This window comes from Myxocyprinus asiaticus, chromosome 3 (assembly GCF_019703515.2).
Source record: "Myxocyprinus asiaticus isolate MX2 ecotype Aquarium Trade chromosome 3, UBuf_Myxa_2, whole genome shotgun sequence".
Classification (NCBI taxonomy): domain Eukaryota; kingdom Metazoa; phylum Chordata; class Actinopteri; order Cypriniformes; family Catostomidae; genus Myxocyprinus; species Myxocyprinus asiaticus.
In genome coordinates this window covers 32,708,520-32,984,436 of record NC_059346.1, presented here as the reverse complement: position 1 = coordinate 32,984,436, position 275,917 = coordinate 32,708,520, and the positions used below count along the sequence as shown (strand labels likewise).

Below are 275,917 nucleotides of genomic sequence, written 5' to 3'. Positions count from 1 at the left end.
TGCACTATGCTTACAGTTTTTATATAATAATAATGTTTTATAAATGATTTTTATTATTATTTATATATTTATCATTTGATTATCAAAAAAAAACCTAATTATATAGTGAGTAAATTGTTTACAAATTGCACTGCTGTAATTATATACAGTATAACCTATAAAATGTGTTTTTTCTAGTACACATTTTAATTCAAACAGGTTTGTAAGTATTTCCTCACATTATTATTACTGAGATACATTTGCACTTACTGTATATTTTTACTATACTTATAGTAAAGCAAGCATTTTAATGGTGGTGACAAAAAAAAAAAAAAAAAAAAAAACAACTTGTACAATAAAAACAATAATCACATGTTCGCTCTTTGACAAGACATTAAAACATAAAATCACATATTATAGTACAGATTAAAAATAGCATTTTCCAGTATTATTGAAATATCAAAAGAATTGTTACACCATTTATATCATACATCAGTTTAGTACTGATAAAATAAATAACATTTTCCAATATTAATGACACATCAGAAGAATTGTTACACCATTTATACCATTCCATGTATCATTATTTATAACAATCGTTTTAATAGCGACACAAACAATAATAACTGTACAAATAATTCTTAAGGGTGTACCGTCATGCACGAAACGTCACCAGATTAAAATCACATAATGATTTTTTAACTGATATCATATAAAGGTTTATACTGCATAGCTGGATTCGAACCCGCGTCCCTTTTACGGTTTGTGGTGGTTTTCTTCTAGCTCTGCGTACTAGCGTCAGTTTATGGCCGGGTAGCAGTGTGTCAGTCTCATAATCTGAAGGTCGTAAGCGCCAGCCTCACACGGGCAGCCTCACAGTTTTCCTTTGCGAAATCTATATGTGTACAAGAAAACGAAGACGCGTTGTTGGCGGCGTCAAGGGTATGTTGTTGTAAACACTATAGTTGAGCTACACAAGGGGCGTAATGGCTATCATCCACATCTACAGACGGATAGACAGAGGGAAACCTACATTACAATACCAGCTTTTCGAATATGAATCTAAGATATTTTATTAATATGAAAGTTTTGCGGTTTATGAATGTTCTTGTGTTTCAGGAACAGCTATAAGAATGTTGTATTTGTGGTGTTCTACTGCCTCCTAGTGGTAGACACAAAAATAGTTTTTGTTTTTGCCACTAGGGGGAAGTGGAACAACACAGAAAAAACACTTTCTCAATTACAATGTGTTGAAACGTAGATTGTAAGAAAATGGTAAAATGAGCTCACACATGGTGTAGTATATTTTATTTTATAAACAAGTTCCATCAAATACATTTGAGATTTCCTTCAGTTTGGCACTTGGTTATGTACAGCATATTCAATTTATCTCTGTTGTAAGCCTGTAAGTCAACCTTACTGTATTGCAAGCACTTCATGATTTAATTATAGAGCTGACCATTTTGTTCAGCTTAGCTTCTTAAGTAGTTCTGTTAATTTGTTCTCTCTTTTAGTAAGTAGTAAGGAAACAACACAGATGTTTATGCATCCCATTTGAGACCCAAATTGTCTGATCAGGTGATACCACAGTTGGTAGTTCATGAAAGAATGAGGCTGTAATGTTATTTTTAAAGTCATTACTAATTACTTTTTAATTTTTACAAAATGAAACCTTTTTTTTTAATCGACTGGTAGACTATAATGTCTATAAAGAGGGACAACCAAACTGACAAACAGTGTTTCCCTCCCTGTGAAGCTGCTAAAACCTAAAATCTCTGTTCTGTTTTCAAAGCATGTGCAAACATTTCTTTTTAAAAAAATTATATTAAATTATTAAATTTGATCTCATTCCTAATGATTTACCAAAAGCACCCTGTTTTAACCCAACCTTGATTTGAAAATAATAATAATAATTAACAAAAGAAAGAACAAACAGAGAGAGAATCAAAGTCATATAGCACTGAACATTAAGGGTTTGACTTCCTTCTCGTTTATAAATTCATCTTCATTTCTTTGGTAAATAGCATCTTTCTTACTGTTAAAGTACGGAGCTTGTATAGTTAGGTCTAAACTGTTCTGCCTTTCCCCATGTCTCCCACAGTCTCGGCAAGAAGGCAAATGTATTTAAGAAATTTAAAACAAACTTCTTGTATTCTATTTAAATAGAACATTTTTGCACAATTTAAATGGTTTGGTCAACCAAAATTATCACTGCCATCTTTTTCAAAGACTAACTTCATTTGTAAACAGGCAACAGAGGCAAATTAAATGAGATATGGAGCAATGCAAAGAAAGGCAAACATTTCTTCAGAAGAACACTAACTTACATGCTCAGTGCAACTGAAGAAAAATGACGGTTGCATTATCAAATAAAGAAAACAATGTAAAAACAATATACAAAGCAAATTAATAGAACAAAACACCGGTGAACAATAGACAAATAAAAACAATAATACAAACAAAGAAATAACACAAAAATCAAATCATTGTTTGTATCAAACTGTCTGAATAAGAGCTTTGGGCACAAACCAAAGGAAAAAAAAAAGATTTACTTTAAAGTCTTACAAAGTTAAGTCTTAAAAAAATAATAAGAGGAATAGATGAGAAAACAAATGATTTAACAAAATGGTGAGCTATGTTAAAGTTACCTATAACTTGCAGAGCAGCAACATAATTACAAAAAATAAAAACCAAAATTTAAAATACACATTTCATCCAAAGGCAATTCCTCTTTCAATGACAAACGCATTTTCAAATGGGTGCAAACAGATTAAATGGAAGAAGGAACACGCATGAAAGTCATAATAAATGCAAAATAGCAAGATATTTGTATTTAAGAAGCTAATGGTGATTAACTCACATTCCCAAAATAACGTACAAGGGAATGACAGGGTGAACACATGAAATTGCTTGTAAATGCAGTTACACTAGATTTGATGATGTGTATCAGTGGTGGCATATCACTTTTTATGTATGTACATAAAAAGAGTGAGGGCACAAGAGACTGTTTGTGCGTGGAAGTGTTTGAGAATAGGGTGGATGAGCCGCTGTGCCGTTATTGGGACCTAGCACGTATACAAACATGAGGTCGGCGTGCCGCTACAAATCCAAGTTTACAGTGACATTGAAATGAGCCAAAGGTGTTAATACAGCGTGCGTTCTTGCAGGGGCTCTGCCCTGAGCTTCGCCCTGCACACTCATCAATATCTAGAGAAAGAAAGAGAGAAGGAGACAACTTCAGACAGGGTGACCTCAGTTTAGTAAAAAAAAAAAATAGGAAAGTGTGTGCGCACACTGCGTCTTCATCATGTCGATATCATAACCAAACAAATCATCTTATACTGTATGTATAACAACATCTTTCTATCTATTTAACTTCAATTCTATAATTTCTACTTGATTTTATGAATGCGTATGATTTTCTTCGTTAGTAAGTAAATTCAAAGGGGTCAGTAAAGTGTAATGAACTTATCCCAGCAAGTTTAAAAGGGTCATGTCATGAGGAATAACATTTTCCTTGATATTTCGACATAAGAGGTAATTGTACTAAAAAAACATACAGTAAATCTTAGAACTCAAAACTTAATCCCCAATGCAATAAAAGCATTTATTGAAAGCCTCGTTCTCTACTTCCGCGACTTCCCTATGTCACTAGGGGACCATTAATTCATGACCGCCTCTACAACGAAAAACATCACCGCCTACTTTATGTCATCGCACCCTTGGCTTCACCAACTGGTGCTTCAGTTCGTATACTGAGAGATAGCAGGACAGAAAGGTCACAACTATTCCTGAACACCAAAGGCAGACCCATCTGGACTATTTTGATTTATTTTTGTATATAAACATGCACTACACAGAATGTTTTGACCATTGTCATGTATATGGGCGCTGCTTTTAAAAGACGCAGTGTCAAGTTACAACTCTGAAACGGAAATACCATTTTCTGCTGTGCCTCTTGCTCTTTTGAGCTCAAACGCATCATTAACATGTTCTTCGCATATCCGCACTATTTTTAATTGTTGGTGTATTTAAACATGCCCTAGAAGAATGTCCAACGTTTGAACGTTTTGATGCGTTTCCAGCAATGTGATGCTGTATGTATGTACGTCTATTCTCCATGCTTTGGACTATGTATGTGTGTTTTTTTCAGCTCATATCAGCGTGGATTGCTTGTGAAGCAGTCATAATATGATTCAGCTTTGCAAAGTAACTGTGATTGAAGGATGGGGAAGTTAAAAACACTTGGACCCAATCAAAAACGTAAGTAAACCGTTTCATTAATGAATATTTCAAATGTCATGACTGTTTGATAGCTGATGGTGCTGATGTGCTTGAGATGAACAGTGTATATATACGGATGCAATGTGCTGGATGTGCGTTATTTATATATATTTGAGGGGTTGCACAATGTTAACCAATCATAACAGTGCGCGTTTACGTTGAGGTTTTAAGGAGGCATGTAGGCCAAACCCGTGCGTTTCAGACAGAGGGCCAATGATCATATATTACTAAATTATGACTGTTGTGTGGCAAAAAAACTTTACTTACATTATCAGTGTACCTCAGTGAAGAGGTTTCCCTGAGGTTTCATGACCCGTTTAAAACTTTTATGTAGGAATTGAATTGACTTGTGTTTGACTATCTGCATTAATACTCACCTGTACAGCGTGTTCGTGAGTGATCCAGTACAAATCCAGGATTGCACTCACACATTGTACCCAGATAGGATCGCACACACCGACCATTAGCACAGCTACACTCATCTGAGTCTTCTTCTGAACTGTCTCCATCTGAACAAGTGACAGAAAGAGTAATGGAACATTCAGTCGGTTTTGTTACTGAATTAACTTTCTGCTTAGCTCAAGGTGAATGACACAGTCATGATTGGCTGTTTCAGGGTCACCTGGGTTGTAGTTGGAGAAAGCTGCCAAGAATTCCCCCTCTCCATCAGACTCAGTATCCAAATGCATCTCACACAACCTGTTAAAAAGCACTGCACATACACACACCAACAAAATAAATAGAGTAAAATTACTTTACATTACCTTATGCATGTTTACTTTACAAATATTTTGACAACCAGAATCATTTACTATAAAATCAGTATCAATCTTGATAAAGACCTCAGTAGCAAAATTATAGAGAAAATTACCAATTTAATTGAATTGAATTTTTTTTTTTTTTTTGCTAACTCAGGGGATCTCTGAAAAATCTAATCCCATTTGCATGGGATTATGTGTGATTGTGGTATATGTGTTGTTTTTTCACAGTGCTTCTCATTTATTTTGACCTTTGTCAAATAACACAACTTCAGCTGAATTTCTCGTAGTTCACCTTTCTTATGGATTTAGAATTTTGTTTTTGTTTTTTGCACTTTTGAGTAAAATAACAGTTGGTGCTTCAAGTTCTGCTGGCATAACATCCCATTTTAAAAGAGAATTGAAACAATAAGGAGAGTCCAATCCCTGAAACTGCTCACAATGGCCAATGTAGTAGCAGGGCCAGGTATGATCCTCACCATAATTATTTACCTTAGTTATGTACTTAATGTTATAATTTAAATAATCACATATTGTCTGGTTTATTTCAATGGGGTGTGTGTTTGTGTATCCAGATCACGCAAAAATAAAAATTCTGTCATCATTTTCTCACCAGCATGTTATTCTAAACCCGTTTAGAACACTAAAGGAGATGTAAGGCAGAAAGTTAGCCTCAGTCACTACTGACTTTCGTTATATGGAAAAAAGATGCAGTGAAAGTGAATGGAGACTGTCAGTCACTAACATTCTGCCTAACATCTCCTTTTGTGTTCCACAACGGAAAGATAGTAATACGGGTTTGGAACAACATAAAGGTTGACTGATGACACCCTCCTGTTCTAGGAGACGCATGACAGGTATAAACATAGATGCAATGGAGCTGGGGCCATTGTCGCTGTTACTCTGTTCCGACTCGTGAAAGAAAAGGGGCAAAGCGCATTTGAGTGCGGTCTTGTGTGTGAATGACAGAGACAGGTGAGTGGAGTTAAAGGTTTAGCTTCACTTTGACCACTTGTTTGCCATCTCCATTTCACTGCCAGAGCTGATCATACAGGTATTTTGTAATGGGCCGTGTTCACACGTGAACTCTAAACGGATTATTTCAGGTATTTTCTGGAAAAGGCTGTATGTGTGAAAGTGACTACTGACATGAGTTGATCAGTGGGAGTGCTACATAAATGTATCGATATTGCTCCTGCAGGAGTGGAGAAGTATTGTGCATTACCTGAATTTCTATTGGGACAGGTACGGCACTCTGGACCCCAGCCACGACCATAGTGACAGCAGCACTCAGAATAGGTCACCGTTAACTCGTTCCGAGGCATAGTACACATAAGATCCTCATCAACCTCTTGGAAACATATATCTTTATGTGCTGCAGTGCGGTCTGAGAGAGAGAGAGAGATGCATGATGGAAAATATAGAAGTGTAAACAAAATACAGAGATGGAGTGTTTACAGAAGAAAGAATATCCAAGGCAAATACTGCTAAAAATAACATCTTTTATGGTCCATGCTCAGCAGTCATGTGGTGAAGCAAGGCTTAGAGGAGAGCGCAAAAGCTTATGGACTGCAAAGCCATACGAAGACTATCTCTCTTAAAAATTAATACATTTGCTATTCATGTGGACCAAATGTATTCACCAATCACAGGCATGCATTCTGTAAATAGAACAAATGACTTGTGATACCCACCATCATAGACACATTGCTTGAGGGCTGCACTGAAGGTGAGAGGCTGCTTGCAAATGCAGTGGAAGGAGCCGGGAGTGTTGACACATCTCCCGTTCCTACAGTAGGAGGGGTCCTCACACTCATTCACATCTGAAAGGTGCACCACAGACACACCCGTTACTAAAGAGATATACAGAGAAGAAGAGATATAGAGAAAAAAGGAGGGAGGAAGACAAGGAGAGAGGCATAAGAAGCACACAGTCTTGGGCGAGAACTTCAATTAAAGTTTATACTTATTTAAGAGTTTATCATTATTTGAAGTAGTACTAAAGTAGACACGGCAAATACAAACTACTCTGAGAATCATCACCATTATACAAAACATTGTGTAATACATTCACAGAACCTTCTGTACACTATTTGTTCCACTCTTAACAACTCTTCCTCCAAGTCAACTCTTCATGCCATTTGTTGTGACGGTGATGATCCTGTAAAGCCCTACTCACCTGCCTGTTCCTCAGGTGTAACACATCCATTACGGTCGGTTGCCAGAATCCAGGGTGGAGTACAGATGCAATAATAGGAATCTTGGGTGTTTACACAGTGGCCATTTTTGCAATTAGCAGGGTCCTGACACTCATCCACACCTACGGAAAAACACACACATGCTCAAAACAGTGAAATATGACCTTTAAAAGAGTAAGGATATGTAACAATAACATGATGCCAGCATTAACCAAAGACAACTGTTAAAAATTCTGACCCCTAGTGGAAAATCCAGCTTAAGCTGGTAGCTGTGTTTTGGAACACGGTAGCTAGTTTCTAGCTGGTCATGAGCTGGTCCAAGCTAGTCATTAGCTGGTCCAAGCTGGGAGACCAGCTACCAGCTTGTCGTACCAGCTCAAGGTGGTCAAGCTGGTTTTTGGAACATTGTAGCTGGTTGACCAGCTAAGGACCAACTTAGACCAGCTCATGACCAGCTTGGACCAGCTTAGGACCAGCTTAAGATCAGCTTGGACCAGCTAAGGACCAGCTTGAACCAGCTACCATGTTCCAAAACACAGCTACCAGCTTAAACTGGATTTTCAGGGACATCTGATGTAGGATAGCTTAACTAAATATAGAATTAAATTTAACTAAATATTCAGACATTTGATTCTAAAATAGTGATTTTCTTTAACAATACTTTTGTAGTTAAACCAATTGGTTTAGACTTAATTCTCCAACCATGTGCTCATGAAAGCATGACTGAAGTAGTAATGCCCCAAAATTTGTTGACTGATTAAAAATAGAGAAAATGGCACCTAATTACAGATGAATAGCATCAAATAATAAATAAAAGTTACAGGAAATATTTTTATGCTAGTTAGGTTACAGATTGCTAGGGGGTTTAACGAGACTGTAAATAAAATTATATTTCGTATGGTTTGAGAAACACAAATGTCGCATTTATGCAGGTCTCATCTGTACATGTATTTCAAGTTGAAAAACAGTAGGAGACCTTAAACAATATTTGTCACACTCGGTTTTATATTCTAACTACGCCAGCTCGATTTTGTGCATCATTGTGTTCCAATGTGTCAGAATACAATTCATAACACAACGCATGTAAGCAAGTTGTGTTGCATTCACGTGTCACATGTAAGCCTTGCCACAAGAGCCACTATAGCGGACATTAGTGTGAACTGTCGGCTTCTACTGTGAGTTTTCTCTTTCAAGTCAACGGTTTGAAGTAGTGTTGCTGAACATATAAGTTAAATTCAATATTTCTATAGTAACTTCCCTGAATAATAACAACACATCTGGTTTTATGGACAAAACTTGTCAAGATAATTACTCTGTCACCTTTTTGAGTACTGAGGTTTATTACCGTCAAAGTAATGCAAGAAAACACTTCAAGTATGTTCAAACGGACTATGCATTGGCAAAGCATTTACCAAGTGCTCGCGTCTGCGTGAAGTATGTGTCATTGAGTCTACATAATACACCCCACGAGGATGATGTTCATAGCACTCGTAGACAGCGCGTCAATCTCATAATCTGGTGGTTGTGAGTTCGAGTCTCTCACGGGGCAAAAACTTTTTAACATGTAATCTTTACTACTTGTGTAACACCCATTTATACACACATACCTGTGACTGTGGGAAAGACACACTTTTTGTTAGCAGCGTCAGGGACCCAGGGTGGATTGCAGGTACAGTAGAAAGAGCCTCGAATGTTTACACAATGTCCATTTGTACACAGGGACTCATCATGACATTCATCTACATCTATAGAGAGAGAAAATGGTTTACGAATTGTTAGTGTTTTGAGTTGGATAAATATAAGGGTTTAAAATCCATGTATCATTCGTTCATTTCATAATCAGTTAGGAATTCAAAATTGGAAAAACAAAAAATATTTGTTATTTTATTATTCGTTTACAAAACCAATATTAAAGGTGCAATATGTAACAACTTTCACGTAATATTTGGCTTTTTTATTTTGCCAATGTGTGAACGGTTTGTAATGCAACTTAAAAAATGAGCCCTTCCCGGACTTCTTAGGTTGCCTATTAAAGCCTGTAGACTGATTTTCATGCGAAGGGAGCGGGTCGCTTTTGCCGGGAAAATCCAAAGGATGTGATGTTTATGCGCACTACCGAGAGCCTTGCCTCAATGCTTCTCTTCCGCTATTCAACAGCAGGGTTCGGAGGGTTACTTCTGAAATGTATTTCACTACAGATTACAGAATACATGCTGTAAAATGTAATTTGTAACGTATTTCGTTAGATTACTCAAGGTCAGTAATGTATTCTAAATACTTTGGATTACTTCTTCAGCACTGGTAGATTTTTTCACTTGTTTTTACTATAAAAACTCTGCCAGTACAGTAAGACAAAATACACGTTAAAAATACATTCTCTGAAAAACCTAAATATCTTATGCAGTGTTGTTTCTAAAACAAGATAAATCGAATTGATCTTGTTTTAAGGATTTTTAGATATTTTTACAGGAAAACAATACAAAAATTATCATCAAGAATACGATTTTTGCCCTAATATCAAAGGTCTTACTAGAAAAAAAGAAATTATGATCTAACCTGAATTTTCTTGATAAACAAATATGATCGTGCCTGGTAACGTGCATGTAAAATGGCTAGAAATAGCATTTTAGCTTAGCGTAAAGCTGACAATTTACACAAGGTTTATTTCTATTTCTTCTGCTCCAAATTTACTTCAAATTTACTTCTCTATCTACTCGTATGAATGTAACATCATAAAGAAAGTGTTTCATCGCTGTTCAAATGCACTTTGGATCGCATCATTTATATGTATAAATGTTTTCCATCTGAAAGGACTAAATATTAAATGAAACAAATGACAATAAAATGCAAAGTAATCTCTTCAGTAATCAAAATACTTTTTGAATGTTACTGTATTCTAAATACCAATGATTTAAATTGTAACTGTAATGGAAAACAGTTACTTATATTTTGTATTTAAATACGTAATCCCGTTACATGTATTCCATTACTCCCCAACCCTGTTCAACAGCGACAACAAACAGCAACACTAGGTAATGTTATCATAGAGATGGAATCAAGTAAACAACCGGCTCCCAGCACAACACCGACTCCTACACAAACTCTGAGTAAGCCAAAACAAACAAACATTTATCTACCGAATCCAGTCTGGCTAAGTGGGAACGTGATCGTGGTCGAGCGAAAACTAGAGTGAACATCAGCAGGGCATTTGATTCTTGGAGGGACCTTCGTTCGGTTTTGGGGATCGAAACCGACCCTGAACTGCCATTCTTTTTGTTGGACAGGTAAGCTTACATAACTGCAAAGCATGTGAAATATAGTGCCATAAGGACTGATCTGTGTAATTTAGCTAACTTGATCTTGCCTGCACAGTAACTGTCATAAACAATGTTAATCTGTAATTATTCAGCAAGGTAAACTACAATAACACATGAAATGAATACTAGACAACGTTCAAGATAATTCAAAAAGCTCCATTGGTTATACAGAAAATATATTAATTCTATTATTATAAAACAATAGCACATCGATATATCAAAATGACAGTTATGATGGAATCACATCAATACTGAATTGTGTCAACATATTTATAATGTACAGTCTATTTTATAAACAGATACTGTCATCATCCACCAAATTTAACTAACAGCTATTGATAAAGCTGGCTAGCTAGCTAATGCTGACATAGGCTATCGTATAAATGCAGTCAATGTATCTTGCAAAGAAAAGTGATTACTTCAAACTACAGTCTCGCATAGTCAGACCTATATCCACACTTTGTTTTCGCCCTGTTCCAGCACTGGAGAGTCAAATATAATATTCAGTCTCAAAGTTGGTAGTAAAACAATCATAACTGTGTAATTTTAATTATGATACTTCATCTGTCAGCATGATGCTGGTGAATCACGTTGTCTCTTTGTACGTTACATCATTGTTTTGGCTGATGCTCGCGTCCCAATGGAGTGTGTGCATGAGCGCGAGCACGAGCAATAGGTAGCTGGCTGCAGTTCACTTAACGGCCACAGGTGTCATTAATAACAAGGGTTTCTGAATCTTACATGTTGCACCTTTAAAAAAAACAAATACTGACTTGTTTTTTGTATTTTCGATTTAATGCTTAAGTTAAAAATAGAACATTGGAAAAATAGCTACGGGACACTGTGCATTCTGATTATTTGATTTCACTAATATATGGCATGAATATTTGATTCACACACATGGGTGGACCTGAAACGCCCCTTTCTTCTGATTGGTCAACCTGCACCGTCATCTTTCTCAGTGCCGTGAGACAGAATAAAAGTTCTCTGCTGTTTAATTGTTCAGATAAATTTGTCTCAGTTAATATTAAATTCTTTACTATTTATTCTCCAAAACGTGCCACGTTTATTGCAGCCGAGCTATTTCTCTCATCAAATAGTCAGATTTATCTGACAGCCCTACACATACACCTGCTGGTCTCTGATGTTGCTTCGGTTTGAAAAGGCATGGTTTTAAATGAGATGATGAAAATAATCATGCACTCATAAGACTATTGAAGCATATCTATGTTCTATCTAGAAAAAAAAAAAAACATTATTTAAAAAACAAAAAAACAAAACAAAAAAAAAAACATTTCACAGGTTTTAGTAGATCACCAGAGTGATGGCTGTGCATATGAATGTACAGTATTCACTTATATTATGGGCAAAAAAAAAATCACTAAAATTAACGAAAACATTATTTTCACATTCCAAAGGTTGTAGTAACTTTCCAATGAGCAGACAGACTTACTACAGGTGAGATTTTTACAGTAAGTCCAATAATATAAACAGTGGCATTATATAAACAAACTGGCATTTAAAGGGTTAAAATCCTGAAAATGAATGAATAGTTGGTAGTTGTTGTCAGGACTGATGTTGGCTAAAAAAAAAAATTAACTCATTGAAAGTGGAAAATAATATCAATATATAATATTATGGACATTTTTGTCCTCAAAGGACCTGAGTAACTTTGAGTAACTTTTTTTTTATGGACGCACAAGGGTTAAACAGCAGAAAACCTTTATTCTGTCTCACAGCATTGAGAAAGACGACGGTGCAGGTTGACCAATCAGAAGAAAGGGCGTTTCAGGTCCAATATTGGGGCATGAATCAAATAGTCATGCCATATATATATGTGAAATCAAATAATCAAAATGCAAAGTGTCCTATGGCTATTTTTCCAATGTCCTATTTTTAACTTGATCATTAAATCAAAAGTAATTATTTGTTTTTTAATATTGGTTTTATAAACAAAAAATGAAATATCAAGTCGTTTTTTTGTTTTTGAATATGAATTGAACGAATGATACGCTATCAGTGTGTTTGTGTGTTTCAGAGGAAGTTTCCGGATTGTTGTATGTGTGGTATTCCACTGTCCCCTACTGACAGAAAAAAATATTTTGTTTTTCTACCAGTATGGGCCAGTATATCACCACAGAAAACTCTTTTTTAGCTGTATCAATCTGAAAAATAGCTGTTTGTATGCTTGTTTTCAATATTTTTTGTTAAGTAATCTAATATGCACTCAAACTTTCATTTGTACTTTTTTTTTTTTACAAGCGAATGAACGTCTAAACTAAAAAACAGTAAATGATAAAAACTGAATGAATAAATAAATGATTAATTTTATTTAGTATTTATTGATTTACCAAGGAATAATTACAAGGACTAATCCTTTTATAGTATTGTAAACGTTAATTATAGGATTCAATCTGGGAATCGATTCAATATAATATTTGTATAGTTCCTTTTACAATACATATTGTATTGATCCAAAGCAGATAAGGATCAAATTAGCTCTTTGCATGTACCAAACGTTGAAGTAGTTATATTAAACTCTAAAGTACTTAACACAATGAAGAGTCTTATGAAAAGCATTGGTATGGACAGTTTTGTTACGGAAAGGCTTGTTAGAGTGTTTATAAACTGCATGAACAGACATGAGAAATTGTCTGTATGTTCTTGGCAGTGTGTATATGAACAAGCAAATGTGTGCATTAATGAATTTACCGATACATTCCAGTAGATTGCTGTCATAGTAGAATCCCTGCTGGCAGTAGCATTCAAAGCCTGGCTGTGTGTTCATACAACGTCCCTCCTTACAGATCTCATTAGAGAACAGGACACACTCATCAATGTCTACAAAGAGAAAAACAAAGAATCATATGTTTATTATTAGTGTGTGTGTGTGTGTGTGTGTGTGTACAGTATGTATTGTATGGATGAATTACACATATATGTGCACATGTACCTCTGTGTACTGCTAATCCATATTCTATCTTTCCCTCCTCATGGTAAAATCCTCTGCCGACTGGACAAAGAGAGTGATACTCCGCTAGAAACAACAGACACCATTAGTCCAACACTTGTAAATCTACTTATCTATTAATGTACCCATTCATGAATAAATCTTGACCTCTCTTAATCTAACCTGAGTGGTAGACTGGACAGGGGTAGATCTCGCAGTGATCACCCCATCCCACACCAATAGAACAGCAGCATTCCTGCTTTGTAACATTGGTTGCCAGAACACTGTCACAGAACACTGTGTCATCCAGATTTAGATAGCATTCCTTCTTGTAATTCAGGTCCAACTCAACCTCTGTGGTGAAACACATACACATACACACACACACACACACACTTTTGTTTAACAAAGACTTCTGTAATACAAAGCAATTTCTTTACGCAAAAACAGACACTTAAACTATTGTTGAGGGATAGTTAGCCCAAATATTAAAATTCTGCCATCTTTTACTCAACCTCATGTTATTAGACTTTTTTTTTCTGTTAAAGACAAAATGAGACGTTAGGCAGAATGTTAGCCTTAGAATGGTGACTCACTTTTATGGCATCGTTTTTGGCAGCTTAGGCTAACATTCTGTTTTTTGGATGAACTATCCCTTTTAAAAAGTGAAAAAACCTCTTACCCTCACAGCTGTGTTTGTCTTCAGATAGTATGAAACCATCGTTGCATACACACACATATCCACCCTGTCTGTTTTCACATACACCATGAGGCTGACACAGACTCCTGTCCACAGCGCACTCATCTATGTCTGAGAGAGTGAGAAATGGTGAACAAGGACAAAGTCTGGGGTGGCAGTAAGAAATCTCTGTATCTATGCGTGTCTGTACTAGGTTTGAATGTTGATGTACGTGTATAAATACCTTGGCACCGGCGACCACTGACCAGCATATATCCTTTCTGGCACTCACAGCGGTAGGAACCCATTGTGTTAATACAGCGTCCTCGCTGGCAATTGGAGGCTCGTTCACACTCGTTGATATCTAAATAGATCAAAAACAATATCTTGCTCATCAATATTGTGCTAAAATACACAATAAAGTAACAAGCTTTGATTAAACAACTGTTCTCCTAGCTACTCTGTATTTTACTGCGCAGCAGTAAACTATTAGTCTATTAGACATTAAAACATGTCATGGACAATATGTTTTAATGAAAGGATGTCACTTTTCTACGGAATAATATGTAGGAACCATTTAATAAACAAGCAATAAGGCACAGGCTTTCGTACCGTATTGCATAAATGTGCAGTGTTATCTGTAAAAATGAGTTTGGAGTGTTACATTAGTTGGTAATAGCTGACCTTCACAGTGGCTTCCCTCTTGTGTAGGCTGGAAACCAGGGTAACACTGGCACCGGAACGATCCTTCCGTGTTAATGCAGTGACCATTAGCACAAAGACGATTATCCTGACACTCATTAATGTCTGTAGACAAACCAATAAATACATACAGTGGGTTCAAAAGTCCACATTGAAAATCTGGGTTTTAAAATCTAATTTTAATTTTAGGAATATGAAAAAATAATGTTATGATGTAAATTGAATAAGACATATTTAAGATTCTGTGCCATTTCTAGAATGCTAATCAAATGACCATGTTAACTCTTTTGTACAAAAGATCTCCATGCTTGCATAACTTGTGCATGCTGTCATTAAAGGAATAGTTCACCCAAAAATAAAAATTAACTGATCATTTACTCACTTTCAAGCCATCCCAGATGTGTATGACTCTTTCTATCTTCTGCAGAACACAGAGATAGATTTTTAGAAGAATATTTGGTGACCATTTGGGAAGAATAACGGTGACCAGACCTTTCAAGCTCCAAAAATCATATGAAGGCAGCATTAAAGTAATTCATATGACTCCAGTGTTTAAATATGTATACTCAGAAGCAATATGATATTGTGGGTGAGAAATAGATACGTTTTTTAAGTCCTTTTTTTTTTCTATAAATCTCCACTTTCACTTTTACATTCTTTCAAATTCTGAAAGTGAAAGGTGAGATTTATTGTAAAAACCCAAATATATAGTTTTTCTCACCCAATGTGATTGCATCGCTTCAGAAGACATATATTAAACCACTGGAGTCATATGGACACTTTTATGCTGCCTTAATGTGATTTTTGGAGTTTGAAATTTCTGGTCACCATTTACTTGCATTGTGAGGACCTACAGAGCTGAAATATTCTTCTAAAAATCTTTGTTTGTGTTCAGCAGAAGAAACAAAGTCATACACATCTAGGATGGCATGAAAGTGAGTAAATGATGAGAGAATTTTCATTTGTAAGTGAACTATCATTTCTGCAAAAGAGAGACCTATCAAATACTGACAAATCTGAAATTCATGTTATATTTTCAATTCAACTTTTCATTCAAAACTGTAATGCTGACAACATAATTTGTATTGAATTTTTTTTTTTTATTAGAAAAATGCTTAAAAAAGCACTCTCAAGTGGACTCTTGTAAACCCCATTGTAATTGCAAGCACACACATCCACATCTGCTCAAATCTGTTATGTAAATGTTGGTAACAATTTTTTTCTAGAATGAACTTGTGCAGAAAATTATATAATACAAATAAAATTAATCAATGGTAGTATTAAGTTACCATCTTGCACCATGTTATATAGTTTTTTTTGGCTGCGTGCCACTGACCTCTGCAGCCTTTGCTGTCAGCCTCAGGCAGGAAGCCCTCATTACAGAAACAGCGATACGATCCCCGCAAATTCTCACAGCGGCCATTCAGACAGACACCACGCTTTTGACACTCATTGATATCTGATAGGCAGATAAAGAGAGAGAGACCACACTTAGACATTCCTTGTAAGATTACCCTAATGTCAAATAAATTAAAAAAACTAGCACAAACTAACATTTGTCATCCTAACAGTTAACATTAGCAACTGCTTTGGTACTGTTTTCATAATGGCATAAATGTTAAATGTTACTCTATAAGCCCCCGCTGCAGCCATTAGACTGCAATAAGAGCTTTGAACTGCAGACGCTACTGTAGGATACATACATACTGTACAATACATACACAGTTATTAAAGATGCACTCATTTTTCTCATTCCAAACGTTTTAGATATAAAGAAATAAATAGCACTCCAGACAAATCTGTTTATCATGACCATTCACATGAGATGAAGACTTTTTAAAATCTGTCTATGAACATGGGCTCTTTGTGTTTGTGAGTGGTTACATGTGTGTGCACAAGTGTATGTGTCTGTGTGTGTGTTCTGACCGTGACACATTCCTCCCTGTGCTTGGTGTCCAGGTTGGCAGGGTATACACTCATAGGATCCAAGAGTATTCTCGCACTGTTCATTAGGACAGGTATTCGGGTCCAAACATTCATTAATGTCTGCAGGGAGAGAGAGAGAGAGAAAGAGACAACATTCAAACTGTTACAGACAATCAAAGACAATCAAAAGTGTCTCCTAAGAAAAAAGAACATGCGGAAGGGGAATGAATCAGAATTGTTTTTAACATCAACAGTTAAACTTTAAATAACATAATAATGTAGTTGTGTGCATGTGTGTAAGTGGGTGTTATCACCTTCACAGATAGGCTGTCTGCGGGATTTGCTCCTGAAGCCTGGCAGACATTCACATTTATAGGAACCATGCAAATTAGTGCACTGCCCTCCAACTCCACAGATATCGGGCCTAGAGCATTCATTTACATCTGAAAACATTCATGAAAACAAGTGTTGGCCACCATTTATTTCTTACTAGTAGCAGGCATTGTTGTTTGAAATTAACATAAAGCATCTGCCTCTAACTGGGCATGCATCTGGTAGTTAACAGGTAAACACCATAACACAAGTGTCTCTGAGACCCTGTTTCCACCTGGTATTACGATGAGTCTCAGGTGATCCGATCACATGTGGTCAGGTGACACACATTGCTGTTGACATCTAGTCTCTTAAATGCGTCTCTTGTGACCACTTGTGTTCGGATTTGGAGGAGAGGGTCTCTGTTTCATAACGACATGCATCAGTCACTATGACAGCATGTTACTGCATGATATAAAGTGCAACAAATGCACTGTTTCTCTCAGATGCGGTTGAAATTTAATCTAAGCACAAACACAACATGTCAAGCAGAATTATCCATTATTTTAGTGGATTACCTGTATTAAAGAAGCTTCAGGTGTTTGTGCTCTCATCTGCGTTGATATCAGACACACTAAAGAAGATCCGTGATTGTGTATGTATGCGCTTTTTACAATTTTCAGATCGAATGGTTATATCCTTTTAAAGCCACTTGTAACTGGCAAACTCTTGTTTTAGCATATCAGTTGACTGAAAGGTGAGGGGTGGCACTTCACTGCTGCCGGGATGCATACAGGCATTTAGACCTCAAATGTGATGTGGTCACATGCGTTTTTGACTACATTCGTATGTGGTTTTGTGATCCGATCACAAAAAGTTTTAGACCCTGTTTAGACCTGTATTTAGGGCTGACCACCTGTGATCGATCACCCGAAATGCATCTTAATACCAGGTGGAAACAGGGTCTGAGGCTAAAATAAAATAACTAAAATAAAGGATAATTCAGCTTGACATGTTTGTGTTTAAATTAAATTTCAACCGCATCTGGGAGAAACAGCACACCAATTTTTCATACTTTCTTTGTCTTATCTGACTTTGTTGCGCTTTAAAATGATGCAGTAAAACACTGACATAGTGACCAGGTGTAAACACCCATGTGTCTCACCTGACCACATGTGATTGGATCACCCGAAACGCATCTTAATACAAGGTGTAAACGGGGTCTAAATGGTCATAATTATGGTAGCTGTCAAAAAGAACCTTTGAATGGCTGAATAAATAGTAACTCCGATGGACACTCACCAATACATCTGCGTTTCCCATGAGGCACTGCAAGTTTATAGCCAGGGTGACAGTTGCATCGGTAGGAACCAACAGTGTTAATGCAGGTGCCCCTACCACATGGCTCAGAGTCACATTCATTTTCATCTAAACAGACAGTGAGACAGAAATATAATCTTGGATTCTATCTATCAGTGTGTGTATAACTACAATGTTTATGTGTGGATATTTTATATTTAGAGATGTTTTAGTGCACTGCAGATGTCATGTGTATTTTGTTGATTCATGTCTTTTATTTTGAAAAGTTTAGTTCCTGTTCCCTTGTCATATGATTTTCATATTTTCCCTCCATGTTCATGTGTCATGTTTTCATTGGTTTATTGTTTAATTATCTTGTTATCAGTTCTGTTTGTTCATTGGTTTATGTTCCCCCATGTCCATGTATTTAAGCCTCATGTTTTCCATTGTGTCTTTGTCAAGTATTGAATGTATGTGGATGTGTTTTGCTCCTAGCCAAGTCAAGTCAAGTCAAGCCAAGTCAAGCCATGTTATGTTTATGGTCAAGTCATAATCAAGTTCATGTTTATGTTTTATGTTTCACGTTTGTAGTTAGGGTTATTGGTTATCATGTTTGTAAATAAACTGCACTTGGGTTCTTCTCGTCTTCATCATCACCAGCGCATCATTACAGAATACTTGACCTACTATGAACCCAGCAGTTAAGCTCATACGGCTACATCAGGGGAATCGTCCCCTGGAGGAGTACGTAGAGGACTTTTGCGCTCTGGCCAGCCAGGTGGATTTTAATGTGGTCGCCCTCAAGGACATTTTTACGGTGGGTTTAAGTGAGCCGATCTCCTCCTTGATGCCTTGTGGTCGCAGTTCCCTCAGCCTGGCTCAATTTATCGACCTCGCCCTACAGATCATTGGTTCCACGTTCACTGTGGGGGAGGTGGATGCCGAGCCAGAATTCCACGTCATGGCCGGTGCCGAGCCAGAGTTCCACGTCATGGCCGGCGCCGAGCCAGAGTTCCTAGACATAGTCGCTGAGCTAGCGCCATCTTTTGCTCCATGCCATGTCACAGCAACTCCTCAGCCTGCTCCATGCCACGTGCAACACCTGAGCAGTTGGACCAGGAGACGGTTCCCACACTTAGTTCTCCTGAGCAGGCAAGGGGAACTTTCAGCCCTCCAACCCCGCCTGGACCCTCCGAGCCCTGGACTTCGCCTTGGCCTGTCGGTCCCTTGACATTGGCTCAGCTCGGCGTTCCCTCGGCTCCACTGCGGTCCTTCAGCCTGTCGGCTTTGCCGGGGTCCCTCGACCCTCCGGCTCCTCCTTGGTCTGTCGGTCACCTGGCTCCACTTTGGCTCTCCGACCCTCTGGCTGCCCCTCGTCCCTCCGATCTGTCAGCTCCACCGGGGACCTCCTTCCCACCGGCTCCACCTTGGTCCTCAGTCCCACCGGCTCCACCTCAGTCTTCCGATCCCCCAGCTCCACCTTGCTCCTCCGAGCCTCCAGCATGCCTTGGTCCTCCCTGCCATTGGCTCCACCCTGGCCCTTCGAATCTTCGGCTACTCTCACGGCTACGCCTTCCATGGCTCCGCCCCTCGAGCCTCTCACGGCTCCGCCTTCCATGGCTCCGCCCCTCGAGCCTCTCATGGCTCCACCCCCCACAGACTTTGCCCTGGTCCCATGCCCCTCGCCCTTTCTTACCACGCCCCACACCTCAAGACACCCCCCCCCCAGTTCCCTACAGAACTATGAATTTATGTCATGTTTTACGTGTTTTGTTCATGTGTTGGGGCGTCGGGAGCCGCCCCTTAGTGGGGGGGATATGTCATGTGTATTTTGTTGATTCATGTCTTTTATTTTGAAAAGTTTAATTCCTGTTCCCTTGTCATGTGATTTTCATGTTTTCCCTTCCATGTTCATGTGTCATATTTTCATTGGTTTATTGTTTAATTATCTTGTTATCAGTTCTGTTTGTTCATTGGTTTATGTTCCCCCATGTCCATGTATTTAAGCCTCATGTTTTCCATTGTGTCTTTGTCAAGTATTAAATGTATGTGGATGTGTTTTGCTCCTAGCCAAGTTAAGCCATGTTATGTTTATGGTCAAGTCATAGTCAAGTTCATGTTTATGTTTCACGTTTGTAGTTAGGGTTATTGGTTATCACGTTTGTAAATAAACTGCACTTGGGTTCTTCTCATCTTCGTCATCGCCAGCGCATCGTTACACAATACTTGACCTACTATGAACCCAGCAGTTAAGCTCATTCGGCTACGTCAGGGGAATCGTCCCCTGGAGGAGTACGTAGAGGACTTTTGCGCTCTGGCCAGCCAGGTGGATTTTAATGTGGTCGCCCTCAAGGACATTTTTACGGTGGGGTTAAGTGAGCCAATCTCCTCCTTGATGCCTGGTGGTCGCAGTTCCCTCAGCCTGGCTCAATATATCGACCTCGCCCTACATATCATTGGTTCCACGTTCACTGTGGGGGAGGCGGATGCCGAGCCAGAGTTCCACGTCATGGCCGGCTCCTTGCCAGAGTTCCTAGACATGGTCGCTGAGCTAGCGCCATCTTTTGCTCCATGCTACGTCACAGCAACTCCTCAGCCTGCTCCATGCCACGTGCAACACCTGAGCAGTTGGACCAGGAGATGGTTCCCACCCTTAGTTCTCCTGAGCAGGCAAGGGGAACTTTCAGCCCTCCGACCCCACCTGGACCCTCCGAGCCCTGGACTTCGCCTTGGCCTGTCGGTCCCTCGACATATATCGTTTATAGTCAAGTCATGTTTATAGTCAAGTCATAGTTAAGTTCATGTTTATTTTTCACATTTGTAGTTAGGGTTATTGGTTATCACATTTGTAAATAAACTGCACTTGGGTTCTTGTCATCGTTACAGCAGATATGGGTATTTTAATTTAGGATACATCACTCTGGGATTTCATTGGTTGTAGAGTACGTGTGTACTTACCCACGCAACTCTTTTTCTGAGCATGTGGTCGATATCCGGCATAACAGTGGCACACAAAACCATTCTGTGTGTTTACACACTCTCCATGACCACATATATTCCTGTTCAGTTTGCAGTCATCCATTGCTGTTGTTCACAAACACAGACAGACACACACACACACACAAAACACACTGATGAACGAGAAAAATACAGCATACCCAAAATTGTTTGAATGCACAAATGCTAGCACATTTACAGAGTGGCCCACTATTCTCAGTAAATTACCAAAAGGAATTTAGCGTAGACAAATATTTTGCAATTATCTGACAGTTGAATGAGAGTTCAACAATTGGAACTCACGTGAGACCTGCGTCTGTGCCACCTCCAGTGAGTCAGTCTCTGGGGGAACCCAGGATATGGGAGGAGGAGTTGGCTTGGCCACAATGACTGAGGAGGCAGCGGCAGAAACAAAATAAATACTCAAAGAAATTGTAGGTACATGAAAACAAAGGAGAAACAGAAAGGCAGATGAACAAAAGATACAGATAAATTTCTAATAAATTGGAAATTAAAGAATTAGTCTACCTGGGATGCGAGGACCGTGCGGGCTGACTGGTAAGTGCTGCATGGGCGTGGTCGTCTGAATGGGGCCTTCCTGTTGACATAATGGACAAATCAATTCGGTGAACTGTGAAAAGATCCTAATATATAGTGATTTTAACTTGATTTCTGTTCTTCCCTAAACCAGTATTTTAGACAGAAAAATTTAATTTTCAATCTTACCGGAGGCTTGACCTCTGGAATACAAACACAGAGAGATACAATGAAAATTATGTTTTATAAATAAAAACAACTGTAATATTAAAATGTCATTCCAATTATTGTACCAGTGTCAGGTTTGAGATTGTGTTCAATGCTAGTCAGGAAGGGCTGAATGGACAGAGTTCTGTGATAGGTCAAGAAAGACATCCCTTTCCCTGCTGGACAGATCTTATTGAAGGAAGCTATTGAGTCACAGTGTGAGAGAAAATAGAACATTAGACCATCAGAGAGAGAGAGGTATATATTAATTTGCTTTTGTTTGTTGCAAATTAATATTAGACCATCAGAGAGAGAGAGGTATATATTAATTTGCTTTTGTTTGTTGCATCCAAGAGTCAAAGTCTTTTAAAGCTGTGCACAATCTAGAGACTGACTTCCACACAGGGACGAACACACTCACCTGTGCCATCCTGTGGACACCTCTCACAGTTGCTGCCCCATGCTTTACCCACAGTGCAGCAGCATATCTCATGGGACAGGCGTGTTGGAAGAGCATGTTCACATTTCCCTGCCTCCGTAACCATACGAAAACAGAGACCCTGCTCAACAGTTGATGCTAAGAGGGAAGTTAAAGACCTGTATGAATTTTTGTTATAGTTTGCAAGTCTTCGGTCATTGTGTGTAAATGTGTGTGAGCTTGCACAAGCGTTTTTGCCTCACCGATGCAGCGTGTCCTGTCTGTCAGTACATATCCAGGCTTGCAGGTACATCGGAAACTTCCTTGTGTGTTTAAACATTCTCCATTCTGACACAGTCCCTGCATCATACATTCATTTATGTCTAAGATATCAACAGAGACAGGGACAGAACAACAAATAAATAATAAGTATATAAGTTTGTTAAACTCAAAACAGTAAAACAATTCAGTTTAATTTAAAGGTGTCAGTTTCATGAACTCAAAAGAAAGAGAATGTTCTAAATACTCAAGGCTTAATTTATTTGAACTAATTTGTATTATTAAATGTTTTAAAAATGTATTTAAAAACAATTATTTTGAGCATTAAGGTTTTTAGTGTACTATATACACTGGATTGCCTGCACAAGTATGTGTTCTCTTTCAGGAAAGAACTAAATTATGTTTCTTCATTAAATGTAGAGGATTTAGGTTAAAGGTTAAATCATTAGTCATTTGATACCTTTATAATAGTAGGTTAGTGGAAATGACTTCAGCTAAAAGTTTTGTTTATCTGGATTACAATGAAGCTGATTAATTGCTATGCAAAGTTCTCTTCTCTTACTCAACAGGTATTAGAGTATTTCAAGCAATTGTAACATTCAAGCGAAGCATGTTTAAGCCGGTACCACCCTAAACAATATAAAAATGTTATATTCAGTGGATTATCCTTTTCTACAATGCTGATGCAACTGATACAACTGCTGATTTCTTAAACTCTTAATCTTGTGCAATTTAGTTTTGATAGTTTCTGCTTCTTGAGGCATGGCCTGCTCTGCTCATAGAGATACCTCAAGTTTTACATGGTTGTCCTATAGCCAAGGAACAGTGTTTCTGTTTGTGCTCATGATTCGTAGGATTATGCTCTAAAGCCACTCGTGCTTGCATTAGAAAAATATGTATTAACTGAAGAAAGCATCTAAGTAGCTATGACATTTTATCTAATACCTCTGTTCATTATTTCAACTTGAGGTTTCTGAATGGCCCAACCAGCAGTTAATACAAGGCTACCCTTAATTTTAGTTTCATACTCAGTAATACTTTCACATAACTATTACATGTGTAACAGAATTTTAATGTGAAAGCCACGAATGTATCCCCGCTTGCCTGAAGTAAAATAATGAACTTCGAAACTTTTTCTATGCACTGTCAAAAATGTTTTCTGAGGTAATTTAAATTAACTGGTTTTATTAAATTAAGAAATTTACCAGACAAATTTACCAGACAAATTAGGTTTCACCAACAAAAGTAATTTTTATGGTTTAGATCAAGTAGAAATAGATCCTTGAGGTAACAATTGCAAGTTACCACCTTTTTTACTGTGTCACTTTGAGAATGTAAATGGCTGCAAGTTTATTAACCATGGACCAGGGGTGCATTTCCCATACAACTACATAACTCATTGTGGGGGGGTGAAAGGTTCAGGGCAATAGATCCAGGCCAAGGGCAGGCTAACTCATGCAGAGGACAAAAAGCCTGTAGGACTGGAGATCAGGCTGACAGAACCAGGCAGAGGGGGCAGACAAATGGACCAAGAATTCAGTAGCCAACAGGAGACAGAGCAGAACACACAGACAAGAACAGAACAGGTAAATAGGCTGGATGTTGATAGCACGAGGGCAAACAACAATCTCGCACAGAACAGCACACATGGGGAATAAATAGAGAGCAAACTAAAGGGGAATGGGGAAACAGGTGTGGCTCATCATGCTGACAAGCAATCACACAGATCACCCCTGCGAGGAAACCCCGTGATGACAGTCAGCACTTGGCATGATCAAACATAAATACAAACACATGAGGCAGGGAAAGCACAAGGACAGACAAAGACAAAACCGGGCTGATCAGCCTGGAGTCCTGACAGTACCCCCCCACCCCACCCCTCCAGGTGATCCCAAAGGGGCAGGCAACTGCCGGAGGTGGAACTCCTCAGTCAACAACAGGTCCAGGATATCCCAAGCTGTGACCCAGTAACTCTCCTCTGGTCCATACCCCTCCCAGTCAATTAGGTATTGGAACCCCTGCCCACAGTGCCTGGCATCCAACAGCCTCCTAACAGTGTACACAGGGGACCCATCACTAAGATGGGGGGAGGGGGGGAGTTGGAAGAAACAGGAGGGTTAAGACGGCCATGACAAAGGGTTTGATTTGAGACACATGGAAGACAGGGTGAACATGATGAAAGGGACAGCGGAAGCCTGAGACATACCGCCGCTGGACTGAAGACCCTGGCAATAGGGTATGGCCCAATGAACTGTGGAGCCAGCTTTCCTGCTGGCTTCTTAAGTGTCAGGTCCTTAGTGCAGAGCCATACCCTCTTCCCACAAACATACCTGGGGGCCGGAGTCTGGCGTTGATCTGCAGAGATCTTGATAAGTCCCCCTGCCCTGAGAAGAGCCTCCCTAGCCCTTCTCCAGGAATGCCGGCACCGCTTAATGAAAGCATGGGATGAGGGAACCACGGCCTCAGTCTCCCGCAAGGGAAAGAGAGGATGCTGGTAGCCCAGGCAGCACTGAAATGGGGAGAGTCCAGTGGATGAGATGGGCAGGGAATTGTGGGCATATTCGGCCCATGTCAACTGCCGGTTCCAGGAGGAGGGGTTATGGGAGGCTAGACAGCGCAGCATCCACTCCAGGTCTTGGTTGGCCCACTTGTACTGCCCATTAGTCTGTGAATGGAAGCCTGATGACAGACTGGTAGAGGCACCAATCTGCTGGCATAACACCCTCCAGAAGTTCGAGATGAACTGGGGCCCACTATTGGAGACCACATCCACTGGAAGACCATGGTTCCAGAAGACGTGATCTACCACCACCAGTGCCATCTCCTTAGCAGAAGGAAGCTTGGGGATTAGAATGAAATGGACCACCTTGGAAAAGCAGTCCACCACAGTTAGGATGAACGTATTGCCACTGTATGGAGGAAGACCTGTGACAAAGTCCAGGGTAATATGGGACCAGGGACAGGAGGGGATGGGGAGGGGCTGGAGCAGACCAATGGGAGGCTTGTTGGAAGGCTTATTCTGGGCACAGACCGTGCAGGCTGCAATAAACTGACTGACCTCCCCAACCATGGAAGGCCACCAAAACCACTTGCAGATGGATGCCAGTATCCTCCTCACTCCTGAATGGCAAGCAAGCCTTGATGAGTGGCCCCACTGGAGGATAGTGGACCGGACAGATTTAGGCACAAATAGCAGCCCCTCTGGGCACCCCTCGAGCACCTCAGCTGAACGAAGGGCTTCCCTGACCCCTGCCTCAAAGTCCCAAATGACAGCCGCCACTACCTGTTCAGGAGAGATGATTGGGTCGGGAGTGTGGCTGTTGTCAGGGCCAGCGAAGTGACGAGACAGAGCGTCAGGTTTTACATTTTTGGAGCTCGGACGGTGAGAGAGAGTGAAGCTGAAGCACCCGAAGAACAATGCCCAGCAGGCCTGCTGAGAATTCAACCTCTTGGCTGAATGGATGTTCTCAAGGTTTTTGTGATCCATCCAGACCAAGAAGGGTTTTCTCACCCCCTTCAACCAGTACCGCCACTCCTCCAAGGCCAGCTACACCGCTAAAAGCTCCCTGTTCCTGACGTTATAGTTCCATTCAACTGGGGACAAGCGGTGGGAGTAGTAGGCTCATGGGTGCACTTTATCATCCTTCAGGGACCGCTGGGAAAGGATTGCCCTGACCCTGACCTCCGAGGCACCTACCTCCACAATGAACTGCTGTCCAGGATCTGGAAAAGATCATATGGAAGCAGAAGAGAAATAGGCCTTAAGTTTCTCAAAGGCAGCATCAGCCAGAGGTGAACACATGACGGGAGTTCTTGTGGAGGTGAGGACCATCAAGGTTGCAGCGACCTGGCTATAATTATGCACAAAACATAAATAAATTGAGCAAATCCCCAAAAACACTGCAATGCCTTACAAGAATTGGGAGCTGGTCAGTCAGAGATGGCCCTTACCATGGCTGGGTCTACGCGGATCCCTTCTGCCGAGATAATGAACCCCCAGGAACAGAACTGACTTCACGTGGAAAGTGCACTTCTCTGCCTTGACATAGAGCTGGTTCTTTAGCAGCCATTGCAACACATGTCTGATGAGCCGGATGTGTACCTGGAGAGAACGGGTAAAACAACCTCCTCACGGTGATGCCCTGAGATGGTAAGACTTTTGGAGCCTGTGGATTGGGAGATCTGGGTGAGATGCAACCCATTGAGCATGCGGGCAGTCAGTGGAATCTGGGGATGAGTGGTGGGGAGTCCCCACTTGGCCACTAGTGATGAGTCCATAAAATTGCCCTCTGCCCCAGAGTCCACAAGGATAGAACAAGTGTGGGAGGAGTGGTTCCACTGCACGGAGGCGGGGGAGGAGAGTGCACACCGCAGGGGGGTCACTGACAGGAGTAACGCTCACCAGTACCCCCCACCCCAGCTACTGGTGAGCATTATCTTTTAACTGGCAGGTGGAAGCAAAATGCCCTGACTTGCCACAGTACAGGCACAGCCCTTTGGTGATGTGGCGCTGCCTCTCCTCAGCAGTGAGATGAGTCCGGGCAACCTGCATGGGTTCAGGTTCTGAGGATTCAGAATGGGGAGAGGTCAGAGATAAGGCCTGGGCACCCCCGGCACCCAAGCTAGACGTTCCGAACAGCTGCGTCGGCGCACTGCCAGCCAGTGATCAATTCTGATGGCCAGGTCCACCAGATCATCACACTTGGCTGGTAGCTCATGGGTGAATATTTCATCCTGGATTTCGTCCACTAGCCCATGCAGGAACTGATACCACTGGGCTACCTCATTCTAGCCACAAGAAGCTGCCAGGGTGCGGAACTGGATAGAGTAGTCTGAGACTGATTGCTCTCCTTGACAAAGTGAAACAAGGTGCCATGCTGCTTCCCTCCCATGCACCGATCGGTCAAACATCTTGATTATCTCTGCCTCAAACTCCTTAAAGGTAGAGCAGAAGGGAAACTTGGCTTGCCACACTGTGGTTCCCCACACACGTGCCTGGCCTGTGAGCAGGGTGATCATGTAGGCTACTTTGGACTCTTCAGAGGCTGTGTTTAGAACCGGAAGGGCAGGCAAAGATCGATAGCCAGAGGGACCAGAGAACCAGGCAGACATAACCAGACAGGGAATGGGCTATGATGAAGTCAGTGGCAGGCAGAGTTTCAAATCTGGTGTGAAAGGTGCAGGGCAATGGATCCAGGCCAAGGGCAGGCTAACTCAGGCAGAGGACAAAAAGCCCTAGGACTGGAGATCAGGCTGACAGAACCAGGCAGGGACAGGCAGAGTGGGTAGACAAATGGGCCAAGAATTCAGGAGCCAACAGGAGACAGAGCAGATACATACAGATACTACATAAATTAATGCCCAGTGGAACTCAGGAGTCTTAAAGGATTAGTTCACCCAAAAATGATAATTTTCTCATGATTTACTCACCCTTAATCCATCCCAGATATTTATGTCTTTCCTTCTTCAGCAGAACTTAAATGAAGATTTTTATTAGCACATTTCAGCTCTGTATGTCCATACAAATAAAGTGAATGGGTGCCATGAGGCTGCTGGCTATCTGATGGTCCAAAAGGCATATTTAGGCAGCATAAAAGTAATCCACACAACTCCAGTTGATCAATGAATGTCTTTTGAAGCAAATCAATAGGTTTGTGTAAGAAACAAATCCATAATTAAAACGTTTTTAACTATAAATCCTTCATTTCTGCCAACACTGGGAAACTGATTGAAATGACCTAACTTTCACATGACGTTCTTTCTTCTGTTGTACACAAAGCACGCTTCCTTCTTCTCGCGTGAATGCACCATTGTGCTTGCATCACGTGACAGCTCCGTGATGAGTCGACTGGTAGCAGGAAGCATTTTTTAAAAGTGAATAAAGTTTTAATTATCAATTTATTTTTTACACAAACCTATCGATTTGCTTCAGAAGAAAATGCTGCCTAAAATATGCCTTTTGGACCATCAAACAGTCAGCAGCCTCATGGCACCTATTCACTTTCACTGTATGGACATACAAAGCTGAAATGTACTTATAAAAACCTTCATTTTGGTTCTGCTGAAGAAGGAAAGACATACACATCTGGGATGGCTTAAAGGTGAGTCAATCACGAGAGAATTTTAATTTCTGGGTGAACTACTCCTTTAATCCGGCCCTGTCTTTGACAGAAGCCATGCATGTTAAAGCGCTTTCTCTTTACAGCCTTTTAATCCCTTAAATGTCTGCATTTGCATTTACGTAATGTTTCAGAATGCTGCTTTCTGCAAAACCCCGGAATAAGCAGTTTTCTTAAGTGCATGTAAACATGGTCAAAGTCTTGACAGAATGAAAGATATATATGGAATAGAAGATACAGAAGCCTCGGTGGAGTAAAATAATGTCCACACGGCAAACTACCAGGGAACTATTTTTCTATCTACAGGTGGAGAGCAGTTAGTCCAACAACACAACTTTGCGATGCTGTTTACGAATGTTCGTTGGAACTAAGGTTTCGAGAAACACCAACTCGTTGATCTATTTTGGAAACGATGGAACTTGCAACCATAGTTGGCTAAAAGTGAGTTAATTAATTAGCAACCAACAAATCTACAATTAGTAAAACCATGACACTATGCACACTTTCCAGCAGGCACATGTGTACACTCATTACCTTGGCAGTGTGTCCTGTTGAGCCTCTTGTATCCCTGAGGGCATGTGGAGCCAAATTCCTCTACTATAGTCTGGTGTTTCCCAGCATCTGAATGAGAGAAACACAGAAAGCCAGACCATAACTATGAAACATCCAGCAAATGAGAAGAAAGTAAAACAAATCTAAATAAAAATGAGAATGAGGCAGATGATTTGGAAACTGGTGGCGTAGTGTGCTGCTGAGTGTGTGAAGTGGTTCTTTTATTTGTGTGAGTTTGTGCAAAAGAGAGAGAGAAGGGTTGCAGTGGGAACTTTTCTCTGAAGCTTGATATTTTCTCTTCTCTATAAGAACATGTGAGAACAGAGACAGAGTGACTTTCCAGAGAAGCTTTTGCCAAAGCCAATATTTTTTCATCCTTTTTTCCATCCTTCACTTTTGTCTACTTTTACTGCAAAGGGTGTGGCATAGGAAAATATGATGTTGCTAAGACACTTGCAGACATTCACACACAGTCAAACGCAAACACTCATACTAAGGCACATCCGCTCACACACAGAATCATTCAACTGGCCAGGATTTTCAAAAAGAACCAGACATAGTCCAGAGAGCCATCACTGTCTGACTCAGCTCTAAATAAAATGGACCATGAAAAGAAAATGTGAGTGATAAAGGCATTTTCTAGCCCATATTGAAATTTAACTCCAGGATGGCAATGACACATTCCCACCAGTAAAGCTATGATAGGGTGATACATAAAAATGCAAAAAGAAAGAAAGAACTAAATAGATCTAAACTTTCAATGAAGCATTTGTGATCTTTAATTACTAACTAGATACTTACAAGGTAGTAAAGGGCATTTGTAACATTTGTTTTGGCCCCATGAATTACCCACACTGCCACAGCAGTCTTCCTGATTGGTCAGACCAGGGAGAGGGTTACTACTACACTACAAAAAGAGAGAGAGAGAGAGAGCAAGAGAGAGAGAGAATTAAGAGTGTTTTTAATATTAGAAATTGATTTCGAAGACAAATCATCCCATCTACATCTGTCACTCACAGCTTGTTTGGGTGTGGTTTCCTGGAAGCACCTCCCCTTGGGCTTATGTGTCTGTGGAGGAAGGCGGGTCACAGCCTTAGTACTGTGGGGCTTGTTCTCTGATTGTTCGAAAGGATGAATGACAACTGAAGTGTCTGGTGTATGAAGAACACGGACATTGACCTGCACTGGAAAGATGGATTAATAGAGATCAAGAAAAAGATTAAAAAGAGGGTTATATTCATTTTTTTTTTTTTTTTTTGTATGATAAAAAAACATAAAGACAGTTCAGTAAAGCTGAAAATGTTGTGATTACCTTCAGAGGAGTGGTGCCCAGCACCTTGTGATAAAGGCAGAGTGAATACAGAGTGAGTCTGTGCTAGTTGCTGTCGCCCGCCAGTGCCGCCTTGATCAGACAAACCCTGGGAATCAGGCATCACCTGTAGAGATGTATCAGTCATGTATTAATTGAAACAAATCAGTCTACACAAAACCCTCAAGGGACATGAGACATATTACACTGCATCAGATATTTGAATATTCTTTCTATCTACGGTGCATCCGGAAAGTATTCACAGCACTTCACTTTTTCCACATTTTGTTATGTTACAGCCTTATTCCAAAATGGATAAAATTCATTATTTTCCTCAATTCTACAAACAATACCCCATAATGACAACGTGAAAGAAGTTTGTTTGAAATCTTTGCAAATTTATTAAAAATAAAACAAGCGTTTTAAGGTGTTTTCACACTTGGTTCGATTGCTTGGTCTGGTCTGAACCTGAGCTCGATTCCTTCCCCCTCCTCCTTTACTTGCACAGAACGGCATTTGCGTTTGTCTGCTGCGGATGTATTGAATGTGCAAAGATGTTAAGAATGTTAGCGGTTTTTGTCGTGGGGCCACGGATGTGTTGCAAGAGATGTGGACAATGTGAGTGGCTCTTTGAAGGTGATTTGCTTAGAGACAGGCAGTTATGAGAAATGCATTATACCAAAATAATTGTGATTTGGAGCATTCACAGATGCAAATTATATGTCATCAATAGCGGTTCACTTCTACAGTATAGGACGATTTTGTTCAGCAAACCATAATGAAGTTTACCCCAGACCATCTTTTCATACAGAACTGGGTGCAGTTCGTGGATCCACACTCAAGTTTAGAAAGCAGCATTCACATCAACGTAAAAAAAAAAAAAACATAGACATCAAATGACCCCAGGTATGGCCCAAAAGCACTAGGGTGAAAGCACCCTTAAACTTTGCTGACTATGTATGGCAGAAAGAAACTAAATGTCTGATCTGAGAAATCAGAAAAGCCCTTACATAAACACTGATGAGCCAAAACAATATGACCACCTGCCTAATATGCTGTTGGTCCTCCATGTACCATCAAAACAGCACAGCACCACCGAGACATGGGCTCTACAAGACACCTGAAGGTGTCCTGTGGTATCTGGCACCAAGACATGAATTGCCGGACCCAGGGTTTCCCAGCAGAACATTGCCTAGAGCATCATAATCCCTCCACCGGCCTGTCGACTTCCCACAGTGCATCCTGATGCCATCACTTCCCCAGGTAAACAGAGCACACTTACATGGCTGTCCACATGATATAAAAGAAAACGTGACTCTTTAGACCAGGCGACCTTCTTCCACTGCTCCAAGGTCCAGTTACGATGCTTGCGTGCCCATTGTAGGCACTTTCAACGGTGAACAGGGCTCATCATGGGCACTCTGACCAGTCTGTGGCTACGCAGCCGATACGCAGCAGGGTGCACTGCACTGTGTGTTGTGACACATTCCTCCCGTAACCATCATTAAAATTTTCTATGACTTGTGCCAAAGTTTCGCATCAATGAGCCTTGGGTGCCCAACACCCTGTCGCCAGTTTTTGTCCCTCCTCAGACCACTGTCGGTGGGTACTCACCACTACTGACCAGGAGCACCCTACAAACCTTGCCGTTACAGTCATCTGGCCATAACAATTTGGCCCTTGTCAAAGTCGCTCAGGTCTTTACTCCTGCTCATTTCTCCTGCATTTAACAAGTTGACTACAAGAACTGACTGTTCGCTTACCATCTAATCTACCCAGTTGCCTTGTTAGAAGATGATCAACATTATTCGCTTCACCTGTGAGTGGTCATAATGTTTTGGCTCATCGGTGTACATGCACAAGACTTCACCGAAAATTTTCAGTGTGCCATAAATCAACATGCAGTGATACAGATCATGTGAACCATGCACATCCTCAGTTAATTTAAAACAGGTAGTCGACTTAAGAATGAATCATTACATTTGTGGTAAGATTACAAATCAAGTTTATTGGGGATAAATGGTGCACAGTTTTTTTTTTTTTTTTTTTGCTTTATCAACATTCAGTAACACACTACTGTAGTAAGTGATTAATGTAGTCATGAATTTAGAGACCATCCCCTCAAAATCTGACCACACACACTGATCACTCTGAATTTGGCTACATGATGTCGAAAGTTTTGCTCCTGAAATCGCTCTGTGCATACTGAAATACAAACCACCAGTGGCTGAAGCTGGAAGTGTTGTTGAGGTAAAATGTCCACAGTGTTGTGGCAAAAGTTAGTTTTATTTTTAGTTGTAAATTATGTAATACGTCAACAGGAATACATTTTAACTAACCTTCTTGTCTAATCCAAACCACAACCCTAGCAATCAGTGGAGTAAAATGTTTATTTTATAGTAAAAAAATGCAACCTTTGTGAATGCGATTACTTCCTGCTTTCCAAGGGACCAGAACCCGTGCAATGTGCTATCAGTAGCACCATGTGACAAGGTGAACGCTTTTGAATGTATGCAAAAATGTCAGATCAGGGATGTCGCTTGTCAGTAATTCTGGATAATAGGGTCGATTTCATAATACTTGAACATTTGGAAGCAGCATGTTGATTTTCCATTTGATCATGTTGGACCACAAATGCAACAGAAGACACCGGTTACTACCAGGAGTAAACAACTATCTGTCTCACCTGACCACTTGTGATCAGATCACACAAGATCAGGGGCGCATTAGCGCACGGGCTTATATGAGCTGAAGCCCAGGGGCCTACAACTCCCCTGGGGCCCAGCTAGCGGCCATGGGGCCCATTTTCCCCTATCCATGTTTGCGGGAGGAGCACGTTTAAGCACGTTTTCAGCGGGAGACATGGTTGTTGACATGGTGACAGTGCACAACCATTAAAGGCATCTGTGTAGTGCTTGTTCAATGCACAGCAGTTCCCCCCCCAACAACTGGAAGGGGGCCTCTGCAGACCAGCGAGCCCATGGGCCCAGTGGTACCTTAAAGCGCCCCTGCCCAAGATGGACGTTAATACCATGTGCAAACAGGATTAGAAAGTGAGTTGAAGATCGCTACCTGCAGGGTGTAGACAGGCTGCTTGTTTCCACGAGAAGCTTGAGTTCGAACAGGGTATTGGCAGAGGCGTCCAGTGAAGCCTGGTGGGCAAAGACAGTGTGTACGAGTACTACACACTCCTCCATTCATACAGGTGAGAGGACACACCACTGCAAACAGAAAGAGATTACACATGAAAGACTGCATTTGATCTGACTGCATTTGATTTTCACTGTCACAAAAGTGGTATAAACACTATCTGTTTTATACTATGGTGTGTTTATAGGCTAAGGTCTTGTTATAGCTCTCTTATGTGGGCTGAAATATCAGACCAGGCTAAACCAGGTTATTCAAGAACACTGGCACAGCTCATGTGTTTCAGATGGGGAAAATACAGTGTCTGTTTGTTATTCTGTTCTGTTCAACTGTATGAATATCTACACTACTCTTAAGTTATTCAGCAGTATTTTTGGTGACTGCTGAAGAGGGGACAAATGAAAAGTTCCATTTCAAAATCACAGCTGATGATTTAAATAAGAGACAAACTATATAGCAAGCCTGGAGAGACCAAATATTTCATGCAAAGAATGCCAAACTGTTGCCAAAGTTATGGATTTACAGCTAAGAAAACATTTAAACATACACAGTTGAGCATTGTAACCAGTCACAAACATTTCCTTTGCTTGCTTTCTCGCTGCTATTAAAATGGTTCAGATAAATTGGAACGTCCAACAGCTGTAAAAAAGGAAGTCCCGCCTTGCAGGTAAAAGAGCCAATCAGCTTTTTTTTTGCTTAAATTATTAACCCACATACAACAAATAATAATATTTTACTTCAATATGATAATATTCCATATTAAAACTTAATAACAGCCATTTTCGTTAGAACAATATTATTTACAGCATTCAAAATAAATGCAAAGACATCATTTTCACTGTATGATATTATTTTTATTCACTTATCCTTTCACAAACAGTAGTCAGTGGTGCGGTGGTGAAGACGGGTCCCGTTCCTCCCGTTATTTTGTATATACAGTTGAAGTCATAAGTTTACTTACACTAAGTTTAAAGTAATTAAAACTCATTTTTTAAACACTCCACAGATTTCATATTAGCAAACTATAGTTTTGGCAAGTTGTTTAGGACAACTACGTTGTGCCTGACACAAGTAATTTTTCCAACAATTGTTTACAGACAGATTGTTTCACTTTTAATTGACTATATCACAATTCCAGTGGGTCAGAAGTTTACATACACTAAGCTCACCCCATCACAGTGGTGGAGAATGTGGGCAAGAGACAGACACAGTGGGTGTGGCGTCAAGCCAAGGCATTTATTGGGTAACAATAATAAACGGAAAATGTCCATAAAGGGGATAATAAAGTGTCCAGGGGGGGATAGTGTTCATAATAAAGGGGGAATCTGGCATCCTCGTGGTGAGACGGGGCTCAGTGAACGACGGGGTAGTGTCTTTGGAATGGCCCAGGCATGAGCTGGGTCCGTCAGCCACACACGCTCCTCTCCAGGGTCCACGGCACGAGGGGCGGCGGCGTCCTTGGCGGCCTGTCTTCCCAGGCCCGCAGCAGGTGAGAGGGGAAGGCGGCCCGGCCTCTAGCCCATCGGCCGCGACGTGTGTAGTTCTCCCCCGGTGACTCATTTAATCGGCCCGGGGGGTCCGAGGAGCAGGTCCTGCGGCCAGGGTCGGAGTGGGATTCATATTCAGCCCGGGATGTCATGTCCAAGTCAGCCCACACCCAAAAGGGGGGTTGGAGGTGAAGATGATAACAATAAATCAAGATCACAGCAAAAATATGCAATATATGTAATTATTTAAGCATCCCAGATGTGTATGACTTTCTTTTTCAAAACATGAATGAAGATGTTTTGAAGAACTGTTGGTCCATTCAGCGGGAATTCTCCCAATCTTCCCCATTGCCACTCCGGCCCTGCCTGTGGCGCATCATCTTGTCGAACCCTCCCAGCTCTGGTCCTGGGCGTGCGAGGATGCCAATGTGTGCACACATGCAGATTTGAAGCAGGCTCCCTGAGAAGAGGTGCGCTCTGCATTTTAAAGACAGCGGTGATGAAGCATTATTCCCATCAGGTGTGCTTCATTCACCTCTGCAAGGGCGAGGCTTATTAATTATGCACCTCTTCTCACTCTCCTGCCCAACTCCCATTGTGAGCCTGGCTGAAGGGCGGCCCTAAGATGCGGGGCGACGATGACGAGCCAGAGCGGCGGATCATTCTGCCACAACCCCCCCCCCCTCCAAGCATCACCCCATTGGCACCTCCTCCCATGCTCGTATCCAACCATGGAGTCCGGAGCCGGAGGTGCACACTCTTTAGCTGCCCACACAGGAATGCTACTTCCTCAACCAAGCCCTAAGGTCGGAGTGGACATATGGGGGATACCTCTACCTCGTGTTCTCTCCATCCCACTCCAGGTTTTCCATCTAACCGGCAAATGAGGGGAAGAGTGATGTCACTGTTGGTGCCCAACTGTGCCGTCTCTGCCCACAAAGTGCCCGCAATCTCCACCACTGTAGCAGGGTGAGCAAGAGAGCGACACAGTGACATCACTCTTCTCCTCATTCGCCAGTTAGATGGAAATCCTGGAGTGGGATGGAAAGAACACGAGGACGGCCTCCCAGCTGCAGTAAAGGGTAAGTGGCATTTAATAAGCATTTACCCTGTGGCTGGCTGAGGCTGTCATTAATTTGTGCTTTTCTCTGTTCCCACCAGGGTGCGAGTGAGAGCTGGCCCGGAAAGGCATCCCCCATACGTCCACTCCGACCATAGGGCTTGGTTGAGTAAGTAACATTCCTGTGTGGGTGGACACTTTATTATCCCCCCTTTATAGACATTTTACTTTTATTATTATTTCCAATAAATGCCTCTCCGAGGCTTGACGCCACACTCACTGTGTCTGTCTCTTGCTCACCCCGCCACAGCAGTTAAGACATATATTGTATGTCTGATGGTAGTTTTCATTTCTAAGTACCCAAATTCTTAGGCTTTAGAAATTTGTTAAATGTGTGAGGATGTGTATTCATCAACCTGTTATATATCTGACATAATCATTCATGCTCATTGAACCAAGTTTAAACTTTTGCCGATATATCAGAAAAGAGCCCACATACTTTCTTCACTGTAAACCAAAGATATTCCTTTATAATAACTTTTATTAACATTTACAGACATTATTACATTCTATAAAGTTTAAAAGATGATTAAAAAGGCAGCGCTGCCTATTTCCACCATTGAAATCTGCTGCTCGAAAGAACCCGGAAGTGTGGTTTCCTGCGGTGTGACGTCAGAGTAGTTTAATCTATGAACAATTTACTCTACACCTGATACTACTGACAATGTCAGTGTTAAGACTCCTTAGACATACAAGTACACACACTACTATACTATTCTGTCCTGCCCAGGCTGGGGAAGTAATGAAATATTTGTAACAGCGTACAGTTACAAAAAACAATGTAATCAGATTATAGTTACATTTAGTAAAAATTGGGAGTACTATCAGGATTACAATTTTTTATTTACAACAACAGAAACAAAAAATCCTCCTGACATAAAATTATAAAGGGCTGCTGCTAGATTTAGAGTGGTACATATATGATCAGATGCAAGCTCGACATCTCTTCTGGTTCTCTCTTGTGACTCACGTGTTAGAAGTGCCACTTACTGTTGTATGCGCAAATAAAACCTGTCTTACATCATCACTGTGCTCTCAAGGCAAACAAGGTGAAGCCATAAAACGGGCTGTTTCATCACGGTGGCCACTGGGGAAAATGCATTATTTTCGTTGAAATTTCGACATTCTCATGTCTCTTCAAAGGAGAAAAAGGAACGGCCCATATTCCTGTACACAGGACGCCTGCTGTCAAAACTTCACTGTCACTTCTCATTTCCATCATTACTTCAGTTAAAACTCTCAAGTTATTTATCTGAAATGCTTTTGTGAGGTAATGACAACAGCAATAGGGACAACAATTATTATTAAACAAATACAAATTTTACACATTTTACCAAATGAATTGAAAAAGTTATTAAGTTCTTATGAAAAATTTAATTTATATGATTTGGATACTTAGTTATACATTTATTGTTGAGAGCAGTTCAAAATAAGCAATTTTATTTTTCTGTATTCTCTGTAGCAGTTTGAGGACTCACCTGAGTTGTTCCACATTTTAACATATTATATTTTCCTATTATGTAGACAGTGTCCCTGTTTTTCATGTTTTTTTTCTATATATATATTAATAGCTTAATTATTATAACATTATTTGAACACATTTTGTTTGCATCTGGAAGGCATTAAACAAGTCTTCAAGATCATATTGCTTTTCTTTTGACTTTATTCACAAATGTGACCTTAAGGTAATCCAAAAGTAATTAAATGTATTATGATTAAATTACTTTCTTCTTATGGTAATTGGATTAGGTTACTGATTACATTTTTACTTAGTAATCAGAATTTGTAATGTATTTCATTTAAAAAGTAATCCTCCCAATCCTGGTCCTTGCATTGTGTTTGGTCCTACTATGTTCTATACTGTATGTTTACCAGAAATCAATATACAAGGCCAGAAATTAGACAACTGGAAGATATTATGAAAAACACATACAAATATACCGTAGCATATGAGCTTAAATTTTTGTGTCTGTTTGTATAATTAACCTGGCAGTAGCAGACTGTGGCTGACCTTCTATTGTAGCTTGATCAGGAGGACACAAGGAAACAATTACAGCTGGCCAGAGTGTGTCTGTGTGCTTATGACTTCCACCCACACACACTCAAATTGATTAAGGCTCTGTTTGAGTGGTTAAGAAGCATCGTCTCATTAATCCGTGATAGAGACGTGGAGTGCACTTCTGAAGGCTTTGTGGAAGGACGTGCCCCGTGCCAACCTAGAGAATGCTGTCTATGTCAACTATGCCAGGATCCACCAATGTGGCTTAAATGGGATGGTCTGACAATGTTGTAACCTTTTCTCTCTTTAAAATCTTTGTATATTTACTTTGTATCTACATTTGGTTTTGACAGTCAACCTGTGGGTCCTGGTGCTCCCTATGGCCAATCTAACTCTGGCTCTGAGTGCACTGATATTCTTGCTTTTCCTTAAAAAAACAAACAAAAAAAAAACCTTCTTACATATTATATCCATGAGGGCACGACATAGAGAGGACTTTATGAGAATGGTGAGAGAATGAAAAAAACACTTCAATCAAAATAAAGTAGCATATGACAGAAATAAACAAGTAACCAAATCGTCTAGTAAAAACAATGAATAGCCCTAGGAGGAGGAAAAAATATGGAAGAACTAAAAGGGGAAAAACACTTTCCTTTCTTTCTTTCTTTCTTTCTTTTTCATAACCCTTAACAAGATGGCTGTCTGTGACATGATAATGGCTTTGTAATCATATCAGAGACATACAGTGAATGTCTGTGTACTGTACCGCTTTAATGGGCTAGTGGGCTAAAGGGTATGCATGCAGGAATCTGAGTGATTTTCTGTGTGGAGGCTTGTGTTTTTGCCTATGTTAGTCTGTATTTGGATGGATGTGCTTGTCACAACTCTGTGTAGTAGGGTTGTATGTGCGTGACTATGTGTGAACCTGTCAGCATATTGTGGGAATGCCTAAGTGTGTCTGTGCTTGCTGAGTTAATTGCAGTACTCCAGACAGACAGACGTTTTTTAAAAATACAGCTTAAGACTTCACTACACTACTTACTCACACACATACATGTGATTTTCCCCAGTAGTGTTTAGTTCTCAGGGCATATGGTTTAGTATATCTTTTGATCTCGTACCTCAAATTCAACTTCCCTAAATCAGCTTAGACTGGCTTCTCTTACTGTCTATAAAATTTGTACTTTAATCTCAAAAAGGTAAGGCCTCAAAATGTTATGTGCTTATGATATCAGAGGAATCACAAATTCTTTCTTACTCTTTGTCTGAGCCAAAGAGAATGTTAATAGATTTAACAGACCCAATATGTGTGTACTGTATGTGTGTGTGGATTGATGGGTGGGTTGTACATGACAGGATAGACTGTGTGAAGATATTTTATTTCATTTGCGGTTTAATGGGGGGTGCCTGTCGTTCTTGTCTATCCAATGCCCATCTGAAAATCACTATGTTTAAGAAGCTGAAAATTCCATACCAGCTTTCTCACACCAGATTAAAAGGCAGCTGAATCCATAAAACTGCCACAGTAGTGGGATAAATCAGTTTCACTATAGCAGGGTTTGTACAAGTTCCTTGAAGTGCTTGATTTTTAGAAATTGAAATACTAGAATACTTGGGAAAACACCTTTAAAAAGTCCCCGAATGTGAGTTTATCAAATATCTTACTGAAATGTCTGCCATGTTCTGATTGTCAGATCACTCTTGTGTTATTGTAAGATTGTATTGCAAATGTAAGGTGATTGTCAAAACACTCAATGTTATGTTGCAGGGCTACAACAGGCTATACTCGGTATCTGCCAAATGGCAGGTAAATGCTAATTTATGCATTCCGTAGGAAAGACACAATTATAAATTAAATCTCTTTAATATGTCAATTGTTTCTCCAAAACAGCAATGAGATTCAACATGGAGAGAAAATCAAGACTTTCACTTTGGGTTTTCTCTGACCCCAGTAACCTCAAATGTGTTAACAAATGTGTTTAATGTGTTAACAACTCATTAAATACTTTCAGGGCCAAATGATCTGAGATATTCTATCTAAAATATTAGTTGTGATCTGTACTCTTACTGTATAACAACAAGTGACACATACTGTATGTGTCTAATTTATTTCTCTTAAGACTTTTTAGGAAAAACATCTGAGACAAAGTTGACACTTAAATGACAATTAACTGAGAACTCCAATAAGTCTCATGAGCTATGAAAGAGCAATCTCTGGGCAATAATAATTTCCTCTGCGATCTTTATGTATAGTGATGGGCGTTTGCCAGACAAGAGCAATACTCATTGTGTCAACTGAAATTAAGACTTTGAAGTAAGAGAAGCTTTATCACAATCAGAAAAGTTAATCACTATCTGTCATTATTATTAGAGGCAGACCGGTATATTGTTTTTACTGATTAATCAGTGCAGGAAGTTACTTTTTAGAACTATCGGGTTTTGGCAAAAATCTATTTTTTATTTTTTTTATTCCTCCATGTGGTCGGCACTGGAGGATTCTACAGTACAACAGTGGCAGAGGTGAAATAAAAACAATCACTGACACCTCGAGGGGATTTGCTGTATCTAAATCTTTCATCACTGACAATATTCATCTATATTTCTTATCCTTACTTCTATGCATATTTTGTTATTTTGATTAAATATATGGCTTATATGGAAACGTGCTTCGTCAGCACAAACATTGTGTCTACAAATGATTAAGTTCAGGCATGCGCAAGCTGATAGGTTCTTTGAACTTGTTATCTTTCAGCCAATCAGCCTTGCTAACATGAAATATGTCAAGCCAATCGGCTGACATAGTGTAAGCTGATAGGTCCTTTGATGTGTAATCGGGTAGCCAATCAACTTGCATACTCTTTGCCTAACATTTAAATTTCTCAGTTTGAAAGTAAGCCGGTTTCACTACAGCATGCTTCTGGAGTTTTTTCTCTGAAACCCTCCTCCTCTCCAGCTCAACAGGTCTAGTTAGATCTGCTACATGGGGATTGTATGTATGTCTGATTGTGCAGCAGCATGTCATACATGCTGATACAGCATGTCTAGTGTTTCTTCTAATTGTGCAGCAGCAGCAGTAATATGTCCATATGCTTAACTCAGTATGTTCGTGTATGTTCTAACAGTAACAAGTCTCTGTACTTGCAGCAGCAGCTTAGCAGATCTAGTCCGCCAAGACCAATATCCTATCAATATGTCATACCCACATTAACATGCTACAAAACAAATCTTTCAGAGAGTTGTCATGACTGAGCTTCATATATCTTGTGAATAATAATAAACCTTGTTCCTCTTTAATCCTCATCTGGTCAAATAAATATAATATATATCCTTCATCTGGTGAATATATAAGTTATAAAAAGCTTAATTTAGTAAATACTTATATATAGAGCATTGTAACAGAGCCAAGTCACTGTCATTTAAAAAGAAAGTCCTTGGTGTGATTCAGGCTTGTTTAAAAGCCATTTTTTTCAACATTCTATACAACAATTAAAAAAACTATTGGCCAATTAATCAGTTATCAGCCTTTTCCACCACCTTAGTTATTGTATCAGCAAAATTCACTATCAGTCGACCTCTAATTATTATTCATTAGACTATTTATTTTAAAATGTGTATATTATTTTCAGAAAAGGCTTTATACTACTACATTGTTCCATGTTGTTACACAATGAGTTTTGTAAAACAAAGAAACATTTAATCGTTTCAAGGCCATTGTTAATAAAGTTAAACCCAAGTATAAAAAAAACAAACTCCAAAATTGTTACCACAAGGCTTTTATCAGTCAGCTCTCTACCTCTGTGTTCTTCAGAGTAGGCTGTCATTCTGTGTATCAATCATATCTTGTGCTTAACTAAATGTTTCTAACCCCCAAAAATGTACCTTTCGCAAGCACAGAGGTACAGTATTAAAAAAGAATTATGTACAAAGTCTTTCATCAAGACTCCAAGACACAAATACTTTTCATACAGCAGACTATTGGCAATAAAGGTATTTTCCAAAACAAAGGAAACAAGTATAACCTTTTCAGAACTTTGGAAAGAAGGAGATAGAAAAAGGTGGAAAGAAAAAAAAAAGAAATGAAAAGGAGGAATGAGAGACAGATAGTGGAAAATGAAAAAAACGAGCCTGTTTAAAACATTCACACATGTGTTTTGGGTGCCAAAGGAGTGTGGGCTGCTTTCCCATAATGCAGGAGTGGCTGAGCGGGAACTGGGCCATTAAGTATGTGTGTGAGAAAAAGAGTAGGCCTACCGTACATTGGTACAGTGGTGCAGAAGCAAAGAACTTTCACATTCCTCAGATACACTGGCTCAAAGGCCAGCAAGCTCAGACACATACACACATACTGTAGATTATGTGCTCTCTTGGGCACACAGGCACATGACATAACCACAAACAATTTATGTTTGTATTGATTATTTATACATAAATTGGATATCTTATTTGTCTCTATAGTCAGCCGAGACTGTGACATGAAAATGACAGACAAGATATTAAAGAAGGAAAAAGCACTTTAAAATAACCCAAAGCAACAGTGCCCTGATCTCACTAGCTCACCAGCTTAGCATGCCCTCATTTACATCCACCCACCTTCTCACACAGATGAATAATTTTAGCACTAGATAATACACGTCATGAATGTTTAAGCCGCAAGATTATTAAATTTCTGTTAAGCTTAAGCACCCTTGTGAGCCATAGATATACTGTACCACTGCTGGGGTAATTTGGGATAGAGGGAATGATGGGCTCATTTAAAAATAACAAAGGAAGTGGATTGGAAATAAGGCACAAGGTCACACAGTGATCCAAAAACCACTGCTAACACCTTGCCTACTACTAACAGTAACACACCCTCTTTATAGGGTACCATTAGAGACAAAGTTCTTTTGTACACTGCAATTGGTAATTACTCATTTTCGCTTACTCTTGCCTTTTGCCATAATGCAGTGGTTGATGTCTTCTGACCTTGTAAACTGTTTATGTCCATCGTTGCTCATAACTCTTGACAGTAATGTTTGCCTCAGTCTAGTGGGAGAAATGTTAATAATAAAACGTAGTGACTCATGTAAAAAGCACCTGCCACACAGCGCGGCTATTTGCACTCCAATAGTCTGGTGGAAACACAGAAATTAAAGGCAAACTGTGCCTCTAGTGTCTCTGCAGTGGCTTGGGGTGTAACAACGTTGTGTACAGTATGTGCCTTTTTCGTGCAGATGACCCAAATTTGATTCTGCCTTTTGTCCCACTTTTTCCAATCCTGTTTCCTGTCTCCAATAATTCCTTAAATACTACTTATAATATTAAATAAAAATTAATATTAAGGGTGATTTCCTCACTGTGATTTGGTCACGGCTAAGGTCGGGGAGTTGAGAGAAATGTTAGTATTTAATTAGGTGAGCAAATAGTACAGAATCTGCAAATAGCATCAATCGCTATTTGCAGTTTAGTAGTTTAGGCACAGAAGGGATAGTACTGACTGACAAATGGGAGAGCCCAGATGACATCACTCATCTGTGACTGGTAAGAGAGAGATGCATATGCGTCCTGACAAGGAAGAGGATGGGCCTCGAGTAGGATGCAACTGCCACGCGTGTACGAGTGTTTTGCTCTCTCTTTGAATTATCGCTGGATAAACTGTGAATATCGCTTATTGTGGAAGATTATCACTGTGTTTTGAGTACTTTTTGGACCGCTATCACCACCACCCTTTTAAACCTGAATGGAATTGTATCGATGCTCGTGCCGACATACGCCACACACCGCCTGGATGGAGGGGAACCAAGCCAACAGATGAGTGGCCTCTCACTGGGTGTCTTCTAGCTGACACACACACACACACACACACACACACATCCATACATTCTGGTTAAAACTGACTCCCACGACATATTACATCATGTAGGGACAGTTAGTTTGGATGTTGTGGTGCGGAAGCCTGTTTAGTATAGTTCCCTATACCTGTAGTTTTGTAGCGTGTTTACGTGTCATAACAGTTGAGTCTTTTATAATACCTATATTATAATGAAGTGTAACTTACATTATTGTGACTGTAAATTTATCTGCCTGTTTCATGTTTTATATTGTTGAAAAGTGGTTAGGTGTTTAGTTGGGGTTTGGGTTGGTAGGCAATCTAAAATATTGATATGATAGTAATATGTCACTAAACAAATACATTTCTAAGCATAATAAAACATGAAACACGCAAAAATATCCAAAGATTGCTGAGGCTATAACAGAATCGTTTGACCTGATTAACATAATGACTCTAATGTTTTCATGGTGCAGTCAAAAAGTCGCTATGGTAATGCCTCCCTTATGAGACTGCCCTGGCTTCAACTAACTAACAACTTACATCCGACCACAAACATACCAATCAACACACCAACCAACATGTTATCTAAATACACCAACTAACTTATCTTCTAACAAAGTTACTAACACATGCTGACAAACAACAAACCCTCCCACTAAATTACATCTTAACAACTATAATTTTGGGATTCTGAACACATACAGAAAATACAAAACTAGCCATTAGTGTCAAAACAACAGGAGGTGGAGCCCAAGAATATTCCACAACCTAATGAGTTTCTTGACAATAGCCTCTCATGGGACTGTGTTTTTTGGTGTTTTGTTGTGTGTTTATTTTTGGAGCCAGAAAAAAAAAAAAAGGCACACACCCATTATAATGCTGACTCCATGTTTTCTAAGCAATCTACTCCCACTGCTATCAACTGTGTAGAAAACTAAACAGTCATAAAAATATCATGCGGATCAGATTTGGGAATCCAAAAACAAAACAACAACATTAAAAACATAATCTCAGTTTTTTTGAAAATTCTCACCTGAAAAAGTCAAGAAAAGGAAAGGGTGGGTGTAAACTGAAAGGAAATGTTCATGGACATACATAAACACACCCACATACAGTATGAATAAATACCACATTTATAAAAACATTAACATGCTAACATGTATAGTGTGCATACAGTGGTAGTTTCCTGAAAACCTTTAGTATTCAGCATAAAACGGTGATAAAATGCATTATAAGTTGAAAAATTAAGCTGTCAGTTTTTGTTCCAAACACACAAATTAAAAGTCATTAACAGTGCTCCAAAAATGTATTTCTATTTCTTTAAATTCTGAAAAAAATCTTTCAAAGTACCTCCATTTTTGTCAAGAGTCTGACCAACACTAAAAATAATTTTCAAAATATTTGTATATACAAGCAGAGCAAATAAAACATCAAACCAGCTCAGGGGAAACCCCTCTCTTTCATGTCAGTGTTTACATTTCTTGCTATTTCTTGCTTCTTAAACAAGCCTTGTCCTATAGTCACATAAGGGACTTGAACGTGTCGTAACCTTGGCAACAGCTGAGGTTCCAATTTTGTAAGCCAAGCAGATGTGAGAATTCAGGCAGCGTAGCTGGATGAAATGCTGGCAGTGCACCGTGACTGTGATGTCATCATCAGCAGTTGACAGGTATTTGTTTTTTTATGGCAAGGGAGGAAGAGGAAGGGGGACATTTATATGGAATGTTAAGAAAAACTTTGTCCCAAGAGTAGACAAAAAAAAAAAAAAAAATCAGCCAGACACTACAAACACTATATCTTACTGACTTATATCAGAATCGCAATGACTCATCGAAAATTCCTTTTTTGAAAGTTGTTTGAAAAAAATACAGTCTTTGGAAGGTTTTTTTTAAACTCATATTTTCTTGGTGTGCTACTGTGAATTCCAGAATAATCAAAAGAGTCTTGATGACGTGCTTTATCATAATGCCTGTGTCAGTGTTTATGTGTAGTTGCAAGGTTTAGTCTGACTGAGAAAAATATTGATTTTGTGAAGTCTCTGTTTGAATGAGCACTAATGAAGGAGAAAACCAGAAATGTTGTCCCTGGCCCTTGAGGGTCACTGCAGGGGCAGATTAAATATATATTTGGGCCCAATAATTACAGTATGTCCTGGGTCATGCAATTCCTAATGACCTCACTGTTTGCCTCTTACTGTTTTATGAATCAGAATTTGGATTCAATTATATTTAAACATCTTGTTCTTCTGTGCTGTCTTAAGAATGCAGTAGGTACTAAAAATCACAACTGGACAATAGAGGGGATGTAGAAAACTATAAAGTTTATAATATCATTTAAAGGGGTCATGACATGAGGAAACAAACTTGATCTTTTGCATGTAATAGTTCATTTTACTATAAATACATACTGTAAATTTCAGTACTCAAAACTTCCTCAATACAAAAAGAGCATTTATTTAAACCAAACTGCAAAAACAGCTTGTTTAGATTTTCCCTACTTTGTGACATCACAAAGATGAATACATTAACACATGACTGCCTCTACAGCAAGACATCAATGCCTACTTTTACATCACCACACCTTTGGCCCACCCATTGGCGCTCAGTCAGAAAGGTGAATAGGAAAGAACAAGACAGATGGACCTACTATTCTGCAACACTAAAGGTGACTTACAGAGGACACCTTCTTGTGCCCATTTTTTTACGTTTTTCATAAACATGCAATAGACGAACTGCTTCGACCATTATCATGCATCTCGTGCCGCTTTTAAAAGACGCAGCGTCAAGTTATAACTCTTTAAATGAGACCACCATTCTGCACCTTGCTGTTTTTAGTATAAACATGTACTGGATGCGTTTTAGCACCCATCTGCGCTTTTTTTTTCCCCTTTTCTCCCCAATTTGGAATGCCCAATTCCCCAATGCACTCTAAGTCCTCATGGTGGCATAGTGACTCGCCTCAATCTGGGTGGCGGAGGAGGAATCTCAGTTGCCTCTGTGTCTGAGACGTCAATCTGCACATCTTATCACGTGGCTTGTTGAGTGCATTTCCGCGGAGACATAGCGCGTGGAGGCTTCACGCTACTCTCCGCTGCACCCACGCACAACTCACCATGTGCCCCACTGGGAGCGAGAACCACATTACAGCGACCACGAGGAGGTTATCCCATGTGACTCTACCCACCCTAGCAACCGGGCCAATTTGGTTGCTTAGGAGACCTGGCTGGAGTCACTCAGCACGTCCTGGATTCAAACTCGCAACTTCAGGGGTGGTAGTCAGCGTCTTTACTTGCTGAGCTACCCAGGCCCCTCATCTGCGCTTTTTTAAAATTGTTGGTCTATATAAACATGCTCTAGATGGACGTTTTTGACCATTTTAATGCATTTCCGGCGATATATGTCACATTTTAAGAGCAGTACAAGCTCAACTTTTAAAAACGTGTCTGTTCTGCTCCATTCCATTGCTGCCACTGGCTGGGAGAACCACGTCTCATACAGAGTAAACAGATGATGGAAGATGTGAGATGTTGTGCATGTGTAGACCAGCGTTTCTGATACAAACTGATACAATGTATACTGTACCTTGAATGCACTCTAAGTCACTTTGGATAAAAGTGTCTGCCAAATGCATAAATGTAAATGTCTCTGCTTTGGCCTCTGTTGAAGCATCCCAATATCAGGAAATAGTCACTGAAGTTTAAGAAAGTTCCTGATTACATCAGTGCAGAATGATATGTGTGTGCTTCATGTTTCACTGTGCATTGAATTATGTGTGTGCTTCATGTTTCACCATGTGTTGGATTATGTGTGTGCATCATGTTTCACAGTAAATTGTATTATGTGTGTTCAGCACATTTCAGCATGGATTGTATGTGTTTGGCTCATTTTAGCGTGTTTTATATGTGTTTTCGGCTCATATCAGTGTGGATTGCTTGAGAACCAGTCACAATATGATTCAAGCTTTGCAAAGGAACTGTTGTTAAAAGATGGGGCAGTTAAAAACACTATTGGACTCAACTGCAAAACTGAATGTTTCATGTCATGACTGTTTGATAGTTATTAGTGCTTCGGAATTAATGCGTTAATTGCATGCGATTAATTAAAAAAGTTTAACACTTACATTTTTCATAATCGCGATTAATGCATTTACCGTTAATACAGCATAAACACTTGTTGGGAGGGCTGAACCTTTGTAATGTGTCCGCCCGGAGTCATTATACTGACACGTACACCACAACAGCACATCCCTATCAGGGATAAATGATGGAGAAGGGACCTCTTAGCGCTATTATTTGATGTATAAAACAAGCCCAAAAAATACTTGCATTTTCAGCATTTTAAAAATCTGCAATTAATCGTGATTAACTATAAAAAAATAAAATGCGATTAATCACAATTAAAAAATGTAATCGACTGACAGCCCAAATAATTATAGTTTATGGTGCTGCTGTGCTTGAGTGAACAGTTTGATACATTCAGATGCAATGTGTTAGGTGTGCATTATGTGTAAACCCTGAAATGTAGTTTTTTATTGTTGTGAAGCTGGTTCATTCTCTTTCGACTGAGTTTCAAATATACAGTATATTGCTCTATTCAAGGGGCTGCACGGTGTTAGCCAGTCATATCAGTGGGTGTTTACATTCAAGTTTATTTAAGTTAAGAAAACATTTCCCACCCCACCAACATCTACTCAGTTTACTCAAATAATACATGACTTGTATTACACAGAGATACCTAATATTGCCATTATATTCATGCTTTATAGCCAGAAGGGAACTGGCTCCCCCAGCTGAGCCTGGTTTCTCACAGGTTTTTTTTCTCTCCATTAAATTACATCTTATGAAGTTTTGGGTTCATTGCCACTGTGGCCTTTGTATTGCTCCCTGGGGGCCTAAAGACAAATAATTTTTAAAGCATGACTTTCAATAACATTTTCTTTAAACTGCTCAACAGGGGAGAAAATAGGGTCAGTGGATATTCAGGGCTAAGCCCAGACCTCTGTGGATACATATGGTATGTGGCGATCCTTTAATGAAATATCGGAATATAATACACTTTATAATAACATTTTAAATGTTACATCTGTGAGATGTCATTTATATTGTATATTGTAAATCTTGAAATATTACTGAAACCAAAACTAAACTCAGCTTTAGATATGCTCAAAGATTTGGAAATTGTGTGCTTTAAACACTACATACTGAAAAATGTGATTTAAAAAAACAATTAATTGTCCCTTTTGGCTTTCTGTAGTTGGTTTAGACGATAGCAAGCTTTAAATAGGCTAAAATAGGCTTTGCCAGAATTTGCGATGTCATCATGTCTAAATACAAGTTTAGCAAAAAATGCAAATGTACTGATTTGTGACTTAGTTTGCAAATTCCTCGAGCACATTTGTATATATTACTTTTTGTTTTCAGGATTAAATATCTTAATTTTTGGTACTTAGTTCTCAACACCGTTTCCAATATTTCACCAAAACAGGAATGTTGACCAGACACACATCCACAACTGGAAAGATGCTGCCAACTTTGGTGTACTTTGGTGTAATATTGATTATAGTGCTACTTTGCATTATCGATACTATAAAAATACAAGTATCAATAATGTATATACAGTCCCTGAGCACTTTATTATGTTCACTTACCTATTCATGCGGTTATCTAAACAGCCAATCATATGGCCATCAGAATGGGGTAAAAATGGGGGCCTGGGTAGCTCAGTGGTAAAGACCCTGGCTCCCACCCCTGGAGTTCACTAGTTCGCTAGTTCGAATCCCAGGGCGTCCCTGGCAACCAAATTGGCCCGGTTGCCAGGGAGGGTAGAGTGACATGGGGTAACCTATTCATGCGATTATCTAATTATCTATAATGTGGTTTGTTCTCAGTGGGGTGCGTGGTGAGTTGAGCACGGATGCCGCAGTGGATGACGTGAACACGCGCTATGTCTCCATGGCAACACACTCAACAAGCCACGTGATAAGATGCACAGGTTGACGATCTGGGATTTGTCCTCCGCCACCCAGACTGAGGTGAATCACTACATGACCACGAGGACTTAAAAGCACATTGGGAATTGGGCATTCCAAATTGGGAGAAAAAGGGGAAAAAATCCATAAAAAAATAGAATGGGGTAAAAATGTGACTCAATGATTTCGACCGTGGCATGATTGTTGGTTTGAGTATTTCTGTAACTGCTGATCTCCTGGGATTTTCACGGAAACACCATGTTGATGAGAGGTCATCGGAGAATGGCCAGACTGGTTCGAGCTGTGGCAAAATATCATCTCAGAAAGCACAACACGTCAAACCTTGAGGCGGATGGGCTACAACAGCAGTAGACCACGTCGGGAACTTTATTAGGACCATAGTGTTCCTAATAAAGTGCTCAGTGAGTGTATATTTCTTAATATTAATATATATTGTTAAAATATAAAAAAATATATGTTTTAATATCAACTTGATACAAGCACTGGTACTGACATCTCTACAAGAATATAAAAAATATTCGGGGCTTTACGGAAAACATTTGTGTCTTAAGCCCCGGAAGCCCAGCACTTGCGAAGTCCATGCTGCTCAATGAGGACTTTAAGACTTTAAAGCATAATTTTCTGTTACAGCATCATTTTCTGTAAAGCTGCTTTGAAACGATGTGTGTTGTGAAAAGGGCTATATAAATAAAAAATGACTTGAAATTAAAAAGAGATGCTGAGGGCAAAACCATTATGACTGTTTTGGTGCAAAAACCTTTTCTAATATTATAAGTGGAGCTCAGGGAAAATAATAAAATTATAAAATAAGAGTATGTCATGACCCCTTTAAATAACCAATACAATTAGCCTTTAGATGTTTTCAGTTCTGAATAACTTGAGGGTAGGCGGCAAATAACAAATACACACACACATACACATTCCTCTACTCTGCTTTAAATAACTGGCCTCATTCTCACAGTGAAAAGCACTGAGTTTACTCTGAGTAAACCAGAATGCTTTTTTAAGGGCCTGAGTTTCAATATTGCCCTTTAAAAAAGCCTCACATCTGCCACCTCTCTCTCAAACATAGACACACCCTAACCCACACTTGCAATAAGGTTGTATTGTTAAAATTAATGTAATTTGTTAATATATACTTAAATGAACAATACTTTTAGAGCACTCATTAATCTTGGTTAGTGTTAAATTCATCATTTACTAACACATTTTTTAAAGTAAAAGTTGTACATTAATATGGTTAATGCATCACGATATAACATTAACTAACAATGCACAATTGTATTTTCATAAATTAACTTTAACCAAGATTTATTGTAAAGTGTTCCATCCTTAGCTAAACTCTTTATGCGAGAGTCTGTACTCAAGAAGAACTTAAATATGGAATAAAACCAAGGTTGATGACACAGCACCTAATAACCACAGCAAATTGTACTTGAATGACCACTGACTCACAAAGACACAAGGATTGGCATGTTTCTGGAATGTTTGACTGGATTTCTGACACATTTTCCACTCTGAAACTGTTCCTTTGTGGCTTCCTGGATTTTCCATGAAGAGCAGCGTGAGTGCATGAGAGAAATAAAGCCTGACTATCTAAATTTTTTTTACATATCTAGTTACGTAATATAAATTGCTTTGATTCCTCTTAGCTCTTACTTTTGTGTGCTCTACCTAAATCACAGCATATGCCTACACTGAACATTAAACTATAATAACAAGGGACTAAAGACTAGAAGTACAACTGAATTAAATAAAGCAAAGAATATCAGTCACCAAAATAAGAAAAAAATATGTAAAAAATATGTGATGCTTATGTGTAAAAGAGAGGCAGAGTGTGTGTGTCTTTGTGTTTGTGTGTGAATGAGGACAAAAATAGGTTTTGGGTAGCCCTGCTGTGGTGGCTGACATAATTCTGGGCACTCTGTGGCACAGTGGAGAAGTGGACGATGGTTTGGGGTTTACACACCTCTCACCACATGACAGCCCAGATGCTGGCAGAAAGAGTGGGACACATAATAAGAGGCAAAGCTTTCACAGTACTCAACATATGTCAGTCTTGAATTCTGAATCTTATAGGAATATTCTAGTTTCAATACAAGTTATGCTCAATCGACAACATTTGTGGCATAATGTTAAAATAAAAATTGACTCGCCCCTCCTTTTCTTAAAAAAAAGAAAGAAGCAAAAATCTTGATTACAGTGAGGCACTTACAATGGAAGTGAATGGGGCCAATCCGTAATTGTTAAAATTCTCACTGTTTCAAAAGTATTGCCACAAGACATAAACAATATGAGTGTTAACATGATTTTAGTGTGATAAAATCACTTACTAACCTTTTCTGTGTAGTTTTTTATTCAATTTTAGAACTTCGTTGCCATGATGACGTAACGCTGCAAAAACGATGATTTAAACAACTTTAAAGCTCAAATAATACACAAGTTTTAACAGAAGAATTAGTGTAAGTGTTTTTATAAAATTATAAGCTTTGCATTTCTGCCTTCAACCTCAATTTTTGATTAAAGAAAAGGAGAGACAAGTTGAAATTATTTCTTGTGTTAATTAACATTATGCCACAAATGCTGTTGATTGAGCTTAACTTGTAATGAACCCAGAATATTCCTTTCTTATAAAAAGGAAATGTAGAGACTCTGTCAGACCAGTGTCTGTCAAATACTATGAGTCAATATACAAATGTTTCTGAAGTGCCATGATCTTCAAGGCAGTCTTTCATTGCATTCTATGACTGAAACCACAAAGCCAAGTCATAGATAAATTTAGACTAATATGTGTCAGGCCTTAGGGGCCAGATGTAAAATTCTTCTATAGTTAATGGCAAACTAAATGATTGTATTACAAGAAACCGTTATTGTTATGATTATGATTATGATTATGATTATACAGTTTTAATACAGCCTGAGTGTAACTGGAATGCTAACTTCCACTGAACACAACAGAGATGAACTCTGGACTCTTAAGATCTTTCAAGGCTCAGGTTGCAGCTTGGGCTATCCAAGCACATGAAAAACCTTGTGAGGAGAGCATTATTCCCCACTGGACTCTTACAAGCACCATACGTTTTAAAGAGATGTAAGGTATTCAGATTCAGGCCAGATGGATTTTGTTTTTATATACTGTATATAAAACACTCTGGGTAGCATTTTTTATAAAATATAATATAGGATACATTTTTGGGGGGTGGGGTGTATCTAAACACATTACTTTGTTGACAGATACATGCTCACGCACATATCAGAATCTCTGTGAGATTAAGGAAGAATAAAAAATAAAAAAACATGTCATAGAAAGAGCATATTTCTCCCTCTCTCTTTCTGTACAAAGGACAGTTTTAATCCATTTAACCTCCTGAGACCCGAGCGTAACTGTTGTGTGCATTATATATATATATATATATATATATATATATATATATATACACACATTTTTTCTTTTTTTTTTTAGACCAATTAGTTTTCCTAAAAATGTATGTCCACATATACACTGGCAGCCAAAAGTTTGGAATAATGTACAGATTTTGCTCTTATGGAAAGAAATTGGTAATTGGTTCACCAAAGTGGCATTCAGCTGATCACAATGTATATTCAGGACATTAATAATGTAAAAAATGTTCAGAACTTCTTAAACTACTTCAAAGAGTTCTCATCAAAAAATCCTCCATGTGCAGCAATGACAGCTTTGCAAATCCTTGGCATTCTAGCTGTCAGTTTGTCCAGATACTCAGGTGACATTTCACCCCACGCTTCCTGTAGCACTTGCCATAGATGTGGCTGTCTTGTCGGGCACTTCTCACACACCTTACAGTTTAGCTGATCCCACAAAGGCTCAATGGGGTTAAGCTCCATAAACAGTTTTCCAATTATCTGTTGTCCAATGTCTGTGTTTCTTTGTCCACTCTAACTTTTTCTTTTTGTTTTTCTATTTCAAAAGTGGCTTTTTCTTTGCAATTCTTCCCATAAGGCCTGCACCCCTGAGTCTTCTCTTTACTGTTGTACATGTTCAGCGGGTAACATTCAATGAATCTGTCAGCTGAGGACATGTGAGGTGTCTATTTCTCAAACTAGAGACTCTGATGTACTTATCCTCTTGTTTAGTTGTACATCTGGGCCTTCCACATCTCTTTCTGTCCTTGTTAGAGCCAGTTGAAGACTTGTCTTTGAAGACTGTAGTGTACACCTTTGTATGAAATCTTCAGTTTTTTGGCAGTTTCAAGCATTGTATAGCCTTCATTCCTCAAAACAATGATTGACTGATGAGTTTCTAGAGAAAGCTGTTTCTTTTTTGCCATTTGTGATCTAATATTGACCTTAAGACATGCCAGTCTATTGCATACTGTGGCAACTCAAAAACAAACACAAAGACAATGTTAAGCTTCATTTAATGAACCAAATAGCTTTCAACAGTGTTTGATATAATGGCAAGTGATTTTCTAGTACCAAATGATCAATTTAGCATGATTACTCAAAGATAAGGTGTTGGAGTGATGGCTGCTGGAAATGGGGCCTGTCTAGATTTGATCAAAAATGACTTTTTTCAGATAGTGATGGTGCTGTTTTTTATATCAGTAATGTCCTGACTATACTTTGTGATCAGTTGAATGCCATTTTGGGGAATTAAAGTACCAATTTCCTTCCAAAACAGCAAAATCTGTACATTATTCCAAACTTTTGGCCGCCAGTGTATGTGACAGTGGGACTAATTTGTGAAATTTTAAATAGTACCAAGCTATAGAAAGTCAAATTTTTTAATCAAATTGTTTATTTTGTTTCCAGGAGTGTTGGTTATTTATGTTTTTCAGATGTTACAGACATTACATCAAAAATTAGCATACATAATTCTGATTCAAAGTAATGGCCAGCATTATCCAATCACTGCCAACCATGTTAAAATAAAATTATACATTATAAATTCTGAATCTATGTACTGATTACTATTGTCCCATGTCTGCCAAACATGTTGAGGGGTCCAAACATCATCTGCAGCCTGAAACTGAACTTTAGGTTGGATTTTAGTAGTAAATGCACTTTGCTGCATAGAGAGCTAAGAACATTCACTTGCACTTAGTGCTCCCTTGCTCCCTATGTAGTGAATGACTTAACCTCCAGTGTGCTATCTGTCTGCACTGGTCTTAGAACAGTTTGAAATACACCTTACTTTCACCCTTATACTGCCTTCATATAAAGCCTCTGAAAGCAAAATTTTCCAGTTTTGGTTCAATGGATGCATCCATTGATTCTCAATGTGAAAATGCACAGTGAATATAGGACATTTTAAGGAAAATGAGCATACAGTCCATGCACATGGTCATTGTGTTTAACAACATGCTGTTTCGCGATAAATCACTAAAAATTTTAAATCTTTTGACTCAAACAGGTTTCAATATAAAAACTTAACTAGGTTTCTTACCAGAAGTAGTTTTGTTGGCATTTCAACCAAACACAAACTCTGCTGTGACTGATGCCATGTTGTTTGGTCTAATGTCTCATGAAATTATGCATTGCGTATAGCGAAGCCAAAATACAACATCCGCGCATGTGGACACAGGTTCGCACAAGGTTAAGGCTTAAAACCATTTTCAAAATCAGTGAGTGTAATTGGTGAGGTTCTGTAGTTTTGACCTCACTAACATTCTCTTTTCTCACCCTCTCTTTCTCTCTCATGGCATCAAGTAAAGCCATGGAAGCAAGGCCATAGCTAGTGGGGTGAAAGGTGGTGATGATTCTAGGGGCCCAAAGGTCCAGGTGGGCCCAAAACATATTCAAAACTGCATTTTTTTAATAGGTAAGGTGCCCAGAGCAATATACAGTCAGGGGGCCCAGAATTCCTTGCTACGGCCCTGCACGAAGCATGGGAAAATGTGGACTTATCTCGGATAGTGCAAAGGACAGGATATAATGTCACACTCGAGGGCTACTGGTTTAAAAAAATAATAAATCGCAAATAACAATAGTAATATTACAATCAAATTGTTAAAATATACCATCTACTCACTTTCATACAACAATAAAAACAGCAGCTTTGAAATACATTATGTATTCTTTCTACTGAACCAAGAGATCAGTGTGTAAAACGTTTTCTCATCATACAAATTCGCTTTCATCCACAACAGAATGCAAAATTACTCCACATGAGCTTGCATTTCTGGGCTCCTGCTTTCGGATGCATTTGAATGGAAGTGAATGGAGTGCGAAGTGTAGTGTGACCACAGTTGTTCTCGGCAGCTTTTGCTTCAGGACCCATTTTTATACTGAACATCAAGTGGTGACCCAACACAGAACAGAAATTGCCTTATTTTACAAAAGTAGCCTACATAAAAATGTCCTTAATATCATTGAAATGTATTACTGTATAATATAATATTATGTATTAATGGTCATTTATTTATATTACCATGAATAACTGTTGAAAAACTCAGCAGGCTTGTCTGTATAGTTTAAAAGTGTTTGGTTTCTAAATCTCTCTTGAATTTCTGTGGTTTTATGCTCTTGGCTGCCAATAATTTACTGCACAACACACATTGTGGTCGGCACAAAGCATTTTTATCCTTGTTGCAAGAGAACCCATATTTAAGGTAGTCTGGCTCATATTTTCTTTTACCTTGAAGAGTTTTGTTGTTGGTTTTTGAGGATGAGCAGGTGTCAAGCAACTTGTCCATGTTGGCATCTGCCTATTTTGACTAGTTTCTACCATGTGAATTTGCACCAAGATACCATGGGTTTTGTTGGGACCCACAGTCTTTAAAATGCAGATGATAAACCTATTTATTTTTCTATCTTGCTTGATTATATTATTAGCTGCATTTTATTATTTACATTTAGCATTGTTTTTCCTTTACTGCCCCTTCAGAACAGACCTGAAACCCATTTTTGGGTCACAACTCACCAGTTGAGAACAACTGAACTAGGAAATATTTCTGCAAATTGTGAGTGTTTGTCACATGTTTACTAGTCAGAACCATCTTGAATTCAGTACTCACTTATGACTTTCAATTCACTTTTAAGCTTCCTACATTGAAGCAGGCTCTGTGCACACATTTATTTAAACACTTCCCAAGTTTATGCTGCAGTCCAATTCCTAACACTGAGAAGCCAACCAACAACTGCATAAGGCTGATATATTTCACAGTGATATGTGTGATGTTATATTGGGAAGTTTTCATTTGTTTTAAGGGACCTATTAAAGCTGTGCTTGGTTTGGATCCATCCATAAGCCCTTTGTGTAGTGCTGATGAGAAAACTGCCCTTATCTAACCCTGTAGAACTTCCTGTTCAGAGCTATACAACACACCATCACTCACTGCTCCTAATTCAACACATCAACCATGACAGACAACTATAACCAGGATTTAACTAAATATGTCAAATAGATGGATAAGTAAATAGGACTTAGGGAGAGATAAAATAAAGAAACAGACTATTCTAAGTCCGAGAGTTCTGACATTGCTATTTAGAAAGTCCCCCATTACACATTAATATACACTCACTTACTCACACACACCTCTAAATGTCTGATGTGTGCGTGTCTCCATCTTCCTTGGACTTCCATAAATGTAGCTTTCACTCAGCTGTGAATCTGCTTCCTCCTTTATTTTTACCACATTCATTTATTTTTGGACTCAACTCGCATTAATTTCAAAGCGCATGAGAGCAGCAGACAAAATTAGAGAGTAAGAGAGGGCAAAAGTGAGAGAGAGAAAGAAAGAGAGAGAGAGAGAGAGTGAGAGAGAGAGAGAGAGAGAGCAAGACAGAAACAGAAAGACAACACCCACCAAATTAACCTACTGAGAGGGAGAATGATATAACGATGACTATAATGATGAAATGTCATCACTAGTCTGATGAAAAACACTGACACACACACTTGTAGATACTCCTAACCATATCAGCTCCAGGCATTCTTTACTTGAAATAACAAACTGGTACATATAGCTAAGCTATCCAGAGGGGGATTCCCATCACCGAAACACACAGATTTTTGTCTGTTGACTATGTGTGTGTGAACGTCTCATCATGGACAAAGAGAATGTACAGTATGTATGTGTGTTTTTAAAAGAAGAATAAAGGAGTGCGTGTGTGTGTGTTTGTGTGTGTGTGTGTGTGTGTGTCTGTTGGTTTTTGTGGATTACAAGGATATTTTTTTAGGTTACACAGTAGTAATTACTAGGGTATTATGCTATAAATGTGGTTTATGAGGACACCCCTAGTGTCCCTGTAATTCAAAACATAGTAAACAATGTTTTTTTTTTTTTTTTTAATGTAAAAATGCTAAAAGGTTTCTGTGAGGGTTAGGATTAGGGTTAGGGTTAGGGTTAGGAGATAGAATATACAGTTTGCAAAGTATAAAAATCATTATGTCTATGGAGAGTCCTCATAATGATAGCTGCACCAACACGTGTGTGTGTGTGTTGTGTGTGTGGGCAGGTTTAAGTGGTTTATGAGGACTTTTTTTAGGTTACAGACTGGTTATTACAAGGGTATTATGCTATAAATGTGGTTTATGAGGACATTTCTAGTGTCCCCATAATTTAAATCGCTTAAAAAACATACTAAACGATGTTTTATTGAAAATGTAAAAATGCAGAAAGTTTTTCGTGAGAGTTAGGTTTAGAGGTAGAGTTAGAATCTATAGTTTGTACAGTATAAAAATCATTATGACTATGAAGAGTCCTCATAATGATAGCTGCACGTGTGTGTGTGTGTGTGTGTGTGTGTGTGTGTGTGTGTGTGTGTGTGTGTGTGTGTGTGCAGGGCCATAGCAAGTTAATCTGGGCCCCCTGACTGTACATTGCTCTGGGCCCCTTTCCTATTAAAAAATACAGTTTAGAATTTGTTGTGGGCCCCCTGGACCTTTGGGCCCCTAGAATCATTACCAACTTTAACCCCACAAGCTATGGCCCTGTGTGTGTGTGTGTGTGTGTGTGTGTGTGTGTTGCGTAGACTTTATGGCACCATGCCTTACCACCTCCAATCTGGTACAGCTCAGAGTGAGAGCTACCCTTCGAACCAGACAACATGCAGAAACCATTATGAAGAGCGAGTGAGAAAATATGGGAGAAGGCCATTATGTTTTTTGTACATTTTGTATGAGAATCACTGAAAATAAGCCCACTCTTAACTGCCAGATTGGTACGTTGAACAAAAAAAGTTTAATAACAACAGTTGGTATTAGAGTAGCAATAACTGTCCAGAAACCTGCTTGATTTTGCTTACCGACTCGGAAGCCATGTGCGGTCAGTGTATCCGCGGACTGGCCGTTTTCCCCGATGAGAGTCGTATTGTTGCCCTGCTCGCAGGTGTCCTGACACTGGCCCTTCAGGCACGTCCGTTTGCAGATGAGAGGCGCGATGACCACTTTGAAGCGCTCGCGAGTGGATGCGCGCTCGGCGCACAGAGCCAACCGCTGGAGCGCGAGCCAGATGAGGAGCAGATGGGAAAGAATCAGCGAGGGCATGCTGGCATCCCTCAATGCCAACGCAGGACAACACAGGGCATTCACGCTACCACCCACGGTATATACACTTAAAGCCTGGGTCGGTCAGGCAGTCTCTCCAGGCTCGACCGCAGAAGACGTTTCGCTGGAAACTTGAGTGGAAAAGTTCCGCCAAAACTGCCTCGCTTTTCCCAGGCAACCCTGACTAGGAAAGTCCTCGCGCAGAAAGTTTTCCTGGTGCCTCCCTGTCCCTTTTTAAGTAAAAACTGGAAAAATTACGTCCGTTTCGATGTATAAAAACAGAAAAATGATCTGTACCCCAATTTGGGACATTTTCAAAAGCCGTTTAAAAAATCTCACATGCGATGTATGTCAGCTTTTCAGTCGAATAACGTGAAAAACGCTTCTTTTCAACTCATTTCTTAAACCCTGCTTCTCCTTACTTTCAGTCGCTGCCTGGCTTGCTCGTATGTGTGCATATCGCAGTTTGGGAAAGTTTAGGAGGAGGAGAGGCAAAGAAAGAGCCAATCCACGGGCAGTCGAACTGGCTCAGGTCCAGAGCAGTACAGGAGCGGGGCTCCAAAGTGGTTTTGTTGTAGGTGCTGCTCCTCGCCGCCTTCTTACCCTTATTTCTAACCTATATGTGCGCTATCTTCCGCTGAGGTCACAGTCAGTAAACACAAGAAACTGCACTGGCAATGACAACCGCGGTGCCACAACTTTTACATGATTTCCAGCGCGTTAACGTGCTTTAAATGCTAAAACTGGAGCAAGAGGGGGCAACCTAACACAGGAGAGCTACATATTATGCATTTTACCTGTCCCACTGTCACAAAAGCGTACAATGGTATTAACATAGTACAATATTTCTTTAAAGTATCTTGGAATGCCACGGCAATCATAGTAATCATGAAGTAGGCCTACATGGCATGACTACTTGATACCATAATTGTGCCATGGTACTGCCTCAGTAAGAATACTAACAAAAGATTTCCATGGTTATCATAGTTTGCTCATTGCACATTAGTACAGTGATTTTAACTACAATAAAAAAATGTGATAACTTGCATGGCATTAGTCACCAGTGACATAAAAACGTGACTGAAACATTCAGAATTTTTCTTAGCTATTTGAAGGAAAATCCACAGTAACATATTCTGATTTTACAGAAACTATGGTATTTTAGTACAAACTGGTAACCATCCAATTGTTTTGTAAAGGGGTCAGAATCAAATAGGATAAATTATTCTAGGATTAAAAATAATATTTGAGATAATATTTGCATTATGGCAGCTAGCTGCAAGTTAAACAACTTTTTTTTTTTTCTAAATTTATATAAAAAAAAACCAAGATGAATCTTTGAGATAATGTGCTGCAGAGAAAGTGAGTTGAGTCAAAGTCTTTCTAGCAAGTCAGTCCACTGTCAGCCATCTTTGGGACGCTCCCAGGAGAATATTTCCAGTCATGCCAGTGCAGCTCCTATCTACTTGAATTGAGGAACACCGAAATCTCAAAAGCGATTGGTCAAGTTTACAACCAAAAACATATTTCAAATCAGCAATAAAATCTGACAATACTGGTATCATAAAATGCAGTGGCGTCCTGTGCATTTTAAGTCTTGGCCTTCAGTGCGATTCATGCCATTAAGAAAACACTGTTTCACAATTAGTAAGACACCCTATGCCTATGGACATCAAACATTACATCACAGCCAAATAATAATACCAACTGACATTTTTAAAACACGTCCATGCATGAAAGCCAAAACCAACAAGGTCTAATACCAAGAAAAAGCTCTCTAATAATATTTGCGATCTAAATGTTGCTTACAATAATTTTTGTTTCGTAAGGGTACACGGTTACTTTTCAAAGCTTAAACTGACACTGAATGCTCCAGACAGCCTAATTTACACTTAGAAAACTCCTGATGTTGCTATAACAATGCAAAAAGCACTTACCAATTTACTTGAAGTGAAAATCAGCCCTCCTTTCCTGTTTACATCTCATGTTTTCAAATCCATAAGGATCTCTTTCTCAATGTCGATAGTGGCAGTGACAGCCGACTCGTCAGCTAGATTTCGCACTCTTCGCTTTCAAATTGCGTACATCACTTAAAGCGTGACTGTGTCACTCAAGGTCAGCTTAGAAGGCCTGGACTGGGACATATCCTAAAGATCACACCCAACAAGAACAAATAAATCAATCTTGTTGGCTAATGAATCTGACAATCTGACTTTAGATGCCTATTCACTGTACTGTTGAATGAATGAATGGATGAAAAAATATTTATTTATTAGACATGTTAGGCCAACAGAGAAGGCTTTGCTGGCCCTGAGAATTCGCCACTGATAAAATGTGATTCTTTACCTCATATTACGCAAAAAAAATTAATAAATAAAAAAAATAAATAAATAAAAAAAAACACAATTTTCCCAGCTTGTATATCTAATGATATACAAGACTTGATTGACAGGTGATGTCTGTGTCTAAAAGGTGATTGGCTTTTTCACCTGTAAGAAGGGACTTCCTTTCAACATCCATTAACAGTTGGGTGCTAGAGCTTCTTGATGGGGTGTTCCAATTTCTCCCATTCATTTAAATAGAAGTGGCCCGTCTCTGCTAAATAATCTCTGGTTGAGTCACTTCCTTAAAGAAAGGTAAGAATGTTTGCTTTAAGTCACTAAGGAAATGACTGCATGAGAGAGTTCCTCACACACACACACACACACACACACACACACACACACACACACACACAGAGAGAGAGAGAGAGAGAGAGAGGGAGAGTTCACAGGCAGATCTTACATTTTTGGCTACATAGAGGCATGCAGCACCAAGACCCAAGACATGCATAGTTTCTCAAATACATGAATTTCTATGCTAAAATACATGCATACACAGTTGAACCAGAGAGCTATCACATGACCACAAAAAACAACCTGTTGCACTCAATGCCAGCCTTCATTTTTGCTAATGCAGGCACACACACACACACACACACACACACACACACACACACAGAGTGAATGACTACACATTTGCTGACATAAACATTTTAAAAATGAGTTTCCTTACAAACAGTTGTCCTTGAACATTCTGATGCCATTTATTTGAATTTTAGTCAGGCCTACCTTCACAGAAACCAGAATTCATGTAATTTGTCAACAGGGTTAAATGTTTACTGGCTACATCTAGAGGAAAAAACTAATCGTTAAAGGGATAGTTCACCCAAAAATGAAAATTCTTTCATAATTTAATCACCCTCATGCAATCCCCAGATGTGTATGACTTTCTTTCTTCAGCTGACTATAAAGACTACAAATCTCCACGTTCACTTTTGTTTTTTGTGATTCGCATTCTATGTGCATATCATCACCTACTGGGAGGGAGGAGAATTTATAGCAAAAAAAAGGACTTAAATATTGATCTGTTTCTCACCCACACCTTTTTATATCACTTCTGAAGATATAGATTTAACCACTGAAGTCACATGGATTACTTTTATGCTGCTTTAATATGCTTTTTGAACCTTCAAAGTTCTGGCCACTATTCACTTGCATTGTATGGTCCTACAGAGCTGAAATCTTTGCGTTCAGCAGAAGAAAGAAAGTCATACACATCTGGGATAGGGTTAGTAAATGATTTCCATTTATGGGTGAACATTCCCTTTAAAAACACACAAAACCACATCTACATATCCAGGTATATTTGCTTATGACAATATATATATTTAAATAATTCCACATTTACAAAATTCATGACCCTCATCAAGTAAGTTTAAAGAAGCTTTTAAGATGACTGAGGTAAAAACGGGAACAGAGAGCCAAGGATCTAGTGTTCATAGTGCAACAATTATAACACCACAGACATGATCCTTAAATGTGACATTAAACCTGCTCTCCGCAGCATTGAGAGCAAGGACTGTGGTCTGGAGTCAGGGTGTGGGCTCAAAGGCTGCGTGGTCTTGACTTACGTCACAGAGACTGTAATCATGGCTGAGGGGATACATGAGTCAGTTTGAAATCAAGAAGGGAAGGGAGTTCTGGTCTGAGACAAAACAGCACAGTGACATTTTGCAGTGGAATTCCTTGATAGTTAAAGGGATTGTCAGGAAACAATTAAAAAAGTGGGGCAGTAAAAAAAGTCTTATTCTCTGAAGGGTTAAATTCTATTGTGAAATCACACAATCTTGACACCTATACCTTTAAAATATCTTTCCACTTAAATTCCATTACTTATTCTGTCACCCAGTGTTGCATTATTAACCCTTAAAGGTATTATTAAAGCATTATTAACCCTTTAGTTCTCCCAAAAATGACATTTCTCTCATCATTTACTCACTCTCATGCCACCCCAGACGTGTATGACTTTCTTTCTTCTGCTGAACATAAAAAAATTTTTTAGAAGAATTCCTCAGCTTTGTAGGTCTATAGAGTGCAAGTGAATGGGTACCAAATCTTTGAACCTTCAAAAGCACATAAAGACAACATAAAAGTAATCCATATGACTCCAGTGGTTTAATCCATGTCTTCAGAAGAGATATAATAGGTGTGGGTGAGAAAAGTCCAATCAATCTCCACTTTCACATTCTTCTTCTTCTTGTGTTTTTTTTTTTTTTCCATTTAGAATTTTGGGTGAAGCCAACAGCCTCAGTCACCATTCACTCTCATTGCATATTTTTTTTTCACACAATAAAAGTGAATTGTAACTGAGAACATTCTGCCTAATATCTCTTTTTGTGTTCTATGGAAAAATGAAAGTAATTTGGGATTGGAACAAATGATGACACAATTTTATTTTTTGGGTGAACTATTCCTTTCAGGGGAGGGACTTAAGCACTAATGATAAGTTATATTGTCCTTTTGAATATTATTTATCTAAACTGAGCATTTCTGTATTTTTTCATAGACTGTTAATTCAAATGAGTTTGTATCCAATGAGTCAAACTATCTGACCCTAGCATAACCTCTGAGTAAACAATCAGAAAGGAAAGACTGTTCCCACAATTAAAGACTATAAAGTATGGCGTGACAAATGGTTCAAAAATAAGACTAATGACTTGCCGAGGGAAGCCACTCAGCTATTGAGAGCAGCTATTGAGTCACTCACTGATAGAACGGCGTTGACTACTAAGAAACCGGCGGTGCATCTGGATAGGCTACTCACTCTCCTCACCCAACGGAGGACTCACTCTCCTCACACAGCCAGCGACTCACTCTCCTCATCCAGCAGAGGACTCACTCTCCTCATCCAGCAGAGGACTCACTCTCCTCACTCAGCCAGCGACTCACTCTCCTCATCCAGCGGAGGACTCACTCTTCTCATGCAGCCAGCGACCCACACACCTAACGCATCCGGTATCTCACTCTCCTCACGCAGCCGGCAACTCACTCTCCTCTCCCAGCGGATGAAATGAATGGTTGACAATCCGAGAAACATTTAAAATGACCCAAATATCAGTTATTTGTAAGAAAAAAAAGAAAAAAAAAGAACAAAAAAAAAGAACAAAAAAAGTTGGAGAATATTTTCAATAAATCTCAATCCCTAATGTAGTTAAGCAACTACATTAAAGTTGGTATTCAAGTTTATATTACATACACTACCAGTCAAAGGTTTTGAAACACTTGACTGAAATGTTTCTTATGATCTTAAAAATCTTTTGATCTGAAGGCGTATGCTTAAATGTTTGAAATTAGTTTTGTAGACAAAAATATATTTGTGCCAACATATTAATTTATTTAATCACAAAACTAACATTTAATTAAAAAAAAAACGTTTTTGAAATGGATGACTTGGACCAAATAATAAAGAAAAGCAGCCAATACGTGTCCAACATAGATGGGAACTCCTTCAATACTGTTTAAAAATCATCCCAGGGTGATACCTCAAGAAGTTGGTTGAGAAAATGTCAAGAGTACATGTCTGCAAATTCTAGGCAAAGGGTGACTACTTTGAAGATGCTAAAATATAACACAGTTTTGATTTATTTTGGTTTTTTTGTTTAGTCACAACATAATTCCCATAGTTCCATTTATGTTATTCCATAGTTTTGATGACTTTACTATTATTCTAAAATGTGAAAAAAAAATTATAATAAAGAATGAGTAAGTGTTTCAAAACTTTTGACCGGTAGTGTATATGACAATATGAGTAGAGTAACATAGCTGTGCCAATGTACTTATAAAATTAAGAAGCTAAGGCTTCTTTTTGCACCGTGTAATATAATGACAGCCATAAATGCACACTTGAAAATGAACGAAAGAATAAAAAACAGACTTTAACTTGTCAATATGATTCACGGCATTTCGTTTTCATGCAAACAAAAAACACTGCTTTTGCAGCTTTCTGACCCATTTTCTAGTTTCTAATCAACTATATAGTTTTTAAAGGGATAGTTCACCCAAAAATGAACATTCTGTCATCATTCACTCACCCTAATGTCATTTCAAACCTGTATGACTTTTTTTCTTCTGTGGATATCTTGGATAAGAATGTCAGTTTTTTTGTTCATTCAATTTAAGTCAGTGGGGTCCAAAACATTGTTCTTCAAAGTTTCAAACATATAAAACATTCTTCAAAATATATTTTGTGTTCTACAGAAGACAAGTCATACAGGTTTGGATCGACAGGATGATAATTTTTTTGGTGAACTATTCCTTTAAAATGTTAGCAAGCAAATAATTTGTAAGCATCAAATTAGTACATTAGAGATTGCATTCATGTTTTAATTTTTTTATCAGCTAACAACAGATGCAAACACATCATAATAACCAATTTCCTTGAAACAGTTTAAAATTGTAATTGGTGCAGCAGTAGCTACACTGCTAATAAGTGACTGTTTCACTGATTCTTAGTGCCTCCAAGTAGACATCCAGGCCAAAACAATGACTTGATGTTAGGAGATTTATGTGTTGTGTGATTTCTTGCAACACAGCCTTGTGAAGGGAGGCAGAAGCCTCAGGAACTTCAACTACGTCAGTATCCATGGCAGGAACAGGACCATCCCAGTCCACTCCAATGTCAGTGAAATCTGTCTGTCAAAACAAAATAGTATATGGCAAAAAAAATGGAAATAAAGTGCAGTTTTGAATATCCAGTGGTAATACTTGGTAAAAAAAATAAATAAATAAATACCTTTAAAGACAGGGATTCAAATGAAAGTTTAATTTTATATGTTAGCAGTACCAAATTAAATGTACTTTGTAATGTAAATGTAGAAATACCAGTAAATAGCACAAACAGTATGAAGTTTATTTTTTTTAATTGATAAAAATGAAGGCTATTTTTCTTCATTTAAACAGTGTAAAGTTTCTGTTATTAAATTATTGGATATGTATATGTAACAGAGTCACGTAGTTTTCAGGTGTCGGACGTCGTAGATCACGCTTTTGGTAAAAAAAAAAAAAAAAAAATGAATAAAGCTCTGATACAGCGTTTCAATGAAAAATGTGGTTGTTGTTTTTTGGTGGTCAATGTAACGTAATTTAAGAAAAGGGGAGGGGATATAATTAGTGGATATTAGGTTTTATATTAGCCAATTTCTTCTTAAGAATGTGATATTTCCCATAAATCATAAAGATATTATGATTGTAGTATTATGGTCAGTGTTTGAACCGACAGATAAACGAGAAGTGAAGTCACACAACTGGCAACTGTGCTTCCAGACAAGCAATTTTTAATGATAAAAGATTGAGCAGCATTAATAAACAGCTTAGCATTTCACAATGTAATATTTCATTGTAATGTAAATAAAATGCATTATTTGGGTGATACCTATAGTTTATAGTGCAGAATAAAAAATAGGTTTTTTGAAGAAGGTACAAACATTTTCAACTTTATTATAATCTACAGAATTTACTTTTAAACAGCTATTGTCTTGCATTTAGAACCCAGGAGTGTTACTGCAAAGCATTTGTTTGTAAACATGAACAACATTTATTTAAGGGACATCATAAAACAACCCAACTGCATCAGAGTGAGACGCCGGCTGCATGAGGAGAGTGAGTCATCCGCTGGATGAGGAGAGGGAGTCGCTGGCTGCATGAGGAGAGTGAGTCCTCCGCTGGATGAGGAGAGTGAGTCGCTGTCTGCGTGAGGAGAGTGAGTCATCCGCTGGATGAGGAGAGTGAGTTGCTGGCTGCATGAGGAGAGTGAGTCCTCCGCTGGATGAGGAGAGGGAGTCGCTGTCTGCGTGAGGAGAGTGAGTAGCCTATCCAGATGCACCGCCGGCTTCTCAGTAGTCAGCGCCATTCTATCAGTGAGTGACTCAATAGCTGCTCTCAATAGCTGAGTGGCTTTCCTCGGCAAGTCATTAATCTTATTTCTGAACTGTTTGGCACGCCATAATAAAAAACACCAAGACAGACACAGAGAAAATAGACATTTCTAATTTTATCTCAGTCTGGTGCTCTCTTACAAAAACACACTACACATAAAATTTGCTTTTCAACATGTTCATGCCCCATAATTACATATACAGTATGTACCGCTGTCTGAATTACCTTCTGAAGGCTCTCACTCTGGTGTATGGTACATTGCTAAATCCCCATTGAAACCACACCCCCACCTTGCCTTTAACAACACTGATAGGGGAAGAATCTTGCAAGAACATTTTTTAATGTAGATTCAAAAAATAAATAAATTAGAATACATTTCATTTTAAATGTTTTTAATGCTTCTTGTACACCATTATGAATATACATAACATATGAGTGAAGTTTAGTTTTAAGGATATTATTGACACCAGTGAGGACATGGCTGTGCCCTTCTTCATGTAAAAGTAATAATTGGAAATGCATTAACATATTCAAGGATATTCAAGTAGAAATGCATTTCAACATCAAAACAATTATATCAAAACTGCCCAGTATTGAGATATACTACAATGAAGTATAATTCTGGAAAATAAAAGTTTATTAAAGGTGTACTATGTAACCATTTTCATGTAATATTTGCCTTTATTTTTTTTTCTGCCAATGTGTGAACGGCTTGTGACGCAACTTAAAAAATGAGCCCTTCCCGGACTTCCTAGGCTGCCTATTAAAGCCTGTAGACTGATTTTCATGCGAAGGGAGCAGGTTGGTTTTGCCGGGAAAATCCAAAGGATGTTAAAGAGCCTTCTACTGAATCCCGTCTGGCTAAGCGGGAACATGATCGTGGTCGAGCAAAAACTACAGTGAACATCGGCAGGGCATTTGATTCCAATAATTTCAATGATCTTCTCTTTATACTAAAAGTCAGGTATACAGGATAAATTTAAGCAAATACGCTGGTTTCTTGATCGTAGTACAACATATGACATACAAAACATACAATAGTGCAACAGTAAACTGTCTGGTATAGTTCGGTAGTATGTAGCTGTATGTGTGTATCAGTATGCTATGTTAGCCGATTAGTTGTTTTAGTTTAGTCTCAAAGTTTGTAGTAAAACAATCATAACTGTGTAATTTTAATTATGCTACCTCATCTGTCAGCATGATGCTGGTGGATCATGTTCAGTCTCTTTGTACGTTATGTCATTGTTTTGGCCGATGCTCGCTCGCTCGCGTCCCTATGGAGTGTGTGCATGAGCGTGAGCACGAGCAACAGGTAGCTGCCTGCAGTTCACTTAACGACCACAGGTGACATTAATAACAAGGGTTTCTGAATCTTACATAATGTACCTTTAATTATACCTTACAGAGAAACTAAACATTACAAATATCTGCTTTCAAACTTACTACCATTTGGCTGTGGTGTTACTCCCCTCAGATTTCATGCGATGTAAAATATTGCAGACCAGCCCAAAATATTTGTCTAATACTAGTGTCTGAAATATTAGAAACATATATTAGCTGTTCTCTTCCTTCCCAAATGAATTTCACACGTTCATCTTCTCCTTGAAAATAACAAGTGTAAAAAGATTTGGCTTGCTATCTGTAATGCAAGGGGCTCGAACACGTGACACGACATGTTAATATAAAGCTATACAGAGTCGAGTGGTGGACAGATAGTGGAAGAATTTTCCAGAACTGTTTGTTTGAACAGAACTAAATGAACAAGCACCTCCTAAAGTTCATTTAGAACGCAAATTTTCCACACTTATTTATTTTTATTTTTTGGGAGTGCTTACTATAATCAACTTTTGTTGAACTTTAATACAGCTGGCAACAACATCTCTACGATATAACATGTTGGCACATGAACAAATGAAACATTAAAACAGTGAACAGTTCAAAAAGTCTAGTTATTAAAACACTTGTTATGGATCATTTTCACACAGAATTTTTCAGTTTCTGGCATACATTTTTAAGACAATCTATTGCAGTTCAATGTACAGAATATAAAATGTTAATAAACAAAATTACATTTCAGGAAAAAAAAAAAAAAAAAGTATTTTTCTGTGGGTAAAAAAATATATATATATTTTTTTCACAAAACCACATTACAGATTGATGCCATGGCCACCACAGAAATGACTTCTCCATTTTTGGAGGAAAACTAACCAAAGAAGCACTTGAAAAGTCTTTTCCTTCTTCCAGTAGAGGGCACAATTTTTTTAAACTTACTTTGTGTACTTGCTCAGAGCAGACCAGTGGCTCAGTGGTCAGCTCAGTCGCCTCACAGCAAGAAGGTCCCGGCTCAACTGGGCCTTTCTGTGTGGAGTTTGCATGTTCTACCAGTGTTCATGTAGGTTTCCTCCGGGTGTTCCGGTTTCTCCCACAAGTCCAAAAACATGCAAGTTAAGTGAATTGGAGACTCCAAATTGCCCCGTAGGTATGAGTGGGAGTCCCCCAGCCACTGGGGGTAGCGTCAGGAAGGGCATCCGGTGTAAAACCTGTGCCAAGTAAAATATGCGGAACAGGGATGGTCCGTTATGGCGGCCCTGAACAGGAGCAGCCGAAAGAAGAACCTTAATCTAAAAGCGAAACTATTAAAAAAATGCATATCAATACTGTTTGCTGAACTGGATAAGCAAATTATGTTTTTACAGATATCCATAGTCAGCTGAACTCAGATAACTTGACAAAGCGCCCTGGCAGTCACGTTCTTCATGCTTTAGATGAGCACCCTGTGAGATGGTCTTAAATGGATAGTTCACCCAAAAATTAAAATTCTCTCATCATATACTCACCCTCATTCCAACCCAAATGTGACTTTCTTCTATAGAACACAAATGAAGATTTTTAGAAGAATATTTCAGCTCTGTAGGTCCATTCAATGCAAGTTAATTGTGAATAGAACTTTCAAGCTTCAGAAATCACATAAAGGCAGCATAAAAGTGATCCATAAGACTCCAGTAGTTCAAACTATGTCTTCATAAGCTATATGATAGGTGTGGGTGAGAAACAGATCAACATTTAAGTCCTTTTTTTTTTTTTTTTTTTTTTACTATAAATCTCCACTTTCACATTCTTAAAGTGAAAGTGGAGATTTAAAGTAAAAAAGATTTAAATGTTAATCTGTTTTTTCACCTAAAGTGATTGCATCACTTCAGAATACATATCAAACCACTGGAGCAATATTTTCTAAAAAAATCTTCGTTTGTGTTCAGCAGAACAAAGTCACATACATCTGCGATTATATAAAAGAGAGTAAATGCAAGAATTTTAATGGGGGCGGGGTAAAATATCCCTTTAACTCTGTACACTACATCTAAACATTCTCAAATACCCTGACCTAACAGAATTAATATTTTACAACCTGCAAACACCCAACAGATTAAAAAAAGGTGAAATCCCAGCTAGCATTCATTACATGAAAACATCTACATATTTTTATGCACATCAGTGTGTGGGTCTGTGCAATAAATCCATAGTTAAGGCTTTAATGTGTTTGTTTTATGTCAGTCATAGCTCTTTAACAGGCACATGACAGTAGGGCACATTAAAATTATTACACCAATTACAACCACCATAACTTGTGAGTAACAGATCATACAATACCCTGTTAGTCCCACTGAAGTATTTACAGCTCCAGTACTAAATCACAGTATTATCTATAAGTTGAATACACAGAAGAAAGAAGTTTGCAAGATCTACAGGTTGTTTTGTTATGTGAAATCTGTGACATGATACTTCACATGAGTGAATAAATTTTGTTATACAAGTTATATAACCATATTCCCCAAAAAATGAGCTTGTTGCTTGGTTGTATGTTTCAAAGTCTCTAGATTAAAAGTGTTGGAAAAAAATGCCACTGATGGTGTTTTTTAGTCCAGGACAAGGCATAACCTCTTTCACACACTTAATTTCTTGGTCTTAAAAATGAAGAGAGAAATAATATTTACAAAATTGTCCCTCAACACAGCATGTGTCTTAAGTCAGGGGATGCGTTTTAAGTCATGTCTCTAAAAACAAAACCTTTTTTGTTCAGTTTGGCTTTTGCATGTTTGCTTTTCAGTAACTCCTTGTGTTGCCATGACTACACACAGTCCACCACAGGCTCCCCTTCATTCCCTTCCTCTTCCCCCCACATCCCAAACCTCATATCCTCATCATCCATTGAACCTCCATCCCCCTCTGCCAGTCCAGCCATGGCCACAGCTTCCTCTGCTCCAGGCTCCCCTTCATGGGCACGGAGGTGTTTCCTCAGACTGGCCGGATCTTTAAAGGCTCTTTGGCAGAGTGGGCAGCAACACGGCCTCTCTCCTGTATGTATGCGCTGGTGGTGCTTTAGATGCTGCAGCCGGCTGAGACGTTTGCCGCATACACTGCACACATATGGTTTTTCACCGGTGTGTGTGCGCCGGTGCTTCCGCAGGCCGTCTAGATGACGAAACTGCGTTCCACATTCGGAACAGGAATATGGCTTCTCACCTGTGTGGATGCGAAGGTGAGTCTTGAGTGCTCCTGACTCACGGAAGCGTCGCCCACACACGGTGCACGGGTATGGTTTTTCTCCCGTGTGGATCCTCAGGTGCTTTTTCAGGCTTGAGATCAGACGGAATGTCTTGCCACACTCTAAACACAAGTGAGGGCGTTCTCCAGGTGCCTCCCCCATTAGCTCAGAGATGGAGCGTCGTGTGGACTCATCTGGAGATGAGCCACCCACCCCAGGGCTCATCCTGGCTGTCGTACTCAACCCAGGGGCATCTCTCTGGGCTGATCTAAGCCCTTGAGGAGGTGAACTACTGGATGACGGTCCATTGTGAGGCCTGGAGGGGGGTGGTGGTGTCGGTTTGGAAGGGTGGTTGTGTGAACGGGAGCTTTCTTCTTCCTCGACCATATGGGCATATGGCAGATCACACACATTCTGTGCAGTGTGCTCAGTTGCTGTGGGTGGCTCTCTTACTCGCGCACACACCTGCCCAGAAGCAAGACCCTGTTCTTCTTTAACAGAGAAGATAGTGTGTGTGGAGGGGTTTTGGGCTCTAGTGTGTGAGAGCCTTCTGCTGTCATCCACCATCTCACCTGTAAAACAGATCACACATTTATACCCTGGTAGGACAGCTCTACACGAATTGGCAAAAGTTAAACTTGGCCATGAGATAAATTTTTAATTTGTAAAACTTTTCTCTCTTTGTGTTTCTTACCAGAATATTAGATAACCTGCATATATTAAAGGGAGAGTTCACCCAAAAATGAAAATTATCTCATCATTTACTCACAATCCTGCCATCCCAGATGTGTGACTGACTTACTTCTGCTGAACACAAACAAAGAATATTTCAGCTCTGTAGGTCCATACAATGCAAGTGAATGGGAGCCAACATTTTGAAGCTCCAAAAAGCACATAAAGGCAGCAAAAAAGTAATCATATGACTCCAGTGGTTAAATACATATCTTCAGAAGCGATATGATAGGTGTGGGTGAGAAACAGATCGGTATTTAAGTCCCTTTTTTACTATCAATTCTCCTCTCTGCCCAGTAGGTGGCTATATGTGTGAAGATTGCGAATCGACCAAAAAAATAAATAAATAAAAAAATAAAAAAAAGAATGTTAAGTGGAGATTGATAGTAAACAAAGGACTTAAATTTGATCTGTTTCTCACCCACACTTATATTTTTCAAAAAACATTGATTTAACCACTGGAATCTTATGGATTACTTTTATGCTCCCTTTATATGCTTTTCGGACCTTCAAATTTCTGGCCACCATTCGCTTGCATTGTAAGGACCTATAGAGCTGAGATATTCTTCTAAAAATCTTCGTTTGTGATCAGCAGAAGAAACAAAGTCATACACATCTGGCATGGCATGAGGGTGGGTAAATGATGAGATAGTTCACCCAAAAATGAAAATTATCCCTTTAACAATGTGATGCATTTTTATATACAGTGACACAATGATTATAGTGTTAATGGCAGACAGTGAGCCTTAAAGGGATAGTTCCAAAATAAAAAAAAATCTGTCATCATTTACTCACCCTCATATCTTTCCAAACCCATAATACTTCTACGGAACACAAAATGAGATGAATAGGACTATTATAGGCAGACTGACAACCTAAGTCCACATATAGTTTGATTGTAAGGAAAAAATGTGTGATAAGAGTCACTGGTCAATCCATTACATTCAACCCTAACATCTCCTTTTGTGTTCCACAGAGGAGAGAAAGTCATACGAGTTTGTAGCGACAGGAGGGTGCGTGGAAAGAACTTTAATTGTTAGGAGAACTATCCCATTAAACTTGTGAATTTAGACCCATGAACTGTCATTTGTCAAACTTAAGAATAATAGATCAGACTATGAGAATATAAAAGGTTACATATTATATTGAAGCTGTTTCTATACAACCACTCAATTTTTATTGCCACACTGTCTAATACCTTTATGGTTCTGTGTTGGAACATAAACAAATGACAAGGGTAGCATTACCTGCATATATACAGGGGTGGAAAAAGTACTGAAAAATAATACTCAAGTAAAAGTACTGTTAATTCTTAAAAAATGTAGTTTCAGAAAAAGTACCTGTCCTAAAAAGTACTCAAGTAAGAGTAAAAGAGTAGCTCATTTAAAAGTACTCATGAGTAGTGAGTATTGAGTTGCGAAATCTATGCCCCTTTAGAATAAAAACTCTATGCTGCAATTTAAAAGTGTAGCACACTTACCGTAATTTACATTCCCTTTTATAGCTGTTTGCCAGAAAAAAATAAAAAAATATAGATATTTTATAGGTGTTTGTGATTGACAGCTTTTTATATACATCACTTATCTATGATACTGTAAACACTACATGAATCTGATGGAAAAAATAAAAAAAGGTCGACATGATTACAGAAATGAAAAGATGAAAGTTATTTTCAGTATGAAACAATTACATTAAAATCAGTTCATGTGTAGGGTCTAAATTTCCCTTAATGTCAACAGAGAGAGTTACTGTTGTGCATAAAACATGTTCAAAACAACGCAATGAATGCAAAAAAATAAAAAAATAAATAAAATAGAAAAACCCTACTAAAAAAAGCAGGGTCACTTGGCTCGTCATGTCCTGCACAATAGAGGGGGTAGAGCATTTGTTTGGTACAGGGGCCACATTGGGCTTCAAAGGAATAATTCACACAAAAATGAAAATTCTCTCATCATTTAGTCACCCTTATGCCATCCCGGATGAGTACTGACATTCTTTCTTCAGCAGAACACAAATTAAGATTTTTAGACGAATTTCTCAGCTCTTTTGGTTCATACAATGCAAGTTAATGGGTGCCAAAAATTTTAAGCTCCAAAAAAACAAAATCATCACATAAATCAGCATAAAAGTAGCCTAATCCATGTGACTCCAGTGATTAAATCCATGACTTCAGAAGTTATATGATAGGTGTGGGTGAGAAACAGATTAATATTTAAGTCAATTTTTACTATAAATTCTCCTCCCTGCTCAGTCAATCTCCACTTTAACTTTCTCTTTCTTCTTCTTTTGTTTTTGGTGATTCACATTCTTCATGCATATCGCCATCCACTGGGCAGGGAGAAGAATTTCTAGCAAAAATGGACTTAAATATTGATCTTTTTCTCACCCACACCTATCATATCTCTTCTGAAGACATTTATTTAACCACTGGAGCCAAATGGATTACTTTTGTGCTGCCTTTATGTGCTTTTTGGAGCCTTTATATGACATAGACTACTAGACAGTGCTCAATTCGGTTACGTGCACATTTCAAGTCCGACATTCTGATGCAAATATGCTTTTTGTCCCACTGTTTACGTTCACTTTAGACCAAACCGTCTGCGTTTACATTAATGCCTCACCAAGACGAGCACTGGCGGAATTATAAAGTGTATTTGATCGTTTAGGCACGTACACACATTAGCGCACAAACATTAGCCGCCTGTCAATCAAACAGCATGCAGCTACAGACGTCAGCAAATAAAGTCAATCTTTTATATTTTATCTAGATCAACCAACCAGTGGTTGTCTTTCTATGTAAACGATCGATGTAATGAACACCCCTGGTCTAGATGTAGAACTTTGTCTAAGTAAAGACAATTACTCAAAAGTTTATCATCGATATAGAGGACATCTCTCTCTTTTTTCCAGATAAACATCAAGATTGTTTTATTGCCCAGCCCTGTTGATAACTTTGCCTTAATCTCTCACATCAACCCAATAATCTCAGTGTTAAACAGCTAATTTACAGGCTACGTTACAGACACAGAATCTTGTAAGCAGAAATATGAAATTTACCTGGATATGTTTCTTCAAATTAGAGGCAGGATTAATGCTGATATCTGGCTTGAGCAAGTTAAACTCACAATGACACGATCATGCAATTGGCCTTTTTCACTGTGAAAAGCCCTTTCAGGTGCGGCCGTGATGTTCAGGTGTTGAAAATGTGTTTGAGGCATCCTCCACATCCATAAGAGTTGGCGCCAGATCTACAGCTGCCATTCAAGTTTTTTTTTTTTTTTTTTTACATGTGATTTGATTTGGGAGTCAGGAGACACTCCCTAGCAATCATGTTGATAGATAAAAAATAAAATCAGGACAGGGAAGTACCGAACACAGACGGTGGGAAAATAGCGCATTAAAAATACAGTTACAGCACATAAAATGTACTCAAGTAAAAGTATCCCATTTTTAAACTACTTAAAGTACGATTCCTGGGATAACTTTACGTATTTGTAATTCGTTACTTTAAACCCCTGCATATATACCACAAACATGTGCAACACTGAGTGTTATCTTACCAGTTCGGTTCATATCTGAGCAGATGTTAGACGAATGGACGGCTATAGGGTCATAAAAACTGTTCGTCACCGTTCCATCCGCCTGAATGGAGAGGTGGCAGCTCTTGAATTCTTCCCTGGCATCAAAGCCGTGTATGGCATCACCCAACGCACCACTCAACTCCGGCTCACCTCCAGTAAAACAGCGTGGATCTGCCTCGGGTGCACTCCGATGAGTCAACCGACCCGAGTTTAATGGTCCAGCTGAGGTGTAGATGTGATGTCCCGGCATGGGTGGGTTACCAAAGGGACCTTGAAGCTGATCGATTAATTTCTGCGCGCTACAAAGACATTCTTGTAACGTTTTGAGCTCTCTCTCTGAGACCTCGAGGCGAATCTTTAGTTCCTCGTTCTCTTGCTCTTTGGTCAACAGTTCCCGCTGGGTTTCGGACAACACCGTCACTATCTCGCCCAGCAGTGTGTCCACCGCAGCGGACAGAGTGGACCGGATGGTCGGACCGAGGCGACTTCTGAGCGTGGAGATGGACATGCTTTTGTCCCGTGTTATGTGTTGCACGGATTCACCCTTCTCTCCTTTGTTTGATGAGTTGATTGTAGTGTGTTTACGGCTGGAGACGCTCGCTTGTGAGCTGTTTGTTGCTGTTGATATCGACATTGGGTTGATTCTGCTTGCCCCGTTATCGCGTTTGGAGTTCATTGCCAATGATTGGACTGTATGCCCAAGCTAACAGGAAATTTATTTTATAAGTAATTGCTGTGATTGACTAGTGTTATATGAAAGGAAACGAGCATGCTTGTAAGTCTAAGTGCAACAGTCATTTGTTATTACTCAGAAATGCAGAGCTAAATTCGCTACTCTAGCGTTAGCAATCTAGCCCGCAGATTTCTCCTACAAATCCAAGCTTTCACTCGCTTGGGTTCTTCAAAAGATCTACAGATTAACACCTTGAATAATCAAAGTAACCGTATAATAAATCTGTTGTAATTAACAAATCGTTATTTCAACGCGCGCCAGATCCACAGCCTACATTCCACAATACAAACGCTGAGGTCAATCCTGACTTTTGATTGGTTAAAGATGTGGTCGCGGCTTAATGACACACTCACACGTAAACAGCGCGTGTAAATGACGATTTTCAACTCTGACCTTGATAACTGAGGTGAATACTTAATTATTTAATTTTATTTTATTGTACTCTGGAACCTGTTTATTGTTTTCTTTTTTCATTTGAATGAACGTTTCTCTTTGTTTTGATTATTCTTGTATAAAGCAACAGTTAACAGTTATTTTTTGCAGTTATTTTATTGTACATTTACATTACAAAACAGTTAACATTACAACATCGACACAACTACCAAGATAATCACAAAAAGTAGTAAACAGAAACAAAACAAAAACAGTGCAAGGACAAGAAGGAAGATTTAGAACGGGTGGGGAAATGAAAGACATTAGATAAAACTGCACTAAAATAATAAATACTTTGACATAGAGGAACATTAAACTGCAGTCTTTCTATTTTTAGATTTTTTTTAAGTACTTGAAACTCTGAAATGTTTTTGCACAATCACAGAAAAAGTATTTAAAAGAGGATTATTATTATTATTATTTCCCATTTACATATGTAAATATGATATTTAACCAACAAAATACAACGTTTACAAGGTCAGAAATGTCAGAATTTCAATTGCGTTAAAAAAAAAATCTTTAAAAAGAATGGGAGGAATATTATGCACATCCACCCAAATTCTCTCTCTCTCTCTCTCTCTCTCTCTCTCTCTCTCTAAATAAAAATCACAATGAAAAAAAAAAACTTTGAAAGAAACTGTGTTGTGCTGTGTGTAGTGTTCAGTTTTTACATTTACATTTATTCATTTGGCAGACGCTTTTATCCAAAGCGACTTACAAAAGAGGAAGACATTATAAGCAAATCATCTTAAGGAGATAATGGTACAAAAAGTGCTGTATTACAAAGTTTCACTAGCATCAGAATAGTGGTATTCAAGACAGATTAAAGTGCATCAATTGTTTTTTTTTTTTTTTTTTTTTGCTGAACAGATCTCAGTATATGGTGAAGAATTAGGAATCTTATACTGTATATTAAAATTGCTCACGCAAAACTTATGCCACAGAATATGTCAAAGTAAGCAAACACACATACAATCTTGGGAATATTCATACAGAACATTTAGACACATTTCATCTAAAGTGTAAGCACACACGCAAAGCATACATTAGGATGGTATAAGCAATCTATCAAAGAAATAGTATAGTATCAATAAAATAAAATAAAAATGTATAAATTAGGAAAATAACTTAATTCTTTCTTTTTTCACTTTCACTTTATTTTTAAATCAGTGGGAAATGGCTGCTTCACTCAGTTCTGATTAAGAGGAAATTAAAAGGAATTTTGGTTTGGTGAATTGTTCCCAACACTTAAACACAACATAATGCAATACAATATCAAATCCAACATATGTTGGTATAGGGTACCTCACATCAGCACACTATTCAAAACAGCAGAATAGTGTTAGCAAATGAAAAGTGTTACAAAAAAGAGGAATATGTCCAAGTTGCATGCCTAGTTCAAGAATGTTAAATTGTTTATCACAAAAGTCACTGTATGCGGTGCTTTTGTGCCTGTTCTTGGCACTGTCTGTTATGTTGCACTGTTTAAGACAGTTTTCAGTTTTAAGACACAACTGTATAAGACAGATAAAATAAATGCATTTTGAGGAACTTAGGAAGTGTGAACAGATTCACTACCATAGTTTCTTTGGTGATACACCAGAAAAATGAAAGGCATTTGAAATTTTTGAGGTTACAACCAAATTTCAATATCAAAACTTTTCTATTGCATGGCTGTGAGGTTGGCTCAGAATCTTAATGGAAACATCCAAGTAAATTTTGACTGATCTGGGTTAAACCTTGACCATAGTCCAGGAGAGAATCTGATCTGATACAAAATTAGATAATGGTGCCAGAGAATTTCATCTATCAGAATCTGGTCAGATAGCTTAATTCTGCCATCTTCCAAATTCAGATTCATCCATGAGAGACCCTGATATTAAATCATGATTCATTACTCCAAAGTTCTATGGCAGTGAGCTTTACACCACTTCAGCGCAGTTTGGCATTGGAACAATTATTTTGTATTGCTCCAGTGCACACCCATATAAACCCATTTTATGAAGCTCCCAAATTAAATGTATTTTTGAACTTTGAAATGTTAAAACCAGGGACTAGCAATGCTTACACTCTATGTGCATCAGCACTCTGTAATCCTGTTCTCTGAGCTTATGTGGCCAACCACTACAGATATGAAAGCCAAAATACAGTGGCAGCATTTTTTGAAGAATTTTCAACAGTATTTGAACAGGCTCTGCCGTAACAGAACATCAGTTGTTTTACAGTACCATTCAGGAGATTCTGATTAAAGTTTCAATTAAATTATAATGAAACATTTTCTCTAGATTACAAATTAATGCACATTTCTATGAATTCTTCATCATAAATGTATCTTCATATAATTTTTAAACAAAAGCTGAGAAACCAATTGCTGATTTAAAATGTTCAAATATAAATTGATCTTGTTTTTGAAAAGTACATACTGTTCAGCAATTATACCTCATAACCCTTATACCTATAACCCCCCCCCCCTTTTTATTTGTACACAAACATTTACACAAACCAAACATACATACTTGTATCAAACTAAACAGAATGTTGTAGCAAAAGCAGAAATATATATAAATAAATAAACTCACTGTAATAAAGAATGGAATTTTCCAGAAAACAGGGAGCTGAGTGTATTACACTAGACCTTATTTATTCCTTCTTGTTATGACAGTTCTGCTTTAAGTTAGTTAGTTTCTTTTTGTACTTGCAGCTTTCTAAAATATGGAAGATTTCAAAAAATGTAAAGCACTTCTACTAAAATGGAGAGAACAGGAGCTGTAAAAGGAGCTGTAATCGATTTTTTTCAAGGAAATTTATGCAAAAGAAAAAAAATTACTACACCCTGAAAAATATCACTGAAATACGTAAGTATCGTGAGATATCTCACCTGTCTCTGTGATACAGCTGGTTTTGGGTGAGACCAAAATATAACTCCTTTTTCACTGTGCATATTGTCATCGCAGTCTCTAGGCACGATCATAATTTCAAGCTCGATTACACTTCCTAGTGCTTGACGCATGTCAAGAACGCTAGATGGTGCTTTAGGAAGTGTAATCGAGCTTGAAATCATGAGTGCCAAGGAGATTACTGTCAAGATGTACAGTGAAAAAGGTGTTATATTTTGTTCTCACCCAAAACCAACTGGATTGCTTCAGAAGACATTGATTAAATCACTGAAGTCTTATGGTTTACATTTATGCTGACTTTATCTCCTTTTTGGAGCTTCAAACGTCTGATCACCATTCATTGTATGAACCTACAGAGCTGAGATATTCTTATAAAAATCTTTGTTTGTGTTCAGCAGAAGAAAGTTATACACATCTTAAATGGCATGTGGGTGAGTAAATGATGAGAGAATTTTCATTTTTGGGTGAACTAACCCTTTGATGCCATTTTTATCCCATGTTGTTCATAACAGTTTTCAGTTGAGGGCGCTATAGAGCGCAACAATACCCACCTATTTTTTCAGCCATATGGGTTCCAGAAGTATTTTCCCCATTCATTTCTTCATAAAAAAAGTTGTAAGCCATGAACCAAACCAACCAGCTCCGAGGTGAATCACAACATCACAAACTTTGTTTTGAGGCAAAAAAGTATTTGAAAATTGGACATAAAGACAAAGGTACAAGGTTGTGTACTTACCGTCTTTCATGAAGGCACAGACTACAATCCAAATATTGCAAATGAAGTCACTGAATAAAAAATGATGGGAATATATAAAACTACAGATTTTAGGTTGTTGCTTAGAAGTAAAGAAACAATAAATTTTACGTTTATTACAAAATATTCTGATATGTACAAACAGATAAGTAGTTTATGGGTGAAGAGAGACCGACTCGATCACGTCATTCACAGTGCGTCAAGGGAGTTGGCGGTCGCTCTGGAAATCAATTACTCTATGGGATAAATGAATGGGATTTTAACTTCCGGAACCAGACTGTTGCGCTTTATTTTGCTGCTGCTGTTTTTATCAACTGCTTCTGCTCGGTGTTGGTCTTAATAAAGCTCAGTGGTATCTTTGGTGTGTGGGTTTTGGAAAGATGGGGCATGGCTAATCCAACAACAAAAGCATGTGGAAATTCCAGAATGGCTTAAATTGCTTACAGCACATTTAATGAATTCTGTTTATTCCTATAGAATGATGGAAGTTGTCTATCTATTCTAGAGAGATGGAAATTTACAAATGTTTTATTTTTTTGCTCCCTACCCTTACTAAAACTTTTTTTGATGCCCCTTTTTGTCGATGGTAGAACTGCACTCTAAAAAGACCTCAGGAGGGAGTTAGAGAAATAAGATAAAGTGAACAAGTATTTGTTTATAACCGGTTATGAGAAGACATTTGTGGACCATTTCTGCTGTCTGGGCACTGTTGTTTGAAATAATTTCTGATCCTGTGGCAAATAAAATATTTGAAATATCCCCTAAATCCCCAACATTTTCCACAGGTCTGTGAAGAGTCTAGGCATGCCAAGGGTAGGTTGGCATGCCCAGACTCTTCACAGAACTACTTGTTTTAGGTATATCAGGTATATTGCTTTTAAACAGAACAGTGTTCCATGGATCTTCTGACAACTCTGGGAGCAAAAGAGTTCATTTTCAATGCCTTACCATGAAATTTAATTCTGAGACAGAATGTACAGCACTGTTTTTCCTCTCTAGTTAAGATGGATTTCTAGTCAATTTTGTCTAGTTATCAGGCTTTCTTCAGATGAAAATATACGTATGTGTGACATTTTAGTTATATAACATATTTTGTGCTCAAGACTTTTAGAACTAGAATTTCAGACCTGGAGTTTTGGAACTGGAATGTTTCCATTGTCCCTTATCCTTTATTGGACACTATTGTAAAACTGGCATCAACATAGCAACAGATGGAGCTGTCAATATATATATATATATATATAAAAATAAAAAAATAAATAAAAAACATATATACACTGAATCAACATTTAACATTTAACACCCCCAATACCCCTGCCCCTCCCCAATCACCAAACCCACCCTAAACCCCAACGAACACCCCTGTGGTCACAAATAGATACACCCACACAAAAAACATAATAATCATATATAATTAATACAAAACATCTCTCTCCCCAGCCCCTCCCTGAGAGTCCCCCCAAAACACCAAGTAATTACTCCACTTCCTGTCGAACAAATTCTGAACCCCCAGCCTTCTGCTTGACATTCCTTCATAAGCAGCCACTCTCCCCATCTCCGCTCACCACTCTGGAAATGAGGGTGCCCTATCTGACTTCCATCCCTTTAAAATAATTTGCCTGCCCACCATAATACTGGTCAGAACCCAGTTTTTTATGTATTTATCCCCAAAATTTATGACCGCCCCATCGCCCAAAACACAAAGTCTGGGGCAGATTGAAATTCGAGTGCCTAAAACGTCACACAAAAAACTCTGAACTTTCAACCAAAATTCCTGAATCTTAACACACCCCCAAAAAGCATGAGTTGTGTTTCTGTCTTCTGACTGGCATCACCAGCAGGTGGGTGTGTCTTTAAGACCAAGCCAATACAATCTAGAGGGGGTCAAATAGAATCTATGTAAAATCTTAAATTACATAAGGTGCACCCTTGCATCTCTAAATGCAGATTTGAAATTTTTTAGAATCCTAGCCCACACTCCCTCCTCCAATACCAAGTTTAAATCTTTCTCCCATAATCTCTTGGCAGAAGTTGAAGCTCAGTCCCCCAGACTCTGAATTAGCAGGGAGTAATACAATGATGCCTCATGACCTTTCTGAAGGCCGTAATTACTTCTCCCAGAGTATCTGCCACTTTAGGGGGGTGTGTGCCACTTCCAAAAACAATACAGAGCAGGTGGCACAGCTGTAAATACCTATAGAACTGAGATCTGGGAATCCCAAAATGTTGAACCAAATTTTCAAAATATCTCAGCACTCCACTCTCATATAGGTCACCGAGTGTATTAACCCCCCTCCCAATCCAGTCTGACAAGCAGAAAGGGGACTTATTAATAAATAATTTAGGGTTTAGCCATATGCTTGAGGCAACATTAAAATAAATGTCAGAATTAAACACTCTGGACAATTTTGTCCATACCGAGAGCAAATGTGAGATAACGGGGTGTAATTTAACTTTTCCGACTAGTTTGATTGACACTTCCTGTTCAATACAAGAACTTCCTGTTCAATACAAAACCAGGGACGGGCTTTCTCAGGTGGAAGTGACCAGTGAACCAAATGTCTGAGACCGAATGCATAATAATAAAACAAATTCTTGGGTAGGCCTAGCCTACCTTTGTCAATCGGTCTATTAAAATGTAATCTAGGACGCTTACCATTCCAAATGAAGGACTTTGCTATGCTATCAAATTGTTTGAAGTAAGAGAGGGGGACATCTATAGGCAGAGATTGTAACAGGTAGTTAAATTTGGAATACAATTCATTTTAATAACATTAACCTTCCCAATCATAGATAAATGTAATGAAGCCCTCTTGCCCACATCGCTCGAAAACCTTTTTATTAAGGGGTCAAAATTAACTCTAACTAAATCAGACAAATTTGCTGGGAATAAAATGCCCAAATACTTAATGCCCTGTTGGGGCCACTGGAAGGTGCCCAGCTGGAAAGCCGTTACTGGGCAGTACGCTGTCAGAGCCAAAGCTTCGGATTTAGATTAATTGACCCTGTATCCCGAGAAATTAGAAAAGGGATGAATAATTCTGTGAAGGCAAGGTATAGATCTAGAAGGGTCGGAGACAAATAATAAAATATCATCTGTGTAAAGTAGAAGCTTATGCGCCACACCTCCTGCCACCACCCCTGGAAAGTCATCCTCCTGTCTTATCGTGGCTGCTAATAGTTCCAGGACAAGACAGAACAATAATGGGGAAAGAGGGCAACCCTGCTGGATGCCCCTATCCAGAGTAAAAGAATCTGAAATTAATCCATTAGTTTGTACCGCTGCTACCGGGTGTCTATATAGTAACTTGATCCATCCAATAAAAGTATTCCCGAACCAGTATATTTCCAAAATCTTAAAAAGATAATCCCATTCTACCATATCAAGCGTCAAGTGAGATGGCAGTGACCAGAGTCTGATCATTCGCCACTGACCACATGATATTGATGGAATGCCTAATGTTATCAGAAGAGCTGCAGCCCCGAATAAACCCCACTTGATCTATATGTATAAGAGATGTCATAACTTTACTTAATCGGTTAGCCAGAATTTTTGACAATATTTTTACGTCTAGCTGGATCAGGGAAATTGGACGGTAACTCTTACACTCGCTTGGATCTTTGGCCGTTTTATGAATTGGACTGATCCTGGATTGTGTCATGGTTGGTGGAAGCTTTCCATTCTTTAACGATTCCGTATAAACTTCTAACAAAAGTGGAGCCAACTGTGCAGCATAAGATCTAAAAAATTCAGTGGCAAAACCATCTGGCCCCAGAGCCTTACCTGTAGGCAAGGCCTTCATTTCCTCACTGAGCTCCTCCAAGGTTATCTCAGAATCAAGAGAATTTTTTTGCTCAGTAGTCAGTTTAGGGAGTTCTGATGGTTCCACAAAGTTTCTCATATCTTCATCTGTAGACGAAGACGTGGAACTATAGAGATCAAGATAGAATTCTTTAAAAGCAGGATGTGTAAAAATCTTTGTCTTACAGATCTTTGCATACCACTCCCCCGAACATACGGGTATAAAAGGTGCTGGTATGCAACCACTCATTCAGATTTTCTCTTCGGAGCCGAACGGTCGATGCTCACTGAGCTGAATTCTCACGACTGTTCATTCACCTCTGCTGGATCTGACGGCGCATTTCAGCGGCTTCTCCCCCTCTGCACTGGTGCACTGCAGAGAACGCCCCTAGGCACTTTGGCAGAAATAAAAGAGTATATTCTAAAAAAGAGTATATTTCTCTAAAAGAGCGGCACACACGGAACGTCTTTTTAAAGATGCCCTTCAGTTTGTGTGTTATTCCTGATTGTGGTCGTTATCCCTCGTCATCTGACGTTCACGATCGCTGTCTTTTGTGTCTGGGCGCTGCCCACATGGAGACAGCGTTCGTGGATGGGTCATGTACTCATTGTGAGAACATGACCATGGCAACATGCGGGCGCGGCTTGCCTTTGTAAGAAAGCAAGCCACCCTAGCGTTTCTCCGCCCCGGTCCTTCTACCTACGGGTATGAGGCCAGCGCGGCTAGCACTGGGGGCGATTTGGGGACCCCAATGGGACCACCTCCGCCGGGTATCCCCCCACGGACCTCCCATTCCCCAGCACGCTCGTCTGCCCCGATCGGGCTTCCAGATGAGTCCACTGGCTCGTCTCATGGCGAGTTCGACCTTTGGCTCAACCTGGTCAAGATGGGAGAGGCCGACAAGGCACGGTTCCCTGGTGCCCCCATTTCCCAGGTTGGCCTGTTCGGCGACACCGTCGAGGACTTTGCCCAGCAGTTCTCAGCGGTGAAGCAGCAGACGGAAGCTATCCAACACATCCTGCCCTGGTGCGGCTCAAGATTCCGCACCCCATCTGCTCATTGCCAAGGGCGTCCCCCTGCGGTGACTGCACTGGCTCTGCCACAGCCCGCCCCTGTGGCCCGGCCCCGGTGTGGAGCCTGCCGCAGGAAGCAGACGGCACCTGTCACACGGCCAGCTGCCAAGAACCCTAGAAAGGCTTCGCAGCACCCCTGAGATGGGCGACCCAGGGGCGAGGAAACACGTTGCTCTGGAGCTGGTGAGCAGACCACTCCATCCCCCGGTGGAGGGCCGGGAGGAGAATCTTTTGTTACCTTTTCATTTAATTTCACCGCATTTAAAGTGGCTGCGGTACCCAAGAGTTCAGCAAAAGAGTGGTTTCCTTGTTCCCTGGGTCACATACCCGGTGTGCACGGCCGAAATCATGACCACCGTCCACCATTCCATTTCGGCAGGTTTGGCGCTCCAGCAGCGGTCTCCCCGCTCCTGCGCACCTAGCTGTGGCACAAATCCGCCCCCGATGTGACGGTCTCCACGGGTCACGAGGACAGGCCTCTCCCTCCCCTGTCCCAGGCTGTTCCAAGGGTGGTCACAAGGAGCCAGGTAAGTGCTTCGATGTCCCTCAACTCAGCACGGCCACAGCACAACGTGGCACCTCAAGCTCCACCCTGCCATGAGGCCCCACCCACCGGTATGTCCGACGAGATTTTCCCCTTGGTCCCCCTCGCCCGGAGCTTGGACACGTGGCTTGCGCTTTCCAACCCGTCGCAATGGCTGGTCCAGACCGTCCGACTCGGCTATGCAATTCAGTTCGCCAGGCGTCCGCCCAGGTTCATAGGTATCCACTTCACCTCAGTGAAGAGCGAGAACCTCGCTACCTTGCGCGTGGAAATTGCTACCCTCCTACGGAAGGGTGCGATAAAGCCTGTCCCTCCGGCCGAGATGAAGAAGGGGTTTCTCAGCCCCTACTTCATTGTACCGAAGAAAGGCAGTGGGTTGCGGCCAATCTTGGACCTGCGAGTACTGAACCGGGCTTTCCACAGACTCCTGTTCAACATGCTGACGCAAAAACATATTCTAGCGAGTGTCTGGCATCAAGATTGGTTCGCGGCGGTAGACCCGAAAGACGCAAACTTCCACGTCTCAATTCTACCTCGGCACAGACCCTTCCTGCGGTGTGCATCCGAGGGTCGGGCGTATCAGTACAAGGTCCTCCCTTTCAGCCTGTCCTTGTCCCCTCATATCTTCAGGTCGCAGAGGCAGCCCTTGCCCCGTTAAAGGGAGTGGGCATTCGCATCCTCAACTATCTTGACGACTGGCTTGAATCTTAGCTCACTCTCGGGTTGTGTTGTGTGCGCACAGGGACCTGGTGCTCTCGCACCTCAGCCGACTAGGGCTTCGGGTCAACTGGGAAAAGAGCAAGCTCCTCCCGGTTCAGAGCATCTCTTTTCTCGGCTTGGAGTTGGACTCAGTCTCGATGATGGCGCGCCTCACGAACGAGCATGCACAGTTGGTGCTGACCTATTTGAAGGCATTCCGACAGAGGACAGCGGCTCCACTGAAACTGTTTCAGAGGCTCCTGGGGCATATAGCATCCTCAGTGGTGGTCACTCCACTCAGGTTGATGCATATGAGACCTCGTCAGCACTGGCTCCAGACTTGAGTCCCGAGATGGGCATGGCACCGCGAGACATCGCGCAGCCTGCCGCCGCCTCTTCAGCCCTTGGACTGACCTCACATTTCTACTTTCCCTAGAGCAGGTCTCCAGGTGCGTTGTGGTTACGACAGACGCCTCCAAAACGGGTTGCGGCACTGTATGCAATGGGCATGCTGCCGCCGGCTCCTAGACGGGCCCACAGCTACGTTGGCACATCAACTGCCTCGAGTTGTTGGCGATTCTGCTCGCCCTGCGGAGGTTTCAGCCATTGATCCAGGGCAAGCAAGTGTTACCTCGGACAGACAACACGGCAACGGTGGCATACATCAACCATCAAGGTGGTTTACGCTACTGTTGTATGTCACAACTCGCCCGCCGTCTCCTCCTCTGGAGTCAGCAGCACCTCAAGTCGCTGCGAGCCACTCACATCCCGGACGACCTCAACACTGCAGCGGATGCGCTGTCATGACAGGTTACCCTCAGGGGAGAGTGGAGACTCCACCCTCAGGTGGTCTAGCTGATTTTGAGTCTATTCGGGCAGGCACAGGTAGATCTGTTCGCTCCCCGAGAATCCTCCCACTGCCCGCTCTGGTACACTCTGACCGAGGCACTTCTCGGTATAGATGCACTGGCACACAGCTGGCCCCCTGGACTATGCAAATATGCGTTTCCCCCAGTGAGCCTACTTGCACAGACCCTGTGCAAGGTCAGGGAGGACAAGGAACAGGTTGTCATAGTAGCACCCTACTGGCCCACCCAGACGTGGTTCTCGGACCTCACGCTCCTCATGACAGCCCCCCCCCGGTGAATTCCCCTGAGGAAGGACCTTCTTTCTCAGGGACGGGGCACCATCTGGCACCCGTGACCAGACCTCTGGAATCTCCATGTCTGGTCCCTGGACGGGACACGAAAGACTTAAGTGGCCTACCACCGCGGTGGTAGACGCAATCACTCAGGCTTGGGCCCCCTCTACGAGGCACCTGTATGCCTTGAAGAGGCGTCTGTTCACTAAGTGGTGCTCCTCCCCTGCAGGAGAGGTTGGAGGGTCGGCTGTCACCCTCCACCTTGAAGGTGTATGTAGCCACTATAGCAGCACACCATGACACAGTGGACGGTAAGTCCTTAATGAAGCACGACCTGATCATCGGTTCCTGAGAGGCGCCAGGAGGTTTAATCCCTCCAGACCGCGCCTCATTCCCTCATGGGACCTCTCTGTAGTTCTCTATGTGCCCAAGGTTCCCACGACCCCATTTAGGGATCAGGTAGTGAGCCTGCAAGCGTTGCCCCAGGAGGAGGAAGACCCAGCCCTGACGTTGCTGTGTCCGGTGCAGAGCTTTAGAGTCTCTAAACAGCTCTTTGTCTGCTTTGGTGGACAGCAGAAAGGAAGCGCTGTCTCCATGCAGAGGATCGCCCACTGGGTCATTGACGCCATAGCAATGGCATACCACGCTCAGGACGTGCTGCCTCCTGCAGGGCTACGAGCCCACTCTACCAGGAGTATGGCGGCCTCCTGGGCCTTTACCAGGGGTGCCTCTCTAATAGACATTTGTAGAGCAGCGGGCTGGGCAACACCCAACACCTTTGAGAGGTTCTACAATCTTCGGTCTTGAGCCGTGGTGGAGCCGGTCTTGTCCCGTGTAGTGGCAGGCACAAGCAGATAAGTCTGGGACAGCTAGCCGGGTGTATCGCTTGCGCATAGCGCCTTTCATCTCCCCTGAGCTGAAGACGTGTGCTTTTGACTCCCAGTAGTGTTTACAAACTGTGATCCCTGGATGACTTCCTCCGAGCCTTGTGGCAGGCGAATTTGCGGAGAAACTCGCTGCCGGCTCAGTACATGTGGTAACTAAGCCCTGTACTGGGGCAGGTGCTCCGCATGTGTTGTTTCCCCATAGGTAACCCCATGCGACGTATATCTTCCGCTAATTCGTTTCCCTGTTGGTAAACTGCATCTTCCTTGAGCAGAGGCCCCTCTGCCCCAGTCACCATGTTTGTAGAAACTCCTCCCCCGTAGGGTAGGACCTACCATGTAACTTTTCCACATGAGATACTTCTGACAAGGCTCAGCAAGACCATGTGACGTATTTCCACTCAAAATACCCCCCCCCCCCCCCGGGTGGGGTGTGGTCTCTGCGGTGTCTTCCCCTTGGGAGTGACACCCCCCCCCGACGTAGGCCTGGTGGTCCCAGTCAGTTAACAAATTTCACTTTTTTTTTGGGGAGAGAAAAAAAAGAGGATAAGAGGCCACGACTGGGCTAACCTGTCTCTATCTTTTGGGAAGTCGACTTGTTCCCGAAGGGGCGTTCGACACTCATTACAGCATTGGGGGAGGTTACGTGTCGGCCTGGTGTGCTGGCTACGAGGCACACAGTGGTCTGCCCATCACACACCGGCAGTTCACGTAACACAGTTCAGCAGTTGTGGCGTTTCGTATAGGGACCCCTAGTGTCCAGGACGATTCATTCACAAAATTGTCTCGAAGATGTGTTCCTCCACAAAACAAATTCCAGCCGCTAGCGGAACCAGCACAAAATAAATAAATAAATAAATAAAACCATTCAGTTTCCTTGGACAGTCAAACGAATGTTCAGTGAGCTGGCTGTTCATGAGTGCAGGAGATGACCTAATCATTCCAATGTCCTACAAAAAATACTCCACGAAACAAGCTCCAACCAATAGGAGGCATAAGCACAAAGAACGAGCATATTCATCCACAACTGTCTCGAAGGGGTGTTATTCTACAAAACATACTCCAGCCACTAGGTGGAACTAACACAAAAAGAAACAAAAAGGCGCACAGCTTCCTCAGACAGTCAAGTGTATGCTCAGCGAGTCAATTCACTTGGGCGCCATATGAAAATCACCAACTGGTTTACTCACCTCATTGTCTCTATGAAAGACAATGCTTGCCGTGGGCATGTAAATATTTTGCGGCCATCCTTAGTATCTATTCTCAGTTTTGCTGGGAACATCAGCGCAAAAGCGATCTTCCATTGATGTAAGAGTTTCTTGCATTCCTTGAATCGATCACGTTTCTCTCTTGTCGAAAAGTCTGGGAACAAGAAAATGCTGTGATTCTTCCAAGGAAGCTTTCCTTTGCTCCTCGCCTCGCACAACCCAAGATATGTATCGGATGATCTCAGAAATTTGTCCAGAATTGATCGGGGTCTGTCTCCCTCCATGGATCTGCAAGCCGGGACCCTGTGAGATCGCTCAATTTCCAGCTTATGGCCTGTTATGTCGAGCAGACTCAGGAAGAGCTCGTCTAGGAATTTCACAATATCTCTGCCTTTTTCATGCTCAGGAATTCCAACAATTCGGACGTTGTTTCACCGATTACGATTCTCCAAATCTTCCAGTTTTTCCCAAATGCGTTCCAAGTCTATCTTAGTCGCTAGCAGATTAGTAGCTAATTCCCTCTCCGATGACTCCAGATAATCAATCTCTTGACATCCCCGATTCTTGAAACCAACTCAGAGAGATGAACATCTTTTTATTTATATACATTTATTTATAAACATCTTTTTAAGCTCTTTCATCCAAATAATTCAGCCTGTTAAGAAACCGTCTCCCAAGAGTAACCTCGTGTTAAACAGCCTTGCGCAAAGGCACAGTCATGATCTCTGGTGATCTGAGCAACTCCTCAATACATAGTTCCAGAATGTTTTGGTTACCACTGCAGATATTTAACCATTACACTACCACCCAAGTGTGATCACAGGTTTCTCAAACATCATCAGACTCTCCTAAACTTTCTTTAAAAAGAAACTGCTTTGGACATGTGGTCTGTTACTGCAGATGCAAATAACTATAGATAAAATTCCAAAGGCAGGGGCATTTTGTCCCAAAATTAGTAAAAATATGTCATTCATTTTAACATACATGAGCTGTGAAGGTTTCATCTTATTTTTATGTTAAGCAAATTACCTAGGAATATATTCAGTAATGAGTTTTGTCAAATGTACACTGAAAAAATGCACCTTAAAATTCATTAGGTAATATCTAAATTAACTGGTTTTATTCCAGTAAAAATGACTAAATAAAAAGCTGTCTAAATAAACCTGATAAATTAAGTTACACCAACAAAAGTCATTTTTATGGGTTAGAACAATTAGAAGTACAGTATATCATTGAGTTAACAATTGCAGGTCACCACTTTTTGCAGTGCATGGTTTTCAATGAACAAATTAAAACAGCTTTGATTTTATTAGGGAATAAAACCCAGAACATGCAAAAATGCCATCTTTTATTTTGCAAGATTTACATTTACACTGATGTTCTTAGCAAACTCTTACTTACCAAAGTGACCTAAAGAAAGTACATAAATCACTTCGAGATCAACAATCCAGAACTAAATCTAAATATATATAGAATACGTAAATAAATAAATATTGATTCTGCCATTATTTGTCATTAAGAAAGAATGATAAAGGGTAAAATTCACAAACACAATTATTCTAAGGTTGTGATGTTTAAAAAGTGTGTTTGTGATTTGGGAAGTTGACTGTAAAAGGTCCATGATTGGTGTCAACACACCAGTATACTCTGCAGTCTGTGCTAAATCACATTCTCAGACCCTGACGACTAAATGAGAAGAATGTGCTGAGTCATTCACCCACCTTTTCTGCACCCCTCTTCTTTCTGTTCACATTCGAGTCATTCATGCACTCTCTATCCTGTACACTCACAAAGGGCTTTCAGTCCTCAGTCCCCAGACATTCATTTATTCTGTATGCTAAATTTACACACACACACACACACACACACACACACACACACACACACACACACACGTTGATGCGGCAATCCTTATGATAGTCCATAGACATAATGATTTTTATACTGTACGAACTATAGATTCTATCCCCTAACCCTACCCCTAAACCTAACCCTCACAGAAAACTTTCTGCATTTTTACATTTTCAAAAAACATTGTTTAGTATGTTTTAAGCGATTTGAATTATGGGGACACTAAAAATGTCCTCATGAACCACATTTATAGCATAATACCCTTGTAATTACCAGTTTGTAACCTAAAAAAATGTCCTCGTAAACCACCCAAACCCGCCCACACACACACACACACACACACACACACACACACACACACACTACGAGAGATAATGTGCATATTTTAGCCCCACACAAATTCCACGAGCACTACGCTCTTTCTTTTAGAGAACCTCGTCTGCTCTTCTCCCTGTCTCTGTCCGTGCTGTAGATTTATGTCGTGTTTTGTGTCTCCACAGCAGTATAGCCAGTACCAGCAGCACTATAAGTCCCACCCCCCCCCCTATGATACCCAGCTTCAGCGCTAGTCCAGAGTGTGAATGTTGGGGCTCAAACTTGGTACATGATTGGCTCTCATGTTCGCTTAATCCAGCGGAATTCACGGCCTGTACACACACATGCACACCAGTTTCCACATCCTCCAGTAATGCTGTCCTCTTCTTCTCTTCCACCTGTATGGTCCTGTTTATGTCTTTGGCATAAACCCAGATAACATAATAGGATACCACAGAGGTTGGAGCACACCAATGTACCACAACCTTTTTGCCGTCCTCTTGAGACAACTTCAAAAGGCGAGGTGCACTTGGGCGGATATGATGTCCACTCAACCCAGGGCAGAGGCACCCAATTTCTAATGAAAGCTTCAAGCATGTTTCCTGCTGCTCCACACACATGTCATAGAAGCATTGATTGGGTTCAGGATCTTCAAACTGAGTGGGGGATGAGCTGGGTGGCTCAGTGGTGATGTCCTCAAACTCATTGTAGTAATCTTCAAAGTCTCCAGAGAGGTGGAAAAGGGGTCGACTGGCATTTTGAGATGATGTCACAAAGGAGAGGTTGAGCAAATTGATGTTGAGGAGTAGAAGGATGAGAGGACGTCCACACATCAACATGACTCCTGTTCAAAACATATGAATGAACATAAATGTTTCATATGTTTATGAACATAAACCATTCATTCATATCACAGTCATGAATGGAGCTTTAGATAAGACCATTCAGAGGATAGATAGATAAAAAGCAGCTCGTAATTCAAATATAGATTCAGAAGTTCTTGAACTCATTCCTTGTTGCTTAATATTACTGTTAATGACTTTGGGTGTTTGTATGTACCCACACGTTTGGGTTGCATCAACAAAACTAACGTTTAGGGTACAATCAAGTAATAAGGTAACAATTTTAATTGCAGGCAGATTGATTTAATAGCAGTACACAATTCAAATTAGACTATATGTGTCTTTTGTTCAGTGACTACAAATTACACTTGTCAAATATAGGCATTCATTTCAATGTAAGCAGTAGTTTGAATTATACTTTCACTATTAACCTGACTACATTAGGTTAGACCGACAAAAGTCATTTTTAAATTAAAGGTCAGATCATGTTGAACACTTTTTACAGTATGCCAGGTTGATCATTTATTGTAGCACTTTATACTGTACTGTATATTGAATATTTTTCCCGGAAAACAACCTAAACAGGAATACCACAGTGTAGTAAGAAGGAATAAAGAAAATTATTTAAAAAAGAGGAAGAAGGAAAGTTTGGCGTTTGAGCTGCATGGCTGAGGAATGGGGAATACGAAGTAAACACCCAAAGGAAAAAGAACCTGCTTGATATTCCTCATGTGACATTCTACAATTCCAGTGCAGATTCGTAAAATAATTTGTATTTACCAGATACAAACAAACCAGCTGTCTAAGTCACTTTGGCAAAACAAATCATGGAATTTCTACACGAATGTGAGTGGGTGTGAATGTGTGTACCATGCAGTGTCAGCTGCCCTTGGTTAAGATATCGATTAACATTCCTTTGCATGGGTTAACATGATTTGAGACCATTGAAGAGACCATTCTGTGATCATTTGTACCAGATTTGTTTAATATATATGAAAAGAATTTAGAGAGGAAAAACACTTGAAACCAATGTGGGAAATTAATGCAAGATATTTTGATATTTAAATTAATGGCTGTTGTATTGAGCTTATTTGTTGTTTACTGTCTCTCTGTTACCTTATACAACAAAAGTTGTAAGGTGGATAGATCAAAAAAGAGTTAATACAAAGATCTGAATCCAAATGAGAGAATTTTTAAACTCATCTTACCTGTTTAATTGGTAATCCAAGAAGTTTTATTCTACAATCCTAAAATCCAACAGTAATTTTCTGATAGCCTCTTTCTTTTACTCCTATTCCCTGTCTGTCTTTTATAAGCACTTTCTCGAACTCCCCAATAATAAACTCCTTTTTCTTGAAACCCCATCCCCCTCTCTCCCTCTTTCTCTCATCGCTCCACCTTTTCTCAGTTAATTTGCGTTCTGGCAGAGAGAATGTGTGTGTGTGTGTGTGTGTGTGTGTGTGTGTTGAATCACAAAGTTTCCAGCAGCATTTATGCAGGTCCGAAACTTGATGACACACACACTCACATGTTTCCGAGTATCTGAGAAGATGTTGGGTAATAGATACATTTGATGCTTCCTCGTTATACATTTCATCTTCAGGAGACATGTCCTTGCAGCGAAAGATAACACATTTGAAATGGAAATGTTAACTGTTTACATTTTGATACAGCAAAGCCATGTAGTCTGCCTATGGCATGTACAGTAGGTTGGTATGATAGGGAACAAGAGAGTCTTCATTTTATGAAAACATTTGCAGACTGAATGTCAGCATGTGATTCACACGTCAGTGAAAAGCAGAGAAGAGGTTAGTGTTCCAATTCAAATAAAATAACTCAAGTTAATTTCATTCAGAATTGTGTAATTTGATTGTCCACTGAAAAGCTTTACTGCTTCCTAGATTGCATCCTAATTTTCTTAATCAGTATTTCTGTCTTGTTTTCTGGTAAAAATACCTTGGCATTCTTAAAACAAGATAACTGTAGGGTACAACGGGGCTAAAGGAACACCTTAAGGAAAATGTGCTTTTTTTCTGGTCACAAAGTCTATTAATATTTCTTTTTATTGAATATTGATGGAGCAACATCATTTGTGTGAAAGTAAATAATTACGGAAGTTTTTTTTTAACAAAAAAAGGTGGTTTATAGTGATATTGTGCAAATATAGGGACAATAGTTACAGGGCAAAATTTTTCAACTTAGGCAAATACATTTGAGACAGCAAGATGCTTTTTTGAGTAACAAATTAAAATGATGCTTATTTAAAATAACCACTTCAAAAAAGGGTTAAACATTTCCTGTTAATTTCAGTCACATTTGGCATTTCATAACATCTTATGTATTCTATAAACAAATTAATCTCCATTGTGATCGGATCAGTCAATGTGATTCATAACAAATATATATGTGCTTTATGGGGACTTTTAGCCCCTGCAACAGGAGGGCATTTAACCCCAAATACTACCCTTTCACTTACTGGACAGTTATTACAAAATATTTGTTTTAATCACCTTGAACAAAACTGAAAGTGATAAATAAGTATTTTGTCTAAAAATAAATGGGTTACTTTCAGGGATTTTCATTAGCTATATAAATTTGCAACAGTATAAAAATTAATTAAATATCAGATCAAATTACCTAAAAATTAATAATTTTAGACATTATATGCAATGATCTCATGGATCAGGAATAAACAGGTGTTAAGGGAAGTACTGTTGTAGTTTTTGTTGTTATTTAGTGTTTTCCCTGGGGGACATTTAGCCCCATTGTACCCTACTTAACAAGAAAGACTGTAAGAAAAGACTTGTTTTCAGGGAATATATTGTGAATTATGTTTATTTTTCTTAGCCCATTGGCAAATATTTTTTCTTGATTTCAGCATAAACATCAATGGAATTCAAGATATATTCTCTGAAAGCAGTCATAATATCAATCTCAATCTTTTAATATTGTCACATATTCCCTGTTGTTTGTATTGACATATGTTGAAATTCTGGTTTAGTTCCCTGTTCCTGTTAGTTTTGTAGTCCTTTGTAGTTTCTTTTCATGATTGGTTTTCCCCTGATTGTTTCCCCAGGTGTTCCTCGTTCCCTTGTTTTCCCTTGTGTATTTAAGCCCTTGTTTTCCCCTGGTTTTTGTCAGTCTTCATCTGCATTATGCTGTGCTTTGTTCCCCTGGTTTACTTTTGTTTTATTAAAAAAGGCTGCATTTAGATCCTCATTCCTCTCCTGTCTCATCACAGAAAGACTGACCTCCGTGGTCGTGTACATGGGAAGAGACTTGGGAATGACCTATGTAGTCGTGGGCATGGGCAGAGACTCGGGAACGACCTCTGTGGTTGTGGGCATGGGCAGAGACTTGGGAATGACCTCTGTGGTCGTGGGCATGGGCAGAGACTCAGGAACGACCTCCGTGGTCGCGGGCAGAGACTCGGGAACGACCTCCGTGGTCGTGTACATGGGATGAGACTTGGGAATGACTTCCGTGGTCGTGGGCATGGGAGGAGACTCGGAAACAACCTCCGTGGTCGTGGGCATGGGAAGAGACTTGGGAATGGAAACTTTTCTTCTCTTCCTCCTCCTCTGGATGGCTGAAGTTGGCAACGCTGGCTCTGGGACGGGCGAGGCTGGCACTGCTGGCTCTGGGACGGATGAGGCTGACAACTCATTTGGCCGTGGCAGGCGTGGGTGTTGGCTCGTTGACCGTGGCAGGCGTGGGCGCAGACAGTTTTTGAGGTAGAGTCTTCATTGGACCTACGCACCGACATCAGTGGCAGATCATTCAACTTGGAAACAGGGGCCGTGGAAGGCTTCGAGACAGGGGCCGTGGATGCAGGTTTTGGCCCGCGGTTCCCGCCATAATCCACTGTATAAGGGGAACCGCTAAGTTCCAGAGCCTTCTCCACATAATCGCCGAGCGTCCAGTGAGGATCAGCCGGAGGCACGAGTTCCCTCAGTGCACTATTCAGACCGGCCCGGAAGAAAACCACCAGAGAGCGGTCTGGATAGTGCACTACGTTTGCCAGCTCTAAAAACTCACGGGCGTGATCCTCAACTGGACTGTCCCCTTGCTAAAGGAGAAGAATCCTGACGGCTGCTAGATCCATTTCTTGGTCAGTCTTTCTGTGACGAGACAGGAGAGGAATGAGGATCTAAATGCAGCCTTTTTTAATAAAACAAAAGTAAACCAGGTAACTCAGAACATAATGAAACAAAACACAGGGAACAAAGCACAGCATAATACAGATGAAGACTGACAAAAAAAACAAAAAAAAAAAACAGGGGAAAACAAGGGTTTAAATACACAAGGGAAAACAAGGGAATGAGGAACACCTGGGGAAACAATCAGGGGAAAACCAATCATGAAAAGAAATTACAAAGGACTACAAAACTAACAGGAAACAGGAACAGGGAACTAAACCAGAATTTCAACATAAAAGTCAATACAAACAACAGGGAATATGTGACAAATATCAATTTGGCCTCTAAGAAAAAAATATTTGTGTATTGTTTGTGAGTGTGTGTGTTTGTGTGTGTAAGAGAAAGAGACAGACAGAGAGAGAGAGAGAGAGAGAGAGGTTGTGGTGCAGCTGCTCAGAAGGAAGTCTGTTTTTACAGCCTGTAGAATTTTATAATTAGAATTACAGAAACAAAGAGAGCCAAAGTTCACATCATTCATTTTATTACACAACCTTCCTCCCAGTTCACCCACCTCACCACACAAACACACGGAAAAAAAACACTATGTCACATAGGATTGTCGCCTGGTTTATTCATTCGTCATAATATACTCATTTTTGAGTCATATAATTGTGTAATAAACTCGACAAACTGTCTTTAGACAGAGTTTGGATAGACGATGATTCACTTTACAAAAAGGTTATATTTGTTCAAATCAGTAAATGCACAAGGTATTATGACCTAACATTGAACAATATTTTACTCCAAAATGTATTAATCTTGGTTAATGTATAGTTTATTCTTAGTTCATTATTCAAAACCTCCAAAAGAAATCTGAAAGACAATGCTGGATAACCATAAACTACAAAAGAGTATGTTGCCTTTATGTTTCTTAGAAATAATACATAATATGGTTCGGATTGATGGTTTGCTATCATTTAAATCATTAAAGAGCATTCAAATATAAACGGCTTTCACACATAAATTACTCTATCCAGAGACTAAAGCGAGATGGGCCATTTCTATGCCCAATGGTCAACGGATGTAGAAAGGAAGTCCCACCTTACATGTAAAAGAGCCAGATAATAGAGCCAATCAGATCCAGATACAGACATTGCCTGTCAATCAACTCGAAAATGCAGGTGCGCATTAGTTATACTTATAATTTTTTTTTTTGTAAACTGATGTAAAGAAGCACATTTTATGATACCAGTTCTGTCAGATTTTCCTGCTGATTTGAAATATGATCTTTGATCGTAATCTTGAACAACCATTTTCAGTCTTTTCCCATTCAAGATAGGAGAGCTGCACTTGTCTGCCGCTTGTTTACAGAAAACCATCAGAAGCTGTTTCACACCCTAAAAGCAAGCAGTAGGCCTACTCATGGCAATATTGTTTTTATTATTTTTTTCCAGAAACTCTGTTTGTGCCCAGTGTGTGACAGGATGATATATAATTTAGTACTGTTGTTGGAGCAGTTTTCAGTTTTACAGCTTCAGAGGAAGAGTGTTAAGGAACACCGGATAGATGACACACTGATACACTCGCACAGGAGTTTTGGGGTATTAAGAGTAGTGACATATTTACATTTAGGAATCATTTCCCTTTTCCCCTAAATACAGGGTTAGAAAACCAAAAGAGACCTCCTAACACCCTTTTGTTTTCCATTACAACTCTAATGACAGGACACAAGCCTCTTTTTAGTTTGAAGTACTGAATAAACATCTGCTGGTGGATATGTATGGGAATCACGAAGACTGGTGAAACTCATCTCAAGCTTACAGTTCCACTTTAATCTACAGTAGTTATGAAAATAAAGGAGTGGTGAAGTTTCCCTAGTAATGTGCGAAAGCAAGTAATGGATCAGAGTGGCAATGGGCCTTATTCATGAAACATCAGAGAGTGAATTTCATACAAGTAAATTGTATGTAAAACCTGTTGTATATTAATTGTCCCATTGAATTGAATGTGGCAATTTATGTTCAAATGGATTTATGAATTCTGCTCGTGTTTTATGAATAAGGCCCAATGTATTTTTTAAAGGTGGAGAGAAAGTCACCTACAGCAAAATAGAGCAATGTTAGTGAAAGAGTCACGAGCACAGTGGCATTCTCGAGCGGAAAACGAAGTTGTTTGCTGAGTTGACCTGAGGGGGTGGAATAATTTATCCTCACATGTGAGGACCTCTGATTCTGTTGTGATCGATGGCTTTGCAACATGTAGGTGGGACCAATACTTTAACAATAATTTGCAAAACTGCAGGATTACCCTGTTGAAAAGACCATACCCATACTGGTTAGGTTGGTTTATGCTGCTTTGTGCTGGTCTAGCTCTCAAAATCTAGGGAGTACTACAACTAAGTATGAGTTTCCCTGCTGCACTACTGGATCCCAAACATGCAGTTCCCCACTTCTTTCCTCACCAAGAAAATGGTAAATTAAAATGTTATTATTTTGTAAATAAAAATGTAGTCTTGAGTCCATTCACAGACTAGACCTTGTAAATACTAAAAATACATCTTTATTTAATGATAAACATGTGTTTTCCAGGGAGAATTCATCACATGGGAATATTTTTCTGTGGGAAAGCTGTACATATGGGCATCTAGGGACAGAGATACTGAGGGGGAAAAATTACTTCAAAAACTCACTCTACATTAAATCCTTTTGCTTCACATCATAGATCAAAGTGATTGTTTTATTCGTCAATTTGCAATTTTTGCAATCATTTCAAATTGATAAATAATTTTTTCGAGACGTGATTAAGTATATTGTCGCAAAACTTGGCAAGTTGTGTAAACCCCCCCCCCCCCCAAAAAAAAGAAACATGGTTACTACAATATTACTTTTGTAAAACCATGGTTAACTATTTTATTTAATTATTTATTAACAACAATTTCCCACAAAGTCATTATAAGAAATTTCACCTTTAGATAGATATGTTGTTATTGCAGCCTGAATTTACTCCAGAAGCGGTTTCTCTGTCCGCTTGTGTTTTTCAGCATTTATGCATGTTAAGATGAGCAGAAGAATAAATAGTTCCCATCCTGCACAAGTATTTGCTTATATAGCCTAATCCTTTTTATTTAACTTTAAAGCTTATGATTATTGTTCATGTTCATGGTAACCAAATAATAATATCCCTAGTTTAAAAAAAAAGAAGAATTTAGAATCAATATTTTTGTGTGAGGATCGATATTTTTGGTACAACATCAGTATCGGAATTATCGATACTTTAGGATCGATCCGCCCATCCCTAAAGCGCATGACGTCGAGTCCTATTTTCTGATTTACGTGCTTACATGCTGGATGGAACCGATCTACAATTGCATTATCTAGGTCTGTTAGTTTGATCACGGTTGGATTAAGTCATTTACATGACATTTTAAAAAGACTAATTATTACTTTAGTCTGACTGAAATCAGACTTAAAGTGCATATAAATGCACTCATTGTCTTGTCTCCATCTCTCTCCCTCTTTTTCCTCTATATTCAGTCTGTCACATACACATGCTCCTTAACTTCTCTCTCTGTCTTTCTTTTCGTCACATCTGGTAGTGGTTAGCTGGTGTGCTGAAAGCAGCTGCAAAAGGGTGCAGCTGCAAAGAAAAGCAAGCCTGCATGCCAAACATCCAGCCATCAGGGTGTGTCCATGTGTGAGTGTTTAGAGGATAAATGATATAAGCGTGTGTATGTCAGGAAGTTACTGCTGTAAACATGTTTTACTGTGTTTTTATCATACTTCGTGTATTTCAGTTTCGGTATGTCTAAAGAATAAGTGACGTTAAGTACTAATACATGTAGCTAGGGGCTGTCAGACATTTCTGAATGACTAATTAGTTTAGATTTATGTGTGTGGATGTGTTTATTAAATACCCTGCTATACAACAATTTTGTGTTTATGAAGTACATCCTGTACCCATTACACGGTCATTAATGCTGAAGTGGGTCAATACTGTGTCATCAGAGGTCTGAAATACTGCATCTGCGACATTCTGGTATACCACTTCTTCCTTTTTGCAGTATACTTCATTCCTTTATTTTACATAACCCTCTGGAACATTTCTGTTCCACATGAAAAAAAACCAGGCTGGATATTTCTATTCCATACATATTTTTTGCTCAAATTAAGACTGTGGTTGGGTAACACATTGCTTTGATTGTAGCTCAGTGAATTGAGCAATAGGCAGTTCCTGAAAGTTCTCAGCATAGAAAATGTAATCTAATGACATTGCAAGCATGTCCAGACTCTTTTAATGGGGCTTGCTGGCAGACAGTCTAGATTCTGTAGGTCATTTAGAGTGTGAACATGCAGTATATTCACGAATAGTCTGTACCTTATTTTCTTATCAGGCATTTCCTTTATATTCCATCTGTTTTGGAGAAACTTCCAAACAGCCATTTTGTTCAGGTCAAAAAAAATAAGAAAAAAAAATAAAAAAATAATTGAGTACAGTAGATATACAACACCTCCCTTTTGATTATAAACATGAACATTGCCACAGAGTTGTTTATCACTTTAAATACAAGCTTTTTAAAATAGTATTTAGAGAATCGTAAGGAATCTTGACCAAATACAAGATTAAGAACTCTTAAACGGATCAAAAATGATCCGAACATCACAGAAGGGTTAAAGTCGTCAAACACTTATCATTGGCACTTGCAGATAATTTCATGTATTGACCAAAAAGTCAAGCACATCAATGTGATTCTACTCAAATAAAGGAGTAATAATTACATATCTAGATAGAAACAAAGGTAAAAGCTTGAATTGCAGTTATATAAGGCTCACTATCAGCACAGCTGTATGAGGAACAAATACTGTATTGGCTTTCCAAGTCTGGATGATCTGGCCACTGTGTGTTATCTGTGTGTTACCTGGTCTAAGGGCCTATAATGTTCTAAAACGTCACAGAAGCCAAATAGAGAGAGAGACACATTGAAAGATTTTCACTGAGGATGACACAAAACACTAGATAAGCCAATAAAATGTTGCACTGCACAAAATATAACAGCTGTTATTTTATTTGAACATCAGGTTCCAACACACCGAACACAAGTTGTACTGGGCAGAAATGATCTAATCTTCTTATCAATGCATTGGAGTGAGCCATCTCTTAAGGGAATATGAGTCAAGAGAGGCTAATTGCAAAATAGACAACTGCAGTGATTTGGCTGGAGGGGTTTTTGAGAGTTACACAGCTCACAGGATGATGTCTTATAGACACAGTTCAGTCAATCTAAATCTTTATTCACAGAAAGACAGATTGAGAAATTCTATCTAAGCAAAGCTTCCAAGGAATATCTTTGCTTTGTACATTCATACAGGATTGTTGGATATATGATTAGATTTAGTGACGATTATATACTTTGATGTACACAAAACACTGCATATGAATAATAATATACATTCTTTCATACATTAATTCCTAATAAACTATTGAATGAATGGAGTCTCATATTTTGCTTAGACACTTCCATGTGTGACACACAGATACTTAAGAATAATATTATCATTCATAAACAGCTTCTGGTGAAGTTCTGAAGGTAACAGTTTAGTCAGGTTCTCTATTGTTGTTGTTCCTAAATTTCATGCCATTGTTTTTTTATGTCATTGTTGATGCAGGTAATTTCTTTGAATGCTTTTAATATATATATCTTTAAATACACTGTGGTTTCTACATAGAGGTACAAATACAGTACTGTGCAAAAAGTTTTAGGCATTTGTGAAAAATGTTGCATAGTGAGGATGTCTTCAAAAATAATGACATAAATAGTTTTCATTTATCACTTAATGTCATACAAAGTCCAGTAAACATAAAAAAAGCTAAATCAGTATTCGGTGTGACCACCTTTGCCTTTAAAACAGCCCCAATTCTCCTAGGTACACCTGGACACAGTTTTTCTTGGTTGTTGGCAGATAGGATGTTTCAAGCTTCTTGGATAATTCACCACAGTTCTTGTATCTATTTAGGCTGTCTCAATTGCTTCTGTCTCTTTATGTAATCTCAGACAGACACGATGTTCAGTGGGGGGCTTTGTGGGGGCCATGACATCTGTTGCAGGGCTCCCTGTTCTTCTATTCTAATCTTTTCTATTTGCAAAAGTAATGTTTGGGAGTCTAACATTTATATTTCCTATTGACACACTAAAGCTGAAGATATAAATAACCATCTTAAGACAAATGCTTTTGTGAAACATCTTACGTGCCTAAGACTTTTGCACAGTACTGTACATTTACAATAAACTGCTGGGTTGACAGCCCAGTTCTATTTATACTTAAATCCCAGAAACATCCATATGTAAACTGCTTTACCCTTTTTTAATGAAAGAAAATAGAAAATAGAAAATAAATAGTGAAATAACTGAATATAGCAAATTCAGTTCAGCTTTTTGTGAGCTTTTACACTATAGAAACATGAGGAAAAACATGCATGTTACATTGCTTCAAATGTTTTGTGCTTTTTATTTTTTTCTAGACACGTCACATAAGTCAGAGGCTTTTTCCACAACAAATGAAACTTCTCAGCACAGCAAGGAATTTCAAACGCAACCCATCTGAACCCCTTTTACCTCTCATTTGAAGTATTTTGCCTCCACAAATGATGTTGAATATTGTATTGAAATAAACATCTAATGTCACTTTGTGACTATAGATATGCACAAAGTTAAAGACCTAAAACAGAATATATATTTAATGTTGAACATATTGTGAAAAAATTGGAGGCTTACTTTTTATCAGTGGCTCAACTCCCTTGAGCATTTTGCCGCTTCAGTATGGGACACAAAAGGTTTCATTTCAGGACAGTTGGCAACTCTACTCTTTTCCATATAAAGAAAGCACATGAGAACTGGGGCCAGGGGCGAACTGGCCGTCGGGAGCACCGGGCGTTTTCCCAGTGGGCCGCTAGGTAATTTGAGCCGGCCCGTTGCTGCGCAAGTACCGGCCCGTTCTACAAGCGATACAGGTGGCCGCCCTGGGCTCCAACATGGCCATGCGGACCCCATAACAAAGTGAATCTTCTAAAAAATCTTTAAGGTAAAGCCAATGTAATTACTTTTATTTTGAAATTATTTACATATCTTAGCACATTTCCGTATGTGCACACTAATTTCGTACCTTGCCAGACCTCAACATTTGACATACAAATCACAATAATGGTGACAACCAAAGACAACGTATTAAGTAAGATTAAGTAGATGAGCTCTGAATAATCACAAAATGACAAAAAACTGCAAGTTACAGCAAATACAATAACAGCAGTGTATATAAAATCAGCAAACTGTAAAGCTATGAGCAGTACATAGTCATTTGCATAATTTATTCATACCGCAGGGCGTTGAAGTGCGGCTTGCTGAATAATGTTAAAAATGCAGAAAATAAGTCATGAAAAATATTACTTTGTGGCTATTTGAGTCTTTGAGGGTTACTTTTTTAAAGGAAAGCAAAAACAGCACTTGTCAATGTCATGTAATGAGTAAGTAACCCTATGGGGTAGCTGTGGTGCTTCACTGTCTGGAGAAGCGCTAGGCGTTTAACTGCAGAGTTACATGTTACCTCATGTAGAGCAAGCTGGCATTAATAAAGTTCAGACATTGAATCAACATAGTCCTGTCTTTTGAACATCACATGGTGTCAGAAGTGGAGCAGTCGGAAAACTATGGCAAAGTTCCATCCTCCGGAATTTTTTGATTTTAGACACTCTGCACGTTGGCCAGAATGGCGGCAGAGTTTTCAACGCTACAGAATAGCTACCAAGCTCGATAAAGAAGAGGCTGAGGTGCAGGTCTGTACATTGCTTTATTCATTGGGAAAGGAAGCGGAACAAGTGTATTAAACATTCACATTCATAAATGAAGAAAGGGTGGACTATGATACTGTAATCAGAAAGCTCGACAACTACTTTGTACCAAAAGTTAATGTCATTCACAAGCGAGCACGATTTCAAATGAGAGTCCAAAAGCTAGGCGAAATGGCAGAGGAATATATTCGCAGTCTCCACGAGTTATCGAACACAAGTGACTTTGGTGCCACTAAGGATGAAAATATCCATGACAGGCTTGTGATAGGGGTTCTGGACCGAAAGTTATCAGAAAAGCTCCAATTAATGCCTGATTTGACTCTCAGTAATTCCGTAGAGCTTGTGAGGCAATCTGAACAAGTCTGAGGACATGTCAGTGTACAGGCTGCTAACGTCAGTGCACTGACCAGTGAAGTGGCTTGTGCTAGGCAGAAAATTCCTTGTAACAAAAAAGGGAAACAGTACTGTGCCACAAAACGAAACCAGTCTGAGCAAACCCTTGAGTGGAAGTGTAAAAGATGTGGAAGGAATCATGGAAAAGGGGAAATGTGTCCAGCTAAAAGTGCTGAATATCGCAAATGCAGAAAGAAGGGTCACTTTGCTGCAGTTTGCAGAACCCGAGAAGTCCATGATGTTAGTAAACCACCACCAGAGGGCAGCATTGCAACACACTTCCTAGGTGAGCTAACTCAAATTACTGATAAAAGTGGTGCATGGATAATCACACTTCGATTAAAGGCACAGACATAGACTTTAAAATCGATACTGGCGCCGACATCAGCATTATTTCTGACAAAACCTTTTCAATTTTGAAGTATAAGCCACAACTCAACTGTGTCAGTGTGAAAATTGAGAGCCCGGGAGGTACGTTGAACTGCAAAGGAGAGTTTACAGTTATGACTACCTACAAGGATAGGCAGTACAGGTTTAATGTATTTGTGGTGACTGGTCCCAACATAAATAATCTCCTTGGATGCAACACAGCTATTGAAATGGGTTTAGTCAAGAGGCTGGAAGAGCTTCAACCCACTATTTATTCTGAACTGGGACTAGTAAAGACCAAACCTATAAAAATCTGCTTGTAAGATGATGCTGTACCGTACAGTGTGCCCACTGCAAGATGGGTGTCCGTGCCTTTGCTTCAAATGGTTAAAGCGGAATTAGAGAGGATGGTACAATGTGGCGTTATAGAAGAGATTACTGAGCCTACAGAATGGTGCGCTCCTCTGGTGGCCGTTCCAAAGAAGATGGGGCAGATTAGAATTTGTGTTGATCTCAAACAACTCAATAAAGCAGTAAAGAGGGAGAAATATGTGCTACCAACAATCGATGATATTCTTCCAAAACTAGCACATGCTCAGGTTTTCTCACTTCTTGATGCAGCTAGTGGCTTCTGGCAGTTGCCACTAGATAAAGACTGTGCTAAATTAACAACTTTCATAACTCCTTTTGGAAGATATTTCTTCCGCAGGCTACCCTTCAGTATCACCAGGTGCACCTGAAATTTTCCAGTGGGAGATGTCTTCAATCCTCAAAGACTTGGACGGAGTTGCAGTCTTCATGGATGACATCTTGGTATATAGCAATACCCCTGAGGAACATGAGCAGAGATTACAGAGAGCTCTGGAAGCCACTGACTGGGCGGGCCTCCAGCTAAACACAGGGAAATGTCTGCTGCGCCAGAGTCAACTAAGGTACTTAGGACATTTCATAGATAAAGACGGCATACGGCCAGACATAGCCAAGGTTGAGGCCATTACTCACCTTGAAAAGCCACGTAATATCTCAGACCTAAGAAGAATGCTAGGAATGATTCATTACTTAGGCAGGTATGTCCCTCATCTCTCAATGGTAACTAGACCACTCAACGAGTTGCTGAAAAGAGACACAATTAGGTGCTGGGGTGCTGCGCAAGATGAGGCATTCAGAAAGGTGAAGTGCTTAATCACAGAGGCTCCTGTCTTAGCATTTTACGATGTTACAAAGCCCACAGTAGTAGCAGTTATGGGCTGGGGGGGGGGGGGTTTGCTGCAGAACCATGACAGACAGCTGAAACCAGTGGCCTACTGCTCAAGGGTGCTGACCGATGCTGAGGAAAGGTATGCGCAAATTGAAAAGGAGTGCCTGGCATCTGTGTGGGCCTGTGAGAAATTTTCAAGATATTTGTATCATTCCATTAATCAACGCCAAATGGATTGCACTACAATCCAGTTGCACAATATGTAGAACAGCTGGTAGTTGCTGACATGCTTTCACGACACCCTCAGACAGCTATTTCATCAGATGTTTTTGAATTAGTGCAGGAAGTAGAAGCTTAGGAGGAAGCAGTCAACAGTGCATGGACGATTTCTGCAACAAAGCTGGCACAATGGTCACCAAGGCATAGTGAAATGCAGGGAGAGAGCAAAAATTTGTGTGTGGTGGCCTGGCATTGGAAAAGAGATTCAGCAGTTAGTTAATAGCTGCATGGACTGTCAAGAGTCAAAACCTACTCAAAAGAAAGAGCCACTCATAACCACTCAATTACCAGATTGTCCTTGGGAGAGAGTTGCTGTTGATATCTGTGAAGTGAATAAGCAGCATTACTTAGTGGCAGTAGACTATTTTTCTAGATACATAAATGTAGCTTATCTTCAAAATCTGTCAGGTGAAACAACATGTGCATGTCTTAAGAACATGTTTGCACGATGGGCCTGTCCCAATGTCCTCTTTACAGATAATGGACCACAGTTCAGTTGATCTGCTTTCAAAGACTTTGTGAAAGACTATGATTTTCAGCATATTACTTCGAGTACCCATTATGCCCAGTCAAATGGAGAAGCTGAAAGGGCAGTGCAAACAGCAAAAAAGATTCTGAAACAGTCTGATCCATTCATAGCTTTGATGAGCAACAGAGCCACTGTAAAAAATACTGTTGTTTGTTTTTAAAGCTCTTAATGACAAGGCCCCGTCATATATTAGGGATTTAATACAGCCATACCTACCTACTAGGTCTTTAAGATCTGCTGACAAATTATTATTGCATATTCCCTGGTCACTTTTTATACGTAAGGGTGATAGATCCTTTGCAGTTGTTGCCCCTAGGCTATGGAATCAGCTACCACTCGTTATTAGACAAGCTTCATCACTGTCTATTTTTAAATGCAGGCTTAAAACGCACTTGTATTCTCTAGCGTTTTGCAGTATCAATTGAGATTGTCTTGTCACATTTTATTGTATGTATTTTAATGTATTTGTTTTATTTTACTGTATTGTAGATTTTTCTCTTCAGCACTTCGGTCAACTTTGCTGTGTTTGAGTGTGCTTTAGAAATAAATTTTACTTACTACTTACTTACTTTATTATAAGAGTCTTCTGAAGCCATACAATAGCGATTGTGAGGAACACTGACCGATATTTTATCATTATTCACTGAAACTCTTGGCATCTGCCCTAGATCTCCCTGACAGGTACATAACAGAAGTATGTATGATTCTTGAATTATTCTCTCTTTTTAGTCAGATCTTTTCAATAAATCACTGATTCTTGAGATAAAGGAGTAAACATGTTTTAAATCTGTTGTTATTTTTGAATATAAAATTAATTTGAGATGGATATATTTGTAGACAAAGGTCTCAGCTAACGAACCATGTAAAGGAACAGGTTTTTATAAAAACGCTTTTTTCTGAAATTTGACATTTATTCACTTTATAAATTACATCTTACTGTAATTTATGTCAACTCTGTCAGACACACTAAAAGCATGCTATTTTACTTGATCCATCCAACAAGAGTGTAAAGTCTTTAATTATCTAATAATGATGTTCAGTAAGGGAGTTAAGTGATAAAATACATTCTATAAAAAAAAAAAATCTGTTTTCACACTATTATGAAAATTCTGACAGAGTTGACAAAATTGAATACTTATCCATTTGAACCATGTGTTGTACACTGGAGCCTTTTCTTTTTTCTTAAGTTGAAGCTGGCTCTATAACCGTAACAAAATGCCAAAATTATTCTTCAAGTCTTAAAAATTATCACATGGGATGACGGTGTTGACATGTTGAAGCTGTGACCGCAGAGACTTAAACATTGTTTGTTTGAAATATATAAAAATATAAAACTACCAGACCATGTGTTCTACTGTTGCATCGACCATGAGCAGGAAGTGGGAAAGAGGTACTCAGAGTTATAGCTGACCATGACATTTTCTGATTTATTCAGGATCATAAAAAAAAAAAAAAAAAATCTTGTTGACGGACACAATTTTGATTGGCAGTTTTTTATGGAAAATATAATTTAAATGTTACTTTATGTATTGATATCTTGCAGATCTCTACCTTTCATTTGATATGTATATTATTAATTTGTTGCCATTTTTAAACACTGATGGTAGTTTAACATTTTGACCTCTTGCTGAGGACAGATTAAGTTATATGTGCTTCCAAGTATAGTGCATGTATTTAAAACAATTCTAATGAAATTGTTTAAAAATATAAGTAATAAATGCCATGAGTATACACATTTCCTTTAGATTTAACTTTTTCAGTATTTTTGTAACTATGAATTTCTTGATTTTAACACAAAGAGGACTTTTGTATATAGGACATGTTTTGTCCCATATATCAAGAATCAGTGAACTATATTATTTTGAATCAATCTGAATCTTTATTCACTTTCATTGTGTAGCCTGTTCTTCATAAATGCACCTATTTTGTGTCCATGGAAAAAAGTAAGACATGAGGGTGAGTAAATAATGAGAGAATTCAAATTTTTGTGTGAACTAACCCTTAAATGTATTTATTTATTTATTTTTTTTTATTTTATTTTTTTTTGTGATCTATACTTTAAGACTATCTATGAATTAAAAGAAAGGATGACACCATTTACTGTGTTGTAAGGTCTCTAGTCATAAATCAGGAATTCATCACCATTATCCTGCTTGGGCATTAATTTTAACAGGCCGAAGCTTTCATTCTGAGACCAGTGATCGTTTCTAAGGTTGCCTTCTTGTGCCTCCTATTGTCCGTTTTATTACCAGCATGCAATTACATATTTGGCCACCAGATGTCACTTAGTTATTTGGCGAGCAGATGTCACTTAATATTATGCTCCCTGCTTAATTAGATATTAGCACTGCTAATGATCAACATCCCACTTGCAAACACATCAAAGAATTATACCCAGGGAAGAAAAGAGACTACTGGGGAAAGAGGATGACTGACTAAACGAACACCAGATTTCTGTAGATTCCTCATATCACTGGGAAAAAAATCCCATTGGATGCAACTAACCTACCCATAAAATAATCATTTAACAGTTCAGAAATGCATACAAATATAAGGACATTAAGCTAAATAGTAACCAAAGCAACACCACATAAACGTTACAGTTTTGTGAAATGTATTATAAACCCCTTTAGGAGAAAGAAAATAGACTATAGATTATGAACTCAAGTATAAACATTAGATAGAGACAGAGATAGATAGATTAGAGTTTAAAATTTGTGTACATGTAGTTTGTGCTAATATATACACTACTGGTCAAAAGTTTTGAAACACTTACTCATTCTTTATTATAATTTTTTTCTACACATTTTAGAATAATAGTAAAATCATCAAAACTATGGAATAACATAAATGGAACTATGGGAATTATGTTGTGACTAAACAAAATCCAAAATAAATCAAAACTGTGTTATATTTTAGCATCTTCAAAGTAGTCACCCTTTGCCTAGAATTTGCAGAAATGTACTCGACATTTTCTCAACCAACTTCTTGAGGTATCACCCTGGGATGCTTTTTAAACAGTATTGAAGGAGTTCCCATCTATGTTGGACACGTATTGGCTGCTTTTCTTTATTATTTGGTCCAAGTCATCCATTTCAAAAACTTTTTTTTAATTAAATGTTAGTTTTGTGATTAAATAAATTAATATGGTGGCACAATTATATTTTTGTCTACAAAACTAATTTCAAACATTTAAGCATACTCCTTCAGATCAAAAGATTTTTAAGATCATGAGAAAAATTTCAGTCAAATGTTTCAAAACTTTTGACCGGTAGTGTGTGTGTGTGTGTATATATATATATATATATATATATATATATATATATATATACACACACACACACACACCGATCAGCCACAACATTAACAGCACCAACCCGCATCTCAGAATAGCATTCTGAGATGTTATTCTTCTCACCACAATTGTACAGAGCGGTTATCTGAGTTACCGTAGACGCTGTCAGTTCGAACCAGTCTGGCCATTCTCTGTTGACCTCTCTCATCAACAAGGCATTTCCATCCACAGAACTGCCGCTCACTGGATGTTTTTTGTTTTTGGCACCATTCCAAGTAAATTCTAGAGACTGTTGTGTGTGAAAATCCCAGGAGATCAGCAGTTACAGAAACACTCAAACCAGCCCGTCTGGCTCCAACAATCATCCATGTGATTATCTAATCAGCCAATCGTGTGGCAGCAGTACAATGCATAAAATCATGCAGATACAGGTCGGGAGCTTCAGTTAATGTTCACATCAACCATCAGAATGGGGAAAAAATATGATCTCAGTGATTTGGATCGTGGCATGATTGTTGGTGCCAGATGGGCTGGTTTGAGTATTTCTGTTCTGCTATTTTGAGATGCAGGTTGGCGCTGTTTTGGCGGCACGAGGGGGACCTACACAATATCAGGCAGGTGATTTTAATGTTGTGGCTGATTGGTGTGTGTATATATATATATATATATATATATATATATATATATATATATATATATATATATATATGACTTAATATTCTTTTTCAGTTCTCTCCTAAAAACCAGGCAATCCTCCAAGATGAGATGGAAATGAATCTCTATCAAATGTTTACCCTAAAATCTGCCATTCTCTCATTAATTTTTTCTTACCTGCCCTTTTTCTCCATTTGTATTAATATAAAAGCTTTTTTTATCATCCTATTCTTTCGAAGATCATGGTAGCCATGGCAACGCAGAGTGAGTTGAAAGATTATGCAGGAAAGTCAGTGAGAGTTCATCAATGCCCTCTTGTAAATGGACAACACTGCAGTTGCTTTCTCACTTTCTCCATCTGTAGCTAAATTTCAGCCTGTTACTTTGTATGTCCATCATCCCCCATCTTTTTCCTCATTTTGTCATCTGTTCTCAGTTTTATTTATCTGATGTTTAATAATCAGCTTCATCTTCATCAGCTTTATATAAACCTGACACATTTAAGCTTATTCTCTTTAAATAAAGGCTATACACTGTTTGAATGTTAGGCTTCACATCACTTATAAGCAGGGTTGGGGAGTAATGGAATACATGTAACGGGATTACGTATTTAAAATACAAAATATAAGTAACTGTATTCCATTACAGTTACAATTTAAATAATTGGTAATTAGAATACAGTTACATTTAAAAAGTATTTTGATTACTGAAGAGATTACTTTGCATTTTATTGTCATTTGTTTCATTTAATATTTAGTCCTTTCAGATGGAAAACATTTATACATATAAATGATGCGATCCAAAGTGCATTTGAACAGCGGTGAAACACTTTCTTATGAAGTGTTACATTCATACGAGCAGACAGAGAAATAAGTTTGAAGTAAGTTTGGAGCAGCAGAAATAGAAATAAACCTTGTGATATAAACCTTTGTCAGCTTTATGCTAAGCTAAAATACTATTTCTAGTCATTTTACATGCACCTTACCAGGCACGATCATATTTTTTTATCAAGAAAATTCATGTTGGATCATAATTTCTTTTTTTCTAGTAAGACCTTTGATATTAGGGCAAAAATAATTTTTGTATTGTTTTCCTGTAAAAATATCTAAAAATCCTTAAAACAAGATCAATTTGATTGATCTTGTTTTAGAAACAACACTGCATAAGATATTTCGGTTTTTCAGAGAATTTATTTTTAACATGTGTATTTTGTCTTACTGTACTGGCAGAGTTTTTATAGTCAAAACAAGTGAAAAAATCTACCAGTGCTGAAGAAGTAATCCAAAGTATTTAGAAAACGTTACTGACCTTGAGTAATCTAACGGAATACGTTGCAAATTTTTAATTTCTTAATAAAACTATTACAACAGTTCCTGTAAATACATTTATGAGTTATTCTTCTCAGATGAGGTATTTAGTTGTGCAGGTAATTTAGGGTGAATTTTTATTTTATTTTTTTGCAGAATAATCACTGTGTAATACAAGATCTTACTAAATGTTTAGTGGTATTTTTTGTTCACACTTTAAGCATAGTCTTCTACATTAAAGGGTTAATCTGATGCCACAAACATTACCTCACACAGTGCCCAGCTAGTCCATGAATAATGTATTATCTTGTTGGGCACATTGTGGCTGCCAACTATGTTAGGCCGGGGTGGTCTGTGCAACCAGCACCATGACAACGGCCCTCTCAGCCAATCAGAGATGAAAATAGAGCTGTTCCAGATCCAGAATTCCCAAATTATGATTTGACAGGGGTAAAAGGAGAGGGAGAGGCACGAGAGCTGGATATTCTGCTATCAAAATAAGCATCAGGATAATGCTAATGATGTCACACAAGCACATACATTTCAAATGTACAAAATTAAGCAAATTCACTAAGAAAATGAATAATACTAGTTTTCATACTGCATGTGGTGGGAGCTAAAAGCCAAGTGACACCATAAATGCCTCTCAGAAAGAAAGAAAGCAAGAGAGTCAGACAGAAAACTGAAAGAACAAAAGGCAATTTCCTTCACTTTAAATCAAGTCGAAGCACAAAGGACCTCAGATTTATTAAGTGCTGCCCTTCTTCACACTCACACTTTGGATAAAAGATGCTAAATGACAGCTAACCAAACACACAAACTGACTCAAACTGAAATCATCATTAACAGACTGCACAGTTTTTACATCAAGCAAAAAAATCCCATCCCTTTCTTTCTTCTGCTGAACACGAACTCAGCTCTGTAGGTCCATACAATGCAAGTGAATGGTGGCCAGACCTTTGAAGATCTAAAGAGTAGTAATCAGTCAGATTTCAGTAGATTAATCAATGTCTTCTGAAGGGATCCAGTTGGTTTTGGGTGAGATCAGACCAAAATGTAACTCCTTTTTCACTGCACATCTTGTTATTGTAGTCTCTAGGCACGATCATGATAACAAGCTCGATTATACTTCCTAGCACTTGACGCATGCGCAGAGCGCTAGATGGCGCTATAGGAAGTGTAATTGAGCTTTATCTCCAAGAAGACTGCTGCTTTTGGTCTGTTCTCACTCCAAACCAACTGGAATGCTTCAGAAGACATTGATTAAACCACTGGAGTCTGATGGATAAGTTTTATGCTGACTTTATCTCCATTTTGGAGCTTTTGGAGTTCTGGTCACCATTTACTTGCATTGTAAGGACCAACAGAGTTGAGATATTCTTCGAAAAATCTTCATTTGTGTTCAGCAGAAGGAAAGTCATACACATCTGTGATGGCATGGGGGTGAGTAAATGATGAGAGAATTCTCATTTTTGGGTGAACTAACCCTTTAATTGGAACTATATGTGTTGTTCATAAATATCCAGTGAGCAGGTGAATTGGGAAATGTTACAGCTTACTGTGTGTTGATGCACTGCTCTGGTTGATTGATTGATTGATTGATTGATCTATTGATCAGAACGCAAACTCCCAGTGGCTGCTGAACTGCACGGGAAACTCAGGACTCTGTCCTAGACCTTTAAAAGCATTTTGTAGTGAATTGGAATGAACGTGTTACGCTTACAAAAGCCTATACACACACACCCGCACACAAGATTAACTACATTTGCTATTTTATTCTAATATTAGTGCTGCTTCTTAAAATAAAAAAAATAAATAAAATAAAATAAAAAACATTAGTCATTTGGTGACAAAGACATTTTTGTAAAACATTTAAATGCATGAAAAATATTGTGGCTGTAACCAGGGGCGTAGCAGTCATTTTAAAAATGGGGGGGTGGGGGTCACAACTGTCAGTAGGTGGCTCGCACAGACCCAACATTTACAGTGCAGCATTAATATATTATAGTACATATTAATATGTAATTTGACAAAGATTTTCCTTGTTGACTAGTAGTCGTTAGTTTATGCCATTAGTTGACTAGTTGTCACATGTTTATGATATTAATTAAATTACTTAAATATATATTTTGTGGGGCATCAGAAAACGGTTTGAGTTCCAGGGCTGAGAAAGAATGTCATAAGTAACATTTCTAACACTGTTCTACATTACAGATAAATACTAAACCGTAATAATGAGCCTTTAAAATATACTTTTTACAAACGCATGCATGAAGCGAGCTGCAGTGACACCGGCAAAAGCGGTAATGATTCTGAATGTGTCGGAAAAACCAGCAAGGAGACTGTCTGAACATTTTGTTAATTTATAGAGAGAAATGCACATTAGGGTTGTGCTGACAGACGATGATCTCGGGGATCGCCAATAGCTGATGCCTTTGACGAAGGCAAGATGATATTTGGCTCGTTTTCCCGTGTATTAAATTATTATTATTATTATTATTAATAGTCTATTATTATTATCAAATTAATATTACAAATAATTTGCCCGTAGACACACAGACACGCGCTTAAAGAAACACTTTATTATATTATTAAGAACAGATGACAGAAAAGCCGTCTATGCGCATGTATGACACGCTGTTTGTACAGAGGCGTGCAGTCTCGTGGAACACGCACATGTAAAAGGTTCTCACTCTTTCATTGTTTCTGTCTTCTGATTTTTTGGGGTTTTTTTTTTGCAAGAACAGTATCTTCTATGAGTGCTGCAAGTGACCTCAGACATCTCAGCTCAGGAGGTGCTTTGAGTTCAGTTCACTTTATTTCCACAGAGCAGTTCATTGTGACCACAACTCTGCATCTGTGATTAAAACATAAAATAATACAAAAACACGTTCACCTCGAACCATGGTTTATATTTCAGTGATTATTATCATCATTATAATTATTATGTTTACATTTATAATTGTTTTTATGTCTTCATTTGTGTAATTAATGATGTTAAGACGGATTCTTGCCTGACGGTAAATGGAAAGGTGTATATATATTATTCTTTTTATCACTTCATTATTTTAATTGCTTTTTTGTTTCGTTTGGAGTGCAGTTTGAATTTAGAAATGTATTTGATTTAAGTTTTTGGATATTGCGATATATATATATATATATATCTCGTGAAGGAGGGAACAAAACTAATTTATTCACACCCATTATGTATTTTCCCAGACAATGAAATACCCAACCGGTAGAGAATGCACAGATGAAGCAGGTTCTTTGCCAGAGAGATGTTGACAACTGTTGTAAAACCATCTTTCAAAAAGTTGAACACACATTTTAATTGCACTTAATTTTTTCCAGTTTCATTTGAATTTTTGGTTAAAATAAGTACAAAATAAAGTTCAAAGTTTGAAATAAAGGTGTCTTGCTTCATTGTGTAGGCTTAAGTTTTTTTTTTTTTTCAACAAACCAATCAAAACTTGGTCGACCAAGACACTTCTCATCAACTAACATTTGGTCAGCTATTAGGGGGCAGCCCTAAAGTATTATATTAATACATACGTATTATTTACTTTTAATATTTGTAGTATTTTAAAGATTTAAGTATTGCAAATGAATTGCAAAAATTTTGCTAAATTAGCTGCAAAAATAAAGAGCATCTTGTGGAGCACTTGCTTCTGTTTCACACATGACAATAAAAGACTGAGCACAAGCTGGTCCTGAATAAATTATTTAATCAGTTACAATGATGACAATTGTGCATGTGCACAATAAAAAAATTTTACTCTGTGCTTGTGCATTGTGGGATTTAAATGCATTCAAGTGGCTCGACTATGATCACCAAAGTTTGTTCAGATCCATTTAATGATTCAGTGACCATTTCTAGTGATGCCAGAAGGTGGTGACAAATGAGTGTCTTGTGTGAAATGAGTTAGTCACTGAATCAACAATCAAAAGAAAATTTAAATCCTTTAAAATGTGTATGTCTACAGACCTACAAAGAGACTTTAGTAGACTTTTTTTAAGCATTATAGAAACAAAGCAAATCTATCATTTCCCTATAGTTTGTGAGCTGCTGAGCATGACTTTTATCAAAACACAACAATAATAGTTTTATAATAATTATAATGAGTTTCAATAACATCCGTACGTTTTCATGTATAAAAAAGCATGTCTACATATCTATTCACTTCAGTAAAAAGTGTTCTAAGAACACAGCAGGTCTTTTTTCCTACAGTTTGTCAACTGCACAGCAACATAGAGGAAAAAAACAGGAGCTGATTTTAAATATAGCTTTACATATTTAACACAGATCTTGGCAAAAACAGCCAAACTATTACCTCACAAACATAATGCAAAAAGCATAACTTAAGGATTGTCCTTTGTTTTGTTTTTTCTGTAGTGCATTTCACATAATGCTGCCAATCAAGAACGATATGCAGATAAATAATTCTCATTTGTGTGTTCCTCATCTCTAGATTATTCATTTAGATCAACATCAATGCCGATAAAAAACATGGACAAATGAGCATTGTTGAAATCAACTTTGTAGAATTTAACAGATTGATTAGTTGATTAGACTGTCTGACTGATGGCCTATTATGTAAGGGTTGTTTCGGCTCATGAAACTCACCTGTGATTGGCTGGATGGTCGCTCAATCAGCCCAAAGTAACAAAACGCAAAGAATACTATATACAAATCCACCATTTGGACTCGATGTGGGTTTAACTTGAAAAAGTGTCCCCCACGTCCCCCATGACTGTTTTGCATGTAGCCAGACACTGAACTCCCACACATACTTCTCAAATCCAGCTTTGCCTTCACGGCACAGATCTGATATCATTCCCAGAACACTGTCAGATCTGGAGTTCAGTTCATGCCTGATGTGCAGTCTGCATTAATTCTGTAAATCACACACTATCAGATGTGAGCCAGGCACATAGGATATAAATTATACAATTAAAGGTTGTTCACCTTAAATTCTGTCATCATTTACACAACACAAAACATAAAAGCAGATGTTAGCCAGAATGCTAGGGACTTCACTTTCATAACATGGAAAAAATGGAAGTGAATGGTGAGGCTCTCAGTCCCTAACATTTTCGTCATCTTTTGCATTCCACAAAAGAAAGCGAGCCATATGGGTTTTTCTCGACATGAAGATGAGTAAATGATGAAAGGATTTTCATTTTTGGGTGAACTATCCCTTTAGTTATACAACAAGATAAATAATATACATTATATATAGTGGCTTCATTGTCTTTGGATTATTTAACAAAATATCAAACCATTTTATCTTATCAGAAATATGGCATAAATACACTTTTCCAATAAAAGATTTAACAACAACAACAATCAGGTTTAATGATAAAATAGTTATATTGTTCAAAAGTAGTGGAATGTTTCTATAGTTACTGTAATGAACTACTCCTGTAATTACTCCACTAGGACACTTATGTAAGGCAAAATTGAGTGGAACTGACTTAATAATGCATCTACTAAAATGACCTTGACACTACTAAAGAAAATGGTTTAGAAAAGTGAAGTTAGTTTTATATATAGGGGGTTATTAGGAAGACAGGAAAATGTGAAATTTGGCCAGGACTTACACCCCAACACTTTTTGAGACATGCCCTGGGATTTTTAATGACAGAGACAGTCAGAACCTCGGGTTAAAGTTGATTTTGAGTTGATTTTTATAGTACAGCATCCCCTTCACTATACTGTAGCATTAGGACCCACACAGACCCACACCCCCTGCTGTTCTCAGGAATACCTCTTGCAGCAGCAACCATAGTTTTTACCCAGGAGGTCTCCCATTCAAAGTACTGACTAGGTTCAACCCTGCTTAGCTTCAGTGGACAACCAAGGAAGAGCTTGATCTGAATAGATCAAGTTATGACATGCAAGAACCTACAGCATGTTTTATAGACATCATTCAGGAGAAAATTTACTCACATCAACTTCACCTCCAAACTATTTATATGTCATGATTTTATCATGTTGTCAGTTGATATAAACTGTCATGCCACGTCATAACATGTTTGTATCACACTAGTGTAGTAAACACACCTGGGGCAGAATTTCTGTTTTCACTTGAGTACATTTTTCAACTTAAGTGACAGCATATGACACAAACCATATAATTACAGGCATCCTTGACAACACAACAATGTCTCTCCTCTCTCATTCTATCAGTCTCCTGTTCTGTTTCTAAGAACTTTCGACTTTTCTGTCACTCTCACCATGTTCATGCTTGTTCTGATTTTCCCCTCTCTCTGTGCATAGACGATATACAGCGGCCTCAAAATGTACTTGGAAACTTAAAGGAATATTCTGGGTTCAATACAAGTTTAGCTCAATCGACAGCATTTGTAGCATTATGTTGATTACCTCAAAAAGAATTTCGACTGGTCCCTCCTTTTCTTTAAAAAAAAGCAAAAATTACAGTGAGGCACAATGGAAGTGAATGTGGATAACTTTTGGAATGTTTAAAGGCAGAAATGTGAAGCTTATAATTTTACAAAAGCACTTACATTAATTCTTTTGATAAAACTCATGTATTATTTGAGCTGTAAAGTGGTTTAAATCATCATTTACATCGTCATGGCAACGAAGTTGTAAAACTGGATATAACTTTACACAGAAATGTTAGTAAGCAATTTTAACACACTTTTATCACACATTGTAAGTACTTCACTGTAACCTCGTTTTTTGCTCACTTATTATTTTTTATTTTATTTTTTTAAAGAAACGGAGGGGAAAGTCTAAATTAATTTTATGGTAATCAGTATAATGCCACAGATGCTGTTGATTGAGGTTAACTTGTATTGAACAGAGAATATTCTTTTAAGTCACACTTAATGCATACATTTCATTGCATTAGATAAAATACCAAACCAAGTTGCATATATTTTAAAGAAATATAAAAGTGCACTTTTCAAGCAAAACATTTACAAAATTTAATGAAAAAAAAAAAAAACAAACAACAAAAAAACAAAAAACAAGAGATATTATTTTGATTTTGAGTAGATATTCAGAATGAAGACAAAACATATTTGGACACTTAGTGGTGGAAGATAAAATTAATATGATGAACTACACCTGTGTGAACATGAGAGGAACTTAACAAAACATTACTACTTCTGAGAGAAGGAATTTATTTACCTATCCCACTTGGTTTGATATTTTGTTATTAAATGCAATTAAATTAAGAAATTTTAAGTGTGGCTTAAAGGGATAGTCCACCCAAAAATGAAAATTCAGTCATCATATAATCACCCTAATTTTGTTTCAAACCCATGTGACTTTCTCTTCTTTTGTGGAACACAAAATAAAATATTAAGGCAGAATTTTGATCTCAGTCACCATTTACTTTCATTGCATCTTTTTCCATACAATAGAAGTGCATGGTGACTGAGACTGCCAATCTACCTAACATCAACTTTTGTGTTCCATGGAAGACAAATAAATCATATGGGTTTGGAACAACATGCAGGTGAATCTTTACGTACCCAGTAACGTTTTGGGGCCACTATGAATATACTGACATCTTTCTATACTTGTCATTCATGTCTTTAACTGCAATAAAATATATACTTATATACTGTAAATTTGCATTGTGTGTATCCTGTTTATATAATATGTGTCCATACCAGCAGGGTTACTTTTGAAATGTATTCCACTACAGATTACAGAATACATGCTGTAAAATGTAATTTGTAATGTATTCCGTTAGATTACTCAAGGTCAGTAATGTATTATAAATACTTTGGATTACTTCTTCAGCACTGGTAGATTTTTTCACTTGTTTTGACTATAAAAACTCTGCCAGTACAGTAAGACAAAATACATGTTAAAAATACAGTACTGTGCAAAAGTTTTAGGCACTTGTGAAAAACTTTCAAAGTGAGGATTTCTTAAACAAAATAATGACATAAATAGTTTTCATTAATCAGTTAACGTCATACAAAGTCCAGTAAACAGAAAACAGCACCACTTCTCCTACTTACACCTGGACACAGTTTTTCTTGGTTGTTGGCAGATAGGATGTTCGAAGCTTCTTGGAGATTTTGCCAAAGTTCTTTTATTTATTTAGGCTGTCTCAATTACTTCTGTCTCTTCATGTAATCCCAGACTGACTCGATGTTCAGTGAGGGGCTCTGTGAGGGCAATGCCATCTGTTGCAGGGCTCCCTGTTCTTCTATTCTATTCTATTTGCAAAAGTTATTTTGGGGAATATAAAATGTATCTTTCCTATTGACACACTAAAGTAGCAGATATAAATAACCATCTTAAGACAAATGTTTTTGTGAAACATCTTATGTGCCTAAGACTTTTGCACAGTACTGTACATTCTCTAAAAAACCTAAATATCTTATGCAGTGTTGTTTCTAAAACAAGATAAATCAAATTGATCTTGTTTTAAGAATGTTTAGGAAAACAATAATAAAAAAAAATGATTATCAAGAATACGATTTTTGCCCTAATATCAAAGATCTTACTAGAAAAAAAGAAATTATGATCCAACGTGAATTTTCTTGATAAAAAAATATGATCGTGCCTGGTAACATGTGCATGTAAAATGGCTAGAAATAACATTTTAGCTTAGCGTAAAACTGACAAAGGTTTATATCACAAGGTTTATTTCTATTTCTGCTGCTCCAAACTTACTTCAAACTTATTTCTCTGTCTGCTCGTATGAATGTAACACATCATAAGAAAGTGTTTCACCGCTGTTCAAATGCACTTTGGATCGCATCATTTATATGTATAAATGTTTTCCATCTGAAAGGACTAAATATGAAATGAAACAAATGACAATAAAATGCAAAGAAATCTCTTCAGTAATCAAAATACTTTTTGAATGTAACTGTATTCTAAATACCAATTATTTAAATTGTAACTGTAGTGGAATATAGTTACTTATATTTTGTATTTTAAATACGTAATCCCATTACATGTATTCCCATCACTCCCCAAGCCTGCATACCAGATATTCATTTATTCTTTAGTCAGTGGAGTTGCTAATATGTGTTGCACATTTATTTTTTGAATTTGTTCTTTTTTTAATGGCCAAGCTTGCTCACCTAAGGATTTGTTATATAAAAGATAATATAAATAATCAATATAATGGAGTCATTAGGTGTTGGTTACACCAAAAAAAAAAAAAGAAAAGAAAAAAAAAGCAAGCTTCAGTATGTCCAAATATAAATGATTACAATAATTTTACTGGAAGTTTGCCTGTAGTGCCCTTCAAAAGTATCTAAAGGATTATGCAGCTTTTTATTAGAAATTGGACAACTGATTTAGATAATAAAATAGCCCAAAGCATTCATTCTTAATTTTATTAGTTGTGGTGTATGCACTCTATTTTATTGTACTCAAGCGTTTGAGTGTGAGAATGTCACAATCATTGATGACTATTTTTGTGTCAAGTTTAACAGAAAATGTATTTAGTTTTACATTGGTTTAAGATGTTTTCACTACACTTGAGTGGCTTCATCATCATCTTCTTCTTGTGCATGTGTATATACCAGTAGTGACTATAGAATGTGACCCTGAGTGCTGTCTCTGCCTAGAGGCTTTGGGTTTAAATTATACCATGGGAAGCTCAGTGGAGCACGCCATCCCACTGGTCACACTGGTTCACATGGAGAGAAAATTACAGAAGGACAGAGAGAAAAGTGTCAACATTATTTTCTGTAATTGACAGCATGCCACAGAAGTATTCAACTCATAACACGAAAGTAACAAATAAGCACCATGCAAATGACATTGATGAAATACTTGGATTTCATTTACAAAGGGGCTATTTGGATAGACTTATTGTGGGTCTCTTAAGTCCAGCTTTTGCCTCAGACATATGACAAGATTTCATGACCATCATAACATGTAATCTCAATTATAAATGTTTATTGATGTCATGTAATTAAATTGATAGTCAATCAGACACACCAGACAACCACAACCAAACACAATGTACTGCATATCTGGTTCATTGCATGATTTGGAAGCAACAGAAGAAGAAGTCACAGTTCAGAAAAAAATCTATTATATAATATATAAAATGTGATGTTTATGTTGATAGTGATATGGTGACACTTGCACCTGAAGGATGACAGATTGAAAGAGAGAAAAAGAAAGAGAGAGAGAGAGAGAGAGGCACAGACAGTGTGTATAGCACAATAATGTAGGTCCTGAAAGTGCCTTGGAAACTCAAAATCTCATCTCTTAGCTCTCTCTCTCTCTGGATTGCTCTATTTTTGGAGCAACTTATTAAAAACAGGAACATACAAATTTGTTTTTTAGAGTAGCTGGCTGGCTTCTTTGCTCTTTAAGTTATAATTCTGGGACAGTTGCTTTGTTCAAATGGAAAAGCTTGTAAACAGAAGACAGCACTTTTATTTAGGTCTGATTTTTTTGTAGCCTTTACATTAGTTGCTCTAACTATGACAGAAATGTAAAGTTCTTAAGAAAAGTTTGCAGAAGTTGTTCTGAGGCTTTTGAGCAAGTGAGAAATACATCTAGACAGAAGACAAAAATCTCTGATAGAAAACATTTAGTTGAGTCAGCAGCATGAACAGTTCTATGTTATACAGTTTGTTCCAGTCCTCTAATCTGACTGGACAAGTGGCACAGTGATTGACCCTGCTTTGGATTCGTTTGAAGCAAAAATAGACAATGAAAAATTGTGAATAAAATGCAAGTTACTCAATATTTACATCTTGCTTACAGAACTGTCAAGCACTGCTGTTGAACATACACAGATGAGCCAAAACATTACGACCACCTGCTGTTGGTCCTCCGCGTGCCGGACCAGACGGGATAGCCTTCGTTGCCCTTGCGCATCGATGAGCCTTGGGTGCCCAACACCCTATCGCCGGTTTGTCCCTCCTCGGACCACTGTCAGTAAGTACTCACCACTACTGACTGGGAGCATCACACAAGCCTTGCCATTTCAGAGATGCTCTGACCCAGTCATTTGGCAATAACAATTCGGCCCTTGTCAAAGTCACTCAGGTCTTTACTCCTGCCGATTTCTCCTACATTCAAAACGTTGACTACGAAAACTGATTGTTCGTTTACCATCTAATCTACCTAGACCTTGACATGTGGCCTTGTTAGGAGATGATCAATGTTATTCGCTTCACCTGAGAGTGGTCGTAATGTTTTGGCTCATCAGTGTATGCTGTACATTTATATAAGAATATAAGAAAACACCCTATTTAATATAAATGAGTCAAAATATAGTGATAAACAGCAGCAATTAACTATATATTTCCCAGAAAAAAAACAAGGCACAGTCAGGTGCAGGGGCTCAAATGAACTAGTGAATCATTTATCTTTTTACATGAGCCGTCCGAACGAACCGACTCACTAACAGCGATTGGAATTCCCAACACAAAATATAGGAGAGTTGGTTGTTTTAACCAGTTCATTGACATGAACTGCCCAAAAGAACCAATTTACTCAAATTATTTTGATTACCCAGCACTTCATAAGAAAGAGAGGAAGGGTTAGGTAAGCGTGTTTGATTAAGTCCTCGGCTCCATTGCATGCACTATATAATGTGACCAGTTTAAGGTTTTGTGACTCTACAGTGCTACTCTTTGAAAACTGTAGCTCGTTACTGGAAAAACTATAATATTGTGAAATTAGCTTAACTAGTGACACTACTGAAAAAATGTAGTTAAGCAGCATCGCTACTTTTAATTAGTTACTCTCCAACACTGTATATTACAGTATCATGCAGGACTCGTCTCACATGATTGATATAAATACACACTGCTCATAAAAAACAAGCATAGCATTAACAATGCACAATAATTTGTCACTCTACTATCCTGAGAGTGAAAAAAATATGAGATAGAAAGAGCAAAGTTTAAAACAAATTCTTCCCAATTATGCACATTGTAAAATGTAACAGTGCCCCTAATGCATAATTATTACATTCAAAGCCATTTAAACAAATATTTACATATATTTGCATATCCAGAGTTCATTCTGCTAATGAGGCAAAGCTCTGTCATTAAATTCATTTTAATTAACTGTTTATTATTACAATATGAATTGCAAAATGTTTAGCTGCTTCAACCCAAAAGCAATCAAGACAGCAATCTATTAAGACTATAGCAAATCAATCTTCCCTCCCAGTGGAGAAGACCAATACACTATTATCATACCACCAACTGTGAAAAACACTAACACACAAATAGTCAGTCATCACATAACCACATCATAAGCACAGACTACAAACATGGGTCCAATGTATCCAAACAGAAATAATCTGTCTGTGGTGAAACATGACTGTTATATCCATTTATTAGTAATGCAAGCACATTTTGTGACTAGACTGTAATACATGTACATTTATTTTTTATAGAAATTGCCATTATTCCTTCATACAACCTGATTTGCAGGACACAAGTTTGAGGTCACAGCATGAATCTTATTCAGCTAGAAATAAAAGTCAAAGCTGTAGTCTATTTCCTGCTTAATATCAAAGAGTGTTTATCCCAAGACTAACCACTTTGAATTAAAATGAATGGGAGAAATTGGAATGCTCAACATATTTGTGCTCAAAAGATTGCATACCCTGGCAGAAATTGTGAAATTTTGGCATTGATTTTGAAAATATGCACAAAAAAAAAAACTCTTATTTAAGGATAGTGATCATATGAAGCCATTTATTATCACATAGTTGTTTGGCTCCTTTTTAAATCATAATAATAACAGAAATCACCCAAATGGCCCTGATCAAAAGTTAACATACCCTTGAATGTTTGGCCTTGTTACAGACACACAAGGTGACACACACACAGGTTTAAATGGCAATTAAAGGTTAATTTCCCACACCTGTGGCTTTTTAAATTGCAATTAGTGCCTGTGTATAAACAGTCAATGTGTTTGTTAGCTCTCACATGGATGTACTGAGCAGGCTAGATACTGAGCCATGGGGAGCAGAAAAGAACTGTCAAAAGACCTGCGTAACAAGGTAATGGAACTAAATAAAGATGGAAAAGGATATAAAAAAATATCCAAAGCCTTGAAAATGCCAATCAATACACTGTTCAATCACTTATTAAGAAGTGGAAATTTCGGGGATCTCTGGATACCAAGCCAAGGTCAGGTAGATCAAGAAAGATTTCAGTCACAACTGCCAGAAGAATTGTTCAGGATACAAAGAAAAACCCACAGGTAACCTCAGGAGAAATACAGGCTGCTCTGGAAAAAGACAGTGTGGTTGTTTCGAGGAGCACAATACGACGATACTTGAACAAAAATGCCAGAAAGAAGCCTTTACTGCGCCAATGCCACAAAAAAAGCCCGGTTAGAATATTCCCGACAACTCCTTGACACGCCTCACAGCTTCTGGCACACTGTAATTTGGAGTGAGGAGACCAAAATAGAGCTTTATGGTCACAACCATAAGTGCTATGTTTGGAGAGGGGTCAACAAGGCCTATAGTGAAAAGAATACCATTCCCACTGTGAAGCATGATGGTGGCTCACTGATGTTTTGGGGGGTGTGAGCTCTAAAGGCACGGGGAATCTTGTGAAAATTGATGGCAAGATGAATGCAGCATGTTATCAGAAAATACTGACAGACAATTTGCATTCTTCTGCACGAAAGCTGCGCATGGGACACTCTTAGACTTTCCAGCACGTCAATGACCCTAAGCACAAGGCTAAATTGTCCCTCCAGTGGTTACAGCAGAAAAAGGAGAAGGTCCTGGAGTGGCCATCACAGTCTCCTGAACTTAATATCATCAAGCCACTCTGGAGAGATCTCAAACGTGCGGTTCATGCAAGACGGCCAAAGACTTTGGATAACCTGGAGGCATTTTGCCAAGACAAATGGGCAGCTATACCACCTGCAAGAATTTGGGGCCTCATAGACAACTATTACAAAAGACTGCATGCTGTCATTATGTAAAGGGGGCAATACACAGTATTAAGAACTAAGGGTATGCAGACTTTTGAACAGGGGTTATTTCATTTTTTTCATTGTTGCCATGTTTTGTTTTATGATTGTGCCATTGTTATAACCTACAGTTGAATATGAAATAAAAGAAATGTGTTTTGCCTGCTCACTCATGTTTTCTTAAAAATGGTACATATATTACCAATTCTCCAAGGGTGTGCAAACTTTTGAGCACAACTGTATGGCAGTTGAAGTCCCGCCTTACAGGTAAAAGAACCAATCACCTTTTAGGTACAGACATCGCCTGTAAGTCTCGAGACTCAAGAACGCGCATGCACATAAATTGATCCAGCTTGACAAACAGCGTTTTTTGCATGATCTGAGCTAAAGAAGCACAAATTATGATACTATTGTTGTCAGATTTTACTGCTGATTTGAAATATGTTCTTTGAACGTAATCTTGATCAACCGTTTTGGAGATTTCTGCCTTTCACTTATTCAAGTAGATAGGAGCTGTACATTTATGCCACATTTATCCTAAAAAACATCTGCCCGGGAGCGTTACAAAGATGGCCGCCGAGTGGACTGACTTGCCTTGAAAGGGACTTTCATATATTAAACTATTATGACTGACATCATACCAGCAACATCACAGTGCTTTACGAATCCAAATTAAAGCTGCACATTTTCAGGACCTTGGCTTGACAGTGATCAAATATTAACACCATCTATTTTAAATGATTAAAGCAATTATTTATCACATCATTCATATTTAATGATTAAACACGGTCTTCCTCTCAATTGGTTCATTGTGTTTTATTCAGATATCTGTAACCAATTTAAAAGGTACAATCCATGACTATCAGTTTTACACCAGAAACTATCTCTGAGGCAAAAATCAAAGTCTAAAATTCTAACGTTTAATGGAATAGTTCAGAAAAAAAAAAAAAAAATCTCCATCATCATCTGCTCACTCTCATGTCGCTTAAAATCCAGTTGATTTTCTATGGTTGTGAAAGACAAAAGGTATTATTTACCACAAATTTCAGGCTGCTCTGTTCCATACAAATATAAAAGGGTGATCATTTATAACTGTCTAACTGTATAAATGCGCTATATTACAAGTCTTTTAAAGCTATTTGATAGCTTTGTGAGAGAAACATGCCACAATCCAAGTTATTATTTACTGAAAATCTTGCCTTCTGACCATTCAAACCTGGTGTGTTTACAATAAAAGCAAGAATGTCCTTGTTTGCATACTGCTGGAAGAGTGGCACGCTCAAAACCACAGAAGAGAAAAAACTTGCACACAAGCTTCATTGGTTCTCATGTGTATTGTGAATGTGCTGGTTTCAAACAATATTTGAGAGCTAGGGCAGAAAAAACATACTGGTTTTAAGTGACATGAGGGTGAGTAGATGATAACTGAATTTGTATTTTCAATGAAGTGAGACAAAAATCAAAGCCTAACGTTTAAAGGAATAGTTCAGCTGAAAATAAAAATTATGACATCCATTTGATTGAATTTGAAAAGCGACGTGAGGGTGAGCAGATGATGTCAGAATTTTCATTTTTGGCTGAACAATTCCTTTAAATATTAGGCTTTGAATTTAGCCTCATTTCACCCCAAAATTTTGTGAACTATCTAACATTTTTGGGACAATATTTGACAGAGGGGTTTATGGGAGTGGTGATGTCTATTTGCTACTGCACCGCAGTGATAGCCAGACAACAGTGACATCTGTATTTATCAGAGAAGTGCAGTGAAACATGAAAGGACCTTTAAAAAGTAGCCTTATTCTTCACAATTCAAATACTAACAGTATTACAGTCAAAACCTTCTCTCGTACACAAAGTCCAGAGGCTCTCACCTGTAGTCGCCCTTGACCCTGCACTTAGTACTGTTTTCCCATGATGCTTTAATGCAATTTAGAATAACTGCTGCAGCCCCAGGCCAAAACACCAACCAGGCCAGACAGTCCCCACACACGCCAGGCAGATATACACTCTCACTGCAGTAGTTTGCAGTCAAATTGAAAAACGAATGTCTGTGACATGCACTGTCAAAACTCACTATTCACTGGACTAAATTATATTTGATGAACTGGCACAAAACTGCCCTCTATTTTTCATAGTTATTATCCAATAAAAGATATGCATTTGACTATGTCTCACAGGGCCATAGGGTGAGGGTAGGCCTAGCCCTGTGCCTCTCATAAATTGTTATAGATTAGTGACCATATGTTTCATCTGGAAAGCCTGCGCACATACAGATTGTATGTCACTTTGGCAACCTGAGTAACACTAAGTTGACAGGCTGAGGTTAGTACCTACCCGAGAGAGATAGAAAGAGAAATTGAAAGAGAGTAAAGAAAAGTTGTGTTTAGACAATTTTATGATGGACCATTTGTAATGACTCACCAGTGAAGTAAACCAAAAACTGTTCAAAACAAGCCAGTAAAAGAACAAATTGAATTCACAAGCTTCCCTTTACCTTCATTCAGTCTTACATTCATTAATAATCATTTTATTAAATCAGTAAGCCTCTCAAGGTCATGCTATATTGTGAATATAGTCACTGCTTAAGGTTTTGCAGGCACTGCATGATTGCATTCAAAATACAGCACAACCTCTTGTACTAGAAAATCCTACTAAAGGCTGTGGGACTGCCATTTTACGGCAGATGCAAGTTAGTTAAGTAATCCAAACAATACCATTTTCTTTTTTCTCAAAATTCTGTTTATTAAATTTAGAAAACACAATTCTGTTAATGGTTCATAACAACAGCAGGAGAAGAGAAATGAAATATCAGTTAGATGGGGGTAGGCCAACCCCTGAGTTTAAAACTGTGTCCACATCCTGTGGTCGAAGGTCAACTAACCCCCTGAGAGAGAGAGAATGAGGGTACAAAATTGGGCAGCAGGAAAAAGGGTGAGCGTAAACAGAAACAGGGAAAATGAAAAGGCAAAATGGAGAGATAGTGAGAGGGACAGAGAGAACCATGAGGGGGTAGGCAACCTCAGAATAGGGGGCATCAGGGAAACATCTTCATAGCAAAACTCCGAAACTCAGGTAGAAAAGTTGAATTGCAAAGTCTTTTGTTTTTCAAGTCAATGTTATTCCTGCCACAAACCCCAAAATGCAGTGTTGACATGTAATTACGCACAACCCTGGGAGTATTTCCATTTTTCTTTCTCATCGCAAAACAAATAAGAAAAGGGGATGAAGGAAAGAAGGATGGAAGGACTTTTTATCATTAGCTCTCAGGAGGATGGGAAAAGAGGGATGAGGAAGAGAAGTGGAATCATTTAAGGGAAGGGAGAGGGGTTTTACCACAGACAGATTGAAACGTATATCAGTGGGGACTGCTAACATTGTCTTTTTCCTGTGGGGACAGAGAGAGATACAGATAGAGAGAGAGAGAGAGAGAAAGAGAGAGAGAGAGAGAGAGAACAAGAGAGACTGGGGTGCATGTCCGCACAGGGATGGAGCTGTTTTATTGTCAATCCATCCATCTGTCCATCAAGCGTTCTATCCCTTTATTCCTCTGTCTCTCTCACCCTCCCTCCATCCATTCTCAAGGAGCAGAGAGGGGAGACTCTCGATTCGGTGAGCCAGTAAGCGAGAGGTCCTCGGGGGGAAACACGGTCAGCGTGCAAGCCCTGATACCACCGAGGGATTCCGGCAGGTCGAACACTTTATGCCATTCATCCTTCTCTGGGTCGTACTTCTGTACGATCTCTACCATGCAGCGGTTGTTCCACGAGTAGCCGCCCACCACATATATCTTATTCTCAAATACGGCCACGCCCACATCACTCTGCCCTCGCAGCATGGCTGCTATTGGTGTCCACAGGTCGAGGGCGGGGCTGTAGTACTCACAACTCAGCACGTCGTCGTAGTCGCTGGTGCCCCGGAAGTGGTTTCCGCCGATGACGTAGAGGCGGTCGCCGACAGTGCACATGCAGTGCAATCCACGGACTGTCGTCATGGGAGCCTTCTGAGTCCATTTGTCTGCGTCCGGGTCGAAACACATGAGCTCTTTCTGGAAGGTGTCGTGGGTTATTCCACCTGCACAACAAACGAGAGATTTACATCATTTCCACTGCTGAAACAGACACCCTTCTCAGAAAGCTTTGAAGCATGCATGTACATACTTTAGGAAGTAGTGCTGTCAGTCGATTAAAATGTTTAAATCACAATTAATCGCATAATGTTTCATAGTTAATTGCAATTAATCGCAGATTTTGAAAGTGCTGAAATTTTACTCTATACTTCTTTTCCTGTCAAAATGCATTTGTTTCCTACAATATGTAACAATGTTTTATTAAAATTTTTCAAACAAAGCTTTCCACAGTATAAAGATAGAAATGGACCAAAATATCACCAATTCAAGTAACAAACGTTTCTCTTGGAGTCTAAGTGGGAGTTTGACAAATTAAAAGAACTAGTCTCCCCATAGGTTGCATATACATTGCAATGGGGATTAAAACTCAAACTCTCATCCTCCACAATATTAATCAGCCGACACACTGTGGCTATCTGCTTTTCTACAGCAGCCGTGCAGCCATATTCACGATTCACATTAGGGCGTCAATGCCAGTGTCAAGTGGCACTTTGAAATCCAAATGAAAAGCGCTTGCAAAAAAACATCTCGCGCTGCATTTTTGTTATAGTTGAGACTTGGCGAGTTTCTGTGGTAATTAAACTGTGCATTACAGAGGCTGCAAAGTACTCGATTTCTATCACAAGTTCCATCTGGTCTTGTTTTGCCCAACAAATAGCGTTGAGAGCTCCTTTCCCCATCATTTGATTACTTAGTGTGTGTCAGTGTAATGAATCTGGGCAGACACATTGCAAAGGTCCCCCCCCTACTCTGACCAGTGTATATGCTGGTTTATGCTTTATTAACAGTAAATGCGTTAATTGCGAAAGCATTTAAGAAAAATGTATGCGTTAAACTTTTTTAATTAATCGCATGTGTTAACGTTAACTTTGACAGCTCTATTAGGAAGCAATAGATATACAAAAAGTAATACATAACCACACACACAAAATCAACTCTCTTATGGTCTGCTGAGAAAAAGAGTTAAGGCCAAAGTATACTCTGGTTGTCCGGGTTGCTGACTGCTCTGTACACAGTATGCATAATGTTTTTCTCGACCCCAGGACGCGGTCCTTGTCTGTGCGCTTGCGCCAGCCACTGACTATACTAAAAGAGTATTACAAAGCAGTCGTATTACGCATGCATCAAATGCGTTCGTATTCACTCACAATCAGAAAAGTATACTTTGAAAGGCAACGGGGCTGGCGGGGCGCGATCCAATCCGGAACGCAGAAAAACTAAGTATACGCAGACCTTTAAGGTTAAATGTATTTTATTAAACACACACACACACACCCAAGTATAAACAAACCACAAACAGTCTGAGGTTCTGTGGCTGAGACTAGAAAGGGAAGAAAAGGAAAAAGACAAGAGGAAAAATAAAACAGGACATGTCTACAGGGAGGGCTGAAAATAAAGAGAACTATCCCATCAGGCACATGGGCATCTGCCAACTACACCCTCCTTCCTCTCCCTCTCTCCTAGTTTTGCCTTCTATCTCTCCATCCATCACTCTCTTCGCTCAGAAAGGAGAATGGAATCACACACACACACCCTTCTCCCCTCACATTTATGTGAAACAAAATACAAATAAGACAGAAAAGGAGAAAGTTTCAAATGAAACCGAGGCAATTGGAAAAGAGAGGACGAGGTGAGATTAGGAAAATAAGAGAAAAAGAGAGGATAAAATAGAGGAAAGAAACACTGAACAGAGCATGATGCAGCAAAAAAGACAATGAACTATCGTTAAAAAAAACAAGACAGATATGAGAGACAATTTCATATTTTCACATTAATTCACAATGCGCAAACAGAGCTTAAATACCAAATACCCAGAACACCATTTCATGACCTATATAACTGGCAGAGAGAGAGGGGGGATGTAAGAGTGAGGGCACAGACACCAGAGTAAAAACAAAAAGATCAGCAGTTCCAAAAATACTAGAGATTAATGGAGAAAGAGCATGGGTGAAAAAGAGAAAGGAAAAGAGAAGTGTAAGAATAAATTCAAATGTGTGTGTACATCACTGGCTTTTGTGAGTTTCCACACATGCATGCATAAGTACACTATACTTGAGGCAAAAATGAGAGATATGGTGGAGGGGTCTGACTAGAAATTCATATTTTGTATAATTACAAGGACAGTTTAGACAAGACTTCTTAAAGCAAACATTACCACTCAAAAATTACACTGCCGTAATGACAAGATCAATGTTTTCCCAGTGAAGAAAATGTGTTCATGCCATCGGCCACTATTATCAAACTAGAACAAAACCGATTTCAGAATATTCCACGGAAATTGTAGGACGGCATTAGGGTCAGGAACCAAGAACCGGTTCTAATTCAGATCGGAATCCGTATTTTAGAAATACCAGAATCGAATTATTTTCATGTCTTTCAAATCCATTAACAATTCTTGAACACAAATTCTTCAGTCGATGTGGACAGAACACAGTATTAAAATACTCTTGACAGTGTTACTCTTTCCTGCGCTACCATTCAGCAGCACTGCAACACTGCAATTGAGTCAGTAGCACAAAGCATACAGTGAGGCCAGTGTAGGTCGATTCCTGAATAAATTATTCTTATGAGTGGATTCTTTTTACTCAACACTGCAAAACATACAGTGCTTCGTCCAGAACTAATTTAATTTCTTCTTGTCGAATTTGAAATGAACAGAAATTTTACTGTATGTGTACTTGAGGCTTGTGAGACTTATGAGATTTATTACTAGATGGCTGTTGGTATGACAATGTGTAGTTAAAGATACACATTATGAGTTTTGTTGTAATTAGTGATATTTTATAAACATGACTGAATGAATAAAACATTTTAATTAAAAAGTCTGTGCAAACACTATAAGAATCTGTTCTCTTAAAATATGAAATCATCTTGTTTCTTCCACAAAAGTACTAAATTAATCATTAATGGGACCCTTAAGGAACTGGAATCGTAAAGAGGAATCAGAATCGTTAAAATCCTAATGATTCCCATCCTTAAACAGCACTTGATTCATTAAACTGTGTAAAGTATGCTATTACATTATTGTTTAACATTATTTTCCCTGCCCATGTGGCCTTATGTCAACAGAAAAAAACAACAACAAAAAAAAAAAAAAACAGTTTCATAGATAAAGGAATTATATTTTGAATTAAGACTATGAACACAATTCTTTTTTTTTCTTTAGAACAACCAGCACTAAATGTTAATTTTACTTACACCTAATATTCATTTTTTTAAAACAAAGATGCAAAGACAATGTCTTGTGTTGTTGTTTATTGTTATTTATGTGTGTTTTTTATCTTTGTCCTTTTTTCTTCATGATTGGATTATGTTAGTCTGTTTTGTTTTCATTCAAAATAATACAAAATGAACATAGAATAATGTGCACTGATGCACAATAAGAGCAGGCACATTTATTTAAATGGATCAATTTCCATTTAATGTTGTCTTCAAAGCAATCTCTCCAATCTAATATAAGAGTATAAACATAAAAAAGGCAGTTTTTTTAATACATTATTCTAGGCTTTACTGATGGTGAATGATTGTTTGGGGACCTGCCACACAAAATGTTCCTGCCTACAGCCATACTGCCTAATATATGGAGCTCATATATCATGTTAAGGAGTTGAGAATGTTATTTAGAGGTTGCCGGAGGTAAAAGAGAGTCATCTGTCTCATGCTTGTGTAAGTGTGAATGCTGATGTATGGAAAGGTTTCTATACGCCCTGTGAATGTGTGTGTGTGGGGGGATCAGAATGCCTTGAGCATCCATATCACAGCCCTGTATGTGTGTGTGTGTGATCACACTCCTCCTACATACTTCAATGTTCATTTTCACACAGAAACACACTCCTCTGATTCATGTCATCACTACATCAAATCTCACCACCCTATCCTACCCATCTCTCTCTCACGCTCTGTTTAACTTTCTCAGAAAAAGCAGGACTCCTCTCCATAAAGCGGGATTTGAGCTGCAATCCTGTGAAGTGAACATGTGATGGCAACAATCCTGCAGGTTAACACCCTTTGAGAGTGTGCATGTGTGTCTTCCTCTATTTAGATGGGAATTTCAATTCCTGTAGTTTGAAAGTGTGTTACGGTGTGTATGACTGAGAAAATGCACATGCACACACACACACGTTGGTGCAGCTATCATTATGAGGACTCTCCATAGACATAATGATTTTTATACTGTATGAACTATAGATTCTATCCCCTAACCCTAACCCTAAACCTAACCCTCACAAAAAACTTTCTGCATTTTACATTTTCAATAAAACATAATTTTGTATGTTTTTTAAGCGATTTGAATTATGTGGACATTAGAAATGTCCTCATAAACCACATTTATAGCATAATACCCTTGTAATTACCAGTCGTAACCTATATAAATGTCCTCGTAAACCACCCAAACCCACCCACACACAGAGAAATGTATTTATGCTGACCTCCAGAGCCATAATGCAGTACCTAAGGCAACTCTGAAACTGAGAAAAATGGCTCCAAAATTTTTTGATTGTCCAGCGAAATGTGGATAATAAAGGTACAATAAAGGTCTCTCTTTATTTCCTCTGATTCTAAGCATAGTTGAACCAAACCTGTCTGTCACAGGACAGATCATAGTCTAAGAAAAGGGTTTTTAAACTTTTTGATTCCAAGGACCCCCAAACATGATGATCCCCTCGTGAGGGACCACCTTCCTTAAATATATAGGAAGCTTTACATTTTTATGTATAAAGTCTCATTTATACTGTGTGAGAAAAAATAGTAAGTGTGATATTATAAAGACAACATGTGTGCAAAATTAAATAATTGTCATAATATTGTCATTCGGTAACACTTTACAATTAGTTAATGCATAAGCTATCATGAGCTAACAATGAACAATATTTTTCAACAGCATTTATTAATCTTGGTTAATCTTAATTGATAAAAAAAACAATTGTTCATTACTAGGTTTTTTATGTTAACATGTACAACTTTTAATGCTAAATATGTATTAGAAAAATGTTAAAATTAACATTAATCAAGATTAACAAATGGTGGAAAAGTATAGTTCGTTGTTATTCGTGTTAAATATAGTTAACTAATGTTAACAAATGGAACCTTATTGTAAAGTGTTACCTGTTAATGTAATAAAGGAAATTAAGAAAATTAAAAGAAATGATTAAACTGAGCACATATCTTTTTTCTACTCACTGTAATGTATTTACATGTATTTAGAAAGCCGAATGAAAAAATAATATTGTCAAAAAAAAAATTTTTTTTTAAATTCCCCCCAATAAAATGTTCTGTGGAACCCCTAGTGCCCCCTGGCAGTACCCGGACCCAAGTTTGAAAACCCATGGTCTAAGAGACCCATTATAACAAAATTTTGACTGAACGTGTAGTTACTGCATTTTGCCATTGTAAACAGCATTTTAAAGCATCACGCAGTACGTGCCCTCCCGACATGGAGGCTGTTCCAAAAATACTTTATTATTCTGCCTTCTAAAATACTGTGATTTTGATACATGTGAAGGTAGCATCGCATAGATCCTTCACAGAGAAGGCACTCCCAGAATGCACTGCAATGAGATCAGTGAAAAAACAAACCCAAAATGGTGGACAATGTGAGAGAAGTCTACTTTGTAAATCTAAAATGTACAATTCATTCAATACTCAAATGTATAGATAAAATAGTTAAATTAAAAACTGACTATTTTACCCTAAATATGTGTGTGCCATGTACGCTTGACTGAAATGTTTCTCATGATCTTAAAAATCTTTTGATCTGAAGGTGTGTGCTTAAATATTTGAAATTAGTTTTGTAGACAAAAATATAATTGTGCAACCATATTAATACAACTAAAATTGTATTAATTTTTTTTTTTTTTTTAAACTGATGACTTGGACCAAATAATAAAGAAAAGCAGCCAATAAGTGCCCAACATAGATGGGAACTCCTTCAATACTGTTTAAAAAGCATCCCAGGGTGATACCTCAAGAAGTTGGTTGAGAAAATGTCAAGAGTACATGTCTGCTAATTCTAGGCAAAGGGTGACTACTTGACAATGTAGAGCCTTACAAATCAGCCACTTATGAGGCTCCATTTCATTTTGTAGGCAGCAAGGCAGCTCACTAAGTTTTGGAATAGAGTCTCTGTGTGTGTTTATAAGTGAGTGTGGGGTGAACATCACATCCTCTCCCTTTCTTTCTCTTCCTGTCATGTGACACCTTACACGCTACCTGATATGTAAAAATGTGTGTGTGAGAGTGAGAAAGAGAACACACAACTAAATTTAAAGGTGATGTGCATAATTTTACAATGCTAACATTCGTTCTACTATCCTATCTTAACGAGGATTGACAATATACGCAAGTCATTCATAGGTTGTTTTACCCCCCAAAAAAGTAAACAAAGTGACTCTATGCATATGCACTACCTGTCAGGCTACACCTCCAACCAGCTTTTTTGACTTGCACATCAGACATATGCACAAAAATAACAAAAACATACTTGTATTCGAGTGGTACCTGAAATGTACATGAATCCTCCATAAACTGTGCCTGCGTGTCCGTAATGGGGCTCGTTCATTTTTGCCACGTAAGTCCATTCATTCGTCCTGGGGTTATAACACTCCACAGTTGCTACAAAGAGTGAGAGAAAGAGAATGAGGGGAAAAAAGTGAAGTATAAATGCCAAGAAACTAAATGACTACTAGACTAACAGCTGATTTAATGTGGGACCAGGAGGAAAGGACACCATGAGATCTGTCCTACATTAGTCATGTTTTGACAAACAGGAGAGAACAAGGAAGTGCTCCATTATACATGACCACACAAATGTAATTACACTTGCATACAGAACATGCACATATATAACAGATAAAAATGTAGATGCTGATATCCAGCAACTTAATAAAGACCATATAAAAATAGATATCCATTATTATTGGACATAAGGTGCAGTACACATCTGGGCCACTGGCACACAGCCAAAGAAAAAATGAACTATGATTATTTGATTAAATTATATATGATATGACCCCAAAAAGAGTTTTAATCTCTCTCTATTTCTCCTTTATGGACACAAACAAACACCTTTATTTCACCTTTTTAAATATTCAGAAAGATTGTTGGTCTCATCTACTGTAATCTATCCAAATCTGAATCTATGCTTATCTTACATTTTATATACAAATAAATAAATCTAAGGAAACACATTTGAATTGTAGCTTATTATGATATAAAATGCATTTATCATTTTCAGATGAAACTGATAATGAAGAGATCTGATATAGCCACATAATAATACACTTCCAGTCAAGACTGATCAACTCCAGGACTGAAAGAGCTCCAAAGGCACCTACTTTTGTACATTAGTCTTTGATATCAGATAAGATCCAGCCAACCACATCACAAAACGGCTCCTAATGCCAAGGCTGTATTTTGGCTTAAAGGACAAAAGCAGTGAGAGAGGTCTAGATTACTGTTCATTAAAGCATGCAAATAAATAGACAGCACATTGTTAAATACATGCAGCTCATTTTCCACTAAAGACCTTGACAATTCAGAAGAATCTGTCCCATTGACTGATACAGAATCAGAAATACCACACTCAGTGCTTAAAAAAAAAAAATCATCTGAAAACAGACAGTTCCATTTAAAGTCGGTCCCCAAAAAATGACTTTAAATATCACTCATTGCATTCTGTGTCCAGATGATTTCATTCATCAAATTCTCCAATACCTCTCTAACACACATTAGGCTCTGTATTTTCACACTAAGAAAAAATTATTACTACCTCTTTTTAAATACAATAAAAGTGAAATGTATATTTAAAAGTTAACTGCATCTGAATTGTATACAATTTAATACATGCCTAATCTACCATCATTCAAAGATTGATGCATCTTTCATAAGAAAATGTATGTTGAATATTACCAATTATTTTTTAACTAAGAGTCTCTTAACTCACCAGTTATCTGGGGACTGTAGTTTTAGAAATCAATCACTTGACATTTGAAGCCAACTCTCATAATAGCAAGTTCCAAGTTTTTATTTTAAATCGATTTAAAGAAAGCTAAAAAAAAAAATCGTAGTCTTTCCTTACTATGATGGGAACACAGAGGCTACAAGAGTCCAAAATGAATAAAATCCCAAAAGCAGTTTATTGTACAAGCAAAATTCCAATAATAACCTTAAAAATTTGGTGCATAGCATGGGACTTTTAATTATAAACAAGCCTGAAACACACAGGGACACTTATTTTGAAATGACAGACTTGGCTCCGTTACAATGCTCTATATTTAAGTATACACAAAATGAATCTTTTTATAGCAATATATTCACCAGATGAAGAGTTTTTATATATATATATATATATATATTTATTTCACCAGATGGGGTTTATTGATGAGGAATAAAAGAGTTTTGCCGATAACCGATAGTTCCAAAAAGCAACTATCAGCACCGATTAATCGGTAAAACCGACATATGGGCTACCTCTAGTAAAAAGATTACATTCAACTCAAAGCCGTAAATTCCACATGACTGTCATGATGTTGGTCGTTATGGAAACGAAGACCACGGAAACATTTGGTACTAATTAATGCTTAAGGATTGAAGTATTCTGATAAACATGAGAAAGCCTAGAATTTTTAATGTAAGTTAAATTACAGAGGGCTGCGAGTCAAATTGCTCACTCTCTCTATGTGGAAGGAAGTGTGTGAGAGTCCATAATCAAAACTCTGTTCTCTATAGAGTGAATCATTTGTGTGTGTGTGTGTGTGTTTGTCTCCTTTCTGTCAATTGTGGGTAACATCTGGCTGCTTTAAATAGCTGGACCTTGTGCAGTCTGTTGTGTAAAAGAGAAAGAGGTTGTGCGTTTGTGTACACTGTATTTGAGAAGAACATTGGATAGGATGATGAAACATTTATTTTTGTTTGAGTGTGCACATGTGCATACATGTGGACATCCATGTGTCATGTGTCTGTCTATATCCTGGCAATCCGCTTTTGTTATCTGGCGCTATGCTGGCATTTAAGTTTGCTAAGTTCCATTGGGGCATTCACCCTGCAAGAACCTTCTCTTCCAGTTATTCTCCACCTTTTTCTGTTATGGTCTTTTAACCATAGCAACTGCCTTGCTTAGCAAAAATTATTACATCATATTCTGACTGATTGATTAAACAGCACATTGACAAATGCGTGCACTATTACATGACTAATTAAGATTTTACCCCCCCATATTGTTAAGTAGTCAAGATTCACCATTAGTTCCTGCCCAAAAAGCTTTAATGGGTTAATTTTAGAACTAAGAGTCTATTTGAAACAAGACAGGAGAACTCTGAAATAATAGCATTATTCTGTCCCTACAAATGAATAGAATAAAAAGTAGGGGTATAAAAATCACATTTCATATAAACTAATTATTGGACCAAGCCAAGGGAAAATCAATTCACCATCTGTCCATTAAGCTTAAAGTTTTGTTTTAATAATTTATCCAAATTGAAGAAGTATTAAACTGCAAGAAATTCCCAAATATTTACATTCTGTGATTATTAAGCCACCCTCATGTTGTTCCAAACCTGTACAACTGTATGTCTTTCTTCTGTGGAACAAAAAAGGAGATGTTAGGCAGAATGACAGCCCTCAGTTTCAATTCACTTTCATTGTACAGATGCAATGAAAAGATGGAAGTGAAAGGTCACAGACTAACATTCTGTCTAACATGTCTTTTTGTATTCTAAGGTTGCTCCAATACCACAATTTTGGCTTTGGTACGATACCAGCCCTGGTACCTTGGTATCGATACTAAATTGATACTTAAGCAATAAATAAACAGCCTCAGATTACTGACAAAATTACAAATGACTTGATCTGCATAAAGCCTTGCAGTTACAAATTCTGTTTTTTCTAAATACACACACACACAATTTTGTGATATTGCTTACATATTATAATAATAATAAGAATATAATTTAGATGTTAAATTATTGTTATTAGAAGTATTATTGCTACTACTTTGAACATACAGTATTCATATTTTTCTTTGAGTTCTTCCTGTATGTTTTTTATGGTAATTTTTTAATAAGCTCCCCATTCCAAATGAAATGCTGAAATACTCACGAGCTACAACCTCAGAGCTGCAACGGAGTGTGAGTTAATAGCCACTCATACACTGAACACATTGCATCATAAGCATCACGTGAGATCTGTGTCTGTGTGAAGTATGACAGCGGCACCTCTCATTCATTCTGAAGTGTGCAGCACATGCAGAATATATACTGTGTGTGTGTGTGTATATATATATATATATATATTTAAATTTTATTCTTTTGCGGTTTAATGATCACATCATATCAAGGTTTGAATATGATTAATTGTTAAACTGTCATTAATTTCATCCCAAAAATGTCAAATTCAATAAAATGTTGCTAATAGCACCATATTGTAGTTCAGTATCGAAATTAGCAAGACGACGATATTGTATGGCTTTAAAAATGTTGATATTCCGTTTGTACCAGTATACCGTGCGACCCTATTGTGTTCACATAAGGCAAGTTATTCATGTTTAGAACAACATGAGTAAATGATGACAAAATTTGTGACATATTCCTTTAATATAGTTTTTACAAAACGTCCCACACTTCAACAACTGAAACAGTGAGTTCCATAGAAATCTCTCCCCTGCTGTCACACTAAAATAATTTACTTACCCAGCTCTCCTGCAGCATTTCTTCCTCCCACGGCATACAGATGTCCTTTGAGTGCACTCAGATGAAAGAAGGTTCTCTTCTCATTCAAACATGCCACCTGAATCCACTTGTTATACCTTGGGTCATATCTGAACACAGTATCCACAGCTGTTTTACCTTTCGTGTCATAGTTACTCTGTCCACCAACCACGTACAAAAAGTTCCCAATCACTGCAATCCCATGCTGGTAGCGTGGTGCATCCATTGGTGCCAATGCCTTCCATTCGTGCGCTTTTTCGTCAAAAAGTCGCAACTCTTTACTTACAACTAGCTGTTGCCGCAGCACTCCCCCTAGGGTTATTAAATGAGTGTTGTCCGAACGGATAGCAGTTCGTTCTGATTGCATCACTGGCTGCATGTATGGCATCATCTGGTAGTTGCTGGCTTCTAATAAAAGATTAACACAGGTATTGTCTGTACGCATGAAGTCGACAGTCTGTACATGGTTTATGAGTTCTGTTGGACTCATGAGTGGAAATCGGATATTGCGCATTAGCTTGGCGGCGTATTCCATGCGGCCATCTTCATAACGTAGCCAGCGGCAAGCAGCTTTAAACAGGTCAAGCTCGCTGCAGTGTTTTAGACTGTTAGAGGAGAGCACAAATGCTAGACGTTCAAATGGAAGTTTGACAAACTCGCCGGTGCCCAGTAGTGAGGGAAAATTCTTGAGGATGAAGTTGTTGACGTATTTGTCAACCTCAGTGAGGTTGTAGGTGTTGGCGATACGGCCCACCTCCACACAGTTATCCAATGACACCTACAAAGGGAGATGGAGCTGTGTTTTAGTACTATAAAGTCTAAAAAATACTAATTTTAAAAGGCATACAGGTATAAATCAGTGTTTTACCCCAGAAATGAGAAAGACTTTGCAGAAGTCAAGGACAGGCAGAATCTGGAGAAAGCTAGCAGCCTCTAGGGTGTCCTGTAGGTTTTCCATGTTGAGAGAGAGTTTGGCGGTATAAATGAAGTCTATAATCTTCTTTAGCCCTATTCGATTCACACCATGTAGCTTTATACACATTAAATCCTGCTCTTTCATTCCACCTGTGGAAAAAAGTAAAAGAGAAAGCAGGGAAGATATGAAAGAGAGAAAATCAGTGAAAAGAAATGACAGCAAAATAGATTTAAAATAGGAAAACGGGCAGATGAAGAGAAAGAGGAAGAAAAAAATTAGGGGAGGGATTCGCAAAAGTGTATCGCATAGGTAGAGAATTAAAGGAAGAGTGGGGAGAGTGACAGAAACAATAAGGAGAAAGACAGATAAAGGAAAAGAGTGAAGCTAAGTGAGTCTGTCACCAATTCTCTCTACCAAGATAATGAGCCATTTATTCAAGAGCCACGTTTGAAATAAACCACACCACTTTCATTAATTCAGATGTGATTTCTCAACTATTCAGAGAAAGAGAGAATGAGAAAGAGAGAGCGCAAAGGATAAACAGAACACAAGGGAGGACGAAAGAAAGCAAAACAGACGGAAATTATCTGTCTTAAAGTGCTGAACCGCTCATGGCCCATATCTGCTAACAGGACTTTGAACCCTTTGGAGCTTGATTTGGCTAAATATTTCTCATGTATTAGGAGATGCACAGCATTAGCTGAGATACAGACAAAGAGAGAGAGAGATCACATTTCTCAGCTACATACAAAGAGTATAAGCCTCTAGAATGAAAATTCATGGCAAACTGCTCTCTTTTAACTATAACATAGTACTCTCACACAATGGCTCTGAATTAATTTAATCCCTAGTTTTTTATTTGATTTTTTATGAATTCATCCAGGGTTTTATAGTATGCAGTATTAAATGGCATAATTATTAAGGGAATAACTGAACTGAATCCAAATAATGAGATGCTAGCCCTTTCCATAAAACAGACTATCTTTGAACAAGCTTCTCCAAATAACCCTAAGCAAGTCCCTTGCTTTCTTATCTTTTTCACCTCTCTTGCTTTGTTTTTTCTTCCTCAGGAACAGATGATGGAGAGAGAGAGAGAGAGAGAGAGAGGAAAGAAATCTGGAACATTCTGAGCTCTGAGGGAAATCTCTGATGTGACTAAATGAGACTGACATGCCACTGATATTTACATGAGGAACAGACTGAATAATAAAACAAGCAGACAGAAAAGATTTAAAGGAATATTCCGGATTCAATACAAGTTTAGCTCAATCGACAGCATGTGTGGCATAATATTGATTGCCACAAAAATTTATTTGACTTGTCCCTCCTTTTCTTTAAAAAAAGCAAATATCTGGGTTACAGTGAGAAACTTACAATTGAAGTGAATGGGGGCCAATTTTTGAACGTTAAAATACTCATTCAAAAGTATTGCCACAAGACATAAACAATATGTAAGTTAACATGATTTAAGTGTGATAAAATCACTTACTAACCTTTTCTGTGTAAAGTTATAGCCAATTTGACAAATTCTTGTAATGATGTAATGTCCACAAATCCTAAAAGGACTGTAAAAATGATGATTTAAACAGCTTTAGAGCTCAAATATTAGATGAGTTTTAACAGAAGAATTAATATAAGTGCTTTTGTAAAATTATAATCTTCACATTTCCACCTTTAAATCCTCCAAAAATTGTCCACATTCACTTCCATTGTAAGTGCCTCACTGTAACATCGATTTTTGCTTTTTTTAAAGAAAAGATTGGCAAATCGAAATTAATTTGAGTGGTAATCAACATTATGCTACAAAAGATGTCGATTAGAGTTTAACTTGTATTGAACCCAGAACATTCATTTAAGGAGACAGTTTAGTTCAGTACAGCACATAATCTTGTTTTAGGAAACATTCATCTAATTTCCATCTCAAATGCATTCTCTTTCTCCTTTCTTTTCGATGTCCTCTCACAAACTTTGACCTTTCTGTCTTTAAACCATGGATGTTTTCATTCTTCCTCTCTTTATCCTTTCCTCACCTGGAAACTTGGCTTTACCTCATATAATCCTTTGTTATCCCATCTCTCTCCATTCCCTTGTTCTCTTGCTCACCTGTAAACATGGCTTTAAAATAGTCGCTAGAGGAGGCCATCATGGCTCGGTGAACAGGAAATGCTTCATCCCCGTCTCCTGCCACCAACGTGACATCACACAGCAGGCCTTCTATCCTCAACTGGTCAAAACCCTGAGAAAGAGAGAGGGAGAGAAAGAGAGAAATAAGATAGAGGAGAGGGAATGAAGGAGCTGACAAGCATTTCTGTAGTGCATATAATGAATTCAGTGAGAATGGGGAAAAAAAAGAATGAATAAAGTGCTCTTGAGAAAAAAAAAAAGGAAAAAAAAAAACACTACAGCATCTGTTATTACCTCTCATGAAAACAGAATGTGAATGTTAAGGAGCAGTATCATTACCATTCGTCCCATGAGCGCCATTTCTGAATGAAAGATTGTGGTGGTTAATTAATGAACATGAGGTCAGATGTGTGAGGGGACTGCAACAGAGATGGGCTCCCATGGTGGAGATGAGCCATAATTAACAGGACAGAGCCACTGTCCACTTAAACACACACACACACACACACACACAGACACAGACACACACATTGATCTACTGTCTGTTTCACTCAATCCTCTGGCATGTGCAAAGGCAAACGCCAAACATGTGATAGGACATTAATTAAGCCACGTTCCAATCACAGATGTACTTACTAAAATTACACATAAGCTTATTAACCATCCAAATGCTGTTCTAAACCCTGTGGGCTACAATTTATCAGTCGTTCTACGATAAATGTGGCAATGCCAACTGGCTGTCACGACCTTCCTTACAATATCAGCACCTGATGCAAAATCTGCTACTAAAGATGTTGACACACTTGATAAGACATTGACACTTATCATTTGCTGCATCTAATGTGTGATCTCAAAGTGTTGAGCAGTTACGTGAGGGTTCATGTCCAGGCATGTAAGAGAAATTGAAAAAGATGTGTGTTTTAGCACTGATGGCTGTTCAGCGAGAAAACCCATCCCCTCTTAATAATTTAATTCTCATATAAAATATGTAACTATATTATATTCTTATATAGTTTATATGTATTATATTTACATTATACATTAGTAACAGTTTAACGTTTACATTTATATAACAAAAAGTTATTACAAATGTTTATCTGTTGCTTGCTATACGCTGTCATATGAACATTGAACAACACTGATTCTGTGAGTTCATTGGTAACACTTTCAAATAAAGTTAGTTAATGCATTAGGTATCATGAACAAACAATTAACAATACATTTTCTAAAGCATTTACATCAATTATATTTTGTTAGTTCATCGTGCATTAACTAATGTTAACTAATATAAATTTTGATTTTAAAAATGTATTAGTATATATTTTAATTAACATTAACTATGATTAATAAATGCTTAATACATATTGTTCATTGTTAGTTCATGTTAACAAATGTTGCTAACTAATGTTAACAAATAGAACCTTATTGTTAAGTGTTATCAGTTCATTCATTCAAGGATCCATCAGACTGTGCACCTTGTGATGGGGCCCACTTTTACCTCATTATTTTTTGGAACCAAGTCTTTTTTTGAGTTTATTCTCTGCTTTCAATGCTTGATTTCGGAAAATATGAAGAAAAAAAAAATTAATAAATAAATGAATAAGGCAAAGAAAACATCAACTGTTAGTGCTCACATTAGCCGCTTTTCCATCATTGGGCTGAATGGTTCTCATTGGGAAGCAGTGCCGTTCTTTGCTGATCCGGGCCAGTTGGCATGGTTACGGTTTCTTTTTTCACTGTGGTGCTTGAACAAATTAGTACAAATGAACGTAACAAATATATTAATTGACGATGGCATGAGAGGTAAACATCGGAGCGAGTGCGCTATGGGGGATTTTAACACATTCCAGTTTTTAGGACTACTTTTTCCCCTGGTTTTTGCTAATGCACAAGAAAGACGTGTACCATGTCGAAAAAAAAAAAAGAGCGAGAGGTTTACCACCATTTGCTGAGGGGTTGTGCATGCCATGAGACACACAGAAAGGTAAAAGTTCCCAGATTATCTTATAAGGACATTTATTGACAAAATATTATAAGAGTAATATATATTATCTGGGTTTTTATACGCTAGCTACAGTAACCTACGCTACTGGAACTGTTCCTCCCCAATGCTCAGATCCATTCAGCCTGATGGTGGGAAAGCGGCAATTGTTTGCACATTTCTGCAGCTTTTTATAAAGAAAACATGTATATGTATATGTATATATCGTGATATATACAGTATAAAAACAGTGTCAGAAACTTTTATTAGGAGCCAATAGTTGCCACCTCATATCAGTTTAGGGCCATTTTTTTCTAATGTTAAATACTTCACTTGAATAATTTAATTGAAATAGATTCTGAATCTGAACAATTGTGCCTATAAAAACAAATTTATGTCAAATACAAAAAGAAGCTTTAAACAATACACAAGAGTTATACCACAAACACTGCATATGTGTTACATTTTAAATAATATGAAGGCTATGTAAGATTATACAGCTCACTACTTTCTATCATCAGAGTGATTTTTATGTGTTTAGAACTGTTTTTTACCATTAATGGGAGTGTTTTCTTCATGACTGGTGTTTTCAGATATGTTAAACCATTTTACGTTATCTAGACAGCTACAAGTCACTACAGTGTATGCATACTCTCTAAAGCTATTCTAAACCCCCTAAGCTAGAATAATGAAATTATTTAACAGGAACTGCCCCCACAAATAGCTGGGGCGTTGATGTCATTTTTAGTGGCCTTTTGCCACAAGACCTGGTTAATATCTGACTCTGATGCACACACACTAAACTCCCATCTTCAGCTAAAAGTCCAGTGTGAAATGCCAGAGTGTGTAGTGTGTGTACAGTGTTTCCGATACTATCCCATCAGGACACAGAGCTTAAGGGTAAACACCCAATCAAATAAATTAATACTGTGCCTGAATTAAATCACTTGAATCAAATCATCTTTCCAGCAGTTAGTGATATTGGCGAGGACGAGGGCTGCTGCGCTTTAGGACACATGTGACAGATTTAAACTAAAATGTAGCCGCTTCATCTCAGACATGATAACCGGCTACCATGGTAACAGTTCTGCTTTCATCCCCAAAACCAGACTATGCATTCTTGTATCTACACGATAGCACAATTTGCACCCACTAAGAGTTTGTAAAGAATGTTTGTGTATCTCAAAGCTTTGGCACAGAATGTGGCGCATGTACCCCTGACATATATAAGAACTGTTTGACCCAGGTTTGAATCGGAACCAGAATCGTTAAATTCCTTATGATTCCCATCCCTAGATACACGCACAATTGTCTGTCATATGTTAAAATAATGATCATTAATAGCATTTTGATTTACCAAACACTTCCAATCAAACTAATTCATAGCACTATTACAGCAGTAGCTGGTTGTAGCCCTGATGCTGACGGCGAGCCAAGTGATGGATGGCAGCTGTCAATGTCATTGTGACGACAATCAATAGAGTGACCTTGTCACGGCAATGTCAACTGTGACTGCCGATGACATCAAGGGATCACGCAATATGAGTGTATGTATGTCTGTGTTCATGACATGCTCCTTTTTTCCCCATGTAAACAGTGACTGAACTTCTTTGCATGCCAGAGAGGTCATCTCTGAACTGCAAATGACCAAAAAGACTCAAGAAACACATACAAACATATTACACACAGGCCAGACAAATCAACACCTAGACGCACAAAGTGGACATTAACATTCATCCCAAAAAGTATTTGGACACTCAAGACAGACGTAAAAAAATATCAAACAAAGAAGCATCTACAAACAGATGTAACTTAACTTTTCTTGCCAACTGTATACTTTTTTTTTAGTGGATGTATGAAGCCAGCTCCCCTCAAGTTATCAAAGTAACCACAGGCTCAAGTTTGACTACAAGAAATGTATCCAAATTATACATCATTTAAAATATTCCTATTGTTTTGTTTTTGTTTTTTTCCTTTGAAACCTAACAAACCTCTTTTTGAGAAATGTTTTCAAATACTTTTTGGGGTCACAATATGTACAGATGCACACAGACACAATAAATCACATGTCCTTCACCTATTGATCTGTCTGCAATGACTCACTTGGCAATTTCCAATTTAATTCTCACTTTTGTTTCCACACAATGACACATGTCAGGTGACCTGCAGATACTGTAGGTGCAAATTAATCTTCTCTTGGACATCATTTGATAATATGCATATGTGTGAGCTGCCAGTAACAGCAGTAATGACCTTCACAGTCTCTTACAAACACTTGTCTGTGGCACGATGCCGTAGTGGCAGATGGTGATGCCCCAGATACTGACTATAGGCACAGTCACATATCTTCGCATGGCAAAATTCTGCGGGCGAAACACATAGTCATTCCCAGTCATATCAATGGGAATCTGCACAATTGTGAATTTCACTCTATGGACTTCTGGTGGCGAAGAATTTCCCCTTGTGGATTTTGCGTGAATTTTAAGTTTGGTGAACTCTGACAGGCGAATTCCCCACTTTGACCAGTGGAAGTTGCATGGTTTGGCAGTGACCTTTGTGTGGGTGGTGCTTCGTACACAGCTATGCTGAATATTCACAATGGGCAAGGACATAATTTTAGCGGCGAGTTTCTTTTTAACTTAAGTCTCCGAGTATTAAGTGCAGCATTAAAAAGAGTCTTCTTGACAATTATATTTTTGCTGGTTACAAACGCGATCAACGTCCAGCCACGTCATCTTCACCTGTGGAGTTTCGCCGTGTGAAGGTATGTGTGATCACGCCTCATGATGTTTCATATGTACGCAAACACACAAAACACACCCTCACCTGTAAAACCACAGAACTGTGTGTGTTGCTGGTAAAGAAGCGTGTATTTCCTGTTTTTGAGGCCTGCAAGTGGGAGGTGAGCCCCATTTCACTGCATCCCAGGGACACCTTCATCATCTGAGCATCATCATCCTCCACCAGTGATCTGTCCATCAGAGAGAGAAAGAGAGATGGTTAATATGCAGAATGAACCTTTTATCATGTCTGAAGGGTATATATAAAGCACTCAAATATATTTGACTACAAATGCAATATTGATTCATGTGATGTGTTTTTGATTTTTCATCAACACATGAGTACATCACAGAAACTCCCTTCAAACAAAACGAACACATAGCAACAAAACCCAAATCACAACATCTTGAATATTATTTTCCCCACTATCATACACAGACAGGTTTAACAGACACAACAGATGTAAGATATTTTAAGTCTCTCAGAAATCATTCCTTTTCCTATAAAGTCTTGTCTTTTCTACAGAGGCTTCTCATTTTCAAGAGCCTTAAATCAGTATTCATCATAAAACTTGGTCTAGCAACATGAAACCAATATCATTTCTGTAATGGGACATATTTTCCAGTGAAACAGGGATTAAACATGAACAAAACATGTAGGCTGGGACTTGATTTTATCCACTGGGAATTGATAAAAGTGGACATTACATATTAGATGTAATGGTGATTAGAGGAGGGGTTGAAAAATAAGAGGGACTGGTGACATTAGCTGAAAAGAAAAGCTGTTTCAGTGGCAGATCAAGTTATATTTGATGGAAAGATCACTTTTTTTGTGTGTGTGGGTGTAGAATATATTGCACAGATGAATCGTTTGCAATGAGACCAGGAATGTGAATTAAGACAATAAATAAAAATGCTAAAGAGCTGAGAATGGGACAGAGTAAATAAGTTAACCTGACTTTTTAGGACACATCTATAAAAAATAAACATCAAGCAGGCTTATTAGGCTCGTCTATATTTGCCCTTTCTTTCAAGTCTAATGGTAAAACAGCAAAAAAGTCGGAACAGTTAGGATCAACCATGATTCTAAATGACAGAAGAACAAAACACAGTCTTTATTCAGAAACTAAAAAATACAAACACATTTATATTTTCTACCTCTCTTCTTCTCTTTCTGATTTAACCGTACTTCAAAGAATAGGGGGCTATAAGTGATTGACTACAAAATTTAGAAGAAAAACAACCACAACAACCAGACAAACAGTAGGGGTCGTATAAAAGGGTTGTAAACATCAGGGTTTATAAAAAGCAAACTTGACAACTTTTGTCAATTCATATGCACGTTTTCACTGGTGTTGCCATGATAGCAACTCCAATGCCTTTATGCCGCTGTTCTATGGCAATGTTGCAGTAACAAATTCTCTAATCACTGTTAATTAACTGTTACTGGTATGTAAAAAAAATATAGCTAAAAACTTTGTGCTCATGTTGACAATAAAAGCAACAGCGGAGAATGAATTTGCTTTTTTCAACTGAAAACACTTCCATTGCATTAATGCGAAGGAGTCGTCAAAATCCTATGTTTGGCTTGTTAGATGTTAGAAAACGGTACATTCTAACAAAGCCCTTCAGCACTGCACAACATTGCCCAAAAAAGGGGTTCTACTTTTTGACCCTGACCCCCAGCACAATGACCCTGACAGTGATCATCCCAACATGGTAGTCAATGCAGCAGCAATTCATCCCATATTAAGTCAAATGTAAAAGAAAATGGTAAGCTCATATGTGATGCAATATTTCCTTCCGTTTGGTACTCAGTTTGGATCTAAGACATTTCTGTGTGTTTACTGACAGCTTGTAAAATATCTGTATTGCCAGTACTTGTCAGTTCGCAACCTGAAGATTTTTGTTTAATCGCAGTTACTGTACGGTGAAGCAGCTTTGTTGACAGATGCCGTAACTTGCATTATTTTATTTCTAACACACACAGAAAAAACTGCAAATAATATTTTCGAGCCTCTACTTCCGTGAGTGACTTGACTTTGAAGTCCTCTGAAGCCTCTTCCTCCATTGTTTCTACAAGCAAATTCACTAAGAAATGTGGCCATGTTTATACTGATGTTAAATTATAAATGATTTAAAAATTGCTATAAGAAGCACTTACAGTATGGTTACCACTGTGTGCCTAAAGGATTGTGCCTAAAGATTGTGTGTTTACAGATAACTTTATATGAATGAAAGAATTGTGTGCAGGACATGTTGAATGTACGGTTTAATAAATCTAAATGTTTTGTATATTCCTTAAACTTTAGAAATGAAAACTACTCAAACGTTTTAAGATGAGGCCCCTGGATACCTATAACATCAATACAATTACATCTACAGTATTTCATGGTTCTGAAGCATAAGACTCTCAGCATCAAGCTCTATTGCTCAAAGTCACCGAACTGGGCAAAGAATAAAGAGTCAAAAATGTTGCCCTTTCATCTAGGTTTACAAAGTGATCCACTGTCATGGATGAAAAGCTGTGTAACAGTGAGATGGTTTTGGGATCAATCACCGATTGGTTTAGCATACCTCCAAGGAATGGGGGAACATAAAAAAAAAAGAAAGAAACAATTTAAAAGAAACTGTATAGTATTGTGATGCTCGTCACGATACTAAACCAATACAATGGCACCACTTTTCTTGCATTGCACGGCACTGCCAGTTTTCAGTATTTACAACTAAATGCATCACCTCTAAAATTGTACAGTACTGCATTTGACGTCGTCTCACTTGAGAATCGACATCTTGACAATGGTTGAAGCAAAGATTTGAGGTGCATCCAAACAGGTGTATCCATCTGAATCGAGACTAAGCATGTTAATTACTGTTAGTTAAAAGATAGGGATGCTATTGGTGTGATCTTACTGCAGTCATATTAATAGATATATTATTAGTACATGAATAAATAGTAATGCGTTGCAATATTATGTTTATCACAACACAGAATGATAATATGTACTGTTCTGTGACCCAAGTATCGAAAATACATGGTACCAAAGGAACCTGGGTGATTCCACGTCCTACAGAGCTGTGGTGGAAGGGACAGGCTAGTCAGGGAGTCACTGGCAGATGTTGAGAAGCTTCTATGGTAAAAAAGGAGGTGACTAAAATGGCAGGCACAGTCACATGACACAGAGCGGATTTGTGCATTACCCTGTCAGGTGATAGGTTGGAGATGCAGCAAGCAGAGAGTGGGTGGTCCACACCACAAACGAGTGCTGGTGGCTGCCAAAAACAATGAGATATAAAATCACTTAACACACGCTCACTCCGAGAACACATGCAAACACACACATGAAATAGAGAAAAGCTTACGAACAGACAAGTGCTTACAAGTGGACAGACAGAAACTAGAGGTCTGGAACCCGACCTGATTTTCAGACCGGTTCGGTCCCGTTTTAAAAAGTATAACTTTGGGTTTGGGTTTGTAATAAATGAAAAAATAATGAAAATCATATTAATAAATATTTTGATATACAGGTGCATCTCAATAAATTAGAATGTCATGGAAAAGTTCATTTATTTCAGTAATTCAACTCAAATTGTGAAACTCGTGTATTAAATAAATTCAATGCACACAGACTGAAGTAGTTTAAGTCTTTGGTTCTTTTAATTGTGATGATTTTGGCTCACATTTAACAAAAACCCACCAATTCACTATCTCAAAAAATTAGAATATGGTGACATGCCAATCAGCTAATCAACTCAAAACACCTACAAAGGTTTCCTGAGCCTTCAAAATGGTCTCTCAGTTTGGTTCACTAGGCTACACAATCATGGGGAAGACTGCTGATCTGACAGTTGTCCAGAAGACAATCATTGACACCCTTCACAAGGAGGGTAAGCCACAAACATTCATTGCCAAAGAAGCTGGCTGTTCACAGAGTGCTGTATCCAAGCATGTTAACAGAAAGTTGAGTGGAAGGAAAAAGTGTGGAAGAAAAAGATGCACAACCAACCGAGAGAACCGCAGCCTTATGAGGATTGTCAAGCAAAATCAATTCAAGAATTTGGGTGAACTTCACAAGGAATGGACTGAGGCTGGGGTCAAGGCATCAAGAGCCACCACACACAGACGTGTCAAGGAATTTGGCTACAGTTGTCGTATTCCTCTTGTTATGCCACTCCTGAACCACAGACAACGTCAGAGGCGTCTTACCTGGGCTGAGGAGAAGAAGAACTGGACTATTGCCCAGTGGTCCAAAGTCCTCTTTTCAGATGAGAGCAAGTTTTGTATTTCATTTGGAAACCAAGGTCCTAGAGTCTGGAGGAAGGGTGGAGAAGATCATAGCCCAAGTTGCTTGAAGTCCAGTGTTAAGTTTCCACAGTCTGTGATGATTTGGGGTGCAGTGTCATCTGCTGGTGTTGGTCCATTGTGTTTTTTGAAAACCAAAGTCACTGCACCCGTTTACCAAGAAATTTTGGAGCACTTCATGCTTCCTTCTGCTGACCAGCTTTTTAAAGATGCTGATTTCATTTTCCAGCAGGATTTGGCACCTGCACACACTGCCAAAAGCACCAAAAGTTGGTTAAATGACCATGGTGTTGGTGTGCTTGACTGGCCAGCAAACTCACCAGACCTGAACCCCATAGAGAATCTATGGGGTATTGTCAAGAGGAAAATGAGAAACAAGAGACCAAAAAATGCAGATGAGCTGAAGGCCACTGTCAAAGAAACCTGGGCTTCCATACCACCTCAGCAGTGCCACAACTGATCACCTCCATGCCACGCCGAATTGAGGCAGTAATTAAAGCAAAAGGAGCCCCTACCAAGTATTGAGTACATATACAGTAAATGAACATACTTTCCAGAAGGCCAACAATTCACTAAAAATGTTTTTTTTTATTGGTCTTATGATGTATTCTATTTTTTTGAGATAGTGAATTGGTGGGTTTTTGTTAAATATGAGCCAAAATCATCACAATTAAAAGAACCAAAGACATAAACTACTTCAGTCTGTGTGCATTGAATTTATTTAATACACAAGTTTCACAATTTGAGTTGAATTACTGAAATAAATGAACTTTTCCACGACATTCTAATTTATTGAGATGCACCTGTATATACAAATACTATAGGTTTGTTTTAATAGATGTCAAACATGAAAAAATGTATGATAATACTTTAACATAACTCACTCACAGGCATGTGTGAATAGACAAGTTAGGGGCTGTTCACACAGAGCGTGCATTTGTGTGCGTCAATTGTGTTTTATGTTAACACAGTGTCTCGCGCAGGACCATCACAATTTTAGACACCGTATCAAGTAAAAGAACTTAAAAAAATTAATAAATTTAAAAAAATAAAAAATTAAAAAAAAAAGCATCAAGGCAACTGCGTTCTGTTTCATTCGTTATGGTATGTCTAGCTTTTATTAGCACAGTTGTCACAAAAATTCAGGTTGCAAAGAGGACTTCATGTGACTGTTACACATAATTTCATATTGTTCTTCACCCAGCAACATTTCAGCGCTTGATAAATTGTAAGTCAATGAGTTTTGCTGTGCTGAGGGGCCACTGTGCCTTGTTAAATCTGTGTATGCTTATCGTTACTATGCTGTTATGAATGTTGCATATAATACTTAAATAAAATACAGCCTATTGCAACAAATTTATTTGCTTGAAGAAATTATCAAGAGAGTGACAAATAATATAAAATGACAATTGTCAATCAAAACATTAAAGAAGAACAGGACTGACAGAGAAATATCACAAGGGAATTTATTCATTAAGCAGTTTAGATTGGTCTGTTAAGTATTTAAATTAGTCTGATGAATTAGATGAAGATGACTGCAGTGATGGGAAAATGCATCACTTTGATTAGGACAACTTGACATGAGATGGCAGACCATAACACATAACACACAGATTTGAAATCGAAATGGTGGTGAGACAGGGCATGAACATATTGACGAAACATAATCAAACATACAAAGATGGCTTTAATGTTCCAACCACACAGTACAGATATTCCACTCTCACTATTTACTAACCATCAAATGTAACATAAGATTACATTTCTTTAGAAGGACAATGAGACATATAATTAGTGATGAGGAGAGAGAATGAAATATGAATGGAGGCAGACAGTTATGCAGAATGAGTGATAGAGGAATTGAGAAAGGCAGAGAGAGAGCCAAAGAGCATCAGCATAACAGCATTTTTTTTTTTTTTTGTACTTCTGCATTATGGAGTTCAGTAAAAACACTGCAAAACAAGACAGCAGAACAGCTGGGCTGACACCACACACACAAATGGACAGGGACCTCAACATATTCTGATTTGATTAACCAACATCCTTCTCAACTCTCTTGGACCAGATCCCTGCCTGTTAATTAGGCTTTGATCACACACACACACACACACACACACACACACACACACTTCTGCTCTGTTCTGATTCACATCATATCTTTTAAAACACCTGGTATTATTCAACAACATCGCTGTATAAATGACACTACCGTGCATTTCCCTTGTAGATATTTAAAAGTACAGTGTTATTATTAAAGATGAATTACATTAATTATTAAAAAAAAACAAAAAACACTCAATGAGCACATTATTAAGAACAATACACTAATACTGGTTAGGGCCTCCCTTTGCTCTCAAAACAGCCTCAACTGACATGTTGGAAACATTCCTTTGAGATTCTGGTCCATGTTGAAATGATTGCATCAAGCTTTCAGATTTCTCAGCTGCACATTCATGCTGCAAATCTCCCATTCTACCATATCCCAAAGGTGTTCTATTCAGATCAGGTGACTGGGAAGGCCATTGAAGAACAGTGAACTCAATGTCATGTTCATGAAACCAGTTTGAGATGACTTTTGCTTTGTGATTTTTCACATGGTCAGCAACAATACTTAAATAGGCTGTGGCATTCAAGCGATGACTGATTGGTATTAACGGGCCTAAAGTGTGCCAGGAAAACATTCCCCACAACATAACACCACCGCCACCAGCCTGGACTGTTGACACAAGGCAGGTTGGGTCCATGGATTCATGCTGTTGGCACCAAATTCTGACCCTACTGTCTATGTGCCTCAGCAGACATCGAGATTCATCAGACCAGGCTACGTTTTTCCAGACTTCAACTGTCCAGTTTTGGTGAGCCTGTGACACTACAGCCTCAGCTTCCTGTTCTTGGCTAACAGAAGTGGAACCTGACATGGTTTCCAGTTGTTTTAGCCCATGCGCCTCAAGTTTCGACATGTTGTGCATTCTGAGATGATATTCTGCTCACTACAATTGTACAGAGTGGTTATCTGAATTACCGTATCCTTTCTGTCAGCTCATACCAGTCTGGTCATTCTCTCATCAACAGGGCGTTTTCGTCCGCAGAACTGCTGCTCATGTCATCACAATGCCGATCACAATGTCTGTTTGTTTTTTGGCACCATTCTGAGTAAAAACATTAGAAAATGGGTGAAGAGAGCAAGCGTGCGAAAGACAGAGATGACTGGTCTGATATTATGAAACGTGTTTTTGCAGCTAAATATAACTGTCATTCTGCTCTGCCCTCTCTAGAATGTTTTTCCTAAAAAGACATGATAGTGAAGGACGACTTTAAATCTAGGACAAAATGCTTGAGGGAGAGAGCATGTACCTGCTGCTTGAGGACTGCACATTCAAGACATTTTAGTTCTGACGTTAAACTGGTGCAATGTTAGATCAAGGTGTTCGATTAGGGAAAAGGGAGCAGTGGTTCGCAGCAATGGGGCTGGGACCCACAAGGGGGCCTCAGCAAATTTCCAAGGGGGACACAAGATGACTTAACATTACTTTAAAATATACTATATTAAATCATCTATGGGCGTTTTCACATCCAGCACTTTGAGCATTTTTTTTTAAAACCTGGTGAGGTTTCTCCTTTAGTTCAGTTCATTGCTGCACTTATGAACACGGCAATTGCACACTGATCTGCACCAAATCAATCAGTGTCAGAGTTTATACATGTGTTATTCATAATTCCTGAGATAATTTTAGTACGATCACTTCTACGGCATTAGAAACTTTTTGACAGATTTAAAAAAACAAACAAACAAGAAAGCGAGTGCTCATATACTGAAAACACCACATCATGAGCATCACGCGCACTCTTTGCACGTGGTAGATGACAGTATGCAGCACATACAGAATACATATACATTTACTTAAATTGCAGCTTTAAAACATACAAACTGAAAGGGCTTCACTCTGTATTAGCCAAAAAAAAAGCTCCATTTAAATAGAAAAAAATCAGAAAGAATATATCACTACTGTATAGTTACGTATGTAATATTCACTGTAATATTACTAATACTACTACTAATAATATTAATAAATCAATAATAATTGTATTATATTTAAGCATTATCTCACATCTGTGATGCTCTGTTGTGCAGCACTTTATTTGATGAAAATAACTTCAGTGTTGTATTTTGGATTGTGTTGTGAGGATCTGTATAAAAGTATTTCATATTATAAAAATAATGCAATGTTATGTTGAAAATTATTTGTTCTATTTTCATTTGTTTAAAGCTGAACTACGTAACTTTGTGCTCTCTATCAACATCTATGTTTGCAACTTAAAACTGCAAGCAATTTGAGGAAGAATACATTACGTCAGTTGTGTTCTGGCACTGCTCTTCCAATTTAAAGTCCCTGTGAAGTGCCTTGAAAAGCACAGCTTACTTTACACTGTTGACGTACTTCCTACTGAAACATGAAGTTGGGGCGGGACTTGTTGAACAGCTCGTGCCATTTTTTAAAATAGCCAATAAGCGCAGTCATACACACACACACACACACACACACACACACACACATACACACTCCTCTGTCCACTGTGCTGCTGAGCTGTTAGAGACTGAAACTGTACAGAAACTGAGCAATCTCATCCTAGTTCGGTGGCTTTTCCAGTGACTTGAGATCCAAACAATGATCAAACTGATCCTGCTACAAACAAAAACAGCACATCACAGACTTCACTAATGATGAGGCAGGAGCTGTTGTGCAAGTCACGAAGATGAATCAGAAACAAGCGCATAAAACATTACAACATCAATGTTTTGAAATATACTATACTAAATAGAAAGAGCAAAGAAAACTTACTCGTAAAAACCTCTGTAAAATGGCTGCTTAAAATATAAACTCCAGACGCTTTCGTAGTGTCTACCTCCCGTGAGTGTGTTCCAATCAGAAGTGATAGTCATTATGCCCTATTCCCTTCAAAGACAATTACCCTCCACTCTGAAGGCTTCAGGGGGCTGAAAGGTGATAACGTTCAGTCACAACTCATTTCTACAGTGATTATTATTGGACATTCTGTTTGAAAATACCCCACAGCATGGATTGTGCTCTCTTTGAAGTGCCCTGCGAAGAAATCATCAGTGCAGGTGAGCAGATTAATGGGGCGGGTTCCTTCTTGTTCTAGAATGCATTTGATTGGACAAAGTTTCTCTAGTAAAGTTTGACGTCATGACTTGACTGTGTCTTTCTAGCCGGAAGAGCGAGACTGCAGAATTTAAATGCTTATATCTTCTGAAAATAAATTGTCAGCCTTTAGAAGTACACTGGCATATAGATGACCCTAAAGCTAACAGATATGGACTAAAAGCAGCAGAACTTCATTTTGATTTCACAGGGTCTTTAAGCTTACCTTGACATCGCCTTTGTGTGATCATGACTGGAGACGGAGTCATAACGTGCTATTTTCATGTTGATGTTATACGATTAAACATTTGAAATGGAAATATTACATGCTTTGATGAAGATAAACAACACTCTTATTTATATATTTGAATGAATTTTACACTTAAATTGCTTTTCTGACACTACACTCAAAGCACTTTTAAATAGAGAACAGGGGACTCACCCACCACCAGTATATCTTAATATAATTATTCAAGTGTTTTATCTACAAATAATGTTTGAATTGTACTACAATTTTAAATTTAAGAGGTTAAACTCATGATATGGCCGATACAAGTTCAATAGAAGACTTTATTATTTTTATACTGTATTGTCCAGCCTCAGTTACTACAATATGTCTATGCAATGCACACAATAACATCGTAAACCTAAAACATAAAACAAGGATTCAGTAATGATGGGGATAAAAAAATACTTTATTAAACATAAAAATAATATCCTTAAATATGCAATTTAACAATTACAAGAAGTCAATTTCAGAAGTCATACATATTAAACATGTCACAGTAACTTCACCGGACAACACAGATACATCGCGATCGGTTAACACACGAGTAATGTTCGATTCATACAAGCATAACAAGCAATATAAGCTTCAACAACCCTACCAGAAAACATATCCAAGTATTATAGCAGGTAAACAACTTTGCCAAACGGCTAACAGATAAACATCCATCTAGACGGCAACGATGCTGTCCTGAACTGCATGAGTGTTACTGAACTGATCTGAACAGCATAGTTTGTTTCTCCAGCTGGAACATGAGACAGCCGGCACTTCTTTCCTGTGTGCACACATTATGTAATGATGCAAGGATAAACGCCATAAGCCAGCGATTTCACACCAAATCGAACCCGACAGCTCAAAATACAGTGAATCCGGGAAAGGTAAGGACATTGTTTTGAACACTGATTGCTTATGTACACAATCAATAATGGCAATTTGTTCATTTTTAACCAAAAAAATCTTACACAGTGCAGCTTTAAAGTCTAAATTTATATAGACACCCTTGATGATAAAAATAACCATGGTGGAAATGTTATAACTCCTATCCATCTGAATAATGGATAATGTTTATTCATTGTGCAACTGCTGATTGGATCACTTTTTTTATTTTTTTTTGTTTGTGGCCGAAATGAAAATGTTCTGAGTTCAGTTCTTTTTAAGAGGAATCAGTTGTGAACCCTCAGAGAAGCCTAAGTCTTTTTAATGGCAGTAGAACATGGGCAAAACATTACCAAATTTTGGTCAAAAGGAATCACTTCTAGTTTTTTGTTTACTATATTGCAGTTCAAATCGCGATATTTTTCAAAATAATCGCAAAATGACTGCTGCGTTTCGCGTTACATTTCACATTTATTCATTCAGCAGATGCTTTTATCCAAAGCGACATACAAATAAGAAATACAACAAAAGCAATTCATCCTAAGGAGGCAATAATATGAAATGTGCTGAAAAACAAAGTTTTTAATTGCTCAGATAAGTACAAGTAGAGAGGAAGGTGAGAGTCACTGCGGAAAGAATGGATAAAGATTTTTATATATATATATATATATATATATATATATATATAGAAGACAATAACATACTCGACAATACACAACAAAAATTGAAAATGTGTACCAGTTAATAATAATTTTTTTTTTTTTTTTTTTTTTTTTTTTAAATCGGTATCATTTTAACTGGTAGCATACACTACCGGTCAAAAGTTTTGAAACACTTACTCATTCTTTATTATAATTTTATTTTCACATTTTAGAATAATAGTAAAATCATCAAAACTATGGAATAACATAAGTGGAACTATGGGAATTATGTTGTGACTAAACAAAATCCAAAATAAATAAAAAAATATGTGTTATATTTTAGCATCTTCAAAGTAGTCACCCTTTGCCTAGAATTTGCAGAAATGTACTCTTGACATTTTCTCAACCAACTTCTTGAGGTATCACCCTGGGATGCTTTTTAAACAGTATTGAAGGAGTTCCCATCTATGTTGGGCACTTAGTAGCTGTTTTTCTTTATTATTTGGTCCAAGTCATCAATTTCAAAAACTTTTTTTTTTGTTTTTTATTACATTTTAGTTTTGTGATTAAATAAATTAATATGGTGGCACAATTATATTTTTATATATGTCTACAAAACTAATTTCAAACATTTAAGCATACTCCAGATCAAAAGATTTTTAAGATCATGAGAAATATTTCAGTCAAGTGTTTCAAAACTTTTGACAGGTAGTGTATATCCAAACACAAACACTCATACCAATGAGGGGACAATGACTTTAACTAACACATGTTGCCTGGTGAAAGTAAACTGAACCAAAGGAGTTAATGCAACATTGTAAATGTAATTTTAGCCCGTTCGGTACAAATCAAATGAGCTACATGTCTGAAAACAGCCTAATTTCATTAAAATGCTAAACCACACTGTTACTGCTAAATTTCTAGACCTACAACATCAAACTTCATGACAATAGGGTGCCTTGGTGTCAAAAAGCTTCACTGGGTTAAAAGAATATTCTGGGTTAAATACATCTTAAGCTCTATTGACAGCATCTGTGGCATGATGTCGATTACCACAAAAAAAAAAAAAAGAACGAAAGAAAGAACGGGAAATGTATTTACAGTAATGCACTTTCAAAGGAAGCTGAATGTTAGAGGGAAGTTTTTCTAAGGGTATAAATGTAGGAATCTGAAGCTTGGATTTTTGTTAAAGCACTTCCATGAATCCTTCAGCAGAAATATATTTGAGATGTAAAGTTGCCTAAATACTCCTTTTAAGATGGAACTATTTTTCATGGTGGATGAACTTCTGGTTGTGCATTACTGACGTAATTAGGTTTCAGCTGAAATATAAGAATGTGACTTACACACCACTCACTCTTTTATTATCTTTGCCATTTCTCAGTGCTGGAGTTCATGTGTAGCTGCATGTAACAGTTCTGAAAGTGCATGTAGGAGTGTGTAATTTGTGGGCAGAAATCTGAGGTTCATTTTGTTTTAAAGCACATTGAAATGGCATAAAAATCCTCAGGGTATGTGTGACTCACATGGCGACACATGGTCACACAAACAGATTTATCCGCTGTATAATGAGAAGATTTGAGTTTTGATTAAAAGGGAAATGATACGGAGACAGTCGACTCTGATGAAGTGCTTAGATACTGACAGACCAGCATGAAGCAACAAGATCAAACAAGCACCTCAGGCAGCAAGAGATATTTCTGTAAAATTTCTTTTTGAAATTTTGAAAACTCCCCAATACAAAAATTACACACTTGCAAAGAGTGGTGCTACAGCCAAACTAACACTAAAATACATATACATATAATATAAATCCTATAGCCCAATATTGGCAATAATTTAGCATTATGTTTATTCACAAAAAACTTTAACTTTAAAAAAATACAAATAAAAGGTTTTTGTGTTTTAGATGGTAGATAGCACCTTCTACTGGTTTCTGTTAAGTCTTCCCATTTTAGTAATTGTTTGCACAAATAAATTTTAATACATTAGGAAGAAGAAAATCACAACAATACACACAGTAGTCCAAAAACCATGGACGGTGTATGCAGCCGTTTTACACGGTGTGTACAGGTGTTTGCTAAAGTGTAATATTGCTGTGCAAAACCTTTCTCTAGTTAAAATGTTTTGTGTTTGTTCCATTTAAGTTACTGAGAGAAACAAGCACCATTCATTTCTCTGCCTCTTATTTGTAGCTAGCATGAAATCAAAAGATCGGTTATCTAACTGTAGTGGCAACACTTTGATGGATTCAAATACACAGTTATTTAATGCTAATTAAATGCAAATTATGTTAAGGATGAACTTCATAGTATTTGCGCTGTACTGACCCAGGGCTGCTCATCATTTCTTCATCAACATGATCTGATTCTGAACATATACACACACGACCCAACAGACGTTTACTGTGTCTATAACATACTAGAAGTCCTTTTTTAAAAAAAATACTGTAATATGGTTTGGTGAACTTATTTGTAGCATAGGTTTTGTAAACAAGAGGAAATAACAATGGAGCACATGTGGTGCTGTTTTCATCTGTCGTCATGTGACCACTCAGGGACGTCCAGCTGCTGCAATTATGGATTGTTCCAACCTAAAATTGGGTTCAAAGGAGCTACATTTTATTTTGATCACATATGCAGGGAGATGAACACAGGCCATCTGCTGCCCAAGATCTGCATCAGTTTTACAATCGCAATTCATCATGTATCCAATTTGAGTGTGCGGGTTTATATGAGGGAGTGACTGCATAAATAGTGGATTCATAAATGTTATAACCTCAAAATAAACAGACTGAGAAGATATTTTCACCCATAACACAAATTTAAAGCAATCTATGACAATCTATGAAAGGATGACAAAATACATCACTTACTCGATTTACACATAAAAATATCTCAAAATATTTAATGCTAATTGCAAAGCTCCTGGATCAAACACAAAACAATGCTCTGCCATCAACAGTCCCTCTGCTAAATCTGCTTTTAAAGGCTCACCTCATAACAGGGTGTGTTTGTGTCTGCATTGCTGAAACCAGCCTAACTGAGCTGATAGCATAGTAAAACTACTTTCTAGAGGTTAGCAAGGGCCTTAAAATGAAACCCGAACCCGAACCATACCCGAGACCGTCTGACCCAGTCGTACCCGGTACTGTCAGATTTTAAGCACAAACCTGAAATCGCTCCCTCTTTATAACTTCTTCTCCAAGCAAGTATTGATGCAATAGCCTGTATTTATATGTAAGCATCCTAGGTAACTGTCGAAACAATTTAGTAACGGTAAACTTACACGGTTTTAACAAGACACGGTGGCCCCTCAGCACACCAGAGCAAAAGGAAAAAAAACATTGGCTTACTGTTTATCAAGCGCCAAAACTTTGCTCGGTGCAGAACAACCTGGAATAATGTTAAACAATGTAACAATCACCTCATTGCAGCCTGAACTTCTTCAGAACATTGAATCTTTGTGACACCTGCACTAAAAACAAGTCAGAAGAACACAGGTGTCTCGACATGCATTTTTTAAACTTCAAGTTCTTTTTAGCTTGGTGCCTAAAACAATGTGCCGGTCCTGCACAAGACGCTGAAGAAACAGTGAGATGTGGTGCAACAGTCAAAGACGTTTGTCCAGCATGTGTTTACATAGGAAAACAATGGTAAAACAGAGCAGACGCGCACAAAAAACGCGTTCGATGTGAACGGCCCCTAACCCATCCGTTCGCACGTGTCTGAGTGAGAGTGCATGCATGAAAAAAGTTGGGTAGGCCTATTTATTTTTTCATTAATTACAAACCTGAACCAAACTCATACTTGAAAAACTGACCCGAACCCAGCCCTAATCTAGGCAATTTCTCGGGTCCCGTTGGGCCCAGGTCAGGTTGCTGACCTTTTACTACTTTCCTCTTGTCCTTTATCTCTCCATATCTTGCCCTCCTTTAGCACTACATTTCCATTCTTGACACTTCAAAAAATATTTCCTTTTTTATTCCCTCTCTTCTTGCCGAATATCCTCATCCTTCACACCATCTATTACTCTTTCAATCTCAGATCTCATTGTCCATATTCCACATCTCCCACTCCCCATTCCATATATTCCATGTCTCACGTGCCCTTTTCCATGTCTCCCATTCTACTCTCAATATCATTCATTCTCCATCCTATTTCTTTCATTTGCCTTGCCATTTTCCACCCAGATCTTCTCATCTCTGTCTAACCCTCTTTTCCATGCCCTCTCTCGAGGTGATCATGAGGTGAAAATTGGATTCCTGTATTTCCTCGACACAACGAGATTAAACAGAGGTGAATAAACGAAGACAGCGAAAAGGTGAGAAAATACTCGGAGTGATGGTAGGACAGAGAGAGAAAGTGTGACAAATCAGCTGTCACCCTCCTCTTTTCCTCTCTTCTGCCAGGTTAATGCTGGAGGAAGTTTAGACTCATTAGATGATGTATTTGATTTTGATAATGTAATGTATGGTGTTGTGTGTGTGTCTCAGTTTTTTTTTTTTTTTCTATTTTTTAGATGACACTCAGAGGCAGCAGTAGAGGTGTGGGAGTTTAGCTAACATTAAAAATCACAAGGAAACATTAAATCTCTAGCTGGCAAGCGCATGGGTGACACATTACTGCAGTACTGACTTATTCAATATAATCACATTAATTATATCACACACTTACATGCAGGGTCCAAAGTGAACACTCGCAAAACGCCAATTGCAAGTAAAAATAAAGCCGGTAGTTGGCCGGTAAATTTATTTGGAACTGCCACATTACATGCAGGGTCCAAATTAAACATTCTCTCACCTGTAAATGGTAGGTGAATTGAAAAAAACATAAAACAAACAAACAAACAAGAAAAAAATAAATAAATAAATAAAAAATAAAAAACACCCATTACTGTATTTTGCATTATTTTCTATTTTAAAAATGGATTTTTGTCCCCATGACAATATTTAGCTATTTTTTCCTTGCATACTTGTGACAAATATTGTCACTGTGTCACTCACAGCATGATGAGCCAATTTCTGTCACATATTTTCATTTTGGTGGTTTAATGCAAGGAAGTACACACATATTTGTTGCCACGTGTAGTTCTGGAGTAAAAAAACTATAGGTATATAACAAAAATCTCTGATTATCATCAGATAAACATTCTTACAATTTGACCGTAATGTTGCAGTTCCTAATAAAGTGACCAGCCAACTGCCATTTTGGTTTCAATTTTGTACCCTGATTGTATGGTTTAAATTACAATGTAAGAATGATAGTTTGACACTTGCTGATGTAATAGATGTGTGTGATTCGTTTGTCTTCAAACAACTTTTACTTAAATGGAAAAATAACCATCAGAGGTTAATCTGGGACCTAGGGCAGTAAATTTTTAACAAATTTCTTAATCAACAATCTTTAACGTTAATGAATGAAAATCAATTAATCATTAACAATAACAATAATAAACTGTAAGTGGTGTACAGCTTGAAACTCAAAAAATACAAGATGCATATTTTTATTCAATTCAAAGCTTTATTTAAACAAAGTTTGATTTTTGACTGACCAACCATTCTAATGCAAACTTGATAACATCAACATTGCATCAGAGAAAAATTCCTTACTGTAGAAGGGTACATGAAAACATGAAACAGTCACCGAAGTATGTGCATGTTGCCTTCTGTTTAAATTTCATTTAAATAAATACACAAAAGAAATGCAAGTTTTGTTATTTTCCTTTGAATATATATTCAGTTCAGTGTATTTTTAATACCTTCAGGCTGTGTTTAGTACAAATTTTTGAACTGTTTAATTTATTGTTAATGTATTACTGTTAGCCAAGGGCAGACTGACTGTCTGGAGCACCGGGCGTTTTCCCGGTGGGCCGCTGGGTAATTAAAAGTACCGGCCCGTACTACAGGTGATATAGGCGGCCGCCCTGTGCTCCAACATGCCCACGCAAACTCCATTACAGAATGAATGTTCAAAAGACTCTAAGGTTAAGCCAATACAATGACTTTTATTTTGAAAAACTGAAATTATTTTTATTTTGAAATTACTTACACATCATAGCTTATTTCCGTGTGTGTGCATTAACTCAGTACCTCGCATGGACCTCATTATTTGACATACAAATCACAATAATGGTGACCACATATCAAGTATAAGATGAGCTCTGAATAATCACAAAATGGCAAATAACTGCAAGTTACAACAAATACAATAACAGCAGCATATATACAGTAAAGCTATGAGCAGTACATAGTCATTTGCATAACTTGTTCATACCGCAGGGAGCTGAAGTGCAGCTTGCTGAATAATAGGGTTGCAAAGGGGTGGAAAATTTCTGGTAAATTTCCAGAAACTTTCCAGAAACCTTCCATGTGAATTTAAGTTGGGGAATTTTGGAAATATTGGAAAAAACTTTGGGCACTTGGCTATATGCTGCTGCATCTTTGTGGCACTCTTAACATAGATCTTTGCACAGTATTTTGAAGCCTTTCCTTCTACATTGGCTGAGGTAAAACATATCCACACATCAGATGGCGCACATGGCATTGTTCTATAGAATAAGATTAGAAAAAAGCTTGTAAAAAACACTAATGCAATGCCATGCACAGATATATAAATAGTCAGCTAAACAATTGGAATAATCTGCAAGGGAAAAATATTTTACAATTGATGCTGGACAAATGAATAGAAATAGGCTGGATGAATAGATGAACACTCCTCAATCAGCATGCTAAATCAAACTCTAACCTACGTTCTTGTATGATAACAGAAAACTGGCTAGCAGAAGGCAGAAGAAACAGCATCACAGTTGAGCTAGCAAGCACCATGATAGCTAGCCTCTTAGATTGTCAATGAAATTGTGTTAGCTAGCTTACATTTAGCATATCTGATTTACTGGCTAGCTAGCTACTGTATAAACACATTTTAATTTAGTATTTGATAGTTAAACTTTAATACCATAGATCAAATATATTTACCCTAGTAATATCATCAAAACTTACTTGACTGGATGTAGTCCTTGGGCTCAAATGCAGGAGTGTGGCTTCAATAGTCCTGCTATAGTAAGTAGCCTGCAGTAAGTAGTGTGCTGTGTGCATGTGATTGAGGAATGTGCAGGGTAGAAATTCAACTGAATTTGCATTAAATCTGGTTATTTTAACCAAGATTATGCTGCAAGATGTTTTTTTTTCCAACTATATTTAAGTTCCCTGTTATAGGCTAACTTGCAATTTTGCAAATTTCCAGTTTATTCCCATTAATTCCCATATATTCCCGTTAATTCCCATGGAAAGATTCCAACTTTGAAAATTCCCGGAATTTTGCAACCCAACTGAATAATGATAAAAATGCGGAAAATAAGTCATGAAAAATATTACTTTGTGGCTATTTGAGTCTTACTTTGTTTAGAGGACAGCAGAAACAGCACTTGTCAAATCATAGAGCTTTTCACTTTTTCTCAAGAATAATCTGGGGAAGGAATTAAAATACAGCAGATATAAAGACGCAACAAACTCAATCTGCAAAATTCTACACTTTAAGAGGTATATTTATTTTGTTTTACATATATTTATATTTATAAATGTACATATTCTGGCCAACTTTGTTTTCATAGATTTTTTTTTAAATAAACATTTACACCTATGTGAGAAATTGACATGAAATTTTAAGCATTGTATGAGTCAAATTTTATGATCTTGTATAGCTATATATACATATATAAAATATTATTATTATACTTTCACTATTTCCACAACCTCATATTAACTAAGACAATAGTTTACTTGCACTTCTAGAAAAAAGTTAAAAAGGTGATCACCATCTTTAAGGACTTTGAAGAAATGCACACTTGTCACAGCACCTAAAATACACACTTTACCTTGTACTTTCATGTACCTTTTAACCTAACATCTGTATGTTGGGAAAAACGTTTTCAGACATGCTATTTGTCTTAGATATAAAGTGCTTTTTTTAGTGCTTTCTCTAAAAAAAAATCCACTCATCACATTTACAGTGGTTAGAGCTATGACCATTTTTGCACTGTGGGGCCCACTGTCTTCTAGCAGTCAATAGAAATGTCTTTTTTTTTTTTTTTTTTTTTCAAACACAAAAATTGGAAATTAAGCCGGAAAATGAAATCAATGAGCCGGTGTGTTATGGTGTGGTGTGTTGCGGGCCAGATTTGGTGGGCCGCTCTGGGCGAGAAAGTCCAGGGCCACTTTTTAGTTCACCCCTGCTGTTAGCTAACAATAACTTGTATACAAGATATAGATCTGAGTTGATTAAAAGTTCACGTTGTAGATCGAGGGATATTTCAGACCTTTTATTTGTTTTTTTTTAAGAAGTCGAATAATAACATGATGTGTGAATACTAGTGCCCGACCGATATATCGGCCGGCCGATATTAGCCTTTCACCGATATATCGGTATCGGCGTATATTTTACCGATATGAAAACTTTTTTTCAGAACATATAATGCAGAAAACAATGCTTTAGAATTGGTGTCATAGCATAGTTTGTCCAGCAGGGTGCGCTACGAATCCATTGTTTACAGAGCTGACTCTGAGCTGACAGTGGCTCTGCAGACAGGGCGGAGTTAAGCGGTGTCTCGGTAAGTTAAATAGTTTGTGAAATACATACTGGAAACTTAATAAAAAAATGACCCCATCCTTTTCCCTTTTCAATATAACTAATATAACATTAACCTTGTCCCTGACAACCATGTCACTCATGTCTGTTTGCTGTTAGCCATCTATAGTTTGTCAGTGCAGTCAGTAATGTAGCAGATTGAAAGATAAACATCAGAGCATCTTTTTGCAGCTCAGCAGACAACAGTGCGGTGGTGGATTGTGTCTGATGAGAGTTGATTTCATGCTATGTTGTTACGTAGTTGGTGAGACACAATGCTGGAAAGTAAAATAAACAATGTCCGTTTTTTACTCTCCCTGACAATGAGCTTATAGCTAACTAGCTAATCACATAGCTACTTTCAGTAACAACGTTTCCATCCAAGGATTTTTTGTGAAAAAAGTTTTAGCGCATCAAAATAAAGCTGATGGAAACGCAAATTATTGCTAAAATTTCACAAGTGTCGACATAATATTATTCCGTTTAACTCTAGTGCATAAACTCTATGTCGATACATCAAATGTCACGAAAAACTGGTTTGGAAACACTTTTTGTTCGAGAAAATTGCCATTAATGCAAAAATGTAGTGTCACGTGACAGAATTTACCCCAATCGTTAGCCTGTGTTAATCATGACAAGGTATAGGATCCTTGAAAGCCAATTTATTGTACATGATTATGGATTGATCTGAACGGCATAAAGATTCGATCACTGCAAACACATCTGCGTCATGACACTTCCAGGAGTGCCAACACATTTATCTCGGATCAAGACATGCACATTGATAAGTACACAGAGAACAAATGAATGGCCACTCTTTGCAATTAATTTAATCGCGGTACACATCCGTTTATTTATTAAAGTTGCTTTTACACACCATTCAAATAAATAGACGGCAGTCACAGAATTAGCCCACAATACAAAAACATATTTCTGGCACAAAGATGTTTTAAATTAAAAATAAATACACAATACTAGAAGAAAAGCTTCAGTGTGCTTTTTTGGAACACTAACATATAGCCCAATTATATTAAATTATTGTTTAGCTTACTTTTGAAAAAATGCTGGCAAAATTCCCTGTATTAAATTAAATAAATTAACAAACGAAAAACGCATTAAATTTAAAAAAAATTATTACCAAATGAAAAAAATTAAAATATTTTTATACCTATATATGCCTTTTCTTTACACAAACTTAAATTAGCTGTACCCTGTTCTGTAGACAAAAAGTCAGCTGAATGACATTTTCTACACTTCAAGACTAGAAACTATCAGAACTACTTGTCCAATTTTGATTGCAATTCCTCATCTTCTGATTGCATTCATTTGTGAAATTAAAATGACAGTTAGCTGGTTAATTTCAATGAATTGTCTCAATACTCTCCCCATTTTACCAAAACTGGTAGGAAAAAAATTAGGGACATCTGGGAGGCGAATTAACGATACACACATTTCTGTATGGAAACGGCTTAAAGGCAGATTTCTTTTGCGATAAAACAAAACTTATGCGATAAAGTGTTTTTTTAGGCATGACGTCATCACGCACACCATTTTTATCGATAAAAGGCCATTTGAATGGAAACAGACAGAAGACGGCAAATTTCGCAAAAGTTTTTTTATGCATTTTCACTTTGTCGATAACAAAATAGCACGAAAAGTGGATGGAAACTAGGCTATTGTTGTCAGCTGAGTGGAAGCTAATGAGTAAACATGTATTCACCAAACTGTTTTGTTCAGGATTCACAGTTTGGTACCCCCTTCAACCGAACAATTCCAGTCATTGCATTTATAAAACGTAATATTTAAAGTGGCATTCAACTGATCACAAAAGTATAGTCAGGACATTACTGATGTAAAAAACAGCACCATCACATAAAGAAGTCATTTTTGATCAAATCTAGACAGGCCCCATTTCCAGCAGCCATCACTCCAACATATTATCTTTGAGTAATCATGCTAAATTGATCATTTGGTACTAGAAAATCACTTGCCATTATATCAAACACAGTTGAAAGCTATTTGGTTCATTAAATGAAGCTTAACATTGTCTTTGTGTTTGTTTTAGAGTTGCCAAAGTATGCAATAGACTGGCATGTCTTAAGGTCAATATTAGGTCAAAAATGGCAAAAAAGAAACAGCTTTCTCTAGAAACTCATGTCAACCATTGTTTTGAGGAATGAACGCTATACAATGCTTGAAATTGCCAAAAAACTGATGATTTCATACAAAGGTGTACACTACAGTCTTCAAAGACAAAGGACAACTGGCTCTAACAAGGACAGAAAGAGATGTGGAAGGCCAGATGTACAACTAAACAAGAGGATAAGTACATCAGAGTCTCTAGTTTGAGAAATAGACACCTCACATGTCCTCAGCTGACAGCTTCATTGAATTCTACCCACTCAACACCAGTTTCATGTACAACAGTAAAGAGAAGACTCAAAGAAAAAGACACTTTTGAAACAGAAAAAAAAAAGTTAGAGTGGGCAAAGAAACACAGACACTGGACAACAGATAACTGGAAAAGAGTGTTGTGGATCTTAACCCCATTGAGCTTTTGTGGGATCAGCTAGACTGTAAGGTGCATGAGAAGTGCCCGACAAGACAGCCACATTTATGGAAAGTGCTACAGGAAGCGTGGGGTGAAATGTCACCTGAGTATCTGGACAAACTGACAGCTAGAATGCCAAGGATCTGCAAAGCTGTCATTGCTGCACGTGGAGGATTTTTTGATGAGAACTCTTTGAAATAGTTAAAAAAAAAATAATAATTCAAATTGTAATTTTTCACATTATTAATGTCCTGACTATACATTGTGATCAGTTGAATGCCACTTTGATGAATAAAAGTACCAATTACTTTCCATAAGAGTAAAATCTGTACATTATTCCAAACTTTTGGCTGCCAGTGTGTGTGTGTGTGTGTGTGTGTGTGTGTGTGTGTATATATATATATATATATATATATATATATAATCCCATTGTTACACAAACAAAAATGTATATATATATAATGCAAAAAACAGTTTCATGGTTAGTAATAAACATTTATGGCCAGTACATTTTCACTCGCCATTGGCAGGTGAGGCAAAAAGTTAATTTTAGACCATGTTCACATGCCATACTGTGTTACTGTGTAGCGCAAAGAGGGCTGTTGTGGTCACATGATCAGGATAGCTAGCTACAGGCTGTTAGTAATAAATACACCGTGGAACTGTAACCCTGTACCACTGTATTATTATACTCAAAATAGACCACAAAAGTACACCACATAGGTGTGGATCTACATGAATCTCAAGCACTCAAAATGTATTATGTAAGTCAATTTATGGATTATAAAAATAGTTTTAATGTCAGAAACTGAGCTTTAAATTAGAGGTGGGGAAAAAGTTGAAACCATATGATTGGCAAATTTGTGAGGCTTGTTTAAATTCAAACAGAGTGTGGATTCATGTTGATTTTAAAAGTAGTAAAAATAAAAGCTTCATATTAAACATAAGTCTTCCTGCAGTCAAATAAACACTGTACTGCAATTCTCTGTGCACTGAAATTCATAATACACCTCATGTAATGTGATAATATTATATCACAGTATCCCTACACAAATCCCATCCCTATTTTCAGTTCAGTGTGGAAGACGCTTTTCTGATGTTTTTTTTTTAATCTTTACATAACCTTTATCTTGCAAAGTTTAAGAAAGCTGAAAAGACCAAAGCAACAATAGACTAAAACCATTTTAGCCAGATGGATGCAAAGCATGCTAGAAAACAGCTAGTGGCTGGGACAAAATCAGAAAAAAATGAAAATTAATTAAGCAGCTCTCTCTCATTCTGCAGAGAAAAGTTGTCTGACACACCCGTTTCTTTCATCTGAGATCAAAAAGAAGAGCAGAAAAGCTGTAACACCGATAGAATCCAATGTGAAAGGTGAACATGAAAAGAGCGAACTACTGACTGTTCTAGCTTTCATTTTTGTGGGTTTGACATTGTCTTCCCAGGAGACAAAAGCACAGTAGACAACGACAGGCAGGAAAACAAACACACAATTACGTTTAGCCCTGGATGACAGAAACACAAACAAAGAATTTCAGGTTTGGGAAAGCACAATATGAAACAAGGCCAAGGTCCCTCTAGCAGCAGATGAGCAGGACTTTAGATCTGCCATCACTCCGTACCAACTCTACCGGTGTCAACACAAACACACACGTGTGCGTCATCCTCTCCCCCCTGCGGCACAAGCTCTCCGGCTGTCACTCCTCATCACTCAGCCCAAGAACAGGAGTTTATCCTTCAATTCACTAAAACAAGAATGGATTTTTTAGGTTTTCTAGTTTAAACATCTCCTTAGAAGAGTGCGTACGCATTCTGTGTAGTGCATTTGTTCATCTTCACTCGGTCCACTCAAAATTGTTTGCAATTTCCTGTGTGTGCATTTTAGTGAGTATGGACTCCTCTCCCTCACTACAGGCAGCGGGTATATTTAGAGGTGAAGTAACACTTCAGGAGTACACACACACCCATAACTAAATGAATCCCCACTTTTTTGACACTCCATGAAAATTAAACCTCAAGTACAGTACTCTGTATACAACTCTAATCTAAACCCATAACTCACACTAGTTCTCTCTCTAACACAGACTGCCAATACACATGCAGGGTGCAATTTTTAACAACTGGCTACAATATCCTATTATTATATATTTTCAGTAAATACATTTCAAACACAGACCCCCCCCCCCCCAAAAAGATTGATTCATGTGACACATCTCTCCTCCCATTGAGAAATACAGAGACCACAGCTCACCCTGTACTCACGCACAAAAACACAGCCAAAGCAGTAAAAATAGACTTTGAAGACTTAACTGGGAGGGGCTACAGCAGGGTTGGGAACCCAACACTGTAATCCACAACCCCAAACCCCAAAACACATTATATTGAGATGTTAACAGATATGTACAGGTCGCACATCAATGAAAACTATTATAACACTAATTTTGTTTATTGTTAAGGGTAAAGCAGTTATTTATTTATTTATTTTTAGCCATTTGGTTCTTCCCGTTTAAAACCTAAACTTGAAGCAATGCCATAAAATATGAGGTATCTGCATAAACTTCGAGTTGTGATTGGTGGTAGAGTGCGTTAAAGGCCCCGATATACTTCCAGAGAAGTTCTTCTTCGTTCTTTGTTCAGGGGTAAAAAGAAGTTCTATCAAAAATAGAAAAAACTAGCACACTTCCTCACTGCTCTAACATTTTAATCTAAAACCATGTGGTTAACGTTTCGACTCATATGTGTCTTCCACCTTACAGAGTTTGTTTTGGTGTGCGTGGGTTCTTACATATATTGTAAAAAGAATTTCTTAACAGCCGAGCAACTGTATACTGTTTACAACATTCAGACATCCGCCACACCGCTGTGGGAGGTGTTTAGAGGAGCATTTAAATATGAGGACACTCAGTAAAACCTTAACTAATGTGACATTAAAATGTGTTATCAATGACTTTATGCCTATTCTATGAGTAGAATTCACATGAGGTCAGTAAAAGAAGTTGTTTTAACCACTCAATGGTGATAATAGATATATTACTTATATAATTGTGGCCAGACTGGTTCGAGCTGACAGAAAGGCTACGGTCACTAAGATAACCACTCTGTACAATTGTAGTAAGCAGAATAGCATCTCAGAACGCACAACAGGCAAATGGGCTATAAGAGCAGAACACCACGTCAGGCACTTTACTAGGACCATAGTGTTCCTACTAAAGTGCTGAGTGAGTGTATATTAGGTCTCTTTGCTGTCCTAGTTTTGGTGGTTTGAACAAAATATTAGAATCTTTGATTTGCAAACTGCAGTTTAAATCTTAATAAATCATCTTCACCCTTCTCATGTTTCTATTTTGGAATCATGATTGAAATAAGGCAAAGTGCCCAAAACTCCTCTCACGTTTTGATGTTAAGCCATCTATATCGAGAGTGAGTTAATTGTTGTGCTTGACCCCTCCCATGCTTCCCAATTCCCTCCCACCTTTTTACATCTTTTCATGCCCATTTTTTAAAATCTGAGGAGTAAACAACTCGTGCTGAACTAGGGGGGTTTCATGAAACTTTAAATCAGAAAAGATAGAGATATGCATAGCTAGGCAGATACTTTATTGATCCTCAAGCGGAAATTTACAGGGACTGTATACACACGACAGAGTTATGACAAGAGTGCCATAAAAAAGCAATGCAGAACACAACAATATGTTTTTTTTTGGACCCTGCCTATGACTTAGAACTGAACTAACAAAACCACTTTCAGACAGAGACTGATGTAGCATATAGTATGAGAGCCCTGTGCCTCAAACTGCTCTTACACTGAAAAAAAATAATTTTGTGGTGAAGTAAATATGGCAGAAAAGATTAAGTAATTTCTACACTGAATAAGTTAAAGCGTGAACTGAAATTATTAAGTAAATTCTAAATTTGTACTCAATTCAAGCATGTAAAAATGAATGCTCTAGCTAGCTAATAAGTAAATATTATTTATGATTGTTTGTTATCTTTACAATGCATCATCATGTATCAATCCTAAAGTAGAAAACCTTGTCAAATGCATTTCGCTTATTTAAGGTAAATTTCACAGGTAAATAAAATAAGTTGTACTTTTAGCTGGTTTTCCCAGCTTAAATAGTTAACGAGATTGAATGGTTTCACGGTTTGCATGTTTATTTACACCTATTTTATTGTCGATTTTGTTGTTTCGTTTGGTAATTTCTTGTTCTGTGAAGTCTGAAGATCATATTCTGCTCAAAATTAACCGTTCATGATCCAAACATTTTCTGTTGATTGTTACGTCATTGTGTTTTGCAAGTGTTGAAGTCTGTGTGCGCAGCTCTGTATCTTGTTCTTGATGCCAATAATGCAAGAACATGTTGTCTTATAGACATAGCATGCATTAAGTTTTTCTGTGGGAGGCTTCCGTATGTCATATAGTATAAGACTAAATGTGTTTACAAGGAAAGTTCAAAATGTAATTTGTTCCAATTAAATGTTCATTTAAAGTTTAAGTACCATGTACATTAGATTTGTAAGTAAAAGTTACTGTATTCATGGAAATGTTTAAGTTAAATTTGCTCACACACTGTAATCAATTTTTATGTCACGAAGTAGATTTGAATGAATTGTTTACCATTATTATTTACTTAGGAAAAACTGTGTGCAAAAACCTGCGAAAATCTTTTTAAAAAGATTTACTTTTTACGATAAAAAATAAATCTTACTAGTCATTTTTTTTCAGTGTAGAGGCAGTTGGTCACGGTTTAAATTTTGTGAAGATTACAGTCAGCAGCATTTTGCCTGAGGAGATTTTAATTGTTAAGATCTAAAATAAAGTGGCATAACCAGCAGTATGTTTTCTAAGATCACAGTAGCAGTCAGACTGAAAGGCTGATCATTTTTGGTTATAGATCACGCTACAATATCAGATAGTCTATTTTCCCCACTACTTTTCTTAAATCTCGTAATTAGTTAATACGTTTTATAAATATCAATGGCTGAACATTCCATTGGACAGATGAATAGCATTATAGTGCACAATTATTTAATATATTCTTTTATAAGTGTTGTTATCCACTGAGATAATAGGTGGTCAAAGACGAAATGCAGCTTTGTTGGTCCAAAATGTAACCCAAACATCCTGTCTTTGCACGGTGAATTCGTGCCGGAATAAGAAATAATCCGAGCGGAAGCGCTACTGGTCATGTATCTTGTATCATTCAGCATCAGTGCAGCAACCTCCAGCAGCCCACCGTGCCCCCACCCACCACATGTACGCACCAGTGTATGCATCAGGCGGTGCAGGGTCTACACTAAACCTTTTAAATGTAACCGTTTAAGACAAGTGGAGCTGCTGTGCCCATTTAGGCTGTAAAACAAGCTCTCCAAACGTTCACAATTCGGTTACAGAGAAAAGGAGAGAAGGGAGAAACGACACAGACCATAAAACAGCATCCTTAGCGAATGAATAAAGACAAAAAATAAACAAACTCATGCGCCATCAATCAAATTAGAAAACAAAAAAAATTCGACGCGTGTATAATACAGCTACTTACATGTATGCTGGCGACAGTGGGGAGGACCTGGACGTTTTAAGGACGGGCACGGGAAATTTCCAGCTGACGGGCGAACCGCTTTTCCATTTTAAAGGCATGTTTTTCCAGTCAGCACCTCTGAGCGACACCGCGAGAGATAATAACCGTAAAGAGCGAATCCATGAAGAGGCGACCAGCGCGCGCTTCCATCACCGGCAGCCCTGACCGAGAGCAGGGAGGAAAAAAAGAGGAATAAATATGAGGATCAACCGCTAAAGAGGCAGCGCTGCTTCCGAAACAGCTCTGTTTGAATATCACAGCGAAGGCTTTCGGAAAGCCGATAGAATTGTCACTATGCCTGAGCCGAGAAGTTAACAGCAGGTGTGCCTGAGCCGCGGATCATCATCTCCTGAGAAGGAGAGAGGGATGATGATAATGATGATGATGGAGAGAACGGAAAAGGGAGGGTAGAAAAATAGGCACCGTCGCGTCCGGTCCGTGCAGAGAAGAGGCATGCGCGGTAGGTGCACTGAAGGTTCAGCTACAGTGCCACCTTGTTTGAATGCAGACTGACTGCAGAGAGAGAAAGAGGGCGCGCGCGCTCAGATAAGAGCCTCACGACCTGGCATAAAGTACGAAATGACCGCAGGGACGGGAAAAAATACAATCCAAGTGCTATTCTCTTGAACAGTAAAAATATATTTGGTGAAGAATTCGCCACTGATGTCCATTATACGAGACAAGTCTTTTCAAAACATCTCTAGCCTGGCAGCGCATGCAGGGCACAAACTCCGCCGCGGGGCTCTTCACCCCTGCAGTGACAGTAAATGTCAAAGAGAAGACAAAGAGGAAAAGAAAGAGCTACCGCGTTCGTTTCTGCGATTACGTCCGTCTTCGTTAAAACTCCTGACAAGATGTCAGAATAGATGCCTTTTCACTAGCTCAACCACTTTCTGGCTGTGCTACAATATTTGAAAGCATGATCACGCGCTGCACTCTCACTCTCTCCGTTCTCTTGTGCTGTTGTTCACAATGCATGAGCGGAGTCACAAAGCTTTGCTTTACCCCTTATTATACATGCGGCAAAAGTTTTGTGAAAAATGTTGTATAGTAAGGATTTTTTTTTAAAAGTTTTTATTTATCAATAAACGTCATACAAAATGCAGTAAACAACAAAGCTTAATCAATATTTGCTGTGACCACCCTTGTCTTCAAAACAGAACTAATTCGCACAGTTTTTCAAGGCTGTTGGCAGGTGGGTTGATCTAAGCATCTTAGAGAAATTGCCACTGTTCTAAGGCTCAATGGCTTCTCTCTCTTTATGTAATCCTAGACTGACTCAGTAATGTTGAGATCAGGACTCTGTGGGGGCCATACAGTTTAATTCAGAGCTTCTTGTTTTTCTTCTCTTGAATTCTATTTGAAATTTACATTTCCAATAGATACACTTAAGCAGACAATATAAAAAACAATATCTTAGGGCCTTTGCACACCAAATGCAAATTTTCGGCACGATTAACATTTTGTTTCGAAACAACAGAATCCTATGGAGCCATTCACACCTGGAGCAAACATATGGAGCTAAATTCATGATTAAAGTCTTTGAAGCATAAAAGCATGTTGAATTGCTCTAATCGAAAAAAATAATGCGTTGCATTAACAGTGCTTACATTTAAATGCGTTGGGAGGCTGAAATTTAACATGGTTGTATCCCCCCCCCCCCCCTTTTCCTCCCAATTTGGAATGCCCAATTCCCAATGTGCTTTTAAGTCCTCGTGGTCACGTAGTGACTCGCTTCAGTCCAGGTGGCAGAGGACGAATCCCAGTTGCCTCCACGACTATCAACCCGCGCATCTTATCACGTAGCTTGTTGAGCGCGTTGCCACGGAGACATAGTGAGTGTGGAGGCTTCACGCCACCCACCACGGCAACCACGCTCAACTCACCACGCGCCCCACCGAGAACGAACCACATTATAGCGATCACGAGGAGGTTACCCCATGTGACTCTACCCTCCCTAGCAACCGGGCCAATTTGGTTGCTTAGGAGACCTGGCTGGAGTCACTCAGCACACCCTGGGATTCGAACTAGTGAACTCCAGGGGTGGTAGCCAGCGTCTTTACCACTGAGGAGAAACAATAAATATTCACCTTGAAATATTCATTTGAAAATACAATCTAGATTTTTCGACAGGTACAATTTCGCTTAACAAAATTTGCTTCCTGACTCCAGCCAGGTCTCCTAAGCAACCAAATTGGCCCGGTTGCTAGGGAGGGTAACCTCCTCATGATCGCTATTATGTGGTTCACTCTCGGTGGGGCGTATGGTGAGTTGTGGGTTGATGCCGCGGTGGATGGCGTGAAGCCTCCACACGCGCTATATCTCCGCGGTAACACACTCAACAAGCCACATGATAAGATGCACGGGTTGACGGTCTCAGACGCGGAGGCAGCTGAGATTCGTCCTCCACCACCCAGATTGAGGCGAGTCACGACGCCACCACGAGGACTTAGAGCGCATTGGGAATTGGGCATTCCAAATTGGGAGAAAAAGGGGAGAAAATCCACAAAAAAAAAAAAATAAATAAATAACAAAAAAAAGAATTGCTTCCTCAAATTCAGTTGGAAATTCAACATTCTACATCTGGGAACTGCAGGAAAAGCAGCAGAGTACCGATGCACATTCTCCATCTGGTACTATTTGTTCTCACCAGTAGGTGGTATAATGCAATCGGGTGTTGACTGCTGAAGACCAAAGCTACAGGTAAAGAGAACAGCTGTGTATGTTTTGATAGTTTCTTTTTCAAAATTGTTCATGGGTAGAAAATAGATACATATTTGATTTGCACATGTGGGTGGGCATGAAACACATCTTTACACTGATTGGTCAACCCACGTCATCATCAGTTCCTCAATGCCGTGCAACAGAATAATTATCCACCGCTGCTCAACTTATAATGCAACTACATATTATCTCTTTCTCATTAAGCAACTGGACTAAGGAATGCCTGTGACACAAACTCTACTAGACAGGGAAGGGTCTATGGACAGGGCTCCATGCTAACATTCTTCTGCGTAGGCATGGATTCTGCAACCTACATGTACCAGAGAAATATTAGTTGTCTGTTTTAGAAATAGCCTATTGATGTCCCTCGCATCTGCACGCAAAATTTTTTAGCCTACTTAGACACACAGCCTGTTTTATTTAGCTGTCAGCTATCAAAATCTATCAAAAGGTGTGGCGAACCTGTGCACAGCACGATCCATTGGACCGCATGGAGCGGATGCATTTCCGTTGTAGTGAAGCGCAGACCAGTATGTGGAATGTATTGTCTTTTAAAAATGTTTATAAAAAGATTGCCGATACATTGTCCAGCTTATTACATAACTCAGATGTTTGAAGCGCTGATTGCTGTGTAGGTAGGTATTACGTATAATGTAGTAGGGTGACCATTCCCAAACTTTTTTCTCTCATTTCACTTACTTGTCCATGGTTGGGTTTCCCAAGGCACTGTTAGTATCACTAAAGTAGTACTTAATCTCTTTGGCGTGTTTCCCAAAAAGCATCATAGTAGTAAAGTAAAAATGAAGTAAATTAAAGAGGGCTTTGAACCGCTCTAAAGTCATAAGTGCAACTTAAATGTATCATTCTCACATTTTCACAGTTTAGAGAATAAGGAACGTTTAATAACTTGCATTGATATATTTAGATCATTGGAAAGCCACAGCCAGAATCAAGGCTTTGGGTGTGCCAACAGAAAACTGTGTTCAAGAACTGAAGCACAAAAAAGTGAAATTTTTTTGGTAACTTTAAAGAGGCCCTATTATGCTTTTTGGGATTTTAACTTTCCTTTAGTGTGTAATATAGCTGTTTGTGCATGTAAAAGGTCTGCAAAGTTACAAAGAACAAAGTCCATGCAAAAGGGAGTTATTCTCTCCCACAGACAAATCTGCTCAAGAACTACAAGAAACGGCTGGATTGTAGTCCAGCCATTTCTTCCATGAAGTATCTACATCACTATGTTACACATTTGCATAATACCTGCCTACGGGCTACTTTGGCCCACCCTCAAACAAACATAGTTATAGCCAAGGCCAGGATGAGTTGGGTTAGTGTTATAGCCATGTCGTGAAGATGCTGTTTTCTTCACTGTGAAAGCAAAACCTATTTGTTTGGACTTCCAAAGGCAGACGAATTGAAGAATCAGTTGTTAAAATGTTATTCTTTTTATTTTTATTCCCCAGCAGTACAACCACAACCAAAGCCAGATTTTCATGAAGGTTACTCCTGAAAGATGGTGCAGTTCCCACTTTGTTGGGACAATCTGGCACATCAGGATCACAACCTGTAAGTACTTGATCAAGTGTGGGGATGGATTTATTTTTACAAATGGTAATTTTACATCTGCAATCCGTGGTAGTGCTTTGCTAACTTGCTATGTAACATTATTGTTTTGGTAAGGGTTTACTATTCAGCTGTGGGCCGGCTTTTACCTAAAACTGTGTAACAAAATTGTCGATCTCTAGAGTCTTTATAAATGGTAAAGTGTGGAGGTTTACTTATTATTACAAGCTGTAATGTTACGGCCGCTATCCACGGTAGTCCATGGCTAACTTGCTCACTAACTCTCTAATACAGCCCGTTAATGTCCATCCGGGAGCAAGCCTCTGTTCTCCATTCATAGCTCGGGCGAAAAAAGTTCAGCTACACCCATTCCAGCTAAAGATGACTAACCTAGATGCACTGTGTGTCTTTAACTTGAAGATTTGTTAGGTTCACAATAATCAACAGTGTACTTGTAAGAAAGCTACAAAATTAAAACTTACCACTGTGAAACATCCCACTCAAGTTGTGCTTGCGATGGTGGTTCGGGTCGAGAATGAAAATAGGTTCAGCAGTATGATGTACAGTGTACAATATGAGGAAAATAATGTGTTTCTTGAACATTAAAGCATGTAAACCTATTCTAGTAGACCCCCAAAATAAAATCATGAACCTGAAAATTAGCATAATATGGGCTCTTTAACAACAATTGCCATTCACAAATGTAACCATTTTGTAGCGCTAAATTATTTTCTATTTAGCCCCACATTACATTATAATTAATTTATTAGCCTACACAAATTAATGGCACTTATCAATGGAGTTGGTAGGCCTGTTGGTAGGTGTTTGAGCCCCGCCTGTTTGGCGCGAATCTGTCCGCAATAAAAACAGGTGTACAAATACCATTTCCTCAGAATTTCTTCCTTCAAGACAGCTATCATCTCTTGTCTAGAAGCCCTCTACCTTTGCCGTCAATATACACGAGTCAGCAGGTGGAATCTTCGCAGGAAGACTTTCCGCTCTCCTGCAGTGCTTCGGCGAACATCACACTTCCTCAGCGATTGACGCTTCGCTGGTGAACGGGCCTCAGCATCCTGATTCCCTGCAGCGCTTCAGCTTACAAAAGTAGTATCCTTACAAGCAATTGTATATTGAATATTGTCTGATATAAATATCAATTTATATAAATTTATTTATATATCTAAAAGAGTCACTTACGTGTTTGCGTCTTTTTAAAGATGTCGTTCGGTAAGTGTTCCTTGTGCGAGAGACACATCCCACCTTCAGATCAGCATGAGAGCTGCGCCCACGCAGAGTCAGCTCTCATGGAGACAGACTGTCCTCACTGTGAGGGCATGAGTCTCAAGAAGCTTCTCTCATGAATCACCCTCGTTCTGAGGGACGATTCAGCCTCACGTGCCCTCCCACCCGCCTCTACTCTGATACCTGAGGTTTCACATGAGGAGACACGGCAGGGCCGTGAGGTCGAGCAGGATGACTTTGAGGTGGTCCTCGTAGCGGCACACGCCCCGCGAGCCCCTCAATCTCTCTGAAGCACATGTTTTCCGATATGTTGTGTGTGTCTCTGGCTCCTTGCACATTCACCAAGTGCATCGATGCGGTTCTTGCCCCTCTGAAACTGAGCGCCATGCGCATCTTGAACTACCTCGACGATTGGCTGTTACTGGTGCAATCAGAGCCTCTGTTATGCCAGCACAGAGTCTTACTACTTCAGCATCTAAACAGCACCCCCAGCAAAAAAAAAAGAAAAATCTCCTTTTTGGGAGTCCGCCTCAATTCTACAAGCGGGCATGCGCACTTCACAAGCGAGCACATTCAGGCCATTCTACAGTGTCTGTCTCAGTTCATACTAGGGAGAACACTTCCACTGAAGCCATTTCAGAAAGCATTGGGATTTATGGCGGCGGCATCCTGGCAAACTATCATGCCCTGGTTCGCTCAGCTGACATGACAGTTGTGGCATATATAAACCGCCAAGGTGGAATTCAGGAGACTTTATCCTCAAACTGTATTGAGGATTTGGGAAATATTCTGCAAAGCAGAAATCAATCTATTTGCCTCAGTGGAGAATACCCACTGTCCCCTCTGGAACTCTAATGATAGAGATGCTACAGCATCTCACCATGGGAAAAACTGCTGAGGAGGGATTTCCTCTCACAGGCACAAGACACAATCTGGCATCCCCAGCCCCAGATGTGGAACCTGCATGTATGGCCCCTGAACGGAGCACACTAGACATGCCAGAACTGACGCGTTCAGTCATGAACACCATTTTAGAGGCCAGAGCGCCATCCACAAGACGCTTCTACGCACTAAAATGGAAGGTGTTCACTGATTGGTGTCTCGACAAACCTAATAAACTGCCCCATACATGAAGTTCTCATATTTGTTCCCAAAAAATATTTCAATTAATTCTAATGAAACTATAAACAAAAAATAAAAATAAATGCTGCACTAAATTTGCATCAGGTTTTCTAGTAGGCAAATCAAAGACAGACAAATGAACAATAAACGGGGGGGTGTCACGTGACAACATGCAAGGAGCGGATGTGTGAGCGGCGAGCTCTGCGCACTTTGCTAGTTTTTGAATTATTTTCATGTTATAATCCGGTGAGATTCGATACACCCAGCTACATATTTGTTTTTTCGAGGTAATCATGGCAAAGAAGTCAAAATCCTTGGGCTCTGGAGACATAAAAAGACACTTATATGCTCAAGCTGAAACCTCTGACGGGCCTGCGGACCAGAGACTCGATTTGAATGGTTCGGCAGGAGAAATCCAGCGTCAACTGTCCAACATGTCGGTGATGCTGATGAAGGTTGTTGCTGACTTGGAAGATCTCGCTGTAATATGTCGATCAATTACGCCGATGGAAACAAAATTCTGAGTTGGTTACAAGAGTGGCAAATGGATCGGATCGATTATCTGGAGTCATCGGAAAAGGAATAATCTATTAATCTGCCAGCGACCAGAAAAGACGTGGAGGGCATTTTGGAAAAACTGGAAGATTTGGAAAATAGGAGCCAACGAAATAACGTATGGATTGTTGGAATTCCTGAGCATGAAGAAGGCAGAGATACGGTAAATTCCAAGACAAGCTCTTCCCGAGTCTGCTCGACATAACAGGCCACAAGCTGGAAATCGAGCAAGCTCACAGAGTTTCGGCACAGAGATCTGCTGAGGGGGTCAGACCCCGATCAATTCTGGCCAAATTTCTGAGATTATCCGATAAAGATCTCGTGTTACGCGAGGTGAGGAGCAAAGCAAAGCTTTCTTGGAAGAATCACAATATTTTCTTGTTCCCGGACTTTCGACAAGAGAGAAACACAATCGATTCAAGGAATGTAAGAAACTCTTACATCAACGGAAGATCGCTTTTGCACTGATGTTTCCGGCTAAACTGAGAATAGATACAAAGGATGGCCGTAAAGTATTTACGTGTCCCAAACAAGCACTGTCCTTCATAGAAACAATGGATTGAGTAAGCCATTTGGTGTTTCTCATGTAGCTCCAGAGTGGATTAACTTGCTGTATTTACTCTGGCTGTCTGAGGAAGCTGGGCGCCATTTTTGTTTCTGTTTGTTTTGGCTCCGCCTAGCGGCTGGAGTTTGTTTTGTGGAATATCACTCCAAGAAACTTTTGCATGGACGGAAGATTGCTTTTACACTGAAGTTCCTGGCCAGATTGAGAATGAATATTAAGGATGGCTGTAAAATTTCTACATGCCCACACAAAGGATGTCTTTTATAAAGTTCACTGACTAAGTCATGGTGTATTTTTATGCGGCATCTGAGTGAATTTGACTCTTGACCATCCGAGGAACCAGGATGCCTGTTTTGTTTCTTTTTGTGCTGGTTCCGCCTGGCAGCTGGAGTTTGCTTTGTGGAATAGCACTGCTTCAGGACAGTTGTGGATTAATATGTTCGTTCTTTGTGCTAATGCCTCCTATAGGCTGGAGTTTGTTTTGTGGAATATTTTTGTGGGACATTTGAATGATTATGTCATCTGCTGCACTCATAAACAGCCGGCTCACTGAACACTTGTTTGTCTGTCAGAGGAAACTGAATGGCTTTATATCGGCTGGAATTTGTTTTGTGGAGGAACACACCTTCGAGACAGTTCTGTGAATGAATCGACATGTTCTTTGTGTTTATTCTGCCTATTGGCTGGGGTTTGTTTTACAAAGTATTTTCTGTTATGTAATTTTGCCTCACAAAAATTGTGCACAAGCACCGGACTTGAGCAATCCGATGGCAAAGTTGTCGCAGGGGCTCTTGTAGGCGTACATGGACCTTTTGAGTTTAGAGGGATTGACGCCGGTTGGTGCTGTCGTGTGCAGGGTTAATGCGCATGTTTTTCTTTTTTCTGTTTGTTTGGTTCGGGAGGGAGTTCGGGGTTTGATTGTTGCACTAATGTTGGAATGTGGTCTGTATAATCTTGTTTTTGACACACAATTTATTTTTTCTATCATATCAATATGTCAAAAGTTAATATGAGTGGATTGTCTCTCTCTCCAAGTGGAATGTGAATGGGTTGGGGCACCCCACAAAAAGAAGGAAGGTTATTTCTTTTAAGTGTAAGAAATGTGATATAGTGTTTCTTCAAGAAACATCTTTCCTTGCAGGAAGCTGAAAAATTTGGGAAGATATGGGGTGGGCATGTTTTCTTTAGTGCTGGCTCAAGTAAGAGCAGGGGAGTCATTACACTGATAAGTAAACATCTACAATTCAAATCTCTCAAACAGATGAAAGATAAATTAGGGAGAATCATTATTGTTTTAGCAGAAATTCAGGAGCAAAGGTTGGTTTTGGATAATATATACGTGCCTAACGTTGATGATCAGGGCTTTTTTATTGATCTTGAAGGGATGTTGCAAGCCGCTGGAACCCCTCATGATATAATATTGGGAGGAGACTTTAATCTTTTGATAGACTCGGTCCTTGATCATTGTGAAGCAAAAGTGTCTAAGCCCCCTAGAGCAACATTGACGCTTCAAAGGATGTGGAAAAATCTTGGTTTTACAAATATTTGGAGACTTTTGAACCCATCTGTTAGGGACTATTCTTTTTTTTCCCATCAGTCCATAAGATTTATTCTAGAATAGATTTTTTTTTTTTTTATAACTAAGTCCCTCATTTCATCTGTTGTTGATTGCTCACTTGGAAACATCTTAGTCTCAGATCACGCCCTGGTGAGTTTAGTGATGCTGCCACATACGGAGAAAAATAAATCATATAGTTGACGATTTAATGTATCCCTTTTGCAAAATCCTGATTTCCAACAAATGTTAAAGACTGAAATCAATGTTTATATGGAGACCAACTGGTCCTCAGTATCTTCTGTAGGCGTGGCTTGGGAGGCACTTAAGGCAGTTCTTAGGGGTCGGATTATACAGTATGCCTCATTTACCAAAAAATCCAAAGCACATGAACTCGTGGATTTGGAAGGGAATATTAAAAGTGCTGAGGCAGAGCCGAATGTCGTTTGATGTCCTCAGAAAATTGACCCGATTGAAATACAGATATAATACTATTTTGTCGCGGAAAGTGGAGTTTTGGTTATTCAGGGCAAGACAGTCATACTTTGAGCTGGGGGACAAAGCAGGGAAGCTTTTGGCTAGATATATAAAGCAGAGAGAGTCTTTTTCTACCATTCCCTCAGTGAAATCTGCTGGTGGTAAAATTTTTACCTCGGCCATTGATATTAATAATGCCTTTAAAGAGTTCTATCTTGATCTTTATAGTTCCACGTCTTCGTCTACTGATGAAGATATTAGAAAATTTGTGGAACCATTAGAACTCCCTAAATTGATGACTGAGGAAAAAAAAAAAATCTCTTGATTCTGAGATAACCTTGGAGGAGCTTGAAGAGGTAATAAAGTCCCTACCTACTGGCAAGGCTCAGGGTCCAGATGGTTTTGCCTCAGAATTGTTTAGATCCTATGCTACAGAACTGGCTCCACTTTTGTTAGAAGTTTATACGGAATCTTTAAAGAATGGAAAGCTTCCCCCAACCATGACACAAGCATGGATCAGTCTGATTCTTAAAAAGGACAAAGATCCAAGCGAGTGTAAAAGTTAACATTCTATTTCCCTGATCCAGCTAGATGTAAAAATGTTGTCAAAAATTTTGGCTAACCGATTAAGTAAAGTTATGACATCTCTTATACATATAGATCAGGTGGGGTTTATTCAGGGCCATAGCTCTTCTGATAACATTAGTCATTTCATCAATATCATGTGGTCAGTAGCGAATGATCAGTCTCCGTTCGCTGCCTTTTCACTTGACACTGAAAAGGCGTTTAATATGGTGGAATGGGATTATCTTTTTAAGATTTTGGAAATGTATGGGCTTGGGAGTACATTTATTGGTTGGATTAAGTTACTTTTTAGACACCCTGTTGCAGTGGTACAAACAAATGGATTAATTTCAGATTATTTTACTCTGGATAGGGGCACTCGGCAGGGTTGCCCTCTTTCCCCATTATTGTTCTGTCTTGTCCTGGAACCATTAGCAGCCACAATAAGAAAGGAGGATGATTTTCCAGGGGATATGGTGGGAGGTGTGGCGCATAAGCTTCTGCTTTACGCAGATGATATTTTATTATTTGTCTCTGACCCTACTAGATCTATGCCTTGCCTCCACAGAATTATTAATTCCTTTTCTAAGTTCTCAGGATACAAAATCAATTGGTCTAAATCTGAATCTTTGGCTCTGACAGCGTACTGTCCAGTAACGGCCTTCCAGCCGGGTGCCTTCCAGTGGCCCAAACAGGGCATTAAGTATTTGGATATTTTATTCCCAGCAAATTTGAGTGATTTAGTTAAAGTTAATTTTGACCCTTTAATAAAAAGGTTTTTGAGCGATGTGTAAAGGTGGGCTTCATTACATTTGTCAATGATTGGGAAGGTTAATGTTATTAAAATGAACTGTATTCCAAAATTCAACTACCTGCAACAGTCACTCCCTGTAGATGTCCCCCTCTCTTATTTCAAGCAATTTGATAGCATAGCGAAGTCCTTCAATTGGAATGGTAAATGTCCCAGACTACATTTCAATAAATTACATCTTTGAATTGACAAAGGTGGGCTAGGCCTACCCAAAATTTTGTTTTATTATTATGCGTTCAGTCTCAGACATTTGGCTCATTGGTCGCTTCCACCTGAAAGAGCCCCTCCCTGGTTTTCTATTGAACAGGAAGTTCTTGCCCTTATTTCGCCATTGCAAAGCCTTTCTATTAAACTAATTGGAGAAGTTACACTCTGTTATCTCGCATTTGCACTCGGTATGAACAAAAGTGTCCAGAGTGTTTAATTCGGACATTTATTTAAATGTTGCATCAAGTATATGGCTGAACCCTAAACTAGAGTGGATTGTGAGGTGGTAACTACACTCGGTGACCTGTATGAGAGTGGAGTGTTGAGATCTTTTGAAAATTTGGTTCCACATTTTGGGATTCCCAGATCTCAGTTTTATAGGTATTTACAGCTGCGCCACCTGCTCTGTATTGTTTTTGGGAGTAGCACACACACCCCTGAAGCGGCAGATACTCTGGGAGAGGTGATTACTGCTTTTGGAAATGGTCATGATGTATCATGGTATCTCTCAAGAGATTATGGGAGAAAGATTTAAATTTGGTATTGGGTGAGGGAGTGTGGGCTAGGATTCTAAAAAATGTCAAATCTGCATCTAGAGATGCAAGGGTTTGCCTTATGCAATTCAAGATTTTACATAGATTCTATTGGACCCCCTCTAAATTGTATAAGCTTGTTCTTAAAAGACACACCCACCTGCTGGCAATGCTAATCAGAAGTTGGAGACACAACCCATGCCCTTTGGGGTTGTGTTAAGAAGAATTTTGGTTGAAGCTTCAGAGTTGTTTGTGTGATGTTTTTGGCACTCAAATTTAATTTTGCCCCAGACTTCGTATTTTGGGCGATGGGGCGGTCATAAATTTGGGGTTAAACACAAACAATTGGGTTCTGACCAGTATCATGATTGGCAGACAAATTATTTAAGGGGGTGGAAGTCGGACGGAGCGCCATCATTTCCGGAGTGGTGTGCAGAGATGGGGAGGGTGGCAGCTTTCGAGGAGGTGGCAAGTAGAAGGCTGGGATTTGGGGACTTGTTTGTTAGGAAATGGGTAATCATTTAGTGATTTTGGGGGATTCTCAGGGAGGGCATGGGGAGAGAGAAGTCTAGTTTATGTATGTATGTTTATTATATATTTAATTTTTTTTGTTGTTGTTGTTTGTGTATTATTACATGTGCCCACAGGGGTGTTCGTTGGGGGTTAGGGTGGCGTTGGTGACTGGGGAGGGATATTAGTGGGGGTTAAATATTAAATGTTGATTCGATGTGTATGTGTTGTGTTTTTCTCTGTTGTGTATTTTTGAATCAATAAAAAAATGTTATTACAAAAAAGTAATGTAAACCTTTGAAATATAATTAATTTAACATCTTTGCACTTTGTTTTTCTTACTAATGTGTATTTTAATTAACCTTTATTACATATATTCTTCTTATAATATGTATACATTTAATTTAATTTAATTCATTTCTATCCCAATTAGAGATTGCACTACAGTCACAGTCGTAAAAAAAAAAAAACAATCCCATCAGAAGCCTACGTCAACCAGTCCGTTCGGCATTGAACAGAATCAGTGCACAATCTGTAACAGTACAGGCCGAGAAGATACAGCCATCACCTATTGCTTTTTAGGACTACAGAGCAAATAATGTCAGGTTAATGAAGGATATGTTTTCAAACATGATTGCGTTGTTGATAATGAAACAAATAACTTAGTATTAAAAAGAGCAATTTTTTAAACCATCAGACATTTGCATGAGAGCATGCACTCTTGCTCTCTCACTGACATATGCAGCGCGAGCAGGGGAAGAGAGAGAGAGAGCATGCGCTCTCATGCAAATGACTACCGGTGAGAAAATGATACTGAAGCCAAAGATACAAGTATGGTTGAAAGGAAAAATGTACATGCTTGGTTTAAGTTGCGGTCTTTCTTGTTTTTTTCATTATTTGTCAAATGGACAAATTTGGAATTATCCGACAATGTTTTTAAAAATCTGTAAATGATGGAAATATTTTCACACGCAACCACATACTCTCTCACGAACCCCCTGGAATTCCCTCACGAACCCACAGAGGTTCGCGAACCCCCATTTGGGAAACCTTGATTTAACTAATTTGGTGTAACTGTTTCATTGTGTTCTTTCCATGTTTTTAATGCATTTTAAGGAATATAGAATCTGTGTTTTTTATACGATTGAGATGAGTAAAGAGCACTGTTGAATAAATATACATCCTGTGTCTTTATATCTGCACATGTATTTTGCTACGAGAATATTTCAAACAGACTCCTGAACCCAACTTCTCTTTTTTAATGCCTGGATAATAAAGCACAGGGCATAGTGATATAAATACATGTGGAATAATATTCAATAAGGTTAAAAAAGGTATAGAAAATATGATGCATAACATAAAATAATTATATAAAAGACAATATAGGCTCTATGTATTTTCTATATTTTATTAAAATTTTGAATTCAAAAATGGAAAAAATTGAATTCAGTGTTTAATGTGCACGGTGAAAAGAAGTTGCTGTCCTTTTCTGCATATCGCTGCCCCCTTCCGCATATCGCGGTGCCGTTTTGTGGCGCGTTCTGCATAACGCGGCGGCCCATGCGGCCCCATTTTGCGGCCGGCCCACTGGGAAAAGTCCCGGTTCTCCCAATGGCCAGTCCGCCACTGGAACAAAATGTCATTTCATTGGGAAATTATATTACAGACAGGTGGTTAGCATGTGCGGTGACAAGTTTGGAAACAGAACATTATCTATGCACTTGCTTATGTAGCCAGACACAGATGCTGCATATATTATTCCAAATTGATGGTATAGGCATTGTTGGTAGCCTCTCGGAGTGTGACCTGTTTGAGAATCGGATTGACACACATTTACACTTAAACTGCAATACAAACTGAAATATGTTTATGAGAACTCAGAGGAGCAGTAACACACATCGATGACAAACAGTTTAAAAGTTCACATGGCCTGCTATGTATCCTGTTATAAGCTGGGCTTAGAGATAGAAAGATCATCAGAGGCCAATAACAGGTTAATTCTGCCAGTGCAGTTCAGTTGACGCAACTTCTGAGCATACACACAACAGGTTGACAAAGCAATGTTTTGTTCACATGTGTACATAACCAGACAAAGGGGTATCTAGAAAATGGAAATATGGTGAGACACGTCCAACTGAAGTGAACACACCATGCTGATTTAATAAAAAGAGATTAGTGCACATTAGAACCAAAAATTATTTCAGTTCTGTAAGCAAAAATATGAGGACATACCCTCCCTCTTATCATTTATTGGACTTTAGTTAGTTTAACAGTGTATGGAGAAGATATAAATTACATTTTAAAAGGACACACTGAGCCTCTAGATGTAGCCTAAGCCCACAGCTCGGACCAGATGCTTCACTGTTTAATGTGATAAACCGGACAGTTAAATCTGTTAACAGAATCTTTCATTAGGGAGCTAATCAGTGCAGGTACGCTAACAGACATAACAGCAAATAAACAACAATCAATATTTTTCTTTACCTTACCTCTAACTCATCCCCTACCATCCTCTCTGGCCACTATGGATTCTCCATTAAGATATTACTGATAATGGCTAGCAGTTATCAGCTGCAGGAGGGTAAGCCAAAGATGACAGAAAAGTCTAGCATTATATGTCCTTTTCTTTCTTTCTATGCTTTTTCTTTTGTCATGTCCATATTTAAATCTTTTTTATTGTTTCTAAGAATCTGGAATAAAGGGTTGTGACCTCATCAGAAACCAAACACATCTTAAAAATCAAGCTGAAAAGAAAGGAACTTGATTTGCATTTCAGGATACATGACACTGCAATTTTCTAATCTGGTTGAGATATGTGGGTGTGGTGGAGTCGAATGGGGCGGCAGTATCTGAGAGAGGCAAGGAGGGCTTTAGTGAACTCAGGGACTGAATGTGCATAATAGATGAGAGTGAAAGATTGAGGGATTGCCCTGGTTTGGCAGTAGCCATTTCAAATGTAGATCTTTATGAGCTCCGGGAGGATCACGTGAACTAACCCAAAGTCAATGATTTAAATGTATTTCAGTCAAGTAAGGACATCAGTCAATAAGGCTCAGGTATATCCAAGAAGACAAAGAAATGTACACACAAATTCTGGTCAGTGGTAGTCTGCAATCGAAGAGCCTGAAACAAGATAAAGATGATCTCTAGGTGAACATTACATTAAAGAGTTATATTCAGCTTTTAAAACCACAATAGCATGTTAAAATCCAATGCAGTGGTTTCAATAAGTATCAAACACAATAGGGTGTACATACAACTGACGTACTTGCTAACTTTCTATTTCTCTCCATCACAAACACCAAAGTGCCTGGCTTGCACAAAAACTAGCTGCTCATTAATGGGGCAAATCTCAACTAATTCTATTAGCAAAGCAAATGATGTCCTATAACACAACCACACACAAGAGACTACTAGATATTTGTGCGAGTAAGCCCATGTGTCTTACTTTAGAGTGCTATATAGGGCTATAAACATAGGCCTGTATGTGTGTGTCTGAGCAGTTTTATGTAGAGAGTAAGAAAAGTGTTGAAAATTTCAGATAGTAGTAAACCAACACACATACACATTGATGACCTGGACAATCAGACATGACATATTGTAGAGTTACACACCTTCCACTGCCTTTGTTTCTGCTTTTCATTCTCCTCCTCTGATCATTTTCTCACGACAGAGCAAATGTTCTTCATCCTATTACATCCTACACTCTCTCTGCCCTCCTTACCCCTTAATCACTCTATTAATACATTTCTATGAATAGACACAGCTCAACCTCACCACACATTTAGCACTTAATTAAGTGAGTGAGGACAAAGGGGGTGTTTGTATTTAAGAGACAGAAAGAGAGCAAGATGCTATAATAAACCTCACTGTTTCTGTCATCACTTTCCTGTGCTCAAATGATTGCATTGTACAAGAGGGTTAAGTGGTAAACATGGCACGAATGCGAGCACACCCTCACTATTTTCTATGAAGCAGTTCCTGTTCCGCAGCATTTGTAGCTCACCTGCACTGCCTAAAGCCAAATATTACAATGACTTCATCAAGTAACTCACTTATTACATCCGATAGGAACATTTGTGGAAAGCAGTTGTGTAATGTTGCATATACTTAGAAATAAAGGATAAATTATTAAAAAGATTCTTGTCAACTGACTTGCACTAGGAAAGTGCGACCAACCTTTGCTATACTTTCCCAGAATCATTTCATGATCTATGAAAAAGACTGCATGTTTGATTTGATAACTGATTGAATAATCTGATTGAAGAAAACTATTTGACAGCGAGAAGGTTTTGTGGAAAAAAACTATTTAGTACACATTACTGTAATGGTCAATTGCCAAAAAAGAAAATTCTATACTTCCCGAATTCACATTTTCATCTTATCTGGTTTGTCAGGTGCACAATAAAGATATTTTTTCCAGGAAAAAAAAAAAAATAGCAGGATGCCTTGACTGTGAAATTAATTTGTAAAATTTAAATGCCACAGAGGTGATGGGCACAATAAAATGCTTTATACCATGGTCATTCGAATAATCGATTCTGACTGGCTGAAATGCATGCGGTTCAAACTGTTGAATGCACAGGTAGTTCCGGTCAGTTTTAACAGAGATTATTTAGCAGAGATGGGCCACTTCTATTAAAATGAATGGGAGAAATTGGAATTGGTTCAAGGAGCTCCGAGTACCCAACGGTCAACGGATGTAGAAAGGAAGTCCCGCCTTACAGTTAAAAAGAACCAATCACCTTTTAGACACAAACATCACCTGTCAATCAACTCTAGAACACGCATGCGCATTAGATATACAAGCCAGGAAAATAGCGTTTTTTAGTGTAATCTGAGGTAAAGAATCACAATTTATGATACCAGTATTGTCAGATTTTATTGCTGATTTGAAATATGTTCTTTGGTCGCAATCTTGACCAACCATTTTTGAGATTTTGGTCTTTCTCCATTCAAGTAGATAGGAGCTGCACTGGCATGACTGGAAATAGCCTCCCGAGAGCGTTCAAAAGATGGCCGACAGTGGACTGACTTGCAAGAAAGACTTTGGGTGCATCTCAATCAGTTCCCTAGTTCAGTAGTCAGGGCACTGATCGGTGATTTGGCCATTTTTAGGGCTGTATCATTCACAAAATCGTTCCACTGCACCGAAACATTCGCTCCCTAAAATAATCTCACAATGCACCGTTAAAACCAGGGAGCAACGTTGCTCACTATGTTCCCTTACTGGAAATGTCGTCATGTTTCTGAAGTCTCTCAAGTCTTTAGATGACGAGCACAAGTGTAAAACTATGAAGTCCGATCATTATTTTCTATTTAAATGAGATGTTGTTTGTAATGTCTTTCTTTCATAATTACCATGAAAGTGAAACAATCTTAAATATTTGAGTTGTTAAAAAAGGTTTAAAATACACTCCGTTTTTTTTATTTTTCTTTATTTATGCCATTTATCTGTTATAATTAGGGATGCACCGATCCCGCTCCGATACTGACGTTTTTAAACTGATCAGGTATCGGTCCAACAAGCCCGATCTAAATCCAATACTGTGTGTTAGACATATTCATTACTGTCAAGCTCAAAAAATGACAAAAGAACCATTAAAACACAATTAAAAGTAGTTCATATGACTGATGCATTTTATTCAAAGCCACTTGAAGACGTGCGATAGCTCTGTGAATCACAAAAGGCCGTGTTTAATAAGTAAATATATAAAATGCACACTCAGCTCAGCGCGTTATTAAATGGCGCTGCTCTGTTTACACACACGCACGGCTATTTTTAGCCTTCACAGCAGTGCGCAATATTTGTGCGCTACTCACGAACAACATCTCAGATGTAGATGCTCAATAGTTTGGTTCACTTATATGCATTTAGAACAGCACCGGATGTGCATTTTTACCAGAATTTTAATAAGAAGATAATTAAACTACAAACAGACACATACAGAACTTCCTGGAGAGTTTAGAATCACAAAATAAAAGCGTGAGGGTTTTAAAATTTAAAGGTGTCACGGAGAGACTCACGGAGGCAGAGATATGAACTCAGTAGCAGGGTTTATTGAACAGATGATTGAAACAGTGCTGTAGACATTGTGAGTAAATCCAGTTGAGCAGAGTGGCAAACAGCAGGTGAGTAATATCCAGACAGGGTATAGACACGATGAACAGATAACTCACAACAGTCTTATGATACTTGCAGGCAATAATGAAGACACAGGTATGTTTGACATAGTAGAAAGGTCTGGAGTCTCAGAGATACTATCGATGAGAACAGACAAAGAGTGTGTGTGAAAGCAGGGGTATATATGCAGTCCTTGATTAGCCACTAATGATATGCAGGTGCGTGTAATCAGAACTCAGGGGAGAGTGAGCGCTGAGGGCAGTGAGGAAGAGAGAGAGAGAGACTGGTGGACCTGTGACAAAAGGTGTACGATTGAGATATATTACTATTATAATATATTATTATTATTACCATTTGTTTACAAATTATAATAATAATTAAGTTTAATGGGTTCCAAAAAATAAGTGTGAAAAGGGAGCTGATATCTTACAACTAAACTGAACAAAAGTCCAGATACATGTTGAAACATTTTTGCAAAAAAAAAAAAAAAAAAAAAACAGCTTCTTTTCTACTGATGACTTATACTGGATTTACTGTTAATTTTGCTGCTACATTATCCAGTATACTAGTTAATAATAAAGTGTTTCTTAATAAGCTATACATTTATATTGAAATAATGTGTAGTTAGAGGTTTGTGTTTCTTTACATATTAAAGAGTACTCACAATTAATTCCACAAAATAATGTAAAGATATTCCAATCTGATTATGCCGATCAGGATCGGTATCGGCCGATACTGAGATTTCCGATATCGGAATTGGAAGAGAAAAAGTGGTAACGGTGCATCCCTAGTTATAATAACACTGTACGTTTGAATATCTGCAACGAAAATAAACAATAGTGTCATTTATACAGCGATGGTGCTGATTAATAACAGCAGCATTTGAATGTGCAAGCCCTTTAACGTGTCGTAGGTGATCGAGTCATAAGTGTCCCAATGTTCAGTGGATCAGTACCCTTACCAGTGCCCGAATTCATGTTCACAATATACTGATTCAGCTGACTGAGACAAAGGGTTTTAATCACTGTTCGATATTAATGCACTGTTTGTAACCCTAGCAACGTAACATTACACAGCAAGCAGAGTAAGCTATAGCAACTGAAAACATTTCCTAACCACTTTCATCAGCATAGCTAATATAATGGAATTCAGCTAGTTTTGCACAGAGGGTGAGAGAAGGAAATCAGGACCTATTAAATGCGCCATTCGCTGTCTGGCAAGGCGATGCAAGATGATTTTGTAATGTGTCATGTATGATATGTTGCTGTGCTGAAGTGTCACCTATAGGCCCCCACGCTCACACATCTCTAACTTAAATGCTGAAGGAGAAGCGTTGTTTGTTTACACAAAGTAGGCAGCATTTTGCGGTGAAGCGCTACTGTTCAAGGACAAATTGTGATTTCATTCTTAATTCAGCCAATCATGCAGCCTTGATGGATACCATACCGATGTCTCAGAGGTAAAAATCTGCAGGATCCAGAGTGGTTTTCCCCTTATTATACAGTAAGTGCTACTTTTACTGTCACTGTCACGTTTGTAACATCGCTTTTTCCACATTATTGTGAAAATGACAATGAATAACAATTCAATAATTCATTTTCTCTGGAATGCAAACCCCTATACGTTCTGTAAATATTATTATTTCTGGATTGTGCATTTAAATTCACAGTTTTGACCAAGTGTGTGGTCGCATTACTTTTCTCTGTGTCTGAATAGGTGGAGCTGTTGATCTAACAACCCTAAGATAAAATGAACTGTTATTTTTGTTCTGCTAGTCAAAAATCGGGTGGTTTTCGCCTCCATGTCGTAAATTTAAAATAGTCAACGCACACCTAGCCATGTATTATCCCTTACTTATGTGTTAAATCACTATTAAAACTGGTCATTGGGAATAGATTTGTGCCAAACACCCAAACTGTGAGTTTGTGAACCTGCTTATTACTAAGAACATCCTGCTTTCAGTAAGAACAAGTGGCTGAATAAGAAAAAACTATATCAACATTTCTATTGAAGCCGTTGTTGGGTATCCTAATAGATAGCGACCATTATTCATGCTGAGTTCAAGGTGAATAGGTAGCTAAATAATATGGCCATGAATGTTTGTTTTTTTCTATTCAAGATCTTAGATAAATTTATGAGAGAAGTATATTTTAGATGCTGTAACTGGTAATACTTTATTTTAGGGCTATTAAGTTTTTCAAACCACTTTTTGGCAAGTTTAAATATTCCTTTATGTCTCTCATTTAATATAAGTTCATGAAAATAGTATGTATGATAATCATAAAAGAATTAGAAAAATGCTGTTTAAAACTGTTGATTTCAAAGTTGGTTTGGTAGAGTTTAATTTTTATTATACTATAAAAAGAGCTTTAATATTCAAAAATTTTCTTTTGCTCTTTTTTTGTGTATGACAGTCAAGCTCGACATGAAAATCAAACGTTTCTTTTAAATGAGAATTTTGTTGAATCTTAAAGCGTCATTCTACATTTAGCCATTATAATGCAGAAATTATGCAAAACATTGTACAAGGCTTATATCTAAAACGATCCTTGTCTTCATGTGTAAGAAAGGATGAAGGGGAAATAGGAAAAAAAACAAACGCTAGACGATCAGCATGTCATGAAAGTTTTGATCTTAGGGCGTTTGGTGACTGTGTGATCAAAGAAATATTTTTGGCAGAGCTTAATGAAAATCCACAATTAATCCACATTTGTCATTTTCAAAGCATTTCAGGAGCAGTGCCACATAAAGAGAGAGAGAGAAAGAGAGACTCTAACTCACTTGATTAAGCACTTAAGGGAGAGTAGAAAAAACTGCTGACAGGTCAGGAAAGGACAAGTACCAGAATAGGTATAAAAATAAATAAATAAATAAAAAAGTAGAGGAAGAAATTAGGGATGGGAGAAACGAGTGAGTGAATGAAAAATAAGATTCACAGAGAGCAATGACAGCAGTATAAGGTGTTGAGAGAGAGAATGAGACAAAGACTACATTCACATCGCAGCTGAATGTGACCCAATTCTGATTTTCTGCTCAAATCAAGATTTTTTTTGTAAGGTTGTTCACATGACACTTTAATTAAAGCCCAAATCAGATACTGGTCTGAACAGCAGACGCTCCTAACACTCCCTGAGCATGCGTATAACAAACTTTGGTGTGTTCATCATTATAATATAATTAATTAAATTGCATTTAAAAATGTAATTAGCTGTTTTTTAAGCGTTAAGGACACTTAATGCCTATTGACCCGTTTTGTGTTATTTGTGTTATTTTTTCCCACCCATATTCCGGCAACTATTTACAATGCTATTTGTATAATAGACCTTTTTCACACTCAGGGTTTTGGAAAGCGGAAGTAAACATAAACTTCGACAGCAGTGAATGGGAGATCACAGCAAATATTATTTTCACTTACATATTTGCTCCAAGAGCAAAATAAAAAAGTTAAACCTAAATAGTTTACCTATAGTTAAACATTCTAAATTATTAAAAGCTAATTGTAGAATTAATTAATGATAAGAAGTTTTAGAAAAGAGGTGACAATTTATGTTACATATCGTATATTGAGCTGTATGGAATATACTGGATAGTAAATAGGTCTATCAGCTGTATAGGACAGAAGAGAGTAAAAACACACACGTTCATACACTGGAATATTAATACATGCATGTGATACTTTTGTCTTGACTAATTTTAACCAATTAAAATTTGCACTGAACTTCGAACTTAGTGGCTGTTTGTTTTTCTGCAACTTATCCACCTTTTTCCTACGTCCCGTGATGCTTAGCGACAAATATGGGAATTACTTCCATTGTCAAGTTAATACAGCTGATGTTGCAGTGTATGTCCATTCATTCTTTCATTGTGGTGTTGGGATTTTGAGGAGAACGTGTATGATTTTGTATGGACATACATCAATCACTATATCAGTGTGTTACTGAACGATAATAAACTGCAAAAAAGTCAAAGACAAAGAAAGCATGAAGAAAACCGGTGCGCTGTTTCTCCCAGATGCAGTTGAGATTTAATCCAAGCACAAACGCAACATTGAGCAAAATTATTGTTTGTTTGAGTACCTGTGTTAGTTCAGCTTCAGATGTGTGTGCTTGTCATCTGGTCACCCTGCATGTTCAAATCAGACAGATACACTAAGGAAGAGCTGTGAAGTTCTCATACTTGGGTATGTAACTGCTTTTTCAAGTTTTCCGATCGGACGGTTATTTAATTTTAAATCCGCACACAAGTTTAAAGCAAGTTTGTTCGGCGGGTGATTGACTGGTGAGAGGTGGTGCTTTGCTGCTGTCCAGGATGCATCAGGACGCCGTTTTAAACCTCAAATGTGATGTGGTTTCTGACTACCCCTGTATGTGCATTTTGTGATCCAATCACAAAACATTTTGCACCCAATTTACAACTATATTTAGCGCTGACCTTTGTGATTGGATCATTCAAAATGCGTCTTATTACCAGCTGTAAACAGGGTCATAAAATGACTGCAGCCAGAGCCAAGGAATGCTGTAGAACAACTTCCGGTGGAAGTCCCACCCACATTCGTTTCCCCAGTAAGACCCCTAGGAAAAAGGTGGATACGATATGATACCCCTCTGTTTACTATAGTTACTAAGGCTATATGAACGACTTCTCAACTGGCCAATCGCAGACCGCTTGTAAGTAACTCTTAGTAGCCAATCCGAATGCAGTAGGCGGGACCTACCAGAAACAGTAGGCGGGACCTCCCCCACAGCCGCCATATTTGTGACCAACAGCGGGAGGAAACAATGACGGTGATTGGAAAAACACATGTAAAACGATATCAAGAAAAACATCAAAAAAACGGTTTTGATCCATGCCAAGTCCAAGGAAAGGTGTATTCAGGTCTAAGGTCTGCACAAATATTGCCAAATTAGACTTTCACGGACATTGATATATTTTATCCACGATTCATCTCCGTACAGCGTCGAGTCTGATGTGTGACCGGCGAGTGCACACGCCTATCGGTACATCACCGTGAACATCTCTCATTCTGAAGTTACAAATGTTTGTGTTGCTTTCTGCTCTGATTTGGTCAACAGATTACAAAACGTCTGTGATGATCCAGTTTGTATGAATGTAAGAGCTGCTTTTAACTCAAAGAATACTCAGAAGGCATATTAGAGAATATGACTAATATGTTTACATTGTGGTGTGAATAAAGTCTGTGCTTCATAATCTTATGATGTGTTGTTTATTGACTAACATTAGTATATACACATTAAAATATACTATATATTCACATTATAATGCTTTTTTATTCATTACGTGTTACAGTTATCACATACCTTTATACAGTCTGGGTTATGAAAAACATCATCCTCTGTGCATTTCCAGTTTAATTGTATACAAATTGATGTTATAAATATATTTGACACGTTAACAGATAACTGAAATGCCTGAATTAATTAACAAAGACCCAAAAGTGTTTTTATCCGGGGTCTCTCCCTTCGTCGCTGCTCGTCTTTGGCGAAATGAAGCCGTGTCACTTAAAAAATAAAACTTTATTGAAATAAAAATTATATTTTGGCTCAGGTAATTAAACAGCAGTTTCACCGTTTCAAGATTTATAAATAGAAACAAAAACCGTTGCATCTCACAACGCAGCACAACGAATGTAAATGGAATTTTGGACACAAACATGGCGGCGCGGTTATACAGTGACGTCACATGAAACAGGTAAATATATACACCGATAAGCCAAAACATTATGCCAACCTGCCTAATATGCTGTTGGTCCTCTGTGTGCCACCAAAACAGTGCTGACCCGCCGAGGCATGGACTATACAAGTGTGTCCTGTGGTATCTGGCACCAAGACATTAGCAGCAGATCCTTCAAGTCCTGTAAGTTGCAAGGTGGAGCCGCCGTCTTCCCACAGTGCATCCTGGTGCCATCACTTCCCCAGGTAAACATGATGTAAAAGAAGACAGGACTCATTGGACCAGGCAAACTTCTTCCACTGCTCCAAGGTCCAGTTCCGACGCTTGCATGCCTATTGTAGGCGCTTTCGATGGTGGACAGGGGTCATCATGGGCACTCTGACCGGTCTGCGGCTACGCAGCCTGATACGCAGCAGGGTGCGATGCACTGTGTGTTGTGACACATTCCTCCTGTAACCATCATTAACATTTTCTATGACGTGTGCCACAGTATACCTTCTGTTGGTTCAGACCAGATGGGATAGCCTTTGTTGCCCTCGCGCATCGATGAGCCTTGGGCGCCCAACACCCTTTTGGCGGTTTGTCCCTCCTCGGACCACTGTCAATAGGTACTCACTACTGCTGACCGGGTGCACCCCACAAGCCTTGCCATTTCAGAGATGCTCTGACCCAGTCATCTGGCCATAACAATTTGGCCCTTGACAAAGTCACTCAGACCTTTACTCCTAACCATTTCTCCAGCATTTAACACGTTGACTACAAGAACTGATTGTTCGCTTACCATCTAATCTACCCAGACCTTGACATGTGGCCTTGTAAGGAGATGATCAATGTTATTCGCTTCACCTGTGAGTGGTCATAATGTTTTGGCTCATCAGTGTATAATAAATAGTCAGCAAGTGATGAAGAAAGACAGTCTTGATGGATAAAGTATTTTTAAATAAAGCAATTTGCCTTCGTATGGTGCAATTTCATGAACATGGAAGCTCAAGAGTGTAATATTACTTAAAAGCGAAATACACCTTAAAATCGAACGACAGCACGAAAAGCAGCATCGCATTTATGTAAGGTAAGAAGAGTTTTCTATAATTACTTCAGATTTCCATTGACTTGTTTGCGTTCACGTTTTGATACAGTTTGAAGAATATAGAAACTGTTTTCTGTGCGAGTGACACAAGCAAAGAGCATTGTTACATAAATCCGTCTCTGTATTTTTCATGCGCATATTTTACTAAGTGTAGTCCAAAACAAATCGCTTAACCCAACTGTTGAGCCTAGACTTTAATTTTCTTTCCTTAAAAAAATAGAACAATGCGTTGACTAGAAAAGATATGACTTGCAGTTTTGTTAAAGTTTTAAACAAGGGGCCTGGGTAGCTCAGCGAGTATTAACGCTGACTACCACCCCTGGAGTTGCGAGTTCGAATCCAGGGTGTGCTGAATGACTCCAGCAAGGTCTCAAATTGGCCCGGATGCTAGCGAGGGTAGAGTCACATGAGGTAACCTCCTTGTGGTCGCAATTAGTGGTTCTCGCTCTCAATGGGGTGTGTGATAAGTTGTGTGTGGATTGTGGAGAGCAGCATGAGCTGCGGTGCAATGCACAACGAGCCACGTGATAAGATGCGCAAACTGACTCTCTCAGAAGCGGAGGCAACTGAGACTTGTCCTCTGCCAGCAGGACTGAGGTAACCGCACCACCACGAGGACCTACTAAGTAGTGGGAATTGGGCATTCCAAATTAGGGAGAAAAGGGGATAAATAAAAATACAAAAACGTTTTAAACAAAAACATGCCTAAATATATGCCAAAAATCAAGTGCACAAATTATGTATGTTGAGTTAGATTGATGTAAAAATCATATTAAATCTGACCTGGCTGTTCAGACTGAAGGCACATTGGAAAAAAATCAAATACATATACGATTTCTTTCCACATATGAATGTGGCCCAGATCAGATTTGAAAATGTCACATTCAATATGCTTGTGGCTGTTCACATGGTCATCTAATTAACAGATCTGTCACATGTGTAAAAACAGGGACTAAAAACTGAATATTTTTCATTTCAGTTCGTTCTGAGCAAAAACTGTATTTTTTGCTAATTTCCAAATAGTTACCGGTTAGAACAAAATAAAAGAATGGATAATAATGTTCTTTTTAAAATGACAGTACTCGGCGCTAAGGGGTGGGTGAAATTACAGTGTTGCCAGATCTCACAAGAGAAACAAGCAACCTGGTCTGGAAAAAAAAGCCCAAAATAAGCCACCTGCCTCATCAAAATTAGCACAAAAATAATAAATAAAATAAAAATCCATTAAATTATTTCCGGTGTGGTGGATTTATCAGCATAGAAATCATAACAAGCATATAGTTAATTAACAGTTAAGTACAGTTTTTATTACAGATTTGCTTCTCATTCAAAACCCGGCAGCATCAAATCTGTATTAATGCATCATATCTAACAATAATTCAGTTAAGACTTGGAAACAACTGAGAAATTTACGTTTTACCTCTAATAATATTTTCCTTGTATCTGGATTAGCCATGCATGAATATGTGGTATTTATACATAGTTGTTAAAAAGGACTTCATTCACAGAATACTACATTCACAACAGGCAATTAGGCAAAGAAATGTGTGATGCAGCAGTTTCCTTCTAAATCAAAGCACGTTTCATTTTTTCAGGCAACATGAAGTGGTGTAGTTCCAGAAATGTACGGTGATAAACCCTTTGGATAAATTTCATGAAAAAATTATCAGAACAAAATTAACTGGTTATAACCGGTTACCAGCATTTAAAAATAAAGTTTTCATTCCGGAACAATTGAAAACACTGTGTAACAAATTTTTTTTTTTGGTTCCTGGGTAGTAAGTGTTATTTCCTAATTGTTTATGCCTCAAAAGTATAGAAAATGGCTATTATTATTATTAATACCTATTTTCCAGAACATTCCAGATAGATTCAGTGCTGAGTAAATGTGGAGTAACTTCTAGAACTTTCTAGAACTTTCCAGTAATATAAATAGTAGTATAAATACAGAGGCCTTAAGCCCACCAGTTCAGTTTAGTTCCAGCTGCCTAAGTGGATACATATCTGCATTTTTCTGAGATGGCATCACGAGGCTGCAAGCATCCGGCAGACGCATTTTGCTATGTCTGCGGCCAATTTATCAAGACAAGAGCGAAAAAGTACTCCGTGGAAGCATCTGCTAAGATGTGTGAGGCCTACAAGGCATATTTCGGCATGCCTGTCGGGGATCAAGACAAACCCTGGACACCTCATTTCACTGCGAGCACTGCAAAAAAAAAAAAAAAAAACTCTGGAAGGTAAGATGGACAATTATTGCTTGAAATTTTATGTTATAAAAATTTTACATTTTTAAAATTGTAAAAGTTTTTAATTTTAAAATGTTTTACAATTTTCAATGTTATTGAAAAAATATATCATATATGAAAAATGAGAGAATCTCTTACACATTAGTCATGGGTGAAATAAATGTATTTTTGTAGGAAGGTACAGAGGGGAAAAGAGAGTCATGAAGAATTCTGCAGGAACCCACTGACCACTCAAGCAACTGCTCCTTCTGCATGGTGGACCCTTCCAAACGTCGGACTGGCAAGAATGCACCTGCTATCACATATCCGGACCTTCCTTCATCCATCGCCCCGGTACCACACTGCCATGAGCTCCCCGTACCCACTCCTCCGGAGAGAGAGCAGCAAGTCAGAGAGCGAAGAAGAAATTGTAGATCCAGATGACAATTTCAGAGGTGGAGCTGAGGAGAGAAACCCATACTACCCCAACCAAAAAGACCTCAACGACTTGATTAGAGATCTTGGTCTCATCAAGTCCAATGCTGAGCATCTAGGCTCAAGCAGTGGAACTTGCTGGATGAAAGTGTGCAAGTTGCAGATCAGAGGAAGCATCACCATCCTTTTTACATCTTCCTCACCCGTCAAGATGGGCTCTGCTTCTGCCACAATGTGACCAGTCTGTTCAAGGCAATCGGAATTGCCTGTAACCAGAATGAGTGGCGCCTCTTCATTGACAGCTCATCCAGGAGCCTCAAAGCCGTGCTGGTCCATAATGGTAACAAGTACCCGTCTCTTCCCCTGGCTCACTCGGTGCACCTCGAAGAGGATTACAACAGCATCAAGACCTTGCTGGACACCTTGATGTATGATGAGTACATCTGGGGGCTGATTCGTGAAAATGATTTACAGTATAATTGTAAATCTCGAAAAACTATTCACTTCTAAATCTTTTGTAGTCATTTTTGTATTACTTTAGTATAAATACATGTTAATTTGGATTCATATGTTGTTTTTTTCTGACTTTGTGAACGAAAAGACACAAATTCGCCCGGTTTCTCATTGGAAATAGGTAAATTTCAAAATATCTCTGTCCTGGTCACAAAAGCAAAGTTTTGGGGAATAATAGCCATTTTCTATACTTTTGAGGCATAAGCAATTAGGAAATAACACTTACTACCCAGGAACAAAAATTGTGTTACATGGTGAAATCGGTTACGTTCTGCTAAAAATGTTGTTTGTTTTCTTTCCTTGAACGGTTTTTAGTCCTTGTGTGGAAAATTTTGATTTGGGCCACACTGAGCTGCAGTTTGAATGTAGCAAAAGAGTGAGAGGAAAGTTCACTGATAATAAATCTAATTTGAATTATCATTATCATCAGCATACTTGATGACCCATAAATCTTGATGACCCAAAACCCTTGATGACAGTCAAACACAACATCTCAAAGGCCATCAGCTAGATATTCTTTGCAATCTATATCCCATAATAACCTGACCTCTTTAGAAAGCACACTATGGCATCCTAGCCCAAAATGGGAGTTGGTATATGTGTGCAGCAAAAAAATTCCCAAGATCAATGCTGTGTAGTGTCATCCCACCTCAGTGATCACAATTACTAACTGCTATATTGGTCTTCAGTGAATTCCTGGCACTGACATGACATAAACTAATAAGCTTATATTCGTACTAATTTAAGTGCAGCTTTCATTATTCCTCAAATGCTCGTGTTGCCACTAGAGCTAAAAGTGCAAAGGTTATGTGAGATCAGCGGTAACCCTTTCTGTTTAGACTCTCCTACAGGAAACTGCTGCCACGGCAACGTCTACAAGTATGCAACAGATGGACAAGAGTTCTAAACAGCTTAAAAGGGAATATCTGAATTCCAGGAGTGTGTGCATTGTGAATTAAGAGAGAGAGAGAGAAATCAACAATAATATATAAGATATAAACTAAAAACAATTATTCTGAGATTTACGCATTTGAATTTTAATAACAAAATTCTATCAAATTGAATTGAGTAAGCTTACATATTAACCTAAGTATTTTAAGTTTTATTAATAATCTTTTTTTATTAAACATTACACTAAAGATGTCAAAAGTACCGGTACTTCGGTACCAAGTCGATATTCAAATCTCATGATACCGGTGTGTAGAGCCGAGGAGGGCGGGGCCGGGCTGGAATGAGACACACCCGGTCCCCAATCAGCCTGATGGGGCGCGCGAGGGATAAAGGTGGCCGGGGACGACAGTTTGAGAGCGAGAGAGAGAGAATTACAGGCAGCTGTACTGTGTGTTTTTGGTTGTGTGTTTTGTTTAAATTGTTTATTAAATTATTATTTATATTATTAAGCCGGTTCTCGCCTCCTCCTTTCCACTGAACCCCCTTACACTGGTGCCGAAACCCGGGAAGGAGGAGGGATTCCCGTCGCAGAGTCCTTGACACTGCCGTCCACCCAGGGGAGCGCCGCTGCCGTCTGACGGGGGACGGAGCAGCCCTACCACCCGGACGCGGGGAACAGCCGCCGTCCACGAGGCGAGTGGGGACGGGACTCCCCGACCGCCTGGAGCGAAGGAGCCGCTGCCGGGGGTGGAGGAGTGCCCTGCCATCCTCCGGGAACGCAGAGGGGTCGAGAGAAGACCGCCGTCCGCGGGGGGAAGGAGAGAAGCGACTCCTCGACCGCCTGGAGTTGTAGGGCCGCTGCCAGGGGCGGAGGAGTGTCCCCACGGGACGCCGGGAAAGCAGAGGGGCGTTCTGTCCGCTGGGGGTCGGAGGTCTGACTCCGGTCCGCCTGGGGAGGAGCGGCTGCAGTCCGCCTGAGAGGGTGGAGTAGTGATCAAGGACCACGCGACGGTGCATCAGAGAACCGGTGAGTTTCTTTTTTCTCTCTCTCCTCTCTCTCACTCTCTGTTGCTCCGTGTTGGCCTTTCCCTCGCCATTTTTTTTTGTTGTTTTTCCCCTCCTGTCTCCTCCCAGGTCGAGGAAGGCGGGGATGACCCACCAGCAGTCGGGGCGTAAGGCACGCCCCCCCCCCCGGAGAGGAGGAGGGGGGGAATTGTACATCATGCCGGGGGCTCCCCGGCCTGAGGCAACGCCGGGAGGGGTGTAGAGGGCTGGAATGAGACACACCCGGTCCCCGATCAGCCTGATGGGGCGTGCGAGGGATAAAGGCGGCCGGGGACGACAGTTCGAGAGAGAGAGAGAGAGTATTACAGGCAGCTGTACTGTGTGTTTTTGGTTGTGTGTTTTGTTTAAATTGTTTATTAAATTATTATTCATATTATTAAGCCGGTTCTCGCCGCCTCCTTTCCACTGAACCCCCTTACACGGTGTTTTTGCAGTACCAATACAACCGAGAACTGGCTCAATTCGATCCCTGGGCGCTGTCTGACTGACACAAGACCGCTTTCAAATACTCACACACATATTTGACACATTAGGGGAAAAAATAGAATGCATAATTAATCAAATTATAATCGTGATATATCCTAGTTTAATTATTAAACCACAAAAGGATGTGATTTAATTAATTTACTGTGTGCATGTGCTGCACGCTTACAGTGAATGTGTAAAGCCGCTCATATGCTAAAAACACTACATTATAAGCATCACACGTGCTGTGCGTGTTGTAGTACATGACAGAACAGAGCGCTTATTCACTACGTATATACATATATTTATCCAATAAAATCACAGCACTTTGAGCTTAAAAAATTACACTGGCCATATAACCAACCGTGAAATATTACTAGTATCAGTACCGAATAATTACATTTTGGTATCGTGACAACCCCACAATACACAATTAAATTTTATGGAATTTTGTTATGAAATTGCAATGTGAAAACATTTTTAAAAAAATAAATAAATAAAAAATACAATCTTTTGAGTGTATATACAGTATATCCACCATAACACACTCTGCTTTCAGACCAAGATCTAGCTGATGCATTAGAAAATGAAAACATTCTGACATAGAAAGAGGAAAATTTGAAGGAAATTACTCTGCAAATAAAAATATAGATTGAAACAGACAAGCAAATGAAAAAGAGAACAGCACACATAACTTTGTGCCCAAATACTTTTGTTTTAATTGTGACAAGTATATCTATTGTTTTATCATTTAAAACCTAACAAAATGTATCTTTTGTCAAATGTTTTGCTTAGAAAGTGCGCTTAAGCTTTTGTTCTTTAAAATAAATGCCACTTGGTTTAAGTGTGGCTTAAGTGACCAAATACTTTTTGGGCCACTTTACAGAAGTCTCAAAAAAGAGCCATAAGAAAGACTGTTTCTTGGCCACATAAATCATAAATCATTTCTCCAACAGAATACCGAAATAGCCCTGTCAATACTGTCCTACACACCAGCTGCCTGAGTCTTAGTCCGATGATCTCAAGGGTCTGAGTCATCACTTTAAACACAAATCTACATGCCCACACGGACAGCCCTCAAGTGTCAACCTGGCTTTTGAAGACACAAAACGAGACCAGTGTGTGTAACATTTCAGCTGGCAGCAGTTTGGCTCAGATCAGTCCAGTGGTTTTCACATGCACTTTTGTTTTTCTTCTATTTGAACATAATGCAGAAGATCCACCAGCCATCATGCTTTTGTTGCGCTCACTACAGAAGCTGTGTCAGAGCATTGTTGTTTAATTAAGTGTTTAGCGTTTATAGTGATCAGAGCTCATGCTGTAATCTGCTGTGATTTAGACATCACAGGAGGAAGATAATCAGGTCTGACTGTAGAGTGCAGATAAAACAAATCTCAAATTCACACAGTCATCTGCCTGCAGAGGCACACGATTCTGTAATCTGTACATGAGAGGTAGACTGTGTGTACAATTAGTAAAAGAGTGTACAAAAGTTGTTGGTGTATGGTATGTTAGGGTGAACCGAAAAAAAGAACAGCATTGTTCGTTCCACAGAATTGTTCGTTCTGAATCGATGAATTGGTGTTAGAGAGAAAACTAAACTGTAAACAAATGTAACAATGAATTAAATAAAGAACAAAATAGAAATCTGCAATGATTCACAGACAGAGTGTTTCTGATTGGCTAAAGGACAGTACATACAGTTGAAGTCATAAGTTTATATACAACTTAGCCAAATACATTTCAACTCAGTTTTTCACAATTCCTGATATTTAACTGTAGAAAACATTCCCTGTCTTTGGTCAGTTAGGATCTCTACTTTATTTTAAGAATATGAAATGTCAGAGTAATAGTAGAGAGAATGATCTATTTCAGCTTTTATTTATTTCATCACATTCCCAGTGGGTCTGAAGTATACATACACTTTGTTAGTATTTGGTATCATTGCCTTTAAATTGTGTAACTTGGGTCAGATGTTTTGGGTAGCCTTCCACAAGCTTCTCACAATAAGCTGCTGGAAATTTGGCCCATTCCTCCAGACAGAACTGGTGTAACTGAGTCAGGTTTGTAGGCCTCCTTGCTCGCACATGCTTTTTCAGTCCTGCCCACAAATTTGCTAACGGATTGAGGTCAGGGCTTTGTGAAAGCCACTCCAATACCTTGACTTTGTTGTCCTTAAGCCATTTTGCCACAAATTTGGAGGTATGCTTGGAGTCACTGTCCATTTGAAAGACCCATTTGTGACTGAGCTTTAACTTCCTGGCTGATGTCTTGAGATGTTGCTTCAATATATCCACATAATTTGACTTCCTCATGATGCTATCTATTTTGTGAAGTGCACTAGTCCCTCCTGCAATTCCACAGTTCAATTTTTGTTTAATCAGACCAGAGGACATTTCTCCAAAAAGTAAGATCTTTGTCCCCATGCGCACTTGCAAACTGTAGTCTGGCTTTTTTATGGCGGTTATGGAGCAGTGGCTTCTTCCTTGCTGAGCAGCCTTTCAGGTTATGTCGATATAGGACTCGTTTTACTGTGGATATAGATACTTGTCTACCTGTTTCCTCCAGCATCTTCACAAGGTCCTTTGCTGTTGTTCTGGGATTGATCTGCACTTTTCGCACCAAACTACGTTCATCTCTAGGAGACAGAATGCGTCTCTTTCCTTAGCGGTATGATGGCTGCGTGGTCCCATGGTGTTTATACTTCTGTACTATTGTTCAGGCCTTTGGAAATTGCTCCCAATGATGAACCAGACTAGTGGAGGTCTTGGCTGATTTCTTTTGATTTTCCCATGATGCCAAGCAAAGAGGCACTGAGTTTGAAGGTAGGCCTTAAAATACATCCACAGGTACACCTCCAATTAACCTATCAGAAGCTAATTGGCTAATTGCCTAATTGCCTAAAGGCTTGACATCATTTTCTGGAATTTTCCAAGCTGCTTAAAGGCACAGTTAACTTAGTGTGTGTGGACCCACTGGAATTGTGATATATTCAATTAAAAGTGAAACAATCTGTCTGTAAACAATTGTTGGAAAAATTACTCATCTCATGCACAAAGTAGATGTCCTAAACGACTTTCCAAAACTATAGTTTGCTAATATGAAATGTGTGGAGTGCTTAAAAAATTAGTTTTAATGACTTCTGTAAACTTCTGACTTCAACTGTACAGTATGTACAGTATGTGCATGTGTGAACATGTGAATAAGCTTATATAAAACTGAAGGGCAAAGTTAAAGTGCATCAGGTTGCATGCTTAGTACCATTATTTCACATTACAGAGAACCTGTTATGGATTGAGATCCAAAATAATAAGGATTAAGTTCAAGTAACTACCTGAGACAACCATGTAACATAAACTGCAGGACAGATGCTACAACTCAGACGAGACTGGGTGGAGGCATGAGTGTGTGTGTGTGTGTGAGGGACAACAGAGAAACACTTCAGGGCATATGTGTGTAATGTGTTCAAGGCACACAACAAATAGGCAAAGCAAACCATGGGGAGTGTGCCTTGACAGGAGAGAGTAGGTAAATGAGAATGCATGTGTCTCGGCACATGGAGGACGTGTAGAAAATGCGTAAGGTGCGAGTTTTTTTGTATAAAAAAAGGAGATGACATACATTGCACAGTACCTGTCGTGTAGTCCGATGGACATGGTGTCTCCTCTATGCACAGGGTGGTCCATGCCCGGGCACAAAACCCCAGAACACCTCTGAAACATTGGCAGAAAGAGAATGCCATGAGTTACGTAGATCATGAAAAGAGGGAAGAAATCTGGTTTAAAGAAATAGTTCACCCAAAAATGAAAATTCTCTAATTATTTACCACAGACTTGTACGATTTTCGTTCATGGAACACACAAAGAAAAATTTTAAAAGAATGTAGCAGACTGATCACTCTTTTCCATGCAGACTTGGAATATAGTACACAAGTCAAATTGACCATTTTTATAGTGTTTTTGCATCCTTTTTGAAGCTTGAAAGCTGCAGTCCCTGTTTATTGTAATCGCATAGAAAAGAGTGAACAGTACATTCTTCATAAAATAAAGAACATGAGGGTGAGTAAAAGATGACAGAACTTTTATTTTTGGGTGAACTAATCCTTTAACTGGCTTATATTGTCAGCTAATTAACTGATTGGCTTAAAGGAATATTTCACCCAAAAATGAAAATTCTCATCATTTACTCAACCGCTTTCCATCCCAGATGTGTATGAGTTTCTTTCTTCTGCAGAACACAGACTAAGATATTTAGAAGAATATCTCAGCTCTATAGGTCCTTTCAATGCAAGTGAATGGTGGCCAGAACTTTGAAGGTCCAAAAAGCACATATAGGCAAAGGCAGAATAAAAGGAATCCATATGACTCCAGTGATTAAATCCACATTTTCAAAAAGCGATATGATAGGTGTGGGTGAGAAACAGAATAATATCAATCCTTTTTTACTATAAATCTCAACATTCACGTTCACATTTTCTTCTTTTGTTTTTGGTGATTCACATTCTTTGTGTATATTGCCACCTATTGGGCAGGGAGGAGAATTTATAGTAAAAAAAAAAAAAAAGGACTTAATGATTTGTTTCTCACCCACACCTATCATATAGCTTCTGAGGACATGGATTTAACCTCTGGAGTCATATGGATTACTTTTATGCTGCTTTTATATACTTTTTGGTCCTTCAAAATTCTGGCCACCATTCACTTGCATTGAAAGGAACTATAGCGCTGAGATATTCTTCAAAAATCTTCATTTGTGTTCAGCAGAAGAAAGTCATACACATCTGGGATGGCTGTAAATGATGAGAGAATTTTCATTTTTGAGTGAATGATCACTTTAAGCAGAGACTTGTTTATTGGAAGAGCTTATTTCCCTCTCTCTCTCTAAGGGTCATACAATAGATCAGTTGCATTTCTTTCATATTGCAAACTTTCGCTGTCTCTGTGTATTTGTGGAGGCAGAACAGCATATGGCATTTCTATTCATATTTAGCTGCTCATATTTTTTGGGGTGTTGCCTACCCCCCACCCCCTTCTCTGCAACTGATTATCAGGTGAGAGAAGAGAAAGTTAAATGATCACACAGTATAGATGTTATCATCATCTTTTTCATCAGCCAACTGATAAATACATCATTCCTATCAGCTTTTCTAGCAGCAGACCCTGAATCGACGAACACACTTGCTATAGCTGTGATCATTTCTCATCCTCTGATACTGTGAATGTCCAGCTGGAGTGTTTAATAGTTTTCTTTTATAAGAAAGAGCAGCTCAGAAAGCATACTACCATCATAAAGCAAACAGCTATAAGAGTGAGTCATCTAGCCAAACTAAGGTCAACAAAAGAGAATCTGAATCAAATCCCTTTTCCGTTGAGTTCCTCATGAGTACTGAGCCCCTCATTGTGATGAACACCGCTCTGTTTCTGTTTGTCCTCGACTGGAATCTAACCATTTAAGGTAAGAAGTTAAAGATGCTGTAAGCAATTTTAGCCATTCTAACTTCACGAGACTGAGCCGTTGATTTAGCCACATCCCCTCTTTCCAAAACACTGCACCGATATCATTAAAACCGACACAAAGCATGTTTCGGCTGTCAAACACAACAGTAGCAAAACAGCACCTCAATTGGAAAATTATAAATCAGAATATGGCATTAAGCCTCAATAATTTGCTGCAACGACAACACTGAGAACATGCAAAATGGCTGACAGCCAGAAAGCGTCAGAGACCGCGACCCGCGGACACATTTTTGTTTGCTGCTTACAAAGTCTAGAGCTGTCACAATGACATGTGAGATATCTCAGGATACTTATTTCAGTGATATCTTTCAGGGATACCTTCCCATGAAAAAAAAAACAAAAACGCTTACAGCACCTTTAAAATGTAAAAAAAAATAAAAATAAATAAAAAAAAATAAAACATTTTTTTTAATGCCCTCCATTAGGCCTTTCAAGTTGAAACACCAACAGCAACCTGTAGCCTACCAAGTCAACCCAGTCTCATGAAAATCTGTACATATTTGGCTATTTTGCATGATTTCATACGAGTTTGTTTGTATAAATTTGTACGATTTCATCACGTGCAAATGCCCAGATATGTAACGCGGAAGCGTGTTTTTACGCGAGGCATGCTTATTAATATTATGCCCTTACCCAAGCCCCTTATCTAAACCTAACTGATCAGTAGAGTGTGTAAACATGATAGGAACCTGTTGTGTGCGACAGAAGCAAGTAACTGTCGTGTATGAGATGGAAACGATGTCCAACGATGTCATTGGCTGTTGTGAATGTCGTATGAATTCAATGTCGTACAATATCAATATACAATATACAAATTACCAAAATTTGAAAAGTCATATGAATTCTTACGACTTCGCCTTGAGTGTGTAGACCAAGTACAGCTCACTCTCATGATGGGTCTTCAAAAAGACTGATAAAAGAAAGTACAGGATCTGTACACTGGACACAAGTCAGACCTTCTCAAGAAAAAATATAGTTTTTTCCATTAATCACGATCTTCATTTGAACATTCCCAAGACTGATTCTTAATATCCAAAGATCGATCTTTTACTTTAAGTTTACTTCAGTTTTAGTTGTGTTGATAGTTATATATGTTATATAAATAGCAATTTAACGGCATAGTTTGGGCACTGTTGTTAATTTTTAAAGTGAATATTTTTTATACTAGATGGCTCCGCCATGATGATTCCAATTCCTCGTAGACTGATTTGTAATTCCAGTCTCCATAAGAAGCGCTATAAAAAACTACCAATAAAAAATGTGCTCAAGACAGAGAACAACAACCATTTTAAGTGTTAATTGGAGTAAAATGAGTTGGGCTGTCATAACTCGAAGTAGGTAATGATATCAACGTAACTCACCCCAGTTCATAGTAAACTTTGACGACTGAGGACAGTCAAAGTACAGTCATCACAACTCTCTAAAGTATCAGCACTATGGAGCCACATGCTTTTTGTGACCATTTTTACAAATTAATGTAATACACTAAACATCACATTATTCACCAAGAACATACGCCGATGCGAGTGAAAACAATGGAGACCGGAAAACAAAACAGGCTTCCGTTATCGTGAATCGTTCTGTGAATCATCGAGCATTTACTGAGAGAGAATTTCTTTCATCTATAAGCAAAATGGACATTATAACTGAAATATACTCAAATTAATTGGAATAGAATAGTGAATCGGAATCAAATCAAATCAAATAGGGAAATATGTATTGCTACCCAGCCCTAAGATTCACAAGCTTGAAAATAAAATAGCCACGAGTTTGAAAACATAATGAAGCAAACCAAAAAATAATAATAAAGCAATAATCAAATCAAATCACATTTATTGTCACACAGCCATATACACAAGTGCAATGGTGTGTGAAATTCTTGGGTGCAGTTCCGATCAATATACCAGTCGTGACAGTGATGAGACATATACCAATTTACAATAACATCAAATTAACACAATTTAAAGTCTAATAATTCAACTAAGCAAATTTCAATCACAGACTTATAAGGTTAAAGTATAATTTTTCCAGCTAAATATGCAGAGTCAACTGTAAGTAAACAATTTGTTAGTTGATTTCCCTGAAAGGTGTATCAAAAGATTGCTCTGCTTCTTTGAGCATCCCATCCAGCCCATCATACCAACATTGGCTCAACCAATGGTATGAGTTTGGGGTGGGACTATCTGTTTGGTCGGTATGAAAGACTCCACAAACAGAAGGGAAGGAGGACACAGGGAAGTGGGTTTTTCCAGACTCAGGTAAGGCTTTTAATCGGCCACAAACTCAACAGTTTCAGAGGCACGTAGGCACTCAAACTCATTAGCTTCACGAACATAAACACATCAGCTTCCACGAGCACTGTAGGCTCCCTTGTGCCAGACTCTCTCTGCTGGTGGTGTGGCCATTTATATGCCGCTCTACCCATGCTCAATGGAATTAAAGACAGGTGTTAGACATAATCTAGCTCAAGTGTAACTGCCCTTACCGCTTTCCCTCTCTCCGGATGGACGCTCGACCACGCCCCCGCTGCCACAGTCGGCAATGGCAGATGTGGGTAAATCTGTGTGAAAACAATCCTTATTGTTGCAATTGCGTTTGGTGCCACAGAAATGACACCCTTCAGCTTTAAAAAGCATTATGAAACATCATCGTCCTCTCTCCATCAACTCTGGTGATGCTGGAGAGAGCTCTATATCACTGAAAGTTGTGATATTGATGCTCATAGTAACAAGAGTTTATCCTTTCCAGGCAATAGGGCATGAGGATGACCACTTTTGAAAGCACTGCACCCTGTGCCTCACCACGGAAAGAATTTCACTACTTCAATGGGTTGCAATTTTTCCTCATTGCCTTGGCAACCACTGTGTCTTAGCAACTGACAGGGGTTATGGAAGAACAAGGATAAGCTGTTATAAACTACCTGAAACTTACAACTTTAGGATTTCAGTTCAGATGCAGCATTTCATAATGTAAATCAGAACTAAAAGTTTGACATGCTCTTCAATTTAGCAACCATCACCTTTAAAAATGTGAAAAAAGACAATTAAGTTCAATGTTAATTAAGTCCATAGTCACTCTCACCTGTCATATTCCTTTAAAGGTACATTTTCATGTCTCTCTCAATTTCTATCTTTTTTGTAGAGATACTCTGATCAGGATTTTTACAGCTGATACCGATCACCGATCTTCTTGTCACCTGATCGGCCGATACAGATCCCGATCATTTCACCTTTTATCAGGATCTCTGTCATAACTGGCTATGTGTAATTTTTTAATATAAAGTTTAAAAGTTTAAAAGCTTATTAAAAAAAATCTTTTTTAAGAATTTAAAACAAGTATGGGCTAACAAAATATTCTCTATATTAACATAAATTAATCTTAGTGTCAAACTGAAGACAAACTGATAAGCCACAGGTGCAATTAAACTTAATGTGCCATTTTTGGTTATTGATTCACTGTCATTATTCCATATAATTATTATTATTCCTCATTTCATTTTTGCATTATATTTAATACATTATATGGTATATTAATATCGTATAAAGAACGATATCCTGCCTTTTCATTTAGTTGGATGATTGTATTAATAGTTTCAAAAACAAAATAGTTTTTATATTAAACATTTCTCACTTGTTGCTGCTTGAACTTTATTGAGGAGAACACGCCATCTCTCATGTCATGATGGCATGAGATGAAAGAAAAATGGAGAAAGAGTGCATGTTTCTGGACTCTATGGATGCTATTATTGTTAATGCCGTTTAATCGGGAGATATTTAATAAAGACTGAATTACACCATATCTTGTAACTCGCTTTATTCCTGAGATGTCTATGCCTGGCAGAGACTGAGAAGCTGCTGCCATGAACGATAATGAGGACCGTGTTACAGCTCGCTCTTTTTTCCCTTTGCCTTGACGTGTGCGAAATGCCATATTACTTGTCTATAATGTGTACAGTACACAAACTTTTCATATTCGCCATACCTTTCCCACTGCATCGTTCTTAACTGATGCCATGACAGTGCTGCTGAAGTCTTTAAGGAGCTGCGCATCTTTTGCGACATGAGCGATCGGTTTCAGAATCAGAATGAGCTTTATTGTCAAGTATGCTTACACATACAAGGAATTTGTCTTGGTGACAGGAGCTTCCAGTGCACAACAATACAAAACAGCAACAAGACATAGATAGTACTAAAAAATAATTACAAATTGAATAATTTTTTTTTAAAAATGAATAGGAAATAAAGTACATATAGAATACACAATAAGACTAATATATATATATATATATATATACACACACACACACACACACACACACACACACAGACACACATACATACATGCATACACATACGTAGTGAAAAACTAAATACAAATCTGTTATATACAGTGCAAGGGAATGTAATGGCAGAAGAGGTTGGATGTGTTGGATAAATGTAAAAAGACTAGACTGTGAATTGCACATAATTACTGCTCAATGGGGCAGTTCATGAGATGGATAGCCTGAGTGAAAAAACTGTTCCTGTGCCTGACGGTTCTGGTTCTCAGAGCTCTGAAGCATCGGCCAGAAGGCAACAGTTCAAAAATGTAGTGGGCAGGGTGAGTGGGGTCCAGAGTGATTTTTCCAACCTTTTTCCTCACTCTGGAAGTGTATAGTTCTTGAAGGGAGGGCAGGGGGCAACCAATAATCCTCTCAGCAGTCCAAACTGTCCATTGTAGTCTTCTGATATCTGATTTCGTATCTGAACCAAACCAGACAATTATTGAAGTGCAGAGGACAGACTCGACTGCTGAGTAGAACTGTATCAGCAGCACCTGTGGCAGGTTGAACTTCTTCATCTGGCGAAGGAAGTACAACCTCTGCTGGGCCTTTTTCACAATGGAGTCAATGTGAGTCTCCCACTTCAGGTCCTGTGAGATGGTAGTGCCCAGGAACCTGAATGACTCCATTGCTGCCACAGTGCTGTTTAGAATAGTAAGGGGGGTCAGTGTTGGGGTGTTCAACACAATCATCTCCACCGTTTTGAGCGTGTTCAGCTCCAGGTTGTTTGGACTGCACCAGACAGCCAGCTGTTTAACCTCCCTTCTGTATACAGACTCATCGTCATCTTGGATGAGGCCAATGACAGTGGTGTCATCTGCAAACTTCAGGAGCTTGACAGAGGGGTCCTTGGCAATGCAGTCATTGGTGTAGAGGGAGAAGAGTAGTGGGGAGAGCACACATCCCTGGGGGGCACCAGTGCTGACTGTACAGATGCTGGAAGTGAATTTCCTGTCTCACAAGCTGCTGCTTGTCCATCAGAAAGCTGGTAATCCACTGACAGATAGATGTGGGAACAGAGAGCTGGTGTAGTTTAGTCTGAAGTATAGCTGGGATGATGGTGTTGAAAGCCGAACTGAAGTCCACATAAAGGATCCTTGCATATGTCCCTTATCTGTCCAGATGTTGCAGGATATGATGCAATCCCATGTTGACTGCATCCTCCACAGACCCCGTTTGCTCAATAAGCAAATTGAAGGGAATCTAGAAAGGGTCCAGTGATGTCCTTCAGGTGGGCCAACACCAGTCTCTCAAATGATTTCAAGACCACAGACATCAGGGCAGCAGGTCTGTAGTCATTAAATCCTGTGATTTTTGGTTTCTTTAGGACAGGAATGATGATTGAGCATTTGAAGCAGCATGGGACTTCACACTGCTCCAGTGATCTATTGAAAATCAGTGTGAAGATGGGGGCCAGCTGGTTAGCACAGGATCTAAGACACACGGGTGAAATACCATCTGGGCCCTGTGCTTTCCTTGTCTTTTGTTTTCGGAAGACATGGCACACCTCTTCACAGATCTTAAGTGCAGGTTGAGTAGCAGGAGGGGGGTTGCAGGAGGTGTTGGTGTTTGTGTGATGTGAAGGTCAGAGCGGGTGAGGGGTGTGAGATTGGGACTTTCAAATGTACAGTAGAACACATTCAGGTTGTCAGCCATTTGTTGGTCCACCACAGGGTTGGGGGTAGGAGTCCTGTAATTCATAAGTTGTTTCATGCCACTCCACACTGATGCGGGGTCGTTAGCTGTTTTTCAGCTTCTCAGAGTATCTTCTTTTAGCCACTCTGATTTCTTTATTCAGTGTGTTCCTGGCCTGACTGTACAAGACTTTATCTCCACCTCTGTAAGCATCCTCTTTTCCCTGACAAAGCTGCCCGAGTTCAGCTGTAAACCATGGTTTGTCGTTGTTGAACATTAAATAAGTCCTAGTAGGAATGCATATATCCTCACAAAAACTGATATATGATGTCACAGTATCTGTGTGCTCATCCAGGTCTGTGGCTGCAACCTCAAAAACCCTCCAATCAGTGCAGTCAAAGCAGGCTTGTAGTTCCAGCTCTGCTTCATTGGTCCATCTCTTTACAGTCTGTACTACATGCTTAGCTGATTTTAGTTCTGCCTGTAGGTTGGAAGAAGATGAACCAGACAGTGATCAGAGAGTCCCAAAGCTGCTCTAGGGACAGAGCGATATGCATCCTTTATTGTTGTGTAGCAATGATCCAGTATATTTCTGTCTCTGGTTGGGCATGTAATGTGCTGTTTGTATTTGGGCAGTTCACGTGTGAGGTTTGCTTTGTTAAAATCCCCAAGAATAATAACTGAGTCCAGGTATTGTTGTTCCGTGTCTGTGATCTGATCAGCCAGCTCACGCACGCGTTTGGCACGATATAAACACTCACCAAAATAAACGAAGAAAACTCCCACAGCGAGTAGAAAGGCTTACAGTTAATAAAGAGCGCTTCCAAATTAGGACAGCACATATTCTTTAATGTTGTTACATCTGTACACCAACTTTCATTGATATAAAAGCATGTTCCACCACCTCTCGTTTTCCCCATTAAATCCGCGATGCGATCCGCTCTGAACAGCTGAAAGTCCAGCAGATGTAAAAACGCTGTCTGGAATGGCTTCACTCAGCCAGGTTTCTGTGAAGCACAAGGCAGCAGAGGTTGAAAAGTCCTTGTTTGTATGGGTGAGGAGATGTAGTTCATCCGTTTTGTTAGGAAGAGAGTGGAGATTCGCTAGATGAATGCTCAGCAGCACTGTTCGAAAGCCGCGCCAACGGAGCTTGACCAGCGTGCCTGCTCGTCTCCCTCACTTGCGTCTCTTGAACAGCAAAGCTGCACCTCCGACTAAAATGTCCAACAAAGCGTCCGAATATTCAAAAACCGGGAAAAGTTTGTCTGGTATATGCTGCCGAATGTTCAGCAGTTCGTCCCTGGTAAAACTGACTAGAAAAAGATTACTAAACACAGGGCAAACAAACAAAAACAACAAAAGAATAGGAGTGCTCCACACTGAGGCAGCCATCCATGGCGCCATCATGATGTATATCAACATGATGTTTATGCGATCGGCCAAATTAGCAATCACCAATCGAGTCATAGGACGTGAATATCGGCTGATGCTGATCGACCGGAGAATCCCTACTTTTTTAGTGCATACACAATAACAATAATTTAATGGTAAGTCATCAATGGAAAGATATTTCCTCAGAAGTGGGGGTAAAAATCTTTTAGACATGACCCCTTTCAGATTCAATACGACAATCAATACATGTGTAAATCAAACTGCCATTTCAGAAACTGACAAAGCGATTCCAGATGGATGAACCAATCACATAAGTTGAGCAAACATCCTTTAACAGGTCAAGCACTTTTTAAAAAGTGAAAAACGTTTGGGTGACTGATCTTGGCTGAAGCATCTTGTTGAGGACTGTGAGAATGTTTGTCACCAAGATGTGTTTCCAAGATCCGTGTGTTGATCCGAGAAAAACGAGATATCTTCAAAAATTAAAAGTCGCACAAATACACAGTAAACTAATGTTTATAAAAATCTCAGGCTTGATTGTGTTATCACTACATGTGCCTTCAGTACTACCTTGACCTCTTGGGAACAATAAAAGAGTCATAAGTTTCGATATTATTATACAATAAATTGAATTTATTGTATGATAAATTGCTTGTGCTGTTCCTCATTTGAAAGTAACTTTGGATAAAAGCGCTAGTTATATTATTTTAATGTAAATGTATTCCAATAACGAAAGATTTTGTAATACATTTGCATCTATATCTTGTAGGAGAGGTGCCTCTCTTCCTATCAAGCAGGGTGGAACCATAGTCACAGGACCCATAAATGACTATTCATAGTTCTGTTATAGTGTCTATATGGTATGGACTCCATGAACAATATACTCCATTGAAGAGCTTTAGTTAAAAAAAAACAAAAGTGCATTTAGCTGTGCCAATCCATTTGCTTCCTTCCATCTTAAAAAAAAAAAAGCAACAAATGACACTGCCAGGAGACAATACACAACACAGGACGTCTGCTAAAATAAGGTTTCAGCCAGAGGCCCCTGGTAGAAGGGCTTGTTTTTAGCCATCAGTGTTATGTTACTGTTGTCATGGCATTTGAGCACATGGTGGCTCTTACAGCCTGCAGCTGCTTCCAAATCATGCTCTTAATAATTGAGCTTAACTTTTGTCACACTCTGACAGCAGGAGCAAGCACCCACTGAGAATCTTGATGTCCTAAAGTGAATTTAAAAAATGATAAAAAGCCACTAGCTAACAGTGAGGTGTTTATTACAACTAACAGGTGTTCACTCTGGTTAGAATCTCCTTATTTGCTAATGCTGCCCACTATATTGCTTACATGGTACACCCAGAAACTGATGCTAGGACAAGTGATCACATCATTCCTATATTGGAATCCTTGCACTGGCTTCCTGTCAGGTTCCCTGTTGATTATAATATTCTCATGTTTACCTACCAGGCTTTGCACCTCAGTTTTTGCCTGAGCTTTTAACTCTTTATACACCAAAACGTGATCTCTGCTCCTCCAAATCTGGTCTCCTCAGACTCATTTATGCTCTATGAGTGACAGGGCTTTTTCTTTTTCTGCCCTGCTTTATTATTATTAACTCTGTTTACACTGTTTATATTTTATCTGTCTTTTTTCAAGCATTTTTGTTTTATATCCGTTTCTTTTCTTCATGTAAATTGCTTTGAGAAGCTATATAAAAATAAAGTTTATTATAAGATTAGAATACATGAACTTGAGTACATGACTAATGCAGCATATAATTTACGGTACTATGTTCATCCTCTTTTAAAGTTGTGAGTTCTCTTTGTGGCCATCTTTCCTTTCTTGTATAAAGTCGTTTAAGATTAAAAGCACAAATATAATCGACATGCGTTTTAGAAAGCAAAGCCAAAACACAAACAAAAGGAAAAGCCTCCAGTACCCAGATACTGCCAACCTACAGAGCAGCTTGGGTCCAGCCAGCCAGCCTGATAATAGATGTAGGATAACAAGAGTCCTGAAAGAATAGAAATAAGACAACTAAAGCTGCCCATTTGTTAACAGTATTTCATTTTACATGGGCGTTGTGTTTGTAGTTCTTACTGTTAGTTTAGCCACAGAGTTTGTGACATATCTGTTCATGTTTATGTGGGAACTAACACACTGAACACACACACACACACACACACACACACACAACAATACACCCGCTACGACACCAGTGTAGCAGCAGCAGAAGAAGAGTTGTGATCGCGGAGCGATGTTTCAGGTTCTGTCCTTTCTTGTAAAGCTCAGTTCTCATTTGAAGGAAGGACAAAACCTGAAGCATGGCTCCCCAATCGCAGCTCTGCTTCTGTTGCTACATTTAGCTTCAGCACACAACAAGCTACTTTTCGTTTTGAATTATAAGTATCTTTACGTATACTACACTCATATGTCAGTTTGCCAGACATTATTCCAAGCAAATAACTTTTAAAAGCCACATATACTCACCACAACCACTGGAATTTACCCTTGTTCTCTTCTTAAACCCCCAAAACCACTCTACTCATGGACCTCACTAAGCCCCTCCTTTTTTGTTTTTCATTGGCTGTAGCCTCAAAGGAATAGACGCCGTACGCGTTGCTGAATGGCCTTCTTGTATGCCAATCAAAACTCGACACTTCCGTTACCAAAAGAAGTTCGTGGATCAGGGATGCGAGCAGTTATTGGTTGATTCAACAAACGTCTGGATGTGATGAGTTTAATTGGACCGTGCTGTGTATTAAAAAGCACTTGTTTGAAACATCGTGTGGCATGACATCACTGGATTGTTTACTTCTAATAAAGTTCAGATATAACGTAAATTTATAGCGCGTAAGGGTGACCATTAAATCATATCCATCACTGAGTCAAGGTTCCTACATTACATCATAATAATAAAACCTGTTTAGAAAATGTTTGCAGAGACAGGTGTTCAAAATACTCTAAATTATAATGTCTTTTGATAATCGTACACCTGTACATTAAATGTTAGTATTGCAGCATCGTTTATCAGTTTGGTTGCTATGAGACGTCTCTTGGTGAATATCGAACAACTGCCAAGCTAACGGGAGCGTCATCTTCCGAGCATTGGGCAAAGGAATGCCTTTATTGTAGGAGATCGGAGATATCAAGGAATTTCCCCACATCCGACTTTGAATGGAACGCAGCATTAATTCCAAAGTATCTCACCATCGTTTTGCCAAAAAATTACCGTGTGTATTTTAGCATGTTTAGCTCTATAATTTCTTTGTTTACAACTGTGTAAACACCTTAAAGGAATATTCCGGGTTCAATACAATTTAAGCTCAGTCGACAGCATTTGTGGAATAATATTGATTACCACAAAAAAATAATTTTGACTTGCCCCTCCTTTTCTAAAAAAATAAAATAAAATAAATAAATAAATAAATGGAAGTGAATGAGGACAGTCCATAAACATTACAATTCAAAAGTAAAGCCACAACACATAAACAATATGTGTGTTGTTAACATGATTTTAGTGTGATAAAATCACTTGCTAACCTTTTCTGTGTAAAGTTATAACCAAGTTTACAACTTCATTGCCATGACAATGTAATGACAACAAACCCTAAAACAACTGTAAAAATGACGATTTAAACAACTTTACAGCTCAAATAATACTTGAGTTTTAACTGAAGACCAAATGTAAGTGTTTTTTATAAAATTATAAGCTTTACGTTTCTGTCTTTAACTTACAAATGCATGAGAATTTCACCAAACACTCTTACATTACATATTCGTGTGTTTAGAGGCCCGACAATTATATCTATCACAAATGGATTTACAAAATGCCCAGATAGTGTCATATTTTCAAAATATTTTCAAGACAATTAGAAGATAATAAAATAAAATATATTTTGATGTTTTATTTTTTCCTTTATCAATGAGAAAAAGCAACAAATCAGGCAAATCTAGAACAGGATTCATTACTTTCACACTGAAATTTCCTGAGATGCAACTGGCTGCCAGAAAGCATATTGAGCTACACAATACACACATACACAGATGCCACACATAAGTTACACATAAGTACTTTCTCAGGCCCTTACTGAGTCTAAATAGATGCGCAACTTACATAATTTCAGTTGAACACCCAAATGACAATAGTCATATCATACTGTTCATGTGTTGTACTTGCTATAGTTAACAAGAAGCCTTTATTTTGTCACACATTATACATCTTGAACACATACAGTGAAATTATTTGTTTTGCCTATCCCAGCTAAGCTGGGGTCAGAGCACAGGGTCAGCCATGATACAGCACCCCTGGAGCAGATAGGGTCAAGGGTCTTGCTCAAGGGCCCAACTGTGGCAGTGCTGGGGCTTGAACCCCTGACCTTCTGATCAGTAACCCAGAGCCTTAACCACTGAGCCACCACTGCCCTGGTTTACATAGTTTACTTCCATGTTGTTTCTTTATCAAATAGCAATGTCAAATGTAAACAAGTCAATCACTGAAGCAACAGCGCCACCTTGAGTAAGAAATAACATGTAAAATATGTATAAGTACACGTTTATGGACTACAGATAAATCACCATTGTTGTTAATTCATTGTTGCACAGAAAATCAAAGTGATATAGGGTTTATTTGTATGAATATAGTACTCATTCCTCTTGTAATAAACAAAGAAATAGATATGCTGTTATAGTAAATTAAATAATCATACAAATATAATTAAAAAAAAAATTAAAAAAAAAAAAAAAACACCAAGCGCTGGATTGTTCACCCACTAATGGGGAACGTGAGCTGGGATTAGACCATCATGAGACAGGTTAGTTTTACCCTACTGATGATGTGTTGTTGCAATAGTAATCCTGCTCAGTACGAGAGGAACCGCAGCCTCATTTTCCCTATTAGTGGGTGAACAGTGATAGGAGGAGCCAACATCGAAGGATCCAAAAAATTTAGGAGTGTCGTTTTCTCTCTCTTTCTCTCTCTAATGACCCTATACATTTTTGGTACTAAAACTATTATACTTTTGTGTGTGTGTGTGTGTGTGTGTGTGTGTGTGTGTTACACTATGTATAGGATATAGACTGAGGAATACTAAAGAGGTGTGTGCACAGCTCCAAAAAATGGATGAGGTACAGGGGGTGGAATGAGGTCCTGGGTCACTAAAGACCTGAGGTATGCATTTAAGGGTAAAAATCTCCAAAAATTTGCCCCATTCACTTCCATTTTAAGTGTCTCACTGTAACTTCAATTTTTGCTTTTTTTATAGAAAAGGACAGACAAGTCAAAATGCTGTCGATTGAACTTAACTTGTATTGAACCCAGAATATTCCTTTAACTACTTTCAAATGTAAGGTAAAAACTTTTGAAATGTACAGTATATAATATAATAATGTTTATTTACACATATACAAAGCTTAAACATTTCAATACATTTCTGACCATATACCATAATGTCTCATTTCCTGAGTTCTAAAATATTCCATCTGATCGAGCTGACTTGTCCTTGTAATTTTGTCTTATTAACTCTCTATTCTGTTTGCTTAATTTTATTTGTACATTATGGAGAATGATGCCTACTGACTCAATCCTATACACACTTCAGTGGATGAAAGAAAGAACAACAAAAACAGTCTTACTGATTTAACGGTGGTCTAGTGGTAGCATCTATAAAGAGAAAGGTTTCAGGTTCAGTTATAAGATCTATCTATCTATCTATCCATTCATCATCTATTTTAGCATTTATTTTAGAATTTAGCTACAATATTGCCAAAGAGACAAAGAAGCCAAAAGGTGTAGAAAATAAGGTAATTTAGGAAATGAAGCTTCCCCTAGGGGAAAGTAAAAGAAAGTGACAAGGCACACAAAAAAGAAAATAAAAAAAAAAGTAAAATAAAATAGAGATGGGCATGAATTTTCATATAAAATAGGCTATACAGAAAATATAACTGTCGGAGAAATAAATCACACATTTTCCCCCTTTCAGTCATCGCACCAACAACCTGTCCTATAGTTAAACAACGCGAGAATTTCCTACGAGATTTCGATGGGCGCGAGAAGACCTGTCGCCGTTTCTCTTCCTCCTTTCGGTTTGTTTTCGATCATAAATCCCGGTAGGAGATCTTCTCCATGTGCCATGATCCCTGTCAGTCCGCATGGACAACTTCGGGTGGACCTTCACATTGCATTACGCGTTGATCAGACGGAACGAAACCAACAGATATTGCTATAAAAGAAATATTAACTCCGCCGTCTGAGAGATCTTGTAATCTAGACCGTGTGTCTGGCTGCGTTATCGTGCATATTCAGGTGAGCGGAGCGGCCTCTCCCAGCACTCATGCCTTAGACACCCTTCAGGTGTAAATTCCGTTGACATATCTTTTCTCGCCTCTTGATTTAAAGGTGGTAGGAGTTTTCCTCTTGCTGAAACACTAGCGGCGGCGGCCTCTGCATGTAGCTCGGGCTCAATGGCGTCAGACACCAGCGACACAGAGGAGTTTTATGATGCAGCAGAGGATGTCAACTTCACTCCTACATATCATACGTGAGTCTCACATGCGACATAAAAAGATGCATATTATTCTCCGTATTACGCCAGTGTGATGTGCATATACAACAAATTGGGAAATGAAGCAGCACCTGTCAAAGCTGTCAACAGCATCCCTATTCTGTACAGGCATGTTTAGTTTATTATGTGGATATATAAAATCATATGATTTACACAAGCATTCAAGGCTGTGTGTCAAAACCTGTGGAGCTTCCTACCTAGACTGCATTTTGTGGGTCATCATATGCGCGTTTCGAGTCAGCTGAGTGTATGTGCGGTCATGATCATAATATATATACAGGGTTTTTCCTGGCTCAAAATGAGGCAGAGGTGGTACCATCCTGATCATGTGCACACATACACTTGTACCATGCCTTCCAGTGGCTGAAGCAAACACTTACAAGCAACCTATTTTAGGTGTTCTAATAATTAGATGATTGAAGAAAATGACAATTATCAACTTTCAGCATATTTGATTAAAAAAGCTAACATGTTCAACATTAAATTAATTAAATAAAACATAACAGCTAATGTGTTCATTTATAGTTAACAAACAGCAAACTTGATTAACCTCTTAAACCAATAATAAGATCATCTCTGATCTCAGGTATGTGGGAAGGGATGATGTGTAGAGACCAATCGGCCACTGTTTTACAGCTTGGATTGGATTGATTGCTTAGATTGACAGGTCTTGATTTACCATGCGCACAACTGAAACAGTGCTGGATCTTATTATTTGTTACTTATTCTATGTAATTATGTTTCAGGTTTATTGAGGCATTTACAAATGTAAGTAGTTCTTAGGTTCAGAAAAACCCTCAGATCACTTGTTTGGAGAGTTTTTTTGGACTTTTGATAAAAAAAAAAAAAGGCTACCTTGTGTCACAGTCTGTCTCCCTCATGTTCTTCAAGGACTCTTATTTTGAATTTCTCCCCTGGAATACATGTCCCATAGTTCACTTCCCTCTGCTCCTCATCATCCTCACCTGTATTCCATTCCCTCATTTAGCACCTTGATTTCAAACTTAGAACTTTATTTTTAATTTATTCAAGTGAAACTGGAAAAAAAAAAAGTGCAATTAAAATGTGTGTCCAACTTTTTGAAAGATGGTTTTACAACAGTTGTCAGCATCTCTCTGGCAAAGAACCTGCTTCATCTGTGCATTCTCTACCGGTTGGGTATTTCATTGTCTGGGAAAATACATAATGGGTGTGAATAAATTAGTTTTGTTCCCTCCTTCACGAGATATATATATATATATATATATATATATATATATATATATATATATATATACGCTATATCTAAAAACTTAAATCAAATACATTTCTGAATTTTAAATTGCACTCCAAACGAAATGAAAAAGCAATTAAAATAATGAAGTGATAAAAGAATAATATATATATATATATATATATATACACACCTTTCCATTTACCATCAGGCAAGAATCCGTCTAAACATGCAGGTGGAAAATTACTTACACAAATGAAGACATAAAAACAATTATAAATGTAAACATAATAATTATAATGATGATAATAATCAGTGAAATATAAACCATGGTTCGAGGTGAACGTGTTTTTGTATTATTTTATGTTTTAATCACAGATGCAGAGTTGTGGTCACAATGAACTGCTCTGTGGAAATAAAGTGAACTGAACTCAGAACACCTCCTGAGCTGAGATGTCTGAGGTCATTTGCAGCACTCATAGAAGATGCTGTTCTTGCAAAAAAAAAAACCAAAAAAATCAGAAGCCAGAAACAATGAAAGAGTGAGAACCTTTTACATGTGCGTGTTCCACGAGACTGCACGCCTCTGTACAAACAGCGTGTCATACATGCGCATAGACGGCTTTTCTGTCATCTGTTCTTAATAATATAATAAAGTGTTTCTTCAAGCACGTGTCTGTGTGTCTACAGGCAAATTATTTGTAATATTAATTTGATAATAATAATAATAGACTACTACTACTACTACTAATAATAATAATAATTTAATTCATGGGAAAACGAGCCAAATATCGTCTTGCCTTCGTCAAAGGCATCAGCTATTGGCGATCCCCAAGATCATCGTCTGTCAGCACAACCCTAATGTGCATTTCTCTCTATAAATTAACAAAATGTTCAGACAGTCTCCTTGCTGGTTTTTCCGACACATTCAGGATCATTACCGCTTTTGCCGGTGTCGCTGCGGCTCGCTTTGTGCGTGCGTTTGTAAAATGTATATTTTAAAGGCTCATTACGGTTTAGTATTTCTCTGTAATGTAGAACAGTGTTAGAAATGTTACTTATAACATTGTTTCTCAACCCTGGAACTCAAACCATTTTCTGATGCCCCCCAAAAATATATTCAAATAAATAAATTAAATCATAAACATGCGACTAGTTGACTAATGGCTTAAATTAACTCCTACTAGTCGACTAGGAAAATCTTTGGTCGGGGGCAGCCCTATTTAAAAGTAGACAATTCAAGCTTTCTATAGACATATTTCTCATGTCTGCGAGGCAAGTATACGCTGAGTTTCGGTTCATTTTCGTGACGCACTCCAGACAGAAGTTCACGGAGACCGAGACGGCAGAAAGCGCATCCTGTATGATTTCTTTATTTTACAAAACGTTTTGCTGTTATTGTGAGTGTACACAAATAAATGTAAACGATTTATAGTTTCGAATGATGTCTTACTCTTATCTGTTTGACCAGAAATGGCGGAGTTTTACTTTCTGCTGTTATCGGGGAAAAAGTCAGGTGATGATAGTCAATCCTCCGGTGACCACAGAGGATTGACTATGTTATGTTATCAATATAAAAAAACAACTCAAACAGGAGCAATTCAAATATTGAATTTTGGGGGCATTTCCGACCCTGCACGATGCTATTTTGAGCCAACATCTGATTAGCTTGCTTGTTGTTAAGCTTAATGGAGGGCTGCTGGCTCTGTGGTGATTTCTTTTTATAGTGGTTTAATTTCACAGCAGTGGCAAACAATGTCGAAGTTTAGGGCAAACATTATCCTTACCTGGTTGTCACAAATGAAGGCTGGTCAGGAAGACTTCGATGTTGTGTGGAGGCTGTGACAAAGAATGTCAAAGAGGGGGAGGGGCAGGGTCTCATGTGGTCTTGCAGAAGTACAACTTAAATGCAGATGTCGGGCGCACGTTTAATTGAGAATTGATGCCAAGGGCCAAATTTAAATATCTAAAATATAAATTAAAAAATAAGAAATGACTTGCAAAAAGGGCACTTATCTATTGAAAGATGACGGGTGCTTGAGCACCACTTGGGGTCTATCTGTGCATGTGACTACCTGCCTGAGTTTCGTCGACAGTCGGAGGCATGAAATGAGACGGAGGCAGCTGCCTCGTAATTCTCTATGCAGGAAAAAACCTAATATATTTAAGATATACACTATATTGCCAAAAGTATTCGCTCATCTGCCTTTAGACGCATATGAACTTAAGTGACATCCCATTCTTAATCCATAGGTTTTAATATGACGTCGGCCCACCCTTTGCAGCTATAACAGCTTCAACTCTTCTGGGAAGGCTTTCCACAAGGTTTAGGAGTGTGTTTACGGGAATTTATGACCATTCTTCCAGAAGCACATTTGTGAGGTCAGACACTGATGTTGGACGAGAAGGCCTGGCTCGCAGTCTTCGCTCTAATTCATCCCAAAGGTGCTCTATCGGGTTGAGGTCAGGACTCTGTGCAGGCCAGTCAAGTTCTTCCACACCAAACTCACTCATCCATGTCTTTATGAACCTTGCTTTGTGCACTGGTGCGCAGTCATGTTGGAACAGGAAGGGGCCATTCCCAAACTGTTCCCACAAAGTTGGGAGCATGGAATTGTCCAAAATCTCTTGGTATGCTGAAGCATTCAGAGTTCCTTTCACTAGAACTAAGGGGCCAAGCCCAGCTCCTGAAAAACAACCCCACACATAATCCCCCCTCTACCAAACTTCACAGTTGGCACAATGCAGTCAGACAAGTACCGTTCTCCTGGCAACTGCCAAACCCAGACTCGTCCATCAGATTGCCAGATGGAGAAGCGTAATTCGTCACTCCAGAGAATGCATCTCCACTGCTCTAGAGTCCAGTGGCGGCGTGCTTTACACCACTGCATCCGACGCTTTGCATTGCACTTGGTGATGTATGGCTTGGATGCAGCTGCTCAGCCATGGAAACCCATTCCATGAAGCTCTCTACACACTGTTCTTGAGCTAATCTGAAGGCCACATGAACTTTGGAGGTCTGTAGCGATTGACTCTGCAGAAAGTTGGCGACCTCTGCGCACTATGCGCCTCAGCATCCGCTGACCCCGCTCTGTCATTTTACGTGGCCTACCACTTCGTGGCTGAGTTGCTGTCATTCCCAATCGCTTCCACTTTGTTATAATACCACTGACAGTTGACTGTGGAATATTTAGTAGCGAGGAAATTTCACGATTGGACTTGTTGCACAGGTGGCATCCTATCACAGTACCACGCTGGAATTCACTGAGCTCCTGAGAGCGGCCCATTCTTTCACAAATGTTTGTAGAAGCAGTCTGCATGCCTAGGTGCTTCATTTTATACACCTGTGGCCATGGAAGTGATTGGAACACCTGAATTCAATTATTTGGATGGGTGAGCGAATACTTTTGGCAATATAGTGTATGTATATATAAAAATATATATAATTGGCTATGAAAACTGTCCTTGTGAAAACCTTAGCTCCTGAAATAATAGCACATAAAGATTATTTATATTAAAGTATTAGCTAGTATGAGTATTATCTTTTTAGAACTTTGGATGTTGTTAATCCTTTTAGGGACTGTAACTCAATTCTGTGTTTTAGACAGTTGCAAAGCATCACATATTTACGACAACATCATTCACAACGCATTCTGCACGGATCTTCGTTCAAGTTTACTTGACTATTTGCTTCATTGCATGTGCAGATGTAAGTTGTAATATTACTTTTTAGTTGTAGATATAGCTGATTGATCTCTCATAGCCTATGCGAGTGAGATAGGTAATTAACCCGTTAAAACAGATACATTTACGGGCACAACATCGGTGAACAACTCAACTCGCAAGCGAGGAAATTCCCAACACTATGCCTAGATTATTTGAATACATTATTTCTTGATTCTTCTTCTTGAAAACACTGTTAGTGCACTGTAAATGTCTTGCAGTATTATTTTTTCAGCTCACATTTTCGTAAAGAGTAAGTTTGAATTAAAATCATTTAATTACCAAAATAATCTTCTTTTTCTTGTGATCCTCGTTACTGTTGATAAAATAAAAATACCCCTTAACATTTTTGCCATTACTTTCGTTAACAAGATTAACACAGAATAGGACGGTTTTCAAATAGTATTAATAGTCATTAATTCTTTAAAGCATTCAGTATGTTTTTGACCGCACTTAACAGGGGGTGCTGCAGCACCCCCAGCACCCCTATTTCCCGTGGCTATCGGTGCAGTCTGGTTTTGAGACAGACTCAAACTTGCTGTGACACGTAGGATTGAGATATGTGGCTGTTTTGTGATGATACTTCAACCAAACTCTCTTATATGCGGAATTGTTTTTAAATGTTTCATGAACCCTAATCAAAATTAATATGGAATTGTTTAAGATCAAATCACTGTTCTACCATTTGTATCACTGCGCAGCACCAAAAGCTGGTCGTTATTTTTGTAGTATAGCAACATTCTGTTTACGGTCTTCTAACGGAAGTTTGGCAGTTAATGATTTTACCTAAAAAATAAATAGAATGTTAATAGACATTTGTGTTTATTATGTGGTAACCGTTTTATAAAAGCAATAAGGTACTTGAGGCTGTGCCATAGTATAAATATTGTCACAGCTGAAGTGCGTTGTAGGCACGTCGTGATTCTCAATATAGGACTGCCTCTCGAACCTTATTGCTTAAATATACCATTTTCCATGCTATTTTATGAAGTGACAAAATGAGTCTTTTTACCAAAGACTTTTTAAATCATTTAGACTAATGATAGTTTAACTGTCAGTGTTTGAGTCACAGACATGACAGATATTTTCAGGAAAGAGCACTCGGATGACTCAAAAACCCAATGACTCAGATTCAACAGTGATTTAAGATTTGGAGATTGCGAAGGCTCTGAAAACAATTGCTCTCTTGTGTGGAGAATGAATCTCTTTATCTACTGCAGATCAAGTCCACCCTATCACAGGATGTCAGAAGTCAAAGGTGTGTGTGAGAGCACTTTTGATAGTGCAGAGGAATGTTTTGGTATTGGAGGAGTGTATGTCTGCAGTGATGGCTGAAGGTTGATTTGGAAGTTTGTGTTTGGTTGCTGTTGGCAAACGTGAGGGTCTCAGTGAAAGCTAATTTAGAGTTGCTGGTTAGAGAGTGTTATGAATTAAATGGAAGGGCTTGTCTGTTCATGAATGCTGCGTCAGGCAGGCCACACTATCTACCTTTAGGCACAGACCTCTTTATGCAAACTCAGTGCTGGGAGGAGCACTCACCCACTGACTGTCTTTTTGTACAAACACAACCTTATTGGCATTTACTAATTAGTCTAGAGCATGCTTTACACTAGCTGAAGGGAATGAAAACTCAAATTTCACATAGGTTTTGCATCTTTATGAATGTATGTGAGCATAAATGGGAAAATGGAGCTCAGTGTGACTCATGATATGAGTGTTATGAATATATGAAGTCTAGCCTTGGTGAGCTATGTTCTTAATTAATCTTGTTGCATGTTGTACTTATGTGATGTATTGTTTTTAAATTGTGCTCTATAAATAAAATTGACATTGAATCCACGTTAATCCACTATCCATTAATTTATTTATTTTTATTCCCTCTAGGTCACCTGCAAAGTTCGAACTTCCTCAGCCTGAGGTAAGAGTTTCCTGTTGTCACTAACAGGAGACAAACTAGGACAGCCTCAACTCTTAGGGCTCTATTTTTGTGATTGTGCTTTGCGCAACGTTACGCACAACGACCGTGCACTACGTTTTATCCAATTTTCATGAGTGCTATTTCTAAGCGCAAGTTTAGTGCCAGCTCAAGTGGGCATGGGTGGGAGTATTTGCGCTATCTATTGGTTTATGCGCGAACTATGGGTGTATTGTATGTTAATGAAATGGCACAAAGCGCAATTTGCTATTTTCCTGAATAATAGGTTATTATGCTAAGACGTTTGTACATCTATTCTCGGCGCAAAGTCTAAATTCAGTTCCAGCAAACACCAATTGATTACTCTTGATACTAGGAATGATTGGTGTGTGTAGATCATTATGATTAATTAGAATGATAATATGTTTATTTTGTAGGCCCATAGTGGTTTTCCAAAGCTCAAGGACGCTGTACAGAAATAAACATAAAACATTAAACAGAGAAACTTATAGCAAATATACATTGCAAAACAATGAACAATGGAAGAGAAGCAAAGCTTATTTCAAGTAGGTGAGACACGGGCAAGCAGGACGAGACCCTACAGGCACAGAGAAGCTGATAGAGAACAACACGTACATTGTGGTCTGGAGCAGCACAGGCATCAAACAGAGCAGGGTATGCATTATATAATAGGACGCTGACGGCGCAATAACCGGAGAAGAACCTCCGGATTAAATTGCACTTGACCCAGCCCATTAGCGCTTTGCGTGCATAATTTCGCCAATTTACTTGCGCCTAGACTTAGCGCATGCTTGCATAAAAATATCAAAACATCATGGCCACGGCCACTGACTTTGTGCATGCGCATATTGCCGCACTTAAGGCATAGCACTCTTAAACTAGGGCTTATAGAGTAGAAGAAATATATATTAAACCTAAACTTAAACATAGGATTAGTGGAAATGTAATCAAAGCACAATCAGAAGAATTTAGCTTGTCCCAAACATTTGCCCATGATGGTGTAACCTTTCTTTTCATTAATGCTTAAGTCACATGATTGCTGGGTGGAAAGACGATCTGAGGTTGACACCAAAGTCTGAGGCTTTGGACAAGCTCTGTTTAAGCATTTAAGTAAAATTGATCCTAACCAATGAACAAACCAAACCAAATTGCTTTTGAAGACATTTTACAGTACTTTTAGAAAATTCTACAACTTAATTTTGCTTGTAAAGTCATGAATCAAAAACTCCAGAATGCTTCTTTCCTCAGGCCACATCCACACTAGTTTGTTTTCAGTTTCCTAACGTTAATGAAATTAATGCGTTTTCAACTGAAATCATATTGGTGTGGACGTGGCCACAGTCTGTTATTTAAAAAAATTATTACAATGATTTAAAATGGAAAAATACATTAGAGTATGCATAAGTCTGTAAAGATATGACATGAGGGGTGTGTATTTGTTGAATGGAAGGTTTTTCATGTGTTGCTTTTGATTGGCTGTAGGGTCTTGCAGAGAATGTGGCACAGGAAGACGCTGCCGGATTTGTTCAGTCAGAACCCCATCATGATGATTCCCTTCAAGTGGGTGTACCCATGATCTCTCTTTTCATGTTGGCTTGATGCCAGACTCTTTTGGTCAGTAATTGGTGGACCTTGAGACCTTTGTAGCAATGGTCAAGATACATTATTGATAATATAGGAACTACTAGAACTGTAGCCAGTAAAGTAAATAACTTACATCCCCACATAATTTTGATTTGATTAAACAGAAGTTTACCCTGTTATCTTGCATTCTGCATGTGCCATAACACCATATTGACTCTCCCTCTTTCTAGATTATTGACAGTATTATAGAAGAGAGTCAGAAGAGTGAAGTCAATGATGAGTTGTTGAGAGAAGAAAAGAAATCTGGAGCCTCATCTGGAAAGGAGAAGAGCCTAATAGCAGAAGACCACAGGGATGAAGAAAGTCCGGTTCGTGAGGTCGCCACAATACCTCCAGAGGATACTGATCTGAAACCACATGAAGCTGGCCGCACTGAGCAGCTGCCTGATGTAAGACCACAGGAAGTGAAGTTGCAAGACATTCAGGAAAGAGCACCAGATGTGGCTGATATCGCCCAAGCAGGCCAGGACCAAGCTGTGACACCTCCTGATATTACAAGTGCTTTGGGTCAGCTATCACAACCTGCCTCCCTTCCCTGTGCTGAAACACCTAAAACAGCTGACATTTTAGAGCAAGTTCCTATGGCTGAATCAGATGACCCTGGCCCTTCCAAACCTCCCAGACAGTTTACAGTGGAGCCTGACATTGTGGCTAGTACCAAGAAGCAACCACCCTCAAGACCACCCTTGCCCAGCGGGGCTCCACCTCCTAGACCGCCTCCGCCAACACGCCCCTACTTCCCACCTGGTATAAAGTCCCAGGAAGTGATGCGACCAGCAGGACTAGAAGGTACGTTTTCAGGGGCAAGCTATTCAATTGTATCTCAGCTTTAAAAAGTAAGAATGCTAATTTTATAGGTGTAATATTTGTCAATACTATTGTGGTATCTGGTATTTGTTTGTGGACATCTCTATTTTGTCAATTCATGTTAAATATATGGCTTGTTATTATTCAGATGTTACTCTGATGTTGTGAAATAGTAACTAGTTGTTGAATAAGGCATTTGTTGTGCTCCCTGATTGGTCAGTCTCTGTAGAGCCAGCAGATGAGCCGTGTGGATTGGTCAGCCCAAGCGCCTCAGTGCAATGCACTACTAAAGAACTCCAGCACTCACTGGACCTCGCTAGTGCCACTAGTGGCAATAAAGTGGTAACTGCACAGGTTAGAAGATAAATATAGTCATATCAGAAAATGTATATGGAAGATTGAAAACATTAAAAATTTGACATTATACAGTTGTATTTGTTCCTTTGTGTACAAGTAGGAAAACGACGAGCAAGCATCTAGTCCTTGTGGCAGTGAGACTCCTGGACCCCAGAGACCAAGGTCTAACTCAGGCAGAGAGCTTACTGATGAGGTATTGTTTACTTGTCTGTGCATACTTCAGATAGTTTAATTCAACATTGCTAGATAATGCTTCTTCTGTGTAACTGTGGATTGTAGATTGCACTCATAATCTGAAAAAGTCAGAAATCTGTGTATGTGTGTGTTATATAGGAGATTCTTGCGAGTGTGATGATCAAGAATCTAGACACTGGCGAGGAGATCCCATTGATCCAAGCAGAAGAGAAACTACCCAATGGAATCAACCCACTCACACTACACATCATGAGGAGAACCAAGGAGTATATCTCGTAAGAGAACTACATTTCCCACAATAGGTTTTAGATCCAGTTAATATCTTCCAGTGGAATCAGCGGTTTTGTGGTCTGTGACCCAAATGCTGCGCTCTACAAAAAGCCACTAAAAGCATTTGCTGTTGAGTGAGATTTGACTGTGACTCAGTTGGACTGGTTTTTTAAAAATAAAGTTGCGACAATTGTGACTTTCCAGTGTTATGGAAGTTGACATCTTTGATACTTACTTTCACTGTCAGTGTTGCTATTGTTTTAATTGTTATTCATGACTATTGCAAGACCTTATATGAGCCACTCCTCAAAGCTGTTTATGAACAGGACAATTTCAAAGGCAACAGAATATGATAGAAAGTACGGATGTCAATGCTAAACCCTGACGGTGTGAACGTAGCCGTTTAAGCTATGTTGAAAATTTGACACATTTTCAAAACATCATGAAGTTCTACTGTATTGCATAATCCAAAATACTTTGCAGAGTTGTATGAACTCTTCAGCATTCCACATCTTTTGAGCTGAGGTTACATTTCATGTTTGATATCAGGGATTATTTTCCTTATATGACACTCTGCTTTGCCAAAGCTGTGAGGCCCTCAGGCAGCAGGATAGAGTCCTATCAGTAATCCAATTCTCTGCATCTCATCTGCCCTCGTTGTATCAGCCAGAATGAAACCCACTGACTGTTTTTCCTATTTTAAAGGGAGAAGGCATGTCACCTCTTCTCCTCTCCCTGTCTTTTCTGATTCTAAACCCCTCTAACACAAGTGGGGCATTTTGCAAAAAGTGCTTCATAATGCTGAACTGAGTATACTTATAGTTTCTGTTATTGTGGGTAAACATTGGTTAGTAGATAATTTCTCATTGAACATCAGGATTAAACACAGTCTAATTTAGAAAGGGGCTGAAAGTAAACTCCTGTCTTAAAGCTATCAGTTCTGGACGCTTTTGGGTGGGATCTCACTCTTTCTCTTTCCTTGGCAGAAATGATGCAGTACAGTCGGATGATGATGATAAGTCCCAGCCTGCCCTTACAGACACGGATGGAGGGAAACTCAAACAGAGAACGTAAGAGAGAGAAGATTATTTATAACTAGGGATTGTCGGTTTAACAAGTTCATTTAGTGTGATTAAAAGTGTGGTCCCGCATACCTTTGCATAGTGAAATTCCGTTGGCGAAATACAGTCATCTCAATGGGAATCCACAATATTGTGAATTTCGCCCGATGAACTTCCGCCAGCGAAGAATTTCCCCTTGCGGAGTTCAAGTTTGGTGAACATTGACAGGCGAATTTCACCGCGTTAACCAATGGAAAGTTGCTTGGTTTGGCATTGACCTCTGTGTGGGTGGTGCTTCGTACACAGCTGCACTGAATATTCACAATGGGCAAGGATATCATTTTAGTGGTGAGTTTCTTTTTAACTTAAAGGGTCATGAAACACTACAAATTATTTTTTGAGATGTTAACAGGTACATATGTCTTGCACACAAGGGAAGAGAATGTTAACATTCATTATTTTTAATATCAAGAGGAAAATGGTTCATTTAGGGATTTTTCTGGATATGTTCGTCTTCCTGGTTTAAAATGAACATAGAGTCAATGTCACAAGACTTAACACACAGGGTTTAGCTTCGCATTGAATTTCAGCATCTCTACATCACGGGTGTTCTCAGTATTATTCATGAGAAGGTGTGGACTTTACCGAGTGTGTCGTTGCCATGCACGTGACCAGCGCTTCAAACTCTCAAGCACATAAGTTGAGAGAGTTGATAGTACTACTGTGACGCAAGTCCCCCACGCTGCTGACAGAGGACAGGACAGGCTTTCAGTCAAAGGCAACACCTTTTAAATGTTCGTGCAGCACGCATTTATTAACGTGTTTCAAGATAAGCGGTGAGGTGGACTGTCTCTGACTGGGCTCATTAGAGACGTGGTTTACATTGATTGTCCCAGATACAAACGCTATTGATCGATCTATTAATCCATCCTTAATGTGAGTGTGTTAACCGAGTGTGGAGATGGGGGTGTGTTCGAGTGACGTTCTGTGGAGAGCAAGGCTGGGAGAGGAAGAGCGGTAAGGATTAACACCTGTGGGAAATTAACTCTAACAGATGTTTTGTGTTGTAGTAAGAGCTGGCAGTCCAGACAGCTGGAAGGGAGAGAGAGACCCAGACCTGTGTGTGTGTTTTTATGTTGTATGGCAAAGATTGCTGAAAAGCGAGAAACTAAAACAAATATCCTCCGTGCACGGTTTTTGTTACGATGTCTCCCGCTTCCTCATTCCTGTGCTACCAGGGAAGTGTTACAGTGGTGCCAAAAACCCGGGATTTGTGAGGAAGATACGCCGTCATGGAGTCCTCACCCTTCACCGAACTCTTCAAGACCCTCACCAGCATCCACCAAACCCAACATCAGGCTCTGCTTTAGCTGCGTGTGGAACAGGAGCAGCGGTTCCAGGCACTCTTCCAGGCTCAAGCGGAAGACCGGCAGGTGCTACGGAGCTTGGTTCACCAGGATGGGTCTTCAGCCGTGACCCCGGACCCACCTATGGCCATGCCTCACATCATGCTCGCTAAGATGGGACCCGGAGGCTTTCATCGAGCTGTTCGAACGGACGGCGGGAGCATGGAAGTGGCCGAGCACCCAGTAGGCCTGCCTACTGCCGCTGTTATCCAGATAAGCCTTACTTGCGGCTCAACAACTGCGTCCAACCTCCTGGTGTACGAAGAATTGAAGAAAGCCATCCTGCAACAGGTCATCTGCAGCTCAGAGCAGCATCGCCAACATTTCCACTCGCTGACACTTAGCGACCACGGCCCTCCGTTCGCATTCGCCCAACGGCTCCGTGACACCTGCCAAAGGTGGCTGCTGGCTGAAGAATGTGATGCCGAGAAGGTGCTCGATCTGGTGATACTGCAACAATTCATTGCCCAGCTACCGAAAGGAACAGCGGAGTGGGTTCAGTGCCACTGACTGCCGCCGCTGGATGAGGTGGTCCAGCTGGCTGAGGACCATATGGCGGCATATCGGGGGCCGGCGAGCCCTCTTTTTCTGTCTCTCTCTCTCTGTCTTTCCCTCTCCTACATCCTTGTTAAGTTCCTATTCCCTGGAAACTGAGAATTATGACCCCAAAGCCGGGTTCCCCATCTCTCTCCGCTCTCCCCCACAGGCTGGTGAATACGCTGCCGCAGGAGTGGGCGTGAAGTCTGGGCCGGTCTGCTGGAGCTGCGAAGAACCTGGGCACTTCCAGGACTCATGCCCCGCCATGGAGGTGGAGACGTTGGTCCGGATCCCTGATGCGCCACAGGCCACCACCAATTGAGCAGGAACGTACCGGATACCTGTGAGTATTAAGGGGGTTACATACCAAGCCTTGGTGGATTCAGGTTGTAACCAAACCTCCATTCACCAAGGCTTGGTTCAGTCCGAGGCTTTGGGTACAAGCCGGCGGGTGAAGGTAAGGTGTGTCCACGGGATATTCAGTTACCCTTTAGTGATGGTCATCTGTCAGTTTCGGGGACAGAAGCATAGTGTCAAGGCTGAACACTAATTTTATCCACTAATTTTGGATACGAATTAGCCGGCATTTACAACTTTATTGAGGGGAGTATGTGTGGATGGGTCCTGCAACAAGGTGTCACGGTGTGTGGTTTGCGATTCGCTGGCTGGGGAGGTGGTGCCAGACGTGAGACGAAACCCTTAGGCATGCCTTTCGACCAGGTGAAAGTGATTGATGGTCAACGCCTCCAGCCGGACATTGCACTCTCATACCCATATTTTTTTATTATTTAGAATCAGTTGTATCAAGTGACACAGGATGCTCAGACAAAGGAATATACAACCCAATTGTTAGTACCGAAGAGCCGTAGGGAAATACTATTCCAGACGGCTCATCATAATCCGATGGCGGGTCACTTAGGGCAGGAAAACCACTGAACCGTCTGAATTGGCCAGGCATTCGTGGGGATGTTCGCAGGTGGTGTGCGGCATGCCATGAATGTCAGCTGGTGAATCCGGCAGCCACCCCAAAAGTGCCATTGCACCCCCTTCCATTGATCAAGGTCCCCTTCAAAAGAATTAGCATGGACCTTGTCGGGCCATTGTAATGGACAGCACGCGGGCATCGCTTTGTGTTGGTTCTGATGGACTACGCAACACGATATCCGGAAGCAGTGCCTCTGCGCAACATCTCAGCACAAAGTGATGCGGAGGCACTCTTCAGAGTTATCTCCCGAGTGGGATTCCAAAAGAAATCCTCACTGTTCAGGGCACTATGTTTATGTCACGCACCCTACGTGAACTGTATGAATTATTGGGGATTAAATCGATTCGTACCAGCGTCTACCACCACCAAACAGACAGCTTGGTTGAACGATTTAATCAAACTCTAAAGAACATGATTCGTAAATTTGTGCACGATGATGCTCGGAATTGGAACAAGTGGCTCGAGCCCCTATTATTTGCAATTTGAGAAGTCCCGCAAGCCTCCACTGGGTTTTCCCCATTCAAATTACTGTATGGTCGTCAGCCGCATGGCATGCTCGACGTCTTATGGGAAAATTGGGAGGAGGGGCCTTCAAATAGCAAAAACGAAATTCAATACGTTCTTAACCTGAGAACAAAACTGCACACACTGTGGCAACTAATACAGCATAATTTGCTCCAGGCTCAAGAACGTCAATCCTGGCTGTATAATAGGGGCACTCGACCACGGGAATTTACACCGGGAGATAAAGTACTTGTATTGCTCCCTACATTGAGCTCTAAATTACTCGCAAGTGGCAAGGGCCCTTTGAGGTCACACAGCGAGTTGGGGAAATCTATTATGAGGTGAAACAAACGGATAGAGGATTTACCACCTCATCCTCCTGAAACCATGGAGAGAGGCAATTCCCGTGACTTTGGCGATGGTGGTTCCAGAGAGGGAGGAGCTCGGGATGGAGGTGAACTTAAAAGCCACCGATCAAGTCACCCCAGTTACTTGTGGAGACCACCTTTCACTGTCCCAAGTCACAGAGGATGCCAGGTTGCAAAGAGAGTTCTCCGACGTGTTCTCGCCTCTCCCCGGTCGCATAAATCTCATAGAGCACCATATCGAAACCACCCCAGGGGTAGTGGTACGCAGTTGTCCCTACCGATTACCCGAATACTACAAAGAAGTGGTACGGGAAGAATTGAAGGCCATGCTAGATATTGGGGTAATAGAAGAATCCCACAGTGACTGGGTCAGCCGGTGATTCTGGTTCCTAAGAACATTGGCTCAGTCCGGATCTGTGTGGATTATAGAAAAGTCAATGCAGTGTCTAAATTTGATGTGTACCCGATGCCTCGGATTGATGAACTGCTCGATCGGTTAGGCGCGGCTTGCTTTTAATTCGACACTGGATTTGACGAAGGGATACTGGCAGATCACCTTAATTCCCATGTCCCGTGAAAAAACTGCGTTTTCCACACCGTTCGGATTACACCAATTCGTGACCCTTCCGTTCGGTTTGTTCGGGCCCCTGGCGACGTTTCGGCGGATCATGGACAGAATCCTCAGACCGCACGCTGCTTGAGCCTGAATGACAGAATGACATCATTATTTACAGAAATGATTGGCAGCGGCACCTGCGGCATCTAAGGGCTGTCCTGAGGTTGTTGAGATGGGCAGGACTCATGGCAAACCCAAAGAAGTGCACAATTGGGCAGATGGAAGTAAGGTATCTGGACTTCTACTTGGGTCATGGGGCAGGTTTGGCCCCAGATAAGACCGCAGTGATTGCAGAGAGCTAAGACCAAAAAGGAGGTGAGACACTTCCTGGGGTTAGCTGGCTATTATCGCAGGTTTGTGCCTAATTATTCGACCGTCACCAGCCCGCCGACTGATCTTACTAAAAAAGGGGGCACCAGATCTGGTCCAGTGGATGGAGCCGTGTCAGCAGGTATTCACGCGGGTGAAAGCTGCACTTTGCGGCGGGCCGTTATTGCACTCTCCTGACTTTTCTCTCCCTTTTATCTTCAAGACAGACACGTCGGACAGGGGGTTGGGAGCGGTACTGTCCCAGATGTTGGAGGGGGAAGAGCGCCTCGTGCTGTATATTAGTCGAAAGCTCTCGCTGAGGGAGACTAGGTACAGCATGATTGAGAAGGAGTGTTTGGCCATCAAGTGGGCGGTCCTCACCCTCCGGTACTATCTGTTGAGGCGTGCTTTCCCCCTCTGTTCGGACTAAGCCCCGCACCAGTGGCTTCATCGCATGAAAGATGCCAACACGTGAATCGCCTGTTCGTATCTGGCTCTCCAGCCTTTTAAGTTCGAGGTGGTCCACAGGCCGGGGGTGCAGATGGCTGTTACGTGGGGGAGTGACTCCCCAGCCTGAGTCAGGCGATTGGGGAATGTGGAGAAGGTGGCGTGGTCGAGTGATGATCTGTGGAGAGCGAGGCCGGGAGAGGAAGAGTGGTGAGGATTGACAACTGTGGGAAATTATCTCTAACAGCTGTTTTGTGTTGCAGTGAGAGTTGGAGAGAGAGATAAGGGCAGTCCAAACTACCGGAAGGGAGAGAGTACGAGTACTGTATTGTGAACAGTGTATAATTTATTTGTGCATTCTGTTACGAGCAATTGTGAGATTCTTTGATGCTGTTAACTGTAGTGAAATAATGCTGAGTGACTAATTCAGACAGTTGTGGTCTTCCTTCAGACAGCAGCGTTCAACATATTTAGTTGGACTTCAACTTTGCCAGCTATAAAAATCTTACAACTTGATATACTTTTTAGTGAGAGCCAGCATGGGCAACTGACAGATGACAGATTGCTCACTCCCCTGCCCCATGCACTAGGGGAGGGAGAGGCCCTTGTTCTCACAGCTGTCCATGCCCAGTTGAGTTGCATCTTTCAAAATGGTTGTGAGGCAGGCTTTAGCTGAATGAGTGTTTAATGACCCTTTAAGTCTCACAGAGTATAAAGTGCAGCATTAAAAAGAGGCTGCTTGACAATTATATTTTTGCTGGTGTCCACATACGCCAACTTCGCCTGCGGAATTTCGCCGTGCGAAAGTATGTGACCGCGCCTTAATGCAATCATGCCCCCGATCCAAACGTAAATATCCTAATAAGGAATGTTCCTACTATCGGACCAATTCAAGCTTGATGTACCACCTTGATGTGGCAGTTTTGGGCAGTCAGCCTTCCACAAACACGCTTTTGCACTGGAAGACAGCTGGACTTAGCACAACAGAATGCAGAGATCTCGAGCCATGTTTTCAAACGACATTTAACTTGACAAACTCTCCTAAAAACACAGCGCATGCTAAAAACTAGTGAAACCCGATGCAACCAAAGTGATTTTCAAAGCGTCTGTCTGACGCATCAGTGCATCTAATTAAAAATAGCTCAGTCGGAAGTAGGCCAATCCACAGTTTTCCTGAGCAACTACTGGGCAGCACCATGATGATTCTAATTGCCTGTTTCTGTTTCTGGTCTCGAGGCAATGTAAAACTAACCGAAACAAGCGATTCAAATGGAGAACAACAACCATTTAAGTGTTATTTGGAGTAAAAATAAATTTCACACTCAACTATTGCAGTTGTTGGCTGCCATAACTCAAAGTAGTTAATGATATCAACGTAACTTACCTCGGACCATCGCTTCATGTCAACTACATACTCGGGTGAGGCACTGTAAAAAATCGTCTCGATTCTGTGAAGTATCGGCACAATAGAGTCAATTGTTTTTGACAAGAATATACGCCGATGCGGGTGAAAACACTGGAGACAGAAAATTGTAAACAGGCGAATCGTGGAACACTTATGCGCTCAGGAAGAAGGTAAATAATAGGGATATTTTCAATGATATGGAAAAACAAACAAGCAATCTTTTCACTTAAGACACTTTTTGTATTGTAGAAATGCTTAACTTGTCTGCTGCCACAATATTTGAATATTATGTTATGTATTTTAATTTTCTGAATTATCATATTTATTATATATTTATAATTACTTTATATATTATCTGCTAAATTGTATTTATTTGGGGGCCTTTCTCAGTAAATACTGATATGCAATTAATTTGAATTAATTAATTGGCACATCATGTAATTAATTTGATTAAATATTTTTATTTATAAATTATTTATAAAATTAGTCATAATCCAAAGTAAAAACATTAGGGCCCACAAACATGATTTTCATACAGTTTTCTTACGGCTAGGAAATTATTACACTTTGATCAAATTAATTGCATTATATGAGATTAAACTGTGATTTAAATAAATTAATCAGTATAGTACATTTTGCTGAAAAAGTCCTCAAATGAAGATAATTCAAAGACATTATAGTGGCAGATGAGTAAAGCATTGAATTGACATTACAAAAAGTGTCTTTAAATATATTGTTAGATTTATGTTCTGTTATAAGGAACTAAAACAATTATTGGCCCACAGTCCAGAGCAAATCAGTTTGCAATTAATCAGTTTGAGGTAGACTTAAGAATTTGTGTTTTTCCCTGAAATATAATTAATTGTACCAAATAAACATGTTGAATCGACTGGCCTAATATTTATCTAAATGTGACCCTGCCTTCCTGCTTCATTTAGTACACAGTTTAAGAAGTTTCTGGGTAAATCTGTGAAGAGGGCAAAGCACTTGGCAGAGGAATATGGAGAGAAAGCTGTAAATAAAGTCAAGAGCGTTCGGGATGAGGTGTTCCACACAGACCAGGACGACCCATCGTCCAGTGATGATGAGGGGATGCCGTACACCAGACCGGTCAAGTTTAAAGCGGCTCACAGCTTCAAAGGGCCCTTTGACTTTGACCAAATCAAAGTTGTGCAGGACCTCAGTGGAGAACACAATGTGAGGAGAATGTGTGTGACCTAAATGTGACGTTTAACCCCCCTGATGTGGAGTATTTGGGGATATTTTTCTATATTGTTTATTTAGTGACTCTGTCTCTCTCTCAGGGTGCCGTCTGGACAATGAAATTTTCTCATTGTGGGAGACTGCTCGCTACAGCAGGGCAGGATAATGTGGTTCGGATCTGGGTCCTAAAAAATGCTTTTGACTATTTCAACAACATGAGAATAAAATACAATACAGAAGGTAATTTAAATGACAAATCACTGCTGACTGTGTAATTTAGTCAGAGGTTAAGCTTAATCTTTGTCTAGGAAATAAACACTATAACTGAAAATCAATTAAAACAGTTGACTTATAACACATCTGATACCTGCAGTCTGAGCTAGTGGTTACTTCTCTGCAGCCTGCTCAGATTGAATTGATACTGAGATTGAAACTGCTTGTATGCAGGTGAGGTGGCAGAGCTGTCAGTAAAGGCACAAACAAAATTTTAAGAGTCAATTTGTTTGTCTGATTGCTCCACTTTTTAGTGGTATATGAAAGTAATGAGTCTGTCTTAGCTTTGGAAACAAACAAAAAATTCTTATCAACTAATAAAAAATGATACAACTTTGTTATATTAGTATTGTCAAAATACTAAGTACTTGGTACTTCGGTACTAAGTTGGCACAAAAATTAAAAAGATATCACAATACCAGTAATTCTGCAGTACTGGTAGTTTGGAGCACCGACTCAATCCGATATCTACACGCTGTCTGAATGACACACGACTGCTTTCAAATGCTAGTATGTTTATTTGAGCGTGTGCTCTTTTTTTTTTTTTAAACTGAAATGCACAATTAATCAAATTAAAACGTGTGCAGCACATGTAGATATTTACAGTATATAATTCAGTCACAGCATTTGTGCTTTAACAATCACACGGGGCAATGCAGCGATCTGTTTATAAATAGAAGTGGTGCTTCCGTCAAACCACACGTCAAAATGAAAGCATGATTCAAAATAAAAGCAAGACACCTGAAATTTAAGAAATTGCAACAGAAATATATTACAACTGTATAATTATCTGCAATATGCAATATTATCTGTAGTAATATTATTATTAATAATAAATAATGATTAATAAATAATACAAATTAAGAAATATATCAAGCTGTTGTACTAAATTAAAGTTTGTTTAAAAAATGCAATGGTGTGTTGAAAAGTAATTATTTTATTTTATACTTATTAAAAGTAAATATATATATTTTAACTATTTTCACTTGTTAAAATTTATAAGAATTAATTTGATTAGACACCATTTTGATGATGAAATTAAATTAAACTTAAAAACATGGAATTCTGGAAAAAGAAAAAGGATTTGGGAAAAAATAAAATGGATTTCAGTAAGGCACTACTTAAGGACACTTAAGCAATGCATACTTAATTGAGAAACACTTGAAGGAAACATGCATTTCTTGTATTATTTACATTGAAATTGAACTTTAAATAGGATAAAGGAATGTGTTCAATAGCACATTACCATATTAGTATATTTTTGCTGTGATATCGAAATTGGTATCAATCGAGAACTGTGAAATTTTACTTGTATCGTGACAATAATAGTTTATATAATATTTCCATATACATACTAAATTAAACTTTATATGTGGGTTGAAATTGGACTGTTTCCATTTAAATGAATCTTTCTGGTTTCTCTCTCTCTCTTAGGACGTGTATCCCCATCACCCTCTCAGGAGAGCCTGTGTTCCTCTAAATCAGATACAGAGGGAGGGGTAAGGCATTTTTTGGGTTGGGGTGGGGGGTTTGGGACAAACTCTGGTTTGGTCCAAGCAATCGAACCAAGAGTGAAAACACCCTCATTGTTTTGTTGTCTTTCTACTCTTTATTTTGGAGATCATACTGATAAATGAGTTTTAAGGTATATAAAATACCTGCCTTTGTCTATCTGGCTTCTTCCCGCTCAGTTTGGTGCGGCAGTGGAAGACACAGACACTGAGGACAGAAATGTGCCATTCCGACAGGTTCCATTCTGCAAGTATAAGGGTCATACTGCTGACCTGTTAGATCTTTCCTGGTCGAAGGTGAGAGTTCACAACCTTCATTGCTGCTGTAACAGTTTCCACTCTTCTGGGAATGCTTTCCGCTAGATGTTTTGAACATTAATGCAGGGATTTGATCCAATTTAGGGTTGTAGTCGATTTTCCAATTTATTCTAAAGGTGTTCAGCAAGGGTTCAGGTCTAGGCTTTGTACTGGCCAGTCAAGTTCTTTCACTCCAGACTCAGTAAATCATTTCTTTTTGGACCTTGATTTGTGCACAGGGGCATTATCATGCTGGAGCAGAAAAAGACCCTCCCCAAACTGTTGCCACAATGTTGGAAGCACACAAATCTCTAGAATATCCATTGTATGCCACGAAAATAAGATTTGTCATCACTGATATTACTGGAAGAGCCAACACCATTAATTAGGGGGGTGTGCTCATATTTTTGTCCATGAAGTGTATGATGGAAAATAATTTTAGTGTGGAGAACATTTGAAGTTCTCAGTTTAATGAATAGTAATTGGACTTTTTTTCTTGTCTGAGCAGAACTACTTCCTCCTGTCATCATCTATGGATAAGACGGTTCGTCTGTGGCACATCTCCAGGAGAGAGTGTCTCTGCTGTTTTCAACATATCGACTTTGTTACAGCCATCGCATTTCATCCCAGGGTTAGTGTGCATGTGTGTGACCAATGTGTGTACTTGTACATAAAGGTTTGTGTTTGTGTATTTTTATGGTTGTGTCTTTCTTTCAGGATGACAGGTATTTTTTGAGCGGATCTTTGGACGGAAAGTTGCGGTTATGGAATATTCCTGATAAAAAGGTGGCACTGTGGAATGAGGTAGACGGACAGACGCGTCTGATTACAGCAGCGAACTTCTGCCAGAATGGAAAATACGCAGTTATCGGCACCTACGATGGACGCTGCATTTTTTATGACACAGAGGTGTTTGTTCTTGTGAGATTTTAGATGGCAAAATCCCTATATCAATGGATAAGAATTACTTTTCTTTTAACATGAAGAAAGATTTCCATATAGAGAGAACCGTATACAGTGTCAATGTATAAATCAAAATGTGAAAATGCACAAAGTTGATCATTAATCTGTAATCGCTTCTTTATTACATTCTGCTCAGCGTCTCAAGTATCACACTCAAATCCATGTTCGCTCCACGAGAGGCAGGAATCGTGTTGGCCGCAAAATCACTGGTATCGAGCCGCTGCCAGGAGAGAACAAGGTAAGGCACAAATGTAGGTTCATGTAACAGGAAATGTTTGGTGATAATGAGAATCAGCAGTTGGCTGGAATAGAACAGACGACAATAGAACAAAAACTGATGTTAGACTCTACTTGTGTACTCGACTGTATATACTTATTATTTGTCTCAAGGTGATGAAACTGGAGCTCACAGAGCGGATTGAAATCTATTTATTGTTCTAATCTCATTTTTCTCTCCAGATCTTGGTGACGTCGAATGACTCTCGTATTCGCTTGTATGACCTGAGAGATTTGTCTCTTTCTATGAAGTATAAAGGCTACGTGAACAGCAGCAGTCAGATAAAAGCCAGCTTCAGGTGAGAAGAGCATCCCTGAAATACAGCCCAGTTATGTCCATCTCTGATCTAAAAATGTTTAGTTTTGAAAAATTGTAGTGATACTCTTAGCATAGACAAGACAAGTGTTTAACTCGGCCCACGTGATGTTTTTATTTTTAAATGCCCTTTATCACATAATTTATTTTTCTTGTAGCCATGACTACTCTTTCATTGTGAGTGGCTCAGAGGACAAGTATGTGTACATCTGGAGCACATACCACGACCTCAGCAAGTTTACTTCTGTACGGCGAGACCGCAATGACTTCTGGGAAGGGATCAAAGGTAATATATGATGTGTGTGTATAGTATGATCAAAGGGGGTAACGGTACACAGAAGTCACGGTTCGGTACGTACCTCGGTTTTGGGGTCATGGTTCGATACGAGTTCGGTACAACAGGAAAAAGCAACAAATCCCAAATGCTAGGTTTCTTTTCATTTATTTTGAACAGACAATAGTGCAAATTACAGTTTGTTCCACCTAGCGGCATTTAGTCCCCCCTGAGGTAGTTTGTACAGTACAGCCTCCTTTAGTGTATTAAGCACTAAGCAGTAAACAGAATGCACTCTTGCATAGGTCATATTTTTTTTGTAGGGCTGATAAAAAACAAAAGGTATTTGGTCGCAATCGGCTAAAAAACTGAAAAGCATCTCTTGTGTTATAAAAGTACAAAATAAAGAAAATAATGAAAAATAAAACTTATGCATTAGGAGAAGCCATTCTTGTTTTGGGTTGGTGCATAGATGGTCTCTTCTTCTGATCTTTTTCCTGTTGTGGCGGTTAGCAAACAGCGTTGCATTACCGCACGCGCCCCCTTCTGGATTGGAGTGTGGATCGCCTGTGACTGACTGCATGCACCGAACCGTGACGTCAGTACCGTGACGGTTCGGGACGAATACATGTACCATTACACCCCTAGTATGATCAGAATACAGAAACCGATCATAGATTGAGTGCAGCTACGCAGATGTCTGTGTAAAGGCCCCGGTATACTTTATACTAAACAAACGGGTGTGACATCATTTAGAACTAAATCTGGCCAAAAAGGTGTTTTTGAGTTTGTTTCATACAAACTTTTAAGAAAACTTCTTATTGGCTGCTAAACACTTTCTTACTGCCATTGGACTACATCATCAGTAGGTATGACCAGAAGCTCCAGCTACTTTGTTTACGTTGTCCAGTCAGTCAAGATCAGTCAACATGAACACACCAGCGTGAACGGTTATTAGCAAGCTGGTGCAAACTTACCCACATCTGTATGATAGTTCACGTAGAGAGAATTTCCAAGACCATGCCATGCATTTTTTTTATTTTTTTTATTTGTCTACAAAAGGAATCAAATCTACTCAAATACTCAAGTGCCCGTTCACTCATGTGACATCTGCAGTGAACACATCTGCCCAAAGTAATATATGCCCCTCTTATCATAATTCTTTTGCCTTCATTCTGCACATTAACACACTTTTATACACCAATCTTTGCAGTAGTATCAGTGCTGTCATAAATAACAAGTAAAGAGTGTAATCGGTGTGTATTATGGCCACTTATAGCATGTTAGCGCATTAGCACCATGAATTCAGAGTGTAAACAAGACAAATGAAACATTGGCAGAGGCTATTTGCACTAAGTGCTAATAGTGGCAGATACTATTACACCCATTTAAATACTATCATACAGTATAGGGGCATCACTGCAGCATTTTTATTGTTTATTTGGAGTCCCAAAGCCACATACACCAGCCCATACCCCTAACCCTAATTTTCCCTAGCATAAACTAACCATGGTTTTACTACAGTAACCATAGTATCACCGTATTTTGTAGTAAAATTATAGTAACCACAAAATTAAACATGGTTACTATACTAACACCATATTACTGAAGTAACACCATGGTTAACTGCATCAAAACTATGGTTTCCTCAAAAAACATGGTTACTACAATATTACTACAGTAAAACCATGGTTAATTTTATTTGGATCAAACCCTTTTCTCAGCTCTCCGACCTTCACTGTGACCAAATCACTGTGAGGAATCACTTTTATTTATTATTATAAAAAGTATTATAGAAAATATTAAGAGTGGAGACATGGGAAAAAAATTGACAAAAGATGGGATTCGAAACCCGGATAGTTAGCATGATAATGCGTTTTCACACCCTTAGCTACTACAATGGCACATGAGGGTGCAGTTTGTCATAAACTCACGTGTTTCCATCAGACTATTGGAGTGCAAGTAGTCACTCCGTTCTTTTAACCCAGTACACATCTAACACGTTAACCGGTTCAACGTCTCTGACCCATCGCAAAACATTCAAATATGCCCGCCTTCTCCAGCAGTTGCCCCCAAAGAATTTTGTGGTGTCTGTCTTGAGCTTGGTCTCAGCAATCGTGTGCAGAGTTAGTGTAAATAGCCTTTGCCAACAAGATAGGCTATTTGTACTTCAATAGTAAATAGACAGTCCGTTAAATATTTTATATATATATATTACTTTAAATCGTCAAGAGGTTAAAACAACTTCTTTTACTGACCTCATGGGAATTCTACTCATAGAATGAGACATAAAGTCATTGAAAACACATTTTAATGTCACATTAGTTAAGGTTTTATACATAGTCTTGAGCATCATATTTAAATGTACTTCTAAACGCCTCCCACATTGGTGTGGCGGGTGTTTGAAAATTGGATGTAGGATACCGTTGCTCGGCTGTTTTGAACTTCTTTTTACCTCTGAACGAAGAAGAACTTCTCAGGAAGTATATCGGTGCACTATGAGTTTTACAACTGAAAAGATTTCAGGAATTTGTTGTAATAAGAATGATCTTTATTGTTTGTACATTTGGGGTCTTAAAGAGAAATAAAAAAAAATGCTGTCATCATTTACTCATGTTGTTCCAAGCCTGTATGACTTTCATTCTTTTATTGCATTTTTTATTTTTATTTTTTCATACAATAAAGGTGTACCTAGCATCATCTTGTGTTCCACATAAGAGGAAATCATTTGTGTTTGAAACATGAGAGTTTTCAATTCTGGGTGAGCCATCCCTTTGAATTACTTTTGCTTTCTGTTTTTAGCCCATAATGCTGTGGTGACTTCGGCCATTTTTGCTCCCCATCCGGATCTTATTGTGCCTCAGGAGCCAGGGGCAGAAAAGCCTGACTCAGATTCTAAGAGTGACAGTACGGATGACTCCGAGACCATCCCATCAGGTACTGACTGTTGCCGTGATGACTAGCAGTGTGAAATCACAACAGTACACTATATGGTAGTAGTAGTAGTGAAAAAAAGTACTCATTGTTCTTTCTGCTTTTCCATTCTTCTGTTTCTTTCTCTTCCTCAGGGGCGCTGAAAACAGACCACTGTGAAGTTTTGCTCTCTGCTGATTTCACTGGAGCCATTAAAGTGTTTGTCAACATTAAGAAATACTGAGTTCTGAACACACCTAGTAAAAAAAAAAAAAAATATATATATATATATGATTGAAAAACTCTTCAGATTGTGGACAGAGCTGAAACAGAGGACAAAAGACAAAATGCAGTGCCACTTTACAGCTGAGACCCCATTCACTGACCCAATCAGCTGCTGCAGTGTGCTCTGAGAGGCGGAGATTTCAAGCCCTGCCTTATTCACAGAGAACAGGGACCCAGGAAGTTGAAGGATGGGGATGGTTCAGTAACAGGGATAAATGTCTTTATAGCTAAACACATTGCTATCCTTTACCTTCCTTTCTTTTTCATAGATTAATTTCATTTGGAGAGGAATTATTGTATTGTTATTGTACACAAAAGGGCTTTAAATTGCACAGATCAATGGTGCTATTGAATGAAACTGCAAGACTGTTTGGAGAGAATTGATAGGAGCACCATACACCCAAAGCCTTTTATTTTCCCCTGCACACTCTAACCCCAAAGTCAATGTTTCTGACAAACAGTGTTGCACATTTCCAACATTAGCACTGACTAAATTCATTTGTTTAAAACCCTCTATCAGTGTTATTTAGTAAAATATAACTGAACCTGATTTTTGTGTGTATGATTCCAGAAATAAAAAAGGGGTTTCCCTATGTATGGTGTTTTAATTTGTATGTATTAAAACAAGTTTTTCATTGGTGTAAATGAGAGATCCAGTTTGTCTCCTTGTGCTCCATTCTAATCAGCAATCACTATACCGACTGGTTAAAATACAAGTCCTTGCATAATATTTACACCAAAACATCTGTCCTTACACAATGTTTTTAATGTAAAGTTTGATGATGTATGGGCCAATCTTGCAGCAATTTTTTTTAAACATGGGATTTAAAACAAAAAAGGAAGAAAACAAATAAAAATACAAGTTTACAAAACAAAAGATATGTACAAGTCCACACATTGTCTTAGAAAAACTCTGCCAAGCCCAGGGTTGTGATTGCAGCAGACACATGGGGTACTGTTCTGGGAACAAATTAACAGCTGTGGATCACCCAGTTATTCCTCAAAGCACTGTGGAATAAACGCATTTATGTCCAAGACAAGAGCAGTCCTTGAGCTCTGTCAGGCTGCATTATGAGAAGATCACATGATTTAAAGGGTCAGAGTTCAGTGTTTACTCTTCTTGTTTTTTTTATGCGAGCGATGTGGTGATCGGGATGATGACCTCCACGATTTGTGCAGCGGTGATGGTGATCGAGAGCGTTTCGACTTCCATGGTGATCGAGATCTTGTTCTTCAAGAAAGACAAGGAGAAAAAGTTGATAAAGTATGTTGTTAATGCTTAAACCTGTAGTTTTTATGGCAGCATGACATTGTGTCCTAACCAGCCATGACCGTGATGAGCGACAGGATTCAGGACACTTTGACAGTCACTTGATTTCTATTTCTTCAGCTTTGAGCTGGGTAGCCCCGCCCACAGTGAAATCGAATTGGTCCAAAATCCCACTCCACACAACTACATATTAAATATCAAATATGTTCTGATTGGCTGTGAGAGTATGACTTAATTTTCTGTTTTGGGTGAACTATTTCTTTATCTCATCATTTACTTAACCTCATGCCATCCCAGATGTGTATACCTTACTTCTGCAAAACAAAAGATTTTTCTGTGGGTGATCAAAAGTTAGAAGCTCAGAAAATAACAAAAAGGCAGCATAAAAGTAATCCATATGACTCCAGCAGTTTAATCTCGGTCTTCTGAAGCGATCCAATCGATTTTGGCAGAGAACAGACCAAAACATAAATTTTTCTCCTTGGCAATCATGATTTCAAGCTTGATTACACGTCCTAGCGCCATCTAGTGCTTTGCACATGTGTCAAGCACTAGGAAGTGTAATCGAGCTTGAAATCATGATCGTGCCTAAAGACTGCAATGTCAAGTTAAACAGTAAAAAATGTATTACATTTTGGTCTGTTCTCACCCAAAACCAATTGGATTGCTTTAGAAGACATGGATTAAACAACTGGAGTCTTGATTACTTTTATGCTGCCTTTGTGCATTTTAGAGCTTCAAAGTTTTGGTCACCATTCACTTGCATTGTATGGACTTACAGAGATGAGGTATTCTTCTAAAAACCTTTGTTTGTGTTCAACAGAAGAAAGTCAAACACATCTGGGATGGTATGAGGATGAGTAAATGAGAGAATTTTCATTTTTGGGTGAACTATTCCTTTAAATGTAGCATTTTCACTTTCAGTGTGGACAGACAAATTATTTGTGGCTGAAAAAGTGCATCGTGTCTGGTTAGGACTGTGAATTACTGATTTTGAATAGTAAGAGGAGTTCATTGCTAGATACATATGAAAGTATGTTGCATTTAATGTTTGTGAGATTAGTGCATACCTCTCTCTCCTTTCTTCTTTGTCTTGACTCCGTCCTCTACTCTTCTCTCTGTCTTCACTCTTTCTACTCTTTTCTTTTTCCCATGTTTTACTCCTGTCCTCCCCTTTATCTCTTCGTTCTTCTTTTTTGGACCTCTCCTTCTGTTTCTGTGGCCATTTGTCTCTCTTTTCTTGGTCGTCCTTGTCAAACTCCTAAAGATGGGGGGATAGAAAGAAACAGAAAGAAATAATGAGTTTATGGTTTTATCATCAAGAGTTTTCTTTGTGAAGAATCCAAACACCAGTATTCTTTGCTTATACAGGAGGCCTCAATACTAGGTCCTAAGCAGACTTGGCTGATACTATTCAGCATCTTTGTAACTACACAATATGGCCAAAAGTATGTGGATAGACACCCCCTTATAATTAATGGGGTTTGGCTATTTTATTGCAACAGATTGGTGAGGACCCTTTTCTTTTCCAGCATGACAATGCAAGGTCCGTAAAGACATTATTTACAGAGGCTGGTATGGAAGAACTTGACTGGTCTGCACAAAGCCCAGACCTGAACCCCACTAACACCTTTGGGATGAATTGGAACACTAACAGCGAGACAGACCCCATGGCCCAACAACAGTGCCTGACCTCACTGACGCTCTTGTGTCTTGCTGAACATTACATTTTTAAGGCAAGGGAATTAATCCTTCCTTTTGCTGCTATAACAGATTCCACACTCATGGGAATGCTTTTCACTAGATGTTGGAACATGGCTGCATGGATATGTTCCCATTTTTTAAGAACAGAAGAGCAAGAGGTCAGGCACTGATGTTGGGGCCATGGGGTCTGGCTGAGGGTGAGTGTGTGTACCTTTTGTAGAAGTCTATTTCTGTAATGCTGAACTTGGTGATGGAGAGTCATACTGGACTTCCTCTGTCTCTTACCAGACTCTAATTCATCCTGAAACTTCATCACCTTCACCTGCAAAATGCACATACACACTTTTATAGTACCCGTCAACACATATGGCTTGATTGCTACATGTGTCTCTGTGTGTGCTAGAGTGAGTAAGACCATGAAATACTGAGCGTGAGTAAATTACCTCCAGTTCTCGGAGGCGTGTCCTTTTGGTTTCAGACAGCTCAAAGTTTTTCAAAGTACTCTTAAACTCTGCCCCCTCATACCTGCTGGGGCTGTCAGCATCATCACTGCTGATTTCAGAGTCACCATTGTTCTCTTTTTGGCCACTGCATAAGAAAGAGAGGGTAAGAAACAATGAGATGACAAAGAACTAAAAGTAATGTTACATTTTTTATTTTTAAATATTTCAGTAACACTTTATTTTACAGTGTCCGTGTTACACAGATTACGTGTTACTATTATTAGCTTCAATACTAAAAACAACATATAAGTACAGGCAGCTCTACAAAATAATTTCACAGTAAGTACACTTAGTTCATTAAGGTTAATAAATACCCAGTAATCTGAACACTGTAATGAAGTGTGACCAATATTTCCTCTGCTCATAAATCACTGTTTACAGGCTGTAATTACCAAAGAACTTCACACATTCAAAAGTAAACAGTTTTGTGGATGACATTAAAGGTGCTGTAAGCAATTTTTTCATGGAAAGGTATGCAAACAAATGTCCTACTCCCTGAAAGAAAGAAATTAAATGTCGAGAGATATCTCATCGGTCTCTGTGACAGCACTAGACTCAGTAAACAACAAACAAATGTGTCCACAGGCTCTGCCGCATTCTGCCATCATTTGCGCGTTCTCATAGTACTGTAGTTTCAGCGAATTATTGAGGCTTAATCCCACTTTTTATGCTATGTTGTTTATAACAGTTGTCAGTTGAGGGCACTATTTTGCTGCTGTTGTTTTTGAAAACCGCTTCTGCACGATGTCAATAAAGCTCACTTTTATCTTTTTGCAGGGTTTTGGAAAGAGGGGTCGTGGCTAATCCAAGGCTCAGATTGTGGAAATTCCAGAATGGCTAAAATCACTTACAGTACCATTAAGTTCACATTAAAGAAGAGGGTAGTAAGCAGGCATGTGATTTGATGAGGCAGTTTAAATGCTCTGATCATTTATCATGTTGTGCAATAAAACAGAATCATCCATCTATCACAAAGAACAATGGAATGGACAATAAATTTACAACATCTGAAAAAGTCTTACCTTGAATTCACCTCGGAGTCATTCTTTGCTGAAAGGATAAGAACAGTTTAACAAGGTGTATCAGTTTAAAGGATTCAATAAAATATAACAGCATTTATGGCATAATATAAATTACCACAGAAAATAATTCAGACTCATCCCTCAGTTTTTTTTACAGCTTAATTTTTGTGCTGTAAATTGACATTCTTTTGAGGTGGGAATACTTTTCTAGGTAGATGAACTTCTGGTTATGAGTTACTGATGATGAGTGAGCTCTATGTAAACAGTCCCTTTCTGTTATCTTTAATGTTTATTGCCTGGCCCCATATACCTCCTTTGTTTAAAAATAAATGAATAAAAAAAACTCAAGAACGAGCCAAAACTAAAATGAGTGTGCTAACTGACATTGTGCCACAAATGCTGTCGATAATGTTGTATCGAACCAAAAAACTTTCCTTAAAACAAACGTAAGTGAAGATGTGGAATTTATAATCTTTTATTGTCTACTGACTGAATACTGACAGTTGGAAAATCCTGGACACATATTTACTGTTATAATGAGAGTGAGGACACTGCCGATCAAATTACTCTGTGTTGTTATTGTACCTGAGGATTCTGAATCCTCCACCTTCTCCCATTTGGACAATGCGACACTGGGTAATGTCTTATCTGAGCCCTCGTCCACTTGATCAGACATACAAAACAAGCACAAAGAGGAAATGTATGTAACTTAGAGGAGTTCAAATATATGAAAAAACAACTCAACTGTATGTGCTCAACTTTTTCAAGGTGTTCAGAACACAGTAATGAAATTAAATAGTAGTAACATTTTAATAAAAATATCTAATTGTTCAAATAAACAAGATCAACATCATTCTCTCATCATTTACTCGCCCTCATGCTATCCCAAGTGTGTATGACTTTCTTTCTTCTGCTGAACACACAGATTTTTAGAAGAATATTTCAGCTTTGTAGGTCCATACAATGCAAGTGAGTGGGTACCAACATTTTGAAGCTCCAAAAGCTCTTTTACTATGAATCTTCACTTTTACACACTTTTTTTTGCCGATTTGCATTCTTCATGCATATCGCCACCAAGTGGGCAGGGAGGAGAAATAGATTTAACCACTGGAGTCTTATGGATTAATTTTATGCTGCCTTTGTGTGCTTTTTGGAGCTTAACCATTTTGGTACCCATTCACTTGCATTGTGAAGGACCTACAGAGCTGACTATTCTTCTAAAAATCTTCATTTATGTTCAGTAGAAGAAAGTTTTACACATCTGGGATAGCATAAGGGTGAGCAAATGATGAGAATTTTCATTTTTGGGAGAACTATACTTAAAGAGCCCTCAACAGCCGTACTTACATGGCACACCATCGATGTCATCTATTGCGTTTCCCAGGGGAACACCATCAATGTCGTCAACCGGTTCACCGTCTATAGAGGATGGGTCCCAGGTCAAAGGTGACCCATCAAGGTCATCAAGGGGTGTACCATCAATTTCACTTCTGTCTAGAGGAATACCATCCAATGGTGCCCCATCCAGATCTGGAGATTCAGGCTAGAGAACAAGTAGGTAAATAAACTAATAAAACCCACACTCAACAGATCAACATGTAAAATTCTGTAGGTATCCCATCGTAAAGGAGACAGCAGAAGTGACTGGGTGGAGGTAACTGAGGGCTGCGCACTACCATTATCGGCCAATATTAGCATTAACATCAGTCTGATTAGGCTGATTTAAAAAAAAAAGTAAATTAAAGGAATATTCCGGGTTCAGTACAAGTTAAGTATTTGTCGACAGCATTTGTGGCATAATATTGATTACCGCAAAAAAATATTTTGACTCGTCTGTACTTTTCTTTAAAAAAAGCAAAAATCTGGGTTCAAATGAAATGGAAGTAATGGAAATAAGGAAGTATATGGGGCCATCCATAAACGTTAAAATACAAGTATAGCCACAAGACGTAAACAATATGCATGTTAACATGATTTTAGTGTGATAAAATTGCTTACTAACCTTTTCTGTGTAAAGTTATAACCAATTTTACAACTTCATTGCCATGACCATGTAATGTCAACAAACCCTAAAATGATTTAAACAACTTTACAGCTAAAACAAAACTAATGAGTTTGAACAGAAGAATTAATGAAAGTGCTTTTCTAAAATTATAAGCTTCACATTTCTACCTTTAAACCCTCCAAAACTTGTCCCCATTCACTTCCATTGTAAGTGCCTCAATGTAATCTTTTTGCTTTTTTTTTTTAAAGAAAAGGAGGGATGAATCGAAGATATTTTTTGTGGTAATCAATATAATGCCACAAACACTGTTGATTGAGCTCCACTTCTATTGAACCCAGAATATTTCTTTAAATCTCATTGTCTGATTAGGCGATATTAGAAGGAAATAATATCAGGGATTACTTATTCAGATTCAAACAGTACGCTAGGTTTCAAAAGTACTAAACTGTTACCCATCTTCTACTGAACATTTTTATGTTTTGATGCAATATTGCAGGTGAAATATTCAATTACTACAGCTTTAGTGTGAATGATGCATTTTTATAAAAGAAATACAGTAGAGATTCATATGATCAGCCTTCAAATAGGTTATTGGGCATAGCATAAAATTATAAATTATTGGTTATCAGGCTATACTGGTGCATCCTTTGGTAATGGCAAACTGTATTAGATTTGCCAAAGCGTAAGACCAGAACCTCTTAATGTTGCTATCCTATTTATCTTACCTTTATCCATTGATTTTGCTCAAAATCTATTGCCTACTGCTCACCTCTGCTCTTTCAATAACTTCCTCTCCAGGTTTATTGATCCCCATGAATATATTCTGCAGCTGAATCAGGAAGGATTCTGGATAAATTGCCCAGTCCTCCCATGCCCGAAAACATCCCATGATTCTTTGCTGCAAAGAGAGAGAGATAAAAGAGTATTTAGAGGGGAAGTGAGTTCAGAGCAGATAGAAGAATACAGAAGAGATAGCTGTGCTCACTTTAAACTGCTCTGCCTGGAGTCTGGCCTGGATGTTCCGATACGCTTCACTGATGTCGCCAAATATCTGAGGCAGCTTTGTCTCAAAACTATTCCATAGAAAGATAAAAATGGTTAGTCCAATAGAAATGACATTATTATTTTTAATCCTAATCATGTTAGTGCTGTCAGTTTTAACATTTCTAGTGGAGAGCAATTTTAAAAGACATTGGAAATAAAAGCGACCACACCATTCATCAACAAGCAACATAAAAATACACCTGAGACGTAAGGAGTAGCACAACTGACTCACAATTTGCGGTAATATGAAGCATTGGCAACTTTGGCACAGGAGTTGTAGAGGATGTCAGATATCAGGTAAAGTCTGGCAATCTGCAACACACACAAGACATCAGACAAAAAAGGTATCAAAAGAGTGGAGCGTGTCTCTACTGGAAACTTGTTGCACAGGCAACTCTAGTTGTGATTTGTGATTGCAGCTGTATATAATTGTAAATGTGTACCTTCTTCTGCAGTTGCGTGTGTGGTATAGACAGAGATTCGGTGATGCAGGAGACGACCTCCTCAGCAGCCTCCGCTCTCTCTAAACAGAACACCATTGCATCTCCAATCTCATCTCTGCGGGGAGTCAGCCCTTTCAGCAGGGCCTCTAACCTCTCTCTGTGTCTGAGACAAAACATGCATATTAAACATGCAAACACTTTACAAAACATATAATCATTTAGCAGTCGCTTTTATCCAAAACGATTTAAAGGAAAAACACAAGCTTTTATCATACAAGACACAACAATATTAGCAGTTCTGTGGAAACAAATTTAGAAGCTAGAGCAGCAGATATGTAAATGTGGAAGAGAAGAGAAAATACACAAAGCCAAAAAGAATACATTCATTAAAAAAATGGGATGTAGATGGATAACCAGTTTACCGGCATTAACAATTTGTTCAACTAATACTATCGGTTACAAATGAACGAGAGGTTAATTAAAAAAACAACAGAGAGGTAATTTCTTGGGTTTAACATGTAGACAGATCCCTTCTAAAATAGCATAATGCGGCGGCCCCATAGACTTTCAATGGGCGGGACACTGACGAGGAGAGAAGAGGCTAAAAAATGCTCATCACTTAATGAATTGACTGCCTGATATGTTTTACACTAAACAGTCCTTTTGGAATGAATTATATGTGGATGATAAAATTGCTGTTTTATAAAAGACAATTTTGCGACAGGTAGGTGTCATTTTAAGGCTCTCCCCATTCATTTGTGTGGTATCAGCAAACGGTGACTTAATGTCGTAACACGCTAGTTGACCGTTATGCTCTCTACTAAGGTATAAGCATGGAGGTTGTTATCTCTTTATAAAAGATCTTTGATGTAGAGCATGTTATGTACACACAGGGTGCTGTTAACAGATAACACAATGTCTTCCTCTCAGTCTGAATGACAAGGAATTAAGCATGCACTGAAGGACCATTTTGTCAGTGAAGACAACATGTTCCGACGCAAATTGTAAAATAGCACATTAAAGTTTAGTAGTAGCACGAGTACAATGAGGTACCATTTTTTGCAAGTGTCGACATCTAAGAGCATACGTTTACATTTCACTTATGTTGCAGACCTAGATGCGTACCATATGACCCCTGCCCATGTAGATATGTTAATTTTTCTAAACAAAAATGATTAGGATTGCCCAGCAGCACTATATGTGGGTAGGCTATGTTTTTATTCTTCAAGGATAAAAAAATCATGAGAAAGTCATAGCAGGTGTTCCAGGGGTATATTTTCAATTGATTTGTTTGTAGTTTTTAAATATATACATATTATATTTAAAGAAGTTTAAATTTATAGTATCGATTTCAAATGATTTAATTAGTAAAATGTAGAAAACTGTACCAAACAATTGGCAAATTATCTTAAAAAAAGGTGACTTTTGCCAAAAGGTGTGTAGATTGTAATTTGCCGTGCAAGCAATCCATTCAAAATTAGTTTGTTACCAAAATATAAGAAAACATACGGTTGTTCATTCAAATGTTGATGTAATAACTATTGATAAATATGCACATAAGTTTTGAGCCTGTTTTGTTTCAGCCAGCATAGATCTTTGTCATGCCTGTTTTGGTCATAGGTCAATAAGGAGAGCTGTTTGAATGCAAGTGAATGGAGAAGAAGCCTCCAACCGCTGCATAAACTGCTTTTGTGTGGAAACAGTTCATCACGTAGTGAATTGACTGACTGGGTGCTAATTTTCAGTATGTTTGCCATTATATATTAAAATGTAGAAGACTTTATTTGCAGTTTGCTATGGGAAAAAAACCTGCTTTTGAAGTGAAGTCAGGATTTTTAATATCATCTAAAATATTGGATAATGTTTCTGGAAAATCAGATAATCTGAAAGTTGGCTGGAAAAAAAAATAGACTTTTACAGACCGTATCTGTCAATTTACATTTGTGTGTTGACGGACGGCTTTTGACCTATCCGATATGCTGGATGCGCCGACGTATCGCGGTCCATAGGAACAGCTGCTAATAAGGTATCTACGTATAGATTTCTATGTGTTTGGTCACTTGACTGATTCATGACTTATCAGTTAACTGGTTAATAACCAGGTAATGCTGGTGGATACTCGGCTAAAAGAATTTGCCCAAATTTGCATCACTGATCTGATGAGAAAATATATCAATACGAGTCAGGATACAATAATATTATGTTTGGTGTATTTTTATTCAAAACTGTGATACTGTAATTCACAATAAGACATGACTTTGGACATATAACCTAGCCCTGCAATATTAAAATATATACCCTGAATTCTCTATATGGCCTAAAACCTCTATTTATATCTGAGAGTTCTGCTTACTCTGGCTTCAGTTGCCCTTTCTTTTGCTCTTCCTCTTGAGAAGGGAAGGAGCTTTCTTCAGCTTCCTCATCACCATGGAGATACGGGTTGAGAAGCGGAGGCTTCCATAGGGAGCCTCCTCGAAACATTCTAAAAGTGGAAGTCCTCCATTTATTTGGGTTCTCTCCCTAAAAAAAAAAAAAAAAAAAAAAAAAAAAAAGAGACAGAAAGATGGTGAATATGATTGGATGGAGAAACTTTTAACAGTCTGTTTCAACTTGGTGTGTAGCCATGACAGAAAATAGCTAATTTACCTGTAGAATGGAGTAGAGTTTCCATCTGTAGTACACATGCTCGTGACTCTTGTTATCAAACAAAAACCTGCAACATTGATCAGACAATCAATACACAAAGGGATAATATAATATACTGAATAGGAAAGTGGCTTAAGACAAAGCTATTCTAGTTAAACAAGACAATTTCACACCTGAAGTCAGGGTTGTTCTTTTCCCGGCTCATGATTATGGCCTCAAACATGGGTCCCTCTCGCACCACAAACTCAATCATTCTGTTTATCAAGCCCAGCAGGTTCCTATCAGCCACAAAAAAAGAGGGATGAGAGAATGAACAAGGGCATTTTTTTCTCCTCACAACTTTTCTCCATCACTACATACATTCCACAGTCTTACCATGTCAGTCCTATAATTTCTTCTCTGGCAGTTTGAAACTTGGATTTCACTTTTGTTTCGAGTGAAAACGAGTCCGGAGTGTGTTTTAGTATATTGTTAGCTCCTAGTGTGTAGAGAAAGGCCACTGTGTGGTGATTTTGCAATCATGTTCATGTTTTTATAGAAGCAATTACTGGGTATGTAAATATGTATAACATTTCAGCCCCTTAGTTTATTAACAGAATAAAGAAGAGGCTGGTGTTGCTAAAGATGGGTAGGATCAGTCTCTTTGATCAGTTGATCTACTATCTCGAAGCATGTAAATGTAATATATATCTGTAAGTGTATGAGTGACTGTCTTTGTTGCAATCTATGATCAGAGATTTATGCAGTCCCTTTTCAATGATCTAACCACTGTGATTTAGGTGTCAAAGTCTAAAGGTGAGTGTGTTTGTGTGTTTCAGTGGCAATGGTGTTTTAATAAATGGACAGAGAATGTGTACCTTTCTGGGGGGATTACCACTGTCACAACGGCCTCGGACAGAGTCTGTTCATGACATCAAACCAAATCATGAAGATACAAAAATACAGTGAGTTTTTATTTAAACAAACTGCAGCATATTCATGATTAATTTTATCAGCAGCAGCTAAACCTCTTGACACATGCTTCGCAAACAGACAAGGTCAGCTCAAAGTATCCCCTGTCTCTGCCTGAGGGACACTGTGTACATTCAGACACTTTATTACAACCAAACCGGTCTGGCTTCACTGACTGTCAGACTGTGATGTCATGAGCTCATTTTCACCCTAGTCTAAAGGTGAAGTGTGTAATTTCTGTGCCTCTTGCAACACTAAACAGAATTGCAAAAATAATGACAAAACAGATTCTCAAAGCAAACATAAGCAAATGTACTGTGAAAATTACATAAAACTACACCTTGCTCTGAATTACAGAAGCAACCCTGCACTTTGACCATTCTGTTTCTAGCCATGTCTAAGGTGAGTCATAGCTGATCTGCTCACAACTGTATTATTAAAGGAACAGTTCACCAAAAAATTATAATTCTTCTTCTCCCCCCCACCCCACTCCTTACCCTTATGTCGTCTCAAACTCCTATGACTTTCTTACGTGAGACGTGAGTCGTATACAATGCAAATGAATGGTGACCAAATTTTGACCAACTCCATAAAAGACATAGAAGGCAGCATAAAGGTAATCCATAAGACTCCAGTGGTTTAATCCATGTCTTCTGAAGCCATCCAATCGGTTTTGGGTGAGAACAGACCAAAATATAACTCCTTTTTCACTGTACATCTTGCCATTGCAGTCTCTAGGCACGATCATGATATTAAGCTTGATTAAACTTCCTAGCACTTCACACATGCACAGAGCATAAGGTGTAATTGAGCCAGAAATCATGATCGTTATGGAGACCACTGTTGCAAAGATTTATAGTGGAAAAAGGAGTTATATTTTGGTCTGTTCCACTCGAATCCTATCACTTGGATCGCTTTAGAAGACATGGATTAACCCACTGGAATCTTATGGAATACCTTAATGCTGACTTTATGTCCTTTTTAGAGCTTAAAAATGTGGTCACCATTCATTTGCATTGTATGGACATCATATCTCCATTAAAATATATTTGTATGTGTTTAGCGGAAGAAAGTCATATGAATCTGAGACAACACAAGGGTGAGGAAATGAGATCATTTTCATTTTTGGGTAAACTATACCTTTAAGAAAATGCTCTGCAAGTCTTGGAGGCTTTAGACTTTACATATTTGTTGACTCATTCAGTGTTTTAACAATCAAAAAGAGACATGGAAGAGCAAACCTTTACAGAACCATGAAGTCTAAGCAGCCAGACTAGTGGGTAGGAATGAAGTGTCTTTTGTTACCCAGGATGCCCCTCAGGCTACAAATGAACATCTGTATGACCAAGTTTTGTACAGTCTTTGTGGAAACATTCCGAGTTTCTTGATTTAATCTGCTTGTGATTCCTTCTCTCATACAATGGACTCTCTTCACACATCCGCGTCCACGAAGCAGAAGTCGTCATATATGGGCAAACGCAACTATGGCTGCTGCTGAGGTGTATGTGTTTTCAAAGACCTTAAAAGTTTTGACTGCATTTACGCTTGGAGACGTTGACCGCATCGTACATCAACGGTTAAATCTAAACTCAAAGATTACAAGTTGTTTTTCGAGGGTTATCTGCATGAATACAAAGGTTAGTAGATAAAAATAAATTATAATTGAGAGGTTGTGCGTTATATCAGCAGGCACAAATTTATGTATTAAAGGAATGATCTTCAAATCTGTCGCCATAAATTGCAAAAATGCAAAAAAAGAGGGCACAGTTAACAAATCTGTGAGTTGTACTTGGTGAAACTAATACCTGATGGGGGGTGACACAGGATGTGAAGAAGAGATCCATGTCCCGCTCCATCCGACATCTAACCCTGTCAAACATACACTTTTGTGTCGTTTGTGATGTGTAATCATTCCAATGAAACCGTGATAGTCCAGCTCAGATTTCAAAGCATTTCACAATTCCACCTCTGAGCGACCTAATCTTGAAAATACTGTCCTCAAATGAAAGTGCTTCCTCGTTTAGTAAAGAAGTTATCTTCTTCGCGTTTAATTGCCTGAATCCACCGAGCCCATACACAGTTCGGACATTTTCTTTTAGAATTTGTGCAAATAGGAATACCGTAGTGGCACTAGTTATTACTGTTCTTCCCGATCGCCACCATAATTTACCCAATTATGCTTTGCTCACGCAGAAGTGTGAAAAGGGTCCATATACATTGGTGAGTTGAATCAATCAACCAACTCAAATTAGACAAAATTCATTAATGGAGTGTTTTAAAGATGATTGTGTAATTTTATCCAAACAATGAAACAACACTGTTCCATTTCAGTGCCCAGCTGAAGATTGACCACCATATTTCTCTATATATGACAGAAATCTCTGGTGTGTACAGATAAGTAATACCAAACTCTTATATATTTAGTCAAATTCTTTAATAAGATGAAGCAACTATTACATCCTACGTAATAATTCTCAGCTATAATCTTTTGTATCAACCTAAAAATGGAGTATTAATTGGCTGATAATCTTTCATTTTCATGTAGCTTTTTATTATTGTTCAAAAAAAGGTATAGTAGCTCCTTTTTTATTGTTGTTTGAAAAAAATTATATTTTGTTTCTTTGAAGTAATGCTTTATTGTCTCAGAATCTTTTGCAAACCTTCATTCAATGCCTCGACTTTGGCAAACCATACTCTACTACCCAGACACCAAGATACAGTGTTTGCGTTTACCTTGTGAAAGTCATCCTGTGAGCGGTTGCGTGATTTGGTGAAGTCATTTCTGAAGCGGTCTCTGGGTTGGGCGTTGAATGGCAGTCCAGAGGGTGGAGGGGGGGCAGTAGTCTTCAGCACCCCGATGGGGGTGTAAAGAGGTTGTGGAGGAATACGTACTGCCTTCCCCCAACCCAACTTCATTTCAAAACCCATTATTGTTTTTCCTGCAAAACACAGGAGACCAGTACTCAGTTTACCACAGCATATAAAGAGCACAGGGCCAGAGCAAGTGCCACTTTGGCAGGTCGGATGTTTCCTTCTGATTGGCTTATGAGGATTTCTCACCGTCCAGAGCAGCCAGAGCACGCTCAGCATCTTTTCGTGTCATGAAAGCAACAAAACCACGGTTGGTGACTCTTGATTTCTCCTCCTCCTTGCGAGGCCACATGATCTTAACACTAGCCAGAGGACCATATTTCCCAAACTCTTTACAAAGCATCTCTTCTGTCATCTAATGGGACACAGACAAGGTCAAAGCTTGGTCGACACAATGTGTAGCACACCTGCGTAATTCCAAGAGTGCCATATGGTCACTGTTATGCAGTCTATTAAAGAAAAACTGACTACAGTTACATGGACACCAGAAAGCGACTTATTGCAAGACAGCGGGTTATTGCGAGAAAGCAGCTTTCCCGTTAAATGCACTGTATAAGCGCCATACTCTTTCCTCCCGTATAATTGCAGCTCAGTCAGTAAGCAGCTTTCTCTGCAGCAACGTAATTTCCCCATGACGCTTGTGTAAATAACAAACATGGCATCCAAGGAAGACTTTGCTATTTTATTCTCTGTTGCTTTGCTATATTTCCATATATTCCAGAGTTGTTGCTATGTTTGTTTCCTTAACTTTCTATTGTACGAGTGCATATACGTGAATGTGTGGGGCCGTCGATATTTTACATTGGTTTGTATAAATGAGTACAGATTATTGTGTATGTGCTTTTCCCACTGTACTTCCAGAAATGTTGAATTCTTTCCACTGATCCAATGAAGTTTGTTATCTGATCTGTTCATGCACATGTGCACTCTTCAAAAACCTGTGAGAACGCCGCTTATGTGTTTACATGACCACTTTAAGCCGCATTCTCAAAGAGAAATCTAGCAGGTGTGATAAACTGCCTTATCTTAATCCCTTAAATGGTGTAAGGAAATCAATGTTATCGTTTACATGACATTTCAGTATGCCGCTTTCTGCAAAAACCCTGGAATAAACCGTTTTCTTAAGTGCATGTAAACGTGGTCACTATGTGACTGTTCGTGCTGGCCTTAGATTCAGATTAAGGGTCCCTGTATGAATTCACTCAATTGGCAGGACATAGTCTCTTCTCACCTTGAGGTTGATGCAGCCAATGTACAGGTTTGTTGTATTTGGCACTGCAGGATCATCATCAAATACTACAAACACAATATATAAAGTTATTTTAGCTTCCACTGGGTCTTTAAAGTGAATTGTGTGTGGTGTGAGTTTGTTAGACTTACTTGATCGCCTTGTCAGAGGTAAATCCAGATCAGGGCACACTCCTCCAGAATCACCTTTCTTCCTTTTGTATCTCTCCTCCCTTTCTTCCTGTATTCTGAATGATAGATTGAATAAAGACAGAGTACTCTTTAAGCGCAGAGTAGGAGTCCTTGGCTTTTTGTTTGAGCTGATCAAGACAAAAGCAAAACAATAATGCAAGATAGAAACACTGACTGTTTTAATTCTTCTTTAAAAAGCTCCAGATTACTCTTCTTCTTCTTCTCATCTGCTTTCTTTTTAACGGCCTACAAAGTAAAAACAACACTGAATGTTACACAGTTGCTATAGACCATTGTGGCACAAAGTTGACAAGCATTCTGAATTTTGACCTTACTGATACTATATTGAACATTTTCTCATTTGTTTGTTTTAATTGTGGAACAATAGGTCATTCAACACACCTTCAGTGAAATATTTAATTTGATAAGCATGAGTCACACTAAATGACATGTAATTTACTCCAAATGATTAAGTGTTACATAACATAAAGCAACAAATGAGAAACGTAAAAAATTCCTGCAGATTGTTTGTAAAATTATTTATGAATTACAACTACATTTATAGAATTTTGCTGACTTTTGGCTATGACTATACACAAAACCTAAAACAAAAAATTAACAGTTAATTATTTTTACAGTGTTACAAAAGGATGATCTTCTAATCTAGGATAAGTTCCTTCTAACTCAATCTTACCTTTCTTCACTCTGAGGATATTAAACTTCTCTGATTATGGGTCACTTACAGTTTTTTTAATTTCAGGCTGAGAAGGTGAGGCATTCTGTGATGGAGAAGTAAATTTAGTGACAGGTCTGTAGAGTTTGCTCTTTTTCACCTCCGAAGCTTCTTCCTCTGAGAAAGAAAGAGACCATAACAGGTTCAGTGGCTTCTTAAAATGTGGCTTAGATAAAATACTTCTTCCATTTTATCTAAAAGTGCAGCTTAGATTTATAGTTTTTAGGCTTTGCTCAATATTTAAACTTTTACCGTTGACAGAATAATGATGAAACTGGCCAATTTGAATCAGAAAGCACAACAACGCACCTTTAGTTGCATTTACGATGCCACCTCGTACAAATGTCTTCACGCCACTCTTGTCATTAGTGTCAAATGAAGCCAAAAATTCTTCAAAAACTTCAGCAGCTTTCTCCTCCTCCTGTAAACATTAATACAGTGAAATATTAACACAAATACAACAGATGTTAGGGACTGCAACTTTTTCTGAAATCACTAACCTGATTAAAAACACTTTATTTGCCTTGTAATTATGATTTGAACTGATGATGTCATGCAATGCTTATATGCATAAGACAACAGTTTAGTTTTATCATTTGAATGTACTTAATAACCAAGCACTATCACTCTGACAATCTGAATGCTGCATGTTTGAATATTTACTAACTTAACTGAACACAGTTTGTGAAATTTTGCCTTTGATGCATTAAACAGGCACAGAAAGTCTGATGACAGAAACCTACCTTTTTCTTGATTTCTTCTTGCTCTCTCTTTGTTAGTGTCTTCTTCACCCCCACAGATTTCCCTTTCTTGTCTGCCATTTCAGCTCTCTAAAACACAACAAAAATGTGTAACATAGACCACTGAGAGACATGCGTGCGAGAATGTAACCATCTGGATTGAGGCATCAAATGTAATAAATTAAGAATGAACAATCTTAAAAACCCATATCGGTAGACAAGTCTTAATATTGGGGGGACGTTCCCAATATGTCTAGTGGATCAGACATTGCACACTTGACAGTCCTCATATATGTATACATATATATGTGTGTGTACACACACACACACACACACACACACACACATCACAGTGTTTTACACTGGTTGAAAAGCCATTTATGCAGTGCATCCAAGTGATCTCTTTATCTGAATTAACAACAGCAGGATGCAGGTTTTCAAGCCAGTCTCCTTTCACTAAACACTAAGACAGAGGTCCATATATGCTGTAAACGTCTCCCTGTGATTGGAGCATAATTCACGATACGGGAAAACTACACAATGTGTCTTCTATTTGTTTCTATAAGTAATAACAGGATCTTTCAGTAGCCATGGATCTGGTGTTGATGGTAATGCCCCATAGTGAGTTGCCTTGCTAGATAGCATTTTTGGGCATCATAGGTGCCGATGATCCCCCAAAAAGGTGTCTAGGTAGGCAGCTGACTGGGTTTGGAGATTCAGCCGAATGTGTGAGTTAGCGTATGGGCTAACACCTCTAGTCTTCCTGGCCTCCTGCAAACACCAGCCAACCATCTGCTGTAAACGACATTAACACTGTCGGAGAATGTAAGAAAGGACTATCCGAAGCTGAAACCATCTGCACATTCGTAAACAACCAATACAGCGACTTACACAGTTCATGCGTTGAGAAAATGAAACCTTTCGTTTGTTGTTAATCCGCCATTTTGAAATCACTACAAATGGAAATAGCGGAAAAATGACGTCAGATGACAAACACCAATCAGAACTCAGAACGCCTCATTCTGCGAGAGCAGCGGGGTTTTCTGTTTTCTGCCATTACGAGTCCTTCACTTAAAAGATTCGATTACGACCGAACACCACTAACTGAGGTAAGAGATGTGACCATAACCCCTGGTTCAAGAAGACAGTCATCTCTCACATAAAATCTTATCGACTAGATCTCCGCTGAGATCAGTGTGATCATGATATATCAACCTGTCCAAGGTGACTGATTTATTCAGCACAGTGTTATGTTCTGGAGTTATGGTTATCTCGCCTGAACAATGTGTTAAGAAAATAGAAACCTGACCTTTGAAGAAATCATCTAATTACAATCAAAACAATCATTTTTATCCTGTTAATTTTATTGTGAACCAAAGTTATATCTAATCATTGGCAGTTCTGGCTTACTTGGTGCCCTAGGCGAGATCCGACGTGGTGCCCCCCTTAACTTCCCAAGCCATGTTTCTGGACTGGCTTGAGTATATGATGAGAGAATTTTCATTTTTGGGTACAACTACACAATTAATATAGGAATGAAGTAAATGTGTATATACTTTAATTCACCAAAATGGCATTCAGCTGATCACAAAGTATAGTCAGGACATTACTGATGTAAAAAACAGCACCACCACTATTTGAAAAAAGTCATTTTTGATAAAATCTAGACAGGCTCCATTTCCAGCAGCCATCACTCCAACACCTTATCCTTGAGTAATCATGCTAAATTGATCATTTGGTACTAGAAAATCACTTGCCATTATATCAAACACAGTTGAAAGCTATTTGGTTCATTAAATGAAGCTTAACATTGTCTTTGTGTTTGTTTTTGAGGTGCCACAGTATGCAATAGACTGGCATGTCTTAAGGGCAATATTAGATCAAAAATGGCAAAAAAGAAACAGCTTTCTCTAGAAACTCATCAGTCAATCATTGTTTTGAGGAATGAAGGCTATACAATGCTTGAAATTGCCAACAAAACTGATGATTTCATTCAAAGGTGTACACTACAGTCTTCAAAGACAAAGAACAACTGGCTCTAACAAGGTCAGATAGAGATGTGGCCAGATGTACAACTAAACAAGAGAAATAATAATAAAAAAAACCAATGTTATTTTGAATAACCATATCAAATAACCATTCACAACATATTCTATAAATAATGTGTAATTCATTCATTTACATGTTATATTTTATTTCAAATAAACTGGAAAGAAAGTTAAGGCATCACCTCCTTTTTAAAAAAAAAAAAAATATTAAATGAGATAGGACATCATCGTATTTGATCAAAAATCAAGAATCTAAAGGAAACAATCTATCTAAATTAATTTATAATATTTCTTTATGCAAATCCCATTTATGTTCACATTCCAGACTTTTATTATTAATTTTAAATGTTACTTTCTCCATTTGGTATATTTCTGAAATCATTTCTCTGCATCTTTGAAAATGTGGCGATAAAGCTGATTCTGAATCTGGTTTAAGCCAATTTTTGTAATCAAAGCTTCTATTTTGATGACCCAAAATAAGGTTTTCTGGATGTATTTCTATTGTGCAGTTAAATATTAAATTAACCTGTCTAATCACTTCATTCCAATAAGTTGTCAATTTAGAGCACTCGTATAGAATTTGACTGTAATGAGCATTTTTTTCTCCACAATTTCTCCAGCAATCCCCTTTTACCATGCTATAGTATTGTATTTAATTTGAATAAAAGGTGTTATAAAAAATATATAATTTGTATCTTCCAAGCATATTCCCTACAAACGCTGGATTGAGTATGGAATGTATTATATGATATTTCTTCCCAGTCTTGCTGACTCATTTTTATTTTTAATTCATCCTCCCACATATAACTTTATTCAGAGTGTCCTGTATATCTCTTTCAAGTGCACTTTTTAAAATTCCTAGCATTTTGTATTGAATGTACCAATTATATAATTTATTAATGGATGCATTTCTTTTATTTATTTATTTTACTTTAACTTCTGTTAATAAATATCTTCTTACCTGTAAATAATTAAAAAATTGTGAATTTGGAAGCTCATACTTTCTTTGCTATAGGTTTGCAAAGGTATCCATTCCTTCCATTCCAGTGAACTGGTGGTGATATCTTTTCAGACCTCTATCTGCCCAAAACTTAAATGTATTATCTAATCTATTTGGTATGAAATCAGGATCTTTAGCAATTTCTTGTAAATTAACTATATCTTTCTTAATTTTACTATTTTTCTAACCAAATTCTACAAGTACTATTAATACAAATATTATCTGATTTAAATTTGTGCTTTGTTTGGGTAGGAACAGGGATATACTAATAGGTTCCCCATTTGATACATTTCCATCTTCCTCCATTTCACTTTAGATTCTTCATTCATCCAAAATCAATATAGCTTGAATTTGGGCAGCTTTATAATAATTTATT

The 275,917-nt window shown here is 38.6% G+C and overlaps 6 protein-coding genes across 15 annotated transcripts; 1 reads left to right on the top strand and 5 right to left on the bottom strand.

The window, feature by feature from the left end:
• Window positions 1-1,270: 1,270 nt before the first annotated feature.
• On the bottom strand, window positions 1,271-60,304 carry LOC127427814 (latent-transforming growth factor beta-binding protein 3-like). Of its 2 annotated transcripts, none has more exons than XM_051675621.1 (30): window positions 59,604-60,304; window positions 33,895-34,043; window positions 30,826-30,949; window positions 30,531-30,697; window positions 30,315-30,420; window positions 29,496-29,582; window positions 22,827-22,946; window positions 22,567-22,722; window positions 22,232-22,348; window positions 22,128-22,141; window positions 21,930-21,999; window positions 21,705-21,791; window positions 21,363-21,488; window positions 18,408-18,533; window positions 17,108-17,236; window positions 16,794-16,913; window positions 16,204-16,326; window positions 14,850-14,972; window positions 14,410-14,529; window positions 14,169-14,297; window positions 13,670-13,840; window positions 13,490-13,573; window positions 13,249-13,377; window positions 8,827-8,964; window positions 7,201-7,341; window positions 6,716-6,874; window positions 6,247-6,408; window positions 4,886-4,975; window positions 4,641-4,772; window positions 1,271-3,186 (listed from the first exon to the last, which is right to left on the bottom strand). In XM_051675621.1, exons 1-30 carry the CDS (start codon window positions 59,842-59,844, stop codon window positions 3,035-3,037), a joined length of 3,792 nt encoding a protein of 1,263 aa, XP_051531581.1. In that variant the 5' UTR covers window positions 59,845-60,304; the 3' UTR covers window positions 1,271-3,034. The 2 variants fall into 2 exon arrangements, with proteins under 2 accessions (XP_051531581.1, XP_051531589.1); XM_051675629.1 differs by having other exon boundaries at window positions 6,716-6,844.
• An 11,687-nt stretch (window positions 60,305-71,991) lies between these two features.
• Window positions 71,992-77,989, bottom strand: LOC127427889 (B-cell lymphoma 6 protein homolog). Its single transcript, XM_051675801.1, has 2 exons — window positions 76,935-77,989; window positions 71,992-73,214 (listed from the first exon to the last, which is right to left on the bottom strand). The coding sequence occupies exons 1-2, from the start codon at window positions 77,629-77,631 to the stop codon at window positions 72,226-72,228; spliced, it is 1,686 nt and encodes a 561-aa protein (XP_051531761.1). The 5' UTR covers window positions 77,632-77,989; the 3' UTR covers window positions 71,992-72,225.
• A 14,465-nt stretch (window positions 77,990-92,454) lies between these two features.
• Window positions 92,455-95,503, bottom strand: LOC127427971 (leucine-rich repeat neuronal protein 4-like). Its single transcript, XM_051675982.1, has 2 exons — window positions 95,340-95,503; window positions 92,455-94,133 (listed from the first exon to the last, which is right to left on the bottom strand). The coding sequence occupies exon 2, from the start codon at window positions 94,126-94,128 to the stop codon at window positions 93,400-93,402; it is 729 nt and encodes a 242-aa protein (XP_051531942.1). The 5' UTR covers window positions 94,129-94,133; window positions 95,340-95,503; the 3' UTR covers window positions 92,455-93,399.
• A 35,264-nt stretch (window positions 95,504-130,767) lies between these two features.
• Window positions 130,768-225,061, bottom strand: LOC127427864 (kelch-like protein 13). Of its 7 annotated transcripts, none has more exons than XM_051675742.1 (9): window positions 224,976-225,061; window positions 213,246-213,337; window positions 153,883-153,954; window positions 150,728-150,872; window positions 145,900-146,032; window positions 143,749-143,945; window positions 142,863-143,658; window positions 138,676-138,789; window positions 130,768-132,122 (listed from the first exon to the last, which is right to left on the bottom strand). In XM_051675742.1, the coding sequence occupies exons 2-9, from the start codon at window positions 213,308-213,310 to the stop codon at window positions 131,629-131,631; spliced, it is 2,016 nt and encodes a 671-aa protein (XP_051531702.1). In that variant the 5' UTR covers window positions 213,311-213,337; window positions 224,976-225,061; the 3' UTR covers window positions 130,768-131,628. The 7 variants fall into 7 exon arrangements, with proteins under 7 accessions (XP_051531702.1, XP_051531711.1, XP_051531729.1 ...); XM_051675751.1 differs by having other exon boundaries at window positions 213,258-213,337; XM_051675769.1 differs by lacking the exon at window positions 153,883-153,954.
• Window positions 225,062-227,984: 2,923 nt separating this feature from the next.
• Window positions 227,985-255,951, top strand: LOC127427843 (WD repeat-containing protein 44-like). Its single transcript, XM_051675676.1, has 20 exons — window positions 227,985-228,789; window positions 228,883-229,024; window positions 235,869-235,902; window positions 237,403-237,480; window positions 237,735-238,353; window positions 238,592-238,725; window positions 238,829-238,921; window positions 239,062-239,198; window positions 240,180-240,263; window positions 247,770-248,028; window positions 248,136-248,274; window positions 249,742-249,806; window positions 249,999-250,115; window positions 250,624-250,746; window positions 250,833-251,024; window positions 251,215-251,316; window positions 251,538-251,653; window positions 251,829-251,956; window positions 254,747-254,881; window positions 255,013-255,951. Exons 2-20 carry the CDS (start codon window positions 228,948-228,950, stop codon window positions 255,099-255,101), a joined length of 2,721 nt encoding a protein of 906 aa, XP_051531636.1. The 5' UTR covers window positions 227,985-228,789; window positions 228,883-228,947; the 3' UTR covers window positions 255,102-255,951.
• LOC127427850 (U2 snRNP-associated SURP motif-containing protein-like) lies at window positions 255,889-273,443 on the bottom strand. 3 transcript variants are annotated; one of them, XR_007894988.1, is made up of 24 exons: window positions 273,385-273,443; window positions 272,497-272,583; window positions 272,063-272,174; window positions 271,764-271,870; window positions 271,196-271,266; window positions 270,833-271,076; window positions 269,791-269,956; window positions 269,464-269,669; window positions 266,637-266,680; window positions 265,953-266,057; window positions 265,780-265,846; window positions 265,487-265,653; window positions 263,134-263,296; window positions 262,923-263,002; window positions 262,632-262,719; window positions 262,416-262,544; window positions 260,989-261,184; window positions 260,227-260,304; window positions 259,642-259,669; window positions 258,560-258,704; window positions 258,328-258,438; window positions 257,483-257,673; window positions 256,158-256,373; window positions 255,889-256,127 (listed from the first exon to the last, which is right to left on the bottom strand). XR_007894988.1 is itself a non-coding variant. In XM_051675703.1 (24 exons), the coding sequence occupies exons 1-24, from the start codon at window positions 273,391-273,393 to the stop codon at window positions 256,247-256,249; spliced, it is 2,637 nt and encodes an 878-aa protein (XP_051531663.1). In that variant the 5' UTR covers window positions 273,394-273,443; the 3' UTR covers window positions 255,889-256,246. The 3 variants fall into 3 exon arrangements, 2 of the variants coding, with proteins under 2 accessions (XP_051531663.1, XP_051531650.1); XM_051675703.1 differs by having other exon boundaries at window positions 255,889-256,373; window positions 270,833-270,897; window positions 270,982-271,076; XM_051675690.1 differs by having other exon boundaries at window positions 255,889-256,373.
• Window positions 273,444-275,917: the final 2,474 nt, after the last annotated feature.

What these genes read in the sequence shown, in the direction of transcription:
- LOC127427814 (XM_051675621.1), bottom strand. Translation starts at nt 59,844, where the DNA reads ATGCCCTCGCTGATTCTTTCCCATCTGCTCCTCATCTGGCTCGCGCTC. An exon ending in TGGGCACCACTCCTCTGAAG is followed by an intron (nt 30,698 to 30,825) that starts GTAATCACAACA and finishes CCATCTTTCCAG; the next exon opens with TGCAGGTCAATGTCCGTGTT. An exon ending in TTTCTCCAACTACAACCCAG is followed by an intron (nt 4,773 to 4,885) that starts GTGACCCTGAAA and finishes TCACTTGTTCAG; the next exon opens with ATGGAGACAGTTCAGAAGAA.
- LOC127427889 (XM_051675801.1), bottom strand. Translation starts at nt 77,631, where the DNA reads ATGAACTCCAAACGCGATAACGGGGCAAGCAGAATCAACCCAATGTCG. An exon ending in CTCAGATATGAACCGAACTG is followed by an intron (nt 73,215 to 76,934) that starts GTAAGATAACAC and finishes TCTGTTTTACAG; the next exon opens with GTGAGATGGTGGATGACAGC.
- LOC127427971 (XM_051675982.1), bottom strand. Translation starts at nt 94,128, where the DNA reads ATGTTGATGTGTGGACGTCCTCTCATCCTTCTACTCCTCAACATCAAT.
- LOC127427864 (XM_051675733.1), bottom strand. Translation starts at nt 178,762, where the DNA reads ATGCCTTTAAAATGGAAAAGCGGTTCGCCCGTCAGCTGGAAATTTCCC. An exon ending in TTTTAAAGCCATGTTTACAG is followed by an intron (nt 143,946 to 145,899) that starts GTGAGCAAGAGA and finishes TTTTTTCCACAG; the next exon opens with GTGGAATGAAAGAGCAGGAT. An exon ending in AGGATTCATGTACATTTCAG is followed by an intron (nt 132,123 to 138,675) that starts GTACCACTCGAA and finishes TTTGTTGTGCAG; the next exon opens with GTGGAATAACCCACGACACC.
- LOC127427843 (XM_051675676.1), top strand. Translation starts at nt 228,948, where the DNA reads ATGGCGTCAGACACCAGCGACACAGAGGAGTTTTATGATGCAGCAGAG. An exon ending in GCAGAGAGCTTACTGATGAG is followed by an intron (nt 238,922 to 239,061) that starts GTATTGTTTACT and finishes TGTGTTATATAG; the next exon opens with GAGATTCTTGCGAGTGTGAT. An exon ending in AATCAGATACAGAGGGAGGG is followed by an intron (nt 249,807 to 249,998) that starts GTAAGGCATTTT and finishes CTTCCCGCTCAG; the next exon opens with TTTGGTGCGGCAGTGGAAGA.
- LOC127427850 (XM_051675690.1), bottom strand. An exon ending in TTGGCTGCATCAACCTCAAG is followed by an intron (nt 269,957 to 270,832) that starts GTGAGAAGAGAC and finishes GTGTCCCATTAG; the next exon opens with ATGACAGAAGAGATGCTTTG. An exon ending in AAGTTATTGAAAGAGCAGAG is followed by an intron (nt 261,185 to 262,415) that starts GTGAGCAGTAGG and finishes CTTGTTCTCTAG; the next exon opens with CCTGAATCTCCAGATCTGGA.